Genomic DNA, 285,107 nt, shown 5'->3' on the forward strand with positions numbered 1-285,107 from the left:
CATGCCCTAAAGAAACACTATTCTATACTTTAAAAAAAAAATGTGAAGAAAAAGCTTGCATTTGGTTGTGCCAATTTTAGAGTTTTCTGTATGTCTTTATGAAAGTATCCTGGATCTCAGGCTGGCCTCCAAATAACTATGAAGACAAAGATGACCTTGAACTTGCAGTCCTCTTGGTTTTGTCAAGTGCTGAAATTATAGGTGTGTGCCACCATGCCTGCTTTAAGGAGGGCGTCGCTATAAATTATGCTAAGCAAGCACTCTACCACCTTGTCTTAGTTAGGGTTTTACTGCTGTGAACAGACACCATGACCTTATAAAGGACAGTATTTAATTGGGGCTGGCTTACAGGTTCAGAGGTTCAGTCCATTATCATCAAGGCAGGAGCATGGCAGCGTCCAGGCAGGCATGGTGCAGGCAGAGCTGAGTTCTACATCTTCATCTGGAAGCTGCTGGAAGACTGGCTCCCAGGCAGCTTGGATGGGGGTCTTAAAGCCCACGCCCACAGTGCCACAACTAATGGTGCCATGCCCCAGTCGAAGCATACACAAACCATCACACACCTCATCCACATTCCTTGGCCATGTGGCAGTTTGGGCAAATACATAACACTGGTTTATACTGCCTGATCATCCCATACCACTTACACCTTTTGAAAAACCCTGTCAAATTAATAGGTCCAGCATCTTCATCTTCCTTGTGCACTGATCATGAATATCGCCCCCTTAAAGGATGCCATCAGCCCTCTGTGGGGTCAGCACATGTGATCCTCATCATCTGCCCAGCCCAGTGCCTGCTGCTGGAGGGAGTTCATTCACCAGGGCAGTTGTACTGTGTTCTCCTAGTAATTAATCACAGGGTGGGTGGCTTAACAGACACCATTTTTACATAGGTAAATTAATCTCCTGTCCTTGGTGGCACATGCCAGTAATTCTGGCACTAGAGATGCTGCAGCAGCAAGGCCCCGTGGTGGGAAGAGCGGAGGGGAGAATTGGCACTTTGTTAAGACAGCACATTGATCTTGGCCTTCATCTGGATTTATTGACTATACAGTCAAAGAGACCTGTTGTGTGCTGTGCTCAGTAGCTTTCCTTTGCTAGAACGAATGCACAGACTAAATACTCACCAGGTCCTGATGAGGACATGAAGGACTCTTTCATTGAGGTAATTGGGGAATTGATTCTTAGCTTCAGAATCTTCTGTTACCCAGGGTACACGGTGACATGTTCTTAAAGTGTAGGTGCCTAACTTGCACCTGCACTAAGGCTGGTTCTAGTCTGGGCCATAGAAACACTCCCAAGTTCTTTAGGTTTTGGGCTTGTTTGGCCAATCACTTCTAGAGCTTGCCTGGAGGTTCTAGCTGGGGAGTGCAGCTACTCATATACCCTTGAAGACTGCTCCTCCTCTATTCAGGGAAGCTCGCCCTTTTCGACCAAGCACACAGCTTTGGGAGGAACGCACATGGAGCGCTGAGAGAGGAAGGGGATACTTGCCTAGCTAGCCAGATCAGCCGAATCAATGGGGTGACAGATATTGCAGCCAGATCACTCTCACATCAGGCCAGTCACTGCTTACCAGTCATTTTCCCTTTGCCTCTCTCAGGATCGATGTGTCTCAGAATGATCTTCCTTGGGAATTCATGGTTGACCGTCTTCCTACCGTTTTGTTTTTTCCCTGCAATAGGTAAGGCTGGGGTTTTGTTTTCAATATTGTGTAGGTAGGGCTCCTGTTAAGGGCTGAAGATGAAATGAGCTTCCATTGTAAATCATTCATTATGTTCTAAGCTATTGTTAAAATAGTGCCATTAGAGATACAGAGTGGAAGAGCTTTAGTGTTGGAATGTCATATGTTATATTTATTATTTGTTTTTGTTTTTTGAGATAGGGCCTCACTATGTAGCTCTGGCTATTCTAGAACTCATTATGTAGACCAGGCAAGCCTTCACCTCAACCTACCAAGTACATCCCTGGGAACTAGACAGCCTGTGTGAACCTATAAGGATGATTGACAGGAAAGTCCTCACGTTTGTGTGGGGTGAATCCTGCTGTTACCCATGTGTCCCTCTCACTCGAGGGGCACTGGCATTCCCTAACCTCTGCTCCATTCGTAGAGACCTATCTCTGCATGTATACAGTCTGTCACCCAGCTGTCCTAAAAACTCCAGCAAACAGGGATGGGACATTAGCAAGGGGGGTTGGGTTTGGTTATGAGTATAGACCCAAACATTTCCATAAACAAGGAAATGAACTCTTTACTCTAAAGCCAGACAAGCTGGATGCTGCCTCCCTTGTCACTCACAGATAGCTTCCCTTTGGGTACAGAAGAGATCTACGTGGGAACCGCTCACACCCCTTGTGGGTGTGTGGGAAATGCAGGGTCCTTTCAGGAGGACTGGTCCTTGGCACTTAAAGGTCACTGCAGCACTGCGGTGCTTCTCTGGCTTCTCTGCCAGAGGGTTTCCTTAGACTATGTTGAGTCACTCATTGTCTCTGTTTTTGCCCTTTATCTCAGAGACTGTGAGCTAGAGTACTTCCTGTGGTAGGTAGCAGGGGCTTGTCAGCTCACACACTAAAAACAGAGTGACTCGATCCACTCCACGGCTGGCTCTGCCACAACGAACTCTCTTCTTTCCAAGACATATTTAAACTGCCATATAATGAGAAATCGTGGACACTAACACCAGCAATCCCAGCTGTGTGTGACACAGCTGGGCATGCACTGTAATGGTATTAAAGTTAGAGCCTTTGCAGGACTTTGGGAGCAAGTAGACTGATGAGTATCAGTATGCTAGGACAGACACCTGCCGGGCAGGCACACCACAGGAACGTCCATGGCCAGCATCCCTTCTGCAGCTGCCTTGTAGAGTAAAAGGCTGGGTGCAGGCCAGGTGTGGTGACAAACACCTTTAATTCCAGCTTGGGAGGCAGAGGCAGGTGGAGCTCTTTGAGTTGAAAGCTAGCAGGAATTATAAAGTGAAACCCTGGGTCACAAAACAAAACCAACAAACAAAAAAGTGAAAACTTTAGGTCCCTGCAGCCCTCCTTTGTCCCTTGATACTAAAGAGCAGAAGACTGTCCATGTCTGTTAAACAGAGTTTAAATCAGAGTCTGCTGCTTTACAGTGAGATTTTCCTCACTTCCTAAAAATGGGCACAAGTTCTTAGCTGGTCCAGAGAGCATTACCAGAAGCTTACCCAGAAGGTAGAATGTGACTATTCACTGCCCGTATAAAAATAAGTAAAAGGAGACAGATGGTGACAGAGATCAGTGCCGGCCCAGCAGGAAGCAGTCATCTGAGTGAGGACTGTGGGGGTCACGAGGCAGTGTCTAAGAGCTGAAAGTGGTTCATGACTATCAACTATCAAGTCCAAAGGCTCACAGAAGAGGAAATGAAACCACTGTGGGATCACATGTAATAAGACTGTTTTCACATTCACCTGTTACTGCTATTTTTAGTGAAAGTTGTATGTGCGCTGTGGAAAATGCAAATTCTGTGCACAAAGTGGAGATGTGCTGAGAAAGAACACTAAGGTGTTGACATGGCTGCTTCTGAGGTGTGAGGGCTGCAAGCATTGGAAGACGCTGCTTGTATGCTGTCTACATCCCTGCTAACTATATGCACTGACTGTGCCCCACTGCAGTCATAGAGGACTAAAATCTTGGGAAGAGTCCTGCCTTCTGCCCACAGAACAGCCTGTCTATGCCTAGTCTCTTTTTGCTCTGGTCTCACCTCTCCTCATCAAAAGTGGGAGGAGAGAAGGCTGGGGTGCAGACCACCTCCTTCTTGCATAGAGAGCTCTTAGAGCCAGTCCCCCAAACCAGCAGTCTATGCCCTACTCAGAGGACACTGCAAGCTACAGACACCTCCGCCTAACTCTGGGCCAGGGGATGCTCCAATGTCACCCCCAGAAGAACACCACCGCCTCTGGGGGTGTTCTAACATGTTCCACGAGGATACTCCAATGTCACCCCCAGAAGAACACCACCACTTCTGGGGAACTCTAACTAGCACCGTGCTTTCAGGACAACGACCTTTTTTGGGGTCGGGGTTGGGGGGGAGCTGTTTTCCGAGACAAGAGTCTTACATTGAATCTTAAGCTGGTCTAGAACTCTCTGGGAAACCCAGGATGACCTTAACCCTCTGGGTGCTGAGATTAATGATGGCAGCCACTATTCCTAAATTCAAAGAACTTCTTTTTGGAAGCAGTTTATAGATATCCTGTGTCCTAGCTACTTTTTTAAACATAAAAATAATAATAATAATAATAAAAACCGTGTCCATGACTTGGCCTTTAATCCCAGGACTCAGAATGAAGAAGCAGTTGGATCTCTGAGTTTGAGGACAGCCTGATCTACAGAGCTAGTTCCAGGACAGCCAAGGCTACACAGAAAAACCCTGTCTACAAACAAACAAATCCAGTATTTTGATCTTAAAAAAATAAATAAAATGAAATGTATGTGGTGGGTGGTGTTGGCACACAACTTTAATCCCAGTACTTGGGAAGCAGAAGCAGGCAGATCTCTTGAGGTTTTTGGCCAGCCTGGTACACAAATGCTCCAGGATGGCCAGGGCTATACAGAAAAACGTTAACTTGAACAAAAATAACTAAAATTTTCTTTTACTAAAGGTGTGGGGTGAGTATGGTGGTACAAAGCTTTAATCTGAATGAATACTCAAGAGGCAGAGGCATTTGGATCTTTATTTGAGGCCAGCCTGGTTTACATATGTTCCAGGCTAGCCAAAGCTATAGAAAGCGGCCTGTCTCCAAAACCAAAGCATGACCAAAAGTAAATAGAAGGTTTGAGAGCATTCTAGGGGACTACAGCATCACCCCAAACTTCAGAGAGCGTCCATTGACCAGTGTCACTCTGTAAGGCTTCCAGGACACGCTGAGCTCTCGCAGTTCTTCTGAAGGAAAGCTGCACCTCTACTTGGCCCTAGAAGTCAGGCCTTTGCTGCTTGATAGAATGATAGGCCCAGTAGTCTACACGCATTCCGAGTGCTTTGCTGTCTTCTGTTGGAGAGCACTCATCAGATAATTGGCAGACACAGCCTCCATGTGAACGCTGAAGTCCTTCCTGTTTTCTGTTACATGGAAGTTTAAAAATTGTAAAAGGCTGTCTGGAGGCTCTCCCTTCCAAACACTGCATAAAGGGGTATATAACTTTATTTCTTTTTTGTTGTGAGGTAGGATCTCACAATATAGTCCGGGCTAGCTTCAAACTGCTGGTTTTCCTCTTGCCTTGAGTGCTGGAGTTACCAGTGTGGGTCACCATGTACATTTTGGCATATCTATCTCTTGTGAGTTTTGATAGGAAGAGTGTTATCTATTAATGAAACATGTTCTGTCACGTTCAGGTGTTTGGCTTCTGGATTCGTGTGTGAAAAGGTTATACAAGTTTTCAGTTAATGCATTCCCGTTCCATTTTTAATTTTGTTTAATTTTATTTTGGTTTTTTGAGATTGGGCTTCTCTAAGCAGCCTTGGCTGGCTTCACAGTTGCTCTGTAGACCAGGCTTAGCCTCAGATTGATAGAGATCCACCTGTCTCTGCCTCCCTGATGCTGAGATTAAGGTGTGTGCTAACATGAAAGCCTTCCTAATTTTAAAAAAAGTATTTATGTCTAAATAAATGGGTGTTTTACCTGCCTGTATCTGTGCAGCATGTTACAGCGCCCTTGGAGGCCAGAAAAGGGCATTAAATCCCATGGGGCTGACATTTTAGACAGTTGTGAGCCACTATGTGGGTGCTGGTAATTGAACCCAGGTCCTCTGTAAAAAGCAGCCCACGATCTTTTTTTTTTTTTTTTCTTTTTCTTTTTTCTTTTTTTCGGAGCTGGGGACCGAACCCAGGGCCTTCAGCTTGCTAGGCAAGCGCTCTACCACTGAGCTAAATCCCCAGCCCCAGGAGCCCACAATCTTAACCACTGAGCCATCTCTCCGCCCCACCTTGGTTGATTTTTTTTTTCTTTTTTGAGACAGTCTCACTGTATAGCCCAGAGGCCTGCTTCAAACTGCAGTCTTCCTGCTTGAGAGATTATGCATGATGCCATAAGGGTTAACGATTCTGAAAAAGCTAATGTTCAACACTCAACTCATTTAACCCTTGCAACAGCCCTATGAGGCACATGACACGCCCATCCCGTTTTACAGAGCTCAAGCCATTTGTCTGAGAATATGTGTCACTGAGCAGGGCAGCATGGGTGCTGCCTTTGGGATCCTGTCAGCTCTGTTCTTTCCTGAGGGTCTGGATTCCATCTGTTGACTAGCCTAAGGGAGGACTATAGAAAGAAGTGTTTTGAGTTATGGTGGCTAGATTGGCTTTGCACCACACCTGTGAGAGAAATGTAAGAGGCTAACAATTAGACGGCAGGGTCTGAAAAGGACCTTCCTGAATTAGAGCATGGAGGATGTAGGAACCCCTTTTAACGTCACCATTGTCAATCCTGTGCTGTCAGGTTGAGTAGCTGTGATTCATCTTAGTCCTTTGGTTGGTACATTGGTCAGTAGCACTGCCCAGGTGTGAGCCCAGTGTCCCCTGGCTGGAGTACAGTCAAGAACAAGACACTGTACAGTAAGCGTGCACTGTTGCTGGTTTGATTTGTGTGTACTTTCCGTTTTACTGATCACTGTTAATAGCCGTGGTAACCAAGGACAGCTCTGTCCCAGGACTGTGTTCACCAGCTTGTGTAGCTCACAGAGCAACAACATTCTTCCCCCTCCCTGATGCACTGACTTGGGGCTTAGGCCCGAGCATGCTTATCTCTCTGAAAGTTGAGTACAGAAACAGCTCTGTCCTTAGGAACAGATAAACACTTTATTCAGATTTTCTTAACTGCAGTGCAAGTCTGTGGGGCTCCTCAACTCCACAAAGAACCACTTGCCCTGGCAGCACTGCCTTCCTTTCAGCAAGAAACCAGCATCTTTTCTTAGTCAGAAAGGCCAGTCTGACATCCAGTCCCATTTGTCTCTGCATTGTGCCTATTGAGACCCTCACTTTTGACTTTCCCTTCCTCTCCAGAAAGGACCTTAGTGTGAAATACCCTGGAGACCTCCCCATCACCCTCCCGAATCTGCTGCGGTTCATTCTGCATCATTCAGACCCTGCCTCTGCCCCCCAGGGCCTTACCACCAGCCCTCCCACCCAAGAATGTGCCCAGAGCGCGGCCGTCCTGCAGCGTGAACACATCTCTCACGTGGAGAATGCGATGCAGGAGCTGCGGTCTGAGATGAGCAGCCTCCGCCGTACACAGGAGCAGGTAGAGGGCCGGCTCTTTAGTGCCCGCAGGGATGGGCACCGCCTGCTTCGCCGGCAGCGGACCCTGGAGCAACAGCACAGGCTACTCAGGCGCCACAGCCAGAAACTGCAGGCTCTGTATTTGAAGAAGGCTCGAGAGCTCCAGGAGCTGGCCAGTGCCTCGGAGACCCCCCTCCCTGAGCACACATGGCTCAAGGTCCTTGTGGCAACTATGGAGAGGGAGCTGGAGCGCCAGGGTGATGCTAAGGAGCCAACACCTCTGGGGAAGGCTCACCCCAACCACTCCAAGCCCATGGGTGCAACCCAGTTACCTGGTGACACCCCTCCACCCTCTAGCGCCAGCTCCACTCTGGCTTCAGAGAGGAAGCATGAGAACAGGACAGACTAACTTTGGAATGAGATGAAGGAACCAGAGGTGAGAACTGTACATTGGGAATATAGTTATGCAAATTTTATTGAAATTTATTGTAAATAAAGATTTTCTCAGTGGTCTACAAAATGAACTTGAATGTCATTCAGCATTTATTGATCAGGAATGTCATCCCTTCCACTTATTGCACAAACTGGTAGCTTTGAGACACAACAGTAGCACGGTCTGCTTGAACATATATCTAGAAATGTCAGTCCTCGCTTCAGTGGCTTAGCCTCGGAGTTCCTGCATGCTCCCCAGGATGAAAGGCTAGCCTCTTGCTCATCAGAAGACCTGACCATAACAGTTACACTACTGGGAAGAATCTGAAGGGAAGTCATGACTCACTAACCATTGCAGCGTGTGGCTCCAGTGCACACTTGAAAAGGTAGCTAGTGATAACCAAGGGCAGGGAAGACTTGCATGGTTGTTCAATAGTTCCATAGGTCCTTATTCTCCCCCTGTGACCCCACCAGTGCCCCACAGTGCCTGAACTTACTCACTCATGCCCCTCTGGATGGACTAACTCAAACTTGAAATACCCCCTGGCAACGAGGGCGGGGGGGGGAGGGGGTGTGTGATAGGAAGCTCCCCCAAAGTGTAAATGATAAGAATGTGATGATGTCTGAAAAACAGACTTCATCAGCAGAATACCAGCTGCAGCCTGCATCGTGCGGTGATGCACATGCTCAAACTTCGGTGCAGAGGTCAGTGGATGGTAGAGGAAAGGGTCAGCAGTGTTTAGGCTGCTGGCTGCAAGACGCAGAGGTAGAAAGGTGGGTGTGGGGCGGGAATGGGTCAGAGCCTTCAGCCTCAGCCAACTGCAGGGCAGATCCTTTGAAACCTTCTGTTCCCCTCCTAGAACTGGAGAGTCACTGCTCCCAGGTCTAACACATCCAAGCCAGCCTTAGCAGCCCCTGCTGTGGCCAGTCCGTCCTTGCCTACCTCTTGTGTGACTTAGCTATCTCACCAGTGTTCAAGAGTCTTTCTTCAGCTGTTTCTGCCGGAGCTGCTCACCTGAGCTGTCTTGTTCCTACCTTCACAAATGGCCTTTTTAGCTGTCCTTCCTTACCTTACACTGTTTCTTAGCATCTGCCTCCCCTGTCCACATATTGGTATACACTGCTAAAAAGAAGTGTTCCCTACAGCTCCTCCCTTGGGGTTCTAGAAAATGGATTAGGTTTACATGCTTTTTAAAGCTGTCCCCAGACTAGCCTGAAGCTCTCTGCTGCCAGGGCTAGCTAGCCACCTACTCATCACCAAGGGCGCCAGCACAGTCAGGTTTACTCGTAATAGTTTAGAATGCGTATTGTGGTGGTGGGTTAACATCTGAGCAAGCTTATAGACATCAGAAATAGCCTGGAGGCATGCTGCTGGCTCCCTTACCAGTGAGAACTGGGCCCTGAACTTGGACTCCTGGTAACTCTGTTGTAAGTGCTCGTATGCACACTAGAAAGGACCTTCTGTGGCACACAGTACCTTGAGAGCTGGGATAGGGAGCTCTGTCTACAAAGCCCCAAGGATCAAAGTGAAACCCAATACCCATGGGAGAAGAAAAGGAAGCTCACTTGTGAAAAGGGGGGGGGGGGGAGCCACCCCTACCCCCAACCCTCATTCCAGTGCAGAAAATATTAAATACAAAAACCAAACCTTGCCTTCCTGGGCCAACTGGGTTTCAGACTTCAAGTAGCTACCATGGGCTCTGGTGTTTCCAGAGGACCAGAACAGTTTTCTGCAAAGCCTGTGTTGAAGGGCTGTACTGGGCATGCTCAAAACCAAAGGGCAAGAGACTGCTCTGCTAAGCTGCCTGGCAACCCTCAGGACTCTCGAGATGTCCTTCATAGGCTTCCAAGCACGCATTAACAGCTTCCTCGCAGTAACTGCCAGATCTACACACTGCTATATAACAAAGCTGAAGTAAAGAAAGGGAGAGGTGCGGTTTTCCTCCATTGCTAAGCAAGTTGAAGCACCCCAGTTTCACCTTTCACCTCCCTTCTGTATGCATTGCTAAGACCTCAGTGCACCCTGCCAAGGGCACCTGGGGCCTGACCAGTCGAAGACCCTCCATGATCATACCTCAGCTCACGTGAGTACAGTCATTATCAAGCCAGTCCATCCATCTGGTGTTTTTTAAAAATTGGCAAAAAGGCTTAAAACACGTGCTTCTGGGCCTATTTACAGTTCACAGGTTGGTTAGTTCACGCGTTACAGTAGTAGCTCCATCAAGAACAGGCTCAGCTAAAACATTCAAGTAAGGAAAGCGCTGAGAGGCCATGAACCCCAGCAGGGTCAGGCCTGCCCACTGCCTGCAATGGACAGCCCACCAAGAGGCTGAGGAGGAGGCCAGAAGAGCTGGGACCTGGAGTCAGTGCATGCGATGTCAAAGCCCAAGGAGACCATGCCAGCAAGTGTCAACCCCTCTCACATAGCAACATGTCTGCTTCTGCCCTCTCAGTGCTTCTGGGCTGGCTGCAAACAGAACCATGGCCTTCGCAGCCCCGCTCAGCCATGCACTTCCGGGCTGTTGGCGGTCATCAATTTGGCCTTTCTTTCCACACATGGCCCCTTGGCAGAATACTGCACCAGTAGAAAGGGCTCCTTTGTCTCGCCATCGCCCACGATGCTCTCCTCATCCTCTGACTGGCTGATGCGCTGCAGCCGCAGGTAGCACCAGCAGCCGAGGATCAAGGCCCCCAGGGCAGCTATGGCGATGAGGATGACAATGACTGTGACTACCCCAGTCGTGGGGCTGTGGTCCATAATAGACATGGTCAGTGCTTGGAGGGGCTTCTTTGGTGGAAAGCTCTTGGTGTGCCTAGCTCAACGAGGCCGGGATTCGGGCTGCACAGGACAGTCCTGAAAGACAAAGCCAGGAGAGAAGACTGACTATAGGAGGGGCAAGGTGCTCTGTAGGGACTCAGCTGCCTAGCTGCCCCTTGCTGGGTCTGTTTTTAAGATCTTAAGCTCAACCAGTCCTGCCCTCACCCCAGTGACAACCCTGGGATTGGCTTTCCATTGTGTCTGCCCAGATGTTTACCCAGCCTACCTCCCCCAGATACTTCTGACACCCAGGTGCTTCCGATGTCAGCAAGCCCCTCTGATGGAAAAGGAAACGGGCACCATAGCAATTGAGGCAGAGGCTGTAAGACGACTGGCCACTAATCTGGTTCTGTTGAAGGTATACATTGTTTTTTGTTTGTCTTTGAGACAGAGGCTCACTCTACAGCCCAGATTATCTCAAACTCATGATGTTCTAGCCTTAGCCTTCTGAGCCTGAGTACCACAGGCATGATGAGCCACCAGTGTGTATCCAGGACTGGTGCAGGAGGCTAGAGAGGAAGGATCCAGAAGCAGACAAACAGCATCAGCTCCTGTGGGAGGACCAGGTAACACAGAAAGCCTCAACCTTCAGGGTCTCCAGGGTCTGAGCTTCTAGAACCTAGGGGGAAAATCACAACAGCAGACAGCTTTGCCCCATGGAGCTGTGAAGACACCAGTTTTCAAGAAGCCTATGGCTGTAGGGCAGACAAACAGGTCGTGGAAGACACAGGTACTGGGGAAACTTCAGGGAAGGCAGGAGGGGTAGGGGAGCTAGCTCCTTCTGTGTGCAGAATACCATCTAGTATAGAAGCCAAATTACCAAGGGATCAACACTCTGAATTGTCAGTCCAGCTATGATTACATCAGGAGCACGAGGGCTCAGGTGCTGTGATGTTAGCTGGGGGAGCAGGTGAGCTGCAAAGAGGCCACACTGGCAGGGGAGAGCATTCACCACAGGGGGACAGCACTGCTAGGCCTCTGAAGGCAGGGGAAACCTGGTGCATCACCCTGGTAGAGTGGCAGCGGCGTGAGTGCCAGCTGGGCTCAGGCATGCTGAGGAGTGATGCCAGGACACGGAAAGCTGGGCTGTTCCATTATCACACAACTCCATGTCACCGCCCAGCCCTCATCCTCAGCCAAGGTTGTGAGCGGTAAAGGGGAGGGAGGCTGTGGGATGCACACAAGGCATGGAGAACCGGGACTCCAGCCGTCCTTGTAAACTGTACCCTAGAGCCCAAGGAGTCAGCCGGGGCTTCGCCACTGTGGCCTCCCAGGTGCTGAAGCCAGCAGCCTCTCTTCCGGCCCTCACACTTCCTTACTAGTGCCCATCAGAAGTGGACACCAGAGTAGTGAGAGGGATGAAGACCCCATGGGCATGTCCTGCACAGGCCAGGCACAACCTACACTGAGGAAGCCTTAAATGTCACTGTCTTGCCATTCACATCACCCAGGTAGATGGCACTGTAAGATTCACACTCCAAACATGATGGGACCTGCCACATCCTTGAGTAATAATAATCTCCTTAGAAATGACTCTCACTCAACCATCGAGGGTACCAGGGGTCAGGTCTGCCTAAAGGTCACAGGCAGCCAATCAATGCCCCAGAGTGTCCAGAAACAAGGCCCTATGACCAGGGAATACTATCCTCGCCACATGTGCTGGTCTGCAAGGAAGCTCCAGGCGGGGGTTGAGGGGAGCACCCTCTGATTCACAACCTTCACAGTCTCCAGGGTCTGAGCTGCCTGGGTTCTTCTCATCTGGTTCCCTGTCCACTCCTGCAATCAGAGTACAGGAAGTGTACCCAAGTGCTTCCCATTCCCGCTCACTGCTCTCCAGCCATGTGCTTTCCAATGTCCTCTGACCCCTAGTTCCTTCTGCCCAGGGTGCTCCATTCCCTGACCTTTGATCACTAGGTCTTGAGTGGGTTCAACCGTGCCCCTGGCCATACTTGGTAGGCAGAGTCCAGAAATTCTGCTCTGTACCCTTCAAGGTATAGGATAGTTCCCAGAACTTTAATGCAGAGTAGCCTGGCCCCAAATGGCACCCACGTGGAGGTGGAGGAAGAAACTCTGACCTAGTTTACACCAGCTTCAGGAAGGAAGTCTCTCCAACCAAAAGGCCAGGGAAGCTTCCTCCCCTGGCTTGGTTGCCTGGCTTTCCTCCATTCCCAAAGCTGCGGGTCCCAAGAGAGCTCTGCTAGATCCATCAGTTCCCACAAACCCACACAGCCAGACCACACAGGACACCCACCCTGCCTCCACCTGCATGTCCTCCTGTGGGCTGGACCGGAAGGCAAGACAGTAGCAATTCAGAAAGGGAAGTCTGTGTTTGGGGTCTGGGGTGGTTCCGGGATGGGAAATGGGAAATTAAACAATGGCACCATGATCTGAGGGAAACAGCTGTCCTGTAACTAATGAAGAAACTGAGGCACAGGCAACTCAAGCCAAGAGGGACCCCAGGAGAGCAGGCATGACCTCAAACTCATGCCCACCCCAGGCCTGGAGGTGGATAGCGCCCAGTATATACTGCTCGCTTCTAAGCATAATTAATGACTTGTGACCCACCAGGCATGCCTGCTCTGTGGCCACCACATAGCCCTAGTGGCCTTCTTGTTTCTTTTCTTTCTTTCTTCCTTCCTTTTTTTCTTTCTCTCTTTCTTTCTTTCTTTCTTTCTTTCTTTCTTTCTTTCTTTCTTTCTTTCTTTTTCCTCTTCATTTAGCAAGCATTTCCTGAGAAGTGATCTAAAAAAAATCCAACTCTGGGCCAGACACGGTGGCCTCAGAAGGGAGGGCTCCTGAGGTTGCCCCAGCGTCCCCTGTAAGCCCTGGCTACCACTCATACCTCATGAACTGCCCTGTGGTTGCCTCCGTCCTTAGTACTAAACTGGGCACTTTCTCAGATGCTGCCTCTTCCCACACTGGCCGGCACCCCCTACCTGCCCCCATCTTTCCTATTCCTAAGGCCCTCAGCTCTCTGCAGTTCTAGTTTACAGTGTTATCCTGGCTGCCCTCCAGAGAGTCTAAGAAAAGGTCACTGTCCTCAAGTTCACAGCTATGCTCTACCTCACATAGGTACTCCATAAAGACTGAGTATTCCACGCCCAGGTATGTGATGATGAGAAAAGTGACCTGGCTCGCATAGGGTCAACCAGAGGACCTATCCCTGAGCCAGCTCCCTAAGGCCAGGCTCCTCCCAGATGCCTAAGCACAGGTCCCCATGCCTGGCAGGAAGCAGCCTCAGGGAAATGAGGATGTAACCCAAGTTGAGGACAGGGGCAAGGCATGACAGGAGAGCACGGCAGGTCTGAGCCCTCTCAGAACAGAACTCAGTGGTTCTCAACCTTAATGCTCTGACCCTTTAATACAGTTCCTCATGTTGTGGTCACCCCCAACCATAACATGTTTTTCTTGCTACTCTGTAATTGTAATTTTGCTACAGTTACGAATCACAATGTAAATATCTGTTTTCTCTATGGTCTTAAGTGACCCCTTATGAAACTGTTGTTCCACACCCAAAAGAGTTGTAACCCACAGCTTGAAAACCAAGGTAACTCTTATGCTTGGGGCAAGGAAGGTGGCAACAGAGAAGCAGAACCCAGAGGATACTGGGATGCCCTGCATCTGGCTTGTACAACCCTCTGCATACACACTGACCACCCCATTTCATTCACCAAGGCCCATGGGTCAGACATAACATAACCCAGGTTCCAGGACCACCTCAGAGCTATGCCATCACGTCCTTATCTCCTCTCTACTTGTCTTGACCATCCCATTCTGCAGATGAGGAAACTGAGGCACAGGGTCAGCTAGAGAACAGGCCATACCATGTCCCTTGTTGGAAGCAGCTACAGTGACAGCTTTCAACATGTGCTTGGGCACTCCATAGCCACTTCAGTCTGCAATGGCTGAGAATTGTTGGGCCTGGTTTCTCAAGGCCCAGAGTGATGGGTAACTGGCGCTAGGACACACTGGTCTCAAAATGACACACAGTGAGACCTCTGGGCAGGGATCGCTTAAAATTCACACTCTCCTTTAGGTCTTCCTTGGTAAGGGGTCTTTTACTCATACCTCTTCATGGAATCCCAAAAGTAACCCTTCACCCCACCCAGAAGACAACAGGGCGGGCCAAGTCCCCTCTCTCACCCCACAGCAAGCTGTTCTTAATGACCTCCCCTTTTCTTTGTGACCTCTTGTACTCCAAGGCACAGAGCCTGGCCTGGACCCAATGTCACAAATAGCCTCTTCTCCGGGGATACCCTCTGCTTGCTCTTCACTTAACTCAGCACCAGGACTACTGTACCCAGCTGGGTACCACTCTGACACCCCACTGGAAGTGTCTACCTTCCGGGCCTCCAAGGGAGTCAGGAACACTGTCCTGCCTTCAGGACACCCAAGGGCTTCCTGCACTGCTCTCTTCTCCAGCAGAGCCACCTTCCAAGATTCCTCTTCAGGGGACCCCAAGCCATTAGTATTTCCTGCCCCAGGTTTCACTTGGTCAAACCCCAAAGGCACCATTGCCGAGGGCTTCTGCCATCCAAGGCCTTAAAAAGAGGACCAACAGCAACAGGGAAGGGAAGGGGACATCTAGCATGGCTGTATCCATTGTCTCCTCCCTCCCCTTCTAGAAGAGAAATCTGCTCCAGATGCCACCCTGCTCCCAGTTCTTATGCCAGGAGAGCAAACTAAGACCGAGAAGTTTGGGGACTGCCCGGGGTGACCTGCAATCTCATAGTCCAAGCCTGAGTCCTGCTTCTAATCGTCAGGGTCCCATCTGGCCATGCAACTCTGGCAGTGATATAATAGTAGACGTTGAAAAAGTTCCTTGGTGCCACGCTTTGGAGCTCAACATCTCAAGTGGATCTCTCCAAAATTTCTGCCTCAAAACAACCCGAGACTACTCTTCCTACTTGACAAATAATCTGTAGCTTAGAGAAGTTAAGTAAACAGCCCAAGGTCACACAATTTAAAAGTGGAGGTGCAGATATCCAGGCAGCCCCGATCCTAAACAATCGATTTCAAACCTGATTCTAAAACGTCCTATACCTGTCCTGTCTCCTCTCTCCTGGAAACTGAGCGCAGTAAGTCCGTGTTTGACCCCCTCCTTAGGAGCTAGTCTAGGTGACCTGGGCCGAGAGAACTAGACACTAATGACAAGCGCCCCAGCAGCTCCCGCGTGCAGAGCGCGGGCGGCGTGCAGGCGCGGTGCCAGGCGACGCCGCGTCTCTCCCACTCTACCGAAAGAGCAAGGCGAGGCGCTAGGGAAGCAGGGGCCTGTTCAGGGGGTGACAGCTGCGGAGGAAACGACAGCTGAAGAGACAAATCAAGTCCGCCTAACCCCAGTTGGGTTTTTTTGGGGGGAGGGAAGGGGCTCCCGAAGACCCAGTCAAGTTTACGCCACGCAATTACTGCCGACCGGACCTGAGACCAAACGCTGCGGCTCAGCCTCAGTTTCTCCACCGATGAAATGAGCGCCAGATTTCCCTTAGGCCCCTGGTTCCCCTCGATCCTATTTTGACCACGCTGGGGCGCTGCCAGGAACCCCGTCAATGCGGAGTGAGTGTTCCGGGCAGCCCGGAGGATTCGCGCAGGACGTAGAACCGGTCCCGGAGAGGAGCAGATGCCCAGCCAAGCAGCCTCCGCCCCCCGCCCCCCGCCGCCTCCTTTGTCCCAATCGCGCGGCGGAGGACAAAGAGCCCCCGCCCGCGCGTGGCATTCGTCGCGCCGACCCGCCAGCGCCGCACCCCGGACCATCCGGAGCGTCCCTTCACCCTACCCGCCTGCTCTGCCCATCCCTGCTCACCATGTCGCGGCCCGCAGTCCGGTGCAATCAGCCAGCAGCAGCTCTGCCGCCCCGGCTCCGCCCGCGCGCCAGCCGGGTCGGGCCGCGGAGCCCTCGCCAGACGCCAGAGCCGGATCAGCAGGGGGCGAGGCGCTTAGGCTCCGCCCCAGTTGGGGGCGGGGCGCTCCGGTGCGGCCAACTGGAGATCGCGCTGGGACGGTGGGGCGGGGTGGGGCGGGATGGATGGAGTCACGTGCGCTTGGGGCCGGGAGGCACACAGCAGGCAGAGGGGGTGTAAGCAAGGGGGTGGGTAGTGTTGCGCGGCAGGCGGCTCCTGGAGCTGGGGCAGGGAGGGCGGGCGGCCGGGCTTCCTTGAGCGCTTATTGGGTGCCCGCTGTGGTGTCCTCTTTCTTCGAGGGGTGTCCCAACCCAACGACAGAGGGAAAAGTGAGGCGCACGGCGGCAGGTAAGGTGTGCTACACCGCCCGCAGGTGGCAGGCACCGGTAGAGATGAATGACTCTACTTTGGAAGGGAGCTGGCCTTTTTCCTTTTCTCTTTTCCTTCCTTCCTTCCTTCCTTCCTTCCTTCCTTCCTTCCTTCCTTCCTTCCTTCCTCCCTCCCTCCCTTCCTTCCTTCCTTCCTTCTTTCCTCCCTCCCTCCCTCTCTATTTCTTTCTTTCTTCTTTTTTAAAATTCCATTATCATCCTTCCAGCCACTCACCCATCTGCACCTATCCTGTATCTTGCAGCACCCTTGAGCCACAAGCCAGACAGACCAGGTCCCTGACCCCAGGGCTGCGGACTTGGGGTGCAACCCTTAATTAAACCTTCACCAAGTGCTCTACTCTGTTCAGTCCACTCAGCACATCAAAATAACGCCAAATAAAAATGTATCATCCCATTTGACATGAGGAACTCAACACTCCAAAGGATTTAAATACTCCCATGTGCTCTCGTGGAGGTAGAATTTGAAGCCAGACACAACTGGCTAGGAACACAAAGGTGCTAACTGGTGTACTGACTGCTCCCAAAAAGAGTCCAGTGAGAGGACAAGCACCCCATGACGGCCACCAAGAACTCCCAAGAGTTTTAAGACCTCTGGGGCCCAATACACGCGAGAAGTCAAGACGGTACATCTTGGGGTAGATATGGCTGGGATATCTCTTTGGGAGCTGGGAGGTGAGGGTCTGCTAACTTTCTTAAGGTCCTGCACAAAAGCTGAGGTATGGGAATCCCCTCACTTCACCTCAGCTCTGCTGAGGGGTTTCCCCTCTATCCAAGGCACCAAGCTCTTTTATACCTCTCCTCTTTGGCCCATGTCATTTCATTTATCTTAAATCCCTCTGCTTTCATCTTGCTCTGGAGGCCTCTTTCCCAAGTCAGTGGACTCTCATGTCCATTGAGAAATGATATTTTCTAAGGGCATTTCATTAGCTTTTGGTCCCTGTTTCAGGACTAAGACGGAGCCATCCACTGATGAGTCTACAGAACAGTCAGTACACACTAGGCTCTTTATAAGATATAACGAATGAGTAATAGGATGGCAGGGTTGTCTCTGCTGCTGAAGGACCAGGCTGAGGTGAGCTGGGTTTGGTCTAAGAGGCAGAACGAAGCAGGGCTCTGGACCAGCTGCCCCACAGACCAGAACAGCAGCTGCTGTTCACAGATCTGCCCATCGCTGGCTTTGGAGCTCCTGCCCCGTGAGCCACCTGAACCATGGCTGGAAGTGCAGGCTGGAAGGAAGCAGGTTCTTCCCCAAAGCCAGTCCAGCATCTGTGATTTTGGCCAAGAGCTCATTAGTGGTCTAGACCTGGAGGAGGGAGGTTCAGAACTGTAGAACTGGGGTTGACAGGGAGATGAACAGGAGCAGGGATATGTGACCGAGGGGAGGACGTGGTAAGAGGTGCGAACACAGCACAGAAATGAGTTGGTCTCCCTACTTCAATCTAGCCTTGCCTACTGCAAGACTTCTGTGTCTCACTTTTCCTCATCTGAAAAACGGGGTCAACAGCAAACAGACCTCATAGAATTGGGAACCCATCAAGTAACAGGGGAAGGACTCCTACCAGCTCACTGGTTACTTACTAACGAGTAAGTTTAGAGAAGACTCAGACCACCTCATTTGGATCTCGGGCCAGTGACTTCACCTCTCCGAGCTGCAGCTTCCTCGGCTTCATGGTGGGTCTCATGCATCCCACTGCTGGAGATAGCGGAGGAGAGGCCAGTGGCTGGCAGGAGCCCACATGGGTTACCTCACTCATGGTAACAAAATAGACAGGAAATTTGAAAAGTGCCAGGCTAGTAGAACGCTTACCTAGCAGGCAAGAAGACCGGGTTTCATGCCCAGGACTGCAGAAAGAGGACACAGCAGCACACACCTGTAATCCCGGTATTTAGGAGGTAGAGAGAGGCAGGAGAATCAGGAACTCACAAGTCTTCCTTAGCTACCTGCTGAGTTTGAGGCCAGCCGAGGCTGTACGAGGCCCTGTCTAGCACTCAGCATGAGTTGATTACTTTACTAAGCACTGCATATTCTCAAACTCAGCCCCTATTGTACAGCTGAGGACACTGGGGCACGAACAGGTCCATGCCTCAAAGTCACCCAAGAGAGAGTGTCACAGTGCAATAACTGCTTTGAACCCGGGATTCCTCTTTTTGTTGTTGTTTTATTTGTTTTTGGCTTTGTGAGACAGGGTCTCTCTGTGTAGCCATGGCTGTTCTGGAACTCACTCTGTAGACCCGGCTGTCCTCAAACTCACAGAGATCTGCCTGCCTCTGCTTCCTGCACCCTCTGGCTGAGATTCTGCTTTTCTTATGAGCTCCCAGGAGGGGTTGATAATGTGGCAAACACACTTGGAGCAGTCAGTGGGTAAGTCGGCTACTGAAGGTGGCAGAGGCTGCCCGCATCTTGCCTGTGGTTGGAGCCCTGCACTGGTAGCCAGGAGCCTGCTTTCCCTGACAAGCAGGCAGGATGTCTTCCTTGCCTCTGGCAACCCATTTCCTGTCTCTGAGCCCCTTCTTTCTCCATGGTGACATCTGGCCCAGAGTCTTCCCAGTGGGACTGGCTGGAGGTTCTCAGCTTTTCATTAACAAGAAAGATAAGTAAGGACTCGCTGGGGCCCAGCTGGGCCTGGTGTGGGCCATCCTGGCCCTGTGCCCACTTCCCCCAGAATGCCAGAGGCAATGGGACAAGAAGAGGCTTGATGGGTCTGGGCGTAGAGAAGCCTCAACTAGCCTCAGGGGAGACACCCTGCTGTGGGGCCTTCCGGCACAGCCAGCAATTAGGAGGTGGAGCCTAAGCCAACTGGTTCCCAGGAATTCCCAGGAGAGGCTTAGGCCTGAAAGTGAAGTGAAACTTAGTTGTCCACAGGGAGTTTCCTGGCCAGGGAGAGGAGAACCACTGGTGAATTCTGCAGAACGAGGCTAGGTGGAATGAGGGGAGTTTCCCCTTCTTCTCCAAAGAGGGCAGGCATCACTGGCTGCTGAATAGCTAGCTTCACTGTTTTATCTGTGGCGGGTTCTGCCCCTTACATCCAGAGAGAAGGTTTGCTGGCCCACCTCAGGCAGACACTCCTGAACTACAGGTGTTGTTTCCTAAGCATTTATGCCTCAGTTCCTTTTGTCTTATGAGCCAGATGTTGCTTTCTCATTTTTGATAGTAGCACACTCAACACTCATTCCTTTAAAAATGAGTCTATTTACAGGGGAAAAGTCACTGAATGTTAAAACATGTATTAGTTACTTTCCTCCTTGCTCAAGTGCTGAGACAACAGGCTTGTACTGCAGGCCCAGTTTCCATGATATTGGACATGAGTGGAACCAGAGTTTTGTGCATGCTGGGCAGGCCTCTACTGATAGGCTGCACTGCCAATGCAGCCAGAAGCCCTGTGTTTTTCACAAAAGGCTCTTTGCCCTGCATTTGTTCCCCATAGTCCAGAACCATGGCTGAGGGAGCAGGAGAAGTGTGGTTTGCCTAGCAGCCTAGCCCACATCTGTCATCTGTCGGGAGGCCAGGAGGATTGAGAGTTCTGGACCATCCTGAGCTGCGGAATAAGACTTTGTCTAAAGGAAAAGAGGAGGAAAGAACAAAAGGAAGGGAGAAGATGTATTGGTGAGATGGCTCAGTGGTTAAGAGCACTGACAGCCCTTCCAGAGGTCCTGAGTTCTATTCCCATCAACATGGTGGCTCACAACCATCTGTAACGGGATCCAATGCCCCTCTTCTGGTGTGTGTGAAGAGATAGTGTATGCATATACATGAAATAAGCAAATATTTAAAAAATAAAATAAAATGAAAGAACAGATGAAACTTATTTTAATAATGTATTTTCTGTAACCTGTCCACCGTCAGTACATGGAAACAACATAAAAATCATTTGTGTATATGTTGTGTGTGTGTGTGTGTGTATGTGTGTGTGTGTATGTAGATGTGTGTGTGTGTGTGTGTGTGTGTGTGGGCACACACATGTGAAGACCCTAAATTGATACTCTGTGTCTTTTTCCATTGCTTTCTACCTTCCTTTTAGAGACAGAACCTCTCTCTGAAGCTGGAGTCTTGCACACACCTCAGCTTTGAACTTCCATCCCATAAGGCTAGAGAAAATAATTTTCTGTTGATTAAGCCAACCAGTCTATGGTATTGTTTGGGCAGCTTTAGAAAAAATATAGTATGAGAAAGAATGTAAACTCTCATTCAAAATATCAAGGCGTAGCTCAGTGTGGAATGGGCATTTAGCACACATAAAGCCCTGGAGTCTGGTCCCACCATCAAAGACAATTGAGGAGGCCAGGAGATGGCTTGACCAGTGTCTGCTGCACAAACAGGAGAGCCCGAGTGTGAAAGCCAGCAAGATCCTGAGAGCTGGGCACAGTGGCGAGAGCCTAAACCCATGCTGGGGGCAAGAGGTCTGAGACGAGACAGACCTCAGTACTGAACCATCTCAAAGGTCCGTTTTTCTCTTTAAAACATATATATTTTAAACTTTATTTATTTTTGCATGCTGGGGAGGCAAGCAGGTACTGTTCTCTGCATGTGAAGGACAGAGGACAGCTTGGTGGGAGTTGGTTTTCTCTTTCTACCGTGTGGGTCCCTGGGGTAGAAGTCACCTCACTATGTTTGGCAGCAGGTGGCCTCCTAAAGCTCCCCTGGTCATCTTGATGACCCCATATATTGTATTTTACAAAATATTTTTATTTTATTTGTGTAGGCAGATGTGTGAATGCTCGTGTGTGTATGTGTGTGTGTGTGTGCACGTGTGTGTATCTGTATGTCTGTGTGTGTCTGAGTACATGTTCACATGCACGCACCACATGTGTGCAAGTGCCCAAGGAGGCCAGAAGAGGGCATCAGATTTCCTGGCACCGAGGTGACAGGTGTCTGCCAATCACCAGACTCGGGTTTTTTTGAAGAGTGGAAGTGTCTCTAAACCACTTAGTAGTTGCTGGATTTTGGATTTTTTTTAAAGATAGATAGATAGATAGATAGATAGATAGATAGATAGATAGATAGATAGATAGATAGATTGATTTTGGAGATGGGGACCGAACCCAGGGCCTTGGACTTGCTAGGCAAGCGCTCTATCACTGAGCTAAATCCCCAACCCCTATTTATTTATTTTATGTATGTGAATACACTGTAGCTGTCTTCAGACACACCAGAAGAGGGCATCAGATCTCATTACGGATGGTTGTGAGCCACCACGTGGTTGCTGGGAATTGAACTCAGGACCTCTGGAAGAGCAGTCAGTGCTCTTAACCACTGAGCCATCTCTCCAGCCCTGGATTTTGGATTTTAATGGATCATTTGAAATAGATAAAGACACACTACATTGAGCTAGAGTAATAGAAGCTGGTGTTTGGCACCCATGTCCCACCCTCACGATGGCTCTGTGCTGTCCCCAAAAAGCAACTGAGGTATGTAGATGGCATCCGTGAACAAGTAGACGCTGAAAGCTACTAACTGCAGAGGAACGGCAAGCCAGGATTTCTGTTCTAATGGTGGGGTCTGAGAGCTCTCCTTGTCATTATACAGTAAAATACATAATATTAATATATGCTGGAATACATTATCATGTGTTTAATGTGTCAAGTATATATGCTACAGCTAAAGATATTTCATGTTATAAGTCCGTAGTGTATATAGGTATAGGAAAATGTGTGAAGTCATAAAATAAACAGGAAATCAAATAATTAAGGAAAATTACTAGAAAACAGCCAAACTAGGAAGAGCAGACACTAAAGGGTGGGGCAGCACATGCCAGCGGTAGCTCTAGGCCGGTTTGGGGGACAAGGGTGGGGACAGAGTCCTGGGGTTCGGAGTCTGGCAGATCTCATCTCAGACAAAAGGAAGCTTCCAGAAATGAAATGGTGTGTGGAATAAAGGCTGAGCTTTCCTGCTGGCCTAGGCACTCATGAGGCAAGCGGTTGTAATTCCTGGGACATGGCACTCTAGCGAGACCCTCCTTCCCCTACGCAAAGGCCCCATGCTCTACCTCTGCTAGGTTCCTGGCCGCTTGTTTGCCCAGGTGATGGACAACCAGGTGTCTGTGTGTTAGCCGGATGGGGTCACCGAGCTGCCTGCTTCATCTGGCCGGCTAGCGAAATCACCAGACTGTGTGTGAAGAGCTAGAACAGGTCCCGCTGCTGCTGCTGCTGCTGCTGCTCCCCTGCTGCTGCTGTTCCCCTGCTGCTGCTGTTCCCCTGCTGCTGCCGCTGCCACCGCTGCCCTCTGCACCCTTAGAGGCTCTGAAAATCTCAAGGAGCTGCCTGTGCCTGAGGCCGCCTGCCCGTGTGGGTCCCACAAGACATAGATCTAGCACAGTTTTTCTGAGCCTTTGTCTTCCCATGTGTAGCATGGGCTTAGGATGCTGGCAGACTGGCTTAGAGCCTCGCCTGGATGCTACCTGTAACGGCAGTGGCAGGCTGTGGAGGGGTGAGAACATAGCCAGGGAAGTGTGTGTCACCTGTGGTAATCCACATGTGGTGGCAGAGACACAAGGATCCCTGGGGCTCATGGCCTAGCTAGTCTTCCTGAACTGGCAAGGTTCTGTTTTAGTGAGAGATCCTGTCCCCCAAAACAAGGTGGAGAGTGATAGCCCATGTTGACTTCAGGTCTCCACATGCATGTGCACACACATGACCATAGTCATACAGCACACAGGAAAGTAAAACAGCCTTGTGTGGAGCGATGCTCCTGACGCCCACTTTAGAGTTTCTGGTGTTGCCCTGGCGTCCTCTGAGCCTGTCTCCACTACCGCTCTGTTCCAGAGGGAGACGAGCAAGCAGCTGGAAGAGGTTTGGCCCTAGGTCTCCAGGTCTTCCTCAGTCTATTGAAGCCACAGAGTTCAGCCCCACAGCACCATCTGCCCTGATGTCCCCGTCCCATCCCTCTACAGCTGTGCCTCCTCTAACAGGTCTTTTCCACCCTCCCAACCTTTGTCTGAGCCATTTCTAGGCCTCCGATGCTGTCTTCCCTCTCCTAACGTCTCCCTTCCGTTCAAGCCTCGCCCTGGGAGCATGCCACGTCCTGCCTGCATCCTGCCTTTCCCCACACCCTGTGTCTAGCCAAGCCTTACCTACCCTGTGGTCCCCAGGGCTCTGGAACTTCTGAGGATCGGGAACCCGTGAGTTCAGCACATGTTTATAATAGGCAAATGGATGCACATGGGCCAGCAGGCAGACAGACAGGGGAATAGAAGAAGAACCAGGACCCGCTAAGCCTCAGTCTCAGAGGCAGAGGCTAGTTACCTGCCTCCACGGTGTCCAGAGTCCGTGCTGAGTAGTAACTGGTTGGTGTTTAAGAATCTGGCCTGATCACTCTCATGAAGGCCAGGTGTAGAGGGAAAGCCAGCCCCTCCTGTGTGTGCCTGGACTGTTGGACCTCTGGAAGGTTCTTGGAGAAGTACTGAGGCAGCCAGGGTTTCGAGCATCAGATAAGTAAATGAGCACACCCAGAGTTCGTGTCTGCAGCTAGGACAGGACATGGGCCCTAACCGTTTGTAGACCTCTGGCTCAGCCATCTCTGCTCTGCAGCTTTACCTCTAGCCTCCTGCCATCAAACAGCTCGCCCCTCCTGTGTCTCTTGCTCAGAGAGGTCCCCAAGCAGGAACCAGGTTACCTGGAAGAGCTTAACCCGGGAGCTCAGGACAGCCGAGTGTGGATGCAAGAATACATTGCAGCAAACATCAAACTCCCTCCTGGACGGTGACCTGCCCTGCCGTGCAGTGCCTGAGGGACCCTAATAAACCCAGCCCAGACACAGCCTGGCCCCAATTAAATCTCCACCCAACTATCTAGGAGGCGTAGGTCAGGTCATGGAGACAGACTCCAGCCACCATGGCTGCCATTCCAAAGGGGAGGGACATGAATAAATGAGTCATATAGTGTCATCTCCATCCAAGAGGAATGAAGAGACTGCATTAGAAAGATCAGGGAGGGACCCTCCAAGCACATACAGCTCTAACCTAACAAACGCCAAGAAGTCTTTAAACATCCTAAGTAAAGGAACCAACAGGGCAAAGGATTGGAGGTGATGTAGCTGGAGAAAGGAATCCCAGCAGGCCAGGCCCACAGATGAGCAGGGCCTAGAGTACGTGGCCTGAGAGGAACCTGGGGTTGCCAGCCTGGGAACTCTGTTTTTTCCCTCTGCTACCAGAGTCTCTTCTCCCTACAGCTGGGAAGCCCCTGCCATGTTGCCTTGCCTCATGCTTCCCCTTCCACAGGCCTTTCCCTTTCTCTTGGTGCAGGGTCAGGTGCTCTCTGAGCTGGAGTTGCCCTATAGGTGGCATTCCCCAAGGTTCTTTCACTTCCTACCTACTGTGTGCTGGCTGCGTGGTAGGGGTGATGTAGGTCATCTACGAGCATGCCGTACAGACAAGGGTATCAGGCCAGCGATCAGGAGGCAGGGTGGGCCCAGCTCAGTTGTGCCCCCCTAAAGGTTTGACAGACCTTGTTATGCCTCACCAGGCTGTGAGGAGTGCTGGGGAGCTCACCCGTCCTTTCCTACCTGCCACAGTTCAGCTCTGTGTGGCTGAGCCTGACACCCAGACTATCCTCATGTCTTTTGCTGTCTTTTGTCCCTAACAAAAACCTTCTCGGACCTGGTAGCAGCCTTCACCCCAGCTGTAATACACACCCAGTGTTCCTCCCTCTGGAGGAGGAAGGAGGACATTAAACTGACAGGTTAGCATTGATCTGAGAGGACCACAGTGAGGCCTGTGGGCGCCACTGTCTAAAGATACATTTCACGTGACTGCAGTAAATGCAGCGTCAGAAGCTGGGCCAGCTGGTGCCTTATGGTGCCAGTGACACCTCGGGGCTCCCTGTTACCCCACCCTGGTGGAGCAGTGGAAAGGCAGCAGTCTCCACGGTAGATATTTTTGTCAAAGGGAAACCATAAGCAGGTTTAGAATAGTCCCCTGGAACCTCTCTAACCGTGTCCTGAATGATAATGGTGCCAAACTTTGCTGTAGGCACAGTTAGCCACTCCATGAACGTGCTAAAAAATCCAAGTTGTACCCTTCAAATGGTGAATCCTGAGGGATGTGAGCCATGTTAAAGAAGCCCATTAAGCACCCTCCGTAAAGTGAGGCCGCTGGCGTTTGATATGAGACAGCCTGTGGTACTGCTCTCATTTCCTGTCTGGTGCTGTGATGAACTCTTTCCTGGGCTGGGGACCGAACCCAGGACCTTGCGCTTCCTAGGTAAGGGCTCTACCACTGAGCCAAATCCCCAACCCCCTGTGATGAACTCTTAATACAAAGCAACTGAGGGAGGACTGAGCGTCAGCTCACGCTGGCAGGCCACAGTCTGTCGCTGAGGAAGTCTGGGCAGGAACTCGAAGAAGAAACTATGAGAAATGCTTCTCTCCAGCCCAGCTCAGCTCCTGCTCAGTCTGCCTCCTTATAACCCCGGACCTTCTGCCTAGAGAATGGGCCTGCCCACAGTGGGGCGGGCGGTTCCTCCTACATCAATCAGCATTCACAGACAATCCATCACAGACAGGCCTGCTGGCAAATCTGACTCAGAGAGGCAATTCCTCTCCGAAGATTCTAGGCTGTATCAAATTGATTATTGCTAACTCCCACAGCTACACAGTAAGACTTTTATCACAAACAATAACAACAACAACAACAACAACAACAACAACACACACACACACACACACATGCATACACAGACACACACACACACACACACACACACACACACACACACAGGTGTGGTAGTATTCAGGATGCTAAGGCAGAGGACTTACCCAAAGTTCAAGTCTTGGGCTACATAGTGATGGCCCATTCCCCCTCCCCCCAAAAGTGATTTGCAGTTTATATATTTCAGGGCCTTGTAGCAAAACAACCAAAACAATACAGGAACACCCCAAGACACCCTAAAATGCTAGGGTCCAGATCTGCTCAGACAAATAGAAAGTTAAAACAAATCGTACAACATCCCCCTTCAAAAAATGATTACCCCTGTAGCTGTAGCCAGAGCTTCGGTTCCCTAAAGCCCGGAACACGCTTAGTCTTGTTCACAGTGTCAGTTCCTGTCAGCCTTCACCACCCCTTCAACACTGTGACCTCATCTGAAAGGTAAGGAATCTGAGACATGCAGTGGGCACTTGAAGGAAAAGGCAAGACAAGGACAAGGCTTGACCCAGCAGGTCAGCATTAAAGCCTGACTTCCTCAGACACAGAAGTCAACAGAATGAAGAAATGTTTGGTGGGCAAGGGGCAGAGCCTATGATGGTTTGCAGTTTGTGTGTGTGTGTGTGTGTGTGTGTGTGTGTGTGTGTGTGTGTGTGTGTGTGTTGTGTGTTGTATGTGTGTTGTGTGTTGTATGTGTGTTATGTGTGTTGTATGTTGTGTGTGTTGTATGTGTTGTGTGGTGTGTGTATTGTGTGGTGAGTGTGTGTTGTATGTGTTGTGTGGTGTGTGTATTGTGTGGTGTGTGTGTGTTGTATGTGTATTGTGTGGTGTATGTGTGTGTTTGTGTATGTGTGCTGTTGTTGTTTTGTTTTGTTTTTGAGACAGGGTTTCTCTGTGTAGCCCTGGTTGTCCTGGAACTTACTCTGCAGACCAGGCTGGCTTTGAATTCAGAGATCTACCTGCCTCTGCCTCCTGTTTTGCTGAAATCAAAGGTGTGCACCACCGCCGCCTGGCTGCTCGGTATGGTTTCATTTGTTTTTTTTGTTTTTGTTTTTTTTTTTCAAGATAGGTCCTCACTGTGTAGCCCAGGCTGTCCTGGAACGCATAGAGATCTTTCTCCTCTGCTCCCTGAGTGCTGGAACTAAAGGCCTGTGCCACTAGGCCTGACTGTGTTGTTTTTAAGATTAATCTGGGGAGGGTGTCTAACGTAGGAATGGGTGTGATTGCCACAGCTTGCTGAGGAGCTCAGAGGACAGGAGTCTGTTCTTTCCTTTCACCATGTGGGTTCCAGGGGTCAAACTCTGTGGTGGGCATGTTAGCAGGGTGTTTAGTCTGAGCCGTCCCACCACCTTCCATCATAGTCCTTAGGGGCACCAATAAGCCACTACAAGGTCGCACTGTATAGCTCAGGCTGGCCTTGAATTATCAATGAGGCCAGAGCTCACAATCCCCCTGCCTCAGCCTCCTGAGTGGTGCAAATACTAGCATGTACAACATGTCGGGGTCTGGAAATCACTGCACAAACCACTTGGACACTCATCTCAGTCAAACAGGGCTTATTGGTTTATTGACTGCACACCCCAAGACTGATTGATCAAACAGGGATGTAGTCCATGTAGACTCAGGACCTGAACTGAGACGCCCAGCCGGAATCCTATAGAGCCTTTTAAGCCTGAAATCTACAAACATCTGTGCCAAGTTATTCCACCAATCAGGATTTAGGGATAGGGACTTCCTTAGGGACATGTCTTTGTTGCTCATTTATCCAGCTCCCATTGGTTGGGCACTTGCCTTGTCTAACATTCCTGTTTTAACTTGCCAACCAGTGTCAGTTACCCATGTACATGATTTTTGTTTTTCCAAGTAGGAGTACTCCCAAGGAGATCTTGGGAACTTAAACTTTATTCAACCCCTCTTCAAAACGGATGCTTTACTTCAAATAGGTTCTTATGTTGATGCAGGTGTCTGTGTTATGTTGGGGTCCATCTCAGGGGCAGCTTATAAAGCAAATACCACAAAAGCTTATACAACACAGGTGCAGGAAGTGGGGCTGGGGGGTTGGTTCTGCACCAGGCTTCTGTGGCTAACTATATGAAGCCGTTCTAACTGACTGCTGTTGTGACTGGTTTCCAAGAACACCAAGGCCCAGAAGATCCTAGTACCAGCAGTACCAGCAAATGAGACAGTTTCTTTGTAACATTAGCAACGCACAAAATGGCAGGCTAGATAGGCAACAGTTACCTATAACGACTCTTACAATATGAAGATTTTTCACCCCCATAAGGTCCCACTATATAGCTCAGGCTGGCTTTGAATTATCGATGTGGCCAGAACTCACAATCCTCCTGCCTCAGCCTCCTGAGTGGTGCAAATACTGGCATGTACAATGTATCTGGCTTACTAAGTATGTTTTGTTGGTTTCTTGGTTCAAGCCTAAAGACGAGATCCATTTTGTGTTTGGTTGGTGTGCCTCTTACCTTCCTTGGAATCCAGTACAAGCACCGCTTCCCCCCACCCCCATTTCTAAACAGTCTTTTTGGCAAAAAAAAAAAAATTAGGGCAATCACCACCCTACAGCCCTGAAGTATGTGTGTCATCATACTTCAGTTACCTGCAGCCAATTCCGAGGAAATGCTCAGTCCAAGGGCAAGTTCAAGTCCACAGTGAGGTGGCCAGGATGCCTACCCAGCCCCAATGGGCCTGGATCCAGGGCACGAAGCTGTGTACGTGCTTAACGTGAAGTTGGCTAGAGAACCCGCAAGTCCAGTCACGCATCGATCGGCTCAGCTCCATGGCTAGTGATAGGCGTGCCAGAGGATCTGGGGATGGCGTTGGAGGCCCCTGAGCATGGCATTGAGGGACTGGAGCAGTTCGGGGAGGAGCTACCTTCCCTGCTAGAGAAGAGTTCCATAAGGCAGGCGAAAGAGCCTGCTGCCAGGAGAGCCAATTTACGTTGCCAAGCCAGGTCAGATGCCAGCTTTTGGTTGATAACTTCCGCCTCCTTCTCCAGCAAGGCTACCGGCATCCTTAGCGGAGCTTCCTTCTCCGTGCGTGGGGGTCCCTGGAACTCTGAGCTGGGTGGAGACTTGAGTTGCCCCTGCACCAATTGTTCCAGACACTGGGCAACCAGGGCATACAAGTCTGAAGTGGCTGGACCAGGCTCTGGACCATAGCAGGGGCAGAGGGGAAGGAAGCAGGGCCTAGAGGACTCTGGGGGAGGAGCACCTCTCCCCAGGGGACAAGAAAGGCATCTTCAGAAGTGGCTGAGGAAATCTGTTGTCTCTTCTTGGGCAGGGCTCCTGGGTGGAGTTGGGACAGGAGACCCAGTAGCTTCACCGCACCTAGTGAAGGCAGTCAGAATCTTCAGTGTGTCTGTCCTCTTGTAGACCCAGCTCTTCAGAGCTGGCAGTGGAGCTACCTGAAGCAGAAGACAGAGGACGCACCCAAGTGCAGTGATAACTCAGACTTCCGAATCACTGCATGAAGAGGATGCCTTACTCCAAGGAAAAGATTCCTGAAGGGCCAGTGGGAAGTTGATTCCGTTGAGGAGAAACGGTCTGAATTATTGAATTATTGAAAGGAGGTAGCTGAGTGTTTGAACTCTTGCATGCAGGAGCGGGAAGGAGTTTTGGGCCCTGAGTACTGAAGGAGTCTCCTCACCACTTCTCTTAGTTCCTTGCCTTTGGTCGCTGCAGAGAGTGTGCGACCCTCTTTCCTAATCATTGATTTGTGGCCCCTAAAAGGTCTCCAGCCGAAGCCAGCAAGGCTTCCCCAGCTTTGACCTTGAATGTAGGACACGAGTTCGTTGTTTTCAAAGACAGCAAGAAAGCTATACCTGGGCTGAAAAGGGATTCACATAGATTGTTGCCAGAAGCTCAGTTAGTCACTCCTGCATTGTGTCCAAAGCCCTGTGAGCTCAAAGCATGTCTCTGCTCTGCCCATGTTTCTGGTGGACAGTGGAATGAAAGAAAGGAGGGAGGAGACAGGTATGGCATCCTGCCCTGAGCATTAATCCGTAGATCCCTGGCACAGCAGTGGGTATGCTCCAGGAGGAAAATGTCCTGGAGGTACAAGAGGTCAGATGTTCTGGCAGAGAGAGGAGAGGGGCGAGCGAGGCAGAGGGCGAGTGGTCAGGAGCCAGTAAGTGCCCTTCTCGCTGGGGAAAGCATTGTTATTTCTAGCTCATCTGGCTATTGCTTTGTCCAGATGCAGCTCGGAGATGACACACACAAAACAAGGAGGATTCACTCTTGCAGACCCCCAGCCCTCCACCCTCCCAAGGAGGCTGAGCCACCTGGCAGAAAGAGTCGAAATGCCCCACGGCCAAAGATGTGAGCTCTATCGTTAAGTGTGTCATCCAGCCCCAGTATTCCCATGTCTGGGAAGTGGTGCCTCTTTGGCTGTTTCCAGGAACTCAGTGACAGTCTCTACCATTGAACATGGTCTACAGTTTATCTTTTAACTTATTTATCCAGGTGAGTGGAGTAGGAGCTTGTAAGTGCCAAGGTGTATAAATGTGGAGGTCAGAGGACAGCTGTGAGGAGATGATTCTCGTCTTCCATGTATATCCCTGGGATCCAACAGGTCATCAGGCTTGGTGGCCATGTCTGAGTCATTCTAATGACTCCATAGGAGGGTGGTCTTGAAGCACAGAGCATGGATGTGCGACTGGCAGGGAATCTGGGTGCAGTGGGTGCTCTGTAGCTGCCCAGGATAAGGAGCCATAGTCCAAGCACCTGGGTTCGCACTGTTGCTGGCCTCTGAGCCCCTGGTGCAGACACAGCTGAGCCGGGGCAGTACCATCTTTGGTTCTGAACCCGCTCTCACTGGCTGCCTGTGAGTCTTGGGGGTTTCCTGGATTTTCATTTTTCTCTTGCTGATGAAGGCCCCGCATTAGTGAAGAAGTCGCCTAGAAGACGGCAGAGGCATACTGCCCGGATTTAAATCCCAACTCAGCCACCCACACAGCTGCAAGACTCTGGGGATTTTCCTAGTTGCCACCCAGTGACTCAGGCTTTTTCTCCATAAAACCAGCCTAGGCATGTGCCCTCTTTATATACTTGCGGTGGAGACCAAATAGCCTTATGTCCTTTTCCTAGTCTGAGCTAACCCTCTGCAGTGTTCAGAACTGTGCTCAGTCAGGAACTTTCTGCTCTGGGGTCACCTCTCCTAAGATACAACCTTTCAGGAGCTCCCTGCTCTGGGCTCCTCCCCTCTCCTGACAACCTATTGTTTGTTAGTTCCCTTGGTCTCTGCATAATGACACGAAACAGACAAATCTTATATATCTTCCACATAGAATCAGCCATTTTCCCCCAAGAAGTGGGGCTCCTTTCAGTGACAAGAGTGAGTTGGGGGACCATAACATCAGCACCAGAGTTCTCAGTGGTGCTGGGTTCTGACTGCGAGTAGACTTGAAACTGGAAAAACTTAATATTATTTTTTTTTTGGTTTAATTGCAGGTGGCATTTAATTAGCCTGATGACCTAACAGTTCAGGAATTGAAGTATCACTGGTCTTTTTTGGAAATGAAAAATAACAATTGTTAACACCGTCAGTACTCCATGGAAGTGGAAACTTAAGGGTTCTTTGGAGAGTGTTGGATGGTGTTTGTCTAGGGCAAACACGTGAAGGAGTGTTTTCCTGAAGTGGACACAGATAGAAGGCTAAGGCAGACTCGTGAAGGAACATTTCACTGAAGCAGACACAGGAGAGAGGATGTCCTGCTAAAGTAAGCACGCAAAAGAACACGTGATGAAGGATTCTTCGCTAATGATGCATGTATCGGTCCACCTTACACTGTGTAGTTGAGCTGCGTTGTCCAGAGTCCATAGAGAGAAATGCACCAGACACTTCTGGTCGTGTGCTGCAGCTCTTTTGCCGCTTCCTCAGACTCAGGCTGATTGGCAGAATGGGACAGACTCTCGTTGAGGCGAGATCCGTAGAGGACACATGAACTCAATGGCTAGTGATGGAGGCTGAGCTTGGCTTATTTATAGAGCTAGCGGTGCAATGCTTGTGGGTCTTGAGTCTTCTCTGATCTTCGCTTCCCTGAGAGAGGCACAGCTGAGAACTTCTCCTGGTGTCCCATCTGGTCTCTCATGATGAACTTGTGCAGAGGCGAAGGCCTGGCTGTCTCTGCTAGGTAGTGCCACTGCTGCTAATTGTGTCTGCTATCCTGACTACCAGACTGGACTGCTGGTGTATCCATGAAGTGTTTTCCAGCAGATCGAGCTGTGGCTGCTGACCTGTGAACTGAACTGCCGATTTCCAGACAACACAGATGGGAATTGCTTCAAAGAACCTTTCTAAACAGGTCCACGCACACACACACACCTCCACCCTTTCTATTCCACCACCTCTGTTGGGTGATGGGCTAACAGGGAGGTAAAAGCATTTAAGAGCCATCATTGAAAATAAGGTTTGAAAAAATTAAAGTTTACTCCATGGTTATATGACATGTGCTAAGAAACCAAGTCTGCTTTCAGTGACCCCTACCACCAATATAATCAATATCTAATTAAAAGACCAAGCCAGGACTGTTAAGACGCTTTGCATAGAAAATACCTTTTTAAAAAGCCCATAGTTGGATTTGAATGTATGATGGTTTTTATTTACAACTTTATTGGCAAAAAGGGGGAGAACTTTAAACAGCTTTGATGCAGGGCGCTGAGGCTGACCCTGACAGATTGGATAAATCCCATTCTCAGGGTCCATCTCATTGTCCACAGATGCACTACAGGCGTAGCAAACCCGCACATGCTGGTTCCTTTATCAAGCACAGTGCTCACTTTTCAGGCAGTCCTTAAAACACACACTGCAAAGGAAAGGGAACCACTCATTAAAACGGCATCAGACGGAGAGGATTTTAGTCGGGACCTCTGGGAGAGCAGCCAGTGCTCCTAACCACTGAGCCATCTCTCCAGCCCTGGCATTCCTTTATTTATCAACCACTCTCACTTACTATGAGACGTAGTCAAAGTCAAACACAGACACCCTGTTTGGGAGGGCAGAACTCCTGCAGAACCATCTGGGGAAATAAACATGCCGTTGACTCCAGGTGGCAAAACAATCAACCCAGTCCATTTAAATTCATGTGGCTCACGTTGAGCTGACCTCATTTTCTTCCTCCACTTGTTTGCTGTCATTCTTCTAAACCAAATGTGTTTATTCTTCTTATGGTTCATCCCAACCCAGTGAACAGGTTTTCATCAACAGGAACAACGTTGGGCCCGTCTTTCTGTTCATTTGTTTGTCTCTCTGCTCCACTGTCTGTCCAAGGTACTCTTTTCACCGTCTTCACCTTCACCGTCTTCACCTTGTTCACCTTCTTCAGCCCGAACTCCAGAAACTTTTTTATTTTATTTTATTTTATTTTATTTTATTTTATTTGTCTTTACCTGAAGTATATGTGCTGAGTCTTTCAAGACTGGCTGCAGTGAAACCTGTCAGTCTACATCTCTTGGGACGCGCTGGAGTAAGTCTGCCTCACTATACTCACAGAACCATCTACCTCGGTACTAATGACTGGCCCCTGACTGAAGGGATATCATCTGCTTCCTTTTCACTAGTGCCAGCCAACTCAGGAGAATTCACACACTTACTGACCACTGGAGTTTTCTCTGCTTTGAAGTCTGCTTCTGTCTTTCCCTCTCTTGTTCAAGTTTATCAATTGTTCCTTGTCTGTTTTTTGTTTTTGTTTTTTTTTTCTTCCAGGAGAGAAAATATTTTGATAACATTTGGACCCAGGGCTCTCTTTCACTAATATCTTCTAGTGAAATCTCATCTTACTTCTCGGTCTCTCTTTTTGTCTTTCTCAGCATGAATCCAGGAGAAAGTGCGCATGCAAGCAGTCATCCTGCCTCAAGCATGCATCCAAAGGAGCCACACTTGTTCCTTTGAAGAGCTTCAAGGGAGTGTCTGCAAACTACCTGAGGTTTTGATTTTTCTTTTCTGCCACACCGTGAGTCTTCGTTACCACCCCTTCCAGCTGTCCTTCAATCCCGATTAGCCATGGTAGTTAAAGTTCTTCATCTCTTGCAGCAGCATACACACTTCATTTTTCTCTCCAAAGCGAGGCCACGAGAGAACTTTGTCCCTGCTACCGCAGCACCCTTGTCTGAGGATGCACACCTCAGGGCTGTGGCGTGCACACCTTACTTACTTGTGCAGTGACCACAGGCTGGGACAGCTCACTTGGATCTTGTACCTCTCTTCTTGTCGCCTTTCTTCACATTCTTTTCAGCTCCACTTTGTGCTACTCAATGTGGATTCTGTTCACCGAGTCTCATGTGATGAGACTGACTTCACACACTGCCGTTACTTTGTCCCCACCCCCACCCCCCGCTGTCTCCCTCTAACTTTTTATTGGTTCTTTGTGAATTTCACATCAGGCACCCTAATCCCATTCCTCCTCCCATCTCCTCATATCTGCCCTCCACCCTTACAACCTTTTCCCCAAAAGAAAATAAAATCTTGTCATGGGTGCTGTACAGTCTCACATCTTTACTCACAAACGTTCATTGGTCTGTTTTCCACGCCCGTGGCTTCTGCTACACTCTCTGTCCTGGATCCTCAGGAAGACTCCTACATGGTTTTGCCCTGTGTCCTGGGGATACAGCGCTTTGGCTCCCTCCCCAGGACCCGCCCTTTCACACACTCCAGTGCTGCGTAGGTGAGGTAGATATTGGGGTGGGTCAGCTCAGGGCCCTGCGTCTGGGCCTAGTTAACGGTCGGTCGAGCCAGTCAGCCGGCAGGTATTCCTGCACGGGCTCCTGCAGGGCAAGTTCTCCAGCACAGTCCCCAGCTAGCTCACCCAAGCCTCAGTCAGCAAGGGGTGGGTCCAGTTCTCCTGCTCTCATGACCTCTGTCCTCTTGTCCTCACTGATCATCTCCTTCTTGCTGAACACCTGAGCCTGGAAAAACTCACTCTTCATTTTCCTGTTTGTTTGTTTGTTGTTGTTGTTGTTGTTGTTGTTTTTGAGACAAGATTTTTCTTTTCTCTCCCTTAATTTTAAAAGATTTATTTATTTTATGTATGTGAGTACACTGTAGCTGTCTTCAGACAACACCAGAAGAGGGCATCAGATCCCATTACGGATGGTTGTGAGCCACCATGTGGTTGCTGGGATTTGAACTCAGGACCTCTGGAAGAGCAGTCAGTGCTCTTAACCACTGAGCCATCTCTCCAGCCCGAGACAGGATTTTCCTTGCTGTCCTGAAAATCATTATGTGGACCAGGATGACCTCAAACTCAGCAATTTGCCTGTCTCTGCCTCCCAGGTGCTGGGATTAAGGGCGTGTGCCACCACTGCCTTGTAGAGAGACTTACTCTTTAGGATGAGTTTTTTGAGTTAGTGTCTTGCTATGCAACCATAGCTATGCTGTGGTTATTGGTGTTCGGTCCCTTTATCCTGCATTATAAAGCTGCTATTTTAAGCTCCTCTTTTGTTTCATTTGTTTGTTTTTGGCTTTTCAAGACAGGATTTCCTCTGTGTAGCCCTGGCTGTCCTAGCACTCAAAGAAGGACCCACCATTTCCATGAAGAGTACAACCAGAAGTTGCAAACACTTATGCTCATAGTCCATTGGCCAGAATTCAATCATCTGATCCCCTCCTGGACGCAAGGGAAGCTGCAACGCGTAGTGTTCGTTCTGGGTGGCATGCTCAGCTAGGGTCAGAGATTCTAATGCTTTGGAAGAAGGAGGGTGGATACTGAGGGCAACCAGTGCTAGCTGCCACAGTGAGCATTTGGAAGCGGTGGGCCCGAGAAACAGAGGAGTAAGTCCCCTTTCTTGGCCCCAGCTTGCACACACTGCATGAAAGTGCTTCTCTCAGAGGCAGGAGCACAGGGCTTCGTGCAGAGCAGTGGTTCTCAACCTGTAGGTTCAGACCCCTTTGGGAGTTGAATGACTCTGTCATAGTGGTCACTTAAAGACCACAGATATTTATATCATGATTCATAACAGTAGCAAAATTACAATTATGAAGTAGCAACAAAAAAATTACTGTTGGGGGTTACCACAACATGAGAGTATTAAAGGGTCACTGTATTAGGAAGTCTGAGAACCATTGCTTAAGGAGGTCTGCCCTGCTGCCCCATGGCAGCATGAGGGCCCTAAGATGGACAGCTGTGTCAGCCAGCTCCCCAGAGCAGGGGCTGTCTGAAGGCAAGCTGGCTGGTGAGGAGTCCATTACACCAATGGTCCCAAGTCTTTGGCTCTACGTGGTGATAAGGGAGATGCTCTCCCAGATAGGACAGACCACCATCCCTGTGAGCTAGGTCTAGGGGTTCCCACAAAACCCATTAGCATGTAGATCCATGGAGCCCAGGCTGCTGGGTTCAGATCTTCCTTCTGCCCCTTTCTCCTGAGTCCTCAGTCTACCCTTCTGTTTGTTGGGAGTCACAAGATCTCCTGCCACTTGGGTATGCAGTGAGCTCAGGGAGCTGAGAAGCGTGTTGATACGGTAGCTGAAAGTGCAGGGGGCTCCTGACGTCCTGGCACTTGAGACAAAACCAAAGCCAGCCAATCTTTGAGGACTGCTCACGAGCCTGTCCTCACACCCTTCATGTCACTGGCCTGTCCAGCTGGCCACAGACAGCAGACCCCTCAGACAGACAGGCACAGACAGACCCGTCCACCGCTCTTTGCTGTGAGTTCAGTGTCAGCCTGGACTACATGAAATCCTGTCTCAAAAGGCAAAACACAAAAAGGAATTTATATGTAGATGGAGAGCTGGTCTCTGAGGCAGTGGTCACCTCTGCAGGTCTGCATGCCTCTGGGTAAGTGTTCTCTCTGTCTCTGTTCTCTGTCTCTCTGTCTCCATCTGTCCTCTCTCTCTCTCTCTCTCTCTCTCTCTCTCTCTCTCTCTCTCTCTCTCTCTCTCTCTCTGTGTGTGTGTGTGTGTGTGTGTGTGTGTGTGTGTGTGTGTGTGTGTGATGGTGGAGGGCTAAGGTAACTCAGAAGCTTGCACCGGAAAGACACAGGGGGATGGAGTTTCAAAACCTTTCATCATCTTCTTCCTGAGGGTACACCTCAGACTCCTACACAGATGTCAGCTCAGCGGTAAGGCAGCTGTTCTCACGTACCCACGGTCACACCCCCTTTCTACACCACGCCCTTGCTGCAGCTGTCTGTGCTGCTACCGTGCCTTCCTGCCCCTCATCCACACAACAACATCTTGCCCACCTCCAAACCCAGCTGAAGGCCAGTCTCTTGGATTTCCGGTCTAGAAGGCGTATTTCCTGCCTCCTTCGGAGTGTTGGCCGGAAAGCAAATTGACTTCAATGAGCCAATCTGATTTGCGTTTCACCTGGTACTTTGTGGACTTGAGACTGGATAAACCAAGTCTGTGTAGTAACAGAGCCGATCTCATGGAAAGCTGTCTCACTTACTTTTTATGATTAAATTTGCCAGGCAGTGGTGGCACATGCCTTTAATCCCAGCACTACAGAGACAGTGGCAGGTGGATCTCTGAGTTTGAGGCCAGCCTGTTCTACAGAGTGAGTTCCAGGCAGCCAGGGCTACACAGAGAAACCCTGTCTCAACAAGACAAAACAAAAAGCTTATCAGAGATCGAGAAAGTGTTAGGCAGGTCCTCAGGAGTCAGTTAGGCATGAGGCCCAGCTGGTTGAGTGCTTGCCTAACATGCACAAAGCCCTGGGCTTGTTCCCCAGTACCCCACAAATCACTTACTGTCACCTTGCAATCAGGAGGTCGAAGCAGGAGATTCAAGGTCATCCTGTGAGTTTAATGCCAGCCTGGCCTGAGACTGGCTCAAAAGAAAAAAGACATCAGCTGTTTCTGGCTTTGAGGATAACTGAGGACCCATGGGGTTCTGGACCTCATGGCTGCAGCTGGGCCACCATCTTCAGGTCCCCAGGGCTGTAGTGATAGATAGGGCTCAGCTGGTAGAGGGAGGCTATTTGGGGACAGCTGACTATGGCTAGTATAGGACACCTGTGCATAGGGACAAGAGGAGGAGCATGGCCAGGCACAGTGAGTATTGGACCACACCTAGGTCTCCCAGCGCGCATCCAGATCTTGGCCACAGCGTGTGCTAGAGCCCCTTTCCCTGCACCCTGTCACACAGACATTCCTTCATCATCCAGTGAACATGAACCTAAGGGATGGAGCGCAGGCTGTGTGACCATGGTCGTCACTTTGCCTGTACGGGCCTCAGGCTCCTCAGAGGGCACATGGCAGTTAACCTGAGTGTGAGCTACTGGGCAATGCCTGTGGCTGGTAGGGCAGTCTCTGCCACATGTGAGGGCTCCCGGAGGACTCGGTAAGACTTGAGGCAGTTTTCCAAGTACAGAGACCCACCTTCCTTCACCGTTGGCGAGATCTGCTTCTCCCAGAGAGGGGAAATCTGCTCTTGCCTCTGAAGCTGAACACCTCTCTTGCTCTATTTTTGGACTCTTGGGCCTATGGACTCCAGTACTTAAACAATAAGCCCAGGCCAAGCAAGCTGTCTCAGCGGGGAAAGGTGCTTGCCACTAAGGCTGACAACCTGAACTTGATCTCTGGAACACATGGTGGAATCAAAAAGTCGATTTCTGCTTACAAGTTGTCCTCTGACCTCTGTGTGCACCATCACACACAGACACACACAGACACACACACTCACACATCACACCATGCACACTCACACACACACCACAACACACACATACACACTTACATACACACCGCACCACATATACATACGCAGTCATACTCACACACACACACACACATACACACACACATTCACACATACATACCACACCACACACATACAAACTCACACACACAGCACACACCATACCACACACATACACACTCACACACACTATACACACACACTCCACACACACACACACACTCACATACACATTGTACCACACACATATACACTCACATACACACATACCCCCCACACTCACACTCAAATACACATCATACTACACATATACACACTCACATACACATACCACACACACACATACCATACACAATACACACATATACTCACATACACACCATACCACACACATGCACACTCACATACACACACTCCACACCACACACACACATACAAACACACACTCACTCACTAAATGTAATAATAAGCTGGGCATGCCTTTAATCCCAGCACAAAAAGAAGAGGGAAATTGAATCTATGAGTTTGAGGCTAGCCTAGTCTACACAGGGAGTTCCAGAATAATCAAGTGGACATAATAGAGAAATCCTGTCTCAAATAACAACAACAACAACAACAAAAAGGTAATAAACTCTCACAGCAGCTGCACATCTCTGGGTCTTGCCCTTTTGGCTTCTGTGGCTGACAGATCTCAGGACTTCGTGGTCTCTGCGGCTGTGTGTCCATAATAAACCGTATTGGACCTACTTTTATAGAGAATCCTTGCTAACAGTGGGCTTGTGTGTGTCTGAAACCACAAGGTGTTTAAGGACCTGACATACACTGAGCCTATAATTTTGTTACTGTCAAGAAGGCCTCAGCTTGTCAGGGTTGTGAGAGCCGGGTAGAGAGCATCGTCCAGAGTTGGCTCGATTTCCATCTCTTTCCCTTTTGTTCTGAGCAGCGGTGGTCATCACGGACCTGGCGTGTAGATGTGCCTAGGAGTAATGGGGAGAGATGTGAGAGAGGGGGAAGTGATGGATGTGTAGGAGGCAGAGTGCTCTCCGAGGGTTGGAGTGTAACTCAAAGATAGAGCACGTGTGTAGAATGCATAGGGCCGGGATTTCATCCCTGTACCGTAAAACATGAATGAGGACCTGGTGATGAGCACTTGTCCCTCTTCCAGAAAAACATGGGTTCAGGTCCCAGACCCTACCTGCCAACTAACAATTGGAATTCCAGTTCCAAAGACTCTGACACCCTCTTCTGATCTCCTCAGGCACTGCAGCTATGTGGTGCACAGACACCCGTACACATAAAATAAAAATTGTGGTGATGTTAAACAGGGTGTAGTGGCATGTGCCTTTAATCCCAGCACTCAGGAGGCAAAGGCAGGCAGATCTCTGTGAGTTTGAGGCTAGCCTGATCTATATAGCGAGTTCCAGGACAGCCAGAGCTACATTTTGAGACTCTGTCTCAAAATAAAGCAAAACAAACAAACAAAACAACAACAAATATTGTAGTAATATAATATTATCTAATATCTCTTATATTCTAAGTCATGGGAACTTTCCTACCTCACAGCCACTTAAGACAGCTGTCCCACTATGGACTGGGACTTTTTGCTTAACCTGCCCTCAAGAGAACAATGTAACAACGGGTATTACTTGCCTTGCATTTCCCATGTAACTGACCTTTATAGTCTAAACTAATGCAAAACTGTAATCTTAAATGCTGTATTCTCAGAGCTGGAGAGATGGCTCAGCAGTTAGGAGCATTGGCTGCTCTTTCAAAGGTCCTGAGTTCAGTTCCCAGCAATCACATGGTGGTTCACAAACGTATGTAATGGGATCTGATGCCCTCTTCTGGTGTGTCTGAAGACAGTGACAGTGTACTCATATGTGAAATAAATAAATATATATTTTTAAAAAATTTGTTCTTCCTGAACTCAGAGTAATGCATGCATGTTCTAATAATCATTTGCTAAAAAGAGCAAAAAGAGGTCAAAAGTAATCTATCATGACTGGTGGACACAACATACAGACACGGCCTGACAAACACCGTGTTTGTAGCACTGTTAGCCATCTGGGACAGTTGCAGTCGGTGACTCAGTCCCCTGTAAGATTCTGCTTACGATTTCTGTGGAGTCTCCCTCACCCCTTCCCCCTGCGATGCTTTCTGTGTTGTGCAATAAGAACAGGGCAAAGCCCTTTGTTAGGGACAGACACCTTCAGACAAACAGACGCACGGGGACACAGTCACACAGCAGCCTTCAGGCAGGCACAGATTCAGACTCATACAACAGACAGACAAGAGGACAGAAGACCTACAGGGAGACTGAAGTGGAGAGTTCTAATCTGGGCTCACTCTTGGTTCAGTGACCCCAAGGGGAGGGCTTTGATTTCTTTCCTTCATTTGATACTAATGCATTCTTGGTGACTCAGAGTTAATCACTAGTGTTTTTGATCCACACAAAAACATAAACAGTTTTAAAGAACCCACAGAAAATCAGACATGAATAATGGAACCCACAGAAAATCAGACATGAATAATGGAACCCACAGAAAATCAGACATGATTAATGGCCCCTGAGAACTTTTATGTCCTCAATCCAGTGCTCAGGGTGTGTCAAAAGGGACTTTGCCATTGTCATTAAGGAGCCAGGTGAGGGGTTGGGGATTTAGCTCAGTGGTAGAGGCCCTGGGTTCGGTCCCCAGCCCTGAAAAATAGAAAAAAAAAAAAAAAGGAGCCAGGTGAGCCCGCCATTGTCACAGAGATATACTCCTAAAGGCAAGAATTGGAAGGTGTCAATAGCAGGAGCTCCAGAAGAGACCTAATGAAGGAGCCATGAGCCAAGGGCAGCAGCAGCCTCAAGGAGTGGTAGAGCCTCCCAAAGGCTTTAGCCACAAGCTCTGTGGGTTTCTACCTCTCAAGGACTATGATAGAGTTTGTGAATGATGCAAACCCCTGAGTGTGTGGTCTATTGTTAGTGCAGCTTCAGGAAATTAACACAGTGGGAGAGCAGCTGCCTGCATGCACTTCCTCCCATCCCTAAGTGGGTAGGCTTAAGTGGTAGGGAAGTTGATTAAGTGATGTGTGTGTGTGTGTGTGTGTGTGTGTGTGTGTGTGTGTGTGTGTGTGTGTGTGTGAGAGAGAGAGAGAGAGTGTGTGTGTGTGAGAGAGAGAGAGAATGTGTGTGTGTGAGAATGTGAGTGGATGTGTGAGTGTGTGTGTGAATGTGAGTGAGTATGTGTGAGTGTGGGTGAGTGTGCGTGTGTGAGAGTGTATGTGTGTGTATGAGTAAGTGAGTGAGTGTGTGTGTGAGTGTGACAGTGTATGTATGAGTGTGTGTGTGTGTGTGTGTGTGTGTGTGTGTGTGTGTGTGTGTGTGTGTAGACCATCCCTTCGTGCTCTAGAACTATGAGGACACTGACTGAAGGGCTCCAGAGTTCCAGTTGCAGTCTTTGGTGCAATCCCAAATCCAAGGGAGATAAGAAAGTTTTCTTAACAGAAACTGCCAAGGCTCGGAACTGAAGCAGAACCTGACAGAAGAGCTTTGGAAATGTGTGGACACCACAGGTACCTCTTCATCCTCTCTGTGGCCAACATGAGGAACGGCAAGCAGGAGGACATCCATGATGCCTGCAAGCACAGCTGGAAGTTCTCTGGCAAAAACAAGGTGATGTGGTGGCCTCGGGTCAAAGACCATCTAACGAATACGAAGACAAAAGTAAGCAGAAATGGATGCTGCTCGAACAAAGCAACTTTAACTGTGAGCCTGGATCTAGGGCCACTGAAGCACTTCCCTCATTCCATGGAGCCACAGCTGGGTCTGCCCGCTGCCTTCAAGAAAGGTGTGGTGTCCTAACATCTGACTATGAAGTATGCAAGGAGGGTGACCCCAGAGCAGGTCCATGTCCTGAAGCTGTTTGGGTATGAGATGGCTGAATTCAAAGTGACCATCAAATGCATGTGGGAGACTCCAGCAGAGGGACGATGACCTGCCCGAGAGCGCACCTGAGTCTGAGGGAGAGCCTGAGGAGGAGGAGGACAGCTGACTCTGAGAACCAGGACTAAGGCCTTTTACAAGTTCTTCATCTCCACTGGGCTCTCACCCCTCTGGAGGGAGCAGTAATTTACTTTTGCTATGAATAAAGACAAGGGAGGGTGCTAAGAAATGACTTTGTCTCTATAAAGAATAAAATTTTATCCCCAGTTTGTTCTCTGTAGACAGCGGGGGTGGGGAAAGAGTTCAGGTCTAGCTCTGGTTCTCAGTCATCCATGAGACCTCAAGAAGCCTCTGTCCGTCTTGAGTCTTCATTTATTCCTCTGTCAACCACGAACGTTGGACCTGGAGCCTCCATCCCTGTTGTTGGGTAGCAGGCTTGAGTGCTTGGTGTCTGGGGGAGCAGATGAGGCTGTGCTTGGCACAGAGCTGGACACTTCCAGGGTGGCTGAGCGGAGCACTCTGGACTGGCAGAGAATCTCTTCCTCCTCATTCTGGAAGGAAGGATGTTCCCTGGAAGGGGGGTCCCTCCAACACAGCGCAGGCCTAGAACTCCAAGGACAGACCTTACTTGGAAATTGGGCCTTGCCAACAGGATCAAATAGAAATGAAGGTCCTGGATCAAGCTCCCCACTGTTGTCTGTGGTCCTCAGACCCAAAGAGAAGGACACGTGGTGACATAGGCAGATACGGGCCGGGGTGGGGATGGGGTGATGCCCCAAACCCGTGACTCACGATCCTCCTGCCTCAGCTCCCTGCTGAGATCAGGGACAGTTCCCATTCTGTTCAAGAAGAGTTTTGACAGCTGCTGCTGAGATTCTCTTTGAACCCTCCTCTGAGAGAAGAGAGCAACCAATGTCAGGACTTGGAAATCCTGCCAATACCGAGTGAATACTGAGGGATTTTCTGTTTTCGCACTGGGGAAGTTCAGGGGATTTTTTTAAATGAGGGTTTTTCTCAGTTGGGCACTTGGGGTGGAGACCTGCTTTCTCAGAAGTTTTAAATCTCTACCAAAAGGAAAAAGGGAAAGGGACGGGGAGGGAGAGCAGTTGGGGATGCTGGCAGCTATAAGGCTGACGACTGATTCCCTAGGAGGGACCATGCTGTCCTCTGCTCTCATCTGCAGTGTCTTGCACACGTGTATACACATGACAGGGTGGGGTGATACAGGACACACAAAAGCACATTGGGCATGGTGGCTCATGCCTGTAATCTCACCACTCGGGAGTCTGAGAAAAGACAGTAGCTGGAGGTCCACAGCCAGGCTGGATGACAGAATCTGTCAAAAAAATAAAAAGGAAAAGGAAAAGGCATCTGACTCCCAGCACTCAGAGGAATCAGAACAAAGAGAATCTTGGTGAGTTCAAGTCCAGCCTAGTCTACACAGTGAGTTCCAGACCAGCCAGGGCTACAAAATAAGATCGTGTCTTAGAATAAAGAATACACAAATACACGAATACACACATAGAATCAAAAAGAATAAAATCTTAAAACTACAGAAGTTATGCATGTTACAGACAACAAGCCTTGTGCTGGGTTTTGAGCAGCATCACAGCACACTTGAGGGCCCCTTCTTAGTAAGTGGAGGGGCTGAGATTGGATCCAAGTTGAGAGATGCCCAGAGGCCAGCTTTAAGTTCCAAAGACTGACCTCGGCAAATCAGACAAGCTGCCCTTCCCAAAACCGCCTGTAGGGACATCAGAGAGCACTGAGTGGCACCTGGCCAGCAGGGGGTGCCGCAGCCTCAGGCAATAAGAGAACCCTGGGTGCTTGGGACAGCTGAGTCTAGAGAAATGAACTAGATTCAGCCTCAACCCCCCCCCCCCCCAATTTAAAAATGAGGAGTCCTGGTCTTAGAGGGAATAGGAGAAAGGGACCGCCACCCAGTATCTCTGACCTTCCTCTGCTGTCAGCATTCCTGCCGGGGAGCCGAGTTTCTTCAATTCGTAGGAATCAGGGAGAGGACAAGGAAGGTGACAAATATTGGCCAAGGTTCCAGATAAGTTACTTCTCTGCTGGTGAAATGAGCCAGTTCAAGCAGGATTAGAATACATATAAAGACAGGTTTATTGGAAAACCACTCTTGATTGTGTTCTCTGGTCCCAAGGAATGAGGTCAGGGAAGTTGCCCTGGGGAGGGAGACAGAGGGAAGGAGAGAGAGAGAAAGAGAGAGAGAGAGAGAGAGAGAGAGAGAGAGAGAGAGAGAGAGAGAGAGAGAGAGAGAGCGCAATGGGGAGAGAAGAGAGAAGGAAAGACCAAGATGTCTGGATTGTGTAAGGAAGCCTCTGGGAGGAGGGCAGCCCAGGCACTGGGCTGGAAAGTTCAGGGTAGAGGGCAGGTATACTAGGGTATACTAGGCAGGGACTGGAGACCCAGTCACCTCATCCCCTAAGAGCAACTTCTTTCCAGGCTAAGGCATTCATTTTGTAGATAGGGTTTCACTATGTAGCTCTGACTGCCCCAGAACTAGCAATGTAGACCAGGCTGTCCTTGAGCTCACAGAGATTCTCCTGCCTCGAAGGGCTTGTGCCACCACACCTAGCTCAGACTAAGGCATCTTGGACCTTTGTAATAATTTAGTCTCTCTCTCTCTCTCTCTCTCTCTCTCTCTCTGTGTGTGTGTGTGTGTGTGTGTGTGTGTGTGTGTATGAACATGCATGTATGTATGGAAGCCTGAAGCTGACATTGGACATCCTCTTCAATCTCTCTCTGCCTTGTTTTTTGATACAATGGTTTTCTCTGGGTCTGGAGCTCACCAATTAGGCAAGGGATCATCCTGTCTCCGTCTCCACACCACTGGGATTACAGGTGCATTTGACCATGCTGGGGATTGAATTCAGCTCCTAATGCTTAAAATAGCATTTCATCGGTCGAACCATTGACACAGCATTTGCTTTTTCTAAGTAAGGTCCCTGAGCAGTGGCAATCAGGAGCTCTCTGGAGCCTTACATCTCTGAGGCTGGTGGTCACGGTGAAGGTTCAAGGGTCAGGGCCTATCCTCTGGCCTGCCGCCAGTTGTCAGTTTCAGCAAACAAGGCTTAGAGCTGAGTGGGCAGGAGGGAATGCCACTCAGGTGACTAGGGGCTTGGCTCCTGGGCTGTCTGAGCCTCTTCTGCACACCTGGAAATCTGAACCCAATTCTGCCAGAAAGCAGCCTCATGGGACATAAAAATGTTACCCAATCTTGCCACATAGAGTCACCCTCTGTCCTCCGGCAGATCTATGTAGCACTTGGGAAGCAAACTGATGACAGCTAGCATCAGGGTTTCCACACTGATCCATGGATTTAGTGTTGGGATTGGAGTGACTCACCCAAGCAGAAGACTGACAAGCAAGTCCCCTCGCTCAGCTAGTAACCAAGGCCAACAGGAGCACCCTCAGTATTTCATGACAACAGGACACTTCCCTCTGACATCATCTTCTCACAGTCCACCAGCCATCACTCAAACACTTCAGTCTGACCACGAGGCAAAGAGGAGGCAAACCCACAGTGAGAATCACTTAGCACTCTGGAAGCATCCATCAAAACTAAATACAGAGGGAAGGGGAGTTTGAGGCACTGTCAGCCTGGGGAAGCCCAGAGAGACAGGACAGATAAATGTAGTTCAGATGCTGAGTTATGGCCCAAAGGAGATACCATGCTTAAGAGTACAAGGCTTTAGGTTTGATCCCCAGCACCTCGAAAATAAATTAAAAATGCATTCAGAGGGGTCAGGGAGACAGCTCAACAGGTAAAAGCAGTTGCCGTGCAGGCTGGATGACCTGAGTCTGTTCCCTGTAACCCACTGGTGTAAAGACCTGATGTGGTGATGGGCGTCACTCACCCCTGCATTCCTGCCTTGAGAATGGGCAGAGGCAGGAGAATAAAGCAGAAGCTTGTAGACCAGCTAGCATAGGGCAAGGAGCACTGCAGCAGAAACAGGGGCCATGCCTTCACAAGGGGCCATGCCTTCACAAGGGGCCATGCCTTCACAAGGGCCATGCCTTCACAAGGGCCATGCCTTCACAAGGGCCCATGCCTTCACAAGGGCCATGCCTTCACAAGGGGCCATGCCTTCACAAGGGCCATGCCTTCACAAGGGCCCATGCCTTCACAAGGGCCATGCCTTCACAAGGGGCCATGCCTTCACAAGGGGCTATGCTTTCACAAGCTGCAGGATGGGGTTGGAGAGATGGGTCTGTGATTAAGAGTGAGGACTGCTCTTGCAGAGGACCTTAGTTTTGTTCCTATCACCCACTCTGGGTTGCTGCAGCCACCTGTAACACCAGCATTAGGGATCTGACACCCTCTTCTAGAATCTGCAGGCAACGACACTCACATGGCCAAAGACAGGCAAAGACACTCTCTCTCTCTCTCTCTCTCTCTCTCTCTCTCTCTCCCCTCCCCACCACATATGCCAAAAAAAAAATCTTAAAAACAAAATAATGTGGAAGCATTTCCCAAAAGTTGTTTTCCTTTGACTCTCACATATGCATGTAGCACACATGTGCCTGCACAAAATAAATATTTAAAACATAAGTCCATTTAATAAATGTAATGTATTAGGGACACTCTGAATCAAGTGTGGACCTTAGTTAGAATTGGAGGTTATAGCCAGGCAGATGATCCCCAGATACCACATAAAAACCTGGCAGGTGGATAAGTCTGTATTCCCTGTGCTTGGGGCAGAGATTGGCTGATCGTAGGGGTTCAGTGGCTAATCCAATCTTCGGTCTCAGAGGGAGATCCTGACAATCAACAAGGTGGAGAACAAGAAGAAGACATTTGAAATGAAAGTTAACCTCTGCACACACAGGTGGACACTCTCACACACTCACGGACACAGACATGTGTAGACACACAAACATATACATACACACTCACACACATTCACACACAGGCTCACACAGACATATGCACAACACGTTTATGCACACACACATACAAATGCACACATTCACAGACATGCACACAGGAACACACGCACACACAAAGAGTACAGTTGGGTGGAATGTTGCATGTAGTTTTGCACTGTCTTTGCTCCAGGAATGGAGGATGTGCTACCGGCCCCTACCCGGCTTCCCTCGAATCCTACGATAAAACACACACACACACGGTTCATTTTCAACTTGCCGGGGCTGGAGAGATGGCTCAGAGGTTAAGAGCACTGTCTGCTCTTCCAGAGGTCCTGAGTTCAATTCAACTTGCCTTCTTGGCACATTTGCTGGGCGCTACTGTTTCCTGCCTGGAAATGTGCTCTTATCATTACTCTTAGCTCCATACCTCCCACCTGCCCTAACCTTAGTCGGACAGTTGAATCTAGTCCCTGCTAGACATCTCTGATCATCTGCCTACAGGAGCAGCCACAGCCCATTGCTCCTCCCAAGACCTTACATAGTTGGCTGGTGGCTGGTTCTCCTCTCTCCAAATGCGTGATGGAACCTGGACTTCCTGCCTGTACCTTCTGTGCAGCAACTGGCCCATGGCTTTCTTTACTGACAAACCAAAAACCAACTGGGGAACAGGACCTTAACATCAGCACCACTTCTACAGTGGAGATGCCACCCCTTCTAGCCATAAACGCCAGTGCAGACACTCCGGTGACCAAGCATAGAGAAGTGCAGAGCTTGCGAAGACCACAGCCTGACTAAGGTCAGCAGCCAGCTTGTCTGCTCAGATGTTTCGGCGTCTCCACGAGGATTCTTTCCTCCAGGAGGTGGTGCAGGATTCCCTGTGGAATAAGGCTCATATCAGTTAGGACCAGACAGGGATGGTGAAAGAGCTCCTCACAGCTGGCTGCTACAGGGTCAAAGAAATAGCCCCAGGTTCTCTGTCGCCTTGGGTTGGGGGCTGGAGGTGGGGGTTGAATTCTGCTTCATGCCTTGGTAGAGGAAGGGAAGTAGGACAGAGAGGGTCTAGTCAGAGGGACTCTGCTTCTAAGAGCCAGCCAGCATCTCAGGCAGGCCCAGCACTCCTTGGAATATAGGACCTACACTCCAGCGCTGTTGATGCTGTAGAAGACAGTGGTGATCAGGGACTTTGCACAGAAAGTATATGAACTCTGCTACCTTTCCAACTTGACTGTCAACCTAAGACTATTAGGAAGTGCATTTAAAGCATTGAGGCAGGACACGGGTTGGCTTACTTGTGAATCGTACATCTCGGGAAACTAATAAAGAGCCCAATAAAGAGCCATTGGGAGTCGTAACTGGGAATAAAAGATTGGAGGCTGGGGGTTGGGGATTTAGCTCAGTGGTAGAGCGCTTGCCTAGCAAGCTCAAGGCCCTGGGTTTGGTCCCCAGCTCCGAAAAAAAGAAAAGGAAAAGAAAAAAAAGATTGGAAGCTGGGCACATCCAGCCAATGAGCCCCTGGGACTCCTCACATGTCTCATCTGTTGTAGAAAATTTAATTCCAATCCAGAGTTTCTACTCTACCTTTGACCATTTTAGTTCCTGGATAAAAGACACACACAACTTTGATATTTACAATAAGTCTTCATCAGCACTAGAGCTGGACAGACATCTACTTCTATACTACTAAAATCTATTTTCTATCGATAATCCCAAGTTATTACTTACTGTGTTTCATCTGGACTGCTCTTAACTCCAATTGGTCAGTCCTCAGGGTCATGATCTCTGGACTGCTAGCCCATGGCATCTTCCTCTTCCTCCTTCACCTTCATCTCCCTTTTTCTTGGCCTCCTCTGACCTCCAGGCTGGGAACACCAAGCCCCGCCTATCTCAGTTCTGCCCAGCTATAGGCTGTAGGCACCTTTATTTACCAATCAGAAATAACTTGGGGGCAGGATCACATAGCATCGCTTGGGTCAACATGCCTGTATCCTGTGATCTTGGACACCCAGGGCCCACACTTAGCCTTACCATACATAGCAACAGACCAAACCCCAGCACTCACCTACTAGGAGAGCAGGAGAGGTTAAAGTTGTTAGGGAATCATTAGCCCTGGGAATGTGAGCAGAGAGAGAAATGGTTAAAGGTGGGGTGTGGCCCTCTAGGTGATTGACAGGTTGAATCCATCTTTAGAGATTTGGAGTGCCACGTGTTGGGGGAGGAGGCACATAATGGCAGGCTTTGGAGACAAGTGGGTGACCAGTTTTTCTGGTATGATTTTCAGTTTTTATACCTGCCAGACCTGGACAGGGAAACTAAGCAAGTGGGTGCTGCTTAGATTTTTGGCCACACGATACAAGCCATGAAGTGGAAATCTCTTGGGCGACTCGGTTGTGCCATGTGACTTTTTTCTAGCATTGTGAGAGGATGTTTCGCTGACACCCAGGTGATGTTTTTTCAGGAAGCTGCCTGGGAAAAGGGCAGGGGATGCTTTGCCAGAGCGGATGCTCGAGACGACGCCTCTCGTTTGGAAAGGATAAATGTAAACACAACCTCACGGGCAGTGGATGGTGCTGTGCAGCATTGGTTCTCCTTGCCACTCTTTGTCTTTGCTAGTCTCTGCTGATGGTGGTCTTTGCTCACGACTCCATGGCATTGGGGGCATTGGTTTGCCTTGCCTTCTTCACTGACCTTGCTTGCAGAGAGGAACAACCAGAGAGCGTCTCGTGATACTCCTCCTTCGCCCTGTGAACGTTTCCTTTTTACCACCTCTGGCGAGTGGAGGGGTTAGAAGGAAGGCTAAAGTATTCAGGAACCATTATTACAGTAGAGTCATCTAGGAGGACAGATCCACAGTTGAGAATCAGACTGCCCATAGGGAAGCCTCCGGGACATTTTCCTGATTAATGACTGGTTACCCTGAACAGGTGGTCCAGGGTTGTATAAAAAAGCAGGCAGAGCAAGCTACGAGGAGCAAGCAAGGCAGGAAGCAGTGCTCCTCCATGACCTCTGCTTCAGGTTCAGTGAGAACCAATATAGCAAAATAGTGGAGAGAGGACAACACCCGGACCACACCCAGCCATTCCCCACCCCAGGGCCTGGGGTTGCGGGATGGAGGTGAGGTGAGTACCTGGTTCAGAGAGAGGAGAGAAAGAAGCAAGCGGAGAGATGGTGGAGAGACAGAAGCTGGAGAGAGGAGGCTGAGCATCCTGAGCGCTGTGATGTCAGAGGGAAGGGAGGACGCAGACGGTCGCTGTTCTCAGTCCTTAAGATATCGTAAATGGTGCTGTTCGGCTGCATGAAAGTGGGAGCGGGAGAGCTGGCAGACTGAGCCACTGAGCTTCCACTCAGGCCCAGATCCAGGCTTTGTGTCGGTTCATCCTGACGTCTCTGCGTCTGTGAACTGCTGGGGAGTGTGAAGGGGCCAGTGAAGCAATGACTTTGCACTCTGAATTCTCTGCTGGAGGTGTGCACAGCACCCAGTGCTCTGGATTCAGGAATGAAAGACACACACGGGCAGCCTTATTTTTAATATGCCCTAAACACCTCAATGGCTGGGCCACTCCCTAACACACACTCCCCTCTGATATTCCTGAGTTAATTCTTAACTAAATCTGCATTTTAGCTTTGCTGCTCTGGACACTGCTGGGCAGCCCTCCTGGGGCCGCTTTCTCCCTACATGTCGGCTGTCTCTCCCTCCTGCACCTTTCCAGTGTGGTCCGTCTCCGACACTATTGTCATGGCAGGATCCTCCTCCTCCTCTTCCTCCTCCTCCTCCTCCTCTTCTTCCTCCTCCTCCTCCACCACCACCTTTTCCTCCTCCTCCTCTTCCTCCTCCTCCTCCACCACCACCTTTTCCTCCTCCTCTTCCTTCTCCTCCTCCTCTTCCTTCTCTTCCTCCTCTTCCTCTTTCTTTCCCTCTTCCTCCTCCTCCTCTTCCTCTTCTTCCCCCTCCTCCCCCTCCTCCTCGTCCTTGGTCTCTTCCCTGGAATCCTAAAAGTCCTGCCCTGTCTCCCTACCCAGCCATTAGCCACAGGTAACTTTATTGACCAGTCAAAAACCAACTGGAGACAGGCTTCCTGTAGCCCTACATGTGGGACACTGCAAACAGGATTTTGGGAAACATAATTTATATGAGAACACAAACCACTACAGGCCAGTCTTACAGATCCAAGGCTGCAGGATCTCCATGACCCAGAGCAACAACAGCATATCTGAGAGAAGTCCCTGTGAGGACAAAATATAGATGGTGCAGCAGAAGCCAGAGGCCTTGAAACAGATGGACGTCTCATTGCAATGAAAATTTGCAAGTAAAGATGTGTGGACAAAAGGGTGTGTATGAAGGCACAGGAGATAAGCAGAGTAGACATGAGTGAGATTGGGGAGGCAATCATTGTGAATAATGTGACATTCACAAAGAATCAATAAAAAGTTTAAAAAAAAAGAAAGAAGAGGAAGGAAGCATTATCAGGGCCAAGAAAAAAAATAGCAAGAATTGTTGAGCAAGACATGAGACGCCAGCTTTGGCCTCTACGTGCTCACACACACAGGAGCAAAACCCACAAAGTCCAACAAACAACTGTAAATATTTTGTCAGGCCACCTACAAATGGTAACTTCCCAGGCCACCAGTTTGAGAGTTTTGGAGCAGATTTGACCATAATCCTGTTTCTCTGACTCTAAAGCGAGACCGTCTTATTTGCTCTGTGGGCCATGTAGTTTGCCAGCATGTCAAGCCTACACTGGAAGCTGTCATCCAGGAGGAGTTAAAAAAGAAAATGGAGCACCTAACCATGGAACCGTAGACAAACAAGACATGGTATATGCTTACAGTGGAATATTACTCACCCATAAAAAAAGAAGGACGTACTGTCACATGCTACTGTGTTGCTCCAAGAGGAGGATGACTGACACGAAACTCTACATATCCTTTTATTCCTCCCATAAGCACTCTGCAGAGGCCATCAGGATAGCTCTCTGGGTGAAGGAGCCTGCTGCCAAGCCTGACAACCTGAGTTGGAGTACCAGGTTCCATGTGATAGGAGAACCAACTCCTACAAGTTGTCCTTTGAGCCCTACACACACACACACACACACACACACACACACACACACACACACACACGGACACACATGCACACAAGCATAGAAAACATCTTATTGTGGAAGCTGTAGTGTGTCACAGTGTGTCCCACAGTTTATCCCTCTGTCCACACGTCTTTGCTTGTGATTGTTCATTGCAGTGAGTCTGGCTCCAGGTCTCTGGCTTCCATGACCCCATCAACACTGAATCCTCACTGGAATTCCTCCCGCTTATCCTGTTGTCCTGTGTCCTGGGGATCCTGCAGCAGCTTTGAATCACCAAGACTGGCCCCATCATATACCCCAACTGTTGGATGATATAGATTCGGGGTGGGCCAGCTCAGAGCCCTGGATCTGGGTCTGGGTGTAGCTGAGCTGGACATTTTCTAGCACTGCTCTGGCTGGGCCACCAGTGCTGCCTTTGGCAGGAGGCAGGGCCACCTCTCCTGCTCTCCTACCACAGGGAGTCAGGGGGGAGGGAGGATAGGCCATCACCCCATACCCATGCCACCTCACGGCAGACACTTGTGTGTAAGGGCCAGCTCTCCCTGGCTCTCGCCCTCGGGGATGGCTCACCCACACCCTGCCCCTGTCATATGAGGACTGACTTCTGCTGCTGCGTAGCCATGTCTGACCCTCAGTGGCAGCTCGGGCTGGGACCTCACCCTGGCCCCAAGATGGTGAGCCTGCCCACTGACAGCAGGCTCCTCCTCGCCATCCTTGACTCTCCACTCCCATCTCTCTTCATAATGCCAGGCAGCTCCACTCCTCACGCATCTGTCTGCCACACAGTCGCACACTGTGGTGGCTTCCTCTGCAGGCTGGCCACATGGCTGGCGGGCCTCTCGGCCAGCTCTACCTACTGCACGGTGTGGAGGCAAGTGGGTGGGTGTCTATGCCCCCTCCCACTGTGCTGTTCATGGAGGGAAGGTCAGTGGTGGTTCTTCCCCCTTCACACAGCACAGCATGCCACGGTCAAATGCAGGTCTCTGTCTTCCTCCTCTCCCACTGCACCGCCTGGATTTGATTTTACTTTTTAAAATTATTTTATTTTATTTATTTATATCCCTAATGTTGCTCCCCTCCCAAAGTTCCTCACCCCGTCTCCCCTCCCTTTTGCCTCTGAGCAGAAGACAGCCCAGGCATAAGACAGCTTTGGCCACCAAGCCAGACATCAAGCTAGAATGAACAGAGGCCTGCCATCCGCTCTGTCCCTGACTGACATAAGAACGTCAACAACAACAAGGTGTTTCTGTTGCCAGGAGGGAGGCAAACGTTTTACTAAGCCCATTTTTGATATTTTTGAGACCTCTTCTCATGCTGAGCTCAGAACTCACTGTGGATGATGGTCTTGACAGCCGAGGATGGTCTTGAGCTCCTGACCGATCCTTTGCCTCTTCCTGAGAGCTGGGACAACAAGCATGTGTCACCACGCACAGCTCCAAGGGCCGAGCTTTTTCTTTTTGATCATGTGGGTGTCTATGTACATGAGCACACTTCCAGAAGTCACAGGAGAGCATCCAAGCCCATGGAGCTTGAGTTATAGGCAGCCGTGGGACCCAAACTCAGGTCCTCTGCAAGAGCAGTAGGTGAGCTGACCCTGCAGTCCAGCTTAGGAGCCTTTATGGGGCGTATACACAGGCCTGTTGGTATACAGCCTCACGCATGCATGCCTGGTGCTCACACCACTGCGCCTAGCAGATGCCAGCGCTTCCTGTGTGCTGCTTTCCAATCGATCTTCACAGCAACCCTGGTGCCCAAGATAAAGCCAGAGGAGCCTCATGTTGTACCAGTCAGCCCGACTGCCTGGAGCAAAGCCCAGCCACATAGAAATATAGAGCCCACCTCCTGGTGACCCATGGAGCCTCATCCAAGTGGGCAGTCTCACTTGAGAGACCACTGGTGTTGCAACATTACTTCCTAACAAGACAGAATTCAGTCTGACTCCTTAGGAACGGCCTGTGAGATGGTATCCTCCTTCAACTGCTACAAAAGATTTACACACGGTAACCTCTTGGAGCCACTGGTGACTGTGCTGGTGATGTATTTAATAAACTCTTTACTTCCTCCCTTTGGATCTCTTTGATAATGTAATTGGACCACTGGCCTGCTGCCATCTTCCTGGCAGACTGAAGAACCAGAGGCACAGAGAGGTTGAGTCATTGGCCTAAGGCTGCAGAGCGCAGGTTTAAGCTAACTTGCTTCCTCCCTGTGCAGAGGCCCTGGGTGTTCTGAGTCCTCGCTCTGGGAACATGACCCAAGTCACATCCCACGGTGATGTGTGCATGGGGCGGCTTAAGTCTGGTTCCTGTGACCATGTGTCATTGTGTGTGGAGATGTGAGGTAGTAAAGCCAGGATAGGGCAAGGGGCTTCTCCCTCTTCTGTTCTGTTCTTCTGTAGAGGGATCATGTGACAGCAGCCCGGGGAGTCCCCAGCCACTCACAGGAACCCTCCTACCAGCCCTTAGGGTGGCCTTTGTTACTGTCACTAGGGGCCTAGAATGGGCAGGCTTGTGGAATCCTTGGCATTTGTCCTTTCCAGGGAGGGAGGAGACCCATGGAGAACTCCACACTCTGGTTCAGCCTTAGGGCTGTGTGCAGTCATGAACGTAAGACCTACTCTTGGTTCTTAGAGCAAGTGGGGCTGGTGGTGTTTTTAGAATCCGATGGACCTGCCTAGATTGCATCTGCTTCAGGCCTGGAGCCTGGCTCAGTGGAGCCTCCTTCAGACCAAGCCAACTCAAGGGTCCCACATGCTGGGCCGGGACTCCCAGGCTAGCAGAGAGCCACACAGTCAGCTGGCAGCCAGTGGCCCTGGGGCTGAGTTGTCAGGCACAGCTGTCAGTCCTGAGTCGTGTGCTGAGGGAGCTGTGAGCGGCTTCCTCCTGTGTGTGAGATCGGGACATCCCTCTCTCTCCGGCCTCTTTCCCCAGTGAAGGAGTCCACCTGGAGAGGCTGCTGACTGCCCAGCTCTGCTCCCAATCACCATTGCTGCACAATCCCTTCTCACCCAGAACCTGGAGATGAGACTGCATTTGAACAGGTCTCCTCTGATGGGGCAGACGTAGGGAGTACTGGATTTGTCTCTCTCACACAACACATATCAGCACTCCAGTGGGTAGCATCAGATCAGAAATTCAAGGTCAAATCTGAGCATGATCTGCAGGAGATCTTGTCCAAACAAAACAGAGTAGGATGTAAAATGGCTTCTGCAGATGTAAGCAAGCCAGGGATTAGCCCCTTTGGCACATATCAGCATGCAGCCCATACTGGCTTCAAAATAGGAGCCTCTTGCCTCTGCCTCCTGAGGGCTGGGGTTGTTGGCATAACCACCACACCCTGCTACACCTTGGCTGCTCTAAGCCATTCCACACTCGATCATTTATCATAGCAGCCACAGGACTGTTCTGCATTGTTGCCCCACCCCCACCCCCACCCCGCCATGAAACAGGGTCTCACTGTGTAGCCCAGGCTGGCCTGAGCTGCCCGTCTTAGAGCATAATTACCAGTCAGGCCATTTGTGCTCTGTTGCTCTCAGTTCAAATCCCGATTCCACTGTGTGCTATGAGCTAGAGCCCTGACCGTGCTCAGTCCAATTTCCACAAATGTAAGACAGGGGCAGTGTCATAATCAGGGGTTCTACTGCTGTGATAAACGCCCTGACCAAAAGCAATCTGAGGAGAAAGGGATTTATTTCACCCTACACTTCCAATTCCATTCCATCCCTGGAGGAAGTCAGGGCAGGACCTCGGGGTAAGAACCTGAGGCAGGAGCAGAAGCAGAGGCTGTGGATAAGCACTGTTTATTGGTTGCTCTTCATGGCTGCCTTAGCTGGCTTCCTCATACAGTTCGGGCCCACCTGCCCAGGGATCCCCCACCCCTGCTCCATGGCATAGCCCACCCACACCAACCATTAATCCACAAATGACCCACAGGCATGGCCACAGGTCAACCTGGTGGGAACGCTTTCTCAGTTGAGGTTCCCTCCCAGATGACTTTAACTCGTGTTGAGTTGACAAAAAACAAAAACAAAGATAAAACTAAACCAAACCAACAACAACAAAACACAGCACAGGCAGTAATGTCAAAAACAAAAACAACACCTTAGACAGTGTCTTGCCAAACTGGGCTCAAAGAGAAATGGCTGTTAAGAGCCTAGCCATTGCTCCTTTGGCCCAGAATAGAAGCTGGCATCAGATCTGTGCACACCAAGACAGCCCAAGGGCTTCCTGGAAGACTGAGCCATCTCGGTTAGGGTGTGTGTGATAGGGGGAACAGGTGAACCAGGCAGAGAACGGCGCTGGATGGGGAGGCGCATAGAGACCAGAAACAGCCCACCTAGAGGTGATGGGGGGGTCCAGGAAGGCTTACTGAGGTAAGGGGAGGCCTGAGGCCAAAAGAGAAGGACAGGCAAAGGTAAGAGAAAAGCATTCTTGGCTGTTGTTGGTGCTGTTGCTGTTTTAAAACAGAATTTCATGAAGCCCATTCTTTCATCATACTCCCAGTGCAGCTGGCAAAACGTTGAGCTCCTGATCTTTTGAAGGGACTTGTGGTGGTTTGAATATGCTTGGCCCAGAAGTGTGTCTCTGTGGGGATGGGTTTTGAGGCCCTTCTCCTAACTGCCTGGAAGTCAGTCTTCTGTTTGTCTTTGGAACAAGATGTAGAACTCTCTGCTCTTCCTGCCTGGATGCCACCATGCTTCCCGCCATAACGATAATGGACTGAAGTTGAGGACTCTAGCCAGTCCCATCATGGCAATCATGGCTCTGGCAGAAGGGCCTTGCCCTTCTCCCCCATTTCCTCAGCCTTGCAAAAACCATTAGATCACATCCCTAAAGCTAGCCCCCGAGGTCTATTCCCTTATTTGGCCACTTACTCCTTCTGAGGTTGACCACCAATGTTCAGCAATTGTATTGAAGTCCAGCAATCAAAAGTCCCTTTGGCTCACCTAATTAGCATGCCCAATTAAAATTAAACACCTCATCCTAACGTAGGGTTTCCCTTTATACCTTTATAAACTGCCATTTTCCTAGGGGCCACTGCTGTCTCTTCTCTATCCAAAGACAATCCTTTGTCTTCTGAGGCAAATACCCCTGCCTCCCTCTCCCTTTCCCTTTCTCTCCTCTTTCCTTTTTTCCCTTCTCCTTCTCCCTAGTTCTTTACCTCATGTCTTTGTCCCTTATCCCTGTCTTCTGTCCCTCTGGAGCAAATACATCTCCCTTGTGCTGAGAACTTAGTCTTGGGGTGTCCTGAGCTGACTCCGAACCTTCACTCTGCAAGTGCTAGGGTTACAGATGAGTCCACCGTGCCCCATGCCTCTGGGTGGTTTGAAGCAAATTCATACCAGCACCCCCAATTGATGAGTTGTTTCATAGTGCATTATAGATCAGCAGACCAGTCTGCTGACCAACATGCCAGTTGGGGTATTTCCCACTCATTGTGGCAAGGGAAGGGAAGTGGAGACTGCTTGGATGACATTTGCCTCTGCTGACTTCCCTGCACCTGAAGTCCTGTAGCCTCAAGGCAAAGCCAAGATTTGGCTTAGATGGAAACCTGTCAGGCTCTGTGGGTGCTGGAATACACCAAGAAGACACTTCACACACACACACACACACACACACACACACACACACACACACACACACACTCCAACTAGGAGTTGATGCTAGCATTTCTCCCAGGGCTCAGGCCTGTGACACCCGGAGGCGGGCAAAGCTGAAACACTCCAGCGATGGCTGCCTGAGCTCTGGGCTGAAAGAGTATTTGCTCTATGTCCCTCCCCCTAAGCCAGCTTCCCCCACCCCCCCAGCTCCCAGCTCCAGAAGAGAAGAGCTCTGTGTCCCCCAAAGCCTGGGCATATAGGCACCAGCTCCTCAGCGGTTTTTGCACTTTTTCTAAGCAACTTTCAAGTGTTTTGACTGGAAGTGGGTGAGCAGGCAGAGGAAGGGGATGGCCAATGTGTGTGGCCCCATCTGAGTTTCTGGCTCCTACCTTCATGCTCCTTTACCTTCCAAAAAGCCACTTGTACACCCAGTGCCTCTAGGACCCAGCCAAAAATGACATCATGTCTGATGCCCCCACCGTGTGTCTTCCCAGAAGTCTTTGGAGGAGGTCTCTGGAAACTGTCCCTTGTTGTCTGACCCCTGCTGACTCCAGGGCTTTTGGGATCTTAATGGGAGCTCAGTGCTTGGTGGAAAGGCAAAGCCAACATCTGCTTCTCTTTGGCACCAGAACATCCTGCAGACGCCCTGTCGGTCTTTCCATATAATGCAGTGTGTATGGGGGTCCTCCAGGCTCTCTTCAGCCTGAACATGCATGCGTGTTGGTTAGGTTTAGGCTCTGTGGTTTTGTGTGTTTTCGTTTTGTCAACCTGACACAAACTAGAGTCACTTGAGGAGAGGAAACCTCAGCAGAGAAAATGGCTCCATCAGGCTGGTCCATGGGCAAGGCTGTGGGCATCATTGATGGGGAAGGACCTAGGGGCAGTGCATCCATGGGCTGGAGGTCCTGAACTGGGTACTGATGAACTGTGACAAGGAAGTGTAACCAGACAATCCCTTCCTTCCCAGTTGGTCATGGGGTCTCTTTACAGCCATGGAAACTTCAGACGACGCACAAGGTATTTTCTGGAAGCCGGGCTGGAGATACAGCTGCCAGGAGAGTGAGAGCTCAGCATACGGAAAGCCCTAGGCTCTACTCACAGTACCACATAGACCAGCCATGATGGCATACATGCGGTTCCAGCAGATGAGAAACTCCAGTAAAGAAGACAGGAGGATCAGACTTTAAGATGATCCTTGGCTACATAGAGAATTTGCAGTGTGCTTGGTTATAGGAGGCTCTGTCTCAAAACAAAACAAAACAAAAAAAAATAAAGTAAAACAGAGAAATTGAAAAACAGTCCAGCTCCTGAGGCTGGGGGCTGAGTCCAGAGAGATGGTGCAGGCAGAATGTGGGAGCCCTGGGAAGGCCCCACCCTGCAGGCTGGTGCTGATGTGAGCCCTGTGGTCAGGCAGGATGGCCTGCTTGGGAAACCAGCTTACTCCATTTTTATCTGCTGACTCACCCTAGAAGAATGGGAAACATCTTCCCCTCCCACATCTCTGAAAAGCACCATGTCTCTTCTCAGCATCTGTGCTTGCTTCAGGCCAGTGAAGAACCTCTCTCTCTCTCTCTCTCTCTCTCTCTCTCTCTCTCTCTCTCTCTCTCTCTGTGTGTGTGTGTGTGTGTGTGTGTGTGTGTGTGTGTGTGTGTGTGTAAACTGTAGCAGGCTCTTCAGGATGACTATTAATGGAATGTTGTATAGGACAGAAGCAGAATTAAATTGACTCATGTGCAAACAGAATGTACATCATGGGAAGTCGGGGATGGGATAGCTTTAGGCATGGCTAGATCCAGGAGCTCTGGCAGCAATGGAAGATCTGCGCTTCCTCAAGGGGCCAACCTCCATCTTCTGGGTGAATGAGTCCTCCATGTTCCCAGCTTCTCTCTCACCGGCCTAGGAAAGAGCTGCCTGTCCCCAGGAGTTCCAGTAAGTCTCAGGAGTCTCACCAGCTAGATTTGGATCCCATGGCTTTGTATTAGGTGACCCTGAAAGCCATGCTACCACTGACTCGTCATGGCTGCATGCTGGGTGTGGGTGGAGAGCCTGCGTTGAGCCAGGAAGGACAGGTACCCCACAGCTAAGGTCAGTGACACCCAGGTTTCCAGGAGGGTAGAGGTGGCTGGAAAGGGCTAGTGGGAGGTATTGGGGCTTCTAAGTGGCCAAGGCCTGTCCCGTGAAAGAAGGGCTCAAACCCTAATTTCGTCACCTGGAAAAGTCATCTTTGCCAAGTGCCAGGGAACCAGTTCACACCATTTGTGGCAACAAGCTCTATGCTCTGGGAGTCTACTCCATTGTCCTTGTCCTGGAAACCACAGGGGACTTAACTGGGAACTGGCAGCTACAGACAAAGTTATTGAGTTCAAATCCTACCCATGCCTTGATGACTTGTGTGACTGTGGGTACGTTTCTCAACTTCTCTGGGCCTGTGTTCTTTCATCTGGAAAATGGGGATCCTGAGATTCCTACCTCCTGAGACCATTGCCAGGATTCACTGAGGCCCCAGAGGCTGGGTAACCTGTGTGTATGTTGCAGCTGAAATTAGATCCAGTTTGACTGACTCCCACTTCTGGGCTCTCTATCATGGCCAGCAACAGGAGCTTGCTGCTTGAACGAATGTGTGAGAGTGGATGGATGGGTGGGTGGATGGTGAGTGGATGGGTGGGTGGATGGATGGGTGGGTGAATGGATGGGTGGGTAAAAGGATGGATGGACGAGTGGATGAATGATGGGAAGGGAAGGTTGTTGCTGTCTCTGAACCATTGAGAAGTCCCTTCAGCTCCCACATGGAGCCTTCTGTTACAGGCTCAGTTCCCCTGTAGCAGCTGTGACACAGGTTTATGACTCCTGGCTACCGTGACCTTCAAAGATGTGCACTGTGCTTTGATTCTTTTCCAGTCAACTCTAACTGGGCAGCACATAAGGGAAATTGGGGAACACAATCTGCTCCGTTTATATGAAGCAGCATGACACAATTCTCCCAGTAGTTTGCCCACTTCTGGGTCCTTTGGTTCACAGTTTGGCTGCTGTGCACTGTGGCTCTCATCTGCTACAGCCCCATGCTTGTTAGAACACTGCTCAGTGTACAGAGGGTCAAGGTTGGACCTAGACTCTTGGTTAACTTGGCGCTGGATTTTGAGACAGGGTCTTTCTTATTATCCCAGGCTGGCTCTAATTCATGATTCTCCTGCCTCTTGTCCTGAGGGCTGGTGTTACAGGCACTGTCATCCTGCCTGGCTGAAACCTAAGGCTGCAGCCACCATTGCTCCTCTTAACCTTGCTCCTTCCCCCCCTTCCCATTCCTTCCCCTCCCCTTGCCCTCCCCTTGCCCTCCCCTTCCTTCCTCTTCCGTTCTTCCCTCCTCTTCCTCCCCTCCTCTTCTCTACTCATCTGCTGCTTCCTCTTTCTTCTTCTGACACAGGGAATTCCTGTGGCCCGAGCCATCTTAGAACTCACTTTGTACTTCTGACAGACGTTAAGCTCTTAGCTTTCCTCTCTCTACCTCCCAAGTGCTAGATTACAGATGTGCACCACCCTGCCTGCTTTATATGCAGCTGGGATTGGCCCAGGGAATTACTCATACCTGATGAGCGCGCTACAAATGGAGCCATACCTAGCCCTCTTTTTTGTTTTCCGAGACAGTCTCATTCTGTTACTTAAACTATCTTTGAACTCATACCAATCCTCCTGCCTCAGCCTCCTGAGTATTCAGATGATGTCTGTGTGCCACTACCCACTGCTTCAGACTCATCTGCAGTGTCGCAAGCACAGGCTTTACCCAGTAGAGTTTGCCTGTGGGTCACTAGACCAGCCCAGGCAGAGTGTGAGGAAAGACACTGGCCTTAATGGGAAGGGTTGCCAAAACTGTGGTCGTGTTTTTCAATCTGTCACACTTTCCTTTCTTAAGGAAGAGTCCGTCATCTGTGGGACAGTTGTGATCAATGTCCTACTGCAATAGCGATCTATCACGTGTTAGTGTCCAGCGTCCCTTCTGGCACAGTGGGTACCTATGTCCTCTTGCACTGTAGTTGAGCTGACCCTTTCAGACTCAAGGGTGGCGTGTAGTCAGGAGCTTGGTTCCTGTCACTGTAGAGATGGGCAGGAACATAGGCACATGACACTCATAGGGAAATAAAAGCTCTTTCCATGGGATGCCCAGCTCTCTGGGACATGCCTGGGGTTGCTGGGGCTGATCTTGGCATCCACAGGAGAAAGGCCTGCCTGAGAATGAGGTAGCCACAGCAGAGAGCACAGGGATAGACAGAGCAGGGAGTGCTGGGAGTCTAGATGTGTGCGCCACACAGGGGACAACACCTTGTGTTTGGATTCAGCATTTTGGAAAGCTCATGGGAAAGTGATGGTTTCAAATAACCAGTCCTGGAAGAGGCTCCTACCTTGTCTTTGCGAGAGGAGAGGAAGGAAGTGAGGAGGGAGAGTAGATGAAGGGAGGGAGGGGAGTGGGAGAAGGGAGGGTTCAGTTTGAGCTTAGGGGAATCTTACAGCTTCTCACTGAAATCTTACTACTAGAACCCACATTACTAGGCAGCTGATAATGTAGTTCAGAAATGTCTTCCTCAGTGGCTTTAGGTAACCAGTTGTGCCTTTCTGATAGCTCAGCCTTTTTAGATGAAGGATAAGTCATAGAGAACATGGGCTATCATGGCGCTCGGGCTTTGAAAAAGACTTTGCACAGAACATTCAGGAAGCCGCACATGCCTTTTGTGTTACAGCTTCTAGGATGTGTGCACCATGTGTGGAGAGTTAGAATGTTACAGGTCCGAAGCGAAATTATAGCGGGCTATTTTAGTCTTTTGAATATCATCTTCTGAATATCATCTTCTGGATACTGTATAATAAATGGTTGCAACTAATACTCAAAACAATTTAATGGAAGTACTTTTAAAAGGTCTATCTTGGCAACCCTATTGAGATCTACCTCAGTTTTCTTCATAAACTCTCTGTAAAGTCAAGAACGTAACTCTCGCAGGACCTCCCTCTTCCCGGGGCTAGAAGAATCTGTAGTATTACAGGGAATGGGGTCTGGTTGGTCCCTAACTCAAACCTAACGGGAGAGGAGAGGGAGTGGAAAAGAAGCAGAGGCACCCACCTCCATCTTCACAGGAGGTGGTATGGCGTGGCAATGACTCTCTCATGCCCTGTGCCTGCCTGAGGCCCCAGCTGACCACATTTGATTTTCCTGGGCTTAAGCTTAGAAATCAGATGAACCAGGGTGTCCATCCAGGAAGCAGGGTTGGGCGTCACAGCCTGGAGTGGGTGGTGTGCGTGTGTGATGGTCATGTGGTTTCTTACAGAAACGTCTAGCTGGGCCAGTGAGCAGGCAGTGGTGCGTGGTTCACGTCTCCCGTGTTTACAACTGTACCGAGGTCCTCAAATCATCATCGCTGTGACTCCACCCTGACCACTTCTCACTCCTCACACCCTGCTGGAGTGCTGGCCAGCCTCCTGCTGTGTATTTGCTTGGCTCTGTCCTGTTTTGTTTTTTTTTCTGAAGTTTTATTTATTTTTGGCATTTGAGTGTTTGGCGTATGTGTTTATGAGTCTGTGGCCTGTGGAGATTAGAAGAGGGCGTCAGATTCTTTGAAACTAGAGCTACAGATGGTGTGAGCCACCCTGTGGGTGCTTGGAATTGAGCCTGGGTCCTCTGCAAAGGCAACCAGTGTTCGCAATCACCAAGCCATCTCTCCAGCTCTTATTTCATTTTTATATTGTTTAATTTGAACTCACATTTAAAATTTGAAGAATGTGGGGCCAGTTAGAGGGCTCAGTGGGTAAAGGTGACTGCTGCCAAGCCTGACGATCCCTGGGACCCACATGGTAGGAGAGAACAAATTCCTACAAATTGTCCTCTGTATACTGTCACACACACACACACGCACACACACACACGCATGCACACATGCACACACACGCATGCACACACATGTGCACACACATGCACACACGCATATGTGCACACACATGCACACATGCACATGCCCACACACGCACACACACATGCACACACATGCACACACACACACGCACACACACAGGCACACACACAGGCATATACACACATGCACACACAGGCATATACACACAGGCACACACACAGGCACGCACACAGGCACACACACACTCAGACACACTCACACGCACATGCACACACACAGGCACACACACATGCACACACACGCACAACACACACAGAGGTGCACCTGTGGTTGTTTTGTTTTTCTTTATTTGTGTTTTTTTTTTTTTGAGACAAGATCGCCTTTGGCCAGCCTGGAACTCAGCAATCCACCTGCCTCTGCTGGGATTAAAAGTGGACACCAGCACACTCAGCTCAAAAAGGTTCTAAAAACTGGAGGATTTTGCAGGAAACCTCTACTTTTTGGTTTCTTCTTGGAAAAGAAAAATCAGAGGGGCTCACTGACCTTCCTACCCCGAATAAACAGTCTACATCTGAACAGCCATTGACTCTTCAGCTACTCCTTCTGGCTCCCAGGTAAGCCTGAGAGAGCATCTCAGGATCTGGAACATTTGGTTTATGTGGCTACAGTCCCATGAAGGCCCAGCGAGGGGTGGGAAGAGAGGTGGGGAAATCCCAGCACTCAAGAGTGGAGGCAGGGGGATGGGAAGTCTACCTGCCTCTGCCTCCTGAGGGCTGAGATTGCAGGCGTGTTCCATCACACCTGACTTTGCAAGGTTCGCTTTCATTACCTTAGAGTGTGTGTGTGTGTGTGTGTGTGTGTGTGTGTGTGTGTGTGTGTGTGTGTGTATGTATGTATCTGTGCACCTGAGTACAGGTGCTCATGGGGGCAGAGCCACCAGGTCCTCTGAGTCACTAGCATGGTCCTCCGGAAGGCGCCAACCTTTGGTTCATGCATGCACATACTGCTGCAGGGGACTTGCTCTGACTGGGCTCTTGAAGATGTGAAAAAAATGACAGACACAAAGGGAAGGTGGATTGGGTGGAAGGAGGAGGCAGGGTTTCTCCATACTGGTAAACAAGAAGACAGGTTAAGTTAATCATGGTAGGAGCACTCACAGCGGGGAGCACTCACAGCGGGGGGGGGGGAGCACTCACAGCGGGGGAGCACTCACAGCGGGGGAGCACTCACAGCGGGGGAGCACTTGCACCGGGGAGAACTCACAGCGGGGAGGACTCACAGGCATCTGCAGTGGTGCTTCGGTGCTCATTGCCTGCACACAGTATCAATATTTGTACTTGGACCATTGTCCCCAGTGGCAGCAACCTTGCTGCTCCTTTGCTCTTTACTAAGAGTAGCCTCTTTCAGGAAGCCTTCCCTGACCGCCAGCCCCCAGGGACTTCTGGAACTCCATCATCAAGAAAGGGTGCCCATGGGGTTGGGGATTTAGCTCAGTGGTAGAGCGCTTACCTAGGAAGCGCAAGGCCCTGGGTTCGGTCCCCAGCTCCGAAAAAACAAAAACAAAAACAAAAACAAAAACAAAAAACAAAAAAAAGAAAGGGTGCCCAGGATCCAATGTCCAGCCACGGGCTCCCTGGCAGAGCTGAGGCCAACCTGGAGAAGGCCCTAAGTTCTGTCCACAGCACTGTAAAACCCCAAACAGAACTTGATGGGCTACTAGAGGCACTGGAATCAGGGTCAGAGCCTAAGGCTGGGCAGCCTCGTGTGCTGGGCTGAACCTCCACGGGTCAATTAAACAGACACGAGACAGGACAGCGGCAAGCAGAGACAGGAGCTTTATACGATGAGGCCATGAAGCCGTGCCAGGAAGAGGTGATGACTCCCCCAAGCCCCAGGTTCCCTCAGGATCCTGAGCTGAGGATTAGGTTTAAAGCTCAGGCCAGGAGGCAGGGTGGCTGATCATCCCTGGTCAGGGTACAGTTCCACCCATTCCCAGTTGTCTGGGTCCCAGTCCGTGGTTGAAGGTGGTCTGACAAGTTCAGAACTACGGAAGTTCTCTTTCTGGGAGACAAATTCCTCAGGCTGTACCTTATTGGTCCTTCCTTCCTCCAGAAATTTCTGGGGAAATTCCAGTTTTGGGAGGAACATTGTTTCAATAGTGTGACAGCCAAAGGGGCTGGGCCAGTGTCTTGCTTGGCTCCTGTCTGGTTGTCACAGGAGCTCCTGGGAGGAGGGCACCCTAGGCTCTGATTCCGTTCAGTGCAGGACGCTGTTGTAGCTACCAAGGATCCCAGTGTATCTCCAGACATCAGGGTGTAAGCTTGAGAGGCTGCTAGGAGGGCAGGTCAGAGGTAGCAGTGGAGTGTTGGGTTCAGCCTGGCCTCTAGTGGGTCCTGGAATGGATGACTCATACCCTAAACATGTCCTTCTGTCCCTCTGTCCTCTGGGGTTAAGCTCACAGAGATGTGGGCGTGGTGACTAGGGTGTGCTCTGCTGAGACTTGGGGCCCAGAGCTGGGGTTACTACCATCCAGTTTCCTTGTGTGCAGATGTTGGGCTGGGCTCCGTGGCCACAAGAATGCAGTAACTTGTGACCACAGGTGTCCCCACCTAAGTCGGGGGCTATTGCCACGGAGACGGCCCTGGAGTTACCTGAGAACTTTCCTTTCTCCTCTATCCCACAAGTCCAGAGACGGGGAGGAGCCTGCCCTCTCCAGTGGATCCTCACAAACGCCAGTGTTACCAAACGTCACATGACCTGACTTTCAGAAGCAGCCCAGGGTGGATGTCTGCTCTGGGCAGGACCTACAAAAGGTTGGCCTGGGAACACAGTGTGTCCGTGGGCTCAGAGTCCTCATCCTGCCCTTCCCAGGAACCTGTTGATGCCAGGCACCAACAACCTTTTATGACTGTCCAGGGGATGACTCTACAACTACCATAGGACAGAACGAGCCCAGAGAGCCCCGTGTGTGCGTGCCTACATGTGTGTGTCTTGCTGTCTCCACAAGGTGGGGGAGCGGGGCCTTTGTTCATAAATAGCTGCAGATTTACAGTTATTTCCTGTCAAGGATAGATTCCTCACAGGCTTGGCCCTGGTGTGTGTGTGTGTGTGTATGTGTGTACATGTACTAGGTTTAATAAAAACACAGGACCCCCAGCTATGCCTGAATGTTTGATAGGCAGCAAACAGCCCTATAAGTGTATCATGTGTCACACAGAGGCAAATGTGGTACTAGAAATTGTTTAGCTGACGGTCAGATTGAGCTAGATATTGATAAATTACTAACGAAAGGAGCCAATTTAAGCCAAGTTAAATATAAAGGCAGAGGCAGGAGGGAGGAAGGGAGAGAGACAGGAGAGGAGAGAAACGCAGGGGCAGGGGCAGGGGCAGGAGGAGAGAACTGAAGTGTCTGGATTGTAAGAGTGGATTATGTAGAGATGAGAGTCTGGGTGAGAGGAAGCCCAGCCTCTGGGCTGGAAAGTTCAGCATGGATGGAGAGGTGTGCCAGCCATGCCCCGTAACAACAGGTAGGACTGAGGGATGCTGGGAGAACCTGGAGACCAGGTCTACTTTGGTTAAATGTGCACCTCAGTCCCTTGTCCCTGGTCTGACTCACAACGTCCCAGCCTTTTGTTGATAATAAATAAATAAGAATGACATAATCATCTATGACTACTTCCTGCTGCTATTGGGGGTCCAAAAGCTGGAATGCTGGCCAAGTCTGATAAGAGTTGGGTGCTAACCATCTGGGGCTAGGGAAGTGAAGGAAGGCCCAGTGGGAGTAGTTTGTGAGGCTGGCCCAGAGCACTGTGGGTAGCTGCTTCAGAGCTGTCCTGGAGGCAGGTCTTGAGGAAGACCCCAGACTTGACAGAATGCTGGGGCAGGTATATATGTTAGGGGCAGGAGATAAAGTTAAGGTGTTTGGGGAGGAAAAACTTGCTTGGGTGTATGTTTGAAACTTTGAGGCACGTGGTCTTGATAGTTGGAGGGGGGAGGCGGTATCCCAGGACCATGTAAAGGGGGATAGATCCCACCCTCAGAAATCAGGGGCAGAGGGGGGGATGGGCTGTTGATTAGCAGTACTTATCGGAGTCCATTTGACCTGTGAGATGTGGAACCAAGTGGATTCCCTGAAGCTTACACGAGTCTCTTAAGCTCATGAAAGGAGAGGCAGTTTGGGTATGTTAGCATTGGATATGTTAGCATTGGATATGTTAGCATTGGATATGTTAGCATTACGCTGCCTGTAATCTGCACGGAATCCACGGTGCAGAAAGAGCAGCAGGCTCACGACTTTGAGCTTCAGCAAAATGATTTTGGTCAAAAGCATTAACACCCTGCAAGTCTTACTACCACAGTGACACATTTTTTTCCTTTCTTTTCTGTACCCTAAACCACTTTCCTGTCACCATTTACGTTTTTCATGTCCTCCAGCCATCATAACTTGCATTTGTCAACTTTTTAAATTGTTTTTTTTTATTTTTAGTTTTTATTTTATGTACACTGTCGCTGTCTTCAGACACCAGAAGAGGGCATCAGATCCCATTACAGGTGGTTGTGAGCCACCATGTGACTGCTGGGAGTTGAACTCAGGACTCAGGGAGAGCAGCCGGTGCTCTTCTCACCATAGACACACTGTCTTAGGACCTCAGCCACTTGTCCCAGGTCTGAAACCCCACAGGCATCATATGTGGTGCCCTGCCCACCATGCCTGCAATCCCAGTACTTGGGAGGTCAAAACAGAAGGATTACTGTGAGAGTTCAAATCCAGCCTTGGCTACACAGTGAGTTCCAGGCTAGCCTGGGCTATATAGTAAGACTGACACTGGGATAATCAGTAGCAGGGGTGCTTTTGGGCTCTTAGTCTCACTAGAAGGAGAGTTTAAGAGTGGACTCAGACAGAAGCCGGAGGACAACTTTATTAGAGTGTAAAGAGAACTCAGGCAGGTGAGGTGGAAACCTTCCCAGCTACTGGAAAGTGGAGAGTGGGGAAGGGAAGAGGAAGTCTTCCTATGTGAGTTAAGTGCAAAGACCCAAAGGTCAGTCACATGCAGACAGGCACCCTCGTGTAGCCGGACAAACCTAAGGCAACCTAGGAAAGGAACTTAGATTTACTTCATCTTAGAGCTGTCGGGAAACCGAGGGGAGTCAGTAGGAGCTGTAGGCAGGAGCCTGGAGTCAGGAATGTCCCTACAGGGGACATTGGTTTGCTCCATAGCTTGCTCACTGCACCCAGGCCCACCTGCATCACCCACAGTGGGCTGGGCCCTCCCACATCCGTCTTTAATGATGAGAATGCCTCACAGACTTGGCCACAGGCCAACCTAATGGAGACACTTCGTCAGCTGTTCCTCTTACCAGATGACCAAGGTTGAGGTCAAGCTGACAAAGCTAACCCTTACAGCAAGGAAGCCCAGGCGTTGAAGGCATGCCTAGAGGAGAGACAGAGAAGGAAGGTTACACTTCCCCGAGTAGTTCAGAAATCGAGGAGACTTGCAGAGCTTTAAGAGATTACAGGAGGCCCAGGTTCTGGGGAGGGAAATAACCTTATCTCATTAAAGGGATAGTATTGTACCTATCTACTTTTTCAGACTTAATTACTTTATTATTATTTTTTTTTGTTTTGTATTAAAAACCCTTATGTGGTAGTCACAGCTGGAGCCTGGGTCCTCTGAAGGAAGACTCTGGTGTGGGCTTTCACAAGATGTTTCAGTGAATTCCTGAGAAGAAGACTTGGTGAAGCTGGTGGTGGTGGTGCACACCTTTAATCCCAGTACTTAGGCAGAGGCAGGCAACCTCTGAGTTTGAGCCCAGCCTGATCTACAAAGCAAGTGCACATGCATGTCTCTATATATGTGTGAATGTATGACCATTTCTATATGTGCATATGTCTCTATCTAAATATATGTGCATGCATGTCTACCTATATGTGTATGTACATGTCTATATATGGATGCATGTATGTCTACCTTTATATCTGCATGTAAATATACATATATGTACATATATACATATGCATTTATGTCTATATGTGGACATGTATTCCTATCAATGTATGTATGTATGACTCTCTATATATGCATGTATACCTCTATATATGTGTGCGGGTATGTTCATCGACATGTGTGCACATATCCCTATCTATATACGTGTGCATGTATGCCTTTCTATATGTGTGTGTTTATGTCTCTACTTATACATGTATGTTTGCTGGCTGGGAAAAGGGGAAAAGGAGAGAAGAGGGAGGAAGAGATCTCCGGGAAGGGGGCAGCAGGGTGATGGATCCCCAGTGGCTGGAGGGTAAAGGGAACACTGTTCGGAAGAAGAAAGTGACTCGGTGGAGGGGTGGGGGAGGAGGGCAGCGAGGGGGGAGGACAAATGAGAACAGGTTTGATGGCACTCAGAAGGGAAGCCACGCCAGTGCAGCCCCTTGTTCTGTATGTACCCTAAGACCTTAACCATGGGAAAGAATGGCTGTGTGCACACCATCAGCAGTCGCAGCAGACTGAACCGTGCAACATGCCAAGAGACAGACTGCCCTGCAGCTGGAGGACCTCCCTGAACTTGCCTGCTGCCATCTTATCCAGTGAGGGAAAGAGGGTTTGGGCACGTGGATAAGGACTCGTTTGAGGTTAGTCTTCCGAATACCTGGCCACTGGGCCACATTCTCACAGACCCAGGAAAGAGCGGGAACCTGGCCACAGGGCACCTGGTACCCTGTGGGATATTATGGGATACTGTGAGCAGGTTTGTAGTTTTACAGAGAAAAGTACCCCCTGCAGGTGTGTAATATACAGCCTGCACGATCTAGCAGAGTGACCCTGCTGGCACTCACTGGTTTTTCCATACTGTTTTCTCCTTCAATGGGGCAGCTAGAGGACACCCTCCCACTCCTCCTCTGTTCTGTGGAAACCTGCAGTGAGCTGAGAGGGCAGTGACAGAGTTAACTTGCCTGAGGTGGCCATGCACAGAAGGCTTTTGGTTTCTGTGACATCGTAGGCAGCCAGCCCATGCTCCCTGCATGCTACCCAGCACTCACCTAATGCTGGAGGGGCCAGCTTGCAAGCCTACCCACCATCCACTACTTCCTCTTCCAATCCTCAGCTGTGCCCACCCCCAGCCTAGGCATAATTTTAGAAACTTAATAGATGTTGGCTGCATTCTTGGCCCTGTGGCTGTGGGGGTGGGGCCCAGATGGAGACAGACTCTTCTTTCTTCGGCCTTGTTGATTGAGATCCTCTGCCTTCCCCGGGGACCAGCTTCTGAAGGGCCATTGTATGAGCATAGCTTCTTGCATACTTGCCTCTTTGTGGGTCCCCAGCACACTGCCCCGCCAGCCTGGATTACCATGCAGGATTAGTGACAGTCATTAGTGGTACCCTAAGATCCTCAAAACCAACACTAGCAGTGGGAACAGACTTGGAGGACCACTTGCCATCATTCATTCATTCATTCATTCATTCATTCATTCATCTATTTATGTAGTCAGTTAGTTAGGTAGGGTTTTTTTGTTTTTTTGTTTTTTTTTTTTAGAGACAAAGTCCTGTTGGGTAGCCCTGGCTGACTTAGAATTCACTTCGTAGCCCAGCCCTCAAACTCACAGCAGCCCTTCTGAGTCATCTCCTGAGTGCTCAGTTTACAGGAATGCCTTGCAATGCCTGAACACTGTTGTTATCTTAATACTAGAATGGCGGGCCATACTTGAGTTTGGAGCATGGATCACGGCCTGGCACTCGGACACAGCGAAGGCTTTAGTGTCCTTTTGGCAGAATTCAGGCAAAGAAAGGGGTAGCAGAAAGGACACATCCACAAGCTGGACCCCAGCTCCAGAGACATCTCAGACTGGCTCTGGCAGGACACCCCATACCCCAACCCTGTCTTCTAGAGCCACTTCATGCCCATCTACAGACAGAAACGTCGAGGCTCACCTGTGGTCATCCAGCCAGTGCCCTGGGATAATCTCTCACCTCCTTGTTTTATTAGAAATGAGAAAACTCTATAGCTTTATTGAGAGACAATTTACCCATTTAAAATGACAGCAAGCCCTTGAGTCTCCTCCCTGACATGGCCTGTTACCAATCTTTCTTTAATCTGTACTGTTGCTTAACTCCAAATAAAATTGTCCTGCCTTTTTTTTTTCCAAAAATGAATAGGCAGACAGTTGCTTTTCAGGATGGCACAACTAGCTCCACAGCTCTTTGCCAGGAGGCTCTGTCTCACAAAGGCCCCCTGGTCCTGTTACTGCTCCCTCTAATCCTGTGTCCTGTGGTCCCCATAGACAGACACACTGCTCTAAGTCTTCTGGGTCTGTTCTTTCTCCCAGGGTGTGTGGGGTTTTAGGGTTTTGGAAACCGCCATGAGACACATCAGTGTTTCACCTCATATGTAGGGTACCAGTGTGTCAGTGTGGTGACTTGATGTGGGCAGCAGCAATACACTCATGAGCTCTCTCCGAGAGTGTTGTAGGTGTCTTCACTGTCTCTGGGATCTCCACCCCAGCTGGCTGCTCAGACTCCTGGTCATGCTGTGGCCGTCCTTCCCAGGATGCCCTGGGTGAACCTGTCTGCCGTCCCAGCACAGTGAGGATTAGGAGTTCAAGGCCAGCCTACACTACCTAAGACCTTGTCTCTCACACACAAACAAATCTGACTTAAGAATTGCTGCTCTTGAATCCACTTTTTCTCTCTTCCTTTGTGTTTTCTACTTGCAGAGTGATGTTAGCCACAGGCCTGGCCTCCCTCAACTCTACTTAAGGAGAGTGAAGAGGCAAGGATCCAGTTCCTTTACTCAGGGTTTCCGTGAGCGTGAGGACAGGGAGAGCTCTAGGGCCGAGAAACCTGGAGGGGTCATTGTGTAGTGACACTGGCCGTGGCTTCAGTTAGACTTCCCTGCTCAGGGTCCGCCGTGCTGTGTAAGTCCTGTCTTCAGTGTGCCCAGGCTTTTGCTTCTGGATGTTCTTTTGCATCACTCAGAAACATCTTGGGTCACCATGGCAGCATGTGGTACGTGTATTCATAGCAACCATCAGTGAAAGGCCACGGGCAAACATTCCCTAACTGCTGGCTGCCTGACACTAAGGAAGGATCTGACCCAGACTGTGATTGGGAGTTTGTAATGTGTCCATGACCTATGGACTTATGCTCTTGCCGCTTCCTGACATGGGCTTAATGTAATTTACAAAGATACTAACAAAATCAATGAGAAGCGAGGAAACTGTGGTTAAAACAAATAAAGGCAAGAACTGTAAAACCAGCACAGCTGACGCCCAGGTTAACGCACGCCGGGAGGTGTGGTGGATTTCGAGCTTTCTAGCGGATGAGCAAGAAGAGCAGCAGAATCAACTTTGAGATTTCTTTTCACCAGTTTAATGTTGGGAACAGAGCTCTCGAAAGCCTGAAGGACTCGAGTGTTCTCTTGTGGGTCAGAATAACAAACCGGAACTGGAAACACTGTTCTCAAGAGCAGCCAGCCACTCGGGGACCAGTAGGGTATGCATGCCATGGGTCAAGGCCTGAGGTGGAAGCAGAGACATCAAACGGTGCAGGGCCAGGGGGTCAGAAGCCCCTGGAGTACGGTAAATGACGACCACTTGTCAGTCAGATCAACTTTGGTTAGGGTGATTGAAGATTTATAAAGTTTTTGGGGGACTGAGGGCAGGGACGTCCAGTATGGGCAAAGGTCATTGGCTAGAGGCTTAGGTACCTGGCGAGCCTCATTAACATGGGGAAGCATTTCAGGAATCTCAGGGACTGACTGGACAGGTGTTTCGAGGAGAAAGGAAATTGATCCTATAAACTCACTGAGCTACGTGACATTCCTCAGGTAGAGGTATGTGTGAGTGAATGTGTGTGTGTGTGTGTGTGTGTGTGTGTGTGTGTGTGTGTTTGTGTGTGTGTGTGTGTTGGCGGGTGGGTTAGAATTCCCCGGACAAGGTGGAGAAGGAGAAACTCTGCTAACGAAGAAGTCTTCCATTACACGCAGAGCCCCAGAACGCTATCTAGCCAACGGTAGATTTCGACCTTAATTAGCAGTTTTCCCACACAGTGGCCAGCTAGGCTAAGCGGGTTGTCTGTGGACCACCTGCCCTAGTGTGACTGTCATTGTTCCAGTTGATTGCAGAAAGCAAGCCATGCTATGGTCAGCTCAGGAGAGGAACTGAACAGAGAGAGGTCCTGGAGCCAGATGCCTAGATCAAGACCTGAGTTAACTCCCCTGTAGCTGTGTGATTGGGACTCTACCAGAAACCTCTTCACAAAGTACTGCGTCAGTCCCAAGTGCCACATAGCTGTCACCCTAGCACTAGGGAGGTAGAGACTGGGGGATGAGACCTGATCTCAAATGGTAAGCTCTGCTTGTTACATGGATCTGGCATTCCAAGTTCACACTCACACATATGCACACACACACACACAACTCACACAGATACACACACACTCACACACACATATATACTCACATATACTCACAGTCACACACATGCACACACTCACATAAACTCACACACATTCACATATACACACACTCACACACACACAACTCACACAGATACACACACACTCACACACACATATATACTCACATATACTCACACTCACACACATGCACACACTCACATAAACTCACACACATTCACATATACACACACACACACAACTCACACAGATACACACACACACACATATATACTCACATATACTCACACTCACACACATGCACACACTCACATAAACTCACACACATTCACATATACACACACACACAACTCACACAGATACACACACACATATATACTCACATATACTCACACTCACACACATGCACACACTCACATAAACTCACACACATTCACATATACACACACTCTCACATACATACACACTAATGATGTTAGTAGGGCAAGAGAAATTTAAAAATGGCTGACTGTGGTAACACATCCCTGTAAGTTCAGCACCTGGAGTCACGGGCAGGTGGATGTATAAGTTGAAAGCGTGCCTGGTCTACATAGAAAGTTCCAGGCCAGTCGGGGTTAAATAGTAAGACCATGTCTCAAAAACAAGCAACAATAAACAAACCCAAGATCTGTTGTGGCTAAGAGGTCCTTGGCATTTGTAACTACGGGGCATACACCATGAGCAGAAGTCTGGGAGGTGAACAGTGAGTAGAGGACGAGGGCACCGTGTGTGGCCGTGGCACTCCACAACAAGCAAGATACAAGATAAGCAACTATAGGTAGACCCCATATGATTGAAAGTTGGTGCCTGAGAAAAGTGAGGCCACAGTCTCTATGACTGTGTGGACTTTATACTTAACGGGGAGGCTGCAGGATGAGGGGGCTGTGAAAACCTGAGGGGAAACCTCAGAGGTGGGAGTTCCACTTTCCCCCTCCCCCTGCCACTGGGGAGCTCAGTGATGTCTGCACTTGGCTCTCCTCTCTCTCAGCCTCCCCTGTCGCCCTGACCCTCCTTGGTTGCTCTTCGTTTTGTCATGCTTGCTCTGAAACTCCCTTTCCTTCCTCAGTGGTTTCTTTCATTCTCCTTTAAGCTGCTGGGTTCCCTTTCTGGCCCACTGAGATACACGGACCCATGGCTGGGAAGAAGCCTACATACTCTTAAGGCTGGGACACAGGAAGTTGATGGCTTTCCTCTCTTGTCCATCCATCCAGGAAATGGGCGGGGTCCTGCCTGGGAGCAGGAAGCAGGAACCTGGCTTGGGGTTGGGGGAAGGGTGTCTTTAAGATGCCGGAGAGCAGAAAGACACCAGACCAGTTCCACCCAGCTGTAGGGCACATTCTGGCCACATTCTTACGGAAATATGGTGGCCAGTAACGTTAATAGGCATTCCTGGACCACAGTCAGTTCAAGGAGAAATATCCGATCTTCCCTAAAGGGTGGGTGTGGAGGGCCAAGATCAGGATCCACCTGGAGAGAGAAAGGGTTCCTTCTGGCTATAAGGAGGGGCCTTTGGCTAGCTTCTGCTGAGTGTCCCCTGTAGTCCTTCACGTCCTGACGCCTGTTCTTGGAAATGAAGGGAAAGTCCTTCTATTTGCTGCTCTACTCTGGTTCCTGACCCAGAGAACAGATGTCTTGGATCCCTGGATAGAGATCTTACAGCTGCTGGGCGTGGCGGTCTCTTGGAAAGGCAAATGCCCGGCCCCTTTCCCAGCTGTCTGGGAACAACAAAGGCTTCTTGGCAGTTGCACTTCTGGGAATGAGCCGAAGGAAAGGATCCTAAAAGCAGAACAGGAAGTCAGGCATGATGCACACTGCAGTTCTGGAGCTGGGGAGGCTGCGGCAGAGAACTGGTGGAGCTCCAGTCCAGCCTGGGCTATAATCTGAATGTCAGGCCAGCATGAATTGCAGAATGAGACCTTGCCTGAACAAAACTAAAACTAAAACACCCCAAATACAGGAAGGAAAGGGGAGAGGAGAGGGAGGGAGGGGAAAAAGCGTGTGCGTGCGTGCGTGCGTGCGTGCGTGCGTGCGTGTGTGTGTGTGTGTGTGTGTGTGTGGTGTGTGTGTGTGTGTTGGCACACACTTTGAACCCAGCAGATGGGAAGTTGAGGCAGGAGGAGATCTCAAGTTCAAGGCCAGCTTGGGCTGTATTATAAGAACCCTGTAAACAAAACCAAACTTTTTAAAAAACAGGGCTGGGACTGGGCTCAATTAGTAGGCACAAAGCCCATTTGAATCCCCAGTGTCACATAAAACAGGTGTAGTGTCGAATGTCATACCTGCACTCGGGTGGAGGCCAGCGGGTCAGGAACTCATCATTATCCTCTGCTACTGATGAAGTGTGAGGATAGCCCAGACTACAGGAGACCATGTCTCAAACAAACAAACCAACCAAAAGCAAAATAAGCAAAGAAAACAAAGCCAACCGCCCACGGGTGACTACTGTGTGGTTGGTGACATCCATGAGCTCTGTGGATAACAGTCACCCTGGTGCTGAGCCTGGCGCTCTCAGCTGTGTGCAGGGAACTCTGTGGATGTCCCTAACCTTCCTCGATGGCGTGGAGGGTCAGCTGGAACCTGGTCAGGTTTGGAGAATGAAGGCTTTTCTCAGCACACTTCCTGGAGAGGGGAATGGAGGTGCTGTCAGCCTCTCTCACAGCCAAAAGCTCGGCAGAGTCCTTTTCAGCGATGGAGGGGAGAATGCTTCTTCGTCCTGCAAACCTTACAAACAGGCTTTCCTTCCTTGCAAAAGCAACACATCTTCATTGCTTAGAACAAAAACACAGAGTTCTGTGATGCAGACCAGGTTGACACCTTCCTCCCATCCCAGGAAGCCATTCCCCGCCTATTCCTGCTTTCTTTTCTAGATATTTTGCATCCATTTTTTCCAAACTAATTTTTTTCTTGAGCTGCTTGCCCCACCGGGAAGAACAGATTTTACGTGTAACCCAGTACGCACAGCTTTGTATGTAACTAAAGCAGAAATTTTAGGCAGTGATGATACTCAGGACACCAGTGGGCATCTGGGCATCTCCAATTCTATTGTTTCTGTTTACAAAAAAGGGCACTGATTTCCCCAGGGCCTGGTGATGTCATGCCTCACCACGGTGTGACCTCCGGGAATAGGTGTTAGATGCGACTCACAGGCTGGCTCCCTGTTCCTTTTTTTCCAGCTAAGCTTTGCATGCGGGACTCAGCAGGAGGCCACTTTCCCTAGTGTTTCCACAGTGGCCTGGGCAGCCTTTTTCTTCCTCCCAGGGCAGCAGAGCATCTCACAAGGGAGGTGGGCAGCCTTCTTTTTTCTACCTCTGTCTCTTCTCTCTTCCCAAATTGTTCACAGACTTCCCCATGATAACACACACACACACACACACACACACACACACACACACACACACAACCTCACACAGGACTAGGGATGTGGCTCAGTTTGCAGAACGGTTGCCTGATATGCACTCGGCCCTCATTCAGCCTCCAATACCACTTAAGCCAGGCATGGCAGCACTGCAATCTTAACATTCAGGAGGAAGCACAAGGGAGAGGGTCAGAATTCAAACTCATCCTCTGTTACATATGTACACTCAAGTCTTCAGCAAACACACGTGTGCACCAGAAAAGCAAGACACCTGGCCTGTGTCCAGCTGGGTGACTCCCCGTGCCTCCAGGCTGGCCCCACGACTCTGCTAGAAACCATGCACTCTGGTTTTAGACTGACACAGGCCCAGCTCATTTCTCCTTTCTCCCCCCATTTCCTCTTTTGTCACTTGAGAGCTTTGGGGAAGTGACTCTTAGTAGCAGATGCTTTCCCATCAGGGAGCAGAAGTGACTTCTAATGCTCACGCTCCACACTGGAACCGGCAAGGGCTCAGGGGCTGCAGGAAGTGAGTGGACACTTTGCCTGGGGTTTCCCGGCTTCAAAGCCTGGTCCTCATATTTAAGCAATGTTCTTATGCTTCCTGCTCAGGGCAGAGCCTGCCTGAGCTCTAGTCTGGCCTTTGTACTAACTAGTCGTATGACTGTGGCTTGATTTCATGGGGCTCTGGTTGTCTCAGACAGGGAATAATGACAGCTCCTGCCTCACTTTCCTATGAGGACAAAGCAAGTTAGTGTGTGAAGCTGATCCCCAGCTGTGTGCTTGCAGCTGATATTATTTTAAATGTTTAATTTCTTTTTATTTACATGTATGACCGACAGCACACATGCATGTGTACCACATATGCTCAAGGAGGTCAGAAGAGGCATCCTATCCTCTGGAACTGGCATTACAAGTGGCTGGGAGACAAACCTGAGTCCTCTGCAAGATCAGCAAGTGCTCTTGACTTCTGAGCCCTCTCTCCGGTCTATATAATTTTTTCTTAAAAAAAGTATGGAGCAATATGCAGCTTCAGGATAATTCATAAATAAAAAATTGTTTATTAGTTTTTAAGCACAACATTGTATTGATTATTTGAGGATTTCACATAATGCACCCAATCACATTCTCTTCCCAGTCCTCCCAGTCCATCCTCCACCCTTGTGGCCTCCCCCAAAGCAAAAGAAAAAGAGAAAGAGGAGGAGGAAGACCAAGTCCAGATTGTGTTGCCAATTTACTCTCTGGAGCATGGTCAGATTTCCAGTGGGCAGTTCCTAAAAGAAAACTGAGTCCTTCCCCACCTGCACCCCTCCCCACCCTCCACCAGGAGCCATCACCTGTGAAGAGCTACACTTCAGCATCCCTACCACGGTTGTTGGCGTTCTCTTCAATGGCTTCCTGAACAGATTATTTCTTTCTAGGGATGGAGGTGGGGTGTGGGGGGGAGAGATTGTCACAGAAACTTTCAATGTCTCTCAGTCTCAACTGCAAAAGGAGCTTCCCTGACCTTAACATTCGTCAGGGACTTTCACATGGTTTCTGGCTACAGCACAGGTCACGGACATCCACACTGCTTCCAGGAGGAGCACAGACCACGGACATCCACTGTCTCCAGTTGCAGCATGGGCCATGACATTAACATGGATTCAGGTGGCAACACGGACCACAGACATTCCTTGGTCCTTGGAACTAACATGAACTACAGACCCCAATGAGGCTCTCAGCAGCGGCTCAAACCGGTCACCTACTTGGCCTTTGATGGTAACGTTGGCTAGGGACATCACGGCCACAGGTATCCACAAAGTCACAGACATCCACATGGCCACAGATTTCCATACAGACTTGTCAGGCTGCAACATGGACCACAGACGTCAACAAGACCCTTCGTCACAGTGCTGACCACTGACATCATCATGGCCTTTGGTGGCAACACAGAGCACAGACATCCATATGGCCTCTGTGGGTAGCATGGACACGGGAGGGCACACACACATTTAACCCCAGTACTTGGGAGGCAGTGGCAGGCAGATCTCTGAGCCTGAGGACAGCCTGGCCTACGAAACAAGTTCCAGGACAGCCAGGGCTACACAGAGAAACCCTGTTCTCAAAAAAACAAAAACCAAATGAAGTGGGAACTTCTGTTTTCTTTGGAGGCTGGTTGTGTCGGATGGTGTTTTCCTGGGGCAGACACAGGTGGGAGGGTGTTTTGCGATGGCAGACATGTGAAGGAATCACTATAGCAGATACAGGAGAAAGGATGTTTTGCTAAAGTGAGCGCATAAAAGGACGCGTGTTAAAGGATTCTTTGCTAACAACAAGCATACATTGGTTCATTTCTGATCTCTGTTTGTTGTGATTCCATAGAGGGAAATGCACCAAAAAACTTCTGGTGATGCTCTGGCAATTTCTTGCTGCTTCTGTGGAATTGCACTGATTGGCAGAGTGTTGTCAGCAGATACAGACTCACATGGAGTTTTGCTAAGACAAACTTACTGCTGAGGCAAGACTTGTGAGAGGACATGTGACGTTTGGAGGGAGTATCAACTGGACTCAACAGACAGTGGCTGGGGCGGGAGCTGGGACTTGCACAGCTACCTTTGCAGTACTTCTTGGCCTTTGCTGATCTTCACTTTGTTGCGAAAGGCACAGCAGAGAACCTCTCCTGGTGTCCCTGCTGGTCTTGGTTGCTCCTGCTGATTCGTGTCAGCTTGGTGGAGGCTGCTAATTCATGCTTGCTACCCTGACACTACTGATCTGGACTGCTGGTGTATCCGTGAAGTATTTGTGAGTGGATTGAACTGCCGCTCTTGATTTCTGAGAACCAAACTGCTCATTTCCTGGCAGTAAAGACTGGATTTGCTCCAAAGAACAATTTCTAAACAGGTCCACTTCCCCAGTATTCTAATAACCTCTTTTTCTAATACTACCATTGGTAGGTGGTGGGATAAAAGGGAGATTGAAGCATTTAAGAACCCTTATTAAAAATAAGGCTTGAAAAAAATCTAACCTTACAAACAAACAAGCAAACAAGAAAAAGCAAGGGCTTAGAGACGTCACTTAGTGGGTAGATGCTTGTCCTGCAAGCAGAAAACACGACTTTGATGCCCAGCATTGCATAAACAGAATGTGGCGGCACAAGCCTGCAATCCTAGCAGTGAGAGGCGAAGGCAAGAAATCAAATGTTCACAGTCATCCTCTGCTGTACTTTGGGCAACGCTAGGCAAGCCTGGGCTACCTAAAGCCTTGCCTCAAATGAAGGAAGAAGGGAAGAAAGGTAGCAAGAGTAGCTGAGGAGGAAGTGAGGATTCCTAGACCCCTACCATGCCTGCCCACGCTGCTGTCCATCAATCCACTCATGCATGCCTTTGCCAGGCAAGCGTCAGTCACTGAGACTCATAAGTGACCCCGTGCAGCCAGGGCTGCCCCTCCAGCTTCTAACGGTCAGTTGCAGACCAGAGTAAGAGCTGTAATGTGGTAGGTGAGCAAGTGGTTAGAGCAACAGAAAAGGGGGAGGTCTCAGGAGGCCAAGAGTTTGACTGTCACTTTACGTAAGATTCTTTGGGAGGGTCTGGTGAGGCTGAAGCAATGCTAGCGGGGAGAAACAGGCAGGGCAGGGATCTGGTGCCAGCAGGTCAAGAAGCCGGAGTGGAGGTACAGAAGTCCTGCACTAGCACAGGAGCCTATGTGGTCGGTGGCTCAATGGTTAGATACTCATCCAGCATGCATAAAGCGTGGTTCTGAAGGCAGTAAGGAAATAGGATGGTGGCCCACAGCTCTCCACTGTGGAGAAACTGAGGCATGAGGTGGGGGAGGTGGATGTTTTCCTTGGCTGGATCATTTTCTTTTTTGAGGCAGGATTATAAAGGACATTTAATAAGAAAGAGTCTCTGGGCCAAGGATGTACTTAGTTGGTACATTGCTTGCCTAAATTTGCAAGAAACCCTGGGCACACGTTGAATGTGGTGGCACCTGCTTGTAATCTCAGGGTTTTGTTGTGGATATCTCTAAGAACAAAGTCACAGAAGGCTGACACCTCGGAGGACCAGACACTGTTCTGCTAGGACCCTCCGTCCCTTCACTAGTCCACAGCCCTGGACAGGAGAGGCTCCACAATGGTGGAGAAACTGGCCCACGGGGATGAATGTCCCTTGACTTGAGTGACAGCGGGAGCCCATCTTCCATGCCCTACAGTTACTTTTAGCACCACTTGCTAAGTCCACAGGGTCCACGCCCTGCCCTAGAAGGTGAGGCAACCCGAGCTTTCCACTGCCTGTTCCACCCTGTGCTTCTCCTGGCCTCTGAAACAGACAGTGACCTTGAACCTCCTATTGCAGGTGTCCCTGAGTTGATGGGCAAACACCGGCGCTCAGGATCAAATTCCAAGATGGCCCAGCCAGGTACACCCAAGAGACAGCCCTAGGATGAATGTCCCTCTGTAATCCTGGCTTAGAGGTGTTTTCCACAAAACAATCCCAGGCCCTGGAGAGACTGAACCCATGAAGACCCAAGCGTGCTGAGCTATGGTCTCAACTCCTGCTTGGCATGGGTCACAGAACCCCGATCACTGTCCGGGCCCCAGCTGTAAAGCAGTGGAAATGGGCTAGCGAGTTCTCGACTCCTGTATGCAAAGTGCTTCCTTCTGTTCTGGAGGATGGGACTATAGGTGAGATAACACTGCAGGGAAAGGTCCTGAGGTCACGTGCTCCAACAGCCACAGGTCTGAACTGCCCAGAAAGCTCAGATAAGCAAGTCTTCCACACGCTGGTGGGGAAGTATAGATTGGGAGTCAGGCAGCCTGGGTTTAAATCCTACTGCTGTGTTGTAGCTGTATGGCCCTTGACAATTTGCCTAAACTCTTTGGCCCTCAACTGCTAAATCTGAGGAGGGTCATCTCCCTTGTAGGGTCATTGAGACAGCAGTGTGCGGTGGACCACGTGACTGTTTATGAACTAAGCACGGTTCAGCGATGCATGCCTCACCCCCTGCTCCCTTCTCAAGCTTGCTCCCCTTGCAGACTGAAGTTCAGCTGGACCAGCGGATGCGCGGTTCCTGGAAGCTACAGGAGGGTGATGACCCCGAAGTCAGACAGTCCTGTTTAGTTGTTCATGTTTTGCTCTGCTTGGGGTACAAACCAAGGCCTCACATGTGCAAGGCAAGTGATCCCTGCTGAGCCGCACCCCAACCTGCCTTTGGTATTGATTTGGAACCATCCTTCCTAAATTCAAACTAGACTCTCAAAACTCTCTAGGTCAGTTGGACATTGTGTTGATTTTCAATCTTGACACAAGCCAGAGTCATTTGCTAAAAACAGACTCTCAGTGGGGAAAATGACTCCACCACATTGGTCCTATGGGTAAGCGTGTGGGACATTTTCTTGGTTGATGTTTGATGTCGGGGGCCCAGCAGTGCTGTCCCTAGGCATGTGGTCCTGCGTTGTACAGGAAAGCAGGCTAAGCAAGCTACAAAAGTAAGCCCACGGTAAGCAATGCTCCCTCATGGCCTTTGCTTCAGGTCCTGCCTCCGGGTTCCTGCCTTGTATTCTTGCCCTGACTTTTCTTCCTGAGGAACTGACTGTAAGGCCTAAGATGTAAGAATCCCTTTCCTCCCCAAGTTGCTTTTAGTCATGGGTTTATGACAGCTGTAGAAACTAGGACAAAGATATTTGCTGTCACCCTCACCCAGTGGAGTGGGGCAGAGGAGAGGGAGGGAGGGGAACCAAGATGCAATCGGATGAGTCATCTCACTCCACCTGGCTCAAGCCATATCCCCAGCCACCTCCTTGCTGTGAATCCCAGGTCTGGTGCTTAACCTCTCTGGGCCTTCTTCTCTTCCACTTGCACAAAGGCGGATTGTTGCAAGGAGACGAGCTCATACCTCTTTCCTTCCTGCTTCCTTCCTCCCCATTTCTCTTCCTCTTCTGCTTAGAGGCTCCTACGGTATACTGTGTCATGATTTGGTATGTGTTTCTTCTTCTTCTTCTTCTTCTTCTTCTTCTTCTTCTTCTTCTTCTTCTTCTTCTTCTTCTTCTTCTTCTTCTTCTTCTTCTCCTTCTTCTCCTCTTCTCCTTCTCTTCCTCCTCCTCCTCCTCCTCCTCCTCCTCCTCCTCCTTTTTCTTCTTTTTCTTCTCTTCTTCTGTTTTTAAAAATAGAAACAGGGGCAAACCCATAACCCTGTGGCTAGGCCAGGACCCTGAGTGACACTGCCTCCTGACCCCAAGCTCACCTGGTTTCAGCCCTGTCTGTGACAGGAGCTGAGACCACACAGGGTCATGGCCTGTTGGCTCTCCCTTGAAACCAGAGGTAGCTTCCCTAACCTCTTCAGTGTCACAGTGTCACTGGGCTTTCAAACCCAGAGCTAGAGCTCCAGGTCCTGAGAACGCAAGGTGTGTCATTCCAAGCCACAGTCCCAGGCGTTAGAGGAAGTTCTGGGCTTCCAGCCTGAGGCTTACTGTTCCAGGCCCAGAGTCGGGGCTCAGAGGAAGGTTGCTCCAGGCTTTTACACCCATTTCGGGTTTTGCTCTTGGGTCTCAGGGGTCTCCTTCTACTGACAAAGGTTTGCAGTTCTCAGCTTTAGCCCTCTCTTCCTCTTCTCTTAGTCTGAATGCTTCAGCTCTCCTCTGCTTAGAAGGAAGTTGCAGTTCCTGGAAAGGAGCTGTCATGACTGTCCTTCAGAAGACATTCAGGATGGGTTGCCTAGAATGGGCAGAGCAGGGTTTCAGGTCTAAAGAAAAGCTTCATCAGGACAGATATGACATCCTGAATAGGCAGGAGGAGATCTGCTGGTGGAGAGAGGGCATTTTATCCTCAAATCTAGAGAACAAAGAGGTTTCTGACTTACATTGTTTCCAGAGGAGTTGCCAAGGTTCACACCATGTGGTCTAGCCTGGCCAACATGCCAAAGGCCAGTGAGGCAGACAATAGGTGGGACCATAAACCTGTGGCCACAATGCCACAACAGCCTATATTTGTTTGTTTGGTTTTTGTTTTTATTTTTGAGACAGGGTTTCTCTGACTCTTAGAGATCCCGCTGCCTCTTCCTCCCAGTGGTAGGACCTCTGGATGCACTACCATACCCAACTTGCGTCCTGTGTTCTTTATTTTTAATCAACTCTGTGTCCCAGAGAGAGGGGGGAGAGCTGCTGGGGCGTGGTCTGACTATAGGTTGGAAGGAAAGAGAGAAGAAGGGAGGCAGGAAGAGAGGGAAGGAAGGGGGTGAAAGGGAAGAAGAGAAAAGTTTATGATCTAGTATCTTGCTGATGCTGGGTGGGTCTGAGGCTAAAAGCCTCAGGGCTCTTCTGGCTTTTATGCAACAAGCTCATCCCTCTTTGTCTGTGATAAAGGCTGTGTGTAGTAGAGAGAAGAGAATAAACTCACCTTTCACCTCAGAGAGGAACAGGGTGGGGTTCAATATGTTAGATCGCAGACCCCCCTATCTGCCCCTCTCCCTCTCCTAGAAATCAAGCTATATGTCCTTGAAGTATCATGACGTGTCATGTCTTCTGTGCTGAGGTCCCTCAGCCCCTCTCCCTTGAAGGTTTCCTGTCAGGCAGGTTTTGTTGTGCTAAATCACATGGTGTGGAGTTTTCCACCAACCTCAGAAATCTTAGAGGCCCCCTTTATTTGAGATATGTCTCTGAAGTTTCTGAGTCCTCCTAGGTCCCCCATCAAGCTGCCTACAATGGCTATCTTTTTTCCCCCTTCCACGTAAGCTATCACTAATGTTCTGTCACTACAATGGCCCTGTTGTTGTTTTGTGTATTTTGAACAGGCACTCATGTAGCCCAGGCTAGCCTCATACTTCTATGTATTGGAGAGTGAGCTTCTCCCACTCCTGCATCTGTCTCCCAAGTGCACCAGCATGCCAGGTTATTTTTAATTTAATTTAATTTAATTTAATTTAATTTAATTTATGTGTGTGTTTGTGTGCCTACATGCATGTAGGTACCTGTGGAGTCCAGAAGAGAGGGTCAGATCCCCAGAGTTTCCTGATGTTGATACTGGGAATTGGACTTTTCCTTCTTTGGAAGAGCAGAAAGTTCTTTTCACAATGCAGTCACTTCTCCAGCTCTACCCACCCCCCCAATCCCCTGCCCCAAGGCTATTATGAAACATTTTTTATTTATTCTCGTTCTCTTTCTCTCTCTAGCCCTCCCACATGTGTACATGCCACTTTCAAAAGTTGTTCCTCTTCTCCGACTGTGCAGGCCCGGGCATTGAATTCAGGTTGTCAATTAGCCTTGGGATAAGCGCAGTCTGGCTAATCCTAGATCCCTTTCTCTGGTATATTTTTCTTTTGTTTTCTGGCTTCTCTGATGCTTGTGTTTGGAGATGGAAAGGTGTTATGGAAACTTACTTCCCAGGCTGCGGTGCCGTGAGTCACCCATAATCCCTGTGCAGGCCATTTTCCGCAGCTGGGTGTTTTTGGGTTTTGTTTTGTTTTTTTTTTTGTTTGTTTTTTTTGGAAACAGAGTCATACTATGTCGACCTGGTTAGCCTGAAACTTGCTGTGTAGACCAGGCTGACCTCGAATCACAGAGATCTCCCTGCCTCTTGAGTGCTGGAACTGAGCTCACATTGTCAGGCTTGGTAGCACTCCACTGAGCCCTCCCATCAGCCCTGTTTTTGTTATTTTTTCGACAAACAATTTGTTTGCTTATAAAACATCAGAAAATACTAAAAAAAAATCCTCTGAGTACATTGCACGGAGACAACTATTTATTATGTCCTTTATCCTTGAGAAAGTTTGAGGACTTTTTCCAGATGCTTCTGTACTCCCCCCTCCTAGATGTGTATTGTGTAATTTTTATTTAAAACAAACAAACAAACAAAAAAAAAAGGTGAAACAGGATTGTTCCGTGTTCTGTCAGGAACCAGTGTCTCTCTACTGCCTGCTACTGCCATTTCTACAGTCCCTGGGGAGATGGCTTCCTTTCTCATCTATGTGAATCTCAAGGTGCTGGAACATGCTGTGTCTTGTGGCCTCTCCTGCTGTATCAAGTTGGATCACAAGTCTGCCCTGTTAAGAAACCGGTCACTCTAAATGGCCAGATCCCACAGTCTGAAGAAACCAGTCCATGTCCCCCAATTCCTCAGGCCAGACAGAGAGTTAGTCATGCTATGTTGTTGGAGATTGATTCAGTTGAGAATCTGTGTGTCCAGATGATGAAGGTCCTGGTCCCCAATTTGTTTCTGATTGATTGATAAAGATGCCAATGGCTAATGGTTGGGCATGGGGCAGGAGTTGATTAGGTAGGGCTCAGAGATGAATGGAAGAGAATCTCCGTGACTTGGAGTAGAAGGATGGGATGCCGGAGTGGCAGGAGACAAAACCATCCAGACATGGGAGACGGGTTAAATGGCCACTGGCCACTTCCCTACTGGGCTCGAGGTAGCATGGGAAGGTTTAGGAGTGCCCAGGCTTTGAGGAAGCCAAGGCACTTAATAATAAGCTAATGTGTGTGTCTCTTGTTCTCAGACGCAAAGACAGCTGGCTCCTAGAGGTGGGCGAGTACCCAGAGCCACAGTGGTGTAGCAAAGCTCCCCACAACACTGTGTGGCTTCCGGCCCTAGTTTACGGCCCTAACTAGGTTTTCCATGCCTCTGGTCACAAGGCCTATGCCATGTTGAAGTAAATCTTGTGCTGTGGGACTTCCCACCACCCCCTGGAGAGGTTGTTAGCTGTCTTTTGTTTCGGGGATGTCTTAGTCACTGTTCTATTTCTGTGAAGAGACGCCATGACCAAGGCTGCTCTTGTGAAAGACAGCATTTAATTGGGGCTGGCTTACAGTTTCAGAGGTTCAGTCCACTATCAACACAGCAGAAGCATGGGACGGGATTTTGAAACCTCAAAGCCCACCCCCTGTGACTTCCTCCCATGGGGGCCATTCTTAGTCAAGCCACCATAGGGTTTCCAGGCAGCCATCATCCTCTTTGTTAAAGTTTTCTCTCCAAGATACACTTCTCCAGGTTTTGAAGGAAAGTCTGTCCTTGTCCCCTCACACAGTCACCATCACTGATACGATATACACTGTCCCTTTCTAAGGCTCTCTGACATCAAGGTCATGATTTCGAGTTCCTGTCTCTTAATAGAGCACACTTCTGAAGTACGGGTTTGTGTCAGCTCTTTCCTGCACCAACCAACTACCTTGCTCTCTTCTCACCTAAACCCCTTATTTAGATTTTTAAAGAATTAAGAGGCTGGGATGTGGTCTAATGGGTAAGGGCCTGCTGCTTGACCATGAGGACTTGTGTGTGGATGCCCAGCCCCACAGAGGGAGGGAGGGAGGGACAGGTGGCCAACCACCTGAGCTGAATCAGCATCTCCAGGGTTTCTGAGAGATCTGCTTCAAAAGAACAGGCATCTTCTTTGATTGTTCTTCACCCCCTGGTCAACTTCTGGCTTCTACATGCACGCACACCTGCACACATGTGCACACTCACAGACAAACACGCGCGTACACACACACACACAGATAGACACACACAGACACACACTTGCTTCCCTGCGCACCCACACGTACAAACACTCCATCAACACACTTAGAGATAAAAGTTGGGTGTGGTAGCATATACCTGTGATCCCAGCTCTGGAGGTTAAGGCAGAAGGAAAGCCATGAGTTAGAGGTCTGCCTGGGGTGAAGAGGACAGGAAAGAAAGCAAGAGGGCAGTCTGTTTACATAACATAAAACGTAACCTTTTCACTGTCTTTGAGCTGCACATCACGGCACATAAGAATTCGGCGCTCTGCACCCATCACCGCTATTTACTTCCCAAATGATGTTAGGCTCATCCCTGTCAGCGACTCCCCTGCTCCTCCTGGTCTATCCAGCCCTAACTGGGCACGAATCTGCTTTGCACATGGATTTACCTGCTCTGGGCTACTTTATGCAAATGAGGTCATAGGACAGAGGGTCATTGTGTCTGCCTTCTTTCCCGTCGCACAGTGATCCCAAGGTCTCCATGCTGTGGTGGGAGGCAGCACTTCATCCTTTTGTTAGGTCTGAATACATCTTACTCTCTGCGTGCACACCACGTTTCGCTTATCCACTGATCTGCTGACCACTTGGGTTTCACTCCCTTCGGCTTCAGGGAGTAGCATGGCCCTCAACAGCCTTGCATAGACTTACAAGTTGGAACGCTTGTTTTCAGTTTCGCATGTCACCTGGAATCAGAACAGCGGCGGTGCCCTCTCACGTGCACCAGGGGAGCATTTCTTCCCTTCCCTCACAACATTACTGCACACACACGCACACATGCACAGATGCATGTGGACAGACCAGAGGCCAAGGTCACACGACTCCTTCAATTGTTCTCCTCCTTTTTATTAATTAAAAAAAATTGAACATAGTCTGTACCCCAACTTCTAATCCCATACCACACATTAAGCATTTGAAGTACCCATGTTTGGGGAAATCCTAGGATCAGCACGTGAGGAACGCAATGGATGAGTCTCACCCTGGGAAAGCAATTGTATGACCAAATACCATATGTGGTATTTCCTCTGCCAGGCATACTCCTCTACACTTTTTGGTATAGAATCTCAGCTGAACCGAAGGTTCTCCAGTTCTGTAGGTTAGCCAGGAGCAACTGCAGAGATCTTCCTGCCTCCCCCATCCCAGCACTGAGATTACAGGCTTTAGGAGGCAAGGCCTAGCTGCTAAGGGTGGCCATTGAAGGTTAATCCTGTTCCTTGACTCTGATTACTCACTCTTCTCCACCCTGGTCTACTGTAATGTAAACAGCCCCTGCATAGCCTCAGCCATCACAATCTCAACAGCTTTGCCAGATCTTTCCCATAGAGATGGAGTGAAACCTTCTGACACTGACCCAAAATAAACCTTTCCCTCCTGAAGCCTTTTCTGTCTGCAATTGTGCTCACATTGAAGCCAAGGTATAAAATATAAGCCATGGCTTATATTTTACACACTTTATTTATTTATACACTTTTAGTCCCAGCACTAAGGAGACAGAAGCAGGCAGATCTCTGTGAGTTCAAGGCCAGGTGAGACTCTACTTCACATGCATGCTCGCGCGCACACACATACACACACACACACACACACACACACACACACACATACACACAGAGGCATGTATATTGTAAAAATGTTCTTTTTGTATATGTGTGGGATGGGTTCAGACTGGATCTCACTGTGTATCTGTGGCTGGCTTCAAACTTCTTGTGTCTCCCAGATTAGATTCAACTTTTTTGAGAAACTGTTCAGCCTTAAAAAGTTGCAGGCCTGTGGCACTCATTTATGGGGCACTGGGGGTGAACCCGGTTTTCATGCATGCTAATGCCAGCCCTCTACCAGCTGAGCTACATTCTGTCTAGTTTTTGGTTTCTTGAGACTGGTCTCACTATGAAAGCCTTAGCTTGGCTGGGACTCACTGTTTCAGATCAGGCTGACCCGGGATATAGGCTGTATCCCCTGTACTGTTCATGATGTAATTTGAATAGTAGACTTTCATCAGCTACATGACATACAATGTTGTTTCCCATTCTGTAGGTTCTCTTTATGCCTTGTTTTTTGGTAGGGGTGTAGTTGTGGCTGCTAGAAACAAAGAATAATCTTGCCCCTCCCTCTCCCAGGCCTCGCGGCTCTGGAGTCCGCCTCCTGACCGACCTTTTGGCCCCGCCTCCGTGCGCCCCGCCTCTCGCGAGCCCACTCAGGTCGCAGCTTCATCCCCAACCCTCCTGCCTCTAGACTGTCGCTCCGCCCCCCAGACCCCGCCCCATCTGGCTCGTCCCCCCTCAAGCTACGCCCCGAAACGTCCCCGCCCCCAGCTCGCCCTGCCTCCCCGGAGCCCTCCCGGCCCGCGCGCGCGGCCAGCGCAGACCTCCCGGCTCCACTGGCGGCGCGGGCGGCGGTAAGTGCGGCCCGGCTGGGTGCTCCCTGGGGAGCACCAGATTCGGGGCGCTGGGCACGGGGCGGCAACGGAAGCGGGGGTCGCGCTTTGACACCTGCCTAGAGTCCCGGGGCACCGCGCTGCCCTCGGGCGGCGAGCAGGGACGTCGTGGGAACCGGGGTGGCGCGCTCTGGGCGGGATTGAGGGCGAGGGGTTCCAGCAGTGCTCCGATTGTGTCTGGTTCTCAGGCCCGGACTACCCAGCTTCTATCCGAACCTCCCCGAATAATATCCCTCGGGCTTATAGGAAAAGACGCAGTTTTCTCTAAGTAACCTTTAGTATCTAAGTTGCGATTTGGAGAAGGATCCGGTGCGTACTCTGAAAGCAAAAGCGAATAGACAAAAAGTAGGAAAACTTTCCAGATGCTCTTTACTGTTCCCAGCCCACGCGTCTTTTGCTCTAAGCCCTGTGGGTTTCACACGGGTTCCCAGACGGGTGCGGGCGTATCGGAGTGGAGGGGAGCTGTATGACTGTGGAGTCTGGAGCCCAGGCGAAGGAGGACGTGGCCCCTGCCTGTCCTGCCACCCCAGTTCTTGGCTTCCCAGGTTCCCAGGTCACTGTAGGTCTGGACGGTGCGCCTGATCATTAGGTGTTGTGCCCACAGGTTTAAGAGGAAGAGGTGAGGGGAGCACGGGTGTGTTTTAGAAAGGCAAAGCTCCAATGATCAGGTCGTTTGGACATTCCCTACCTAATACTTCGTCGGATTTGTGCTTCCGGTTACTGGAGCTGATGTCATTCCCTGTTGGACTGAGCTCTAGTTGTTGGGAAATAGTTTGTGGAAGTCACGGGGCACTCTAAGCTCATCAGCTTCTTGCTGTTTTGAGACAAGGTCTTATGTAGCCCAGGCTGGCATCCCAACTGCATATGTAGCTGAGGCTGGTCTTGAACTCCTGGACTTTTTGCCTCCGCAGTGTTGAGATTACTGTGCCTCCGAGTCCTTCTCCAGCCTCCTTTGAATTAAACTGTTCTCTCCTGAGGATGGTGAGCTGGAGCCGGTCCGGAGACTCCTGGACTCCATATTGGACCTTCTCTTCTGCCCTCCGCTCCAGCCTCCTCAGATTGGCTCTTTTAAAGTAGAACTAATGCAGAGAGAGAGAGAGAGGCTGTAGGGAAAGGAGCTGAGTGGTATCAGTAATTCCTCCAGTGTTTGGCCTTATCAGTTGGATCTGGATCCAGAGGGCGTGTCACTTGTTCTGCCTGGCCTAGAATAACACCCATACTGCACCTGGCTCTCTTCTTAGCCAGTCCTTGCTCTGCCTTCTAAAGGTGTTCAGGCTAGCTTGGAAATATTTGTTGTAGATCTACTGTGGGAGAGGCCCATTGTCCTTCTTCCTGTACCACTAAAGGCATTAATAATGAATGGTTTTTTCCCTGCTTGAAAAAAAATATCCTTATGATATTTTACTGAATCAAGTGACCCAGAGATTGCTCTGAGATCCATCATCAGTGCCTTGAGTCTCTAAAATACTTCACTGAAGTAGCTTCCTGCCTTTGGCAGATACATTCCTTTGTCCTTCAATACTTTTATGACCTGGCCATAGGAGGGGAAAGGACTACCCCTTGTCCTTTGACAATGCTGGGAAAAAAAAAATGGCTCCTGGCCCTGAGTGGCTTATGTTATGGGTGAAAAGCAGGCATGCTGTTGAAAAGTTCAGAGCTTAGCTCAGAACCCCAGCTGAGGCAACTGGGAGATGTTCCTAGACAGGGAAGGTTGTACAGAAAAGCTTGTATCTGAGGACACCACACATAAGCAGAAAGATCTCAGCAAAGTTGCAGCCGAGGTATAGACTGGACTAGACCACAGTAAGAGGGAAACCTGAGATGAAGGAGCTGGCAAGGCAGTTCCTGCTTTCCTGCCTTAATTTAATCCAGTCATCCCTACTGGTCTCGGCATGGCCTCATGCCGCTGTGAGAATGGGCAGGACCCCTTACCCCATTTCAAATTCTCCTGCACATTTCCCTGAAGCTCCCATGGGGGTGGAAAGTAAGAGGAAGCCCTGGAGTCTTGGCACCAGTCACTTGTATTTTGTTTGTTTTGGCTTTCTGCTGCCATGAAAATAGCCCAGGGAGCCAGGTGGCTCATATCCACAGGTAAATAGACTCCGCTCTCTGTGTCTGTCTCTGTGGCCCATTTGGCCACCCATGGCTGACTCTGAACTTGAGTGGTGATTACCTGCTGTGGAATTGGAGTTTGAGGTCAAGTGCTGCTTTCCTCATAACTTTCTTTTTCTTGAGCATTCACTGACAGACTGGACAGTGATGACAGCATTAGACTCATTGAGATTGTCACTTGACTACAGATCTTTGAGAACTGTGTGTCATTTTATTAGGTTTGTAGACAAGAAGGCCCCTGTCTCAGCATCCTAAAAGTCACATCCAAAATGCCTTCAACAAAAGACATGTTAGTGATAGAAAGTGTAACAGGTCTACGAGCCTTCACATATGAAGACCAAAGACCTTGAGACACTGTTTCTACACAGATGGTAGGGCTGAAGCAAGTCTGTCTGCTCAGTCTTTTTTGGCCCTCTATAAGTGTTATTCTCCTGAGGATGGGCAGGACTCCAAGGTTTTAACAACTAGGATCAGGAGAGAAAGAGCGAGAGAGCGAGAGAGCAAGCGAGCGAGCGAGCGAGCGAGAGAGAGAGAGAGAGCCTTTCCCTTCCCTCTTCTTCTTTTTAAAGCATGTGTATGGGGAAGGGAGATTCCTTGCTGCTCTTCCAGAGGCCCTGAGTTCACTACCCACCATCCACATCAGGCAGGTCAGAACTGCCTGAAACTCTAGCTCCAGAGGATCTGATGCCCTCTTCTGGCCACCATGGGCACTGCACTCATGTGCACATACCCACATCTGGACACATAACTCACACACCTAATTAAAAATAAAAATGAAGCTTAAAAAGTTTTAAGTGCAGGTGCGTATATGTGGAGCCCAGAGTTCAGTGTGAGTGGAGCCTTCGGGACTTTAAGTCATCTTCTGGGATACTGCCCACCTTCTTAGAAGCAGAATCCCTCAGGGGCCTGGAGCTTACCCTGTAGACTAGCCAGGCTCTCTGGCCGGCTAGTCAGTACCAGAGATTGTGACATCTGTCTCCGGATTGTTAACTGGGATTACAAGCATATGACACCATGTTTAGCTTTTTCTCTCGGTCCTGGATATTATACTCTGGTCCTTAGGCCAGCACCATTGGAGCCAGGTGGCTCCTGGAGGGCTCAAGGAGTAGCCTCGAGTTATGGCATCCTTGGAGAACAGTGCTTGTCCTTCACCTGCCCATAGGGAGGGAAGGCGGGAAGACATCAGAGGGAGACAGTGCTTTGAGACCCGAGCAGTGTCCCATCCTGCTCAGGGTCACCAGTACGCTGTCATCCTTGGCAGTTTTGTTCCTGCCTTCCAGTTAATAATTGGGAAACAACTATCCACCTATTGGAATCCAGTCCCTGTACAGCATTAATTCCCCAGGGTCCAAAGCCTAGCAGATGTGTCCAGGCTCTGACGTCATCACTGACATCACTCACACTGGAGAACCCTGCAACCAAGTTACAAAAAGGAAATGTGTTGGGTCTCATTCTCCCTGAAGCGCATCTTGCCCTCAGGACATAGATTGGATGGACCTGGAAGGCTTCAGGAAACCAGTGATGGTGAACTTAAGTCATTTGTCCCATGGAACCTCTTGAGCTACCTCAAGTCCCAGAGTTCAGTGTGAACTGGACATGGCCCCATACACCTCTCATTCTAGCCCTCAGGAGGCTGAGGCCAGACTCAGGAAACCAAACTAGCAATCCTGCAACAGCAACAGGGAAATTATTGACTGACTTAACCCGGATTCCAGTGAAATTTATAGACCAATACAGACTGATATATTTAAATATAAATATAGACATATTCTTTTTGATGTTGTTCTTGTTTTGAGACAACGTTTGTCTGTGTAGCCTTGGTTGCCCTGGAACTCACTCTGTGGACCAGATCGGCCTTGATTGTCTCAGAGATTCCCCTGCCTCTGCCTCTATGGTGCTGGAATTAAAGACATGCACCACCACTGCCAGCTTAAAAAAATTAATTAAGAACTACTAGTAGGACCTGCAAGGTGGCTCAGGAGATAAAGACACTCACTGCCAAGTCTTATGATTTGAGTTTAGTTCTCAAAATCCATGAAATGGGAGGAGAGAACTGACTTCCGTAGATTGTCCTGTGACTACCATGCTTGCACGGTGGCATACATGTATGCATGTGCACATACATGTGTGCATGCACAATACACACAAACTAAATAAATATAATTTTAAAATTTAAAATAAACAATGGAACCCTGTAGGATTTCACGAAACGTGAGAGATGAAATCAGGCATAATTTGAGCAAGGATGTGAGGTGGGTACTGGCTTTCTTTGTTGGTGGTCCTTTCTTCTCTCTGAGCCTGTGCTTTTCTTGGTCACTGTAATCAAGACATCCAGGACCTGAGAGCCTGGTGCAGGCTTATTAATGCTGTCGTTCATTCATGGGGGAGCCTGGAATGTGGTTTCGCTGGGATCCCTAGCGGTACACACTGATTGTAGGACGCAGCTTTGCTCGCTGTGGAAGCGGTTTTCCATTCCACAAATCAATGTAATTTGTAGTTATGCTGTATTTGGACCTTGTGGTAACTTTATCTTTGCCTTGTGGGACATATGAGCCTACAGAAACCACTGAAATTCAGAAGAAGGAATTTGAAAACATTTCTGTGACATATTTTACCAAGTTACCAAGAGCTTCTGACACCCCCCCTCCACACACACACACACACACACACACACACACACACACACACACACACACACACAAGGTGTATGGATCAAGTCTGTCAGGGCAGCCAGACACCGACCCAGCAAATGCCATTTCTTAAGCCTGAGGGTTTGACGTTCTCTTTTGTCTACTCTGCCCTTCCTTCTCATCCTCAGGCATTTGAGAAACTGTTCTTTCTCCTTGTTTGGCCGTCAGAGTTATCTCCAGTTAAATTTCATTACAGTGACACATTTTTTGTATTTTACAGACTGAACTTCAGAGTCTTTAAGCAGTGTTTAATCTCATGGGCCTACAGTTGTGGGATTAGCATAGTCCTGCTCCCTTATGCACAGATCACCCTAAGGGATATTTTGCTCCCTCTTCCAAGACCTCAAAGACCAGATCCATTTGGCCTTCTCTGCTGGTTTTCCTTCTTGTTTACAGTCTAAGCCATTTCCTAAGGCTTGCATCCATGTGCACACCAGCCCTTTCCCTGCCTCACTGGAGTTGTTTCTGTGATCGCCCGGCCTTGTGTTTCCTTTCCAGGGTGAGGGCAGCGGGGCTGTGAGGACGAGTGGAAATGAAAGGTTCTTTTTCTTTCTGGAAGAACTGATTTCAGAGGATTACGGTTGCTGGTTAAAAAAAAAAAAAAAAGAAAGAAAGAAAGATGCTTTACCTCTGTGAAGGCCTTGCCCTTGTGAGTGTTGATCTGATACCTAAGTCTAGAAAACCCTTTGCTTTCCTCAGAGGAGCCTGTCTTTCCCACTGCATGTGCCACACACTTGTGTTTGAGAAGGAGGGAGCAAGGGGGAGCTGGGGACTGCATTTAGCTTGGAGGTGTCTTTGAAAACTGATCTTTTGCTGAAATTCTGGGGTCTCATCACTTTTGAATTTCTTTTAAACCTTTTCATCCCTTTTTGAGATGGATGGTCTCATGTAGCCCAGGTTGGCCTCTTACTCTCCAAGTCTGGCTAAGTTTGAACTCCTGGCCCCACCTCTTCAGTGCTGGAATTGCAGGAATATATGTCACTACGCCTTGCTATTTTTATTTTTTACATGTATGTGTGTATGTGTGTGCATGTGTGTGGTGTGTGCATGTGTGTGGTGTGTGCATGTGTGTGATGTGTGCATGTGTGTGATGTGTGCATGTGTGTGGTGTGTGCATGTGTGTGATGTGTGCATGTGTGTGGTGTGTGCATGTGTGTGGTGTGTGCATGTGTGTGATGTGTGCATGTGTGTGGTGTGTGCATGTGTAGATTCCTGTTTGCTTGTGTGGGGGTGCACATGTATGTGGGTGAGTGTGCTCACCCAAAGTTGTCAGTTTTAACTATGTTAACTTCTGAGTCCTGTGCTGAACCCAGAGTTCCCCATTGGCTAGTCTAGCTAGCAAGCTGCCCACTCCCCAGCCCCTAAGTCTGACTCGGGAATGCTGGGCTTCCAGGCCTGCCGTAAACATGGGTTCCCAGATCTGAACTCTGGTCCTCACACTTGCATGACAAGTCTCTATCCACTGGGACATCTCTTCGGACCTCATTTGACTTTTCTTTTTAAAAAAAATGTTATCTTAAACAGGGTCTCTCTTTCACGTAGCCCTGGCTGTCCTAGAACTCACTTCATAGACCAGGTTGGCCTTGAACTCATTGAGATCCATCTGCTTCTGCCTCCCAAGAGTTGTGAGTACAGGTATTGGCTATCCTGGCTGGCGTAAAGAAAATGTCCTAAAATGAAATTAATTTTGTTTTTTGCGTCTGGGTATTTTGCTTGCATGTCTGTCTATACAGAGCTCAAATTCCTGATGCCCACATGAGCCAGCAGATGGGGTCAGATCCCCTGGGAGCAGAGTTACAGACTGTTGTGAGCTGCCCTGTGGGTGCTGGGAATCCAGTCCAGGCGGCTCTTGCCCCGAGGAGCGTAGTGCAGTCTCCTTGCAGAAGCAGAAGCTGCCTAGAGCAAGAAGCAATTAGGGCCCAGGAGGCAGGGCTGTGTACCGCAGGTCGTCAGGTCTGTGTATGGTGGCCCTGGGCATTAGGATGAGCCTGAAGGGTTTACTAGGTACATGACCCTAAGTCTTACTAAAGACGTCACTCCCAAAGCTACCTAGCTGGTTTCCTGCAGCCACTGGAGTTTGTCAGAGCTGGGCTAGGAAGTAGATGTGACTCCCGGCCTCTGGAATATACTCACAGATACTCACAGGCTTGGGGACATTAATCCAGAACTCATTACTCATAGAAGAATGGATTTGAGTCCTAGCTCTGGCCCTGGAGGACTGGCTAGCTGGACTGAGGGACTCTCTCTCCCTCTCCCTCCCCCTGACCCTCCCTCTCTCTCTTCAGGGTCTAATATATTCCAAGCTGACCTTATCTTCCTTCCTCCACCTTGAGTTCTGAGATTAAAGGTCTTTGCCACCAGGCTAGCTAGGAGGCTCTGATAAGAAAGGACTTAACAGGACATCGAGATCCAAGTGGGCCTGTCAGTCACCTGGACAGGACAGTGGCTCAGGAAAAGCTGCTGGTTCTGGGGTTCTGGGGCAGGCGAGGCGGCCCATCAGGTATAGGTGTTTGCTGTACAAACCTTGAGACCGGAGTTTAATCTCTGAAGCCCACATAAAGCGGAAGTGGAAAACTGACTCCAGAGAGTTGTCCTCTGAGCTCCACACCAACTCTTTGCCCCGCCCATGATTATTAAAAACATCACATTTTTAAAAGCTGGTTCTCCTCGAGATTTCAGGATAACTTACCTGTGGTAATGCATACCTGTCATTCCAGTAATGAGGATTAGAGACAGGAGGATCACTGCAAGTTAAAGACCAGCCTGGTTTACATAGCAAGATTGTTTCAAAATAAAAAAATATTAAGAAAAGAAAAAGAATACAGCACTTGCAGAAGTGGGGCGCGGCCTCCTTGGTCACTGTCTGTCCTTGTCCAAGGATGCTCTGTCTGTGAGAGGTTCTGCTTGTCTCCTGTACGACACTGTGTCTTCTCTGGGTTCTTTTTCATTTTAAAAATATTTATCTTGTATGTATGTATGTATGTATGTATGTATGTATGTATGTATGTATGTATGTGAGCACACAGTGTGCCTGAGTCACTGTGCAGCGCAGGCTGGTCACAGACTTGCTAGGATTGTGTTTGCCATGATGCTGGTGCTCGGCAGAATAATTTCAAGGCAGATCTTGAAATTCTAGGAGACTAAAGACGCCAAAGGCAAGAGCAGATGGCTGCTCTGGCTCTGTCACTCCCAAGAAGTACTACAGGGCAGGAACAGCTTTTCTCCCACAGGGGGAAATATTTACACATAATTTACACTAACGGAAGAAGCATCGCAGGAGAGAGAAGCAGGCAGCATCTAGAAACTTAGACATATTCTCTAGACGTGAGTGCTGGGAGGACAGTGGGCCTGTGACAAAGTCCATCCACACGTGTGTTGACCTTTGGTCATCTTTCCTATGCTGTAAGTAGGAGTCCTTCTGGTGAGGAAGTTCCTGGGAGAGGGACAGGACGGCTGGGTCCTTCAGAACCTCTGCTTTCTGCTCCTACGGAAAAGGCGGAGTCCTGAGACTGTGTGTGTGTGTGTGTGTGTGTGTGTGTGTGTGTGTTGTGTGTGCATACTGTACTCTTAGAGGCCCACAGAGGACATGGAATCCCCTGCCTCTGGAATTGTAGGGCTTGCGAGCTGCCAGATGTGTACTGGGAACAGCAGTCAGGGTCCCTCACAGGTGCAGTAGAGCTGTGCCCTCTCTGCAGCCCAGAAGTTTTCTTTTCTTTCCTCTGAGACATGAAGGCCCAGTTGACCCCAGACCTTCCATGCAGCTAGCTGAGAGTGACCCTGGAGTTTTGGCTGTCCTGAGTGCCCCTACTGAGATTCGGGATTACAGAGCTACACTGCCAGGTTTCTGGAGATCCATCCTGTTGACCCTACGATTTCGTGCATGCCAGGGAATCACCCCACCAGCCCAGCCCAGCCCTGAGGCTTTTTTTTTTTTTTGAGTCACAACATTGTGACTATAAATTGAGTTCTTACACACGTGGTTTTTACACATTGGTTCTGCTGGGATCCAGGTCCGAGGAACGTCACAGCTGTGTGTTGGAGAAGGTGGCGGTGGGGGACTTTGCTGTGGCCCCTGGAGTAGCAAGGAATGAATTAGAACCAAAAGCCACAGACAGGCGGTCTGTTTCCTTTCTCCCCTCCTCTCCAGTTCCCATCTTCCCCCAGATTTATAGAAAGCAGACAGCTGTGTGGGGTCAGCTTCAGAGGGAAAGTTAGGGTACTGTTCTGGAACTGGGGAAGTGGCTCAGGTTAAGAGCTGGTCCACTCATAATATTTGGAGCGTCTGGAGACGGGCTTCTCTTATTGTCACAGATGAGGAGAGGGGAGGCACCATGTCTGTGCAGTCACAGATGATGCCAAATGTCCCACAGAGGCTCTGGCCCCAACATCACCCGTGCTAGGCTTGAGATGTGGCTTTGAAGCTCCCTCAGCATATGGTTATGGGTATAAGGATATGGGGAGCTTGGTGTGTGTGTGGTCAGACAGTTTCATATATTGAAAGTTAATTTTGGTCATTTCCCACCCTCCCATTCTCCCCCTCCATCCTCTGCCCTTTCCTGCCCTTAAACTCTGTAGGCCACACATCAAAATAAGACACGAAGGGAAAAGATAAAGAGCTCTTGCTGGAGCATAGGATGGGATACAGGAAAACTCTTCTTTTTTTTAATTTTTATGGTTAGCATATAAAATATTTAATTGTGACATTTTCATACCGGCATGTCATTGCACCTTGTTCATAGTCACTTCCTGCCAACCCCCTCCCCTCCTCCCTTCTCCCCTTCCCCCACCTTCCTGCCCCTCCTTCACCTTCCCCGCCCCTCCCTGCTGGTCTTCCTCCCTCTAGTTGTCTTCTGAATCTTGCTTGTTTCCCTTAGTGCTCTCTTGTTCCGTCTATTTTCCTGCAAATGTCATAATTCCACTCTTCTTTACAGCTAAATAAAATGCATGGTGTAATGAACCACATTTTCTTTCCTTTTTTTTTTTTTTTTTAAAAGAAAGTACTGGCTCTTGCAGAGGACCCAAGCTTGATACCCAGCACCCACACCGAGGCTTAGAACCATGTGTAACTCCAGGTCTAAGGTACCCAGTGCCTTCCCCGGGCTCCGCAGACACCAGTCTGCTGCATCTACACACACACAGACAAAATACCCACACATAAAATAAAAATAAATAAGACGTAAAAAAAGATACAGTTTCCTGGTAACATGTAAAGAGGTTTCGGGTGAGACTGGAATGGCGGAGAAAGCTCTGGAACCTCAGACTTCGTTGTTTGTGAGTGGTGCCCATAGCATGGTATGATGTGTTTGTGTTGTAGTGAGTCGCTGAGTGACTCCCAGGATTCTGGGGTTGGAGGGTTATGAGTCCTCTTGCCAAATGATAGACCCCCTCAACCACAGGACTTCTTAGACGGCAAAATTCTTGGTCGCTCTGGTCCCTTACAAAAAAATGTCGAACCTACAGATTTGGGGTTAAGTACAGATTCCCCCCACACTAACCATCGTCTCAGAAACCGCTGTGATAATTACTTATCTGACCTAAACAAAGCCGGTGTAGTGTCACTTGCCGAGTATCCCACTTGTCACTTGCTTGAGGGAGGCGAAAGACCAGGTTCAATACTGCCTGAAAAGTCCAACTGAAGTTTGGAGAGGCGGCTCAGTGGTTAAGAGGCTTACTGAGGATCAAGGTTCAGTTCCCAGAAACCACATTAGCTGAGTCACACTTGTCTGGAACGCCAGCCTTCAGGAGCCAGGGGCCCTTTTCCGGCCTCTGGAGACAACTATGTCCCTGTGAATATATACACGTAGATACATGTAAGTAAAAACAAACCTTTCCTTTAAAACTCCAAAAGGAAAAAAAAGACAATGTAACCTGGGTAAGAAATTATTCTATTTATTGTCTTGGGAACAATAAAAAGTGGCGTGCATACTCCGTGCAGCCGGCCTGGGTTTTTTCCAAACGTTTTTAGTCCACGGTTGGTTGACTATGCGGATGTGGACACCCCAGATAGGTTCTTCCTTCAGCCTGTAATTAGAGGCTGTGCAAACAGGAGGGACCTGACACACAGTTCACAGGACAAAGGGCTGCGGTCAGGTTACTTTAACATACATGGGAGAGTTGGGCTGGAACGGGGGCCGGCAGACAGTTGGCTGAGGACTTTTTTTTTTAACCTAAAAGGGGGTTTATTTGTTAGCTGTGACTGAGGAGAACATGAAAGTGGCAAAGGCTGCTCCCCTCTCTCCCGCGACCTCATCTGCTTCCTGTGGAACTGACGTCACCCCTGATGTGTCCTCCCAAGGTGTGCGTGATGGAAGCAAGTGTGACTAATGCCGATGCTATTACCGTCTTGCTGCCCTGGCTTGTTCACGCTGTGACCTTCCTCAGAGATGACGTGTACTCTCCACATGCACAGTCCCCATGCTGCCTTGATGGCTACGTACTGTATCCTGTGGAGGGATGGTTGTGTAGTCCACTGCCCCCTCCCGCAGCTCTACAGAGAGAGCCCAGTATTCCGGTGGGCAGAGCCATGTCTCTCACAGAAGGGAAAACCACGGCCAAGATGCTCATGCACACTGACTCTCAGCTGACTCCTCCATGGCATGAGCCTCAGTTTACCATCAGGGGAGGCCTGTGCATCCACACCCCAGCCAGTTCCCATGTGATCGTCGGTGGGTTAGAAGCAGTACCACGACATTAGGCGTGGGTTTTCTCTCCCACATAGGCTTCTTTATCTTATTTTCTCTGTGTATTCATGTTTGTGTTCACAACTGTACATGTGGAGGCCAGAGGACAGCCTTGGGTGTTATTCCTCGGGTGCCGTATGCATCTTAGTAAGGCTCGCCTGCCAGTGAGCTCAGCGCTGGGTTTTCCTGTGGATTTAAGTTACGGTTTCTCCTTGAACCTGCAGCTCATAATCTGGGTCACTAAACTGTCCAGTGACCTCCAGGGATCCGCCTGCCTCTGTCCCCTACCTCACCCCCATCCCACTCCCACCTCCAGCTCTGGAATTACAAATGAGTAGTGCCGCACTGTGCTTGCTCCCCCTCCCAGAGACGAAAACTTAGGTTCCCATAGTTGTAAGTCAACCATTTTACCTGTTAAGCTCTTTCTTCAACCCTAGCAAACATTTAATATAGCTTCAGATTTACAGAAAAATTAGCCCAGGAAGTTCATGTGTATGCTTAGTGCACTACAGTAAGAGAGTTCTTGAGGCTAGAATAAGTAGAAACCTGTCCTCTTGGATCTAGAGGCTCAGCTGCAAGGTGCTGGCTTCTAGTGAGGCCTTCTCGGTGTCCTCTTGAAGGGTGGTTATGCATTTGGGACAGAATATATCCGGGACACAGTATTCTGCTCCTGCCTCACATGGCCTTATCACATCTGAAGTCCACTCTATTCCTGTCACATCAAAGTCTTGTTCAGAACAGCTCCAGTCTCAAGTCCAGAGTCTCTCAGGAGTCAGACATGAGTGAGACTTAGGGACACAAACTCGGCAAATTTGCATTATCAGCCTGTGAAAAAAATGTATGTCTGGAGGACATTCCCTGCCTAGAGAGAGGACTCTGAAAGAAAAGAGGATGACTGGTCCCAGCTGACTTCTCGATCCAACAGGAGAGACAGTACGACATTTTCACATGTGAGTTTCACACGGTGTCTCACTGAGCCTGTACCCCATAATCCAAGGTGACTAAATCCAGTCCAGTGAGCTCCAGGGACTCGCCAGCTCAGGAATTACAAACCAGTACTGGGTGGTGCAGGCCGGACTCTAGTCTTACGTGTGTGTGTGTGTGTGTGTGTGTGTGTGTGTGTGTGTGTTTTGAATTATGGGGTGTATGTGTGTTCTGGTGAGTGTGGAAGCTAGAGGCCTTGAATCATCTAGAGCTAGTTACAGGCAGTACTGAGCACCTGCAGATATGGGAATTGAACGTGGGTCTTCTGCAAGAGCAGTCAAGTTCTGCTAACTACCGAGCCGTCTTTCTAGTTGCCCCTCTTTCCTTCCCTTTTTTTGAGACAGTGTCTTGCTGTGTTGTGTAACAAGCTGGCTTTGAATTTGTGATTTTTTTTTTTGCCTCTGCCCCTTGAAAATAAAGATTACAAAGACCAAAGGCACATACCCCAGAACGTTTATGTGTATTCATTTCTACTAAATATATTACATAAATTTATATAATTAAATAAATATACTCATATAAATAAATATCTATTATATATATTCCCCCCTTTTCTTTCTCTTTTTTAGACAGGCTCTTGTGTAGTCCAGGATGGCCTTGAACTTCTGGCCCCGCTGCCTGCTTCGTAAATGCTAAGATTACAGACAAGCACCACCATACCTGGCAGAATCTCTCCTTCCGTGTGCCGCCCCCTGAGGTCCCGGGCAGCTCTGCCTCCCACCCCTCCTAGACGAGTGGGTTCAGCATTTGGTGACTTCGCACTGGCTGATGGGGACTCACAGCAGCATCCCCTCTGCCATGTCCCTGCTCTAGCACTGTGGTCTTCCACATTGGAGGGGCTTCTCATTAGAGTCGGGGGGTAGTCTGGAGGCTTTCTGGGCTCCTCTGTAAGCCAGGCCTTGAGGTCTCAGCTTTCCTGAGACCCACTTGCCTGCTGTCTTTGTCCAGAGACCCCTTCTAAACAGTGTCTTCAGCAGACGGTCACCTGGCCACACCCTTGCTTTCCTCCAGGGGTGCCCCACATTTCCTTATGTGGCTAGGGTGAGTGGTTTCCAGCTGCCCTATGCTTCCGGTTTACTTATGAATTCTATCAAGTCATTTCTCTGTTTTGCTAGAGGTGGTTAAAAGCAACCCCATAGGACTTCAACATCTTTAAGGTAGTTTCTTATGACAAATGTGTTCTTACATTCTGCCTCCCGTAGAGCCTCAGGGCATACTCGTGTTTTTGCTACTTCAGTTTGTTTGTTTGTTTGTTTGTTTGTTTGTTTTTTGCCACAAGGTGTCTTTTATTTTCATCAATCATACAGATAATTTTCTATAATATCCCAGGGCAAACCGGTGAAATTTGGCAGTCCGGTTAGTGGGGGCGTCCTCTTCAGAGACCCAGGCGCCGGCGGCATCGGCGCGCAGTGCCCAGGTTCACAGTGCAGCTTGTGGCTCGCGTCCATCTTGCAGGTGGCTCTTCGTCCACATCACGAGGGGATCTTGGAGATGAAGGGGTGGGGTGGGGAAATCTTCCTAGGCTTTTAGAAGATTTCACTCCTCTTTTCCTGTTCAGTGGTCTCTTTGGTCGGCAGTGTTCTTCTCCTGCGTCTTGGTTTTCTTCAGCTTGGCCTTATTGAAGCTGGCGATTTCCCCCATGTCTGGCTTGTCTGCCATTTTCTTTTTTTTTTTTTTGGTTCTTTTTTTTCGGAGCTGGGGACCGAACCCAGGGCCTTGCGCTTCCTAGGTAAGCGCTCTACCACTGAGCTAAAAATCCCCAGCCCCTTGTCTGCCATTTTCTTACAACTCTGATGTGCGAACCAAGGCGATAATGGGTGGCCGTGGATTCTCGTCTCGCACTCCAGGTACTCCCACTCGAGTTGCTGCAGCAAGAGACCGCTACTTCAGTTTTTACTGAGCTCTCAGCCTGGCATTCTGGCTGTGACTGCAGTGAGCTCAGGGTCCTTTCTCACTTTTGGAGGTACCCTAAAGTCACTTTCCTCTCCTGTTTGGGCTGCTGCTGGCCTCTCCCCCTCCAGCTGGTTCATTTCGGTTATCCATTAGGGTACCACCTATGTCCTGGGTCCTCATGGTTTGTGTGCTGCAGCGAGAGGACACCTGACATTTCTGTAAGACAGTCCAGCTCAGGGCTGTGCATGCCAGCTGAATCCCGCTCTAGTCCTGCTTTATTTATTGCTATCGAGACAGGGTTTCTCAGTTATGTGGCTGTGGCTATCCTGGAACACACTATGTAGACTGGGCTGGCCTCGAATGCAGAGATCCACCAGCCTCTGCCTCTGAGAACTGGTTGTTAAAGTACAACTACGCTTGACTTTTTCTTTCTTTCTTTCTTTCTTTCTTTTTTTTTTTTTTTTTTTTGTTCTGTTTTTCGGAGCTGGGGACCGAACCCAGGGCCTTGCGCTTCCTAGGTAAGCGCTCTACCACTGAGCTAAATCCCCAGCCCCCGCTTGACTTTTTCTAATCCTACTTAAAAAAAAATACTTTTAGAAGCGGGCAGTGGTGGTACATTCCCCCCCCCCCCCAAGCTGAGGACAGAACCCTGGGCTTAGCTAGGCAAGTGCTACCACTGAGCTAAATCCCCAACCCCAGGTGGTACATCTTTAATCCTAGCACTCACAGAGGCAGGCAGATCTCTAAGTTCAAGACCAGCCTGGTCTACAGGGCAAGTTCTAGGACAGCCAGGGCTACACAAAAGAAACCCTGCTTCAAAAATAAAATTTTAAGAAATATTATTTATTTATTATTTATAGAAACAATCTCACTGTGAATCTCTGGTTGACCTTGAGCTCCTTATATAGCGAAGAACAATGACCTTGAACTTCCCATCCTCCTGCCTCTCCCCTTGTTTAGGTGCTGGTGATCACGCCTAGGGCTTCATGGCCCTAGGTAGGTCTTAAACAAGACCTCTACCCTTTGAGCTCTATCCTCCTCCTGGAACTGGGTAAACTTATAATCAACAGAAACTAATTAGTTTACAGTTATAGGAGCTGGAAGTCCATTAGCAAATGGTATTAGGGAGGGACTTATGCCAAGTCCTGTAGCAGAGGCCTGAGACAGAGGAGGAGGGGCACTAACCTGCCTTTTCCAGTGACCCTTATCACCAGATACATTGATCTGTTCTTCAGACCTCACTTCCCAGGTTTTCAGCGTGGAGTCAGGTTTTCAGCGTGTTCTGTTTGAGGACAGGTGGGGCTAACAGTGCTCAGAGCTGCCTGCTGTGAATCCTCCCTACCACTGAGGACTCTGCATGGCCACTCCTCAGCCAGACTGCTCATCTCCTGGGATGGATGCTACCAGTTCTTCTGTCCTGTCCAGGGTCCCACATCGTGGTTAGTTGTCCTGTCTCGCTCTGCTGTCTGTTGCAGATTGGTTTCTCTGGCTCATTTGCCGTGATCTGGTCCACTCCGAGGTGTACTGGTTGGGTTCTACGTGACAGGTTTTCATCTGGTACAGATATGCTGGCTGCTGGGAGTGTGGAGAGCTGTAGTGTTCTCTCCCATAGTGGTGGCAGGTTCATGGAGCCCTCCCTGTTTTGAGAGGGTGAAACCTGCCTAGAATGGGAAGACGCACAGGGCATGACCAGGAGAAAGCCTGTGCTGTTTGTAGGGTTTGAGTTCAGGAGGGACAGAACTCCGAGTTGTTAGCGACCAACTGTGGAAAAAAAAATACAAGTCAGGGCAGCATTATCTTGCCAGGAAGATGTGGTCACTAAGCCTCTGCTCAGAGCCTGAGGAAAACAGAAACTAAGCAGGGGCTGTGGCCAGGGAAGGAAGAGGCCTAGTGCAGAAGGTGCACCTGTGAGGGAGGGTGCACCTGTGAGAGAGGGTGCACCTGTGAGAGAGGGTGCACCTGTGAGAGAGGTGGCAGGGTCAAGGAGTAGACTTCACTGTGATAGAGAAGAGGTGAGGCCCCTATGAGGCCTGGACAGAGGGCTGGCTGAGAAGACAGGGGCTGTTGTACCAGGAACCCTCTGGAAGCTTACAGGCCTTAATTACACAGAGGGAAGCCAACCCACAGCTTAAAATGGTGTCAGAGGGGCTGAAAGTATAGCTCAGTTGGTAGAGTGCTTGCCTAGCAGACACAGAGACCCATTCGGTGCCCGGCCCAATGTAACCCAGCCACGGTACCAGAGACCTAAAATTCCAGTACTAGAGAGGTGAAAAATAAGAAGGGTCAGAAGTCTAAGACTGTCCTCAGCTTTATAGTGAATGTGAAGCCAGCCTGGGATACGTGAGACCCTGTCTAAAAACAATACAGTAACAAGGGATGGCGGGGAAAGAGACACATCCTTAGGGCCGAGGTTAAGGTGCCATCTTGGCTTTGTTCTGGTAGTCTTTTGGACTTCCCTGGCGCCTGGGGGCGGAGCTCTACCTTGACCTGTGGCTTCTTCCTCTACATTTTCTGGGGTTAGGGTAGCCTCTGACCTGTCTTCTTTTGAGAAGGGCTCTTCTGATGACAGGCAACCCTCCGTTCACTGCCTTCAAGAGTTGCTGGAGTGTGGGTAGCATCTTGGGGTAAACCAAGTTAAAGTCGCAGAATTTACTTCTGCCCCTGGAAAAGGCAGGGTTGGTTCAGATGACAGGTCTTTCTGAGTCACACAGGGTGGTGCCAAGAGGAGCCCACTCATGAGTCCAGCTGTTGAATGGCTCTCCCTAGGGGGCTCAGAACCTGGCTGTTTGTACTGGTGACACAGGGATATGCTGAAATCCTTTAGCCTACAGGACATTCGGAGGCTCAGGAGTCAATGTCTTCCCTCTAATTCCTTTCAACCTGTCTTGTCCCTTTGTCCCTCATGACAGAGAGGAAGGATCATGTCTTTCCACTCCTCTCCTACACCCTTGTCCTTACACCCATCTCCCTAACGCACCACCTTATCCTTCCCTAGACCCAGGGATGGATGGATGCCAAACCTTGGGAGAAGCCCCTTCCATGGAGCTGGGAACTTGTGCCACTGGGAGCACTCACCAGTGATTACAAAATGCCTGCTCGACTGGCATTTTCTTTTCCTCTCTCTGGTTTCAACATGCCCCACCACCTCCACATTTCCCTGTTCAATGTCTGTCCACCCACATCGTGGCTTGCTTGACCTCCTGCATGGACATTCCAGGGCGCCCTGCTGAGCCATATTTCACCCTCAGGAATCTGGAGGTAGCAAAGGGCTGGCTGCAGACTCAGTTCGGAAGGCCGCTGCTCTGCCCAGCTCTCACCAGAGCCTCATATCCGAACGGAAGTGTGAAGGTGCCTGTGTGAATGCTTGTCTTTACGTCAGCGACTTCTCTTCTTAGATTCCAAGTCAGGGCTTTTGTTCCCAGATGACCCATTGCAACTGTGTGCGGAGGCCAGACGTCAGCTTTGGCTGTAGTTCCTCAGGAGTTATCGTAAGCAAGGATGGCTGTCCAGTGAGCTCCCCAGAGTTAGTAGCCCGTCTCTACCCCCGGTTTGATCACAGCCTAGTGTTTTTTTGTTTTTGTTTTTTTAAAAACATGGGATCTGGGGATCAGACTCGCGTCTTTGTACTTTCAAGACAAGCATATAACCAACTGACCTATCTCCCTCACACACCCCTTTTTGAGAGGGTCTGTATAGCCCAGCCTGGCCTTGGCCTTCCTGTCCAGCCTCCTTGGGAATTACAGGCCTATGTCAACTACACATAACTGTGCTTCCAGATCTCAAGATGGGCCTCGTGTGGCATTTAAACATAGATACTGTTCTCCACAAGTGTTTTCTCAATACCCCTGGGACCACCTTGTTCTGCATTGGTTGGGACTTTCCTGGATTTTGTATCCAAAGTGTTTCCTTATTCAGGGAAACCTTCTGTCCTAGGTAGGGTGGAGTAGTGGCTCACCTGTGAGTCACCATGATGTTTTGGGCCGTGCTTGTAGCTACTAAGGTGCTATCTTAGTTAGGGTTTTATTGCTGTGAACAGACACCATGACCAATGTAAGTTTTATAAAGGATTTAATTGGGGCTGGCTTACAGGTTCAGAGGTTCAGTCCATTATCATCAAGGCAGGAACATGGCAGCATCGCAGTATCCTGGCAGGAATGGCTCAGGAGGAGCTGAGTTCTATATCTTCACCCGAAGGGAGCCAGGAACAGACTCAGCATCCTCAGGCAGCTAGGAGGAGGGTCTCCAAGCCCACCCCCACAGTGACACACTTCCTCCAACAAGGCCACACCTTCTAATAGAGCCACTCCCTGGCCAAGCATATGCAAACCATCACAGGTGCTATTAACACATTTCCCGTTCTTGCTCTTACGGAACCCACAGGAAGTCAGGAGACAGGGAATGGGGAAGTGCCCTGGACAGCAAAGAGCTAGCTGAGAAGCTGGCAGCTGAGGTGGGGCTCCTGCCTGTCCTGTGTGCTCTGTGGACTTGCCTCAGGTGGGCGCCTTTAACTTTCCTAGGAGTGTGAGAAATTACCTACCGTTTGCCTCTTTTATAGGTGGGAAAACCTGTGTACTAAAGTCCCTTCACAGGACACTGGGTTGTGGGAACAGACATGGAGGTGAGGAAGGTACCATGACAGCTACACACTACAAACACACACACACACACACACACCACACATACACAACACACACGCACACACCACACAAACACCATACACACACACACACGCACACACCACACAAACACACCACACACACGCACACACCACACAAACACCACACACACACACCACACAAACACACCACACAAACACCATACACACACACACCACACAAACACACCACACAAACACCATACACACACACACACCACACACACGCACACACCACACAAACACCACACACACACCACACAAACACACCACACAAACACACCATACACACACACAAACACACCATACACACACAAACACCATACACACACACACCATACAGACGCACACCACACACACACACCATACACACACACACCACACAAACACACCATACACACGCACACACCACACACACACACCACACACACACACACACACACACACACACACATATGGGTAGGACGACATGATAAGGGCACGTGACACCTGGGTATGAACCGTGCCTTTGACTGTGCTTTGTGGAGGAGCCAGACGAGGCCAGAGCCTCTGAAAAGTCACACAGCACAGGCTTGGATGTAGGGAATGAGGAGGGGCTTGCCCAGCCATCAGAGGGAGACCTATGGAGGCAGCCTGCTTGGGGACATGTAAGTAAGACTGCTGCTGCAGACCTTTGCAGTGGTGACAGAGAGGAGACAAGAGCACGGGGTCAGGGAGGGACCCTCGTGGTCTTTGAAAGCCAGGACATCCTAGTTAGGGTGTGGTGCGGGTGGGTGGTCACTGGTTGGTTTTGGATCTTCGGTCCTCGGAAGGGCTAAGAACCAATATGCAAGCTTGAATATTAAACTGTGCTTGGAAAGTTCTGGCAATTTCTTCATGCCCTTCCCACCACGGTTGGGGATTTTCATTCTCAGAAGAAAGTAAAACACCCCTAAAAGTTAGGGTGTGAGTCCTCTCTAAGAAGTCACAGCAAGGAAGACACTGGGTGCTGCTCCTCAGGAGAGCCTCGCCCTACGCTTCTCTGACTCATGAACGTCATGTAAAAATAACTAAGTTTCTAAGACGAGACCTCATTGTGTGTATGTGGTGATGCTGGTGTCCTTTATCTCTCCCCATTTTATCTTCTGAGGCAGAGTCTTTCCCAGAATTCGGAGCTGCCAGCTGACTAGAATGGCTGACTGTGGCACTCTGGGGTTGTCTCTCTCTCCACCTGTTCAGTGCCAGGGTTCCAGTTGTCCACACTGTGGCTGCATTTTTATGTGTCGGTGCCAGGGGTTAGAACTCAGGGCCTCATGCTTATGTGGAAAGGAACTTACAGACTGACAGTCATCTGTCCCACAGCTCCTTAGTGTGTTCGCAGCCGAGACTCACTGCGTAGCCCAATCTGGCTTTCCCTTTTTGATTCTCTTGTCTCTACTGTCTGAGTGCAAGGTTATGTCACATGCTAGCACGCCTGGCAGAGTTAACCATTTAAAGCCAACGGCAAGTGGCTCTTCACAGCTTCACGGCGTCGTGCAGCTGTCTCATTGCCTCCAAAGCTCCTCACCTCCCCGCTGTGCCATCCCCCAGTCCCTGGCCACAGCCAGTTTGCTTTCCACACCTGCAGACTTTCCTGCCCCGTGCATTTGGCATCAGTGGGACCGCAGGGAAGCCGGCTGGACTTTAGATCGGAATGATTTTTAGGATCATTATAAGCCGTGGCTGGGAGCCTGGTGGCCTGGTGGCCTGGTGGCCTTTGGCAGCCTTCTCTTTCACTTTAAATTGGGGCTCAGGCTGAACTCTGTGAGGACAGCAGGCTGCTTTAATCAACATGGAAGGAAACGCCTGCTAAGTGCACAGGCCCAGAAGACTTACTGTTTGTGGGCAGGGCTGGGGATAACGGACTCTCCTGGACTCTCAGGGAATTCCTTAGAAACAAATCTGACAGAACGCGGAGTGTCTCTATACCCTGACATTCGCTGATCTTAATTCAGAACACCGAAGATCACTGCGCCCGGTACTGTGGCTTCTTCCCAGGATTTGGGGGTGTTTCCTCTCCGGCAGTGTTACTTACCTGTGTGCTCTCCTCAGGACGTGAGGGCCCCTTTATCTTTTCATCTCTGAAGCAGGTGGGGAGGTGCAAGCCCTGTGAGGCTGCGTCTCCGCACCCCAGCCAATATGGAGCCGTGTTTTGGAAGAGGCAGATAATCTTGATCAAAAGCGCTTGGTGATAAAATAGTTGAAATCTATACTTGTCGAGGAATTTTTATATCGTGTATGGGTATGTGGAAGTTTTATTTTACCGTACAAAAAACTGTCTTTACTAAAGGTAAGTCCTGTGTGTTAGAGCGCTAGAGAGAGCAGGTCCCCTGCCGGTCAGAATCGGGTCTGTTGCCTGTATTTCTTGTGGGTGTGACTTGGGAACAACCTGTGCAGAGTAAGGCTGCTGCTGCTCCTCCAGGCTGGAGGAGCTTCCGGAAAGAGCTCTGGAGGCCATGGATGTGATTCAAGCCCAGCCTCTCTCTCACCTTTGACTTGTGATAAGCAGCTTAACCTCTCTGAGTCCGTTTGTTCAGGTGTGAACACACACACACACACACACACACACACACACACACAATGAACAGCAGTGTCCAGTGCCATCTGGCATTTCCTTCTTCCTTCTTGGGCAGAGTACACAGTATTTTTAGTGGTGGACGCCCAAGACGTGGGTCTGGAGGACTTGGCTGTGACACTGAGAGTGACCCAGTGAAAGGGTGGAGATAGACACCAGCCAGCTCAGTTGTGCCTGTCCTCAGAGCGGTGGAGAGGAATGATCTGCAGTTTCTGTTGCCACAGGCAGACTGTAAACTGTCCTGGGAGGGTCTGGCCTTGGCTGGGCAGATAGAAGGAGTGCCAGATTCAGTGAATGGTTAACTTTGTATTGGGAGGGTTCATCTGTGACAGCAAGAACCCTCTCTGGCCTCTCTGGACATGCTGGCCTTCTCCAGTGCCCTAGGGGAGTGACAAACGGTGGCCGTGTGAAAACAAAGTCTTAACCATTGCAGTGGTGTGTGGCCCTCAAACTCACCTCTCCCCACAAAAAAATCTCATTCCTTAATTATAGCTTCTCTTGTTAGGCAGAAATTAAATTTAAATTAATTAATTGAGTTAAACATAATTTAATTGTTCTGCTTGGGATGGAGGAAGCTGTGGTAATGAACAAGCCCGAGAGAGCCTTCTCTGTAGCAGGCATGGGTGGAGCCTGTCTCCTAGACACAGTCCTGCAGGCTGTCAACTGTGTATCCCATCCTGTCCTGTGTATCACTGAATACCATCTCCCCCAGGGCAGATCATCGAGGCTCTGCTCGCTCCAGGGAGTCTGGGGATTCTGAGTGCTGACTTGGTACAGGGCAGGGGTATTCTCCCAGCTGGTCTGGACTCTAGTTCTGTTCTTGCATTGTCTGCAGCTGAGAGTTGCTTCCCTAACTCACAGACCCCTCTGCAGCAAGCTGTACAGGGCCAGCCACAGCAGGGACATCGTGCCAAGCGTGACTCAGTAGACTTTCCTAATGGTACAACTTCACGTCGTGGTGACCCCCGAGCATACTACTTTGTCATTACAGTTCTACTGTTGTTTTGAATCATAATGTACATACCTGTGTTTTCTGATGGTCTTAGGTGACTCTCCAAAGTGTCACGACCCACAGGTTGAAAACCACTGCTCTGGGCCATCCTGAAAACAGCAAAAACCTGGAGTGTTTAGGCAGCTGGCCCTGCAGTCCCCCAAGGCTCTCTGCTCCATGTCCCACCTTTAAAAATAGGCTTGGAGTTAGGCATAGTGACACATCCTCAGTGTTTGGCAGGAGGAGACCGGGATATGTGTGTTTCAGGCCGGCCAGCGCTACATAGTGAGGCCAACCAACCAATCCAATGAACAAACGAAAGATCTGGGATCGCCAGGTCCTGTCAGTTTGTGCGAGGATGCTGAGGTCTAGGTTTGGAACAGCTAAGGTTAGAGACGTCATTCTGGGATGGTGGGGACGGCCATCTCGAGCTCCTTGTGTGCCCTTGGGAAATGCTGGGGTAAGGTGGGTCTGGATGAACAGTTGAAAGATCTTAATGACAAAGTTAAACTGTGGGGAGGAAGGAAAGGGACAGCCTGATGCTCCTTTATTTCCTCCACAAATCTCCCAGTTACTATGGCAACTGGATTCTGTCAGGATCACCTGACTTGACTAGTGAGGCCACTCAGCTGCCCAGGACCAACAAATAGATGTTACACGAGGGACAGGGCCCGCTCGCATCACGGCTTACATCACGGCTTATAGCATGGCTTACATCATGGCACGGAGGTCAAAGGACAGCTTGCATGAGTCAGTTCTCTTCCCTACCATGTGGGTGGAAGCTCTGTGAGCCTTATTGCTGGCCCTTCCTTTCTCTATCTCTGTGTATCTGTCTCGTCTCTGTCTCTCTGTGTGTGTGTGTGTGTGTCTGTCTGTCTCTCTGTTTCTCTCTCTCTCCCTCTCTCTCTCTCTCTGTGTATGTGTGTCTGTCTCGTCTCTGTCTGTCTCTCTCTCTCTCTGTGTCTGTCTTTGTCTCTCTCTCTCTTTGTGTGTGTCTGTCTTGTCTCTTTCTCTGTCTCTCTCTCTCTCTCTCTGTGTCTGTCTTCGTCTCTCTCTGTGTGTGTGTCTCTGTCTCATCTCTGTCTCTGTCTCTCTCTGTGTCTCTGTCTCTGTCTCTCTCTCTGTGCATGTGTGTGTCTCTGTCTTGTTTCTGTCTCTGTCTTTCTGTTTCTCTCTGTGTGTCTCTCTGTCTCTCTCTGTCTCTGTCTCTCTCTGTGTCTGTCTCTGTCTCTCTCTCTCTGTCTCTCTCTCTCTCTCTCTCTCGAATTATAAATGTTTATATGTTTGCTGGACCCCACAGTGTAGAAGAGACTGTTCATCTGCCTGCTCCAGAAGATTCTGTCCGAGCACGTGAGGATGATACTCAGTTAATGAGGGCATGTGTTGGGACACGAGGCAGGGCCTTACTCTCCAAACCAGGAAGGTTTGAAGGTCAAGCCTGTAGGTCAGTTCTTGTGAAATGTAGTGCCAAGGCCAGGTATGGAGGCTGTAATTCCAACACTGGGGAGCTGAGTGGTGGTGGGACAGGTGTTCCAGCTCTCCAAACCCAAAATGCAGGTGCTGAGGTGACTGCTGTGTGAAGCCCCTCAGCTGGTGACCCCGGGCCATTTTCACAACACCCTTTTCTTGCTTCTCCCCTGCTGGGGGTAATTTTAGCATTTCTGGACACACCAGAAGATTTCTGATCTTGTAATTTTTTTTATGTGGGACCTCAGTTTTCATAGTAAATCTAGGAAGCGTGGCTGTCTGTTCATGGGACAGGAAAGGACAGTGCGTTCTTCACAGCTGTCCCTCTCATAGCAGGATAATTTCAGTCACTGCCAGCAGCCTTATTCCTCTTGTCAGGACTTTCTGCAGGCTGGGTCGGTGCTAAAGGGATGGTGTAGGCTACCTCCCAGAGACATCAGATGATTTTTGGAGCCTCGTCTCTCTGCGTTTCTTCCTTTCCTGTCAGAAGAGACCCACGGTACACCTCAAACTGTCTTGGTCCTGTCTCATTCTTGTGTGTGTGTATGTGTGTGTGTGTGTGTGTGTGTGTGTGTGTGTGTGTGTGTGTGTGTGTTTCTAGCTCTGAAGTGGTTTTCACAACAAGCTCGTGCGATCTTCTGAAATCCCCTTTCTGACCTCTGGAGAACTTGGTGTGCCTTCTCCCCCTACCTCTGCATGGTACTTCCCACACATTCTAGTACAGCACTGATGTCTGTGGATGGAGGCGCCAGGACTGCCCAGGCCGGTACCATGGCACACTGCCCTCAGTCCTGGCTGCCCATGTCCTGAGACAGGCTTGAATAGCTCTCTGAAGCCACAGAGCCTGCCCTGCCTGGCTGGGAAACAGCACACAAACAGCCCTGTGCCCCATGACCGCTGAGCAGCAACCGTCCGGGGCTCAGCCTGGATCTCAGAATATAAGTTCCAGGCAGGTAGCAGCTCTGCCAGGGACAGAAAGGCTCTGCTCTCATGGAAGCCACTGTGTCCCTCGCTGCCCTGGGACTCCACTCTGCGATGAGAAAATGAATGATATGGGGGTTTACTTTGGGACCGTTTAGAGCAGGCTCCTGCTGTGTATCCCAAACTGGCCTCCTAATCGCTATGTAGCCAACAATGACCTTAAACTTACGATCATCCTGCCTGCCTCTCTCTACCTCTCAAGTATAGCAATTACAGAATATTTGGCACCAGATCCAGTTTTTGAAATGCTGGGATCAAACCCCGGACCTTGTGCACGCTAGAAAAGTACTCGACCACATCCCCAGCTAATATGCTTTTCTTTAAGATTAAAACATTATGTCTGTTATGTGAGTTTAGCCTGCGATTATGTCTGTCCATCACGAATGTGCACTACCTGCAGAGGCCAAAAGAACCACTTGGGTCCCCTGAAACTGGAGTTACGAGTTATGAGCCTCGTGTGGTTTGGGTCCTCAGGAAGAGCAGGTCTGCTTCACGAGGAGGGCAGCCTAGGGCCGGGCAGATGGTTCTGCAGTCAGAAGAATACACGTGGCTCCAGGGGAGAACCAGAGTTTGGGTCCCAGAATCCATGGCAAGTGGCCCAAAACTGTCACTAGAGCTCCAGGGCATCTATGACCTCTTCTGGCACTTCATTCTCTCATACATACACACACACACACACACACACACACACGGATTTTAAGAGGAAATAAAGAGGCAGATTCATTGAGCACCTTGTTGTGTAGGTCAGGCTGCCCTTGAACTTGCCTTTTCCACTCCAGGGCTGAGATTTCAGTGTGGGGCACTGTGCCCTGAACACAGTTACTTTGTAAAAACAAAACAAAACAAAACCACAGATGGTCAAGTACCAGTTGTACAAACTGAAATTTTGTATTTTTAGTATTCAGTTTTATATTCAATCTGCAAATACAAACGGAAAAGAGCCCATGTAGCCAGCCCTGTGTGATGAAAGAAAACGACCAGTCGCTCCAGACACCCTCTCCTGTTCTCTCTAGAGCGCTCTCCCGGTACTACCGGGTTTTGCTCACACCCTGCCCGTAGTTGGCATGTAAATGCTGCAGTCATTTCCGCTGATTAGTGAAAACCACATCGATTAAACAAGGAACACTGAGCTCTGAGTGTGCGGGCTAAAGAGGAGGCTCCTCAGATGCAGCTCGAGCGTCTCCCGCCCCAGCCCATCCCACCCCATCTCTAGGTTCCGGTCTGGGGCACAATAGCTTACTTTTTATCTGCACTTGAAAGTCCCTTTTGAAGGTGATAATTTCCTTGGTCGTTCATTTTGCCAGATTGGAGGCTGAAGACTTGGGCCATGGTGGGTGGGCGCAGGGAATGTGGATGCTGTCTTTCTCCCCGCCCCCTTTGGTGGTGTTTATGACAGTCTCGGGAAGTCTGGGCTGCTCTCTGACACTTGTTATATGGCTGAGGATGATCTCGGTCTGCCTCCACCTCCCCGGTACTTCTGTCTCAGGCATCTGCCATCCCTCCACTCTCTGGGTCAAGAGAATTTCTTATGGGTGTCTTCTACTTTTGTTTTAGGTAAAATGTCGGCTCCAGGACCTTACCAAGCAGCTGCAGGCCCTTCTGTAATGCCTACTGCACCCCCAACCTATGAAGAAACAGTGGGTGTCAACAGTTACTACCCAACGCCCCCAGCACCTCAGCCGGGACCAGCCACAGGGCTCATTACGGGCCCGGATGGGAAGGGCATGAATCCACCTTCGTACTACACCCAGCCCGTGCCTGTCCCCAACGCCAACGCAAGTATGTCTGTTCCCCAGGTCCTTGCCACTCCTCAGTCACCCAGCCTGTGGACTCCAGGAGGGAAAGAGTGGCAGTGAGGGGCCCAAGTGTAAAGCCAAATGACAGGCACTGTGATGTCCACCCCACCCTAGTTTCTCATAGGACATTTCAGACATCCCGTTGTTGAGGCCTGCAAGTTCCCTATTATACGACATATTTAGTGGCCAGCAAGATGGCGCAATGGCTAAAAGTGCTTGCTGCTGAGCCTGACTACCCAAGTTTGCTCCCCAGGACTCAAAATGGTGGAAAGAACCGGCTCCCCAAAGTTGTCCTCTGACCTCCACATACATGTATGTGTGTGTGCGCACACACACAAGCACAGACGTTAGTAAAAATGTGATCGAAATAAACAAACAAAAACCCCAGGAAAAATATGTTTAGGATCCTCCCATGCCTGCCGGGCTGTCTGCCCTCGATGCCACCCGCGCCCCAGAGTACTTGGAGTGGGAGGTTGTGAGTTCTGAGACGAGGGTGGAGAAAGAAATCCCGTCCTGCGGCCAGCTGCCATGGGAACAGGAGGAAGAAGCAAACCACACTGAGTAAGAAGACGATGCAGAGCTGCCATCTGTCTATTGGTGCAGGGTCTTGCCCAGACCCATGGGGCCTTCTCCAGAGTCCTTGTCCTTGAGGTCCTGTGTAGCCAGGTGTGTGAGAGCACTCCTTGGCTCTGTGAGCTGATGAGAACCATCTGAGTTCGCCTACCCTGCCCTTCATCTTTGTTTCTGTTTGTGTGTGTACCCGTGGGGGCCAGAGGTCAACCACAGGAGCTATCCACCAAGTTCTGTTTAGTTTAAAAATGTGTGGTGTGTGTGTGTGTGTGTGTGTGTGTGTGTGTGTGTGTGTGTCTGTATGCATGTGTGCATATGTGTATGTGTGTATGTGTGTATGATGTGCCTGTATGCAGGCTTATGTCAGTGTGCACGCATGCTTGTGTGTGTGTGTACACATGCGCTATATATTTATATAAATATATTTTTATGAAATGCATTAGCACATGTGTGTTGTGTAGGTGCTAGCAAGTATGTATGTATGTATGTATGTATGTATGTATGTACATATGTGTACCATGTTGCATACCTGATACAGAATTTGCCTTTGGATTTGCAGGGGTTGTGAGCTACTATGTGGGTGCTGGGAAGAGCGCCCAGTGCTCTTAATCGCTGAGCCATCTCTCCAGCCCCCTCTCACCTTTCTTATGTCTCACTTCCCTCATCTGTGATGTCTGGAAGCAGCCCTCTGAGTCAGGGGTCATTCCCTCTGAGTCAGGGGTCATTCTGTTAAAATTAACTTCCCTGTGTGGAGCACAGAGCCATCCTCGGCTAAGAAGAAACAAGTGTGGTTATGGTGTTCGGGTAGAGAGTGAGCCAGCAGCTTTTCCGAGACAGGATATTGTACGTAGCTGTAGTTGGTTGTGGACCAGGCTAGTTCTGGGCTCCTGATTTTCCTACCTCTAATTCCCAAATGCACAGACTGCAGCTGTGCCTCACTGTGCCCAATGTATGAGGTCCTGAGGGCTGCCACGGACTAGGCGACCACGCAGCCAACTGAACCACCACAGCAGCCCCGCGTCTATTAGACCATCCTGTGGCCAAGGAATAACTTGTCCCTGAACCAAAGCAAAACAAAAATTACTTAATGCAAGTTTGCGAATAGCCAAAGGGTGCTTCTTCTTGCCTTTTGGAATCAGAGTCTCAGTGTTATGAGTTAATGCTGGGTGGCCCCAGTCCCCTGACCCCAGGCCATGTAAATGGCATTCTAAGGACCTAGAAGTGGAGGAGTGTGGCTTTGACAGAGACCCTCCAGAGCCTCTGTCACTGGAATCACCTCCTGGCTTTCATAGATGTCTTGCAGCTCGGCTTGTGGCTTTCTTCTAAGCAGTGTTTTATGGATTTAATCTGTGGATTAACTCGGTTTCCTGGCCGTGGGCTTGTGTTTTCCAGTTGGTTCCAGTTGGTATAGCATTATCATCAAGTGTCAGAGTGCACCTGTCGTGTGTGTGTGTGTGTGTGTGTGTGTGTGTGTGTGTGCGCGCACGCGCGTGCGTGTGTGTGTGTGTGGACATGTGTGCCTGCATGCAGGTGTATGTGAATGTGTGCATATGTTTGTGGGTATGTGTATGCTTCTGTGTTTGTGTGTGTGTGCGCGCGTGTTTGTGCACATGTATGCCTGCATGCAGGCGTATGTGAATGTGTGCATGCATTTGTGGGTATGTATATGTTTGCATGTGTGTCTGTGTGTGTGTGTGCGTCTGTCTGTCTGTGCATGCCTACATGCAAGTGTATGTGAATGTGTGCATGCGTTTGTGGGTATGTATATATTTGTGTGTGTGTGTGTGTGTGTGTGTGCACGTGTGTGCCTGCATGCAGGCATATGTGAATGTGTGAATGTGTGAATGCGTTTGTGGGTATGTATATATTTGTGTGTGTTTGTGTGTGTGTGTTTGTGTGTGTGTGTGCATGTGTGTGCCTGCATGCAGGCATATGTGAATGTTTGCATGCGTTTGTGGGTATGTATATATTTGTGTGTGTGTGTGTGTGTTGGAGGTGGGTCTTGGTGGCAAATGTACATTTGATGTCCTTAGAGATTAGGCAATATTTGCCTTGCAGGATCCTAGTAGCACTTGTCCCTTTGACTTCAGTAACAGCCATGCAGAGAAGGAATTCTTGAGCCTACAAATTCACTCCACACCACTTTAGCTCATGGCACAGTTGTCAGCCACCACTTCCAGAATTCCCAGCTCACCTCTCCACTTAACTTCCGGCAGCCCCTCCTGGCTATGGAAAATCAGGCTTAAAACCCATCATGTCCCTGCATCTCTAATCCCGTCTGCAAACCACCTCAGTGAGCCAATGGCGGACCTAAAGAAGGAAGGGACTTGGGGCCGCAGCTGCTGCTGCTCCATTGAGTCCGAGCTCTAGGCCCAGAGTCTTGGCATTGATGTCTTCAATAAGGGCCTCCCCAGGACAGCTGGTCTAGAAGAGCCAGGTCCTGCCAGGGGGACAGGAAAATCTTTCTCTCTCCTCTGTAAACTTTAGAAAATTCCTCAGAAAATTCTGAAAACCTGTCACCATTTTCTCTCTCTGTCATTTTTCTTTCTCTTTCTTTTCTGTTTTAAAACATTCATGATACTCAGGGGGCACAGGAGGAGAATTGCCTTAAATCCAAGGCCAGCATTATCTGTGTAGTAAGTTCCAGGTTAGCCAGGCCCTCTTCCGTCCCACACCTTTCTAAACATTGTGTGTACACAGATACACTTGACATAGAAGCAACTATTGTAGGCTGCTGAGGCAGGAGGACCACGGATTTAAAGGCAGCATGGGCTATGTGGTAAGATTCTCATAATCACAAAAAGATGAAGGAAAAAACACTTTAATTATTCCACTTAAAAATAATACTTGATTTATTCTTTGAACATTTCGTGTTTGTCTGTCTGTCTGTCTGTTCATGTATTCTTGATTGGATCCACATCATCCTCCTCCCCCCTCCCTCACTCTCCCTGTCTGCCTCCTTCCCACTCTTTCCTATGCTTTAATCACATTAAAGTACAGCTCGGTGGTGTTAGGTTCCCCTCCACTGTTTAGTTTCTGAACTCTTCATCTTCCCAGAGTGAAGATGGCCTTTAAACTGCATCTTCACACAGGCATGACTGACGTGGGCTCCTGTAGGCGTCGCTGGAGTCTCCCCGTGCTCGTCCTTGTGACTGGCTGTGTCAGAGTCTCCATCCCTTGAAGGCTGAGATAACTGTCTAGACAACTGCATCTTATTTCATCCTTGGAAGCCACTGGGCGATCTATGCTTTTGGGCAGTAAGAATGATGCCACAATGAGCTTGGGCTCCAGGGTCACCGCCGTAGCACCAGCCCTCCTGTGTTGACATCAGCAAGCACGCTTTCTTGCTCACTGCAGAACCTGTAACCTGCAACCCTCTGCTTTTAGTTGCAGTGCAGACGGTTTATGTGCAGCAGCCCATCTCCTTCTACGACCGCCCCATCCAGATGTGCTGTCCTTCCTGCAACAAGATGATCGTGACCCAGTTGTCCTACAATGCAGGAGCCCTCACCTGGCTCTCCTGTGGCAGTCTGTGTCTGCTGGGGTGAGTGTACTGCCTTGGCCTCTGGAGGTGCCCACTCTGGGTGACTGGGAACCTAACTGTGACAGGGGCTGTCCCGTGTGTTGTAGGGATGTCTGAGTGTGGGAATGTGTATGCATGGCTATAGAGGTCAAGGTTAGCCTCTTGTTTGCCTTGTCTACTAAGACAAGGTCTCTCACTGCTCTTAGATCTGTTGAAGAGATTGAAGTGGCTGAATAGTAAGCCCCAAAGACCCTGACTAACTCCCCACCTCAGGATTATAAGCTGATGCCGTCAGGCTTTTTCCCGATACCTTCAAGATAATTCAAGAAATTACTTCCCTTTCCTTTTCTCCTCCCTCTCTCCCTTCCTCTATTGGGCGTGAGTGCGTGTGTGCGTGTGTGTGAACATGGACATATGCTGTGGTACACATGTCAAGATTAGAGGACAACTTTCAGTGAACAGTTCTTTCTGCCATGTGGTTCAGGGAATTGCACTTAGGTCCTCATGCTTGCAAGACAGATTCTTGTCTGAGTTACCTCCAGATACCTAGAGGATTCTCCTTCTCCTCCCCCTCCTCCCCCCCTTCCTCCTCCTCTTCCTCCTCTTCTTCCCTCTCTTCCTTCTCCTCCTCCTTCTCTTCCTCCCCCCATCTCCCTCCTCCTTCCCTTCCTCCCCCTTCCCCTCTTCCCCCCTCACCCCCCTTCTCCTCCTGTTTTTATGGTGCTGAGGTCAGAACTCAGGATCTCTGCATGCTAGGCTAGCACCATCTGTGTACTCAGCCTGGTTGAAGATGTTGAAGGCTGAGCAGGGTGGTTGTGTCCTGTAATCCCAGCACCAGCAGGAGGAGGCGAAGGTGGGAGGAATGAAAAGAGAGTGAGACCTTGTCTCAGTAAAACACAAAGCAGGGCCAGCAAGATGGCTCAGCAGGTACATGTGCTTGCCACCAAGCCTCACAAGCTGAGTTTGACCCCCAGAACCCACATAGTGGAAGCAAACACTAAACTCCCAAAAGTTGTCCTCCGACATCCACATGTGTGCCATGACACATAGGTATTCACACATACAGAGTGAATGAGTGAGGGAGTGAACGTAGAATTATAGATGGAGTATCTGGAGCAGTACGCCTGGTCTCTGCTTTCTAGGTGTGTATAGCACCCCCTCCCCACAGGGCAACCACCAAAAATTTCCCTTGCAGCTGCAGAGTCCCCCTAAGTGGAAACTGTGTTCTTAACAGACATGGAAATCACTGGGCTGTGTTCATGTAGGGACCCGCAGCTGTTCACATCTGTAGAGGGTGGGACCTTTTTGTCCTAGAATTTCATGACCTAAGTAATAATTTTTGCTTTGTCTCTGAGAGAAGCTTCAAATAGTTCATACCTTAACACACATAAATGCCTCCCCCAAGGTGTGCTTCTCCTTACAGCCTCTGGTATTTTCCCATTGCTAGTGCAGGGGGATTACATAAATATTTATGTCTGCACTAAAAGAGATGCTAGTCTCGGGATTGGGGATTTAGCTCAGTGGTAGAGCGCTTGCCTAGCAAGCGCAAGGCCCTGGGTTCGGTCCCCAGCTCTGAAAAAAAAAAAAAAAAAGAGATGCTAGTCTCTGTTCTTGGAGAGAAATCTGAGCAAATGCAATTGCAGTTTTTCCTAAAGCAGGTAATAGTGGGAGCCTCACCCTGTGAGCCCCTGCACTTGTGAGCCCCCTGCACCTGTGAGCCCCCTCACCTATGAGCCACTGCACCTATGAGCTCCTGCACCTGTGAGCCCCCTCACCTGTGATTCTCCTCACCTGTGAGCCCCTGCACCTGTTGAGCCCCTACACCTGTGAGCCCTTGCACCTATAAGTCCCCGCACCTGTGAGCTCCTTGTGAGCCAGTTGGCTACAGCTGTGTGCTTTTTTCTGGACGAGCAGAGACATCCACTTTTGGGCAACCAACTCATATCTCTTCACAGTCTGCTTGTGACTTAAGGTGGACAAGGAAAAATATTCTTCCTTATTTCAAAGATGTAGAGCCTTAGAGAGTCTGTTCTCTAGGGAAGAAGTAGAAATGGGCCTCTGGGTCTGCCCTTCTCTGTCTTGCCTATGTGGACTCTTGTATCCATTCTTTGGGCAGAAAAGACTTAAATAAAAGTTCACTGCTAACTAGGTCTGCCATCCCAGCACTTAGGGGTGAGGTAGGATCACAAGCTCGGCCTGCTTGAACAACTGAGTGAGACAGTGTCCACAGTGAAGGAAAGCTGTGCGCGTGGTACACACCTGCACTGCCTAGAACTAAGGCTAGCCTCTGCCACATAGTGGGTTTAGGCTACCTGAGATGGTATTTCCAAAAACAAAAGTAAAATGATAACTGGGGGTATGGCAGAGTACAGAGTGGTGGGAGGCTTGCCTAGCATGTGTGAGGCCTAGTTTCCATCCCCGTACCACAAAGTGCTGCTGGACCTGATGGTGCACATCTGTCACCCTAGTCTTAATGAGATGTGGGTCTCACTAATCAGATACCCTCGCAGGCAGATGGCTTCCCTTCTCTATGTGTGAGCTCCCACCTGTCTTGGGGAGTGTGCTGAGAATGAGCTCTGAGTGTTTGGGGTTGCAGCCAGCAGCCAGCAGTGTTTGGGTTTTATGACATTTGTAGGAAGCCCCACTCGTGTGTAGAAGACTGTTAAGAGGGGTCATCTGGGGAAGCCAATTTCCTGGTCAGTAGAACTCTGAAGACAGCTCTGTCCCCCAAGCTAACCCCAGTCCCTCCTGTTGAAGTTGGACTGGATGCTGCCGTTGGAATTTTCACAGTCATGTAGCTAGGTGGGCTGAGCAGGTAAAACACAGGCCATGGGGCCATCTGACATGTGAACTCTGCCCACCCCCCATGCCCTCTTTTCCCTCAAGACAAGGTTCCAGCCCTGGCTGTCCTGGAACTCTCTCTGTTGACCAGGGAGGCCTGTGTGACTTCTTTACAAACCAGTTTGCCAGTCCTTATTTAAGATGATGGTGGCTGCTGCTTCCTCTTCCTCCCCTCCTCTTCCCCTTCATCCTTCTCCTCCTTCAGACTCATCTTGAAGTCACAGGGTAGCCAAGGGTGTCCTTGAACTGCTCCCCCTGCCTCTACCTTTCTAGTGGTGGGATTACAGCCCACCCACGTCCAGTTTATGTGGTGCTGGGGGTGGACCCACAGCTTTGTGGGGCAGTCCAGAATGTCCCTTCTACCTTTTGAGTTTACTTTGCCTTTTTTCCATGCCGGAGATACAGTTCAACTCCCCCACATGCTGGGCAAGCACTTTCCCACTGAGCTGCATCCTGAGTGCTGGTGTTTTGTTGCTTTTCCAGTCTTAACTGAGTAGCCCAGGCTGGCTTTAAATCAAAATTCTCCTCCCTCTGTCTTTCTAGTGACAGGATCTCAGGTGTGTACCACCATGCCTGGCTATGCCTCGTTTCCATACTCTGGATACTGGTTTTGGGTTTGGGGGCCCATCTAGAGTTTCCAGGGTGGTCCTGTATTAAGAGAATTATTTTTGCAAAGACCCTCCCCTTTCCTTTTTGAATCAGAGTCTCCTGTATCCAAGGCTGGCCTCCAACTACCCTGGTGGTCAAAAATGACCTTGAATTTCTGATTCTCCTGCCTGTGTCTTCTGAGTGCTGGCTTGCACATCTGGAAAGTTTTGTGCGTGCAGGGACATGTTCTTCCAGATGGTCTTCAGCTCCACCCCCAGCCCATCAAAGGCCCTTCAGGGGTTTCCAGTGCAAGTGCACAAACCCGTGCTCTTGGCTGCACCAGCCTCCTTCTGCAGCTGGTGACGTGTTCCTTGTGTTTCTCCTCCCAGATGCGTCGCTGGCTGCTGCTTCATTCCGTTTTGCGTGGACGCCCTGCAGGATGTGGACCATTACTGCCCCAACTGCAAAGCGCTCCTGGGCACCTACAAACGTTTGTAGGACTCGGCCAGCCACAGGGGAGGTAGACAAGTGCTCCCGGAAGTCACCCAACCCTTGCCCAGCGCAGCCAGAAGACGTCCCTTCCTTGATCTCTTCATGAGCTCGTCTTCGTGTCTTTTAGGGGGTGGGGAAAGTCGGAAAAGTAACAAACCCCCAAACCCAGAAACTGCTGCTGGAGTTGTGCCCTGCACATGCAAAGACGTGGACCTTGGGTGTTGCTTTAAGGGTTTACCGCCTGATCTCGTTACCCCACTAACTGTGATTGTTACTCCATTTGCATCTCGTCTGCTGATTTGCCACTGCCTGCCCCCTCTTCCTCAAGAAGAGGCCTTCCTGGTGCCAGGCTCAAAACCCGAAGCTACAGTTTGCCTTATTTTTCACTGTTTGGCTTGATCTGTACCATCTCTCCCAGCCCTAATGACAGAGACCTTGCCTTAAAGACTTTGCGGTTCTGTAATTGCAGACTTCTCCAGCACTCAGAATCACTTTAATTCCATAGAGTTGTTCCTCTCCACACACACCCCTCCCCCGGTGCACAGAAGGGCTGCCGACACCCACCAGACTCATACAGAGAAGGTCACAAGTACTAAATGAAAGGCTCCCAGCCCACCTTGTCTCAGCCCCTGTCCTGTGAAGGGACTCCTTCCTCACACAGTTTCTGTGACTTCCTTTTGTTCTTAAACACATGGAAGTTACTTGGCAGGGAGACATTTCTAGAATAATTTTTGTGATCACGATACACCCTTCATTCTCCGTTTGCTGGTATGTTTTTAGTTGGTTTGGTTTTAGTTTTCCACATACAGTCTAGCTCGTGGCCAGCCTTGAGCTCCGAGGAGATCCTCCATCTTCTCCTCTCAAATACCCAGGGCCCAGACATTTGCCTCTGCACCTGCTGGGCTTTTTCTCTCATTTTTCCTTAACAGAAAAACAAACGGGTAATTTCATCGACTGCCTATGTAGGTTTGGTGTGGTTTTGAAAACCTTGTTTCCATGGGGCCCCTTTGGGGGAGTCAGGGGGCCCCTGCACGAGCCCATGCTTCAATGCCGAGAGATTGGCTGCTGGAACCCCCTGAAGCATGATTTCATGTTTTAGAGATGAGCTTCTGTGGTACGGTCATCATGGTCTCCAACATCAACAGACAAGGTAGAAGGATGTCAACGACAAAGATAAGTTCAGGGCTCTTTCTAGGGTCACCACTCTGTCCTGTGTAACACTGACACAGTCTGGCCAGCCTTTCAGGAGGTCCTGGCTCCCTCCTAAACCCATGTAGGATCTGCTGCAAGTAACAGTGTATGAAGTCAACCTGACCTGGAACAGAAGTCTGCATATTGGTTAAGATACAGCCTATGTATCTTCATACAACGATCCAGAAGTACTAGACATCATTTTTGCAGTGAATTATGGGTACCATACATGACTTTGATGATATCTGCTTTTAAACAAATAAAATCTTTGATCACTCAGTGAACAATTCAGTTCACCTGTTAGGAAGAAAGGCCTTGTGTTGTGTTTCCAGGAGTTGCCCAAAGAATCTTGGGCTGCTCTGTTCCACTAGGAAGTCTTTCCTGACCCACCTCAGGCTTCAGCCACAGCAAGATGACCGTTGCTAACGAGTTGCATTCGAAGGTTTGGCAGTCGGAGCCCATGGCTGTCACTGATGGCAGCAAGCCACGGCTTTCAAGTTTTAATAAAACGCCAAGAAGAAAGCTGTCCCCATTCACTCTCCGAACAAAACCCTCCTTGTTCATCGGCCTGGGGTGGCTATGAGATGCTAGGAGAGGGGGTGCCAAGCCCAAAGCGTGGCTGCCACCCCTTCCTCCTACCTGTGGTGACAGCTAGGTGTGGGGGAACTGAATCATTTAGTTGTGGTTTATATTGCACTGAAACCCTTATTTCTGAAATTGCTGCTCGTGGGGTCTCAACCGCTCAGTTTCTCTTTTATTTGGTCAAGTTCAAGGCCGTGCAGTTAGAAGTTTGGCTGTCATTGTGATGTGTAACTGATCTCAAGCTGGTATTCATTACACATGCAGAGTCTTCTAAACAAAGGCCCTGTGTCAAGGACTTCAAGATATATATTACATGGAGTTAAGTGCCAAGATGGCCACGTGCTTTTGTGAATTTAGACTCCTGCCACTGTTTCTTGTGGGGTAGACAAGTAGGCTAGCCCCTGAGGTCCATGGATCTACCTAGGCAGACTGCTATCTGGCTGACAGTCAACATATATCCTAGGCTTCCTTTTACCACACCCCCACACAGGACTGTACAGACTCTCCAAGAAGGGGCTTTGGAGGGGTGGCTATTTCCCTGTAAGCCTGTGGGTAGAGAAGCTGAGAGGGCGATGCAGGAAGCCACGGTGAGGATGCACAGGAAGTGACTGGCCTTCGGTAGCTTTCTGCTCTTGGGCCACGGCTTTTGACTTGCAATACAGGGTGGGCATGAATGCTTCTACATCAGGGTCTCTTCACCTGACCTCTGTCATTTCTTCACTCCCTTCTGCCTGTTCTCTACTACTAGGGATCAAACCCATGGCCTCCCCCATCCTAGGAGTAGTACTAGTACTAGTACTACTAGTCCTAGTACAGGACTAGGCCAAACAACTGCCCTCCTAGGGAGGTCAGCTGCACCTGTTTGCAAGAGCTCCTTGCTGATGTTGTTAACTGTACCCACACCCCACGAGGGATAGAGAGGGTCTTGTTGACTGTACCCACACCCCACGAGGGATAGAGAGGGTCTTGTTGACTGTACCCACACCCCCACGAGGGATAGAGAGAGTCTTGTTGACTGTACCCACACTCCCCATGGAGGATAGAGAGGGTCTTGTTGACTGTACCCACACTCCCCATGGAGGATAGAGAGGGTCTTGTTGACTGTACCCACACTCCCCATAGAGGATAGAGAGGGTCTTGTTGACTGTATCCACACTCCCCATGGAGGGGTAGACAGGGTCTTGTTGACTGTACCCACACTCCCCGTGGAGGTTAGAGATGGTCTTGTTGACTGTACCCACACTCCCCATGGAGGATAGAGATGGTCTTGTTGACTGTACCCACACCCCCACAAGGGATACAGAGAGTCTTGTTGACTGTACCCACACTCCCCATGGAGGAAAGAGACGGTCTTGTTGACTGTACCCACACCCCCACAAGGGATACAGAGAGTCTTGTTGACTGTACCCACACTCCCCATGGAGGATAGAGATGGTCTTGTTGACTGTACCCACACCCCCACAAGGGATACAGAGAGTCTTGTTGACTGTACCCACACTCCCCATGGAGGAAAGAGACGGTCTTGTTGACTGTACCCACACCCCCACAAGGGATACAGAGAGTCTTGTTGACTGTACCCACACTCCCCATGGAGGATAGAGACGGTCTTGTTGACTGTACCCACACCCCCACAAGGGATACAGAGAGTCTTGTTGACTGTACCCACACTCCCCATGGAGGATAGAGAGGGTCTTGTTGACTGTACCCACACTCCCCATGGAGGATAGAGAGGGTCTTGTTGACTGTACCCATACTCCCCATAGAGGATAGAGAGGGTCTTGTTGACTGTATTCACACTCCCCATGGAGGGGTAGACAGGGTCTTGTTGACTGTACCCACACTCCCCGTGGAGGATAGAGATGGTCTTGTTGACTGTACCCACACTCCCCATGGAGGATAGAGATGGTCTTGTTGACTGTACCCACACCCCCACAAGGGATACAGAGAGTCTTGTTGACTGTACCCACACTCCCCATGGAGGATAGAGACGGTCTTGTTGACTGTACCCACACCCCCACAAGGGATACAGAGAGTCTTGTTGACTGTACCCACACTCCCCATGGAGGATAGAGACGGTCTTGTTGACTGTACCCACACTCCCCATGGAGGATAGAGACGGTCTTGTTGACTATACCCACACCCCCACAAGGGATACAGAGGGTCTTGTTGACTGTACCCACACTCCCCATGGAGGATAGAGACGATCTTGTTGACTGTACCCACAACCCCCACGAGGGATACAGAGGGTCTTGTTGACTGTACCCACAGCCCCGATGGAAGGATACAGAGGGTCTTGTTGACTGTACCCACACCCCTGATGGAGAAATAAACAAGGTCTTGTTGACTGCATCCGCACCCCCATGGAGGGGAGCCAAGAAGACAGGAGAGAGGTGGCTCTAGTGTGGCTGTGGGGAAAGCTTCACCCCTGTTTGGTAATGACTTCCTTTGAACTTTATTGGGGAGGGGTATCATGCCTCTACACCAAAACCCTTACCTATGTTCTGTAAGGAGTCCCAGTAAACTCATTCACACCCTGAGTACTCTTGGGCAGAATTTGGCCTTGGTTTGCCATTTTGACTTTGGGAGGAGAGGTAGAGTTTGCTTAGGTCCTTTCCTGGAAGGAATTCTAGTAGCCATGTGACATCCTGAGCCCTTGATTTGGCCATTTATTGTTTTCTCTGTTCTGTTTTGGTTTTGAACCAGGCCAGAGTCCACTATTCAGGCAGATAGAGGGCTCCAGAGGTACCTTTGCCCTACCTACCCTCCCCCAACCCCAGCACTGGCATGAGAGGCACTACCACTCTTAAAGACTCCAGAATGCACAAGAGGGCGCATGGCAAGACTGCTGGGGATGGGGAGCTTGTGGCTGCTTTCCTAAGCTGTAATTTGCATTTTGTGTTCCTGTCTGAAATTAAAGCAGCAGAAAGAATGCTCACCCCATGCCAAATGGGAGGTGATGGCTGAGGATAGGACCTCCCTCCATAGGCCTCAGTCTAAGACAGTCAGGAGAGTGTATTTTGCTGAAGGGTCCTTTTGTGTGTCTTCCTGGGTATGTGCATGTAGGGGTTTGGGTGTGACTGGCGTGGGGGTCTGTTATATAAACTTTTCTAGAATGGACAGTGTAGCCCTGTGCTGTGGGAGCTTGGTGTGCGTGTGTGGTAGAGGGTGTCTCTGATGACAATGGCATGGCCAGCTCAGTAGCTGTCAGCCTAGGGTCAGCTGTTTTGTGGCCACTGGAACATAATGACAGGGTGTGTCCCGTGTCACCATGTGGTTGATTTGGTGTTGCGAGCTGTCTTCTCTGCTGTTCTAAGTCCGTGCTCTCTTGTTTTGTGTGCAGCTTGCTCACAGCTGGCAGCAGTGAGTCAGTGCAGGCCTCCACCTAAGACAGTTGTGAGTGTGCGTGCATGCGTGCATGCGTGTGAAAGCCAAGCCCCTTGAGAGAAGCTCCTAAGATACCTTGCTGACGTGAGCACTGAAGGATGCGCTAGCACGCTCCTGCCTGGCTTTCCCTACTTGCAGCCATTCAGTCTTGTCTGAAGTTCCAGCCAAGGCAAGACATAGTGGGAAAGACTTGCTAGGCCAGAAGAATGCTCTCCACAGCTTTTGTACATGGAGCCTGGGGGACCCCAAGCCCCTCTAGCAGCATGATCAGTGTGGGCTGGCTACCACAGAAATGCTTTCTTTGTGTTGTCTTAGTAATTAAAAGGGAAGACGCCTGAATAGGACCATAACAAGGCTTCCTCTTGTAACAGTGGAGGGGCTGAACTTTCTCCAGCCCAGTATGGCGATAACCTACTGACGTGGGCTTGGTTGCTTACAGCAGACAGTTCAGACGACCTCCTGAAGAATTAGGTCAGTTTTGGTCACTTGTGTTCCCTTTCTGATGTTCTTTTCCTTTGTTTTCTATTTATTTATTGTTTGTTTATTTATATTTTCCCTTTCTTTTCTTTTTGAGAGGGTTCTATAACCTGGGTTGGCCATGAACTCTTATGAGGCTATGTAGCCAAGATTGACCTTGAGTTTCTGATCTTCCCACCCCACCTCCCTACTGCAAGCACCCTTTGCCAGGTTTATGTGTGACAGAGATGGACCCAGAGCCCTGAACATGCAAGCCAAGTACTCTGCCCCTGAACTGATGTCTAGCCCTTCATGGTTGACTTCTGTCTGGCCTGGGATACTGGGTATAGTTCATTCTGTAAGCCCTGGTTCTTATGTGCCATGCTCCAGGACACAGCCTTGAACATGAGAGGCTTTTGTGCCAGACAGCCTCAGTTCCGTATCCTGGACCCACATGGTAGGGTTCAACTCCTACAGGTTGCCCTCTGAGCTCCACACCCTGGCACAAACTCACAAATAAAATAACTAAACATAATAAAAAGGTGTCTAAAAATAATGCTGTCACATCCCCTGCTTCTTTATGGTGAAGATCTTGCTTGTAAATGCACACTGAGATGCCCTCACTCCTGCCAAGAACCCAGAAAGAAAGACCAGGGGCTGGAGGAGACTGTGCATGCTGGGTAGCAATGGTAGAACTGTTCACAGCAGAGGGACTTCCTGTCTGAAACTCACCCAGGGCTTATTAGAGTACATTACAGCACTGGCCACATCCTTCTATGTTGTTAGAGGTCAGGGCTGTGAGCTGTTGGATGTTCTGTGGCCTCCTTGGTCTCCACCCAATAGTCTCATGAGCTGTGGTTAAAACACACACACACACACACACACACACACACACACACACACACACACACACACACTTCAGTATTGCTTTCAGTACCTTCTAGGCACAAAAAAGGCATTAGATTTTCTGCTAGAGCCCCAGCAAAGTGCAGAGTCCACAGCCAATCTTCCCACATTTAGAATTCGTATCCCCAGCTGCCCTGAGCTTATGGTTAAACACATGTTACATCCTAAAAAAGGAAAAAAGTGCCCACACCCCATGGTGTGGGTGAACCTCAAAAGAATGAGGCAAAGAGAAAGCAGATGCGAGAGGCCATATGCCTCAGACAACCTGAAGTGCACAGAACAGAGCTGGGGATGGAGCTCAGCTGGCAGGGTGCTTATCCGGCATATGCAAATAAATCCCTGGGTTTCAGTCTCAGCACCACACCACTGAAGGGAGCACTGGGGAGGAAAGATCAAAGCTACCCTTAGCTGTATAGAGAATAGGGAGTCGTCATGGCCACGTGGAGCCCTGTCAAAAGGAAAGGAAGGAGGAAGGAGGGAGAAAGGGAGGGAAGAAGGAAGGAGGGAGGAAGGGAGGAAGGAAGGAGGGAGGAAGGAAGGAAGAAAGGAAGGGAAGAAGGAAGGAGGGAGGAAGGAAGGGAAGAAGGAAGGAGGAAGGAAGGAAGGGAAGAAGGAAGGAGGGAGGAAGGAAGGGAAGAAGGAAGGAGGAAGGAAGGAAGGAAGGGAGGGGAGAAGAAGGAAGGAGGGAGGAAGGAAGGAAGGAGGAAGGAAGGAAGCGAAGAAGGAAGGAAAGGAGGGAAGAAGGAAGGAAGGAGGAAGGAAGGGAAGAAGGAAGGAGGGAGGAAGGAAGGAAGGGAAGAAGGAAGGAGGGAGGAAGGAAGGAAGGGAAGAAGAAGGAAGGAGGGAGGAAGGAAGGAAGGGAAGAAGGAAGGAGGGAGGAAGGAAGGAAGGGAATAAGGAGGAAGGAAGGAAGCGAAGAAGGAGGAAGGAAAGGAGGAAGGGAGGGAGGGAGGAAAGAAGAAAGGGAAGAAAGGAAGGAGGGAAGAATGAAGAGAGGGAGGAACTGTCAGCAGACACCTACTAGAGCTTTGAGGTAAGAAATTTTTTGTGGGGGTGGAGTTCATCTTTACAGAGACTGAGTTAATTCACACTCCACATGATTCACTTGAAGTGTGTGATACATTTTGGTTTGGTTTTTGTTTTTGTTTTTTGTTTGTTTGTTTGTTTGTTTTCAGACAGGGTCTCATGTGGCGCAGGCTGCCCCCTAATTCCTGATTCTTCTACTTCTGCCTTGTAAGTGCTGGAATGACAGGTGCCAGCCACAAGCCCCTCAGCATAATGAACGATTTTGAGTATATTTGCAGTGCTCTTAATATTTTACCTCCCCAAAAGGAACTTTGAACCCTTGAGTCATATGTGACCCTGCCCACCCACAGCCAATCAGTTCCTTGTGAAGATTTACTTATTCTGGGTATTTCTTGTAAGCAGTCACATGATACCTGGGCTTCCCTGTGTGTCCTGATTTCTTAACATTTTTGAGGTGAATGTAACTTGAACATTGTTCTCTTACTTTTCGTTGCTGTGTAGTGTTCCACAGTTGGAGTGAGACTTACGTATCCATTCACATGTTAGTGGCTAACACTAACTTTATCTTGGACAGGTTTGTGTTCTTAGGACCTGCTATTCTCTGTATGTGCTGCCCAGAACTAAATGAATAGAGACATTCCATTTCATAGTAAAGATGGCTTCACAGTGCCCTGTTTGCTTGTTTGTTTTGAGAGGGTCTCATTTGTTTATCCCCAGCTGTCCTCAGACTTACCACATCGCAGAGGACAACCTAAGCCTCCACTTTCCTAGAGCTGTAATTACAGGGATGCTGGCTATGCCTTGTTTATCCAGTGCTGGGCACCGAACCCAGAGCTTCACGCATGCTAGACAAGCAGGATCTACTAAGCCTGGCCCCGCATAGTTTAGCGCCCATCTTATCGTCTTTTGAAATTCTGAGCAGTGGGTGGGTGGGCATGTTTGCAGATGGAAAGTTATAATTAACAAGCTGGTTAAGTGGGGCTCGGTGAGGCACGCCTATAATCCCCGCATGTCAGAGGTGGAGGCAGGAAGATCAGGATTCCAGGCTAGCCTGGCCTTCAGTGAGACCCCATCTCAAAACCTAGAGAGCCCTCCAAAAATCGAGCTTGCCAAACTACCCAGTGTGGCTCTGCTGGCACATGCTCTGTGCGCATGCCCTGGGAGCCCGGAACAGGCTCATCCGGAGCCCGGCAGCACAGCTGAGGAGCCCAGTCCTGGGGAAGGACAGTGGATAGAAACCACGTGAGCACACAGTGCAGGGGGCTTCTTGCAGTCAGAGTGCATAGCCTGGGACAGTGAAAAGCAGTCTTGGATCAGCCTGGCATTCCGTGCTCTTTCGAAAGACTTAAGCATCAGGAAGGAGACAGAGGTCTTAAGCTGCGCATCCTCTTCTCGTGCCCCTGTGGAGACCTTTTCATGGGAGGAAGGAGGAGAGATTTTTCTAGACCTTTCTCCTGGCTTGCACTCAGCACTTGGTGACTGTCCATGCCTAGACCCTTCCCCATGTCGATGGCCGTCAACACCAGGAGGAAGTGCTCCATAGAGACAGAAGAGGAGGCGGTGCTCCTTCAGCCTGTGTTGCAGTGAGGAGTCACAGGCTGTGAGTTTGCTTTCCTGCCTGCTGCTCTTCTGGGTCAGCTTTGTGTGCCCTCCCTCTCCCAGCCTGCCTGAGGCCCCGGTTGCAGCAGGATCAGGAACTTGACCTCTGATTGAGAAAGTATATCAGCTGACAATGAGTAAGAGTTCACTAGTATGTTTGTGGGTGTCAGCCTGTCATTAAGGGTTTTCCCAACACGGCACATCAGAGCGGCAGTAAGGACAGTGTGGGCTAGCTACACACTGCAGCCGTTTGGCAAGTGTCTCCTTCCCTAATTAACAGAGGAAAACACTGCACTGCTCAGAGTTAAGTTACTGATGCAGGTCCAGGTAAGCCCTTCCGGAGACTGTGGACCATGATGCCTTAGACCGTGCACCTTTTTATTGTTGTATAATATTTCACTTTATGGAATGCCCCAACTTGTCTATCCAGGTACTTTTTGAGAGCTGTTTGCTTGTGTTGTTTCTAACGCCGAGTAAAAATAGCAGCCGTGAACACCCATACAGAGTGAGGCTGTGTGTCCTTCCCCCCACACATTTATTTACTGGGTGTGTGAATGTGTAGGCACACGTTTACCATGGTATGCATGTAGAGGTCATAGTACGGGGGTCACGTCTTTCCTTCCATCGTGTGGGTCCTGGGGATTGAACTCGGATCACCAGGCTCGGTGGTGGGCACCTTCACAAGCTGGCCCATCTGGCTGGCCCCTTGTACCTTTCGTGGGTAGATGCTCATACTGACATGCTGGGACCTAAGAGAGAAGTGTGCTTGTATAGAAACACACAGCTGCCTGCTTTTATTTGTATTGCTTTTGTGTAAATCTCTGCCCTCTCCTGTGAACTTGTCTACTGTGGCTGGCTGACGACCTCATGATCTGTCTCCCAAGTCTGGGCCCTGCTAAGCTCATCACGTGACAGCTCCTGCATCTGACTCCTCTCTGGCCTTTGTTCTCTCTCTGAACACAGGAAGGAGACTTCACTTTTCATTTTCAGCCCTTTAGTTGTTCCAGTGAATTAATAAACCCAGAGACATCAAGAAGGACAGGCAATAGTTGTGCCCCCCTTTAATCCCTGTACTTGGGAGGCAGAGGCAGGGGGATGTCTGTGGGTTTGGGGCCAGCCTGGTCTACAGCGTGAGCCCTAGGACAGCCAGGGCTGTTATGCAGAGAGAGCCCGTCTCGAAACACCAGAAAAGAAAGAAAAAAGAAAGAAACTGGTTTTCAAAGGTCGCTCGCACAGCTCACTGAACAGTCATCAGAAAGGAGTCACCCTCCCTCCTCCCTGCCTTCTCATGATGAATAGGGGACAGAGTCTCCCTACCCCTTTCATCTCAAAGATAACAGAAGGGCAGTATTTCATAAGACAGGCCCGCCAGGCTCCACAGCTCGAGGGCCCTCTACTGGGATGTCCCTGTCTCTACAGGACATGCTAGGGGTGTGCCTCAGTTGGTAGGGTGTTTGCCTAGGGGGAGGGAAATGGTGAGCTTAATTCCCAGCACTGTCTGAGCAGTACACCATGATGTACACCTACAATCATAGCACTTGGGAGATGGAGGGCAGGGGGATGTGACTTTCAGGGTCAGCCTGGGCTACATGAGACCCTTTCTCAACACAGAGAGAGGGGGGGAGGGAGGGAAGGAGGGAGAGAGAGAGAGAGAGAGAGAGAGAGAGAGAGAGAGAGAGAGAGAGAGAGAAAACACAAGCCCAACCCATCTCTTCTTTTGATTTTGCTGTTCTGAGACACAGAAAGTATCTCCTAGGATATTCTGATCCCCCTGCCTCAGCCTCTTGAGTCTGAGACAGTGGGCCTGCATCACCATCATGTTCAGAAGCAGTCTTCTTGTGAGCCACTGGTGGGCCCAAGGCTCTTAGCAACTGGAGCTCCGTGGTGTGGACTGCGGAGTGTGCGCAGGCCGGACATATGAGGCAGGAGGATGGGAAGCCCCTGGCTTTCCTTCACTGTTTCTGTGACCCTAAAATTGTGAACAAGGATATTGTCTTGGAAAAAAACGAAAATCAAAACAAGTGGTCAGGGTGCTCCCTGCTCTTACAGAAGGGCAGGGTCTGGTTCCCAGGACCTACTCTGGCTCACAACTGCCCCAACTACAGCTCCAGGAGACTTGGCACTAATTTCTGTGCTCTGCAGAAACCCACACATGTACTGTACATATGTGTATTTGGTGTTGCACATAAGCGTACTCAGGAACACACACACATACAAAATAATAAATCTTTAAAAAAACACAAAAATAAAATCAGTGTGAAATGGTATCAGTCTAGGGCTGCGGGGGTGCGCGGTGCGGGGGGGGGTGCGCAGTGCGGAGAGGGGGCGCAGTGTGGGGGGGTACGCGGTGCGGAGAGGGGGGCGCAGTGCGGGGGAGGGGTGCGCGGTGCAGGGGGGGCTCAGTGCCGGGGGCGCAGTGCTGGGGGGGCGCAGTGCGGGGGGGCAGTTGGCTCACATGGGCAAAGCCCTGGGTTCTGTCCCCAGAACAGAGAAAACACATTATTAGAAAGATGCAGGCTAAGGTTGGGGATTTAGCTCAGTGGTAGAGCGCTTGCCTAGGAAGCGCAAGGCCCTGGGTTCGGTCCCCAGCTCCGGGGGGGGGGGGTGGGGGGTGGGGGGAAGAACCAAAAAAAAAATTGAAAAAAAAAAAAAAAAGAAAGATGCAGGCTCCTGACTTCCAATAGTCCCATCTGCGTAGTAGGCCTGATTCATGCTCTGGTCATTGTGAGTGGAAGTGACGTCTCATTAGCTCCAGGAGTGCAGATGTGAAAACACAGAGTGGAAGCAGGGTCTGTGGCAGGTGCTTGTCTAAAAGGCCTGTGGGAATGCTGTCCCTTATCCTGGCTCCATGGCCCAGCTGACCAAGGTTTGGCCCTGTGATGCTCTAACTGTTTAGAGATGGGACATAGTGCAGAGCTCCTGGGCGGCACATCATCTTGGCCTGGCATGACAGCAGACACAATGAGCTACCAGTGACTGGGACAGAGGGAGGCAGGGCCGCCCTGGTGATTCTGTTTCTGCAATGGGGCATAGGCACTAGTTTGTAGAATGCCCACTCTGTTAACATTTCCATGTTGCCTGGAGACCACAGCACAGATGGCAAGATTTGGCTCAATGTCCCGACTCTGAATGGGGAGAATCCAGACTATAGACTGAGGTAGACTCTCCCAGGGGAGAAGGTGGAGAAGGGCCCAGAAAAGCCACCAGGGTTAAAAGAGCAAGGCCTCTTCAGCTAGAGTGGATCAAACCCTCAGAAGCTGTGTGAGGTTGGGGGAGTGACTTACCCTCTCTGAGGCCTGCTCCACCTAGTGGGAACATGGCTGGGGAGCTGATGGAATTAATCCACATGAGGGTTCCATTACTGCTAGACACAGCCTTCTGAGGACAGTGTTGTCATTATTACTATTAGGATCTGTTCTTGGAGGCCACGAGAAACTCTCCTCAGAAACTGCTCCCAGAGCACCCATTGCAGGGCATTGCGGTCAACTGTTCATTCCCTGGCTGGCATCGTTTCACTGTGTGAATGTTGTCTGTAGATGCATTTTGTGTCCCCACTAGGCATTTCATCCTCAGACCAACCTTCTGGGGCTCAGCTTTCACCTCTCCCCGAAGGCACCCTGGAAAGCATCATAGGCCCCCAGAAGCTGGGACTTCAGCCTCGTGGCTCAGGGCTCTGGACAGTGAAGATGCTTGGGACAGGAACACCACCTGTTTGAGGAGGAAACCAGAGTGCACACTTCAGCAACACATATTCTGAAAAGGAAGCCAGATCCAAAAGGCCTCATGTCACGCTGTTTGTGTGAAATATTCAAAGGACACCCCCCCCCCAAAAAATAAAAATGGTGGCCAAGGCCAGAGACCAGACCCTGGATTAACAGCCTCAAGGTTTCCTTCCAAAGCAATGAAAATAGTCTAATACTGCCTTGTGTGATGGATGCACAAGTCTGTCATCATGCTAGCATACAGCACACCATGTGCTGCATTTCTTTGTGTGTATATATCTCTGTGTGCATGTGTGCATGTATGGACTTACGGACATATATCCGTCCCCCAAGATGGGGACGTCAGATAAGTCTTCTTTGGTCACTTATTCTCTAAGTTTTTATTTGTGTGTGTGTGTGTGTGTGTGTGTGTGTGTGTGTGTGAGAGAGAGAGAGGGAGAGAGAGAGAGAGAGAGAGAGAGAGAGAGAGAGAGAGAGAGAGAGAGAAGTGTGTGTGCACATGACCGCAGTGGCCAGAAGGGCGCTTCTATCTCCTGAAGTTAGAGAGTTAGAGGTAAGGGCATCATGAGTGCCCAACATGGATGGATTCTTTCCAGACCCCTTAATTTTTTAGAGTGAGTTTTTTTTATTAAATCTGGAATTCTCTACTTTGGGCTAACCCATAGACCAGCCAGCCCCATCGGGGAGTCCTCCAACGCTATGGTTGTAGGTGTGAGCCACATGCCTGGCTTTTATGTGGCTGAGAGTTGAACCTGGGTCCTACCCTCTTTACCCATCAGCAAGCACCTTACCCACTGAGCCACTGCTCCAGCCTTGAGCTGCCCACTTTGAATGGTGGAACTGTATTGTAGATATCCTACCTCAACCAAGTGCTTCATGAAGACTTTGTTTGCCATGAGGGATTTGGGACCTGGAGCTTAGCAAAAAAAAGCCCAGTTGGAGGGAATTCTGGAGTGAGGGAAACTGAGGCCAGCTTGGGGAGTACAAGGTAGATGTGAGCAGTTCTGCCTTTCCTGTCCTCTGGGAAAGCCCTGAGCCCCAGCACTGTGACACCACTGTCCCCAAGGCCTTGTAGATCTGTCCCGATGGTCACCCTGTTCCCTCTAGCAGAGGTACAGCTCATTCAAGCATCTGACCATGAGCCTATCAGGTGGAGGCTTAGGAGCTTAGTCCTCAAGGCCACTAATTACATGCGCGAAGGCATTTTTGTGTCTTATATGTTAGATTACAAAACAAACTAGCAAAAACCACAGGGCCAGTAAGATGACTCAGCGGGTAATGGAGCTTGGTGTGAAGTCTAAGCACAACCTCAAAACTCCTGTGTCAGAACCGACTCTTGCAAAGTTGTCCTGTCACCTCCACACGTGTGCTCAGACACACACACACACACACACACACACACACACACACACAGAACTGACTCCTGCAAAGTTGTCTTCTCACTTCCACACGTGTGCTGTGACACACATATCACACACACACACACATACACACTCATTGACAAACCTGCACAGCCACAAGGTGTGAATGTCCTGAGACCTCACTGTCCCTAGGAGACAAAAACAGCTTCCCCTCAGTGATCTCAAGCTCTCCGCTATCCCTTCCCCGGGAGCTGGGAGTGTCACCACAGACTTCTGATTGGCTGGTCTATGCTCCACCACCTCACTCCCTCTCTCTTGGTCTGGAGAGAGCTAAGCCAGCTCCTCTAGGGAGTGAGCTGTGGTTTGTGGGCTCCCCTGTTCTTGAAGAATGCTGACGCTGGTACCCATGGGGCTCCTGGTGCTGGTCCTGCTCTGGGCACAGGCCGGAAGTCGCTTTCTAAGTGGCATGGAGAGAGCAGCCACCCTGATCTGCAGGAGTCAGGTTCCTTCCAAAATGCCCTCTGACGCTTTGCTGCACTTTGCTGGGGAGAGCTGAGCTAAACTTACAGGTGAATTCTCCCCCACCCCCTCCTTCCCTCTTCCGCCTTCCCGCCTTCCCGAAGAGGGTAAGGTAGGGTTCTGCTGGGGACTTGATCTAAACCCTGGTGGAGGGTCTGGGAGGCTGGTGTGCAGGGGTCCTGTGGAAGCTCTCCCAAGCTCGGGTGAAGTTCTGGAGGAGGCTGAGATAGACCTGCATGTGTTTCCTGACTGTGGAATGTTAACTTTCCCAACTTAACATTTTTAAAATGTGAAAGCAGGTAGAATTAATTTTCATAAGATTTTTAAACCCAAGATTGTCAAGATAATATTAGAAAGCATCTGATGTCCATGTGTCTCCGTTCTTTGAAATCTAGTAGACATTTTCCACCTGGTGATTTTTCAACTTTTGGTCTTTTGAGAAAAGGTATCACGTAGCCCCATGTGTAGTCGGATTCTGTAGCCTTGAACTCTTGAGCTGCTTCCCCTCCTGTGTGCTGAGATTAAAGGTTCATGCCTCCACACCTTCAAAGTTCATTGAAAAAATTTGATGTCTTTAGCTGGGGTGGAGGCAGGCACTGTGGTTTCCAGCACGTTCCACAATCTTTCTGAGTTAAGTGTCAGAGTTTTGTTCCAATTACTTAAATTTTCTCTTGCATCAGTGAGGGTTCAGGCCAGGGGTGACTGATGAGTGGGGTGCAGGTTACCACCATCTCTATCTGCCGCTTCCTCCTCTGGGGATTCAGTAAACCCCTGTTAGCTGGCTACATGAGTGAAGCATGGTGGCTCTACATGACCCGGATACAAGAGACCTTTCTCTTTCCGGCTGGAGAACATACAAGGTCCATTTCAAACCTCTTCTCAGAAGTGAGCGGTGTGAACCAAGCACACAGGAGCACGCTGGAGGACCACAGGCTTCAGGCCAGCCTGGGCTACATGGCAAGACCTTGTTCTAAATAAGTAAATGGAGCCAGTGAGCTGGCTCAGAGAGGAAAGGGTATCGCCCTGAAGCAGACGGTCTGAGTTAGATCCAGGACACACATGGTACATGGGAGAATTGCTTCTGGCTAGTTGTTCTGTGGCCTCTACATGTATTTAGTGTAGGTACCTGTGTGCACAAGTGTGCATGCTCACACACACGCACACACGCACACACGTACACACGCACACATGCACACATGCACACACACTCGTACACATGCACCCATACATACATACACATGCATACACATATACACATACACACACGCACAGATGCACACACACATTCACACAAACACAAGAACACATGCACACACACATGAATAAAAGTGTAAATTAATAAGATGCAGAACCCAGGTGAAGCCTTTTGCTTGTGTGTGCCCTCACATTTTCTGTTACTTTCTGTGGATTCGTCACCAAATGAACTTTGTTCTTTGAAGCCTTTTTGTGAAATGACAGTGTGGTTGTGGTTTGTTTGTTTGTTTGTTTGTTTGTTTGTTTGTTTTTTGGAGCTGGGGACCGAACCCAGGGCCTTGCGCTTGCTAGGCAAGCGCTCGACCACTGAGCTAAATCCCCAACCCCTGTTTGTTTGTTTTTTAAGTGCCTGAGAAATAGGGAGAGTTCTTACAACACGTGCCCCTTCTGGAAGGTCGAGGTGTTCCCAGGCTGGCTTTGCAGGGAAACACGGGCAAGCTGTCAGTCATGTCTAAGCAGGAGGTGGGACTTGTGCACAAAGAGGAGAGGAATGATTGTGTATACTATGATACATTTTGTGCCACTGTAATAATGTCTAAAAGGGAGGGGCGGGGTGTAGCTCACCTGTAGAGTGCTTGCCTGGCAGGCATGAGGCCCTGGGTTTTTTCCCCAGAACACATAACCACAAAACCAACCAAGAAAACATAATAGCTGAGTGGGGTGAGGGACATCTGTAATCTTAACACTTAGAAGGCTGGAGGATTCAAGACCAGCCTGGGCTATATACTAGGCAGTGTTTCAAAACAGCAAAAGTTTTCTTTTCTTTTCTTTTTTGTTTTGTTTCTTTGTTTGTTTCTTTGTTTCTTTCTTTTTTTCTTTGTTTCTATTTTTCTTTTGGTTTTTTGAGACAGGGATTCTTTGGAGCAAGTATTCTTACTCACCAAGCCATTAATGCTGGCCCCACATATTTTTATATGAAATTAGAGGTGGCAAAACTGTGGAATGAGCCCAGTTGTGTTAGAGCCTGGCTTCTTTGCTGACAAGCCATGAGTCCCAGCACAGGTCCCTGGAGTCACAGGTCCCTGGGATCACAGGTCCCTGGAGTCACAGGTTCCTAGAGTCTCAAGGTCCCTGGAGTCACAGATCCCTGGAGTCACAGATCCCTAGAGTCACAGGTCCCTGGTGTCTCAAGACCTCTGTCTGTAGGTGATGGCAGCTGTTAGTGGTTGCCAGAATGATGGAATTGGTGGAATATATAATTTGATTGGGATTCGTTTTCGTTCGCTTGTTCATTCATTCATTCATTCATTCATTCATTCAACCTTTCCTTTCTCTGCTTGGTACTGAGTTTTTTCAGAAGCCAAGGGCTACAAAATTAACTAAATCAGAATAATTATATCACAGATTTTACGATAGTAATGGAGAAAGTGCTGAGGTAGAGAGGGACCTTCTGTAGGCAGAAGGGGGACTGGGGAGATGCATTTCTTCTGGGACCTAAAACAGCCTGGAGTTCAGACAGCAGGAGGAACAGTATTTAGACAGAATAGCTTGTGTAAAGACATCGTGCCTAGCACAAGTACCAGTGTGGCTGGAGAGAGAGAGGCACTGGTCATGTCCAGACGGGCAGGCAGAGGCTGGCTGGCTTTGTGGTTCAGATTTTTATTTATTTTTTGTTATTTATTTAATGTATATGAGTACACTGTCACTGTCTTCAGACACACCAGAAGAGAGCATTGGATCCCATTACAGATGGTTGTGAGCCACCGCTGGGATTTGAACTCAGGACCTCCAGAAGAGCAGTCGGTGCTCTTAACCGATGAGCCATCTCTCCAGCCCCATGGTCGAGATTTTATGATGAGAAAGAAAAGAGCCATCCTCTCTTGAGTGTGTGCAGGTACAAGCAGAGGCCCTAGGTCAGCCCAGGGGTCATCTCCAGGTATCATCTGTCTGGGTTTTGTTTGTTTGTTTGTCTGGTTTTCCCCTTAGTTCACAAAGTAGGCTACACTGGCTGTCCATGAGCCCAGGGATGCTCTGCTTCTGTCTGTCTGGGATTACAAGTGTGCACCACAGTGCCTGACGCTTCGTGTGGGTGCTGGGGATCCAGACGGGGGTCTTCATGCTCTGCTCACTGTGCATCTCCCTAGGCTGATTCTTGACTTTTGCTGTTGGTTGGTTGGTTGGTGTTTCAAGACAGGGCTTCTCTGTGTAGCCCTGGCTGTCTTGGACTCTGCTCTGTAGACAAAACTGGTCTCAAACTCAGAGATCTGCCTGCCTCTGCCTCCTAAGTGTGTGCACCAAGGCCAGCTTTTTCTTGATGGATGATTAATGTGGGAGGCCCAGCCCCCTGCAGCTGGGATTAAAGGCTTGTGCCACCACCACTCAGCAAGATTCATGTTTTTAAGATAAATTGTGGCCCTGGAGAGTTGGAGGGTTTTCCTAGGCAAGAGAAGTCATAGCTGTGCTGAAGCCATGGCCATGGAGAGGGATGATGGGGATGGGGATGATGGGGATGAAGATGAGTGGACAAGTGGGTGTATAGAAGAAGCGGGGAGAGGGAGGGAGGAAGGGAGGGAGGGAGGGAGGGAGAGACTCATACTAGCTGATGGATTGAGCAAACTCATTGTTGCATCAGATGGGGTTGTGGTAAGAGAAAAAGTAAAAACACACAGGACCTCCAGGCCTGCTTAGGCCATCGGGAGCATTGATGCTGGTGTTCAAACTGGGGAAGGGCAGGTGAGCCAAGGGGCAAGGCAAACCCTTGGACCTGTAGGAGGCAGAGAGCATCCCTTTTTCCCACCCTCTTGTTCTCATCTTGTGCTGGTTCTATCTGGTACCATCTGGTTGTGCTTTCAGAAACTGCAGACGCACAGGCTGGACAGGAGGCGTCATCCTGCATGGCAGCCTGCGAAGGTGAGTTGCATCTCTCAGGGACACTGAGTCACACATCTGACAGGAGTCTCAGGCCATTGGCACAGAGCCAGAGCAAGGGTGATGTAGGGGACGGCAGAGCTGCAGGGTGGGGTGAGGACCTTGGTTATGTTCCCAACCAATGGGAGGAGAGCCACGCCACTCACACTAGCAAGGTAGGCAGCCCCAGCCCCCAACCATGCTCTTCTACCTGGGAGTTCCCAGGCAGGTAACTGTCTTTGGCCCTATGTCCCCATTTGTCTTTGGGGATGGAGAATACCAGAAAACCGAGAGCAAATTGGTGAGAAAGAAAAGCATCCTGGGGACCTGGTGTGGCAGTGATATGGTGACATTGAACTATGACATGTTCTGTATCAGGTTGAAGACAGGTTTGGAAATTTATAGACATCTCTGTTCCTCAAACCTCTCCCCTCCAGCAATTTCTCCTTACCCTCAACAAGTCTTCCCCTCCCAGGCTGGCAGCCACTAAGACAGAGCCAACAGCCTGTTCCTACTTCATGATTATCCAGGTAGTAGAGGAGGAGCTAGGTTGGCAACGGTGTGTGCATGCATGCATGTGTGTGCATGCACATGTGTATGTGCACATGTGTGCGCACATGTGTGTGCACATGTGTGTGTATATATGTTGGAGTGGTGCATGCATGTTCCTGTGCCATGATGTATGGTAAAGGTCAGAGGACAACTTCAGAGAGATAGTTCTTTCCTTCCACCTGTGGGGTGCAGGGATTCAGTCTTGGTGGCAAAGCCTTTCCCTGCTTCCCCATCTCACTGACTCAAGACTTTCCTAAGTCTGAATGTGGCTTTTGCTAAGTTTGTTAGCTACTTTGAGTCTCAGATTAAGTTTCTGTAAAATAATGAAAGTAAGAATACTTACTTGAGGGGCTGGGGATTTAGCTCAGTGGTAGAGCGCTTACCTAGGAAGCGCAAGGCCCTGGGTTCGGTCCCCAGCTCCGAGAAAAAAGAAAAAAGAAAAAAAAAAGAATACTTACTTGAGGAGGAAGTAGCTGGGGAGATGGCTCAGTCAATAAAGTGTTTACCAAGCAGACCTGAGGCCCCAGGTCCAGTTGCCAGAATCCACATTTAAAGAGTCCAGGTATAGTGGGTCACACTTGCAACTCCATTGCCTGGGTCCTGGGTCTCATGAGCAGCTGAATCAAGGCCTGCAAATGATCCTGTCAAAACATGAAATAAGGAAAACAGCTGAGGTGCCCTCTGGCTTCTACACACATGTGCAAGGCACACAGATACATGCACATATGTGCACACATTCTGAAAGATCAGAGCTTATCCCAGAAAAGCCTTGGCTAATTTACTGAGTACATTCTGCGACTCTTTGTTTCATTTGGATCCCCAGCAACCTTGTCAAAAGTTCAGTGTGGTCACGTACACCTGGAACCCTGGTATGGGGGAGCAGAGACAAGAGGATCTTTAGTGCTCTCTGACCAGTCAGTCAGTCTGGTCAAATGTACAAGCCTCAGATTCAGGGAGAGACCCAGTCTCAAAATAAACTGGAGAGTGACAGGAAAAGACTCAGAATTGACCTCTGACTACAGCCCCATCCATACACAGACACACACAGGCACACACAGGCACACACAGACATACATACACACAGATATACAGACATACAGATACACACACACAAACACACAGACACACACAGGCACACAGATATACAGACATACAGACACACACACACACACAGACACACAGAGGTACACATAGGCATACACAGGCACACACAGACATATACAGACATACAGACACACACACAGACACATACACACACAAACATACACAGACAGACACACAGACATATACACACACACGCACGCGCGCGCGCACACGCGCGCGCAGACTGGTGTAAATACATGTTCAGACAAGCCTCTAGGCCTCGGCCTGCCCTGCTATTCTTTCTGCTTGGCTCTGGCCTTGCACTGTGTAGTCCACAGCTGAGGACAAAGGTGAGTGGTTACATGTAGGGTTAGTCTAGCAGAAATGTAGGCTCGTTCACTGGGTGGTTGAATGTTTCTCCTCCTCCTCCTCTTCTCCCTCTTCCTCCTCCTCCTCCTCCTTTTTTCAAACATCAAAGTTCCTATGCATCCTTGTAAGAGAAGCCACCCACTTATTCCCTATCCCTGCTATGATGGTTGTCGTGTTTCTTAGACAAACCTTCCTATGAGTATACGTGGCCTTTTAGTTCCCTCTGAAGTCCTAAAGGAGCTTGTGTAGCATTCTCGAGCTGGCCGAAGTACTTGCTGATAAGAGCTTCTCAAACCTGTTCTTTGTGTTTTCATGTAGATGGTGCCTTTGGGATGACTCTGAGTTAACTCCAAATTCTTTTCTTTGTTGTTTGGTTTTATTTTGTTTTTGAGATAAAGACTCTCCATATTGTCCTGGAACTCACTTTCTAGGCCAGGCTGGCCTCGAACTCACAGAGACCCTCCTGCCTCTGCTCCTGAGTGCTGTGACTAAAGGTATGCACTACCACATGTGCCCAATTCTAAATGCTTTTTTTTAATGATCATCATTTAAAAGAATTTTTTTTAAATTTATATGAGTACACTATAGCTGCCTTCAGACACACCAGAAGTGAGCATCAAGTCCCATTACAGATGGTTGTGAGCCACCATGTGCTTGCTGGGAACTGAACTCAGGACCTGTGGAAAAGCAGTTGGTGCTCTAACCACTGACCAATCTCCCCAGCACCCCCAATTATAATTCTTAATAATGAATGGAGGGCTAGAAAGACAGCTTAGTGGTTAAGAGCACTTTCTGTTCTTCCAGAAGACTAGTTCAGATCCCAGTACACATGCCAGTTAACTCAGTGTCCTGTAACTCCAGTTCTAGAAAATCTAATGCCTTCTTCTGGCTTCTGGACACCCTCACCAACATGGCATATAGACTCAAAATAAATACTTACATAAAAATAAGTCTTAACTGGGGATGGACTGCGAGGTCCCTGGGGTCTCACACATGCCAGAGTACCACTGTACCACCTAGCCACCTGACTCCTCTGACCTTTAAACTGTCAAAAGTGTCCATGTCCTTCCTGGTCAGGCTCATTGCGAGAACTCTCACTGAGAAGATACAGACACACCTATGCCCTCCTCACAGGACACCAACAACAAACCCAAGTGGGAGTCCATTGGCGTCCAGCTTGGGGAAGCACGAGTTCTGTGTTTGCTTACAAAGCATGGCTGAGGTGCTCCTTACAGAAGCACGGGCGAGCCAGCCAGAAAGTCTGCCCCAGTGTGGATGAGCACCTCCCTACAGCTGCGTGGACAGAGTCCCTCCATCGGTTCCTCCACAGTATACTTTACACCTGAGACCAAGGCCACTCACAGTGAAGCACAATGACATACAAACATCTGGGGGTGCAATCTCAGGTGAGGATCCAGTGGCCCTTCCCCCACTCCTCTGAGAGAATGACAGTGTCAAGGACTCAGTCTCAGGATGTCCTGGAAGTTGTCACAGCTAGTCTGATGAAGATGAAGCCTGTTTTGCTGGGAGAAGAGTGCCCTACAATGCCTTGTAAAGACTACCAGTTGATTCATCTTCCTGCAGGACTGCCTTCCATCCATCCGTCCATCCATCCATCCATCCATCCATCCATCCATCCATCCATCCATCCAGCAGTATCTCTGGCTTTCCTTCTTTCTGTCCTCTCTCCCTTCCTTAATTTCCCTTTCCCTCCTTCTCCCTTGCATCCTCCCCCCTTCTTATCCATTCCCTTCCCTACTCCCCTGCTGTGGACAGCATATGATGACAGGGACTGCCTGCAGTAGGCTGGATTGGAGACATCTCAGTAGCCATGGCAGCTCTTTGTAAAAAACAGTTATTCCCATTTCTCCTAACCTTAACCCAGGACAGCAGCTGTATAGATTTCATTTGTGCATGACTGCCTTTCAGTTGGTCTTGGTGTGCATAATTATTCTATTATATCTGACTTTCCTATTTCTCCTTCTGCTCTGGTGAATTCTGTGAAACTAAATGTTCCTTGATGTAACAATTCTTAAACAATTGGAAACTGAGGCACAGGGGCACAGCACAGCACAGCCCTAATGGCCCAGGTGCATGCTGTGTGTTCTCATCTTGGAAACAATGTAATGACTGCACAATGGTAGTTCTGGGTTAATTGCTCAACTTACAAAGAAAGTTCGAAGAAATTATTAGAAAATGAATTAGAGCCAACATTGGGATCCCAAGAGAGGAAAAAAACTATTGAAGTTATTAGATGAGTTTTGCACAACATTTGAGAGTGGTTCCTGGTCTCCTTTGGGTGTGTAGGGATAAGAAAGTATAAAATTCATAAAGTTATATTTTAGTAAAACTAATTCACAACACTGGGACTCTGAGGAGAGTCATTGTGTGCAATGTGCAGAAGCAGGAAGCCAGCGGAGCTGCTGAGTTAAGGGTTAACTTGAGTCTTTCTGGCCACTGCCTGGCAGCTTTGCCCATGTCATTTATCATTAGAGCTTCACAGGGAGCTCGGAGCTCTGAGCTCTGAAGTATAGTAAGTTAAAAGTTAAAGTTAAAGTTTCAATAACAATAAGTTTGCAATTATTATTATTGTGGCCACAGGGAATAGGGGAAGTTTGAAACCTTGAGGAACAATTGTAATTCTTAGTTCCTTGTGGGATGTGGTTATTCTTTTGAATTTGATTTGGCAATGATTATATAATGTCTTTTTTTTCTACCTGCTTTTGGAGTATCAATAAAAGACTGGGGCATGAGAAAGGTTAGGGAACGAGTAAGAGAGCATGTGTGAGCATGTGTGAGCATGTGTGAGCATATAAAAAACAAGTGGAGAGGGGTTGGGGATTTAGCTCAGTGGTAGAGCACTTGCCTAGCAAGCGCAAGGCCCTGGGTTCGGTCCCCAGCTCCGGAAAAAAAAAACAAAACAAAAACAAGTGGAGAGAGAGTGAGATGTGAGGTGTACATGAGATTGTGTGTGTGTGTGTGTGTGTGTGTGTGTGTGTGTGTGTGTGTCAGAGAGAGAGAGAGAGGACTATGTGAAGAGTGAGTGAAGAGAGAAGGTGAGTGAGTGTGGAGTATGTGAGATGTGTGTGAGGTGTGTATGAAGAGTGTGTGTGAGAGCGAAAGAGGAATGAACAGAGGTGTGTAGGAGAATGGGAGTTCAAGATAAGAAAAGTGCACAGGAGAAAAGCAGACTGCAGCCTCAAGCTGTGGGCGAGTGAGCGAGAGAGAAAGAAAGCAGAGTGAAAGAGAAGAGAGGAACTTTAGGCCTTGGACTTGCCTGTCAGTTTGTACCCAAGGAGTAGTCTGCGTGTATTTAGTATGCTCCTTCCTGGTAGCCCGGCCTTCAGTTGAGAATTTTAATCCTGTGTGGAGCCTGGACCCTGATACTCCCCCACTTCCCTCCCCTCCTCACCCTCTTCCCCTTTAGAGCAGGCTCTCTGGTTCAAGCTGGCCTTGAACTTGCTGTGTAGCTAAGGACACCCTTGAACTTCCGTTACTCTTGCCTCAGAAGTGCTTAGGTTACAGGCATGGAACACCATGTCTAGCTTAAAAGTCACAAATACTCTGAACAAATGAACTTTTTATTTAAAAAAAAAGATTTATTTATTTATTTTGTATGTGAGTACACTGTTGCTATCTTCAGACACACCAGAAGAGGGCATCAGATCTCATTACAGATGGTTGTGAGCCGCCATGTGGTTGCTGGGATTTGAACTCAGGACCTCAGGAAGAGCAGTCGGTGCTCTTAACCACTGAGCCATCTCTCCAGCCCCACAAATGAACTTTTATAAACTGAAGACACTGGTCTAGTCCTGCTCTCAGCAAGAGACCAAGTCCCATCCCAGGCTTTCCTCTTCCTCCTTCTCCTCCTCCTTTCCCTCCTCCCTTGCCTCCTGGCTACCTCTGCTGAAGGTGTTATTCTTTTGACTTCTGCCACCACAGGTCGTCTATGCCCTCCTGTGACCTATGCATGGAAAGCCTCATTTATTCATGTGTTCATTGTTTTGCTCACTGCCGCCCTGTAATGTAGCCACTTTGTACAGCTGTCTCTGCCGTTTCCAACTGTGTGGACTAGGATAGACCAGGTCGGCTTACATATGGTTGTAAATGAAGATGGTATCACTGAGCCTGCACGCTGGACCTGGGCTGCTGGTGAAACAGGACACCATGCAGGGAGCAGCTCGGTGATGGGGACAAGGAGAGGCTTTCGTGCCAGGGGACCAGGATGACCTGCAGGGGCCTGGCTGGAAGGGGGGTGGTCTGAGGTGAATTCCTTAATTTTTTTTTAATTGAATGACTTATGTATTTAGCTGCCTGAGTTTACTCCTTGCTCATGGAGGCCAGAGGGAGGCAGTGGGTACCCTGGAGCTGGAGTTGCAGATGTAAACCGCTTAGTGTGGGTGTGGGAACTGACCCTAAGCTCATGCTAATGTTCTCTTCCCCCTTAGTCACAGATCCACCTCTCTAGTCCCCTGGGGGAGATCAGTTGTGATAAAGAGTGGCTAATCTGAAGGATTTTCTCCTAGGCCCAAGGAGAGGTTTGTGTTTTAGCCTATGGCTCCTCTCCTTTGAAGCCACAGTTCTTAGGGTAACCATTGCTGTGAAGACACACCATGGCCAAGGCAAATCTTACAAAGGAAAACGCTTCATTGCGCTGGCTTACAGTCTCACAAGTTTAGTCTGTTATCATCATGGCGGGAAGCATGGCAGCATACACATAGACATGGCGCTGGAGGAAGACCTGAGAGTTCTAGATCTTGATCCACAGACAGCAGGAAGAGATAGCCACTATGTCTGCCTTGAGCTTCTGAAACCTGAAAGCTCACCCCTCAGTGACACATCTCCTTCAACAAAGCCACACCTAATCCAAAAAGGTCACACCTCCTAATACTTCCTAAGGGCCTTTGGGGGCCATTTTTATTCAAGCCACATCAGGTGGACTTTGCTTCTAGACTCTCATGGATCCCATCAGTAAACCGAATGGAATGCTGGGCTGCCTTGTGAATGGATGTGAAATGGAAGTGTGTGTAGATACAAGTGTGTGAGGTCCAGCTCCAAGTCTGGGAGACAGAGACCTACTGGACCAGTATAGGCAACAGCCAGAGGGAGGCAGGGAGCAGCTGGCCCCAAACCAGAGGCTTGCAAAACTGTAAGCCAGCCCCAATGAAGCGTTGTCCTTTCTAAGAGTTGCCTTGGTCATGGTGTCTCTTCACAGCAATGAAAACCCGAAGACCCCTTGGTAGGTTCCACAGCCTGAGTGTGCCGTGTGCAGTGTGCTGCTGAGGTACTTGTAGGCAGTGTCGCACTCCTGAGATTGCGAGGTCCCTGCAGGCTGGGTTGTACCATCCTAGGCCCTGCTGCTCCTTGCATGGAGGGCTCTTTTCCCCTTCTCTTGAAGGCCTGTCTAATGTGTACCCCAGGATAGCCGTGAATGTGGCCCAACACAAAACTGTAAATTTACTTAAGACATTCTGAGACATGTGTGTGTGTGTGTGTGTGTGTGTGTGTGTGTGTGTGTAACTTGATTCTGTGTTTGACAAGCATGAACTTCATAAATAACAAATGACAAAAGGCTGGATACCCTACACATTATTCACGATTTCCCCAGCTCTTCCCTGACTCTACCTCTTTTCTCCTGACTCTGGGGACCTTTGTGCTTCTGGCACTCTGTGTAAGTGTACCCTGGCTGACAAGCTGCCTTGTTCTGGCTTCTTTCGCTTAGAATGATGAGTTCAAGGTTTACCCACATAACGGCATGTATCACATTATAAAATGTCTTTTGGAGGGGCTTGCAAAATGGCTCAATTGGTAAAGCGCTTGCTGCACAAACACGAGGACCTGAGTTCAGATCCCCAGCACTGCCAGGGAAGGCTGGACTTGTGGTGCACACCTATGATGCTAGCCCTAGGGATGCAGAGAGCAGCAGTTCCCTGGGGCTCCTGGCTGCTTGCTTTGCCCAGTTGGTGAGTTCCAGGTTCAGTGAGATGCTCTGACTCAAAAACTAAGGTGGAGAGTAACAGAGGAAGCTGCCTGATATCAGTCTCTGGCCTAGACACGCACACGCATGCACACACATACACATACACATGCACACGCACATGAACAAACATGCACGCGCATGCACACGCACATATACACACATGGACACACACACACACACATACATACTCACTCACACGAACACACACACACATCCCTCCCAAACTGGGATGAAAGCTGTGTGCCACTCCTGAAAGAGAAATAATTTTTAAAAATTCCTTTTTAGTTTTCCTCAGCACTGGGGATGGAGTTTGTGACTTTGCGCATTCTAGGCAAACAGTCTGAGCTACATCCCGAGTGTGATTCTTAAAAGTTACTTATTTTTTTTAGGTACCATGCAGCCTAGGCTGGCCAGGAACTCACACACAGCCCAGGGTAGCCCTTGAATTCATAGCTTCCACTATTTATTTATTTATTTATTATTTATTTATTTATTTATTTATTTATTTATTTATTTATTATTGATGTATGTGAGTACACTGTCCTCAGACACACCAGATGAGGGCATCAGATCCCATTACAGATGGCTGTGAGCCACCATGTGGTTGCTGGGAATTGAACTCAGGACCTCTGGAAGAGCAGTCAGTGCTCTTAACTACTGAGCCATCTCTCCAGCCCCCCATAGCTTCCACCTTTGCCTCCCCAAAGTTAGGATTACAGGCATGCACCACGCCTCTCGGATTTCCCACCTGGGTCTGGGATCATAGGAGACATCACTATATCTGATTCTAGAAAGTAATTTTTGTTGCAATAAACACACATACCACCAACCCGGTGGTGCTGGGCCACCAGTCCTGTGCCTGCACATTTCTCTTGGTCACCGTTGTACATATGTACAACTGCTTCTATTGTGGGTTTGTAATTAGCCCTCAGCAGCAGCAGCTGACACCGTTTGTCACTTAACTTGGTGTCTTCTTGTTTGTGGTTGTCAGAATCTTTATTAACTCATTCTCTGTGTGGGTGCACACATGGAGGGCAGAGGGCAGCTGGTAGAAATCAGTTCTGTCCCACCATGCGGGGCCCTGGGATTGAACTCGGGCTTTGGCAGCAAGCACCTTTGCCCCAGTAGCACATTTCTTCTATGTTCCTATTTATTTTAGTTTGTAGATTTCTGTTACAGGAATCCTATCCGATTTTAAGGTCTTTCTGGGTAAAATGAGAGCATTCATGTAGCAGGGAGAAGCAGGCACGACTGGAGTATCTCGGTACCCAGAATCTAGAACCTTCTTTTTGAGGAAGGGACCTTAGCCTCTAACATCAGAGAGAACTGAGAGGTGATCTACTCATGACATTTTGTGCTTCAGCTTCAAGACTTCGGTGACGTCTGTCCTGGGGTCCCAGGTGGAAGTTCTGAAGGAGGCCGAGAATCTGAGGTAAGACCGTGGTGTTTCCTGTATGAACCCATAACCCCTTCCCATGACTAATGGGCTTTGAGCTCACTAAGCCAGACCAGAAAATCCAGGGAGAGAGAACCATGCTGAAGAAATGTCACTTTGGAGTAAAGATCAAATGAAGGTCTATCTTAACAGGTTTTGTTTGGGGAAAGGGTAATATTATAGCTCAGGTTGGCCCCAAATTTGTTATGTGGCCAAGGTTGGCCTTGAACTCCTGATAATCCTGCCTATACCCTCTTTTCTGGTAAAGGGGACCCACTTCCCAGTACTGCCTGTTGCTCACTTGGAGTAGGTAGGTCCCTGTGCAGGCTTTGGATGACTCTGGTCTCTGTATTCCCTGAGACCAGCTACTCCTCACCCCCCCATGATCTGGGGAGGGAAAAGGCAATGTCCTGCCTGCCCCCAAGCTTAGCTGCCCTTTTGTGACCCAGCCAAGCCTGGAACTCTCCTTTCCGCTGGTTTCCCAGGGCTCCCTGACTGTGGGCTCAAAGCTCCAAGGGCAGCCGCTCAAGACAGCCCCATCTGACAGATTCTCCTTCCTTTTTATTGCAAATTCATTTGTTAAAAAAATAAAGCCTTTGTCCAGGAATTCAGGGGCAGGGGGTGGGGGGGATGCTGGCCAGGGGCAGATGGGTCCCCTGAAAGGCTTTAGGCTGTCTCCTCTAAGGGACCTATTGTCCCCCATTCCTCATCAGAAATGCTAAGTCAGGGGCCCTGAGGGTTGTCACTTCCCTGGGACCAGACTGACACTTGCATTCTGAGAGAGGAAGTACCATTGGAATGTCTCTAAGCTCAGGGTCTGAGACTCCAGGCACTGCCTTAGGACCCCCTACCCCTGACAACAACTGGGGTAGGAGGGGGACAAAGGCCTCCGTGGGAGGTAGAAATGGGGACAGTTTTGTCTGCTCAGAGGACGCATTGCTAGCTTGTGGCTTGGAGTAGAGTAATTGTCTTCATCTTGGATGGTCTTGGTCTCCTATCTCCACACAAGGATGCAGACCTTAGCATCTCTTCCCTCCTCCTTCCCCTACCTTCCAGGGACCAAGCACAGGCCCTCCTACCAGTCAGGAGCAGGGCCCAGAGGTGATGCTCCCAGAACCCCCATCTCCTGTTTTTTCTATTCTTAATGATTGTGACCTGGAATTTGAGGGCAAAACCCAGAGCTCCGGCAGTGCGCACAAGCTAGGCTTGGCCACCAGTCCCCATGCACCAGTTTAAGAGCTGAGTAGTTGTGAAAAGCAGAGGGAGGCAATCGGCATGCTGGGAAGGACAGAGGCAGGACTCCAGAAATCCCACATCTGCCTTTCAGGTGCTGACCTGAGCCTTAGAGGAGGAGGAGTTGCATGGCCAGACTGCCCCAGCAAGGTGCAGCTACTTATCATTGGCTGAGTTCTGGCTCTTGACAGTGGTGTGAGGAAGGCCTTCCCACTGTCAGCCCTTGAGGAAGCCACTCGGTCCCCACACAATGATCATCTCTGCTCTTTTATGGTAATTGCCCTCCACTAGGGAGTGATGCGCCCTATGGAGTTTCACTCTTCCTGGAACCCAAGGTGAGCCTGAGGTTAGAACTGGCCTTCTGTGCCTGCAGCCCTAACAGGGAAGGGATGGGTTATACAGGTTAGCATGCTCTGCCAATCTGTTCTCTGTAGCTGTGGTCAACACGATGACCACCAGCAACAGAGGGAAGAAAGCTTACAAAGGAGTCCTTTGCTGAGTGAGGTCAGAGCAGAAACCGCTGGAGGAACACTGCTTACTCACTCGCTAGCCGCTTGCAAGGTCCTGTGTTAGATCCAGGGCCGTAGGCCTAGAGATGGTGCCACGCACACCTACACAAGTCCTTAATGGAGATACTTTTCCAGGGCAGTCAGTTCTGGGCGGTTACTCCATTGAGGGTCCCACTGTTCAAGTGACTCTAATTGTGTCAAGTTGACAATAAAGCATGCATGCAGACCTGACAAGGAAAGCAGGCGGCCCACGGAGAAGGAGTCCCACAGAACGACGGCAGAGAGGCCAGGCTTTGATTCTGTCTAGTTTCCTGTGGGCCCAGGTCTAGATATAGCACTTAAAGTAAAAATGTTTTTTCCAGAGCCTGTTCCACACCAGTGGAGTCCTCAGTAATGGAATTCTTTGCTCCCTGACACAAACAAAATGTGGGGCTGAGCTGGGATTGTAGCTCAATTGGGGGAGTGTTTGCCTAGCATGAGTGAGGTTCTGGGTTCAGTCCCCAGCACTGATAAGAGAAGTTTGGTGGCACTTGAGGATAGAATCAAAAAGACTAGGAGACCAAGGCCACTCTTGGATACACAGCAAGTTCAGGAAACTTGGTATGTGGTGTTCTGTCTAAACTAACAAACAAAAGTTTGGTTAGGAACATAGTCTTTTTCCTGGACTTGAGTCTTCTCTGCTAGATGACACTCTGGAGAAGGAGCTAATGACAAGAGGGCCCCTTTGGATGCTGCATGGCTTCAGTGAAAGCTTGTCTGATATGAGCGGATGTCTGGTGTTGGTCTGGGTGCCATGGGTTTATCTATGGAGCAACAGATTCTAGGCTCAGTGGGGCATTTTAGAGCTCAGGCTGATCTCAAAAGCCTCTTGTGCAGGAGTCGCCTAGCTGTGGGTTTCATTGTGGTGCTGACAGACCTAGGAACACCTTGAGTGGAGAGAAAGGGGAAGCAAAGCTTTCCAGGAGTGAAGTGACTTGGTGTTCCCTCTGGGGGCCGAGCTGCAGGGCAGAGTTACTGCGGCCCATGTGACCCCCATCCCTCCCTCCACAGTGCTGTTCTGGGCCACAGTCCTCTTGGCTTCATCCTCAGTGCTGGGCAAGTGGTCCACTTGTGTCCCCACCACTCTGAGCCATGCTGGGCCTTGGAAGATCAGTTCTGAGCCTTGTGTAGAGCTGTCCTGAGGTCCATGAGTCTAAGACCCTTGAGGAGGTGAGGCCAGAGCCATAAGGAAAGGTCAGTGGAGTGGTGGGGTAGGGGGATGACTGCTCTATGGAACATCTCAGGTAGACTTAATGGGCCCCACCACATACAAGAGTCAAGGGGCTCAGCTGCTCGAGACCAAGGACTCAGCAACACGCTCCCTGCACAGTACTCACTCCTCCCTGTACACTCTGCCACTGCCCGGGATGGTAAATGTGCACACCCATAACCTACTCTCCTCTGCCATCCTCCCATCCCTTTGCTCAGTCCCTCCTCCCTCCCTCCCCCTTCTTCTTTCCTTACCCACTCCTTTTCCTTTCCTCCCCCTCTCTCTCCTGCTTCTTTTCTTTCCTCCTCCTCCTCTTCCTTTCCCCCTTCCCCCTCCTCTCACCCAATCATTCCCCCTCCCTCTCTCCCCCTCCACATCTTTCTGATGTGTGCTCTGAGTAGTGACCACCTGAATAAGGAAGAAACAACCCTTATTCCTGAGAGTCCTGGTCCCTAGGGGTCTGAGACACCAAGAGCCTTGTCCACACTGCACCTCCTAGCTCTTCTGACTGCCACAGCCCTTCTTGTCCCTGGGCTCCTGTCTGCTGGACTTCCCATTCCCTGTGTCTAATCTCCTAGCGTCTTCTGCTATGTCACTGCCCAGGTGAGGATGGGCCCTTAGCTCTTCCTAATGCTGCAGCTCCTGCAGTCGGCCTGGGTCCCAGGACATGGTCTGAGTATATCTTCTCCTGGTCCAGCCCAGTCTAGCTTCCAGCTTTAACTGTCAGCAGAGCTCCCAGGCTGGCGTGCTGCAGGAGGCACACAGCTGGGCCCCTGCTCCAGAAGGCCAGCCCCTGCACACACTGGCACGCTCCTCCGTCACACTGTTGCGTGTGGTGGCCCAGGTTCCATCTATCACAGGTGACTCTGTCCTTTCTACCCTGGCCACAGTGGGAGGGTGGATGTGAGGAGCCTCAGAGGGCCCACACGGCCCTTCCCTGCCTGTGTACCCCTGAACTATCCCAGAAATGGTCTTTGTCAGAAGCTAGCCTCTTCTAGACGTTTCTGTCAGCTCTCTGCTGGCTCTGAGGACATTACCTCTTATCCCTTCTCTGAACTGTCGTCACATGGAGTCTTCTGGTCTGAGCATTTGTAGGACAATTGGTCTTACATTCAATGACCCTTTTAAATTCCTGATTTTCCAGAAAGTTCCTGCTAATGTGCAGCCTCCCTTTGAAGTGGGCTCTGTTACAGCCGTGCGTGGAAAGAACTGACTAAGGCTGGGGCACGGAGAAATAGTGTTCAGTTTTGCTTGCTCGTTTTGCCTTTTTAAAGGAGCCGATTATTCCTCCAAATAAGGAAATAAGAATATTATTCTTTTAAAATATTTTTAATGATGACTCTTTAACCTTTATTTTTATTTTATGTGTATTTTATGTGTTTTGTCTGCAGGTGTGTTTGTGCACCACAAGTGTGCAGTTCCTGTGGAGACTCGAAGAGAGCATCAGCTCTCCTCAGACTGCAATGACAGATGTTTATGAACCGCCAGTGGTTGCTGAGAGCTGAACCTGGGTCCTCTGGAAGAGCAGCAAGTGCTTTTAACCGCTGGGTCATCTCCGCAGACCCAAGAACATTATTTTTACTTTCAGTTGTTTTTGCTGTTGTTTTGAATTTTAGAGATAATGTCTCATGCAGCCCAGGCTAACCCTGAACTAACCGTGTAACAGGAGATGGCCGTGAGCTCCTGATTCTCCTGAGGGCTAGGATCACAGCCACGAACACCATGCTTGGCTCTGGTTTTCAGGATAGGTCTAACTTGTTATAGTCTCAGTTGGCCCCAAACTCTCAATCTCTGTGAGTCCTCTATCATCTTATTTTTCTTTTTTCTTGAGCTAGGACTTGAACCCAGGGCCTCCTGAGTGCCAGGCAAGTACTCTACTATTGAGCTACATGCCTACCCTTCTAGAATTAGTCTTTTTTTGAAAAACAGCTTATCTAAGGCTCTGGACAGAGTGCTTACGAGGTACAAGGCTGGCCATGAAAGCAGAAGACAGAGAGTTCAGATCCCCAGAAACTTCACAGAAAGCTGGGCTGGAGCGATGGCTCGGTGATTACTGGCATGTGCTGTTCTTGCAGAGGATCTGAATTTGGATCCCAGCAGCCATGTTGACTGGCATACGGTCACCTGTAACTCTAGGTCCAGGGCACCTGATACATTCTTCTGTCAGAGAGCGATGCATACACATGCACGGACCCACACAGAGAACACACAAACACATGTTATTAAACATAAAACTACATTTTACACAAGCTGGGTGACCATGGTGGGCCATCTGTGATCTCAATGCAAAGGAGGCAGAGCCCAGAAGAGTAAACTGTCTGGCTAGACTAGCAAATCAGCAAACTTTGAGTTCTACCGAGAGCCCCTGTGTCAGTATACGTTAGAGAGCAATCAAGAGAAACACCCAGATCTTGAACCTCCACATGACCTCACATAAATGTATAGCAACATGCATGGGTGCCCACATACATGTGAACACACATACAAACACACACACACATGCACACACGCACGCACACACATGCACACACACATGACACCTTTACTGCCGTGTTTTTCCCATGCTTCACTGTGTGAGGTTGCATCTGAGCTGGGTGGATCGCACCAGCACTGAAGAGGCTGAGGCCAGAAGCTGGAGGGTTGATGGGAATTCAGGACAGCAAAAACCAAAGAACCAAAAGACCAAAGCAACCCAGAGCTCCAAGGGTCTGATCCGACATTGATTCTGATGTATTCAGAGACTCACTGTCTCCATCACTTTCAGGGTGTATCAGCCCCAAAGCAACCCCTTATTCACTAGCCATCAGCCTACCATGTGTGGCCAGAAGCTGGCACAGGACCTCATTGTCAGAGGTGACTGCCATGGGCTTCTCTGCCTGACAGGTGGGGCCGTAGGATGCTTCCTGTCCTTGCTTTGGCTGAGGCTGTAGTCTTCTCTCACTCACTCACCCTCAGGGAACAGGCACCTCGGTTATGTCTTTCTCTGGCCTCGTGTGTGCCTCTTTAACCTCTTGCCCAGAGCATACCGAAGGATTCGTTTGTAGAGTTGAAGGAACAGCTTCCAGGGACCTCTGATTCTAACTGCCTTGCCGTCTCAGATATAGACCTCAAAGACTTGAGTCCCAGCAGCCTGCAGTATGAGTGGGAGGAGACACTGTCCCCAGCCACTGTGGCCACAGCAGCTGTACTGGTGAGGAGGTTGTGTCCACCAGCTTTGAGGTGAGTTTCGGCAGCCCCATGCTGGACTCTGCCTTGGGCCTGAACACCTTCTCCACACTCTCCTCGCCTTACCTAGCCTTGCCTGCACACCTGAACCTTTGCTCTGTGCTGAGACCGGGAGCTGAGACCTTACTCATGTTATCGAAGTCAACTCTCAGGAAAATTCTTAACTGCATGCCCGTCTAACAGGCAAGGAAAGGGAAGCTTGCAGAGTTTCGGGGCCCTACTCAAAGCTGCCTAGCTAGGAAGTGGCAGAGCTGGGCATTTCTCTGAGGCCGTTCGGTCGCACAGCAAGTCTCCTTACCCTGAGCATTATTTGTGGTGGGGTTGGGGTGCACTGTACACGGTGGTATACAGAAGAAGCACGTCTGGTCTCCTCCTGCCATATTGACAACCACATTGACATCTCTGCATGCTCAACTGAGCCCAAGCTGAGAACTGCTACACTCCCTTTATCACCACACGACTCTACTCCAGGAACAGGAGCTGTGTCAGAGGGCCGCCGTCTTCCCCAGGAGGTACTTTGGGCCAAGGAATAAGTTGTTAGGCTTTCCAGGGAAACACTAGCCCACATCCATCAGATGCCACCCCACCCTCACCGCCAGCCCCAGGAGGACAAGCCTCCTGCATTGCCAGGAGACTACAATGTCAGCCCCTTCCTAAGGCCAGTGGCCCCAGACAAGGTTAGTTTTCAGTCCTGAAACAAAGCGAGAACTTGGTGCCCTGTAGAGAACCAACTCCCAGTGTGTGTGTGTGTGTGTGTGTGTGTGTGTGTGTGTGTGTGTGTGTGTGTGTGTGTGTTGTGTGTGTTTCTCTTTCTGGGGGGCCTGGGGTTGGTAATGTGGGGGGCGATGGTGGGAGTGGCCTAGCCAAAGCTTTCACCAGGAGGCCAGGGGAAGGGAAATGCCTTCTGGGGTGGCTGGGAGAGGAGCAGGCATTTGGGTTCTAAAAGGAAACCCAAGCTCCACACATTGATTAAGCGCTTGGCTGTAGAGCCAAGTGGTGTTTGTTTTGTTTTTCTTCTTTTTGGAGGCACTAGGGATAGGACCCAGGACCTCACACATGCTACCCAAGTGCCCCAACACAGAGTTACACCTCAGCTAAATGCCCTAGAAACCATGGTACACAAGATGGGTTTGCTTATACATTATCGGTGGCTGCAGATGTGCTCTAAATCTTACAGCCAGGAGGAGAAACAGGTCAAGGACTCTGAGGCCTTCAGGTAGCATGGTGGGGTGACAGAGAAGCTCTGAGGTTAGCTGAGTCAGGGCCAGTCTTCTGATGCTGCCCATGAGGACCAGCAGTGGACGTGAAGACGGGGTGTGCTAGAGGTCTATCCCAGGAAAGCTCCTGATTCTGGGCTGGGCACACTGACCTGCTGAAGTCCTCTACAGTTACCCTCTTATGTTTTGGGGACAGGGTCTCAGTCTGTGGCCCAGGCTGTCTGGAACTTATAATGACACCCATTGGTGTCTCCCAAGTGCTGTGACTACCGCGTGTGCCACCATGATGACTATGTCATGTGCTGTTCTGAGACCAGGCTGCTGCTGGTTCCACTTTAGCAACCCCACAATGTTGGACACCTCAGACCTGCCCAAGTCCATTGCAGAGCAGGCAGCAGGAGGTGGACCCAGCATGGCTTCCCTGGGCCTGCTTGTCCTGTGGCCTTGGGCTTGAGTTGCAGCAGGGATCTGGATTAGAGGGAGGCTGAGTTTTTCCGAACTGGCAACCTATGGTGGTCAGGGATATGCTCTGGAGGCTGCCCTCTGTCTGTCAGTGTTTGGACACTCCGTGACTGGCCTTCAGCTGAGAACTGGAAATCTTGACTATGCTTTCTTGCCTCACTGTTGACAGTCACTTTTTGATAGGTGTTGTGGGGTCTGCTTAAATCCAACATAACTCAAACACCAGGTCAATGCAGATGACAAAAACTTATTGTAATCAAACCATTATTGATAGATCCAGGCCACAGAACAGACTTTGGAGCTGAACTATGACCCTGAAGGGATGCTGCATTGCATATCTAAAGGACAAAACCATAAAGTAAGGGAGGGGTAGGTGGGCTATAGCACTGTCCAATCATATTTTGACATAAGGGAGTTGAGCAAGGGCATTTCCATCAATCAGGATAGGGGTTCATCCCTGGGCCTGCATACATGAACTTTTTTGACCCTGCCAGTGTACTGGCTAGTTTTGTGTATCAACTTGACACAAGCCGGAGTTATCACAGAAAAAAAGCCTCACTTGTGGAAATGCCTTCATGAGATCCTGCTGTAAGGCATTTTCTCCACTAGTGATCAACGGGGGAGGGCCCAACCCATTGTGGGTGGTGCCATCCCTGGGCAGGAGTTCTTGGGTTCTATAAGAGAGCAAGCTGAGCAAGCCAGGGGAAGCAAGCCAGTAAGTAACATCTCTCCATGGCCTCTGCATCAGCTCCTGCTTCCTGACCTGCTTGAGTTTCAGTCCTGACTTCCTTTGATCATGAACAGCAATGTGGAAGTGAAAGCTGAATAAACCCTTTCCTCTCCAACTTGCTTCTTGGTCTCGATGTTTATGCAGGAATAGGAACCCTGACTAAGGCAGCCAGCAAGATGAAAAAGTTGTCCTTAAGATGTCTGGGCTCAGATGACTCTTTCCTTATAACAGAAGCTGTTTAACTATTGGGAAGTCCCCAGATCCCCTAGGGCCTGGGACCTTGAATTTAGCTTCTCCCTATGATTAAATGGAGTCTGAGAATGAAATGGCAGCACTTAGAATGCACTTCTTCTGCTTGTTCCCAACAATGGGAGAAAGTTCGAGGGCCACAGACATAGGTCAGCAGGTGGATTGCTTGTCTCTCATGCCTTGTGTCCTTAGTACCATAGAAAACAACACCAGATCCCCAGAAACCACAACAAACAAACAAAACTCAGCGTGCGAGGAAGGCATTGCCGAGTTGAATATGTGGCCTCGCCGTCCAGCTGTCTTTTGACTGTCTAGCTCACTCTGCAAGTGTGTCTCAGAGCAGGGGATGGGACAAGCAACCAGGGGCAATCCCTTTGATGTTCTGCCTCCTTCGCACCCCAGACCTCAGAGATATTCCTGACGCTGGTGTCTGAGCTCCAAGGCCTTTCTGTGGATGAGCTGATGGAAGTCTGGAGATGGTCTTCTTTGAGATGCCAAGATGATTGGTAAGAACTTTACTCCAGGTGGAGGCTGAACCACAGGTCAGCTGCCTTTGGGGAATCCCTGATGGGGTAGGTGGCCTTGGTACTCTCTAGGTCCTCAGGTAGGGTGTGACTCCCATTTGCCAGGGTGGTATCCAGAATGCCATCTTTGTGGGGCTGAGATCAGATGTGAAGGGGCAGACAAAGGTGGCACTGTTCCCCTTGAGCATCATCTGTACAAACTCAGGGAGTGGCAAGCCAGGCACCTTGGGTCCCCCCTCACCCCGCAACCGCAGAGGCTTCTCAGGTGTCTAGTAGGGGGTGCTGCAGGCTGGGATCCCACCCCACCTCATCCGCACTCTCACTCCAGCTGAACTGGGGCCAGGAAAGGTGTGAAGGGACCTTCAACAACCACATAACACGATACGGAAATGCGACTTCTGTGGCTGCTGTCCGCGTTCATTCATTGAATCCCCAAAGTAACTCCACTGGCAAGTGCTGCTCTTCCCGCTCCCTGGATCTGCACAGATCATTTGGGACAGCTGCCTGAAGCCACACAGCAGAGGAAGGGAAGGTTATTTGTTTTGCTGTTTAGCTCAGCTGGCCTAGAACTCACAGCAATTCTCCTGCCTCACAATCCCAAATGCCGTGATTCCAGGCCTATGCCACCATGCCAGCCTTAGGTTTAGAACCTTAAGGTTCAGACGGTGGGGAGGCCCTTCTAAGTCCTCATGTTTCAAGGGAGCTGGTAATCTCTTGAGTACCCTCTGCCCACAGCATGTCACAACAGCCCTAGTCTTGTCACCATAGTCCCATCCTGCTGTCGAGCAGACTGAGACTCATAGACAGCGCAGATGCTGGAGAGCGTCGGGGCAGCTGGGTCTCCACCTGCTTCCCTCACTGCCTGCTGCGGCCCCAGCTTCACATCTGCCCGTGGGGAATGGCTGGGACGGAGAAGCCCTCCATACACTCACTGTTCCAGTCCAGACTCTACCACCCCCAGTCTGCAGCAGGAAGGCGTAATGTCTCTCTGGAGCCTTCTAACCTTTTTCTTTTCAGTCTGGGAATAAAAACAAAGGGGAAAAAATCTGAAATAGACAAAAAAATTAGCAAACCCATTGCTTATAATAATTAATTAATTAGTTAATTAATTAATTCCTTGCCCAAGCTTGTAATCTAAGCTACACTGGAGCCTGAGGCAGGGTGATCATGAATCTAAGCCTGAGCTACAGACTGAGTTCAAGGTCAGCCTAAGCAACTTAGTGAGATTCTGTCTCAAATGATGGAGGGAAGTAGGACAGTACCACAGCGCTCACCTAGTGGACGAGACCCTGGGCTCTGCTCCCAGCGCTATGAAAATAAGATCATAAAACCACTCGGCAGGCATTCCTTGGTGTTGGGCTAAGAGCATCAGATGCTTAAACTGGGAACCACTGACCTATGCAGGGCCTCATCCCCATGTCATCCTCTTGCTGGATTCTGCCAGAGGTGGACTAGGCTCTTCTGTTAGCTAGCTGGGCATAGCAAGAGGGACACAGGACCAGCATGGCTCCTTCCTTGGAGAGTTCAGGTATGTCCCTCCACTGCCGCCATGTGACTTGTCCCCCATGTGACACAATTCTGTGACTGCTGCTCTCCTCAGCACCCGCTGGTAGACGCTCTGTCCTCCTGCAGCACTCAGAACCGTGTGGGCCTCAGGAAGCAGCTCATCCTGGCTAGGGAGGTGTAAGCAGACCAGGCTGAGGCATGGCTGTGGTCGCTGGCTTCATCCCAAAGCCCACAGACACCATGGTGCTCACACTGCCGGTGAGTCTACTCTGCAACCCCCAGCCCTGAGCTCCTCCCTTGGCTGGGTTGCTGGACACAGGAGGGTAAACTGCTCTCATCCTGAAATTGTGTTTTCCCTTTATAGCCTAGGGATGGTGCTGCTGCCATGGTGCTATGTTCAAGGCAGGATTTGCTGTCACAGATGTGGTTCTCAGAGGTAGGGAGCAGAGTTTACTATGTGTGCCAGGCTGGCCTGGAACTTGTCACACAGCCCAGACTGCCCTCAAATTATACAACGTCCTGCCTCTGTCTCCCAGATTCTGAGACTCAGTGTGTGCGCCACCATAGCAGTGAGAACTGGATTTGAATTTCAGTGATGCGTATAGCTGTTGTGAACCAGTGACTCAGCCTCTCTGAACTCTTCTATGTGCGTATGGATGTGTGTTTGCATGAATGTGAGTGCATGTTCACAGAGGCAAGGTTATTTTTCTTTTCATTTCTTTTCTTTCTTCTTTTCTCCCCCCGCCCCTTTTTGGAAAGGGTTTCTCTGTGTGTCCCTGCCTGTCCTGTCCTGGAACTTTCCCCATGAACCAGGCTGGCCTCTAACTCAGAGAGGTCCACCTGCCTCTGCTTCTGCCTCATGAGAGCTGGGATTAAAGGTGTGGGCCACCTCCCAGAACTCACCGATGCAGGCAAGTCTAGCCGGCCAGCTTGCTCATAGTCTCCCCCACCTCTTCCTTTCAAGTGCCTGAATTAAAGGCGACCACCACACCCATCTGAGTCATCTCTCTAGCCCTTCTGAGACCGATTTTTGGTGTGGGGACCAAGCATGGACTGAGTTCTTTTGTCTTAAGCTTGTGGTGAGCGATGACATGCTGCTCAGCACCCAATTAGAACCCGGTAAATAAGAGCCACCACGGGGCTAGAGAGATGGCTCGGTGGTTAGAAGGGCTAGCTGTCCTTGCAGAGGACCCGGGTTCAGTTCCCAGAGCCCGCTCGATTGACTCACAACTATTCTAGTCCTAGAGGATCTGATGTCCACACAAGGTATATCTTCAAACCAGCACACTCGTATGTACACAATTAAAAACAAAACAGAACCAGAGCTGCTGTCTAAAAACCACCACAACAAATTTCATCTGGGCGTGTTGTGATGTGGAGCTCTGGGTGAAACTAACCAAGTTTCCGTCGATGAGCAAAGCCTCATTTCCATCACAATACCTCCACTATTCCGTGACTGCCATCACCACCATAAATGTACAGTGGAAAACTCAGGTCCCCACGCAGAGCAGCTTGCCCGTGTGGGTAACCCTGCTCTGTGGTCCTGCACCAGCCACATTGCTTGCTTCAGGCGTTGGAGGTGCTTCTCAGGGACGCTCATCCCACTGTCCCAGGCTGGGAGCATGTGAGGGGACCAACAGCCAGCATTGTGGCCACACTCAGAGTCCCCAGGAGCATCAGGCACTGATGGGGGTCTTGGTACTTCTGAACCCAACAGCTTTTTGAGAGTGTGTAGGGAGCACCCAAAGCTTAACCCTGACCCTTGACCCTGGGGTTGGTCCCACAGGCTATATGCTGCGCTCGAAGACACAAATTTGGGCACCAGCTTTGATCCAGGTCTAGAGTGGACCCTGAGTGACCCACAGTCCACAGCCCACCAGGTGACACACTGATTACATGCACCATCCAAGGGCTGGGCGGGCTCGTCTCCCCTCCATCCCTCCTTTCTTCTCCTCTACCTTCCCCATTTATCTGTTCTCTGTGTGGTGTGGATACGAGGCATAGACGTGACCTTTCCCAGCACGGTCTGAGTTTCCCCGTCTGCATGTGGGGGCTGTGCTATGTGTGGATCAGGAGATTGCTGGCGAGGTGAGTGACTGGGACAGTCAGGGTGTGTGGACAGGATAGCAGTGGTTTCAGTCAAGGTCACATGAGCAGCCTTCCTTTCTCCTTTGAGGTAGGGTGAATGCTGCCTGATGCCTGTGTCTCTAATTTTTTTTTTTTTGGTTCTTTTTTTCAGAGCTGGGGACCGAACCCAGGGCCTTGCGCTTCCTAGGTAAGCGCTCTACCACTGAGCTAAATCCCCAGCCCCTGTGTCTCTAATTTTTAAAAATTTCATTCGACTCAGGTGCCTTTTATTTTGATAAACACAGGGAAAAAAAACCAAAATGTGCCTTAAAGTGATTTGTTCCTGTAGATTTCGTAGGAGACACATGCTGAGATGCGTGCACCAGGATTTACCTACTCCGGAATGTACGCACAAGCATATGCATACACACAGGGCACATTTTCACATCCATACAGAGACACACTTGTGCATGCATACTCACATGCACCTTTATATACACTCATTCACACACACATTTACCCATAACACACACACACACCAACATTTACACAAACGAATTTCATATATTCATTCTCTCTCTCTTACACACACACAAATGCTGAGATTCCAAAACATCTGCTGGCAGAGAGGTGTGCATGTGAGCCCCCAGGTGAGCACCTTGTAGCTTGCATTCTCGTGTGGACCAGTGGGAAATCATCGTGCATCCTCAGCAGAACTCTGTTAGCACTGGATGGTCTCAGGATGACATTTACACCCAGGGCCTCAGAAATGGTGTTTTTCAGAACTGAGCCCAGGGCTCTTAGATGCGTAAGACTTGAACCTGGGACTCCAACCCCAAGGCTAAGACAGCACTGTGTCTCCTATGGGTGGGCAACGAGAGGCAGGTTACTTCACACCCATCCCTAGCCTCTGCTGCAGTCTCCAGAAGCCAGCCCAGGGGCTTTCCTTGGCCTCTCAGCTCTGGCACCCAACCTCTCTGCTGCTCTGGGTGAGCTCTACCAACAGCTGCCTGGAGTTGGCTCGCTTGTGAGGATTCTGGGAGAGGCTCTGGGTGTGAAGTGCAGCTTCCCAGGACCTGTGGATGCTGGCCAGGTGAGTAGAGGGCTTGCCTGGTAGATCATCCTTGGACCAGTGGGAGGCCCGAGACTCTTCCAACCCTCATCCGACTGCCATGTTTTTGCAGCTTCAGCTTGTGCTGAAGGCCCTGGGCAATGCAGGTCTGTCAACAGCAGCTCTCACCCCTGTAATGAGCACCTGCCCATCCCTGAGGGGCAACGTTCCTGAGATCAGGCTGGCAGTGCCCCAGGCCCTCAGGGGGGTCCCTTGCTCTGCAGATGTGTGAGGCCTTGTGTTTTCCTGTCTCTGGCTGCAGTTGGGCAGGAGAAACTGCAAGGCCCAAGAAAGTTATTCCTGTATATTTGTGGGAAAATCTTACCCACTCATCTGTCACTAGGTCAACGTCTTGCCCATGGACCACTGAGCTCTCTGTGGTCCGTTTTCTGACCTGCTAGCACATCTTAGCCTCCTTGGTACCCTCTCTTCCAGATGTCCTCAGGTCTCACTCTGCAGCTGCATGCCGAGCATGGCTGGGGGCTGTTCAGTCAGTAAAGTGCCTGTTGTGAAAGTGTGAGGACCTGAGTTTATCTCTCGCACCCACAGAGAAGCTGGGCATGGTGAACATTTCTGTTATCCCAACCCTGAGGAAGGAACAGAGATGGGAGAGCCCATGGGGTTTGCTGGCCGGCCAGCCCAGCTGAACTGCTGAGCTCCAGGCTCAGCGACAGACCTCAGCTCAGAATAAAGGTGGTAACACACGTAACACAATACACAATAAGTAAGTCTTTAAAAGGGGGTCGGGGAAGAGCTGCTGCAGAAATGGCTGCCTGGCTCTCACATCCTGGTACCTGGTTTAGTTCCTGGTACCCACATGGTGGCTTATAGCCACCTGTAACTCCAGGGCTCCTCTACAAACACCGCACATAAACTTATGCAAGGAAAGACACCTTAAACAAATAATAAATCTAAATAAAATGAGGTGGACAGGGGCTGGAGAGATGCCTCAGTGGTTAAGAGCACTGGCTGCTCTTGCAGAAGACCTGGGTTCAGTTCCCAGCACCCACACGGCAGCTCATGTCCATCTGTAACTCCAGTTCCAGGGAATCCAGTGCCCTCTTCTGGCCCCCATTGGCACCAAACATGCGTATAGTATGCAGACATACAAGCAGGCAAAATACTCATACTGATAACATTCAAAAATAAGGTGGAAAGCGATTATGGAAAGGTACTCTATGTTGACCTCTGGCATTAAAACATACATGCATGCATGTACACACATGATTCATATAAGCAAACACACATAAATAAAATAAAAGATCTTTAAAAAAAATGAGGTGGAGAGGGGCTGGAGAGATGCCTCAGTGGTTAAGAGCACCAGCTGCTCTAGCAGAGGACCTGGGTAGTGGCCCCACTACCTTTCATAGCAGAGCCACAGGTGATTGTGTACTGGAGAAGTTGCCCATGGTTTTCACACACACGCACACACACACACACACACGCACACACACACACGCACGCACATATGCACACACACATGTATACACAAACACACACATGCATGCACATATGCACACACATGTATACACAAACACATACACATGCATGCACACACAAGCACACACACATACACACAAACACATGCACTCACACATATGTTCATGCAACCACATGCACACACAAACACGCACATACATACACACACATACATACACACACAGATACAATGCACTTACACGTATATACATAAACACATACACACACATACATGCACAGACATACACTGCTTTTGCTTCCCCCTTTTTCCTTATGTGTTATTTATCTTGCACATTAACCTTCATTGCACTAGAACCTGAGTGTCTGGGTGATGGGGCCTGGGTCAGCCATGTCCACGATGTCATCTATCTGATCAAGTACATGGTAGGTGCTCAGAAAGTATATGATATGAATGGATGGCTAGATGGCTGCACTGTGAGGGAAGTTGGGAGGAGCTGATGGAGAGGCACAGAGCCTGGAGGTGGCTCTTTTAGAACTTGGTCTGGAAGCACTAAGACATTTATATTTCATGCTTATGCTGTCTTGTAAATAAAGCTTTATTGGAATGCATCCACATGTTATTACTGGTATGCTCGGAAACTGACCAGGCTCTGGCATAGGAGGACTGGGGAATAGACGTGACCTCACTACATCCCATAGTAGGGTCACAAGGACAGTGTTTTGGGGAAGTTACTTACGGTAGAGACATGGTGGAAGCTGGTGGGGTCACAGGGTCAACTGTAGAAACAAGGGCACTATACAGGGTGCGGACCAAATGGTGGATGTCTTTCCCAAGCCAGTGGTCAGTTCTCTTGCACCTGTACCAAGCTCCTGAAGAGGACACAGAGCTCCGTATCAATGCTGACCTGGCCCTGATGAGGTGCCCCAGTGAGGAGGTGTTTGCCCAGATGCGGGCAACACACAGGCAACTGAGCGCTCTACCCAGTGAGTAGGGAGGTGTGGGATGCCAGGGGTCTCTCAGGGTGTGCAGTGTGGTTAGGAGTCCCCTCAGCCTCTGCTCCTCCAGTTACACAGTTAGCCCTGTGTGTTCTCCCACATGGCAGCTCCAGCCCCTTCCTGCCCGTGGGTAGCTTGAGAAAATCTCCTTCTCTCAGGTCCTCAGGCTCTTCGAGACTCTCCAAGGTCTGCTCACTCTGGGCAGGTCACAGATAGTTCTATAAAGAGACACTAGGGCCAGCCTGGTCTTCATGAGACCCTGACTGAGAGTAAGAGGCAATCACCAACAGAGACTCTGGCTATCACTAGGTCTCTTTGGGAATCAGTGAGTTCCCTTTAAACGGGGGAACTTTGGACATAGTATGAAAGATAAATTCACCTGACAAAACAAAACAAAAATCCCAGTAACAACTGGCCCAGTGACAGTGTGCATCTGTAATTCTTGCAGTACAGGCAATAAGGCAAAAGAATCATGAATTCCAGGTCAGCCTGACTATACACACTATAACCCTGTCTCCAAAGAACAAAGGTTGGGCCTAGGGACATGGCCTGGGCCGGGGCTCAGAGGTAGATCACTTCCTAATGTATGAAAGACCTGGCCTCCATCCTGCACTGTAAAAACAATCTGAAGAATTGTATAGTGTACCATGTAGTGGTGGTAGCACACACCGTTAATCCCAGCACTCGGGAGGCCGAGGCAGGTGGATCTCTGTGTTTGAGGCCAGCCTAGTCTGCAGAGTGAGTTCCAGAATTGCCAGGGCTACACAGAGAAACCCAGTTTCGAAAACCAAATGAGTAATACATAGCTTGTTAACAGCTTGGTTCTAACCCCAGCCCAACTCATCCTTGACTGTGTGCACAGGAGAGGGACCCACGTTGCTGTGAGCCCTCTAGGTCTGTGAAATGAGGACACTACATAGTGTGCCTCAGAGTAGGGGCGGGGTGTGTGTGGCGGGGTGTGTGTGGGGGGGGTGAGCTGGTGCATCCTCCTGTGATATGATGTAAGAGGACAGCTCACCCTCTGTTCTCTCTGCAGTCATGTTTGAAAGGGCAGGGCAGGGAGATGGGTGAACAGTGAAGGCCTTCTTCTCGAGTGGCATCGAAACTTCAACACAGTGCAGGAGAGCTTGCTTGGCTGTGTGAGACCCTGGGTTCCATCTGCACCACTGCAGACACCCACCTAACCAGCCAATCAACACACATCTATGTAACCGAGACCAGCACGCACAGATAACACTCATGCGCGTCTCTATCTGGTTTACCTGTCCCCACCAAGGGCTGGAGGTTGTTTTCTGTCTTGGGCCTTAGCACCCAGATGGACCTCTCTGCACACCTGATGTGACTTGGCGTTTTCCTGAAACCCAAACACCTATTCGAGTCTTCTGAAACAGATGCAGGGTCAGGGTTGTGGTTCAGCAACAGAGCATGTGCATCACTACAAAGCGAGCAAAACCAAGACCATGCTGCAAATGACCTCTGTGAACGTAGGGTCCCAGAAGATCATCGTGGTGTTCGTTTCAAGCTTGACGCGGAGGGAAGGGCTGAGGTAGGGAAGACCTTGTCTTGAATCTTAGTAGTCAGCCTGCTAACCCTCCTCCAAGGGATCATACAGGGGCCACAGATAGCAAGCTGTGTGCTGCCCAGTAGGAGAAGTGGGTTCCCTGCCCCATGGCCAGATGTTTGAGTAGCTTCCAGCTGTGACTTACCGTTATCAAGCCCTATGGTCAGGGTTCCCGTTAGGCTCTGATAACCCTACAGATTCACACCTACATGCGATATCCCTGCAGGACTCTGACAGGGTCTCCTTCATGGTTCACACATCCCCTATTTGTCTGCTCTGAGATGTCAGACTCTGGCCTTTGACTGGCCTTCGCCAACAGCCCTGTGTGTTGAGCTCACATGCACGCACATACATGTACGCACGCACACATAGAAAAGTTTTTAAAGGGGTTGGGTGGAATAAGAATTTGAAATAAAGCACAGTATCCTCATTTCCCAGATGAGGCACAGAGAGGGCATACCAGCATCCTGAGGTAACGCAGCTTGTACTTGTAGAAATGAACTGGTTCAGACTTGGGTCTGATTTTCAAGCCGAGGGATCCCACTTCATAACTTCACTTTGTCTTCAGGGAAGCTCATCAGAATTCCATCCACAGGCTGGGTTCTACTCCTGTCAGCTACCACAGCAGGTCCTGAGCAGCCCTGACACAGGGGCACGGCAGGCCTGGGCTGAGTCAAAGAGCCTTGGCTCACCATGCATCTTTTGCTGCCACTGTGCCTCAGTGGGCTCCTTTGTGTGGAGCCCCATCCTGTGACTGCTGGAGACGGATGATCCCCTGAAACACTGAGGACATCCTCAGTCAGCAGATCCAGACGGAGACCTAGACACACTCGTCTTATCCTGATGTCACCTTCCACTCAAGTATGGCTCACCTGGGGCCGCAAGGCCTGGGAACCCCAGAGCTCCAATCTCCCAGAATACAGGGGCTAAGGGTACTCTCTCCTCTGCTTGGACTACATACAACAAGTTTGAGGCTAGCCTGGACAACTTACAGAGCCCTGTCTCAAAAGGTAGAGAGCTGGAGTTCGATGATGAAGCTTACCCTGTTCTCAAGGGCTTGTGTTGGATTTCCAAGCGGGCAGTGGGTGGGAGGAGCAGAGGTCTTTTCAGCTGAGGTCCCTGAACCACATCATGCATCCTGGGAAGCATAGGGTGCTCTGGCACCTCCCCCAACCTCCATCAGGTGGATGAGGTGATGGCTAACGCTCTCCTGGGGGCGGGATGCACTCTCTCTATCTCTAAGGAGCCTGGGAGCCAACTTGGAGAGGACCCTCCTCTCCCAACTCTTTCCTCCCTTGTTCTGCCACGGTGACTTCACCATCCACACTGCTGGCCGGGCCTGCAACCGGCTGGAGGTAAGAGTACTGGTCTTGCCTTCCCCCTAAGGCCTGTCCTGGAGGCGGGGCTGGGAGTGACCTCACCTGTCCCTCTGTCCGTTCACCTGCCCTTGCATCCATTGTTTTGCATTCATCTATCATTTTAACCTATTTACCTACTGCCCATAGATACAGCCATACATCTGTCCACACATGTTATCCAAGCATCCTTCAGTACATCTCATCCATCCCATCATCCATCAATCCACCTGTCCATCCTCCAATCTGTCCACCCACCCACCCGTCCATCCATCCATCCATCCATCCATCCACCCATCCATTCACCCATCCATCTGTCCATCTACCCATCCATCCAACCATCCATTCATCTGTCCACCCACCCGTCTGTCCATCCATCCACCCATCCCACTCGGCCATCTATCCTTCCATCCATCTCTTTGATCCATTCATATATCCTAATATCTATCTATCTATCTATCCATCCATCCATCCATCTACCATGGTCTGTCTGTCTATCGCTCTTATTCCCTCCCCCATCCATTCATATTTCCACTTTCCATCTGTCTCCATCCATCCATCCATCCATCCATCCACATTCTCTCTACCTGCCCACCCACCTTTATCCATCCCTCTACCTACCATCCATTGCAGAAATACCCTCCTCTAGCTGACACTGTGTCAAGCAATGTGCTCAGCTCTGGACACACAGTGATGAACCACTAAGCCATGGTTCCTGCTTGTCTGGAACTTTTCATTCTGGGAGGCTGTTGTGGGAATTTTCTCGCTGGGTGGGGGGAGTACTTTACCTCCCCTACCAAAGCTCTAACAAGCCAAGGTTTGAGTTCTCCAGAGTTCACCCTGAGGAACCAATGAATTCATTAAGCTAACCTGCAGAGCAGCCTTGCTGGAAGGTCTACAGCGAGCGTGGTCGACAGCTCCTCCATAACTCTATGACTGCAGAGATGGGAATCTCTGCCCCTAGCCCCTCCCAAGGCCAAGAGGCCACATGCAATTGGGACTGAATGGCATCTATCCCACTGAGAGGAATGGTGGCTCTCCTCAGCCCTTCCTTCCACAAGGGATCAACAGCCAACAAGCCCAGCAGTGACCGTCTGTGAGCCGACACAGCTGGTCTGGTGAAGATGGCCACAGTGCTGTTCAGAGGAAGATTGCTGAACGTGACAATGGCAGCTTTAAACTGTGCTTGAAGATATGAGGTTGAGCTGAGACACGAAGGGTGGACATTTTATTAAAGTTCTTGCTGCTGTAAGAAGCCCAACAAAAACAGCTGAGGGAAGGAGAGTTTGATAGTACACTCCATTATGTCAGGGAGTCATGGAGGTAGCAGGAGTGTGAGGTCACACTGCATCCACTTGGGAAGCGATCATGTGTATGTGTATCTGTGCACACACACACACACACACACACATACACACACACATGCGTGCACACACACCGCACTGGTGCACAGCTTGCTTTCTCTTTTTCTTTTAAATTGTCAGGGTGGAGCACGTGGGTACCACTACATGCATGCAGGGAGTGGGAGTCAAGTATCTCCTTCCTCCACGAGGGTCTGAGAGATAGAACCCACATTATCAGCTTTTATGTGCCAAACCCTATCACCTGCTCTGAGTCTCTCCTTTTTATTCAGTCCAGGACTCCAGCTCACAGACTGGAGTAAGCTTAGGGTGGGTCTTTCTTTCTCAGTTTAGCCTCTTTGGAAACTCCCTTACAGATGGGCCCAGAGGTGTGTTTTGATGGATGGCAATTCTAAACTCAATCAAGGTGACCTGTGCAGAGCTGAGGTCAGAGAGTAGCCTGCTAAGAGGAAAGGTGTGGTGTTCACAGGCAACAGAGGGAAGGTAGGGTGGGGGTATGCAGAGAGGGAGCATGGAAGGGAGTGGTGTGATGGGACAGAGTGTTTACTTGTCACCTTGAGGAATGAATGAGCTGTGGGGTCACTGTGGAAGACAGTCTTCTTTCTCTCTCTTTTTTCTTCCTTCATTTCTTTTTGCTTTCTTTCCTTCCTCCCTCCCTCCTTTCTTTTTCCCCACTTTTGGTGCTGGGACCCTAGTGCATGTTAGGCAAGCTTTCTTCTTCTGAGCGCCCAGGAAAATGGAAGATCTCTGAGGCTGGTGTCCTGTGTGTTGTTGTGAAGTCCTGACATTTGGCCCCAAAGCCCTGGAGTCTGTCTGCAGGACATTTGCTCTGTGTTCTCCCAACCTTTTCTGATTGATGGAGACCAGAGCCTGTCACCCAGATGCTGCCAGCTGGGGGTGGTGCCACCCCTTGTGATTTTTTCTCTAAACATCATCAAAGACATCTGGAGGCAGGAGGGGAGGGGAAGAGATTCAAGGGGACCGAGGGGGTAGAGGAGAGTGAACAAGAGGACAAAGGACACACAGTTGGGAGGAAGAACAGACAGAAAAAGGATTTTTTAAAAGATTTATTTATTTATTTATTTATTTATTCATTTGTTTATTTATTTATTTAGTGTATATGAGTACACTGTAGCTCTCTTCAGACACACCAGAAGAGGGCATCAGATCTCATTACAGATGGTTGTGAGCCACCATGTGGTTGCTGGGAATTGAACTCGGTCCCTCTGGAAGAGCAGTCAGTGCTTTTTCTTAACCTCTGAGCCATCACTGTAGCCCCCAGGGGAAAAAAATTGTTCACCTATCATCTTCTGAGAATCATCTGGGCTAGCAGATGCCTCATGGGTAATTCGTGAGTCCCTACACCGCTCAAGCAGATTCCCACGAGAGGCCTGGGTGTGACCTTGTGTGCTGGAAACCCAAGTGGATGTGTGATGTGTGTGTGGCCTGGGCTTCACATGGGAGAAGGAAGGCTGCCCAGCGGGGGTGCCGTTTGAACCAAACACTTAAAGAATTCATAGGAAATTTTGCCTGAGAATTTCAAGGTCGTACCCTGTTTCCTGAGCCCAGGTGGCCTCCCGAGGAGCTCTGAGTACTCCAGGTCTGTTTCCCAGGTCCCTGTTCCCAGACCTACAGCTCTTGATCACCCATGTGACTTCGTTACATATCTGTGAGCCTCTGGCTTCTCTCTCCAGCTGGGAGTTCAGCTGAAAAATGCTAAAGACATCCTCCACAGTCTGCTGGGCCTCCAACCCTCTGGGGGCAGGAAAAAAAGAGAGAGGGGGAACCAGAGATTCCCTCAGGGCCAGAGCCCAGGCTGGACAGCTGAGTGTCCAAGAGAAAGATACAGAAAGACGAAGAACCTCCAGAAGAAGGTCATGAGTCTGGTGTGCTCTGACTACCCCATTCCCCCAGCCAGTGACCCAGACGGCAGCATGGGCTCTTGGAAAGACTGAAGCTTTAGGTGCTCATGGACACCTGCTGGCGAGGCCTGCCTGGTGCTGAAAAGGTGTTTGTCTAAGTGTAACCTCTATACGGTAAAGGCCCAAAGCCCCTCCTCTGTGCACCAGTGAGGCCAGAACTGAGCCTTTCTGTTCATCCCAGAGAACCCTCCATCTTCTCTTCTAGTCCTTAAGCATCCCTAACATAGGGAAGCACCGGACCAACTTCTGATGGCAATGGCTTCTGCCTTTCAAACCTCAGCTTTGGAAAGCTGGGCTCAGTGTCATGCACCCCTAACCCCAGTGCTGTGCAGTGAAACTGGGTGGTTAGTGGCTAGCTAGCCAAGATGCCCAGCTTTAGTGAGAGGCTCTGCGCTAATTGGAGAGGAATTGACCTCTGGCATACACACACACACACACACACACACACACACACACACACACACACACACACACACACGTGATACAATCTGAGAACGAATGTCACCCTCATCGAAAATCTAATGACCTTACCATTCTCATAGGACTCTTTTTTTTTGGTTTGTTTTCTTTGAGACTGTTTTACTCTGTAACCAGGCTGGTCTCCAACTTACAATCCTCCTGCCTCAGCCTCTTTGTTGATGGGATCACAGGTGAGGACCAAGCACCTTCATCCTCTGTATACGCCTCCTTCCTGTCCTGCTCCCACCCCAGGGAGCCATTGAGAAGCTATCTGCCACAGTAGGGTGCTTGGCATTCTCTTAGACGTTTGTAAACTGAACATGGATTTAAAGCCTAAGCACACTCTTGCTCTCTTTCATTCATCCATGGCTGTGAGGTTCCCCTGACCCAAGCAGCCTGGGGATGGAACCTAGGGCCTTTCCATGCTAGAGAGGCTCCGTTCCACTGCCACCGAGCTACCTAGCAGAGGCTGCTGTTGTTGATGTTTGTTTGTTTATTTGTTTGTTTGTTTGAGAAGGGTCTCGTTATGTAGCTTAGGCTGACCTCAGGCCCTCCATACGACTTGGGCTGACCTGAAACTTCACTCTTTAGCCCATGTTTACCCTCAAATACATGATCCTCCTGCCTCAGCCTCCTAGTGCTGAGATCTCAGGCCTGCTCAACCCTGCCAGGCTAATCTCTAACTTTAATCTGTGTTCCCCAGTGACTAATGGTGGTGAACCTTATTTATGATTTTATTTTATGTATTTTTTTATAACAGGGTTTTACTATGTAGACCAGCTGGCTTCAGACTCATAGAGATCTGTCTCTGCCTTTCATGTGCTAGGATTAACGATGCACACCATCATGCCCAGTGCGTGTGTGCGTGTGTGCGAGTGTGTGTGTGTGTGTGTGTGTGTGTGTGTGCTCACATTTACATGGCACAGGACATGTGCAGAGGTCAGAGGACAAATTTCAGTTCCTGATTCTTTTCTTCCACCACATACATGATCGGTTTTGGCTGCGAGTACCTGAGACCTCTTGCAAACCTTGTGGATAGTTAGTTCCTATCTGCTTGCTACCCAGGTGTTTTCTTTGGCGAAATGTATATTCAAGTATTAGGTTCATTTTATTTATCAGGTTATTCTCTTACTGGGTTTTGAGAATTCTTTATTTTAGAAGTAAACCCTGTTATCAGTATATTACTCAGAAACACTATCTCCCGGTCTGTGATATGTCTTTATCTTCTTCCACTGGGAATGGTTTTGTTGTTTAGTTTTGGGTTCTTTTCCACTTTTCTGTATGTATGTGTGTATGTGTGTTCATGCACGTACATGTAAAAATATATGTACATATATATATGTATGTCTATACAGGTGTGTGTATGAATGTTTATGTGTATCTGTACATGTGCATGCATGTGTGCATACATATGTGTGTGTTCCCAAATGTGGGCCACTAGCAAGGTCAAGGGCATGTAGGGCCGCAGCCCAACAGACTCTGCATTTGTTCTTTGACATGCATGGTGGTGACCAGTACAGACAGACTTCCTAGAACAGACAGAAACAAGAAGCCAGCTCAGACGAGCGGCGATGTGCCAGCCCAGAACTGAACTGCTTTCCCTGGTTCCCGCCTCAGCATCCCCTTCTCCGATCCCCTCCAGCCACCAGGCTGCACCAGGCCTCCCTGACTCCAGGCCTCCCCAGATCAAGATTAAAGGGCACACTGCTGTGCTTGGCTTATGTTTTCCTTGAGGACTGCAGACCCAAACTCAGTTATTCATGCTCGCAACAAGCACTTTATTGATAAAGCCCCTGTGGTATTTTAAATCTTTGTTTTATTTGAGATAAAGATCTCACTGTGTAGCTCTGGCTGACCTCAAAGTGACAATCCCCCTGCCCCCACCTCGGTAGTGCACATTGGATCCCAACAGCTCATAAAAACAGGTATGCTGGTACATGCTTGTACCCATACAGGCATCAATAGGTGGAGACAGGAGGATCAGAAATTCAGAGCCAGTCTCAGTCTAGCAAGTTCGAGGTTAGCCTGGGCTACATGAGACCCCGTGTCAACAGATAAAATGAAGTGAACACTTGGGCTGAGAGAGGCCCTGATGTACTTCTGTGGGATGTGTGTATAGTGTCTGAGTGTGTGTGCCTTGTAGCGGGAAGCCTGTCTGCTGAATGATCATGTCCCACTGCTGGTTACTGTTTTAGCAGACACTGTGAGAACAGTCCTTTCATGTGTGTTCTGGAGGGTGGGGACCGAGATGGGCACTCTGCCTATAGCATTTGCTCTTGTAAAATGCCATTTCTGTGTACATCTGAAAGCCAGCAATGTGGGTGGCTTGGGTGTGTACTGACATGTTTAAACACAGACCAGATGTCAGCCCAAAGCTCAGGTGGGCCAGGAATAAACACTTTATTCTAGCTGGGCATGGTGGCACGTGCCTGTAACCCCAGGACTTGGAGATGGATGTGTTTCCAGGCAAGCCTCAGCACCACGGAGGGGCGGAGCCTGCCTGGGCTACATGGGACTCTGTTTCTCAAAAAGTAATTGTCTTAGAACACACTCTCTATTCTCTCATGTTTTACCCTCACTTCTTCACATCTCAAGAACAAAGAGAGGAACAACAGACACTCGACGTCCATGTTGGCAAGACAAAGGGAGGAGCATCCATTACAACTGGTGGCTACTTCTTGGTGTAGCTCATTCTTGTCCCCTACTGAGGGTGGCTAGACAAAGTACTATTTCTATCTTCAAAGATAGATTGCATTTGGATTTTCTGTAAGAATTGAACTTTCTCATTTTTTAAGATTTATTTATTCATCATATGTGAGTACACTGTAACTATCTCCAGACACACCACAGGAGGGGACGGGATCCCATTACAGATGGTTGTGAGCCACCATGTGGTCGCTGGGAGTTGAACTCAGGACCTCTGGAAAAGCAGTCAGTGCTCTCTCTTAACTGCTGAGCCATCTCTCCAGCCCAAAATGTTAAAATAAGTCTACTTACATAACCAAGAGTACACAGCATAAAAAATGATGAGGAATGAGGAGAGCATGGCAGCCTAGAGTCAGGAAGGGAGCCCGAGGCCTGGTGCAGCCTGGTGGCAGGAGGGGATCTAGAAAGTGGATGCTGAGGCAGGAACCAGGGAAAGCAGTTCAGTTCAGGGCCAGACCATTGCAACTGGTCTGAGCTGGCTTCTCGTTTGTGCCTGTTCTAGGAAGTTGTGTCTGTACTGGGTCATGGGTGCTACATGCACGTCAAAGAACATGTGTGGTAGACTGTGTTTGGTAGGCTAGGCCCCACATGTCTTGACCTTTCTAGCACCCTCTCTTCTAACCCCATTTTGCTTCTCTGTCTTCACTTGGGGTTCTTCCTCAGGTGGCCCAGCAGAACAGGGCAAGGCGGGCACCAAGCTGTCAGCTGAGTGTCAGAATGTTCCGGCATGAGCTGAGCTCCATAGACTTCGGGCCTCTGGGAGGCCACAGGAGACGCTGGTCTCTGCGCCTGGCTGAACTCACTGTTGAGCTTCTGAAGGTATTTTCTGTCCCTTCCCCGCTTTTCCTGTTCCCTTCTACTCTGCCCCTACTCTCTGCCCCGTCCCCTGCTCCTTTCCAGTCTCCATCTTCTGTCCCTAGCCCCATGCCCTGCCTTGTGTCTCTGTCCCCAGTCCCTTTCCTTTGCTTCTGCAACAGTCCTGGAACCCCGATCCTAGCTGCTTCTCTTCTCTATTCTCTATCCTTTGACCTTGGGACATGAATTTGGGGTGGGACCTGAGCTTAAGACCTCTACCCACACCACCTACTTGGGCCTTAGGTATGTTCAGCGGGAGCTCTGCACCCCAGCTTTGAAACAGATGTTAAATAAAACCAGCGTGCTTCCTTCACAGGGCCAACACTAACTAAGTTAGTGCTTGGGTCTGCCTAAGACACACTGAAGGATGTATCTCGGTGTCCCCACAATAAGGGGCCTTTAATCAATAAGCAGACTGTCATATTTCCAGGATGGCTCTACTCCTGCTTGCTATGTGGCCTTGGCCAACCATTCATATTTGTGGCTTCATTTCCCCCCCGCCTGTATCTGCGGATACATAGGTATCCTGTGCTCCATGCTAAGGCCATCTGTCCCTACCCTTGGCCGTGTGTTGTCACTGTGGTTCCCTGGCCACAGGGGCAGGTGACCTGGAGGCTGACCCTGGCTTTGGGGGAGGTCTTCTTTCCCACGGTGTCTGGCATTACAGCCAGGCTCAGCCTCCAAGCCTTGGCTACAGTCAGCATCCGGGTCCAAGGAGTGGCTGACTTCCAACAACTCTCAGACCTCTCTCTGAGGGGTTACATCAAGCCCAGGTAACAGACTTCTTCAAGTTGGGGTGGATGGAGAGTTGGGGACGTGGGCACTGGATGTCACACACACTGTGGGGAGGCACCCATTCTGCAGCCTGCCTGCCTGCTGTCTGCTAAACCAAACATCTGTGAGAGTGTCTCGGGCTATGAGGTCCCTCTGCAGGTAAGAAGACAGGCTCAGACAGGTAAAGTTGTGTGCTCAGGGCCGCACTGGGGAGTCAGCAACTGAGGCCAGGATCACATCGTGCCTCCCAAGGAAGGTGATAGGGCCCAAACTCAAGCTCCAGTAACCTTTGAGCAAAGAGGGCAGGTCCTTCTTTAATCCTTCTGTTGGTGAGGAAACAGATTCCAACAAAGTTGCCACAGGATCAGGCCATGTGGCACAGAAGGGACGAAACAGAGTGGATGTAAGTCACAGTCTCATTTCAGGGTCTTTTGCCCCACTACCCAGCCAAGCTGTGGGTCCTGGGTGGAACTGAGAACAGAGACATTAATCACACCCTCTAACAGTTGTCTGGAGTAGGGGGACTGAAGTGGGACGTAGAAGTGGGGCTCAATCATCTTGTCTGTGTCCTGGCCCCCAGCCATGGCAGTGGAAGATGGTTCTGCCCTTTAGAGGCTCAGCATCTCCATCTGTAAAATGGGCTTGTGACAGTGAGGACTGTGTGGCAAGTGGACCAGTGGGTGCAGGGACTGGGCCTTGTTCTTTCTCCCTCAGGGCCCTCCTCCAGGTCTTGGCTCAGATGGGCACTGCTGGAACCGTGGGGCAGGCTGGGCTGAGATGGTTGACCCGTGCCCATGGCACCACTAGCCTAGATGGCAGTATCCAAGCTAGGAAGGTCAGGACCTCAAAGTACATCTGAATGCCCCAGAGGATTCAGGGGAGCTACTCAGCTTCAGGCGGGGCCTTCACCACAGGGGGAGCTGGCAGTGGGCAGAGTTGCAGTGTGGAGGGTTAGGTGTCTTGGAGGTAATGGGGGGAGGGAGAGGTGAACTGCTTATAGAAAGAAATGGGAGGGCTGGGGCCTGCATGGAGAGGGAGGGGCCGGGTGGGGCAGGCGGCTGGGGGAGGGAGGACTTGCAGGAGGGATGGCCTGAGGTGCAAGTGTCATCCTCTTCCACTAGTTCCAGGCTGTATCTTGTCACTGGTGACAGTGTGAAGAGTGTAAGTGACAGTCACAACCTCTCTGAGTCCCATTCCTGTACCAGTGAGGAAGGTAGGCAGCTGGGCCTCTGCTTCTCAGCCTGGGTGTGGAGGGGATAACCTCAAATTTCTCTCCACAAGTATTTGTGCCACTGATATTTAATTAACCTCCTAGCAACTTGCTTTTTGTACTCCACCCTGGGAAAAGTCACTTCTAAATGTTTATGCATAAAGGTGTTTGATGAACTAGTTTTGTTTATTTGAGATGAGGTCTTGTGTAGCCCAGGCTGGCTTATGTAGCCCAGGCTGGCCTCAAACTCACTAGCAGCAGAGTTCCTGATACTCCTGCCTCCAATAACAGCTTAAGGAGAAAGTGAGAATGTTTTCTTTTCCATGGACCTTTAACCCAGTGAGACAGCTTGGTAAGGGACTGCTACTGCAGTCCTGGAATTCAGAGGCACAGGGAGGCTGTAGTTCTATTAAAGGTTAGAATTCTAGCATTAGCAATCTCTTTATTGGATGTAAGAGGCAGAAGCCCAGTTCAACTTTGACTCCTGCCTCAGGAAAGGCAGCAGAAAAAGTCCTGATAGTTCCAGGTGAACCAGTTATCTCTGACTATAGCTTACTCTCTGCTACCCAAGGCATCAATCGGATCACACCCCCTAAATCTGGCTTTTCTTCCGTGTTCACCAGGGAGCAGATGAGCCATACGATTCTTTTGCCAGCCGCTTGGCATTTAGCACCCAGGTCCTAACCATCTCTCCACCCTTTTGTTATTAGTTCTTACTGGAAGCCTAGTGACATTTAGAGGCTAGGTCTCTTGAGAGACGAAGCCACCAAGGTGACACTAAAGAGAGGTACTCCTTAAGGGAAAATCTAAGTCCAGAGAGACAGTCAGTAACAGACCAGCTGCCCCTCTGTTCACCTTTCTGTTTCATAGGCACAAGGCTTGTGCTTATTTTAGCACTGGCCTTTTCGTCCCAAGAACGCTTCCTCATTTAGCTGTGTGACTGAAGCTATTTGTCCTCTTCGGCGGACCTCTATTTTCTAGACTCTCTTCTTCTTTTCTCACCATCCCACTTGAGATGCTTGTTAGTAGCTGTTACAGGTCTTCTTTACCACCAAGGAAATACAGAATCCTACTAGAGGCCAGAAAGAATGTTCCAGACCTCGATAGAAGGCCCTCACTCCTGCCTGTTGACTTTAATAGCCCTGAAGGTAGGGAGCACCTGGTGGTCTATTGCCAGACTCCAACGGTGGGTCTCTGAGGGGCTGGAAAATGCCCCACCAATTTGGCTAAGGTAAGGGAAAGATATGAAGAGAAAGTTGCAGAAACTTGAGGGGTTAAGCTAAATTGCTGAGAGTTAGTGTAAGTTGCAGAGAAAATAAGGTTGAAGTGTGGTTCAGGGTCTGTGCACATAGGTGGACAGCATCTAGTAGCTGTAGAGGAAGATGCAGAAGATATCATAACAGAGACTGAGGAAGAGAAAGAAGAAAGAAGGCAAAAAGAACAGGAAGCCAGGGAAGAAAAAGAGACAGAAAGAAGAGGAAGCTAGAGAGCTAAAGAGAGATAAAAGACAGGAGAGGAATATATACTGGCCATAGTAGTTAGAAAGACTAGGAGGAAAGTACCTGGCAACAGAAGAGAATTCCTGTCTAAAGATCAGTGTGCCTATTGTAAGCAAAAATGGCACTGGGTCAGGGACTGCCCCAGGAAGAACAAGAGGGGCCTCTCCAGTGGCCCCCGAAGGCAAGCCTCTTGGTCGTAGAGTGCTGGCTATGCGAAAAGATAGAAGGGAAGTCCACCCAGTTGTTTTGTGAATATGGGGGCTCAACACTCTGTGCTCCTATGCCCAAATGGGCTAGTGTCCAGCAAAAGACCTTGAGTACAGGGGACTACAGGCAACAAACGATACTCATGGACTACCGGAAGAACGGTGGACCTTGGTGTGGCCTGGGTATCCCACTTGTTCCTTGTGATCCCAGACTGCCCCTACGAGTCTGAACCCTGCAACCCTGCCCTGGACCCCAACTTAGACCCCCTTCATGACTGTCAGCAGGTGCTCACTAAAGCACAGAGGTGGCATAAAGATCTGACTGACCAGCCACCAGAGGGGGCAGATGCCACCTGGTTCATAGATGGGAGCAGCTTCTTAGAGAAGGAAAAAGACGAGCTGGAGCGGCAGTGGTAGATGGAAACAGAGTCATCTGGGCTCAGGACCAACCAGAAGGCACCTCTACTCAGAGGGCAGAGCTCACTGCCCTCACCAAAGCCCTTGAGCTGGGAAAGAGACTTAACATCTATGCCTTTGCCACAGCCCATGAGCAGAGGGGCCTGCTGACATCTGAGGGCAAGAAAAAAGAGATTCTGGCTCTGTTAAGGGCCCTCCATGACCCAGCCAGGCCAAGGAAGGGACTCTGGTACACCTCAATGGGAAAAAAGATCCTGTCACAAAAACAGGCAGAGGCCATGATAAAACAAATGCATCAATGGACTCACTTAGGGGTAAGCAAACTCATCCAGACGTTTTCAAAAACTAAATATTATGTCACAGGTCTCAGGTATCTCGTGGAGCAGATAGTCCACCAATGTGTACCACGCCAAAAGGTAAATGTTTTCAGGAAAGTTGACTCTGGCAGGAGGCTCCACGAGGACCAGCCCGGGGCCTACTGGTGAGTGGACTTCACTGAGATAAAACCAGGAAAATATGGTTACAAGTATCTCCTAGTGTATGTAGATACCTTTTCAGGAATGGGTAGAAGCTTTCCCCACCAAGCAAGAGATGGCCTCGGTAGTCATCAAGAAGATACTAGAAGAAATCTCCCCACCCCCTCTGTTTGGAGTGCCCAAGGTAATCAGGTCAGACAACGGCCCCACTTTCATTGCCAAGGTAAGCCAGGGTGTGGCCAGGGATTTAGAGGTCAATTGGAAATTACATTGTATCTACAGACCTCAAAGTTCAGGACTGTAAGCGAAGGGTCTTGGGGTACCTGGAAGAGAATGGGGGACAAGGGACATGAAGAAGGACGCCAAGACAAGAATCTGAACAAGGCGACAATTTTATTTTTCCCCAAGGCTGAATTTATACCATAACATGGGTAACAGAGGGAATGGGGAAGTATGAAACATTTACACAGGCCAAGGACACAATATTCATGTGGTCAGGGAGTAGGCTGATGTTGACAGATTGTCAGAAAGGTCACAGGTTTGTCATATCTATTAGTCAGCAGGATGTCTTTATAATATTATTATTTTTCTTGACCACCAGATTTGTATTAGTCTTCTGCAGTTGGCTGGGGATTTTCCATGAACCTAGTCATACTTAATTCTAACATCAACAATGGAGGGCTTCAAGGGCATAGCTCCCAACACAGGACAGGTAGGGAGAATGAATAGAACTCTAAAAGGGACCCTGACCAAATTGATCATGGAGGCTGGCACAGACTGGGTGGCACTCCTTCCCTCTTGCTCTCTTCAGAGCAAGAAATACCCCTTCCAGATTCAGCCTTAACCCCCTTTGAGATCTTATATGGGGCCCCAGCTCCTCTGATTGTATTAGATGATGTTATTGAACCAACATGTCATAGTAATAATGATTTGTATGCTAGGCTAAAAGGCCGACGAGCGATACAGAAAGAAGTCTGGTCACAGCTGGCAACAGCCTATGCCCCAGGGACCCCCGAGACATCTCATCAGTTCCAGGTCGGAGACTCCATCTACATACAGCAACACCAGACCCAGACACTCGAGCCTCACTGGAAAGAACCATACCTGGTGCTGCTGACCACCCTGACAGCCGTCCAATGTTAGCCCTCACCAGCTGCCTGGAGGCTGGAGGCTGGGACCTAGAAGGACACTCAGATCTGTAAAAAGCTCCCTAGACCTCCACGTCAGATAAGTGGATACATCAGAGACCTTACTGGGGGTTTGCTGTAATGCTCACTTGGGGGGTGTGCTTTGGAAACAAGAATTTTATGTTTGCCCTGGGTTACATAGAGATAGGTCCCCCAATCGTAGGTGTGAGGGTAGGCTTGGTTTCATTGCAAATGATGTAACACCCCCTTACTATAAAGGTATGACATATGTTAGTACTCCTAACACTTCTTGGACCTGTGCCTCAGGGATCACAACCTGTATAGTTTAGAAGTTCTAAAAGGCAATCATGACTTTTATGTGTTGGTTCAGATAGTACCTAGACTGTTATACCATCCTTATGAGGATGTACTGAACTATTGGGATCCTGATACTAGAGAATTAGTAAGGCACAAAAGAGAGTTGGGAATTACTCTGGCAATTATCTTAGGGCTGGGTTTAGGTGCTGCAGGGGCAGCTACAGGGACATCTGCCATTGCCCTGCAATACAAGCCTTATGGAGAATTGAAGACTGCCATTGACTTAGATGTAAAAAGGACAGAAAAGATTTTAACTCACCTCCAAGAATCCCTGACCTCCCTCTCAGAGGTAGTCCTTCAGAATAGGAGAAGTTTATTCCTTAAAGTAGGAGGCCTATGTGCTGCATTAAAGGAAGAATGTTGTTTTTATATAGATCATTCAGGAAGAGTTAAAGACAATTTGACTAAGATTAGAGAGGGTACAGAACAAAGTTTTTAAGAAGAGAGAGAGCTCAAGACAAAGTTGGTTTGAAACCTGGTTCAATTCTTCCCCTTGGTTCACAACTCTGGTTTATTGCTTATTAGAGAACATATTGTTAAGGCAGCAATGTGAGCCCATCACTAGTGATGAGATCGAGTTATGATTTTAAGATAGAAACCATGACAAAAGAAAAAGGGGGGAATGAAGAAATAAAGTTTCAGAGTTTCGGGGCTGGGGATTTAGCTCAGTGGTAGAGCGCTTATCTAGGAAGCGCAAGGCCCTGGGTTCGGTCCCCAGCTCCGAAAAAAAAAAAAAAGTTTCAGAGTTTCATAGATATGAGAAACAAAGCTGTAAAAACAAGGTTTTGAGAAATACATCTGGTGGTCAGGATGCCATGACAAACTTGTGACCTTTCTGAGAGATACATCTGACATCAGGATGCCCAGTGATATGATAAAGTTTTGGTGATCAAGATTCTGACTAAGCTAATTAAGTGATAACAACTGTTCTCAGAAAGACCCCCTACCCATCCCTGTGGTAAATTCCGAGAACAACCGCAAGATGTCATCCTGACCCTGCCCAACCACCCAGTTCACCCACCTCTAAGAGACGTGACAACTTAGCCCTTTCCCAGTGATTCTCCAAGGCCGGGTGTAGGGCTGAATGAAGAAAGTAACCATCTGAGCCAAGAACAGCCCCTTGAGCAGGCCAGCCAATACCTGACCAGATCCTTAGTCCTGTGCCCCACCAATGAGAATGAGCCAGCTAACCCTGTTGCTGAAGTCTGCCCTCTGTAAAGAATAAAAGTTGTGTGGTTTTTGGGCTTGGGGTTGCCTCTTCCTGCGTGGATGAGCAACCCTACATATGTGGATTAAAAACCTTACACCCAGGGGTTGTGGATTTAGCTCAGTGGTAGAGCACTTGCCTAGCAAGCACAAGGCCCTGGGTTCAGTCCCCAGCTCCGGAAAAAAAAAAAAAAAAAAACCTTACACCCTCATTGCAGTGGTCACTTTGTCAATCTGTGCTCCTGAGGTAAGGACACTATGGGGTCTTACAACAAAAGGATTTGCTGTTGCTCCCATCTTCAGGGGAAGGCAAACAGGGTGCAGGAAACAACTGGTCAGGACGCATGGGGGTGGAGCTGTGGTGCTCACTACTCTCCTTTGCTCAGACTTGGACCACAACCATGGGAAGGTGCTGCCCACGTTTAGGGAGGCCTCCCTTCTTCCTTAATCTTATCCGGGAAATCCCTCCCAAACACTCAGAGACTAGCCTAATCTAAATAACCCCTTATAGACCAGATTTGTCTCCAGTATGACTTGGGATGGGGCCAAACTGACAGTGTTGACTGTCCCACAGCTGAGCTAAACCCCAGGGAAGATGTTTGCTGGTTGGTTGGTTAGTTGGTTGGTTGGTTGGTTAGTTGGGTTTTTTGTTTAGGTAGCCTAGGCTGGTCTATAACTTTCTATGTAGCTGGGCGGGGGGGCTCAAACTCCTTATCCTGATTAAGTAATTGTTACTTTCTTCCTTTCTTTAACTTGGGGACTCTCTTCCCTTCTTCTATGTGGGTTCTGATGATAGAACTCAGATTGTTGGGGTTGGCAGTAAGCACTTTTACCATCTGAGCTGTCTTGCCAGCCCTCCCTCTCCTCTCCCCTCTCCCTCTCCCTCTCCCCCTCCTCCCCTTCCCCTCCTCTTAAATGCTAATTATTTAAAGTTACTTTGTTGTTTGGTTGTACAAAGCATAACTCTGGCTCGTTTTCCTAAGGATCAGAGAGGATGCACTTGGCCAACAGTAACAGGACAGTCAGAGTCTGGGATCAGCTGGAATTTAGCCTCCTCCTCCTCCTTCCTTTAAGGTGCTTGAGAGAAGCAGTTGCAGTCTTCTTTCTTCTTTTGGTTTTTTGAGACAGGGTTTCTCTGTGCAGCCCTGGCTATCCTGAAACTTGCTCTGTAGACCAGATTGGCCTTGAACTCAGAGATCCACCTGCCTGTGCCTCCCGAGTGCCCAAGCACACCATGCCCAGCTGTAGCTGCTTTCTTAAATGGCAGAGCTCTCTCTACAGGATCAGAGTGAGACCTTTACAAAATGTTCTGTGCAAAGCCATGTGAGTCCCTCAGGATCCACCAATCCAGGATGGGGTCTCCCCGCTTTCTTGGCCAATTTAATCAATCTCCACTTCAGCCAAGCAGGGACACTCCCGGGACTGTGGGCTGAGCAGATTGAACTAGGCCACTCCCGGGAGCCTGCATGGCACAGGATGGAGACGCCCTGACAGCAAATTGCTGACCTATTATTCCCACTCTGAAGGAGATTGAAACCTTCAGAGTGATACCTCTCTTTAGTCCCTTAGAAGAAAGGGAGATAAAAAAAAAAAGATATTTCTTTTAAAATGGCAATGGTAACAGAATTCCTCTGACAGGCCTGGTTTATTGACCACCTGAGAACAGGAATATGTAATTTAATGAGAATTAGCCCCAGAGGCTTATACATCTGAATGTGTGACTCCCTCTTGGTGTAGCTATTGGGGAAGGATTAGGAGGCATGGTTTTGTTGGAAGTGATGTGTCTCCAGGGACTAGCTTTGAAACTTCAAAAGCCTCTGCCATTCCCAGTTAGCTTGCTCGTGCTCTCTCTCTCTCTCTCTCTCTCTCTCTCTCTCTCTCTCTCTCTCTCTCTCTCTTGCTCGCTCTCGCTCTCGCTCTCGCTCTCCCTCTCGCTCTCCCCCTCCCCCTCCCCCTCCCCCTCCCTCTCCCTGTCCTCTCTTTGCCTCTAGCTTGTGTATCAGGATGTAAGCTCTAAGCTACTGCTCTAGCACCATGCCTGCCTGGTTGCTGCCGTGCTCCCTGCCATGACGATTGTAGACTCTAACACTCTGGAACCGTAAGCCCCCAAATTAAATGCTTTCTTTTATAAGTTGCCTTGGTTATGACGTCTCTTTACAGTAATAGAAAAGTAGCTAAGATTTGCGCAAATGGTGACATCATCCAAAGGTGGTCCCGGGTCAACAGCAGGCATGTCCTAGCTTTAACCCGTCCTCAGATGTTGCTGTCCTGCACAAAGCTGTAGCTCTTAAAGGGGTGGATGAAGTAACCACCCTGACATAGTCACCAAGGGAACCAAGTTCAGCATCAGCAGCTCAGGAAGGCTCAGGGCTTGGGAGCCCTGAGGGAAGCTCTGAAGGAAGCTGGCATAGGTCACCAGCATGAAGAGACTCTTTTGCTAAAACTCCAGCCCAGTTTGATGAAAATGAACTGTGCGGGCCATGGAGAGACTTGGAACAAGTAAAAAAACTCTCAGAACAAGAACACAGAGAAGGGAGGAAAAGAGATCTGTCCGAAGACACACCTTGGGTACATGGAGACTTGCAGAGGCCATGCTTTCTCTGCCAAGGGTCACCATTGTGAGAGTTTGAGCATGAATCAAGACTTGGCTGATCTGGATGTGAGCGCTTTGTATGAAACTGGAGGAAGGGGATGGTGTGCACTTGTTAATACGACCCTGACTGCAGAAGTTACGTCCGTCTTTGAAGAGTATCGCAGAATTATGCTGATTATAGTGAGTATAACACACCCATGAGTTCTGGGTCTGGAACAGAAGGGCGACCTTGAGTAGCGCCTCAGCCACCACGAAGTATGCCACGGGCATAATAGCTTCCTCTGCCAAGGAACTTCGTGAAGCCAGGAAGGGAGCTGGAACCCACCATTGACCAGAATTACAGCCTCCCCCTCAGAAATGCATACACACTGTATCAAAGCGTTTTACCTGAAGATGTATGCTGTATGGCGTCTTTCTGTGCCAGGCCATTCTGAAAGGAACCAGAGGACACTGTGAACAAATCCCAGTGGCTGTGTGTGCTGGAAGCTAGGTACTCTGGAACTCTGAGGTGTTCCAATGGAAACACTCATTCTGTCACACAGGCTTTAGCGGGAGAGCTCCTTCAACATATTACTTTCAAGACACCTGCTTTTTAAAAAAGACAGCCTATAAATCATTTTACATGGCATCTCTGTACAATAGGTGAAAGTATTTTGTTAATTATGCTTATTCCAATCTACAAACCCAAAAGCAAGTCATTTTGGTACATTCCTGAGAAAGATGCCTAGGTAGCTTAAAATACAACAACTTTTTAAGAAAAAGAATGATCCTTGGATTGGGTATGGTAGTCTGCACCTTTAGTCCCAGCACTCAGGAGGCAGGGGCAGGTGGATCTCTGTGGGATCTACAGAGTGAGTTCCAGGCCAGCCAGGACTGTTACACAGAGAAACTTTGTCTCACACAAATCAAGAAGAATCCTCCTGGGGCTAGAGAGACCCTCTGTGGTAAAGAGCTCTTGCTACCACCTGTAACTCTGCTTCAGGGGATCAGACACCCTCAAGTACCTGCACTCACATGGTTATACATACAGACACACACACGCACACACATGCACACACACACGCACACACACACACATGCATACACACATGCACACATGCACACACGCACACACATACACACGCACACATGCACGCACACATGCACACACACATGCACACACACATGCACACACGCACACACAGAGTGAAGGGGGAAGGAAGGAAGGAAGGAAGGAAGGAAGGGAGGAAGGAAGGAAGGAAGGAGAGGGAGGGAGAAAGAATAGTCTGTATCAGCAGTTCTAGGTGTGGTTGGTTTTGCCTCCTGCATCTCCTCCAGCAGGGGTCTGTTAGGCAATGGCTAGTGAAATTGCTATAATGGTCATTGATGGTGGCTACTGCATCTATATGGTAAAGGCCAGGAATGCCACTGAACACTGCATACTATAGATGGTATCTCAAAAGAGCACTGGGCCTCATATATCAATAGTGTGCTGAGGCCGAGGAGCCCTGCTCTATGCAGTCCTGTCTCTCAGGATTAAAGTCTATGCAGACTTGTTCTCAGAAGGAAATGCTAACATGAGTGGCTGAGGGCATACCCAGAGCTCTCTGCTAACTATAACTGTCACTCAATTGTCTTTGCAGTGTCCCACATCTGGGGTTGGAAACTGTATTAGCGTGGCCTGGCCAGAGCCTGGTCAGCCCTCTCTGTCCTCAGTGCCTGTGTTCATGGACTTGATTCTGAAGAAGCAGGACCCAGGACTTCAGCCGTACCTGCTAGAGACTGCCTACACCCTGCACTTCAGGTGGGCAGTGTGGAATGCTTCCCAGTTAGCTTGTGGATCTCCCCATTCACTTGACCACAGAGACTCAGGTTTTGACAGATGCTTTGAGCTGACTCCTGCTGATGCAGGACCTTTGCACACGCTAATCCCTGCTTTGGGCTCTGACTTAACTCTGACCCAATGTGTCAAGCACAGTCCTGTGCCCAGACCTTCCACACCGGCTCTTTCCTGTGCGTGAGACACTCTTTCTTCCAATGCCCGGGTAGCCGTGTAGTCTGTGTTCCCTCAGTTCATTAAAGGTAGCCTGACCCTGACCATCTGACATAGAATACATCCCCTTCCAGGACCGCTCATGTTCGTGACAAGGATGGCCACTGCTCTCTTACCTGGTTCTACGTCTGGTGGTTGTGTGCCCCACCCCCACTCTGGTGTGTCAGCCCCAAGCGGCAGGAGCTCTGCATGAGCGCTGAGCTAACATGAAGTGCCAAATGGGTGAGTAGAGATATGGTATTTGATTTGGTTCTTTTGCAGTTGTAGGGGTTGGAGCCCTGTGCATGCAAGGCCTACTGTGCCCACTGAGCCCTACCTCAGCCCTGTCTTGGTGCTCTAAAGTCAGCTTGAGCTCAAACCTGCTTTTCTCAGAGCTTTGCATACAGAGGCTTGGGGTAAGGGAAGATTGTTAAGCAAAGGTCCTAGGGCCTGGAGGAGAAATGAAAAGGCCTGGCCTCACCAACTCTCACCAGGACTCAGGGCCATGTGATGGGGTGGGGGGGACATTGCAGATGTCCCCTGTACATAGTAAAACACAAGAAGGAGGAGGGACCTGTCCCAGGGCTAGTCTAGGATGACACAACATTGATAGGACACTGGGGTTGTGTACTGCAGAAGCTTCATCCTGGCTGTTTGCCCTATCAATCAAGACCTGGAGAGGCTTGGGTGTACTCAGAAGGAGAGTGTTTGCCTAGCATGGGACAAAGCCTTGGACTCCAACACTGAGGGAAAAACTAAAGTCCTGTGCCTGACCGTTCTGAAAATCTACCTCTCCCTGGTCAGAGCCCAGGAAGTCCTTGAGCTTGTTCCCTGCAAGGACAGGAGGTCCTGTTCCAGAAGAGGAGCAGTGGTCTCTTCCCAGGAACCCTGCTGTGTTTCAGAAGGGGAGCTGGCTCCCTGAAGAAGCCACAGCCCACCTCTTCATAAGTACCCCCAAGTCAGAGAACCAGGAACGTTGGGGTGGACATCAGCCATAATGTTCCCCAGAGAAAGTGCTGATTCCTACACCCCAAAAAGAAAATTCAGCAGGACGGTGAGGACGGCACTCTCCCTGGTAACCTCCCCTCTTGGCATCTGCCAACATGGGCAGTGTGCCTGCTACACACTCACTCTGGGTTCCAGAGCAAGATCCAGTCAGTTTGATGGCTTAGGGGATCAAAAATGGGCTAGAAGGTGGAGCCCCAGCCTCTGAACTTGGCCTTGTCCCCAGGTTAGATGGAGGTTCTCAAGAGTCCACTCGTGGACCATCTGGAGCTGGTTCTTGATGACAAGGATGTCTATCACATCAGGGTTTGCTTTGTATTCTTGGCACAGCTGTGTCAGCCCTACCCCAGCCCAGGTCTCCCTGCCCCTGCTGGTGTCCTGGTCCAACAAAGCTCTCTCGGCCCCTGCCCCAGTACTGATGTTAAAGACATTGATGTGTGAAGTCAATAAGAAAGTTTGTGGCAGGAGATGGCTCAGCAGCTCAGAGTTCTTGCTGATCTTGCAGAGGACCAGCACCCACATCCAGGAACTCACAACTGCCAGTAACTGCAGTTCCAGGAGACCCGACACCCTCTTTGGGCTTCTGTGGGAACCTGAATGTATGTGCACACACACACAGCAGATATGCGCACATAGACAAATAATAAATCTTAGATAATAATAATAATAATAATAATAATAATAATAATAATAGAAAGAGAATAATAATAGAAGTTTTCACAAGTTCAGAGAAAGATAAAAAGTTAAACAGGCTGCTCCCAGGTTTCCTAAGTGCAGGCTGAAGCTCCCAGACCTGGGTGTCTTAACAGTGTATCTCCCATTAGTTCTGAAGGCGTGAGCGGGACTGGTCTAGCTCTGTGGGAGCCTGTCTTGGGTTTTAACTGCTTTAGAGTTAAACCCTACCTTCTTTTGCTTGCTGCTACCAACCCTGCTCCAGAATTCCTGAGAGTGAGAGCTGTTAAAGCAGGATTCCTCAACCCAGAGATGGCTTTGGGACACCTGTCAGACTGGATTCAGACTAATAATCTCTTTTAATGCCACCATTAAAAGACCCTGTTTTCAGACAAGGTGTCCCTCACAGGCTCCGGGTGTCAGGACTCCAGCATCCTTTGGGGAGACTTGGTTTAACTCATAATCCTGCCAATGCGTAATGCCCTCTACTCTGGGGTTTCTACTCTAGGGTTTTTTTATTGTTTGGTGCTGGGACACTGGAGCTGCAGCTTAGGCCTTGACCTCTGCCTGCTCACTACCACTGACTGCACCCTTATCACTGCCCCTGATTTGTGCTTTTTAGATAAACCCTCACTGTATAGCTCTGGCTTACTGGGCTCGCCTCATACTCAGAGATCTGCCTACCTCTACCTCCTGACTGCCCAGTCTCTGACCTAGGTTCTGAGGATCAAGTCGTGTCCTCACACAAGTACTTTACCAAGCCATCGCCCTGATTCTCTAGTGTGAGTTCTACACATTCGTTTTTATTTGATTTGGTTTGGATCATTCTTTTGAAATGGTGTCTCATGGCTGGCCTTGAACTCACCATCTTCCTGCCTCAGCCTGCTGAGTGCCACCAGGCCAGACTAAAGCAGCCACAGTTAAAGCTGTTCCTCTGAGGGCCCCGACCCCCTGGGTATCCCTAGCATAGGATCCAGGGATTCCACCTGGTTTCCAGAGTCTTCCTAGTGACTCCTGGCATGTGAGCCATGAGGCTGTACTGGTTTTCGCTACTTTAATGCTGTCACGTCCAGACTGTGCTGCCAGCCACCTGGGAGGAGCCCCTGGTAGCTAGGTTAAGACTCCTCATTCTCGGTCCCAGGGCCTTGAGCCTTCAGCACCATCGTAGAAAAGTCCCATGGGCTCCTAGAGCACCTGCCACTGGTCTCGCACCCATTGCAGAACACCAGTGCCCAGGGCTAGGGAACTCATGGCAGCCTGTTCTCACAGCTCCCAGGGCCTCACTTTATTGATTGCAGGAAACCTGTAGCAGGTGAGGAGACTGAGGCAGGTGAGCTCCTGAATTCAGGCAACTGTTCAGGGTTCAGCTAAGTGGATGGGGTGTGCCATGTTAGGGATCCCACACAGGGACTGGCCTGGAGAGGCCCAGCTGCCCTGTCCCTTTGTACAAGGACTGTAACTGTGGAGTCTCCTGTGGGCACCAGGCCTGGGATGTGCCTGGGAAGCTCTGGCTGCCACCCACAGACCCTGATATAGAGCTGAGGATTCCCTCACTGGGACACAGTGCATGGCCTACATCCATTATTGTAAAAAGGGAGGGTGTGTGTTTGCTTATGTACACACACACACACACACACACACACACACATTCACATACATGTGCATGCACAAAGACTCCCAATGTATAGAGCATGTTATTTCTTTTTCTGTTTCTCTTTCGAAAAGGGTCTCATTGTGTAGCCTAGGCTAACCTAGAACTTGTGAACCTCCTGTCTCAACTCCTCTAGCACTGGAACTACAGACCTGTATTACTATGCCTGGCTGCTGCTACTTCTTCCTCTTCCTTTTCCTCCTCTTCCCCCTCTCCATCTTCCTCCTCATTCCCCCTTTAATTTCCTCCCCCCTTCCTTCTCCATTATCCCCCATCCTCCTCTTCTCTCCATCCTCTTCCCCTTCCTCCCCATCAACCTTCCTCCTCCTCCCCTCCTTTTTAAAATGATATATTATTTTATGTGTACCTGTGTAGGTCTGAGCGTGTGTATATCTACAATGTTCATGTCTGCTGCCCTTGGAAACTAGAAGGTCTCGGATGCCCTGGAACTGGAGTGGCAGATGGTTGGGAGCCACTCATGTGGGTCCTGGAACCAAACCTACGTTCTCTGGGAGGGCAGAGTTCTCTAATCACCGAGCACTCTCTCCTTGAACTCATTACATAGCCAGGATGCTATCGAGTTTATAGTCCTTCTGTTACCCATAGAGTTCTGGGGCCTCAGCTGTGCACCACGCTACCTGCCTCTGCTCTGACAGCGCCTGCAGCACTGGTTATGGACGCCAGCAGAGAGGTCGTGGGGCCATTCTTCAGCTCACAGCTGCCATTCAAAGCGCTGGTTGCTGTGGTCTGTGGTTCCCCAGCCTCCAGGGAGGCTCTGTGCTCCTGCAGGCAGTCTTCAGTGCAGAGAGCCCTGGCTCCTGCTGTACCTTGGCTCTGACATCTTAAAGAGGCCAGAGTCGGGTGCGGAGGACACTACAGTGACCCAGGCTTCAAGCCTGGGACTGAGGCCTGGGCAGCCAGAGGGTACAGAGGTATTTAGATTCTAGAAACTGTTAGGGCAGCTGCTCTGACCCTGTAATGAGATAAAGGGGAGCAGTGCAGCCCCCCACGCCACTCACCCCTGACTGTGGGCTTGGGAACCTATATTAAACAATTCAGGGTTTTAAAAATCAAGCCAAGGTCTGGGGCTGTGGTTAAGTGCTTGCCTGCTGTGCACCAAGCCCTCGCCATGATCCCAGGACCACAAGAACTGGCACGGCGGCACACATACCTGTAATCCCCGTACTCAGGAGCTAGAAGCAAGAGGGCCAGAAGTTCAAGGTCGCTCTTAATTCCATAGGGAGTTTGAGGCCAGCCACAAATGAGGCCAAGGTCAAAGTAGAGGTCATCAGTTACACTCTGCCCCCACCCCTGTCTGGTCCCAGTTCACAGGATCAGGGTCAGACCTGCTGGACATGTTTGTCTCCCAGGTGATGCCGGGACTTTTTCAGGGCCAGAGTCTGGAAACAAGACCCAGCGGTTTGAGGCCCAGGTAAAGTTGGCAACAGCAGGCAGACGTATAGTCCTTGCTGGGAACATCATGTGGCAGTCAGACAGCAGGCTGGGCTTCTCTGCATCTCTGAGAAGCATTGAAATGACCAGGCTCATGTAGACAGAACCCTCCTTCTGTGGTTTGTGGCGAGGTTGGGGATAGACAGCCCAGTGCCCCTGTGTGACCCCCACCAGCTCAGCCTCCTTCACACTGGTGTCCATCTAAGGGGTACCAGCTCCTGTTTGCTCCTTCCCCTCAACCCACCTCAGGTACCCTAAAGCACCAGCTGTCTCAGGCCACAGCTTTGGGGCTGTTTGTTCTAACCCACTGTGAGAAGCAGTGTTTGCTTCTGACTTAGAGCATACGTCCTGGAGATTTTGTTTTGTGACCATCTAATGTAGCTCAGGTTAGCTGCAGATTCACTGGGTAGCTGAGGATAGCCTTAAATTTCTGTTCCTCCTGTCTCTACCTTCCTGAGAGCTGGGATTACAGATGGGCACCACTGCGCCCAGCTTTCTGCAGTGTAGGGGAACCACATCCAGGTTAAACACTAGGCAGGCCACCTACCACCGGAGCTAAATCCCCACTCCCCCGGGTGTCTGGACACAGCCCAGCTAGGTCCGGTGTGAGCAGCACTGACCCTGGTGCTAGAGTCAGGCTTATGGCTTGGCTATGCTCCTTGTGGTATTCTGGAAGGTTCCCAGGGCCTGAGCTGGAGGAACTTGGAGCAGTGGCTGTATTGTAGTCCTGTAGTCTGTCTTAGCTCTTGCCCTTTGGCTGCATGCCAGATTTACAGAGCCGAAAGTTCTAGGAAGTCAGATATGCTCAGTCACCTCAAATGTCACACTCTCCTCCCCTGCACCTCTTAATTTTGTTTCACTTCACTTAGCAGGCCTCCATCTGCCGAGGTGACATAGGAGAAGCAGGGGTTGGCTCTTGGAGCCCGCAAGGTGGGAAGCATGCTGGGGGAAAGCCACCACCCCTGTTGCCTACTGTCCACAGTGTTGCTGGAGAAGAAGGCAGAGACTGGGTTGCAGGAGACCATCTTGGGCGTCCAGCTGCAGGTCCCGGGTGTGGTAGAACTCCACATAGAGGGCCTTCTGGGACAGTATGGCAGCCTTTGATGCTCCAGCCATTCCATTGGCTTTGCCCTTGATCAGACACAGCAGTTAAATGCAAACAACACCAAGTGTGTTGGGGCTGCTCACCTGACCTTTTGAAAGCTGCATGAGGAGACCAGGAACTTAACTCAGTTGGTACAATGTTTGCCCTGCTGCTTAGGCCTTGGTTCTACCCCTAGCATTTCATAAACCACGCATGCTGTCCCAGGTCTGTAATCCCTGCACCCAGGAGGTAGAGAGACCTACATAACTAGTCAGAGTGTAACTTATTACACAAGGCCCTGTCTTCAGAAGCAAAATGGGGGGGGGGGGTGGAGGTAGTCTGGTTGTATGCTCGCTTAGGGTGGCTAAAGTCCAGTCAGGCTGGAACCCGCTTCTCCTCGGAGGAAGCTGCCTGACAGAAGGAGGCAGGGACTCTGGGCTGACTCACACAGGTCAGAAAAGGCACATTGCCCATGAGTGCAAGACCCACCAGAGGCTGAGGATGGAGAAGGGCCCCCGAGGATACCCATGAATTGGAGCTGGTCCATGACACTGCACACAGCTCCTGACCATCAGTCACAAGGTCGGTGCTTGGCCAGGGAATTGAGGATTTCAAAGCCTGCCCTCATTCATGGGGGATGGGGAGGGGCAGCACGGGGTCACATAGCTTCAGTCTCTTCACTAGGTTGCTTTTATTAAATGCCTACTGTATACCCAGCCACGGGGAAATAGTGTTGGCCCTTGCCACCTCTTTGGTAGGCACAGGTAGATTTTTAGAGAAAACTCCAACCATGAAAACCATAATTGTCTGAGTGGGAGCTGAGCACAGGGAAGATGTTTTGGGATGGAGCTGGTGGGGAAGACTCCTCTGGTCAGGTGATGTTTCCACTGAAAATTAAGATGTAAGGTAACTTTATTCCAGTACAAGTGTATCCTGGGCAGAGGAACTGAAGAACAAAGGTTGTGGGCAGGAGAGAGAAGAGAAGGGTCAGGAAGGCTATCAAGTCGCTGGAGGGCAAAGGAAAGGGGAGCAGGGGTGTTGCCTTTTATTGCCTTGGAGGAGCAGGTTATTGGTTTGTATGCAGTCTGGGGGTTGACTGCATACAAACGCTCATACATGCTAAGCAGCCACTTTCCCACTGGGCCACATTGTCAGAATTCCTTTATTAATACACTTGCTTTTTTGAAAAAAGATTGACTTTTATTAAATCTTAACCTTTATTTTTTTTATGTGTATGGGTGTTTTACCTGAATGTAAATCTGTGTACCACATGCATGCAGTGCCCAAGGAAACCGGAGGGGTGTGTGTGTGTGTGTGTGTGTGTGTGTGCGCGCATGCGAAGCCCAGAAGGGGGCTTCAGATCCCCTGGCGTTACAATTGGTTGAGAGCCACCAGACTAGGGGGCTGAGAACTAAACTAGGTTCCTCTGAAAGAGTAACAAGCAGGCTTAACTGCTAAGCTATCTCCTGCAGCCCTGTTACTTTCTTTTTGGTAAAAGTGTGTGCGTGCGTGTGTGTGTGTGTGTGTGTGTGTGTGTGTATGTGTAATTGCACATATCTCTCTGAATGCATGTGCACATGTGTACGCAGATGCTCAAGAACCCCAGAAGAGGGCATCAGATCCCTTGGCATTGAAGATACAGGTTTTGGTGAGCTACCCAATGAGGGTGCTAGGATCTGAATTCTGGTCCTTACAATTGAGCAGACGCTGTTAACCACCAAGCCATCTTTCCAGCCTCTCACTTACCTTCTTAAAGTTGTCTTCTCCCATTGGACTGTTGCCCTGTTGCTCTGACGAAGGTGAGGGGATCATGAGGTGTTGGGCTCATGGCTTCAGGCACCCAGTGTCTAACAGTGTGCTAGGCTCCACCTGCCCAGGAGCAATGCACTGTGGGAAGGCAAATGAGGGCTGGGGAGACGACTCAATGGGTAAAGGGCTCACCACAGGACCTGAGTTTGATTCCTAGTGTTAGAGCTGAAGAGATGGCTCAGCACTTAAGAACATTCACTGCACCTTCTCCCTCCCTCCCTTCTTTCCTTCCTTTTTTTCTTCCTAATTTGACAGGGTGTCTCCATGTAGTCCTGGATGTTCTAGGACTTACTGTAGACCAGGTTGACCTCAGACAGTGCGCCTGAAAGTCGGGTACATCTCTGACTTTCAGGGAAGCCTGGGTCTACCTGGTGAGTTCCAGGCCAGCCCTGTCTACAAATGAGTTTCAGGACAATCGTGCTACATAGTGAGAGCCTGTCTCAAAAAAGAGATAAAAGAGGAGAGAAAGAACGACAAGGCAGATGGCACCTGAGATTGTCCTCTGGCCTCTATGCCTAAACAAACATAGGCAAGCATGGGACACACACACACACACACACACACACACACACACACACACACTAAAACAATTAGGGAGAAAGCACTTGCCCAGCATGTGTGAGGCCCGGGGGCATATCTCCAGTAGGAAAACAAACAACTTCTTGTGTCTGCAGAAAAGCAAGTTGACATTCTGGAGAGGGGCAGATGCGGGTGGGCCTCTGAGGGGGTCTCACTGTTGGTGTGTCCCAGGTCCGCTGCAGCACAGAGCCTGGACCTCCTTCGATGGCAGCTGGAGGCCAGCTACAGGAACGGTGGGCGGAGAGTGGTAACCAGAGATTCCTGCGCATCAGCCAGCCCTTCAGGAATGACTCCGGACCAGCACTGTGCACCTACTTACTGGAGGTGAGCCCAGCACCAGAGCCCACCCATGCCCTAGATGGATGTCCTTTTGGGCTCTGGCTGCTGTGACATATGCAGACATCAGGCATGGTGACACCCGTTACCCATCCTGTGATCCGTGTCCTCTGTGTGCCTGTTCTGCCAAGGAGAGCATATGCTACCATACCATGTGCAGTCCAGGCTTGCTTTAGACGTCCTCAGCTGCCTGCTTTGAGGTGAAATGCAGGCAGTGGTGGGATAGGGCAGATCCACACCAGTGAGCCCTGGCTGGAGGTGAGAGTTGGGGGCATTCAGGCTTGGAGTGGTGACCGATGGGCACTGGGGTTATACTCACCAGCTTTCACTGCAGGTCCCTGAGAGGCAGCTGGACTGCCTCCCACAGACGTACCACCTGAGCCTCCGGCAGCCCCATGTCAAAAGCAGCACATACCTGCAGGTGCTAGTCAATGGTCAGCTGCCCTTCATGGTGGGCTTGCACTGGAAGGACACCTCCAGGGCCCCCTGTGGAGAGGAGAAGGGAAGTGCCAGCTTCTACTCTTGGCCCACTTTCCATTCTACTTTGCTGTAGAATGTCTGGCTGGTGGGAAGCTGTTCGGGGAGAAGGTGCAGCTCAGCAGATGGTGTTTGGCCCGAACGCACAGGGTCCAGTCCCCAGCATGTTAAACCAGACGTGGTGGTACATGCCTGTAATCCCCCCACTCATGAGGCAGGAGAATCAGAGTCCAAGACCATTCAGGAAACTGGCAGGGTAACAGGCCCCATCTAGAACCCAGGTTCTGCCACTCTGTGCCTCCCCCTGTCAGAACTGTGATGTACAAGAACAGTAAAGCCAGGCACTGACAGGGATCTCACCCGGTGTCAGTCAGTATGGATTGGCTGTGTTCTGTGTGCCAAGCCCTGATCCAGGTTCAAAGAAAGTGGCAGAGACCAAAGAGAAAAGAAGGAGACTCTCTGATCTCAGTACGCACACACACACACACACACACATGGGTTATCTCAAGTGACCAAGTCCTGCTGTGGAGGAGTGTGGGATGATGTCATTATGCAGGTGAAGGCAGGTACAAGATAGAACGAGGCCTGTCATTGGACGAGGAGGAAGGATGGGCGGGAGAAAAGTTTTAAAGAAGAGGAACCTGGAGCAAGCAGAGAGAGAGGCAGCTGAGAGAACATGAAGGCGGATGTTAAGATTCCTCTCTGCACATTTACAGGTTGTTATGAATATTCTTTTTTTTCTTCTTTTTTCTTTTTTTCAGAGCTGGGGACTGAACCCAGGGCCTTGCGCTTGCTAGGCAAGCACTCTACCACTGAGCTAAATCCCCAACCCCATGAATATTCTTAAGGGATGGATGTGTACAGAGCTTTTTATATCTAGGGCAAATATATCTTATCAATCGGATCAGAGGTTATTGTGTTGTGTGTTCTTTCCATGGAATTTGGATGTATATTTCTGACATGGTGGCAACCCGCCTTGGGAACTAGATGGGTAGAGAGATTGCCGACGGCTCAGAGAGAGTCTATCAGCAGTGTGATATGGGATGGAGCAGAGTGGGTGAGAGGCTTTGCTGACTGAGAAGAAGATGTCTACCAGATAACTTGGGGCACTACAGTGTCGGACCTAGTGTGGGATAAAAGACAGCAACATTTTTTTTTTTATAATTTTACAGCAACAGAGGAGAATGGCCTCCTGATCACCCCACTGTAAAGGTGGGGAAACTGAAGCACAGAACATAGGATTCCAGCTGTATGGCCCTGGGTTTCATGCTAACTGATGATCTTGCGGGTGCAGTGAGACAGCAGATGGGCTGGTTGGCAAACAGTATGTGTGTGTTTGCTGAGACAAGGTTACAGTGTGCAGCTCAGGTTGGCCCTAGTTGGCCTAGAACTCATGATCCTCCTGTCTCTGCCTCTCAAATGCCAAGATTGCAGGTATGTACCACCGTGCTAGGCTATTTATTTCCTTGTCTTTTTCCGTGTGTGTGTGTGTGTGTGTGTGTGTGTGTGTGTGTGTGTGTGTGTGGTGTGTGTGTGTGTGTTGTTCACGTGTGTGTGAGGGCACGTGCATGTGGAGGCCCCAGGCTAATCTCAGGAATCAGCCTCAAGTGTTTTCACCTTGTTCTATGAGGCAGCCTCTCAATCAAACCCAGAGCTCACCAACGGTTTGCTTTGGAGAGTCCATCTGCCCCTTCCAAAGCTAGACAAGAAATGGGTCACCATGTCCACCTGGTATGTATGTGGGTTTGGGGATCCTCACTCTGGTCTTTATACTGGCGACAGCTGTTTTAACCACTGCGCTGTCCCCCTGACCCCATGTCAGGCTTTGATTGGCAGCTCTTAGAGCACAGGGCTGCTGCGTGCTCTCTGGCATCACACTCTCTGTGACATTTGGAGGGCACAGCTGTTCCATGGTCTTGCCAGCTACCTTCATGTCTGTAGCCTGTCCTTTCTCCACACCCAGCCACCCCTGGCACCTTCTGGTCACAAAGAACCTCCTCTTCCTGGGGACCTTCATAGTGGACAAGCAGTGCCAGCGTCACTCCCTAGAGACCAAGGCTGTCCTAAATGGCCAGGAGGAGACACTACACACTGTGGTGCTGGGTTGCCAGGCTGGACACTCTAAGTGAGTGGGCTGTCAGGAAGGTGGTCTCTGAGAGCACCCACTCACCTCTGCACATCTCTTCCAGGTCTGCACAAGCCTGACCCACCCCTGTCATCATGAGGTCATTCCCCGGAGGTTGGAGAGATGCTTGGTGGCTTGGAATCCTTGAAACATAAGTGACCTTCCCACCCCAAATGTCCATCCTCAGTTTATCACCTCTAACCCAGACTAGCATGATGTTTCCCTGCCTGGATTCTCTGCCTCACTCTGTGTCCCCTGCTACAGTCTGCTTGGCAGCCACAGGGAACTTTACAAGGTGCTAGCATGGCTTATCTGTCCTGCTCCAAACCCTCATGGCTTGCCTTGGGATGGCAAGCCCAGTTCTGCTGCCATAGCTGCTTTATCCAGGTCGTCTGCCTTGCCTGAATCTTTCCTGCCTCAGGACCTTGGCACATTCTGCAGTTGGAGCTGCCATTACTCATTAGCTTCAGTTCCCTTCTGCCATCTGCACAGAGTGAGGTCACACCTCTGGTCTCCTGAGATGATTTCCTGACGATTCCCCCTGCCCCCCCCAGCACACACCGAGTCCCCTCACCTCCCTATTCCCAGTTCAGCTCTGAGCACCTATGTGACATGCTTATGTTTGCCCCATGAGTCTTGGCTGCTCTGCTGATTGTAATTCTCCAGAGGCTCCTCTGGAGTCATAACTTCCTCAGTCTCAAGAGGTGTGGTGTGTAATTGCTTAAGGAGCCATTGTAATTCAGTTAGCTTGATGCTACTTACAGCCCTGCTAGCCTACAGAGATAACAGTGTCTCTTTCAGGCCTGTGGCTTCATGGTCTGTGACACAGTGACTTCACACCCCTATTCAGTGTGCAAGTGCAGAAGTAACTCGTTAGTGAGTGTGTGCAACTATGTCCCAGTAAAATTTTATAGGACTGGAGGGATGGCTCTGCAGTTAAGAACACTCGGTGTTCATTCAGAGGACCCTAGTTCAATTCCCAGCACCCACAACCACCCTTATCTCCGGCTTGAGACATCCGATGGCCTCCTCCGGCCTCCACAGGCACCTGTGCTCATACACAGAGACCCGTGATTAAAAATAAAAATAGCAGATGATGGGGTCAGGAGGACCTCTGGGAGTGTGTGGCTCACCTGGTCAAATTCCAGACCAGCCAGGACAAAACAGACTGCAGTGGCCAGCGGGCTATATCCTGTAGCCTTTGATTTGCAGAGTCTCGGCACATACACCCTGGATTCACATTGCCCTGGGCCTCAGCTCCCTTTCCTGTGGAGTGGGCAGTATGTCTGTTCTTCCATAGCCATAGGTCAGAGTGTAACTGGTGACCTCTCCTAAGCACGTGACACATGCTTACCAGGGCCTCGTTAGACTCTTTTCCTGACCCTCTCAAGAAGAGATCACCACAATCTCCAACAAGCATTTACTGAACACCTACTGTGTGCACACGGAATAAATAGCGGCTCTCTCTGCTGGGAAGGGAGATGAAGTCAAGCATGCAGCGGGAGCTGAGCACTCCATCCCAGCGCTTCATCTCCATAATCACGGGGGCTGACAGCAGTTCCTCCAGATGCTGGCCAGTAAAATCCTGCGCATGTCTAAGGGGAAACCGAACCGAACGCCAAGTCAGATGCCTGCAGGAGTGGCTCCCAGTGGCTTTTATAGCTTCCTCAGCCAGAGATCGCTGAGTGACGCTGCAGGCCAAACGCAGCCACACGTGAACTTTCATGGCCTGCCTTCTCTGAGAACTGGAACACTTTTGACAAATCCTGAGAAGAAAAGAAAAATCAGAAGGTCTGCCCCCCCCCCCCCACTTAGACTGAAATCCCAGCTGAGAACATCTGGCAGGGTCTGCAGAGGCCTCTGTTTACAGTCATTCTGATCTCCTCCCTGCATAGAGCTGTGCCTCGGTGAGGAGGCAACTCTATAGCAGAACCGTTGCCCGGGCTCTGGGTTCTGGCCCAACACCACAACAAAAAACCAGAAGGTTTTGTCACACACATTTTCCTTCCTAGCTGCTTCCTTTCCTTCCATCGATTCCAAGAAACCGTGCTTGTTTGTATCTTAGAGTCAACCCTCAGGGTTCCCCATCAGTACAGGGATAAAGAACTCAACCAGCTATGCTGCCGGTGTTCTTCCAGCAGCTGCCTCGTGGTTGTTGAGTGAATAATTGATTACTGTGTTTCCTCTTGTTGGGTTACATATTGGCCCAAATGTTGCAACTTAAAATAGGTGTCTTAAAAAACAAAACAAAACAAAACAAAACAAAACAGGTGTCTTTCAGCCCCTGAGCTCAGAACCGCCAAGGAATCTCCCTGGATTAAAGCCATGGTCCAGCATCACTGAGTTCCTTGCAGAGCTGCTCCGGGAAGAAGCCCCTCCTTCCCTGCTCTGCTTCTTGAGGTCATCTGTGCTGCTTGGCTCGTCCAAGGGCAGCAAAGAGTGTTTACCTCTCTCTGTATGACCGTGGCTCTCCTGCAGTCCCCTCACAAGGTCCTTATTCAAATGAAGATGGAAGCCGTAGGGCCCGTTCCCACCTTGAGGCCCCTAAATCATTTTTGCCCAGAAGGCAGTGTGGCTTCAGGCTCCAGGGATTAGGATACAACCCCATCGCTCTCCTACTATGTGCCACGCTCCCACTTTGACCTCGACATCTCAGGCTAGACATAGTGGTTCCACATTTATTAAGTACCTACTGTGTGTTGGCATCTGAGTGCTCAGAAGCTAGCGGAGAAGAAAATCAACTGGCTGAGCACCGCTTTGTGGCGAGAGTCTGAACACAGCTTCCCTTCCACTGGGCCCACACGAGCATTGGTACTGGAAGGCCTAGCATGCACCTGGCTTCACTTCCCCTCCACAGTGCAAGGCACCTTTGCAAAGTGTGCAAAGACTACACTTTGACATCCATCTCTGGGCCTCTTGCTTCTGATCTCTAGAACCATGGCTTCTGTGGCATGTCAACATGATGGTGACCTCTTTGCACACCTCCGGTTCTTACACACTCAGGCTAAGAACAGTGAGGTCAGCGCTACAGTAAAAGACAACTAGGAAGTCATTCTGCATCTGAAGGGTTTACACCAGGGCAGCTCTCAGGATGGAGGGATCCAGCACAGCATGACCGTGGACGCCACTCATTCCAACCAGTTGAGCGCCCCTAGGCTAGGCAAATGTTAGCCAGTGTCTGCAAGGGAGCCTGAGAGTCTGTCAGGGGTGCACTCCCAACACTGGCGAGGTGAGGCAGGAGGATCAGGGTTACAAGGTTAACTACAGCCTGAGGCTGTTTAGCCTGGCTACGTGAGTGCTTCCTTTTAAACATTAAACATTTTAGCGTGCGCGCGCGCGTGTGTGTGTGTGTGTGTGTGTGTGTGTGTGTGTGTGTGCTTTGCACCCCTGTGCATGTGTAGAGTCAAAGAACAACTTGATGGTGTCAGTTTTTTCCTTCCGCAGTGTGGATCTAGGGAGCTGAGCAGAGCCACCTTCAGAGTGAAGGGTGGGATTCCTCCTGGCTGTTTCCCCAGACCCTCCGCTTGAATGGTGGTTTTGACCTCACAAGGAGCATTTGACTTCACTGTAGATGCACAAGCTGCTATCAGTCACAATGCCACATCCCAGGTCAGGGGCAGACTTTGCCCACTTGTGAAGGAAAAGGGTCTTAATCTACTCAATAACCTAGGGCTGTGGCTCAGTAGGACACCTCTCTGGCATGCAGAGAGCCCTGGGATCCATTCCCAGCACATGGCATGGCGGTGCACACCAGTAATTCCCTACACATCCACAGTACAGCCCAGAGCAACCCTGGCCCACACACCCACACTGCAGTCACAGTAGCCTTGCCCCGTGTCCCCACTCAAGGATCCAAGCAGGTGGCAGAAAGGGTGGGGAAAGCCATAAGGTATTTCTGAGGGCCAGGCCTTTTAGCCTCACTGTTACTCCAGCCAATATCCCTGGCCAGAACTCACAGGAAATCCCTACGGCTGCAAGGAAGGCTGGGAAATGTAGTTTGGCTTTGTGTGTTAGAGGAAAACCATGAACGCCCTAGAGTAGCTGCTGTGGATATATTTCTGCATTCATCCATTCCCATGTGCACACCGTGTGTCTACACCAGCCTCTGCTGGGTGATAGGTGGCATGACTGTCACCATCTCCAAGGAGCTCTGAAGCCAGTGGGTGCCCAGCTTACTACTCATTCGAGTTTAGTTCCCAGTCCTATGCTCACTAGCTATGTGATCTTAGGTAAATCACTTAATGCCTCTGAGCCTCAGTTTGCCAGCTGGGAAGTGGGTTGGTAACATTAACCCAGCAGAACAGTGTGAGGTTCAGCAAGTCAGGGGGTTCGTGGTCAGGGTCCAACAGGAGGCAGGTACAACATCAGGGGAGCTAGGAGTACCCCAATATCAGCTCTCCACCCCCTTACTGAGAATGGTGGAAATGCACCCCTCTCCTCTCTCCCATAGCCCAATAGGTTTTGGTCCAGCTGAACAAGTCAAGCTCACATTCAGCATTTTCTTTGCAACTCCAACCTCCAGACGGCCTTGCCTTCCTACACAGCTTAGAGGTGTGGGCATTGCCCTTGAGATGACCTTGAACTGCCTACTAGGTCTCCCCTCATCGCTAGCTCACAGGAAAATAAGGAGGGGATGAAGGGAGGTCTTGGAGCTGCGACGTTGGCCTCTGCAAAGGAAAATCCATGGTTCCTTCCTCAAATGCACTCACTCAGAGTGCGTCTGGCCCTTGGCACTCTTCCTCCCGCTCTGGTGACCTCATCCTTTTCAGATTCAGCCAACTTTTCACAGGCTGCCAACTCCCAGCGCTGCATCCCTGAGCTTCTAGGAGCATCCCCAGCAGGATCAGGGCAAGGGAGCAGGAAGCCTTCAGTTACCACCTGCACCAAGCAACCTTAAACTCCAGGGATGAAGGCTTGTGTGTCTCCCTTAGCGATGATGAGAATTTAACTTTCCTCTCGACCTTGTCCTGTGTTTGTGCCTAGGGAAAGCCAGAGTACTTTGGAAAGGACTTTTTGGACACAGGGTAGTATTTGGCCAGTGTGGAGTAGAAATAGTGTCAATTTTCACTCTATATTACAACAAAAGGGTCCAGAAAGACTTCTAGATGTAAAAACTACACAAGTTGAAAGTATAAGTTTAAGCCAGTCGGTGGTCGTACACGACTTCAATCCCAGCACTCAGGAGGCAGAGACAGGTAGATCTCTGCAAGTTCAAGGTCAGGCTAGTCTACAGAGTGAGTTAGTTCCAGGACAGCCAGGATTACACTGAGAAACCCTGCCTCAGAGAGAGAGAGAGAGAGAGAGAGAGAGAGAGAGAGAGAGAGAGAGAGAGAGAGAGAGAGAGAGAGAGGAGAGAGGGGAGAGAGGGAGAGAGGGGAGAGAGGGAGAGAGGGAGAGAAGGAGAGAGGGAGAGAGGGAGAGAGGGAGAGAGGGAGAGAGGGAGAGAGGGGGAGAGGGGGAGAGGGGGAGAAAGACACACACAGAAACAGACACAGAGAGACAAAGGCAGAAACAGAGACAGAGAAAGACAGAAAGACAGAGAATAAAATAAAATATAAACTCAAATGTGGCTTCCAGCACTGCTGCCCAACAGCTACATGGCCTCTGGTTCACCCTGCCCTGGCTGGGTGCTGGGATTATAGCTGTGTGCCACTATTATCTGGCTTAAGAACCAAGTTTTGCCCATGTGGTACCATACAAATGGGGCTGGGACTATACAGCCTGCAGGACCCCTGCGAGCAGGGAGCAGGTAGAAGAGACTGAGGTATGTTCTGGAAACTCTTGGCCATAGCTACACATGGGAATTCAGGTCCTCCTTCCTCTTCACGTGTTTCTTTTTAAGGCCAGGGGTCTTTGAACTCATGGCCCTCCTCCCTCAGCCTCCTACATGCCCAGATAACAGACATGTGCAGCTAAGGAACAGCTAGGATTGAACCCTGTCAGGAGCTGGGGTTGGGGACGTTGGCCAGGGCTGGAGTGATTCTCATAGTGAGGCCGTCCTCACCTAAGCCTCCACTGACCCTCCACCCCTTCCAGCGTCCTGCAGGTGCAGGCTGCCACAGGATTTCACAAGGAACACAGAGAGGACATGTCCCTACCTGTGCATGTGTCTGGTCACACACTGCTTCTGCTAGAGGTGGGCACTAACAAGCAAATTAGAAAGAGCCACAGGGGCTGGAACATGAGGCTCTTCAGCTACAGCCGCCCTCCAAGGTGACCCCAGCAAGGTAACTGTCCCTACGTGCCTTGACAATACCTTCAAAGGACCTCCAGAGACCAAGGCTAGTGTCGCCTGGGCATAAGCCATCCCTGCAGGCCTCTGTATCCCCAAGACCACCGGGATCGGCCCTGGCATAACAACCCTGATCCCAAGGCATTGAGAGCACAGGGTTACCTTCTCACATAGTCACTCATGTGCCAGGAAGCAGGCAGGGGGTTGTGGATTTGAGTCCAGGCAGGGCCACAAAGAGCCCATCTCAAATGACCTCTTCCTCCAGAGAACAAAACAAGTTACCAGATAGTCACAGAGACTGCCCGGTTCCTGCCTCTCTCCTCTCTGACCATTGGCTAGAACCCCCAGGATGCCATGCTGTTGAGAACCTGGGGCTAGGCCGGTTCAGACCTAGGACCGTTATTCCTTCCTCTGGTCCCAGAGCTGCCACCCACCAGCTGCTCAACCATCAGCGTGTGCGTCCTAATCTGCATCTATTAAGAGTTGAGGCAGATTATTGTTGTGGTTGTTGTTATTGACGTTATTATTATTAATTTGTAACAGGGTCTCACTGTATATCCTTGACTGTCCTGGAACTCACTGTGTAGACCAGGTTAGCCTCAAACTCACATAGGTCCATCCACTTCTGTTTCCCAATGCTGGGATTAAAGGTGTAGTCGCCATGCTGATTTGAGGCAGGTTATTAAACATCAGTTCACGTCTGTCATCTATCACCATGACAAAACCTGTTCTAGGTCAGGAGCTGGTGGGATCCCAGTAGAGGGCTGAATGATGAGTTCTCCAGCTTCCAGGCCTTACGGTGACAGCCTCGGGCTGAGAACAGGGCAGCGAAGGCTATTGAGAAATGAAGAGAAGGACCGTGTGTCGGTAAAATGTGACTATAAAAGCAATGGCAGGAAGCCTGTGGCTTACCAGTTCTGTTCTAGGTTAATAAATAAAACACAAGGGGCAGCGGGCAGAGAAAGGGGAGCTGTGCTTACGGTGATCTGCACTTACGGCGATGCAGGTAGGAACATGCGTGCCAAAGGACTTCGTGTGCTTCCCAGTGTTGCACTGGAGGCTCTGAGCTTTAGGGCACAATGGCGGTATTTGTAGTGTGGCACACAGGCCATAAAGAAGCACACAGGCCACATAGCTGTGTACCTGCATGCTGGGGAGAACATAGCTCGATCTATCCATACACAATGGAGTACGTCCCACAGTGGAGGTAAGAGCAAGTTTAACATCAGGCTTCAAGAGTCACCATGACGGAAGCTGTTGAGGGGCCAGGATCCAGCCCAGAAATAATCCCAAGTTCATTTAGCTGCAATCCACCCCCACAGCTGTTGGGCACAAGCAGAAACATGAATGAGTTCTTGACCCATCACTGCCATTTGGCTCAGTTTCCTCATCCGGACGCTGGGGCATTATGATCTGGTTCGTCTCCCAGGGCTCCTATGAGAAGTCTGATAAGGCACTTGGTAGCGACCATGTGTGGGGCTGTGTGTCACCACAATGGATTGATGCACAGCAAACAAGCCTGATGCAGTGGAGCAAAGGGACCGTTATACCGTTTGCTCATGGCTTCTGCATGGCCAGTTCCCATCTCACCCACCATTCAGCCAGATAGATGCTGCAGCCTGTTGTCCACTCTGTCAGTCAAAGTCCACTTCCCAAGGCCTGCCTTGTCTGTCTCTTAATGGGGGCAGTGGTAAGGTCCCCTTTCAAAGGAGCATGGGGAGATGGCCTTCTGTGTGAAGATGGGTCCCACAAGGGTTAGTATTTCCTTACTGGACAGGAGAGAAAGAAGGTCAGAGAGGTGGTATCTTGTCAAAGGCCACACAGCTAAAGTGGCACCCCCCTTTTTTAAAATCCAGGCTTGCCTGACTCCAAAGCCTGTGATGTGGGTACCCCACTTCCCTGCCTTCCTGTGTGTAGAGCCCTGGTAGAGCAATCCTGCAGAGATTCTCCATGGGGGCTCCCAGGAACTGGGGCTTCTTGGTGTCCAGCCCAGAGGTTGCCCATTTACATTCTCTGTGTTACTAACTTCTAGTTCTGGAACAAAACAGTTGGGAGAAACAGCTAAAGGGCAGTTATCTGGGCTCACCCTGGCTCACTATTCAAGGATATGGTGCATCACAGAGGGAGCAGTCCAAAGCTGCACGAGCGTGAAGCCGCTCACCTACGCCTGGGCGGATGAGCAGCAGAGGGCAGACAGGAAGTGGGATAAGGCTAGAAACTTTAAGGGCCACCCCTTAATGACCCACTGCCTTCGCCAAGGTTCCGCCTTGCAAAGGCTTCACATCCTTCCCTAAGCAGCGCCTCCTGCTGGCGACATGTGTTCAGACATGCGAGTCTGCAGAAGACTGTGGCAGGCCCCATCACTTTCCTCCTAGGCTACAGCTGTTTTCCAGGGTGATGCTGGACCAAGACGCAGCTCAGCTGCTCCTCAAGGCATCTGAGCAGAGACGAGGAGGCTGGGTCCTGGGGCTGTGGACCCCTGCACAGCACTCAGTAGCTGGCTGGATGAAACTGCCCCAGGTCCTGAGGCTCAGGGGTGTGCTAAAGCAGAAGACAGCACTCCGAGAAGGTGAGCGCTAAGCAACAGTGTATCAGTTGGGGTTCTGGGGAGCAGAACCTGTAGAATGGATATATAGAAAGGGCAGTTTAATAGAGTGGCTTACAGACTGTGGCCAGCTAGTCCAACAATGGCTGTCTCCCAACAGAAGGTCCAAGAACCCAGTTGTTCGGTCCAGGAGGACATGGATGTCTCGGCTGATCTCCGGTATATGCCACAGTCTTAAGGAAGCTCTAATGCCGGTGACAGAATGGACTCGCCATATAGAGTGAGGGCAAGCTTACAAAGACTAAGAGCTCCCTTCTTCGATGTCCTAACCTAGGCTGCCAGCACAGCGTGTGGCCCAAATCAAAGGTGGGTCTTCCCACTTCACATGATTTAATTAAGAAAAATCCCTGGCAGTCGTGCCTAGCCCCTTGGGTTTTAGTTAATTCTAGGTGTAGTTGACTGACAACCAAGAACAGCCATCACAGTGCCCGGGTAGATTGACTTCTTCTAACAGAACTGCTAAGGGCTCCTTACGCAGGAATCGCTCGTTCGAGCCTCTAATACCCAAATGAATACATTGTCTACCTCTGAAGGGGGGCGCTGGGCACAGAGCTTCTCAGCGGTACTGTGAACACATGAGGACTACTACAGGGCCAGAGAGATGGCTTAGCCCAACAGAGCTAGGTTTGGTCCCCAGGATCCACACTGCAGGAGGGGAGACCTGACTCCTGCAAGTTGTCCTCTGACCCCCACATCTGTGCTGTGGTGTGCATCCACCCCCAATTATTTATTTATTTATTTACTTATTTATTTATTTATTTATTCATTCATTCATTCATTCATTCATTCATTTGTTTTGGTTTTAAGTAAACTAATAGAAATGCATGCCTTCGCTCTCCCCATTACAAGAATCACTTGGGCTAAGGCTTCTTCCGTGGACGCTGAGGTTTTGAACTCAGGTCTTCATACTTGTGTAGCCAGTGGTTTGCCTGCTGAGCTGTCTCTCCTTTCCCTACCCAATTCAAGTGTGCCCCATGCCGCACTATGACCAAGCTTCTGGCTCATGAGTCTTAGGGCAGGGAAGGAAGGGTATGTGCATTTTATACTCTAGTCAAAGCAAATCCAGCACCCGCAGGCTTGTTCCAGTCATGCCCAGTGAGTAGTACAACCCTATCATTTAGTACTTGGAAGCCCAAGGCAGCATGATCTTGACTAGGGCTAGCCTAGACTACATAACGCCACCTGTCTCAGAAACAAACTAAACCAACAGAAGCTTTGTTCTGGCCTTGTCTCTCTTTTTCTTTTTCCTTTTCTTTTCTTTTCTTTTCTTTCTTCTTTTTTCCTATCTTCCTTTTTTGAAGACAATTTAGAGACGTATTTTCATTTTGTATGTATGGGTGTTTTGCTGGTGTGCGTGTCAGCACTATGCCATGCTGTGCCTTCAGAGGCCAGAAACCAGGGTCCTCTGGAAGAACGGCCAGTGCTGTTACTCGCCGAGCCCTCTCTCCAGCCCCCTCCTTCCCCTTTCTAATTTCCTTCTCAGGTGGTAATGATCTGGCATAGACTTCTCCATGACATCTCTGAGGAAGTCAAGCTTAGTGACCGGAAGTGGGTGTTTGTTTCTCTTCTGCACATAGCTGTAGACATACAGCTTCCCACCCCGTCCTTGCAAGCATCTAACATTCATTTGAGATAGCATTTGTTCCCAGACTGTCTGCACACTGTCTGCCCGTAGGTCTCCTTGTTCGACTTGGTGTTTTGGTGATTAAAAACTCAAAGGTCAGGGTTTCACAGCAAGGAACACAGCCGAGTGTGGCCGAGTGTGACCACAGAGCTTTCCTACATTGGCCTTAGGCTCAGGTGTGCCGAGCTTCGGTGTTAGGGGTGGGTTGCAGGGATGCTTACACACCTAGTTTATACAGTTCCAGGGGGAGGCCATGACTTCACAGACTCAAGGCAGGCATCTACCAACAAGCCACACCCCCAGCCTGCTTTCATTTAGCTTAGAATAGCAAGAGCGATTCTATTTAAATATTGAATTACTCCAACACCGTTTACTGAAAAGTCTTTCTGGTCTCATTTGAATTTCCTTTGAACCTCTGTCAAACACTTCGGTTAACTACAAATGGGTCCTTCCCAGGCTGCAACCCAATTGGCTGGCACTCTATTTTCAAGATTCTCGTGGCATCTGACCCTTGCTGTCCATCTATTTAGGATAGAGATAAAGGCTCACATTTTGTAGTATGTATGTCTTAGTTACCTTTCTCACTGCTGCATCAAAATGCCCAACAAAAGCACTTTAAGGAAGGAAATGTACTGGGTAGTGAACAGACAGCACATGGCAGGGAATGTAGGGCAGCGGGTACATGAGGCAGCTGGTCACACTGCGTCCATGGTCAGGAACCTCCTTGGTATTTAGTTTAGGGCCCAAGAGATGGTGCTGTCTACACTTGGGGAGGCCCTCCCCACATCCGTTCACCCAGCCTGCAGAGTCCTCACGAACATGCTCCGAGGTGTCTCCTAACTGATCCTAGACCCTGTCAACTAGACAGCCGAGAAGGACTATCACGGTGTGGCAATGCGGACTCCCTCAGAGCATTGTGGGTTTGTGAGCACACACCAGAACGTCTCGTGAGAAAGTTGTATCAGGAGATGTGTGGACCCTGACACAGAGCCAAGTTGGAAACATGGGATGAGACCCTGAGAGTCACTTTCCTAGTCCTGCAACTCCAGACTGGGTCTCTCAGAGCTTCCTTGGTGCCACGTTGCTGACGATCCACTAGGCCAGCACAGAGGGTCTGTGGTGGCAAGAGAGGTCAGGAGTCAGTAGACATCCTCACCAGGCTGGCGGCCTTTCAACCAGTTCACGTGGCTCTACAGCGCCCTGAGAGGAGATGGGGTACCACAGTCTAGGCCACAGTGTTGGCCTCACAGTGCCTGAGATGCAGCAACTTCCCACTCAATATCGTGTGCTTCCTTCCCTGCTCCCCAGGTTCTGTGAGGGTGGCCACTGACTGGACCATGCTGAGCTTCCTTCTGCAGGACGTGCATGAGGAGACAGGGAGCAGCAGCTTGCACACCCTGGCCTGCATCCTCACTCAGAACTGCAGTCAGCACTTGCCGGGAGAGCTCCAGCTGAGAGGGCAGTGGCACACCTACCCTGGCGCCCTCAGGGGCAAGGCCAGCATCCACAGTGACTTGACCAGCCTGTTCCTGAATGGGACCTGCCCCTTAGATCTGGGTATAGTCAGCTTTCAGGCAAAGTGACTCCCAACTTCAACACGCTGTGTGATGCGGGTAGGAGGGTTCTTTTCAGCTGAGTGGCTTCTCCCAGACTCTGAAAACCTAAAACTAAGGGCAGGAGTGAAAGGGACATCTGGAGCCCAAAGCTGTGGCCTTTCTGTCACCTGTGTTTGTGGGACAGATCAGGCCTCAGGCCCTAGTTCCCCAGGCCATTTCTTAGATGCCTGGAGAGGCCCAAGATGTCTGTGCAACAGATGGCTACACTGCCAACCCCGGTGCCTTGTTAGAAGGTTTGGGCCTTTTACTTGGTAGCAGGCAGCCCACAGGGGCAAAGGTCTGACCCCGGCTATGGACAGGAATTGCTCTGGGTGGTTGGATCAGATGAAATTACCACTTCAGAGGGACAGGGAAAGTTGCATGTGGCACACCTGGAGTCTCTGGGGACAGCTGGACTCCATGAATCTTATGGGAGTCCACTCTGACACAACAGGCTGGAATGGGCCCTGTGACAGTCCTTTGCTTCCATCCACTGCCACCTGTTCTTGGGTCTCATCTGTAGGAATCCCCTCCAAGGCTGAGACTCAAGTGACAGGGGCCCAGGAGTCTTTGAACAGCTCAGCTCAGATGTCACTGTGGAGTGCGACCAGCTACCTTGATGGCAACCTTGATTCATCAGGCCCCACCATGCCCAGCCACAGGCACTGGGACCTCCCCTTCTCCATATATAGCCATGGGCACATCCAGGTGGGTGAGGAGAAGACTGGGCCAATGTGGCAACAACCAAGCAACCTTGCAGGCTCAACAAGTGTAATGGTTGTTTTTCTTGCTGTTGGGATACAATACCAGACAAGAGGAGCATAAGGGTAGAGAGTTTGCTTTGGCTTACAGTTTTAGGGCACAGTCCAGGGGTAGAGAAGGCATGAAGGCAGGAGCATGATGCGGTTGGGTCATATCACATCTGAAGTCAAGAAGCAAAGAGAGATGAATTTGGGTGCCCAGCTCACTTCCATTTCAGTCAGTCTGGAGTGGAGCCTAGGGAATGCCGCTGCCCAAATTTAGATGTGTCCTCCCTTCCCAGTCTAAGCTAGGAAATCCCTCAGGGACATGCCCAGACACTTATCTCTTCACTGATTCTAAGTCCTGTAGGGTGAAAATTGCTAGCAACTATCACAAGGAAGCCACCAATAATCACCCACTGTCACTCATATAGTATAAGGAGTAGAGCCAGGTTTAGAGAGGCTGAGGCAAGAGGATTTAAGTTCAAAGACAGCTTGCACAACTTATTGAAACCGTGTCTCAAGAAGAAAAACTAAAAGTTGTGGCTCAATGATAGAATGCAGCAGCTTGTGTGAGCCCCACCCCCAACACACACACACACACACACACACACACACACACACACACGTTTGATGAGTCACGTTTGTGCCTGTCACTGGGCTGGTCAAACCATCAGCTAGAGCATGTGGATTTCTATGTCTGTTTCCTCATCCGCAAAGTGAGCTGTTGACAGACACTGCCTTCTGTAGAGGCTCAGATGAGGAACCTTCTAGAACAGTGCCTAGCCCATAGAGACCCTTAGGAGCAGCTACTCTGGCTGTGTAATCCTTATGTAGGAATGGCTTGCCCATGATGGCTTTCCTAAAGGTATAGATGTAAGCGCCAGGACACACAGGCACTTCAGCTTGCAAGGGGACCTCATTGCAGGCCTAGCCAAGCTCCAGTGAGTGTGACTCTGAGGGACACCCTGAGATATGGGGAACAGAGATGCCCCTGTTATGCGCATCCCATTCTACCTGACCAGGTCCACTGAAGGAACCTGCAGGGGTCTGGCACACAGCACAGGATGAAGGCCTCAGAAGCTGGGGTAGCAGTGTGGGCTTAGAGCACGAGGGGCTTCCTGCCGTAGCCAGCAGAATGGGGCTTCCTGTGGGGCTCCAGTATGAACATCCCTCTGTCTAAGCTTGCCATGTGCCTACAGTCCAAACATCATCCAGGACTATAGTTTTATGTTTTGTTTATTTTGTTGTTTGTTTTTTGAGACAGGGTTTCTCTGTGTAGCCCTGGCTGTCCTGGCTGTGTAGACCAGGCTGGCCTCAAACTCAGAGATCTGCCCACCTCTGCCTCCAGAGTGCTGGGATTAAAGCCTGGTGCCATTCCACTCAGGCCCCTGGGGCTGTTTGTTAAGAGTGTGAGTCTGAGGCAGGGGAATTGGTTCAATGGTAAAGAATAGCTCTCTCTTCTGCCCCCAGGCACTGCATGTATGTGGTACACAGACTCGTATGCAAACAAAACATCCATTTACTTAAAATAATAGTTTTTAAAATATGAATCTGGTCTGGCAGGATTGGGGCAGCCTGAGACTGTGTGTGCTTGAGTGACACCAACATCCCTGGTCCACAGCCAGCACTACAGACAGACATGGCCCCGATGCCACCTTAACCCCAACCCCGTCCTTTTCAGTAATGGGAGGTGGAGGTTTTCCCTAAGGCCTGAGACAACTGAAGGTAACACAGGAAGGACCAATGTGTTAGGGCAAAGGACAGCAGGCTTCTCTGCAGAGAAAGCACACTTTAACCCCAGCACTTGGTAGGCAGAGGCAGGTGGATCGGTTGGTCTCTGTGAGTTCAAGGCCAGCCTGGTCTCCATAGTGGGCTCCAGGGCAGCAAGGACTACAGAGCGAGAGCGAGAGAGAGAGAGAGAGAGAGAGAGAGAGAGAGAGACAGAGACAGAGACAGAGACAGAGAGACAGAGACAGAGACAGAGACAGAGAGACAGAGAGACAGAGAGACAGAGAGACAGAGACAGACAGAGAGAGAGACAGAGAGAGACAGAAACACAGAGACACACAAGACAGAGACAGAGAGAGACAGAGACAGAGACAGAGACAGAGGAGAGAGAAGCCTTAGGTCATGGACTCTCCCAGTCCATAGCAGTCATTGGCAGTGGCTGATGAAGGAGTAGAGCCATATTCTAATAAACTCTATTAACAAGAACTGGAGCACAAGCTAAGAAGCCCTAGGCCTGTGAACCTGTTCTCACCAGTAGGACAGCTCTGCCTTCCCAGGCTTGATCTTGTTATTGTGCCTGTGCCCCTCCCCCAGGCCACTCTCTTTACCTCATTCCACTCGAGGGAATGTTTGAAGTCAGGCCTGCTCTTTTCATCTCTTGGCCCTGAAATCCCTGGGGCTCCGGAGTGTGGCTCACAGGGCATGGTCCATGCTTACAGTGTCTCTGCAGGTCCCTGTGGATGTTCATGATAGTGCGGCCAGCTTTGAGCACTCCACACATATCTCGGCTGGCCCTACATCCACCAGCTATTCTGTGAACGACGGGCTCCAGGACGGTGGACTGGAGCTGTAGGGCACAGCACAACACTGAGGCCCTGCTGCAGGCCGGAGGCCCTGGTGAGGTTAACCTGCGAGGTGAACTACAGGTGCATGGTGAGCTTACACGTCAAGGTGGGGCTTCTCAGGGGAAGCTCTAGGGGACACCTTGTGATAGATGATCCCTCCCAGGCCTATATGGTGGCCTCTATATGGTGGCCTCTTCTGCCAAAGTCCACAGCTGCAGCATGTCCCCATTAGAGTTTGTTGCATTGCTGGCCCAGGAGGAAGCTGAGTTCGAGTTCTCACAGCTCTTGTCTCTGGGCCCGAGTGGACCTCCGTGGCAGGATCAACGAGGTCAGCATGGATGTGACAGCCCTCACGGCTCAGCTGCCGTATGTTCCTCTCATCCCGTTCCCCACGTGCAGATGGGAGGGTGGACAGTTGCTCACAACACTTTACAGTTTATAGAGGCTCTGTTAAAACGACAACGACACAACCGAACAGTCATGGCCTGGGTGTGGAACACATCTAGTTCCAGTACTAAGAGGCAGGAAGGTCTCTGAGTTCAAGGCCAACCTGATCTATAGAGTTCCAGACTTTCAAGGCTGAACTCTGTTGTGAAAATAAAAATCAAAACTAAAACAAAGCAGTTGCAGCCAATGCCTACCAAGCAAACTCTTGACCACAGCCATGTCCTAGCTCCTGGTCAGGATCCTGTCTGCTCATCCAATAATGAATCAAAGCTAAAACCCAGCTTCCTTTTACCAAGGAGACACTGCTTGGTGCTGTGAGCATTGCTTAGTACCCTAGTGCTGTGGGCAGTACTCAGTGCTGTGGGCAGTACTCAGTGCTGTGGGCAGTACTCAGTGCTGTGAGCAGCACTAAGTGCTGTGAGTAGTACTCAGTGCTCTGGGTAGTACTCAGTGCTGTGGGCAGTACTCAGTGCTGTGGGGAATACTCAGTGCTGTGGGTAGTACTCAGTGCTCTGGGTAGTACTCAGTGCTGTGGGCAGTACTCAGTGCTGTGGGTAGTACTCAGTGCTGTGGGCAGTACTCAGTGCTGTGGGCAGTACTCAGTGCTGTGGGCAGCACTAAGTGCTGTGGGTAGTACTCAGTGCTGTGGGCAGTACTCAGTGCTGTGGGCAGCACTCAAGCTGTTCTGTGTTTCCTTTCATCCTTCTGACACCCACTTATGAATACCACCTCGAGGTAAGAGCCCTACTCTGCCATCCCTGGCTGTGCCGCCTAGAGCAGATGCTTGTCCGTGCTCTCAGCCTCATGTGTGAAACAGAGATGGTAATGTCTGGTCATGTGGAGCTGAGGATGCTGGGACACCATTGGCTGTGATGATGTCTCTGGGTCACACTTAGGTTTGGTAGGCAACTTCCTCATGGCCATGTAGCGAGCAGGCAGTGGAGAGAGAACTCAAATCTCCCCAGAAGTGTGTGCGGGTGCCCACAGCCCACCTCCAGCCATTTCTTCATGTCCCACAATTCCACTGAAGAAGAAGGGCAGATCCTGGTGGTTTTCTTTTTGTAGTCAGGACCCACAACTGAGTGAGCCAGATTCCCTCTTTCCCCATCTGGTTCTGTATTCATGTCTGGCTGCCGGGTGTGCAGGGGTCACCTGAGCCCTGCCCACAAGCCCAGTGTCCAGGGGCAGCCGAGAGCCAGGGCCTGCATGCTTGGGGGCAGGGTAGGGTCTTGCTCTGGAACTGTGACTCACGTAGGTATCTCTGCTGATCTCTAAGGCTCTCAGCACCCCCAACACCAAGTGTCTTGTTCTCTCTTCCTCCCCTACCTCAGTTCTGAGAACTGGACCTTGCAAGACGTGAGTTCCTCCCTGAAACTCACTTTTAACACCCAAGATATGGTGGTCCTCCGTGTCCATGGCCAGAACCATGCCAACAGGTAGGACCTCTTGCTAGTTCTGGGAGCTGCCCAGGAAGAGGGGAGTTGGGGACAGCCTGAACTAAAGGCAGCTGGCACTGATGGACACCAATGAGACACGATGGCTCTCCCAAATCATTACAAAACATCACAGCCCACTAGGAAGGCAGAATGGTAGGCTCAGAGAGGCAGAGTTGCTTTTCCAAGGTCATAGAGCTTTTTAAAGTTCTCTGTCCTCTGGGGAAGCAAGAGTGAGTCCTTAGACTCTCTCCGTCTGTCTCTGTCTGCCTCTCTCTCTCTCTCTCTCTCTCTCTCTCTCTCTCTCTCTCTCTCTCTCTCACAGCAGCCACTGGTCTTAGTGGAACAGGTGTGGGGCTCACACTCTTTCCTGTTAAGTGGGGTGTGGTTACCGGCTCCCCTTCTTGAACTCGGTCCCCACACTCTCACCTGGGTGAGGCTTTGTACTGTCTGGGGAAATGTCTGGTTGCTTAGCCAGGAGAGTAAGGTTGCTAAACACCCTTGGGTGCATAGAAAGGTCTCGACTGCAGATTCCATGGCCCCATAGATAAGCAGCTTTCAGAAGGGCGGCATGGAGGGTTCCTGGGAGCAGGTTGGGGTGCCTGCTGCCCATATCCCCTAGGGCTCCTGCTATACAAACCCAAGAATTTGGGCTCTTGGAAGACACACAATCCGGAGCCAGTTTTAGCCCTTTACAGGAGAACTGATGCTGAGAGGTGTGAGAAACTGGCTCCTGGTGTCAGAGCTAGATAGAAGCTGCACCTGTGGGACCCATGACCTGGTCCCCTGGTGACTGAGACCACACTTGGACAGACCACTCACATTTGGGACTCTCTGACCCTCTCACCTCGGGTTAGTGCTGAACCAGACACCCTCATGCTAGCTCCAGTCCTGTCCCTTACTTCCAGCACAGAGTTGCTGCTGTGGGACTGGTGCCACCTCCCCTCCCTCCTAGGCTGCTGTATCAGCCCCTTCCACAGCCAAGGTGATCACCCAGCACTTCCCTCTCCTAAGGTTCCAGACAGAACCCCGACAATCCAGCGCAGCCTGGGCTGCTGGGGTATGTCAGCACCTCCAAGTCTGTCAAAGGCAAACCCTGGCTCCCCCTCTGGCTTTCCCAAACACCCCTGTTTACATTTCAGAGGAACCCAGGGGACCCTGGGGTGCTGGGATATCTGCCTGCCCTGGAACCTGGTACCTGATATCCCACTCCCCAACCTGGCATGCCCCCAGCAGCTGCAGCAGCTGCTCCAGTCCTTGGGGAAAGCCTACCACTTCCCACCCCACCTCCACTCACCCTGAAGGCTACAGGGAAGCCTGGGTCAGCATGGTGGCTTGTTAACCTGTGACTGAAGGCTGCTTCTGCATTGTTCTATTAGCCTCCGTGTCTGTCCCTAGTCCCCAGATCAGGAGCTCCTACAGGTGATGCCAGCCAGCCCTAGGCACAGGGACCAATATAGAGTAGCTGCTTGGTCAATACAGTGAGACCTGCCAACTGGCCACTTCCCCACTTCCCATTCCCACCCTCCCTACCCCTGCCCCTCCTCCCCATTCTCCCCTTCCCTTCCCCATTGTCCTTCTGCCTGTTCTTAGCTAGGCCAGGCCCATGGCCTCCTGCATGCTAGCCAAGCTCTCTACTGCTGAGCTATACAGCCCCCACCCCAATCCCTGACCACCACATTTCCCCACCAGCTTTGTCCAAGTCCTCCTGATCGAATCCTGGTCTGCCTTTGTTTACAGAGTGAGTGCCTGCTGTTTTCAGCCCTTTCCCCTGAGAGAGTTTTGTCCTCGAGTCACTTAGACTGCCTCAGTGCACAGGAATGGTCTCTGTTGGGCCAAGGATGTGGTTCAGTGGGTGGAATGCCAAACGGGGACAAAGCCTTGGGCTCCACCCCCCACCCACATAAACCATGCACACCTGTAACCCCCACACTAGGAAGGCAGAAACAAGAGGATCAGAGGGTCAAGCTCATAGTTCATGTCAGGCCAGCCTGGGCTACATGGGATCCTGTCTCAATCAACAAGGAAATGCTGATGGGCCAGGGCAGACCACACACCTCAAGCGTTTTGTAGAACAAGGATTTTTATATAACACTGCATAATTACAAAACCCAGGATGTTTAATTCCTTAGACACATGGTCTTCCAGGGATTGAACCCAGGGCCTCTTGAATGCTAGGCAGTCTCTCTATCAACTGAGCTACAGCCCTAGCCCTAGTTGGTTTTGTTCTGTTTGTTGTTGGTTTTGAGATAGTCTGTTTATGTAGCCCAGGCTGGTCCTGAACTCACTGACTTTGAGCTCACTACCACCTTTTCTTACCTTCCCTATCGCAGCTTCCGCAAGAGCTGGGATTTCAGGCCTGTGCCACCAGGCCTGGCAGGAACTGGAATGCTAAAATAACACTTGGGTAATTAGAACTCCCCAGCTGTTCAGGAAGGCCTTTTCAAACGTTCAGTCCCAGGGTTAGACCCGTAACAGCAGGACCCAGAGCTGCACAGGACGCGTTGAACCATGACACATTTCTTTTCTTATCGTTGAGCAGTAGTCTACAAACTTGGGTGTAGGAAGCCGGAAAGCAAGCTTGGGTATATGAGGTGTGAGCCACAAGCCATCCTGTCTCTGCTACAGCACTCAGTTCTATCACCGGAGGACCCCAGCTACTACAGTTGGTAAGTAAATGTGCAAACAAGACAGATAACGATCAGGTGGCGGTGCTGCTGGAGGTGGTGCAGAAGGCCCTAGTGTGGATTCCCAGCACCCATAAAAATAACAGGCACAGCCAGGTGTGGTGGTCCATTCCTTCAATCCCAGCACTTAGGAGGCAGAGGCAGGAGGATCTCTGCAAATTCAAGGCCAGTCTAGTTTGTAGAGTGAGTTCCAGACTAACCAGGGCTACACAGTAAGAACCTGTCTCAGACAGATGATAGACAGACAGACAGACAGACGGATAGATAGATAGATAGATAGATAGATAGATAGATAGATAATAGATAGATGATAGATAGACAGATGATAGATAGATAGATAGATAGATAGATAGATAGATAGATAGATAGATAGATAGATAGATAGATAGATAGGTAGATAGATAGAAATTGGCAGGAATAGCAGCACATACCTATAATCCAAGGCTGGGTGGGTAGGGGAGACAGAATCCCTGAAGCTCATTGGCCAGCTAGTCCAGTCAATCAACAAGCTCCAGGTTTACTGAGGGACCCTGTCTCAACAAACAAGGTGGAGAATGGTTGTGGAAAACGCTGGACATCAACTTTTGGCTTCCACACACATGCTACACACGTGCACATAATACCCCCAAATACAATTTTCTTTACCAAACCAATAAGTTTGACTGCAGGCCACATCAACTGAAGGTTGACTCTAGATCTAGAATCTTCTACTCTTCCCTTTATGTGTGTGGGTGTAGGTGCCTGCAGAGGTTGGAAGTGGGCATCAGATCCCCTGAGTAACAGGATCTGGAATGAACCCTGGGTCCTCTGGAAGAGCAATATGCACCCCTAACTGCAGAGGTGTGTCTGCAGCTCCCCAACGTGTTCCTGTGAAACGTTTCAGATATCAAAGTGAAATAAATGTTCATCAACCTGTATGCCCACTGCCTAGATTTTCCCCGTTCATCTTTTCTCACTCAATTTCTTTTAAAATCCCATGTTTGCTATCCTGACATGTGAAGGCAGTCAGTTTGTGGAACGCCGTTGTTTGTACTTCTGGATTGTTTGTACTGGGTAAGAATTAGTTTGAACATGCTGACAGGGCCTCTGAGCTAGTTGGAAGCAGCATTTTAAAAAAATTAGTTCTTAAGTTATTATTTTGTGTGTTGTGTTTTGACTGCAATGTATATCTGGCGACTACGTGAATGCCTGATGCCTTCAGAGGCCCAGAGAGAGCACTGGCTCCCCAGGAACTCGTCAGTGACAGATGTGAGCTGCTAAGTGGTTTTGGGACTCAAACCCATGTCCTCTGGTTGGGTAGCCAGTGCTCCTAGCGGAATCTCCTCTGCAGTCCTCTTGTTCAGATTTTACTAATGACAATAAACTTAACTCTATAATCCAGCTAGACGCTGAGGGGAATAAGGAAAATGTGGACCCCAAAGTATGAGCATCAATTCTTGTCCCTGTCCCTAAGTCTTTTGGCTCTTCTATGGGAGTCTGGAATCTATACTAAGTGACAGTCACTCTGCCAGCCCACAGGATGGTACATTTCAGTAGAGTTTTCAAAGCCGTCTATGAATAAAGCAAGCATCTTTATCTGTAAGGTCAAATGGTCAAGGCTCAGGAACCCAGGATCTAGCTGTCAATAACTCAGTTCCTGCCTAGTAGAGCTACCCTGGAGCCTGATGGAGCACTGACCTTTGTTACACTGCCCTCTGTGGCCTTAGGTGGAAACACAACTACATCCCCGTGTTGAACCAGTATCTGCATGTCAATGCCCAAGAGCATAGGGTTGTTGCCAGTGTCTGGCCAAAGGGCAGGTGGTACCAGGCTGGCCCTGGGTAGCACCAGGCTGGCTCTATCCCCATTCAAGACCCTTACATCATCAGTTCGTTCATTGAGGGGAGCTGTGGGCCCCTTGGGTCTGGGGCTCTGGGAGCCAGGTGTCATCTGGCTGATGATGGCATCTCCCCTACACGTTTCCCTCCACTAGCTCCGATGCTTCAAGGGTGAGACCAAAAGCAGCTTTGTCCTAGAGGTGGGGGAGCACTGTTTCCACATCAGTATCAGCCCGCTGGCTGCTGAGGACAGCCTAGCCAATGTCATCCAGATGCAACAGACCTTCTCCCAGGTATGTAGGTTCCTCGAAAAGAGTGTATTTGAGGCTTTGCTTCTGGGGATACCAATACAAGCCAGGCTCTGAAGGGGGCAAAATGGCAGAAGGGACTCTCAGCTGTGTGTCTCATCTCTGTATCTACTGATCATCCCCTAGACCCTAGGTACCACTCCAGAAACTGGGGTGTAGCAAGAACCAATTAGCTCTGACTGTCACTGAATGTAGTGGAAGCAGGTGACAAAAAAAATCATATAAGTAGGATATATAAGCAGGACACACACACACACACACACACACACAATTGATTAGAAGGGAGGATGTCAGGAAGTGTCACCTGAGGAGGTGACACAAGCTTATCCTGTATGACAAGCAGTCTGGGAAAAGAGCACTCCATGCTAAAGGCCTGGGGTGGGAATGAGTCTGAGAAGTACAGAAGCCCTTGAGCTGGGACAGACAGGCTGTGTGGGGACAGCAAGAGCACTTTGCACATGCTGTGCTTGTCGGCCCACACAGGGGGCTACAAGCACCTTCCTTCCCTCCAGGCTCCCACAGCTGCTAGGCTGAGAAAGGCCTGCAGGTGGCGGCAAAGGGGGAGCAGCTGGGCAAGAAGAAAAGGTCTCTCCCCAGGGAGGAGCTGGTGGGCATGGCTTTAGAGATATGTAGGGGGGCTGCTGAGTCAGGGCAATGACCTAAGTCCCAGCACTAGGGAGTATCTGTGGTGAGTTACAGGACAGCCTGGGCTACACACAGCCTGGGCTACACACAGCCTGGGCTACGCAGGGACACAGAAAAAGAGGGAGGGAAAGAGACAGTAGGAACTGACAGTCTTACCTCACATCACAGACAGGAAGCAGAGACAGTTCAGAGTGGTTAGGAGCCCTGCCCAGAGGCACACCGCACGTCTATAGAGCTCACGGGCTCTACCCTCTGTTGCTCACGCTCCCACCCTCTTGCTCACGCTCCCACCCTCCCCCTCCCGCTCAAGCATTGTGGTTCTGAAGATGCAGGAAACAACGATCCACACGATCCACACACAGCTCCCGTTCCTTCCTGGATGTGTCTCTCTTTCCCCACCCAATCGGTGCGTGGGCTGGGCTCCACACCAGCCACCCCATTCTCTTCCAGCTCAGCACTCTTCCCACAGAGCTGGTCCTGAGGACTGTGATCCAGAAAGCACAAGGCAACCACATCCTGTACCAGGAGGTGCTGTGGGATGGCAGGGAGGTGACCTTCAACGGGAGCCTCTCTGGGTCACTCTCAGAGTTCTTGGGGACCATACGTCTTCAGGGTAAGTGGATGAGGGGCAGGAGTAGGGTGAGGGGTGCTCTCACGGGCCATGGGGGTCCTTGTCCTTGTGTACATGGAATCCTCAGGACATAAGACGGTCCAATGCCCAGTCCTCAGAGGAGACAGGCAGAGAGAGGAAACGCTGTGTCAGCAAAATCTCAGAGAGGGTGGGGCTGCAACCCAGTTGGTAGAGTTACTTACCTAGAATGTTTGATCCTCAGCACCTTAAAAAAATATATAGGTTTAGGGGAAGATGTCTGCAATCCCAACCCCACGAAGTAGAGGCCAGAAGGTTAGGAGTTCAAGGTCATCCTCAGCTACATGAAACCCTCTCTCAAATAAACCAAAATTAACAGCAAAAGTAAATTGGGGCTCATGAGATGGCTGTTGGGGCAGTGCTTGTTTTCAAGCCTGACTATCTGAGCAGAGACCTGCACAATGAAGGAAACAGGCAAATCCCAAAAGTTGTTCTCTCCTCTCCGTTCTCTTGTACCACAGTGCACACGCAAATAAGAGTAATGAAGACCCTAGATTGTCCTGAATGAAACCCAATGGCTTAAAGTGATTAGGAGGGTGTAGCAGAGAGGCCCTGGGAGGCTTGTGCCTCTCAAGGTCAGAGGCAAGCTAAGGAGAAGGGCTCTGTTGATCTCTGGGATCTCTACTGAGCTCAGCACCTTCTGGCTGTTAGCCCAAGTCTGGTGTGAAGCCATCAGCAGCCATCTAAGGTGCTCCACGGTGGCTGGTCAGTGGTCAGGAGAGGGGTAGCAATACGACTTGGCCCTGATGCTTGCTTGGCTGGCCTCAGTGGCGTGTTCTGAGTCTGGGGCTGGGGCCCAGACGTGGCTCTGGGTTGGTGTGGCTGGCTGCTCAGTGCCATTGGGGTAGGAAGAAAGGAGGACAGAGCTCCCATGGGGACAGGTGGCTTTAAGTGATACCATGACAAGAACAGGTGGCTTCCAAGTTATAGGATGGGTGAGGTGACCACCTGCTGCCTGAGTAGCTGAGTCCCCTGAACCAGTCTCCTGCCGTGACCTAAACCCACAGCCATAATCTTACATGAAGTTACTGCCACCCTCTTACCATGTCCCCCACAGTGGAGCTTGCCCACCAGCTGTCTCTGTTCCTGCCACGATGCTGCAGCCCCCGCCTGTCCTTGGAATACTCTAGAGACAGCCACCAGGGCAACCTGGCTGTAACCTGGGACAATAAAGACCAGGTAGGCAGTGGGGCTGGAAGGAGACCCTGGGTGGCCCACCCTGCTCAGGGAGCCTGACTGGGGATCAGCAGCTACACTAGATGCCCACAGATGAGGTCAGAGGACCTCGGTTCCAGCCCCATGTGACAAGTACAGCTGATGTGGTCCTGTGTCACAAATTAATCCTATTGTCCATCCTGCTTGGTGCTGTTACCATTGCTGTTTTCAGAACCTGACACTGAAGTACAGAGAGGAGCTGTCACTGATTTGGAGTGACAACCAGTGCAGCACCTGTCTTTAGCCACCCTCCCAGTCATGCTCCTGTTTCATCCGCACTCCCTGAGCCTCAGGCTCCCTCCCTGTGGGGGGTGGGGGCAGCAAAGAGGGCTCGCTAGGGTGGCTAGGGAAGGAAGAACTGGCTTGCACTTGCCCACCCCTCCTCCCTCCCCTACTTCTGTCCATCCTGTTCACCTCTCCATATGGGGCAGAGGTCTGCAGCCTTGCTAGGAACAGAACTTCAGCCTAGGACGCAGGGAGACTGCAGGTCTCAGGCTTGGTCCTGGAAAGGGTGGGAAGGCCCTGTTCACAGACACAACATGACCTCAACTGTCCTCTACTCGATTCTCTTTCAGTGAAGCCTACTGTGTGCCTGGGTTGGAGACCTGTGCTTGCCCCGCACTTGCATATCTCTGGGTTTTCAAAGGAAAAAAATGATTCTTAAGAGTCTCTGAGCTCATCTGTATGATAACCTGTATATGTAACCACCCCAGGGAGGGCTGAGCAGGGCAGCAGCCTCCCCACCCCCTGTGGGTCCTCAAACTGTGTGTGGCTTCTCTGAGCCTCCTCCGCCACCCTTCAATGCCAGCAAAATGCAAGCAGATGGATGTGGTTTAAACCAGTTGTGATAGGGGCTGGATTTGAAAGGCCAGTGAGACCTTCGTGAGAGACGAGACCATCAGCCAAGGGTCCCTGGGAGTGTGAGCAAGGACAGCAAGTGCAAAGGCCCTGTGCTATGGAGCCTCCGTGGAAGAAGCTGACACTAGGCAGGGCAGAACACTCGACATCCAGAAGGGACTGGCTGACATCCTGTCACCAAGGGAGAGGTCTTTCTCGGTATCCCAGTAGAGGGCTCTGGACACCTACAAAGAGGGGCAGAGATCTCTAGCTCCCATTTCCTTACAGGGGAGGATGAAGGCAGCCTCAGTCCTGCCAGCTTCTCCCCTCAGAGGTGGTGACAGCCTCTCCTCTGCTAGTCCCTCATGAGGTTCAGCAGTCCTGGCACAGCAATCCTGGGACTCTGAAGATCACCTGGGCTGACAGATCCTCTATGCACAGTGTAGCCTGGGACGGCTGCCTAGCTGCCTCCCTAAGTCAGGCACATCTATATGTTGGACTGGCTCACTGGTGAGCTCTTGCCTACGATCCTTTGCTTCCAGTAGGCTTTTGCCTAACTACCTGTTCTTGTCAGCTCCAAGGGACCTGGAACCTGGGCCCACCAAAGGCCTGTGGGGCCCTGACTAAGACCCGGGTCATGTTCAGTGAGCAGTTTGATCTCTCCTGGGGCCAACACCTGCTGCAGCAGAATGTAACCTATGAGGTGAGGCCCAGGTAAGGCAGGTCACCTACAGGGGCCTCACCTCCTAGAGGAAGTACAAATCTGAAGGCAGTGCAGTTCTGGGATCAAGTGTGGCTATGCCAGGAGACCTAGGCCACTCATTCCACTGAGTGAGCCTTGCTTCATCTGAATGGGTGTGATAGTCATGTGACCTCCTGGAAGTAGATCAAACACTCAAGTTAGTGCTAGGCCCAGTAGAGGAGCTAGTGGTACTAGGGGCCTGGACATGGGCAGAGGATGAGGGAGGGCTCACCTTTCCTGAAAGGGCAGGGCTGAGTATCTTCCACTTAACCAGGGCTTCCGGTGGGACTAAGTGCCAATCTTCAGAGTGCAAGACAAAAGCCAGACAGCACTGAAATGGGAACAGCTGTCTCTTAGAGCATTCTGCCCTCAGCCCTCTGCACAACATCCCTGGGCTTCTGAGACCCCTGAGGTGCCAAGGCTGAGGTTGCAGATACCTGGCCCCTGTGTGGTTGACAATCACTTTTGGGTGCTGTGGGCACTCTCTCGTATGTGACAAACGCCCATGTCATAGCCCACCATTCCAGAAGCAGCCACTGTCCTGGTGGGACAAGGTCCATGCAGAGGCCACACTGGAGCACATCTTCTCAGGCCCCTGGACCAAGCACAGTTTCCAGGGGACAGTAGAGACTGACTACGTGTGCAAGTTACACCACACTCTCCATCCTGGAGAGCCTACCCAGGGTGAGTCTGGTGAGAAGGGCGGGGTGCAGGAGAACCGGGGACCTGAGGAGGGGACAGGCAGGGTATGACCAAAGCAAGCACAGCCACCCTCTGCATGGCGCCTGCCTTCCCTCAGAGGGCAGAGGGAGACATGTGTAGGGAAGATCATGGTATTCCGGAGAATTCGACAGGAATGTGTCACTAAGGGTGTCACCACAGCCACTGCTGAGAGGCACATGGGACCCTGGGCTACCCTGAGTTCCCCCACCATTCCCAGGTCCTCCTTCCATCCCCACCCTCCTACTATCTATCCATCTACCCCTACCCACCCACTACACATTCATCTATCCACCTTCCCATCCCTCCCTCCCAGGGGCCATAGACGCTTCAGTCAAGGTCAGGCAGAGTATTTGAAATTTAACAAGACATCACAGCTCTTGTTACTCTTGCTCATGCCACTGGGCCATGACTGAGTGGGAGGCAAGGCGGGTGCTGTTCCGAAGTGGAGGAAAACAGGGAAGACCTAAGCTGTGCGATTAGGACCCGGGGGACGCTGGGAAGGATGGGAACCAGGCTTACTCTTGGCCTCAGGGTCTCTGCCTCAGATCATACACAAGCAGGACATGGTGCTTCCGGGTTTAAGGGGCTTTGCTAGACAAGAATTGTGGGTGGGGCAGTAGAGCCTGCCACCCCCACAGCCTGCTACAGCAATCCAGGGGGAAGGGATCACAGGCTGGGCCAGGGTCCAGTGGGAACTGAGCCATTTCCCCTGTGTCTCCTGACTTCTGAAACCTCTGCTGTCTTCCCGTAGGCCCTCTCTTTCTCTGGGGAGCACAGTCTGGACCAGTGTGCACTCCTGATGCGTTCTCAATACACAACCACAGTTGATCTAAGGCATCGGACTTCTCTGGGCATCTGGAGGTACATCTCCAATTTCTCTAGTATCCGTGCCAGGAGCGCCACTGCCTGGGTAGCCATGCCACCTAGTGGCCATTTGTGGAACTTCAGCTCTACATCCTGATGGTCCTGGACTTCTTTCGGGGAGCGTTACTGAACCTAAGGTTCTGTCTGGGTCCACTGAGCGGCTCCTATATCACTCCATGGTCCTTCTCTCCCTATAAACAAAATATGGCTTCTATTTTGCTCCAGTGTGATGAGGTTGGTGTACCACTTGAGGCTCTCTAGAGGAACAAAACCGAGAGAATGGGTATATATATAGAAAGAAAGGTTTTTGGGTTTTTTTTTAATTTATTTATTTAGTATGTGTAGTGTTCTGCATGCATGTATGCCTGCATGTCAGAAGAGGGCACCAGATCTCATTATGAATGGTTGTGAGCCACCATGTGGTTGCTGGGAATTGAACTCAGGACCTCTGGAAGAGCAGTCAGTGCTCTTAACCTCTGAGTCATCTCTGCAGCCCAAGAAAGGGGTTTTATAGGCTGTGGCTCTGCAAGTCCAACAATATCTGTCTGAGAATGGAAGATCCAGAACTTCAGTAGCTGCTCAGTCCACAAGGCGGGATGTCTCAGCTGGTCTCCAGGATATACCAGAATCCTGAAGACATTGGCTCCAATGCCCATGGAGGAACGGACGGACTTGCCAGTGAGAGTGAGGGCAAGCAGGCAGAGTGAGAGCTTCTATGTCCTAAAACAAGCTGACAGCAGAAAGTGTGACCCAGATTAAGGGTGGAGTGGACTTTCCCTCCTCAAAAGATTTGGGTTAAGCATGGATCTTCCAGGCCAAGTGTGGTAACGAAAGCCTTCTAGGCAGAGGTCTATATAATCAAGTCCAAGACAGCCAGGGCTACACAGAGAAACACACACACACACACACACACACACACACACACACACACACACACACACACACATACACACAGAGCGGACCTTCCTACTCTAAGTCACTTACTTAAAAAACAAACAAAGAAACAAAGCAACCACCTCACAAGCACACCCAGCCATTTGTATTTTATTTAGTCAGTCCAGATATAGTCAAGTTGACAACCAAGACTAGACATCACAAATGGCGTTTCTGGATAGGGTCATGCCCACAGGCCATGGCCATTTCTATTTAAGATGCAGAGCCTCTGTGCCTGCCACTTCTTAACCTACATCTAGGCTCTGCCTCGGCATCTACAAACAGGTGCTGGACACAGCTTCCTGGAATCAGAGCAGAGAGCAGGGCCTGAGGCCAACCACTGGGCAGGCACCCAAGATGTGTGGCCCCACCCTTAACCCTCCTTACTCTATGCTGGGGTCTTAGCCCCTAAAACAGAGGAAGGACATGTGCAGGGACAGCCCCTCTCCCAGCCACACCATGGCCTGTGGGGTCTTGTTCTCGGGTCATAACTGCTGAAGCTGAACTGAAGGTGGGATCTTCGGGCCACAACCACAGCTACCTTCAAGTGGCTACTGATTGACCTTGGCTTTGGTGCTGCCCCACAGTCCTTGCCCCAGCCCCTAGTCTATACTGCCCTTAGCAATGTGGCACTTTGCACTCGTGGTTTACTCTAACCCACTGTGGCCTCATTTTTCCTTGACCACCTCTGGAAAGACATCAGAGACTGATGGCTGCACTTCCACTCCTAAGACTCAAGACAACCTCTGATTTCTGCTGAGCTCTGAGAACTGCTGGTCCGAGTCATTTTACAGTCACAAGCTGAGGCTTACTCAAGGTTGCACAACTCGTCAGTTGCAGGATCTAGCTAGAATACAGGGCACTTGGGCCAGGGCAGGCTCCCTTCTCCGAGACCCTCTACCACCAATTGCTTCATCTTTTTCAAGGGTCCTCTTTCCCTAGAACCTTTGACGAATTCGACATTGATCCAGTTCATGCAACAACCATCTGTTCTGTTGCTCCTCCCTCGAGGCTGAGTGCTTACTCGGATTTGGGTAAACTCAATGACCACACATGACTCTTGAAGTTGCTAAGGTCTTTGCAGCAATGCTCATGAGAACTTAGAAGATCTAGGCTGCAGGAGAAACACTTGGGCACTGGGACTGTCAAAGGAGAAATGCCTGGAGTCCCCCGACCAATGGTATCTGTCTAAGGAGAGAGCAAGGTCCTGAGTTCCAAGCTCCCTGGACAGTGTGGGCTTTTGTGATGCTTTTCTGTACATGGTGGGATTCTGAGCCATGTGGCAGGGGTGGAGGGCAGGGAAGCCGATGCTCCCTGGAAGAACAGCCATTTTCCTAACCCTTCCCTACTGAGTCAGCCTTAGCCCGTCCTGAGCCTGGGACAGGCAGATGCCAGAGAGCAGAGCAGCCCCAGCAGCCGGGCCCACTCGGGCCTCTATTATCTGGTCTGTCGTTCCAAGGTCCTAGGGCTCAGCAGCTCAGTTTGCTGGGCTGCATGTCTACCTCGGCTTCCAAAAGCCTGGTCCAGCTGGAAGGAAGCATGGAGGTGCAGAAACTAAGACTGTTGGTGTCCCGGGCCCTGCGCTGTCTTCAGGCTTCTGCTGCCCATGGGGAAGGTAAGGGCAAGGTGACAGTCACCAAGTGCAAGGTGGTGGCTAGGCCCCACCTCTGTCCAAGGGAGCACAGGGGATCCCTACTCCTATCCTGTTGAGAGCTTAGAAACACAGAACCACCCCAGACTTCCTGTCAACTCCTGTGCTGACTTGGCTGGGTCAAGTGAGGCTGTGGAGGTGGGGCTTGGGGAAGGGATCTGGGCCCATCCCAGAGTTAAGTGTGAAGTTGGGGCTTCCAGTATTCCAGGAGACAGGATTACTAAGGTGATACAACTCAAGGCTCTTAAACCCTAATATCTTAAGGTTTTGTATAGGGCACTGGGGTAGGCAGGCAGAGAAGGCCTGGATGTAACCTCGGTCTCTTTCTGGCTCCAGGAGGCAGAGAAGACAGTGACACTATGGACGTGTGCCCACAGGCGAGCCATGGAGGTGGAGGCCCTGCTCCTAGAGCGAGCAGCCTGTCCAGACACTGGGGGGCCTGACCATTCTGACAGCTGACCGGAGCCTCCTCCTAGAGGCACATGGTTGTCAGGGGACCCTACTGAGCCATCTGGAGGTAAGAGGGCCAGGGATGGAGGGCTGTTGGCCAAGAGTCCAGAGCCCTTGAGTGAACGGTGCCCAGAAAAATCAGAGTGGACCCTTCGGGACAGCCCACACATTCTCCAGAGGACTTTCTCTCTATCTCTCACCTGTCCCTCTGTCCTGCAGTCCAGGATGACAGCAATTGGCTCCCAGGTGCAGACCCGGCTGGAAGAGAAGCTCTGTCACCTAGAAGACGATGCAAGAGACATTCAGACCCTGGTGGGTAGCCAGGAAGCATGTGGGGGCTCTGCCCTCGCCTGTGTCCAGCAGCTCTGCAGCCCAGGCATGAGAGGCAGAGGATGCTGTCTCTGTGGTCTCCCACTGATCTTGCCTTGGTTTCCCTGCCTAGGTACCACCGGTGGGCACTCTGGACAGTGTGGCAAATTGTCTGTTACTATTGACTCAGGCTGGGCCAGGCACTGTCCAGGCAGGTGACCAGATGGTGGCCACCTTGTGGAGCAGAGGCTAGCCCAGACACGTGCTGACTGTCACCTCCCTCTCTACCTGGAGCAGCTTCGGGTGGAGACGCAGCAGTTGCACAGTGGCTGGAACGAGAGTATAGGAGAGGGCACTAGTGCAGCCCCACCCCTAGCGCCAGGAGCCTTGGGCCTTCAGACTGGATCTCACACCTCTATCTCCGTCAGAAAGGCGATCTAATCTCCTTAGATCCCGCAGCTTATTTCGTAGACGCCTGCGACCTCTGGCCTGCTTTCTTCGTCCTGGGGTTCCAAGGCAATGCTCATTTACGCCTGCTACCCATGCTTCAGCCATCCCCCTGCCTGGCTCCACTCATGCACACAGCCTTGCCGTGAGGCTTCCAGCGCTGCCACTGCGTGTCTGTCTATGGGCTCCAGCAAGGCTCCAGGCTGGTTAGCACACAGCCCTGCCCTGGGCAAGCTGGGACCCTGGCCTCCCCACAGTTAAGAACCACTCTTTTTTTTTTTTTTTTTTTTTGGTTCTTTTTTTTTTCGGAGCTGGGGACCGAACCCAGGGCCTTGCACTTCCTAGGTAAGCGCTCTACCACTGAGCTAAATCCCCAGCCCCAAGAACCACTCTTGATCCTCCTGACAGCCCCTGAGATTCTTACTGGCCAGGAGCACACAGACATCCTCATGGCTGTGACTCACAGCAGCACAAGGGTGCAGAGTAGACTTGATGATGGGGAAAGACACTGGGCTGAAACCCCAAACCCTACAGAGCTCCACCGTACCCCACTGGGTATCAGCAACTTCGCTGGGAAACATTCACCTCTGGGAAAGTCCTAAGGCAATGTACGGGCTTCGACCAGGGTAGTCATACCTCACTGGCTCCCGCTTGGTGGAGGACATACATTCACATAGTAGGGGTCATTCGCATAGTAGGGGTAGCAGGCCCTTTCTGTCAACTCCAGGCAACCAGGTCTGCAGTCCTAGTGCCCGCTGCTTATTTCTACCCGACTCCTTACTTCAGGACGCCGACCCTGGGACTTCTAGGGCTCAGGTGTTAGACATGCCTGGCTTGTGCTGTAGGGTTCTCATTGGCAAGGATCTCTGAGGTCTCAGGGTGATGATTACCTGTTGCAGAGCCTTTGGCCACGCTGGAGGAGGCCTACTTGGAGGTGATGCTATGGCCTCTAGATGAGGTGTGGCAAGAACGAGCTGAGGAGGCCAGGCAGTGGCTGCAGGTCTGGCTGCTCAGGCTGCCAGGGAGTTGGAGGCTAAGGCCCATCCAGGTGACCCTGGGAGCTGTGATGGATACCCTGGAGCTGGTAAGGGCTGTGTGTGTGTGTGTGTGTGTGTGTGTGTGTGTGTGTGTGTGTGTGTGTGTGTGTTGGGGCTGAGCTCAGTGAGGGTACCTCTGAACTGTCTCTGCCTGCTCCCCAAGGTCATCCACCATACACTGTCCTGGGCTGAGGCTGAGGCTCCCCCGGTCCTGAAGCCGCTCTGCAAACCCTTGTTGACCACATACTCTCATGCAGCCAAGGAAGTGGTGCTGAGACTGATGGGTCCTGTGTTCCTGCTACACCCAGGCCCAGGCCTGTAGCTGGCCCATTTTCATCCTCAGGGCAGCACTGCCACACAGGAGGTTCTCATTTGACGGTGGGAAACAGGCATGGGGTCTGCACAGCGCTGGTGACATTCTAGTCGTTTTGCAGAAGACCCAGCTGTGGGAAGGACACTGTTGGCAGCCTGGATGTGTCCAGGATGTGTTCGGTGGCACATGCTGCAGGAAAGCAGATTGATGAGGAGACACACGAGTGATGGTAAGCTTGAAGTTGATGGAGAATGATTGCTTTTCCACCTTTCTTGTTGAGGCAGGCTCTCTCAATCCATCCCAGAGTTCGAGGATAAGGCTAGTCATACCAGGTGACTTGTTCTGGGGATATTCCCTCTGAGGACGAAGTAACAAGTTCTGTCGTGCTTGCCTCACATTCATGTGTGGTTCTGAGTCTCTGACCGTGAGTCCTTGTGCTTGCATTGCAAGGGCCTTAACCGCTGAGCCATCTCCCCAGCCCAGGGGTGAGCTTCGAGCAGGCAGTTCTGGGTAGGGCACACAATCGGTGCAGAGCAGGGGAAGAGGGTATTGCAGAGCCATGGCACCTGTTTGAAGGACAGTAAGGAAGCCAGCAGGATTTGAGCAAGCTCCTTCTCAGGCCGTGGCTTCTGCTTGGAGACGGGCACACACCAGGGTTTTGGCCCAGGAAAAAGTGGATCTCTGTGTATTGCAAACGTTCAGTTCCCGTTGGCTCCCATGCTGAGGGACCTGGCAGCTCAGGCTGCCTGGGAGTTGGCGGCTAAGGGCCATCCTGGTGGCCCTGGACAGAGTGCACGGCTGTCTGGGGTTGCTGGAACAATGTCAGCGTGGAAGGGATGAGAGAGTCAGAATCCAGCTGTGTTTTTAATGTCAGCCTGGAGAGGACTGGACTCAGCTGGATGTAGGTGGTAAAAGAGGAGTGAGAGATGACTTCAAAGTATCTTTGGCCTCAACAGCTGGAAGGACGGAGGTCCCTCTATAGACAAGGGACAAACACAAGGGCTTCTGGGTATGTCTAACCAGTGCAATGTAAGCAGAACTGTAGTGGCTTGAACCACAGTGGAGGGCTGAGGTAGGAGTGCTGGCCCTCTGGGGCTGTCAGATGAGAAGAGATTAACCATGGAGAAGTGTCAGCACAGGCCTCCCAGGTAGGAGCCGCCAATGCTTGCAGTTCCCGTATTGCCCAGCAGGGGGCAGCATGGTGCCTCCTGGTATGGGAAACTTGGACCTAACTCTTGGTTGGATTCCTACTCTGCAAACCTGACAGGGACTATGTAGAACAAATGCTTCAGCAGATGGCACTGAGTGGAAAGAGTAGGGTCTCTCGTGACAGTGGTGGCTTGTCTCTGAAGCTCTATGGTGACCATTCCCAGTGCCTAAACCCCTTCCACTGTAGCCCAGACTTTCCTCACTCTTTCTGACCCCAGGTTTACTGAGCAAGCGTCTGTTCTACAGCCTGAGAAAGTTCTAGAGTCTCTCCCTAGCCTGTCCCTCAGACGAGCCCCCTTTGGCTGGGTTCCTGTTCTAGTCCATTCAGCATCACCTTACTGTGCCTTCCTGTATACCCATGACAAGAACCCTGGCTTGACAAGCCTCCCTTGGTGTCTGTGCCCATCCCTAACCCCACTGCCCCCTGGAGCAGGGTACACAATCAGACAGCCACGGCCATACTGAAGGACCTTGGTCCATCCTATAAGGAGACTTCTGCAGACAGGGGCAAGCCCTCTCTTAGGGGACAACCTCTGCGATTGCCTTCTAGCCTATGATATCACTGTCCTTCAGTGAGCCAGCTCCACTTGCTGGGGGATCCATCTCCTCTGTGTCCCCTTCAGGAACTACTCTGTGACGGTAAGGCTGCCACTCCTGCCCGTGTGGGATGGGCTCCTGGATGCACCCAGGTGGTCAGTTCCCTGGTGGAGGAGAAATTCCTGTGGCCTCTCTGCAGGCTGTCTGAGCCTAATGTGCTGGCCAGGTTCTGTGGGCTCCAGCGTCGCCTGCTAGGGAGCCCCTTCAAGTCTGAGTCCTGCCTGTCCTGCCCACTTCCTGGGACGTCCTCTGCTTGTGGAGCAAAAGGCCAAGCGAGTCCTGTAGGGCTGGTGACAGAAAAGCCTGTCAAGTCCTGTGGGTCATAGGCCAGCCCACAGATTCTGCGCATGGTAAGGTCATCTGGGGCTACTGACCTGGCTAGGATTTTGTCCAGAATTAAGTCCTGGCTGGCTAAGGGGAAATACACAACAGCTGGGAGCCCCTTCTGAGGCCAGCCTTCTCCCAGAGGGCCTTGGTGAAGAAATAGAAGGCTGAGCTCCAGTTGGAGCAGAAAGGTTGCTAGTGGAGTGCTGGCTTACTGAGGAGGCAGAGTCTGCAGCCTCCCCCGCACCCTATGCCTCTGGGAGGCCCCGGAAGGCGGCCTCTGGCTCACGCTGCTATATAACTTCTTCTTCTTCAGTTTCCTCCTGTGTGGAGTAGAGGGAAAGCCATGGCTGGCTTGTGCAGACTGTAAGCATCTGTCTGAGCCCAAGCCCTTGCTTCAGAGAAGGCATATCATCGGGCTTGGCACAGAGTAGTTTGCTGTGTGGTGACAGTCCTGAGCTCTTGGGAGTGTCCCGACTTGGAAGCACTTGTTTCTGTGTGGCAAGTTAACACTCAGTGTTGAGCTGGTCCGTCCTCTTCTCAGATCATGCTGTGGTGGCCCATGCCAGGTACATGGTGACCTCTGATGGGCAGGTGTGGGGCCTGAGTCCCTGCTGTGGCAGGACTTCTCTCTCTGATGCTGAGTCACACAAGCCCAGGGCTCACAGTCCTCCATGTGGAGCTGACCACACAAGCCTGGTTCTAGCCTGACGGTAAGTGCTCAGGAGGGCTCAGGGACTCCCTGGAGCCTCTTGTGCACAGGTTGCCTAAGGGTTTGTTGTTGGGAGTGATTCCAGACTCACTGTGTGTGGTCCGCAGGCTTACAAGATGTATGACACTGCCTGGCCTTGGGAGCTGCTGGGGTTTCCTGCTCTGCTGAGCACTGGGTCCAGGGTTGAGCTGAGCAGCGAGGACAGTGTCTGTCTCCTGCAGCCTGACACTGGCCTGTGGCACCGTGGTTGGTTGGGGCTTGGTACTCCCCGCAAGGGCCTTTTCTAGCTACCCCATGGCCAGACTCCAGGGCGGAGGTGATCTGCCCCTTCTCAGTGGTGCTGCAGTTGGCCTCCCTGGTGAAGAAGAGCACACTCCAGTGGGCAAGAGCTGGAAATAATCTCCATGGCTGCCTTCGCTGACTGGTCACTTCCCTGCTGGGGTGGCATGACAGCTGGCCTCCTCTCTAATGTGACACAGCTGCCTCCTTCTCGATCCTGGTGGTTCCTGTCCCACTACCGATGACCCAGCAGAAGCTGGATATTCTCCCCTGCTCCCAGGGTCAGCTTCTGGCCCAGGGCTTCTGACCCGGCTTGGCTCTCTTCTCCGGGGACAGTCCATACGGAGTGAAGTCAGCTCTCACGAGGTCCCCTGCAAAGCTTTCTGAGTGGCCCGGTGGGCTGGGACAGTGGGGAAGGCACTGCAAGGCACCATCCTCTTTAGATCATCTTTTCCCTCCCCAACCTCTGAGGCCTCCAGCATCCTGGGAGTCTGGAGGGGGAACTTTCCCAGCAGCCCCTCTTGCTCTGCAGGAACGTCTGCTGGCCTTCTGGGTACCAGCAATAATGAGGCAGGCAATGAGCTACTGCTGTCAGGTGGCACAGAAGCTGCCAGCCTGGGGGAGCTCCCCCGGGCCGGGCAGGTAAGCGGTGGGAAAACCCTTTCTCCCAGGCCTCCCCTAGGCTCAGTGGAGGACAGCCGCCTAGGTCCAGGGTGAAGCAGGAGCCCTCACACTCCACTCAAGGACACCAGGCAGTGTGCCCAAGAGAAACGTGGGGAGGATTGAGTCTTGTGTTTCCACCTAGGTGGTGAGAACTGTGGTACTGGGAGGGGATACAGCAGCCGTGCTCAGAAGGGGGCACCACCTTTCAGGCCGTCTTCCAAGACCCCTGGTCCAGCCTGGGGAGCTGCTTCCACATGGTGAGTGCTGGCTGCCCCTGGCCAGAGGCAAGTCAGCAAAATCACAGAATGAAAGAGGCCTGATCTAGCCTACGCCCCTCCAAGGTACAGCGGCAAGCACAGGGATGGGCTGGCAGTGGTTCCAGGTGGACCCTGCCCCACTCCCCAGGTCCAAGCACCTGTGACCCTAGGGAGCGCTGGTCTGCCTGCCAGCTGGTGGCTGCCTACACCCACCTGTGTGCCCAGGACTCTGTGCCCTTGGTCCTTCCTCTGCGGTGTGGTAAGTTCTCATCCTGGTCTAGCCTTGGTCTCCCACCCCAAATGGAAAAGCAGTGCCACTCTCTGACACTGACACATTCTCCTGCAGGAATGACAAGTGCTCAGCTCTGCAGTGAGCACAGAGGTCCAACAAAGCTATGTGCAAAGCGGTTTTTATGAAGAAAGAGCTGGCCTGGTTGTCAGGGACAGGAGGAATGCTAATTTGAGGCCAGCCTGGGCTACGTAGCAAAAATCAAATAGAACTGGAGAGATGGCTCCATGGTCCTCTTGCCGAGGAGCTGGGTTCAATTCCAAGCACCCATGTACCAGCTCACAACTGCCACCAGGGGAATGGATGGCCTGACGCCCCACCCCCCATACATGTAAAATTAAAAATTAATAGTTTCTTAAAAAGAAAAGGAACCAAACAAAAAAGTCAGGAAAATACATTGGCTGATAATGTACTTGCCTTACAAGCATGAGTTGGATCCCCAAAACCAGGAAAAAAAAAACAAAAACAAAAATCCCCGCTGGGTGAGGTGGTGTGCTGGGGAGGCAGAGATGGTGAGCCCCGGGCTTGCTGGCGGGCGAGGCTAGGCCTAACTAGGCTAGTTCTGGGCCACTGAAGAGACCCTGTCCCAAAACAAAACAAAACAAAACAAGAAACGAACAAGAAAGTGAGTATTCCCCGAGGTTAAGGGGGACACCTGAGACCATAGACACCAAGCCAGGTGTCTCCAGCCCCTAAGACTCTGAACCTTGTGCACTCAGAACCTGCACCTGGCTCTGAGGTGACACCCCGTGGCCTGTGAACCTGACAAAGACCGGCTGTGACGCACATCTGACTTCTTCATCCAACACACAAGTCACAGCTGCAGTGAACGGCAGCGGGAAATGCCTGAGACCTTCACCTCCCAGACTCGGGGGCAGCCTGAGAGTCTTAAGGGTATGCAAAATGGCATTCAAAGATTGAACAGCAGGCCAAAGGAAATGTCTGCACGTAACCTAAGAGTCAGCTGTGTGATGCTCAAGCCAACTGTGGAACAACAGAAGAGAAAGTCAGTGGAATGGAAAAAGTGATGGCGTGAGGAATGAGGACCTACTATGTGACCCAGGGTGTGAAGGGAGGAGCTACTGTGTAACCTGGGGTGTGGAGAAAGGGCCTGGTGTGCTGGAGAGTAAGAGCTTTGAGCCTAGAGTCCTTAATCATGAAGCATGTGGTGTCTCAGACACTCTTACTAGGCCCATACCATATATGGTCAGAGCACAGCCGCAAAACAAAGGGGAAAGAAAGGCTTTGTCCAGCCCGGAGGAGACCCTGTGTCACTAAGAAGATGGGCAGTGCCTGAGGAGTCACTGGTGGTGTCCTCTGGCCTCCACATGCACACACCTGTACACAAGTGTTTTCGCTCACAGTGAGCCTGCCCTGTGTGAGCTTCAAGGGAGCTAGCTGCCCAGTTCCCAGCGTCCCACTGGGAATGGGAGGGAGTGATCAGACTTGTGAGCATTGCACTTCCCTCCTCTGGGCCCACTCTAGGAGCCGGCTCCTGACTCACCCTGCACTGTGCTCTGAATGCTGGTGTAGTGTGCGTATCTGGCGGGCAATAGTGGTGGGGACCCCTGTATAACCGCCAGCTTTTCATGGCTGAGGACATCTAGAGAAGAGACCTAAGGGGCCTCAACAGGTTAAGCCAGGAAAAGTCTTTCCTTATGCTTAGGTGTGCAGACACCCTGTAATATTCATGAAATATGTGTGCTCAAAGGAACCAGATCCCCCCAGAAGCCAACCTTCAAGAGACAAAGCCTCTACGTTTCTTGACAAGGACATTTAAATGCTGTCCTTATTTGTACAGTGAGCTGAACACTGCTGCCCGAGAGCCACACAGGATCATAGAAATGAAAATGACAGAGACCCAGTCTCTAGAACTAAAGGGACAGCAACTGGGTGGAAGGAAGAGTGGATGGAGAGTGACCTGGAAGGGTCTGCTGGAATAACTGATTCTGAGAAGCAAAGGGAGATGCAAGGAAACAGAGGGCTGGGAGGAGACTCAGCACACAGCAAGAGGACCTGAGTCTATCCCCACAACCAATGGAACCAAGCCATAGCCAGGCAGGCATGGTGGCTCAGCATGGGGACACAGGGATGGTGTCTCAGTGGTGGTGGCTCAGCATGGGGACACAGGGATGGTGTCTCAGTGGTGGTGGCTCAGCATGGGGACACAGGGATGGTGTCTCAGTGGTGGTGGCTCAGCATGGGGACACAGGGATGGTGTCTCAGTGGTGGTGGCTCAGCATGAGGACACAGGGATGGTGTCTCAGTGGTGGTGGCTCAGACACTGAGGAAGTGCAGAGAAGCAGGTCCCTGGCTTTCTGGCCAGCCTCAGCTGATCAGCGAGCTCAGCGAGGAGGCAGAGTTGACCTCAGGCCACCACACTCAACACGCACACACAAAGAAACACCTGAATTTTATACCTCCAGTTATCAAAAATCAAATCTATAGCTAGGAGAAAGAAATTCCGACTTGAGTAGGAAAAGGCAGGACATGAACTGGAAAATGAGTAAAATCCACAGCACAGGCAAACTTAGTTATACTAATAAGAGAAGACTCAAATGACTGAGATCAGCAATGAAATTTAAAATCTAGACAGAACCACAAAGGAAACTGAACCAGTGACTAAAAACACAAACAGGGCAGTGAGATGGCTCAGCAGGGAAAGACCAGAAGTTCAAGAGCACCCCTGGCCATGTAGCTTGAGGACAGCCTTGGGTTAATGAGGCCCTGTCTCCATCAATCAATCAATCAATCAATCAATCAATCAATCAAGAAAGGAACTTAGCTTAATTTGTGGAAGCTGTCTACAGAGGTCCTGTGGTGTCCTCAGGGGCTCTGGGCCCATAAGCTCATGGAACCCCGGCTTCTGCAGCTTAATATCTTTGTGTTAGGGCTAGCTCCTCCTGAGAGCAGAGAGAAGCCATTTGGATGTTCCAGAACCATCCAGATGTCAGCATCACTTTCGCAATCTGGATCTCTCGGTACTCAGGTCCAGCATGACCTAATTTTTCTCTACACCCCCAACCCCTGCCCCTGTACTAGGTCAGGTATATCTCTGCCCCCAGAGCATCCGGTGCTGCCCCCAGCCCTTTGGTGAGGCGGTCTGTCTTGGCCTTCCCCCTTGCCAAGAAGCCTTTGGCTGACGCTTGTTAGTTTTGCACCTCTGTGCATGACTGAGCACTTGCTGCCTACACACTGTCCCACAGTATGAAGGAAGGCACAGCACCGTGCCTGCTGTGCTTACAAAGTGGGGACACAGTGGTGGGTGGGTGTCAGGAGGGCCAGGGGCTACCACAGGGACCCTAACCCACCCGGGAGAAGGTAGGGCGCTTCTTCTAGGCCTCACAGCACAACCTTACTTCTCTTTATTACAGTTTGAGATGTTGCCCAAGCCAACATAAGGCTGCCAAAGATGTCAAGCTCTTCACCTTCTACCCCAATCCTAGTTCCGGGGTGAGGTCAAGGCTCTTGGCTGGAAGAGAACCATCAGTGCAGAATGCCAGAAAACCAGAGAGGAAAACAACCCTTGCTGCCAAGCGCAGAAGGGAAGAGCTGAGGGCTGGCCCCGCTTTCCCAGCCTCCCTGGGGCTGAGGGACTCCCAGCTGGCCCAGGGAATTCATTCTCCAAGTTCACTGGGAGGCAGCCAGGCCAAGGGACACCCCTCCGGAAGACACGCCATACCAGACCCACACCAGCACAAGTTACTGCTTCACTCACCCAGCAACTGTTTCTGCAGCCTGAGCCTCAGAGTGACCGTGACCAGGTGGATATGATGTTCCCTGGCACAAGCTTCCCCCGCCACCCTGGAGGGGACTGGTGGCCTCCAGACTGGTTAGGGACCTTCCTTCTCCAGGATATTTCTCAGGCATAGGGAGAAGGCTCCTTTTCAACATTGATGCCAACGTCGAGCTTGAGCCACTAGACAGCAGGGTTTTTTGTTGTTGCTCATTTCTCTTGGAAACGGGCTTTTTTCTTAAGTTTTTAACTGCAAAATAAAACTGCAATTCAGGAGCCTATGGGATTGGTTGCTGGGGTTGACTGGTCCTTGTACCAACCAGAGAAGCAGAGGCTTTGATGACTATGAGCCTGCCTACCAGGAGGGGGCACCTTTGAGCCCTTTCTACACTGGCTTTGCACAGGTTAGGGCTAGTACCTTGCTGCTCAGTCTTTGAACAGGGCTGGGTTTGTGTCACCTAGGCAGGAGGGCAAGCACTAGACTCACGGGGTGCACGACAGATGTCTAGGAACAAGAACTCCGGAACAGAGGAAAGTGAGGCCAGTTCTGTTTACCCCACAGAGCAGCAGTTCTCAACCTTCCTAACGCTGCAACCCTTTAATAACAATTCCTCATGATGTGGTGACCCCCGCCCCAACTACAAAACTATCGTGTTGTTACTTCATAACTGTAATTTTTCTACACAACGGTTATGATTTGTAAATATCTGGTAAGCAGGATATCTGATATGCGACTCCTGATCTGATATTTGACCCCCCAAAGGGGTTGAGAACACTGCTCTAGGAGGAGGCATGAGGCATGGACTGCTCTGACTGACGACGTACCTGCATGTCCCAGTTCTATCCAGAAGACCTTCGTGGCGACCTGGAACTGCTCAGGATGTTTTGAAAGGTGTTTGACCTTTCCTAAGCCCTTACAATAGCCCAGTGAGGAATGTATGTCCCTCCTTGCTCCCTCACTTACAGAAGCCAGTCTGGAGCCCAGACGTCACTGAACCAGGCCAGTCTGCCATTCAAGGTGCATAGGCCTACTCCCCACCACCACGACACCCCCCCCCACACACACACTGTGTCATGGCTTCCTATCAAGCCTGACACGTCAGAGTTCAATCCCCAGAACCCACCCAGGAGAACTGACTTCCTCACGTACACCAAGGCAGCACCCGCCCCAGTGAGACTGTAGCCATGGCCCAGGCTGGACTGTGTGACCCTTTCTCAAACTGCTCTGTAAGTTGCAAGCTGACGCCAAGCTCCGTGAGAAGGGATACTCAAGGCTAAAGAGATAACTCCACAGGCAAAAGTGGTTTTTGCTCAATGAGGACCTGAGTTCGGATCCCAAGCAGCTGTGTAAAAAGCTGAGTGTGGCTGCATGCTTGCTAACCCTTGTGCTGTGGGGACAGACGGGGCCTGATGCAGCTTTCTTGCAGTCTGCCTAGCTCCTGGTTCGATAAGCCATCCTGTCTCAAGGGAAGAAGGCAGAGAGTGATAGAGTAGGTCGCTCGATGGCTCCCTCCAGCCTCCTTCCATGCACAGATGCACACGCCTGCACAGAAGTACAAACAAACATACAAACAGAAGTGTGCTCTCAGAAGCTGGGGAGAGGGCCTGACTTCAGACCCTGGGCAAGCCTGTGAAAACGAGGTGGGCGTGGCAGCATGTCCCTGTCATCCTAGTGCTGAGAAGGTAGAGATAAGATCCCTGGGGCTTGCTGGACAGCTAGTCTTGTCCGGCTGGTGAGCTCCAGGTTCAGTGAGAGAGACCCTGTCTCAAACATAAGGTGGAGAGTACCTGAAGAAGACATCTGACATCAACCTATGGCCTTTATGTATACTTATATAGGCCGACCAGCACACACAAACACACTCACATGCACCATACACACCAGTCCCTTGTTCAAGCAAATTCAATATCAGAGCTCTGCAGATTGTAGTTGCAGATTGAGTCCATGTTGAGAATTTGACACAGATGCGGGAAGGGGGATTGATTCCATCGGGAAGACCAACAGAGCCAGCTATGATGGTTATACACACAGTTTCAGCACAAGGGATGTTAGGGAGTTATCATCTGGCTAGAAGGTCATTAAGGATGGACCCCTCCCTCACAATCAGCAGCCTATAAAACCAGGAATGGAAATAGCAGGGCTCTGATTCCTGATCAGAAGAATAGGATGTAAAACACCAAGTAGAGACAAGACATCCTGAACTACCCCAAAGATGCTGCAGGCTTCCTGGCAAAGGAAGAAGACACAGTCTTGCCCCTCCCTGAAGAGTCATGCTAGGCTAAGCACGGTGCTGCTGGCCTTAGTCCCAGAACTGCTGGAACTCTGTGAGTTCAAGGTCATTCTGGTCTTCATAGAAAGTTCATATGGGGCTCAGCAGTTAAGAGCACTTGTTGCTCTTCCAGAGTACCCTGGGTTTGCTTCCCAGCACCCAGGATGGGCAAGTCACGACCACCTATAACTCCAGCTCCAAGGGATCCAGTGCCTTCTTCTGGACTCCTCGGGCGCTCACAGACATGAGCCTGTCCAAACTCCTCCGGGGAAACTGTCTGTTCTAGCCTTTGGCAATGGTGCAGGGCTGGAATGGTGGCTCAGTGGGCAGAGGCATCTGCTGCAGAGTGATGCCTGGCTTCAATCCCCAGGACCTAGGCAGGAGAAGAAGAGAGCTGTCTACCCCAAATCGCCATACATGCACATAAATAAATAAATAAATGTAACAAACTTTTAAACGATTATTTTTGTTTTTACATTTTTATTTGAGACCGGGTCAGTCTCGTTCCTGGCTGCCATGAAACTAAAGGCAGATATGCTTGAACTCAAAGTGATCCACCTGCCTCTGTTTTCCAAGTACTGAGATTAAAGGCATGTGCCTCCTTGCCAAAATTGTTTAATTTTTAATTATTCATGCATATATGTATGTGTATATACGTGTGAGTATAGTGCTCACGGAGACCAGATGAAGGCGTCAGATTCCCCTGGAGTTACAAGCACTTAGGAGCCACCCAATGGCAGTGCTGAGAACCAAAATCAACCAGGCAACCTGTGGGTCACAACCCCTTTGGTCTTAATTAGGGTTTCATTGCTAAGAACAGACACCATAACCAAGGCAACTCTTATAAAGAAAAAAACATTCAATTGGGGCTGGCTTACAGGTTCAGAGGTTCATCCATTATCATCAAGATGGGAGCATGGCCATGCCCAGGCAGGCATGGTGCAGGAGGAGCTGAGAGTTCTGCATCTCGTTCAGAAGGCAAATAGAAGACTGATCCTCAGGCAGCTAGGAGGAAACTCTCAAAGTCCACCTACACAGTGACACACTTTCTAACAGTGTCACTCGCCGGGCCAAGCATACCCAACCCACCACGGAGACCTTGGTCTTCTGGTTTCCTCCACATGCACCCACACCACAGCATCACATTCGAGGGAACAACAGTAATGACACAACATAATAACAGTGGAACTAGAAAATGAAGTGATGAGGAGAGGCTGTTGTCCCATTATCCTTAAAACCAAAATGGGACTGGGGACCATGGATCTCAACAGTCAGGAGATGTGAGAACAGCCTTTCTACCAAAGGCAGAAGCCTGTCAAGCGCCAATGCTCCATGAACTCCCCCGACCTTGAGACCTATATATGTGGTTGTTTGTTTAAAGCTGGACATTCATGAGACTGGACTATCACATCCTTCCCATCTGGGCCAATTGGCCAATCAAGTCAGACTGTGAGGTGGAGCTCCCACTAACGGGATGAGGCACGGTCACTATCTGCATTAGAATAAATGCTGGGTAAATTCCTCATCCCAGTCTGTGCTCTTTTCACAAAGAAATTACCTTGCTTGGTTTCTTTCACTTTGTTCATATATTGCTGTCCTTCCTTTTCTCTTTTGGTGGGGAGGGATGATGGTTTCCAGACAGGGTTTCTCTGTGTAGCCCTGGCCCTCCTGTGACACTAAGAATATTCTTTTCTAACAGACAGCATACTCCTGCTGTCCCAGAGGACCTGAGTTTGGTTCCCAGTACCAACACTGAATGGCTCACGACTACCTGTGAGTCAAGTTTGAGGGGATCTAGGGCCATCGTCTGGTCTCTGTGGGCATTTGCATGCACGGGCACAAAACCAAATACAAATAATTTTAAAAGAAAAAATGCTAAAGAGGGCAGGGCGATAAACAAATTTGACAAAGTTTCATGCCTAGCATATATGAGACCCTGAGTGCTAACCTTAGCTTTGTACAAACCAGGTATAGTTACTCATGACTGCAATCACAGTGCTAGAGAGGTGAAGGCAGGAGGATCAGAAGTTCAAAGTCGTCCTCAGCTATGCAGTGAGTTTGATGAAGCAAGGCTATGAACCTATGTCTCATAAAGGGTGCGGTAAGCAAAATGAAACATTAGACCAACGTGAGGAAATGCATTGCCCGAGTCCCTAGTGGGAGGGATGCTAAAAATGTTTACTTATTTTTAACCTTTATTGCTTATGTCTATGAGTGTCTGTCTGCATGTCCATCTGCACACCAAAAGAGGGAATTGGATCTCATGGGACTACAGATGGCTGTGAGTTGTTACGTGGGTGCTTGGAAATTGAACTCAGGACCTCTAGAAGAATAGACAGTCCTTTTAACCACTGAGCCATCCCTCCAGTCCCTAAAAATAGTTTTCATGATGAAGACAAAGAATTCTAAACACGAAGCAAATTTGTAGGAGAGCAATGTCACTCTGCTGGCTCACAATTTATGTTCAAAATACAGAATTGAGGCCAGGGAGACGCCCACGGAATGAAGTGCTGGCTGCACGAGTGTGGGGGCTGGAGTTGAGCAGATGGATGTGGGGTGGGCTGGAAGGCTGGTGCTCCTGTGGTGAGATGCAGGGTGGAGACAGGATCCCCAGATGCTCGTGGGCAGGTTAGCCTGGTGGAGGTACTAAAAATACAGGGAAGGAAGGCAGTGACTGACCCCTGAGGTCATCTCTGACCTACACACACATATGCGTACACACAAAAACACACACATACACATACACACACACGTACACATAAACACATACACACGCATGTACACACAGACACGCACATACATGTACACACATACACACATGTACACACAGATACACACATATACACACATGTACACACAGACACATGTGTACACACATACACACATGTACACATGTACACACACATACACACATGTACATACAGACACACACGTACACACATACATACACACACAGACACACAGAGACACACACAGAGACACACACACACAGGTGTAAGTATGCACACTAAACACACATATACCATACACACATAATAAGTGTCATTAGTGACGATTTACAGATGTTTGTTGCAGTGTTCCTCTTATCTCTCAAGTAATTGAGACTGGACACAGCACCTGAGCAGTACATTCTATTTATACTCTATTTCAATTCTCTAAGCTAATCTGGCTACCTCCCAGTGACAAAATCCCAGTGACAATTGCATGTCAGTACTGATCCGGCTCTCTGGGCTCCAGGAGTTTTCTCCTGGCCTCCTTTGGACTTCACCCTGTGGTGAAACCCCATTTCCTTTCTCAGTCTCCCCGACCCTGGCCTCTATTTTCTCCCGGAGCTCTGTCACTGGCAATCAGCTCTTTATTGGCCAATCAGGGAATAATTGAGGAGCAGTGTTTACACAACGTTGAGACAGAAGACTCAGAGTAAGGACTGCACCCAGATATGGGGGCCCGGAAATCAGGATTTGAATAATACGTGGTAATCTACACAGTGCACAGAAACATATGCCTATAAAGTGTAGAACTCAATGATGCTTTATTTACTCACAGAACATTCACTGTTGACTGACACAGCGGTCAACCTTAGAGCTGTTCAACCCACCCCAGAAGGCTCGGGAACATCTCAGAAGGGGGAGTAGAAAGGATGTAGAGCTGGCCTCTGGACAAGGCTCGACTGTTACACCCATGAACTCACGGCAGCTGTGTCCACCAACACGGACCCACAGAAGATCAAGAATGTTAAAATTCCCACCATGGAGGAAGGAGGGCTTCGCCAATGCCCAGCCCCTAGCAGAGGAGCCAGTGTAGTGAATGGCTTCTGGGAACATGTCACCTTTCTTTGGAGAGGGAGCATTGGTAGGGTCACCCAGGCCCCATGCATAACCCACACACATGTGCATATGGGCAACACCAACTAAATTTAGTGGTTTAAAAAAACACACACACAAGACATGAAGTTAAGAAATGGGAGAGACGCTATGGGAGAACCGGGAGGAAGTGGGGAGACATGACCAAGATACAGTGTATAGAAGTGTTTATTTAAACATTTCTCCTTTTTAAAAGGAGCCGTATGACTCTTAGTCAGAACCTGTCCCTTCTCCCTTCCTCCCCTGGGAGAGGAGACGAGTGGCCCCGTCTGTTTCCCAGGATTCCCCTATTCAGGACATTTCACGTAAAAGGAAGAAGGCAAGACACCACCCTTTGTGAAAGCTTCTGTGACTCAGCTTCAGGGGTCACCCGTGTGTCAGACCATGACTGCCTTTTATTCCCTTTTATTCTCAGAGCAGTTCCACGAGAGCTGAAGAACCCCTCGATGAGTCAGCACATGCTGGTGTTGTAATCCCAGACAAACACTAAAGAAAACATGTCCAGGTTGGGCCTGGTGGTGCAGGTCTGGGAGGATTGCCTAGCCGCCAGAACGTGTCTATTCAGCTGAAAATACATAGCTAGAAGATAAAAGAAAAAAGCCAATAGAACTTGGAGCAGAGGCAGGAAGAAGACAGTCCTCTGTGACTTATCAAGTTTGAGGCTAGCCTGAACTACCTGAGACCTTGTCTCAAACAAACAAAAATAGAGAAAAAAAAAAAAAAGATGGGAGAAAATGTTCAAAACCATTAGCGAGTCACTGTGGCGCACACTATTAGTCCCAGCACTTAAGAGGCAGAAGCAAGCCAATTGCTGTGAGTTCAAGGCTAACCTGGTCACATAGCCAGGGCTATGTTTTGAGACCGTGTTTTATAAAGAGAAGAAAGGAAAGAGAGAAGGGAAGTAAGGAAGGAGGGAGGGAGGGAGGGAGGGAAGGAAGGAGGGAAGGAAGGAAGGAGGGAAGGAAGGAAGGAGGGAAGGAAGGAAGGGACCCCACTAGTCCAAGAAAAGGCAGAGTGAAGTATGAGAGAGAAAAACAGAAAACAGCTCCTTGCAAAGTCTACAAGAAGAGCACAGGCCAGGTAATCCAACCACAATCTGGAGAGGGAGTGGCTTCAGGGAAGGGTCAGTGATAACATGTGCCTGGAGTGAGGATGGAGACTCAAACCCCAGAGCCTGGGATAGCTGGGCAGAGCTGCGGGCTCTGAGTCTGAGCACTCTGATGAGTGCGACGGGAACAGAGCCAGGAGACGCCTCAGAAGCTCATGTGCCAGATGGCCTTGTGAAGGCGGCTGCAAGCAACACTAGGTGACTGGCACAGTCACTCGGGTGAGGCTGACTTCTCACCTCTACATAGGTGCCAGGCCACAGGCGCTCCCAGTCACACACACAAATCTGAACAGATACACAAAGAAAACAACACAGAACTCCCCACAAAAAATGTCCCGCCTACCTGAATGCTCTATAAAAGAACTGTTGACCTTTCTTTCTCCATTTGTTTGTTTGTTTGTTGTTTGTTTGAGATTTATCACATTCTCTGTTCTCCCTAATGTCTGGCCAAGTCCTTTCCTAAACCCAGGCCTGCCTGGGGAACCCCTACCATCTCACTAGAAGTCAACAACTCTCCTTTTACCAAAACTCTGCTGGCAAGCAGATGCCTGTCTAGTACACTGACCCAGCAGACTAGAACTCACCGGAGAAGAACCTAGTAATTCATGTTCAGCTTGGAGCATCGTAACCATGACACTGAGCTCAGGGAGAGCAGCCAGACACCAGACACCACGGACTCCATGTACAGGAGAGCAATGCAGAGGCAGCAGGCAGCGTTCCTCTGACAGCCCTGCGCATGCATGGGGCCGTGACTGTGTGCTTCCCAGTAGTACAATGTATGAATTATAGGCCAGTTTTTCAGACAGGTTCCTATATAACCCAAACTCACCTAGAACTTGTGGTAATCCTCCTGCCTTGGATCACTAGTGCCCATACCTAGCCTCTACCTCAATTTGTAAAGATCCCCATAGGAGGAGGAAGCCAGGGTAAGGGACATGATCTGCCATCTGGTCTTAGCTTGCAGTTCCTGAGACATGGCCTTTTATGCTCGCCCTGTGCTTACCTGCCTATCTGCTTCCACTCAGTCACACCAGAGGCCTGGTTGCCCCTTACAGGTCTGGGTGAGTCAAGTAGAAAGGAGTCCCAGTAAAGGTCAGTGGGTAGAACACTTACCCAGCATGCATTAAGACCTAGATTTGATCCCAAGCAACACATGAACCAGGTATGGTGACCCAGATATGGTAATCCCAGCCCTCAGGAGATGGACACACAAAGACCAGAAGCCACATAGTGAGTCTGGGGCCAATAGGATCCTGTCTCAAAAAGCGAGATGTACGTTCCTGGTAAAGAGGGGGAACCCTGGAGCCCCGTTTCCTCTGCTCCTCTCATGCTGTAACTCAGTTTACCCAGGAACAAGTGTCCCTTCCTGTCTGTCCTCTGGAAGAATGACCTCCGACTCATTTCACTTTGGATTGTCATCCAGTATTGGGACTGTCCTTGTCCTCAGGGCATCTGGGAATCCTTTTTGTGCATGTACATGCGGGCGTGTGCGTGCGTGTGTGCGTGCGTGCATGCGTGTTGATGTTGGGTGCTGTGCTGACTAGTTTTATGTCAACTTAACACAAGCTACAGTCATTTGAGAAGAGGGAGCCTCAGCTGAGAAAATGGCCTCACCAGCTTGGCCTGTGGGCAAGCCGGGGGAGCACTGTCTTGATTGATGATTGTGGGTGGGGCCATCCCTGGGCTAGTGGTCCTGGGTTCTATAAGAAAGCAGGCTGAGCAAGCCACAGGGAGGAAGCCAGTAAGCAGCACCCCTGTGTTCTCTGCACCAGCTCTGTCTCCAGGTCCTGCCCTGCCTTGAGTTCCTGCCCTGACTGTCCTTCACAACGGGCTGTAAGTTGTGTGTTCTTACCTGAGGTGCTCTAGGCCATGGGGTTTAGCTCAGCAATAGACAGTGAGCAAGACAGCTGCTTCCCTCTGTGCTTTCCAGTTTTGGGGATATCACACATTTTTATTCATAATGCAATAGTCGGGATTTGTCACATGGACCTCTCACTACAGAAGATATCGTTTAACCATGTGCCCAAAAATACAGAGATAGAAAAGGGTTTTTGCACACTAGATATCCTTAATATAAATTAGTAATATTTTCTCCATTTTTTCTTTATGGCATTATAATTTAATCATGTTCTCCTTCCCCGTCCTCCTTCTAAACGCTCCCATATGCTCTAGTTGTTGTTACATATATATGTGTATATATGTATACATTCTAAAATATAACCTTCTCAGACAAACGGTCCTCACACTGCCTTGTTTTTTGAGACAGAGTCTCTCACCGAGCCTCGGGCACCTCAACCTCCCTAGACAGGCTGGCCGCGGAGATGCCCTGTCTCTGGGCTGGGGTTACATGTGTGCTGCACCCACATTTACAGGGCTGGGCTCCAAACCTGTCCTCACGTTTGTGGTATAGGCACTTCACTGACTGAGGCACACCCTGCCCCCTGGCCCAGAAATGTCTCTTCAAAGAGAAAAGTTAAGGTCTGCACCTGGCTCACTATAAGCAGTGTCTGAGAATGCCTGGGCCCACGGCCAAACGGGATGCTTCTGCTTTGGTTAGGCTTATCTCTCTGCACCCTTGGTAGTGAGGTCACCTGGCAATGATGGCTCTGCAGGTCTGCAGGTCTTCAGGCCTCCACCTCCCCAAGGCCAGATCGCAGGTGCATGCTACCACTCCCAACTAGAACCTTAAGTCTTAGGTAGCAGCTGTGTGTGGCCCTGTATGTAAGTACCATCGCTGCTTTAGAGCCACCGTCACAGCTTCCAGGCAGCTGGGGCAATTCAGTGTGTACATAAAGCACAGGCTTGGTCAGCCCTGGGGCCCATCAGTTAGGCAGAAGGGAGACATGAGCAGTGGGTCACAACCACAGACAGCATAAAACCTGTTCCTGTGTATGCCACCTCGCAAATTAATTAAAGCCCGGGCAGTCACAGTTTTCACAATAAAGCCTCATTTTAAAAATAAGGAATGACTTACCCAACCTTCAGCAGTGAGATCAATCATGGCCCCGGGGAGTCGGAGGGGCTGGCTGGGAGGGAGTAAGGAAAACCACAGCTGCACCTTGGCAGCTGTCTGCCGGAGGTCAAAGTGCCCCTCTGTGGCTAAACACCCTTGAGGCTGCAAACTAGTCGTCCCCACCATGTCAGAAACTAAGGTGCCAGGACATTGGCTCACACTCATGCTCTAGTGAACGGTCTGTATCCTCACAGGCCCAGCTTCGTCACCGTGTCGTTTGCTTGGCGGTTTTGACCTCCTAGCTAGCTTTCCTAGAGGATCATGGGAAGAAAGACTCTGAGGGTGATCCAGTCCACCGTGATTTGGGAAGGAAAGAGTCACTTTCCCTCATGAATATCCCACCCACCCAATAAATATTCATAAAAATCTTTCTAATGCACAGACTCACAGCACAGAACCCACCCTGCAGCCCCTTCCTGGCACAACCCACTCCAGTCTCTCTGGACTGAATTCTTCCCTTTAGGAAGGTAAGACTGGAGAGACTTCCCCTACCTTCTCCTGCATGGGGAGACACATTTGAGGGCTACTTCCTAACCCTCCCTTAAGCAATCTGGAGATCAGGCCCTCTGCTATTGTAAGTCATAGCTGACTACCTCTCACCTGGTGGGATCATTACTGTAAGAAGGGGCCAGAGCTGGAGAGGGCTGGTTACACACATGCTGTGATTAAGGTCTGTCTTCCCTCTGACTGTGCCTGTCCTGATTGTCATGAGCACGCAGCCTGTGTTGTGCAGGATGAGACCCATGTGTTGGTGAATTTTCGTGGTCAGTTTGTCTCTGAGGGTGTTTTTAGAGAGAGAGGTTCAACTGAGAAGTTACACCCAAAAAATTGGTAGCAACATCCCATTTTGGAGACCTGGACTGAGTAAAAAGGGGTAACAAAATGAGCACCCCCACTCATCTGTCTGTCTCTTGTCTATGGATGCCACGTGACTAGCTGCCTCGGTAACTGGTCTACCATGAGGGACTGTGCCCTCAAATGCCAAGCCCTTCCTTAACTTGGTTTTATCAGCTTGTGATGGCAACAAGGAAAGTAATAGAGCTCAGGAGCACTCCCAGCTGACAGAGGCGGCCGACAGCCCATGGCAGAGGCCCACACATCTGCAGTCCCATGGCTACACTCACAGCAAGCTAAGGAGGGGCAGGACCATTCCCCAGCACTGCTCAGGGATCCAAAAACGCCCTTCCTTCCCTGCCAAGCCTCTTCTGGGAGTTCAAGAAAGAATGAGGGGGACCACAAAACCATGACATTCTGACAGCAGGGCTGCCTTTTGTTCACGGACGAGTTCCATGCTCTGTATTTTATCCTGAAACAGGGGAATGCAGGGCACCATTACTCCAGACTCACATTTAATAACCCAGCAGCCAAGAGAACTAAGACCCAAGCACTGAGGCCAGCCACGACCAGACACAGACTCATGTCTTTGTGTTTCCAGGGTCTGAGCCAGAGGAGCCAGGGTGCAGTAGTGGGTCAGCCAATTGTCTGTCCCCAGGAACCCTCACTACAAGAGAACCCCAAAGAGAAAGAGAGGGCAGGAACCTTTGACTCAGAAGTTTTAGAGAGGCAAACCAGAGGTAGCGCACACCTTTAATCCTAGCTGTGATGCACACATCTTTAATCCTAGCACTCTGAAGGCAGAGGCAGACAGTGGATCTCTGAGTCTGAGGCCAGTCAGGTCTACAGAGTTAAGTCATTATGGTCAGACCTACAAAGAGAAACCCTGTCTGAAAATAAATAAAACGAAATATAGGGTGACAGGCCCGGGGAATGAGAGTGGTGCGAAGGCAGGGAGTCCTCGGCTCCCAGACCCTCCAGCCCTGCAGTTTCCTTTTCCTGTCTACGGCCCAAAGACTGGATTCCAAGCCAGAGTCTGGCCTCTCACTCTGCTAGCCCCAACATCTAGCCCATGCCCTAGTCAGGAAGATTATTGGCATGGGCCCCAGATGGATCTGGAGTCATCAAAAAGACCTTCACATGCTGGCATGTCATGAAGGGGGGGGGCCTCTCTGCTCCTGTCACTGGGGTGACCACCCTGGAGCAATTACACCCTTAAACCTCTGGGAACTCTCAAGGTTCCAAGCACTGCAGAAAAGATTAAGTCAACTTGGAAGAAACATGTTTTTCCAATTAGCTATAAAACCACCCATGTTGGAACCTTTGCAGTTAGATGGCTGCTTTGCTATTACCCAAAATGCCTCTCGTCCCTTCTTTCTCCACAAATAATTTCACAAGGTTTTCAAGGGCATCAGTATGAGAGGCATGAGTGTGGAAAAAAACGGATGTAGGGCTCCCATCAGGAAGCCACCAGCAAATGTCTCCTCACTCACCAGCGTTTGGGGAGGGAAGAGGTGAGAACCAATGTGTAGCTGCACTCTTTAGCCTGCCTCAGTCAGACCTCGTCCACACGTGCAGTTGCACTGATGTTTGAATTGGGTATGTGTTTTATTGCGCATTCACATTGGCAAAAAGGCCTTTCTTTGTTGACATTTCTTCCCTGTGCCAAGTCTGGGGCAGCGAGCCAGACGGAGAGGCCAAGATCCTGGAAGAGTCACCAAGCTTGCTGGTCTTAAAGGGCCACGCTGCCAACCACACAAGTGGAAGAATGTGGAAAAGCAGATCTATGATCTCTGTGACAGGTGAGCAGGCAGGGCGCATGCCCCAGCCAGTGTGTTGGCAGCAACGTGGTGGCTGTAACAAGCTCGGGCGTGCTCTCAGTTTATAGATAAGAGGCTCAGAGCCCGCTGAGTGGTTGGTAGAACCTAGATTTGAAAGCACTGTCTGCCTCCAAGACCCACATTAACTCCTTATGCTGGTGTCCTGCCTGTAAGTCCTGTGGCAGGATCTTAAGAGCCTTTTACACACAAGACCCACTTACAAAAAAGACCCGCCTTCTTCCTGGTATTCAAATGTCAATGAAAAGATTTTTACTGGTGTACTTTAAGTACCACACTACTTTAAGAAAGGAAAACCTTTAGACCTGGGCCCAGAGAGGGAAAACAGGAAATTGGGAAACAAGAAGATGAGATGGACTCACAATACTGATCTGAAGACAGGAGGGCTCTGGGGACCCCTAGTTTATAAGTGACATGGAGACAAGCCATAAGTCCACTTCATCCAGTGAGGTTGAGCAGAGAACCCAGCCATGAGACCCTTGGTTCATGGGAGCAGAGATGGAAAACGTGTGGTGTTAAGTGACTACACTCACGACAGTGTGTGCTGTATCTCCTGGTGGTCACACATATGGAAGACGCCAATTTGTCACAATTTGTCTCTCGGGGTGATGGGCCCAATGCAGACTCCTAAGGACCCCGTGGGACAGTCCCTGCTCTACTGGCGCAAAGCGAGAGAAGGGAATTAATTGGCTGGGGAGTGAAGCGATTCTAGGTCCCAGCCTCCTGGGGCCTCTGGCATCTTACCCAGGTGTCAGGTCACCCTGACATGACGTTAAAGCCGGGTCATCTGGCTCGGGCTGTCTGTTGGGTTTCCCCACTGTGGAGGGACCATCTCTAACCCACGGCTCCTGGCAGCCCGTATGTTGCCCTACTGTGTCTGGCAACCCCACAAGACACACAAGACACACTCAAGAATCAGCAGCCCCATGAGTCTGTCCCTACACAGCTCAAGACAGTCCAGACATCTGTTCCAGAACATCCAGTAAAGTGGAGAATTCCAGCCAAAGAGCAATCACCAACCCCACTATTCCTTAACAGTTTTCTTCTCCTTCTGAGGTAGGGCATTCATCTACATATACGGAGTCCTAAGTTTCATCTCCTGTTCATTTTAAAGATTTATTTATTTATTATATATAAGTACACTGTCGCTGTCTTCAGACACACCAGAAGAGGGCATCAGATTCCATTACAGATGGTTGCGAGCCACCATGTGGTTGCTGGGATTTGAACTCAGGACCTCTGGAAGAGCAGTCAGTGCTCTTAACCACTGAGCCATCTCTCCAGCCCTCCTGTTCATTTTAATTTGTATTTTATTTATCATTTTATGTGGATATGCGTGCATACACATGCCACTGACTTAATAGGAAGGTCAGACGACAGCTTTCAGGGTAGCTTTTCTCTCCTCCACCTTTCTGTAGACTCCCTGAAATGAACTTGGGTCAGTAAGCTTGCCCTGTAAGCGCTGGCAACCTCTTGGCCATCTCATTGGCCCCGATGATAACGACAACAACCACGGTGATTTTAAATCGCTTACACAGAGCTAGGCCTAGTGACTTATATTTAACCCCAGTGGTCAGCTGCCTGAGGAAGTTAGTGAGACCTTGTCTGAAAGCAAACGGTACAGAGGGGCCAGGGATGTAGCTCAGTGACTAAGTACTTGCCTGGGATGGCTCTGGGTTCAGTCCCAAGGGCTAAATACTTTTAATCGCTTATAACCAGACGTGGTGGTACATGCCTTGAATGCCAGCTCACTAGAAGCAAACAGGCAGCTCTCTGAGTCCCAGGCCAGCCAGGGCTACAGTTGTGAGGCATTGTCTCAATACCAACAGCAATCGCTGTAATCATAACAGCTCATAAAACAATAAGAGTTGTGCGTGGTGGTACAGCTGAGAGGCAGAAGCAGGACAACCTTTGCAAGTTGGAGGATAACCTGGGCTACATCAGGAGTTTCAGTTCAGCTTCTACATAGTGACCCTGTCCCCAAAAGCCTAAACAGATAAGTAAGGCTCAGAGGGATGAAGGACTCCACCTAAGGTAACTCATGTAATAAAAGGGACTAGAGTTGAATGTCAAGTCCACTGAAACCCATCTGGGGGCCAAACCAGTCCCACTCTGCCCCCACCCGTCTGGCCCACGATGGGCAGGACTCCCGGGGTGGATGGCTATGAAACTTCTTGTGGCCCCATTTTATGCTTCACTTTATGGCTTTTCATTCTGTGATCTCTGGCTCTCATGCCATCCCCTAAGGGCTCAGACCAGACCCAGGCCAAGCAGCAGGGGGTGCTATAATCCTCTCCAGAGCAGTGCCAAGGAGCCAACAGGGAGGAATTAAGGTGCTGGCTTTGAAGAACACTGTCCCTAACAGCACTAGGCACCTACTAGCTCATGACTTGCCCCTGTGGCCTGCTGGGACAGTGCGAGGGGAACACACCTCCTAGGTAAAGGAAGCTCAGTGCAAACCTCGATTCCATGCATGCAATTCCAGTGGTGTCTTTATCAAGGAGCTACTGTCCCGGGCAGTAGTACTAGTGATTGCCCTCTGCCATGACCCTTCCTCTATACTTGGCTCAGTTGGTGGGGTATCTGTCCGTCACACGTAAAGCTCTGGGTTAATTCCCAGCACACAGGAACCAGACAGAACAGAGCGATCCAGGGTTCAGGAGAGTCACCAAGGTTATCAGGACAGCCTGAGCTATGAGAAACTGCCTCACAAAAGGACGAAAGGACTCAGTGGCTAAAAGCACTTGCTACCAGAGTCAACTGAGGTGCGTTCAATCCTCTGGACCATGGTGGAGAGAATGGATTACTGAAAGGTCCTCTACCTTCACACAGTACGTTATGCTTATGCGTGGGAGCACACACACAGATAAATCATATAAGTTACAAACAAAAAACACAATAACAGGGGTTGGGGATTTAGCTCAGTGGTAGAGCGCTTGCCTAGCAAGCACAAGGCCCTGGGTTCGGTCCCCAGCTCCGAAAAAAAAAAAAAAAAAAAGGAAAAAAAAAAAAAAACCAAAACACAATAACAACAAAAACTCAAAAGCAGGCCAGCAAGATGGCTCTAAGGGGAGAGCCTAAAGACCTGACTTTGAACCTTGCATCCCATCTGGTAGAAATCAAAAATCAACTTCCACAATTTATCTTCTGATCTCTACACCAATGCTACAGCAAATGTCTACCTACACACACACACACACACACACACACACACACACACACTCATACTCACACATACACACACACACACACACACACACACACACAAGCACACTAGACAACGAACTTAAAAGAAGTTTTAAAGCCCTCACATGGCAAGGTTCATGAGCACTGTGCACTCCTATAGTTTACTGAGTACGTGTGTGTGTGTGTGTGTGTGTGTGTGTGTGTGTGTGTGTGTGTAATGTGAGTCCCCAGGGGACAAAGATGCCAAGCAAGAATTTTAAAACAACCTTGAGACCTCCCCACTCAGAAGGAGGGGTGGCTAACTCCATTTCCCAAGAGCCTACCAGCAGCATCCTTTAAAGGAAGAACCATCCCCACCTCGAAGGCTGACCTTCAAACCCCAGGTCAGGCAGAAGATGGTGGGACCAGAACTAACCCTCAGTGTAACAGTGTTTCAGTCGCCCCTGATCCCAAGAAGGCAGGAGCCCCTGAATGTCTTCAGACACAGGCTCAAAGCTATCTGCATGATATAGGTCTCTGTAGCTAAAGATACGGCCACTTCTCTTCCTCCATCCAGTTTGCTGCTTCTTGGTTTCTCAAGACAGAGTTTCTGTGTGTAGCCTTGGCTGTCCTCAAACCTGTTTTTTTTTTTTTTTTGGTTTTGGTTTTTTTTTTTTTGTTTTTTGTTTTGTTTTGTTTTGTTTTGTTTTATTAAGAAAGTGTCTCCCATGGCCCAGGCTGGCCCAGGCTACTTGCTATGTAGCCCATGGTGACTTTGAACTTCTGATTCTCCAATTCCTTAGGGTTGGGATTTATAGGCAAGTGCTACAGTGCCCTAGCTTTTTGGTATGTTGGGGTCAAATCCAGGGTTTCGTTCATGCCAAGCAAGCACCCCACCACTACACACTGCCCTAGATTACCGTCCTTTTTATATAAGGTCTTGTTATTGTTAACAAGGACCTGGAACCTGCATTATGGCCCAGAATGGCCTTCACCTCCAGAATGTCAGGATGTCAGGTATGCACCACCACCTCCAGGTTCCTCTTGTCCTTGCAAGAGGCAGCTAGCTCACCAGCAAATGTGGACAGGTGCCGAGCATCAACCGTGGCTGGCCAGGCAGAACTCCGAGCCGAACCCTGACTCTAAACAGAATCTCCTCTGGTTTCTTTTTCTCTTTAATCATTAAATCACACACAAGCCAGCTAAAACCCAAGACACTCCCCTGTTTCACACAGCCCTTTTTTTCCCCTCCTGCAGAGTTTTGCGGTAAGGCTTCAGCTTTACAAGAACATGCAACAGAAAGGATTAGGGAACTCAGGCGATCCAAAACCAGCTAAGTGATGGTTTCGCATTTTTAAAATATATATAATGTAAAACAGTTCCGAGAAAAGTGAAGTCACGGCCTAGGGTGCTTATTCTCAGTTCTTAGAAAAGAGCCTTTCAAAGAGGAAGCTGAGCGGGCGGGCACACAGGCTGCCGCCAGAGCCGCCAGAGCCGCGGTCTGGCGGGTGCACACTGATAAACTGACTTTGATTTGGCAGCTGAGAACTCGAGCCTCCGGATGCATTTTCATTTGGCACCGTCAGGGAGGAAACAGCAGCCCCAGTAGTGAGAGTTCTGAATGTGCACAGAAACCACAGGCTCAGCTCTGGGCTGGGGAGGCAGCCTCCAGCCACTGCCCACTGCCGTTTGCAGCGCTCCTCCCCCCACCGCACCGCCGTGATGTCCAGCCAACCTGCACTTCCCATCCGGTGTTATTCACCAGGAGTTAGTTAGGTGAGGACATGGCTGGGAAGCTCTCGGCAGCTTCCAGTTCTTCGGTGGAAGGAAAGTAGGCTTTGTCCCACACACAGCTCAGCAGCTACTCTGGGGGAAAACAGTTTGGGGGACACCATTTTACTAAGAACCCTGTAGGAGAGATCCTGCGGCCTGCGTCAAAATTAAATTTCAGACTGGGGCCCAAGTGGCAGATTGCCTAGCATGCAGGAACCAGGCCTTGAGTTTGGTCCCCAGAACCACAGGATTAGGTGTGGGGGTGCACACCTGCAATTGCAGCACCAAGGAGATGCAGGCAGGACCTGGGCTTCAAGATCATGAGCAACTGCACACTGGGTTTGAGGCTAGCCTGTGAGAGGACACTTCAAAATTAGCATCTGCCCAGCATGCAAGAGGTCTTGGGTTCTATCTCCAGGGCCGAGAAAAAAAGTGTGTGTGTACGCGCACGCTGTCTGTACCTATGTGTCTGTCTACTAAATTCCAATGCAATCAAAAGCAACTGATCAACTGTCTCAGACAAGGGAGACCTTAAGGAGACACAGTGACCAAGAAGAATATGGAATCCTGAGAAAAAAAAGAATAAAGAAACCAGAAAAAAAAAACAAAACTATAGTTTTGGCTACTAATTTCTCAGTCTTTGTTCATTAGTTATTTTGTTAATTTTAACATCCATGCTATACTAAGGTAAGACACTCATGATAGAACCTGGTATGTCTATAATTTAAGACATCCTGGGTTTGATCCCTAATACTGCATAAACCAAGCTTAATGGCCTACACCAGTGATCTCAATACTCAGGAAGCTAAGGCAGGAGGGTCAGGAGTCCCAGGATAGACTGGGCTGCAGAGACAATGCCTGACATGTAAATAAATAGGCAAATAAATAAAAATATAAAAAACTGTACTATTTTGGCAATTTTCCTGAGGCTCAAACAATGTACACTGGGGCTAGAGAGATGGGTCAGCACTTAAGAGCACTTGCTGCTTTTCCAGGGAACCTGAGTTTGGTCCCCAGAACCCACATTGGGATGCTCAGACCTGCTATAACTCCAGCTCAAGATTCCAAGGCCCTCCTCTGGACACACACACACACACACACAGATAAAAATAGATCTAAAAGATGAATCATTCAGCAGTCAACACAACTTGGCCTTCCTTTAAAAGAAAATGTTAGCACCTTTAATACAGCACTCAGGAGGCAGAAACTAATCTGGTCTACCTAATGAAAGGAAAGCCATAGCAAGTTCAAGGCCAGCCTGAATTAGAGACACAACCCAAAAAGGTAGGTTGGGAAAGATGGGGGGCCGGGTAAGGAGGGAAAGCCAGAGAGACTGACTGACAGACGGACGGACGGACGGACAGACAGATGGATGGAAGGCAGTCCTGCAGGAAGATGAATCAACTGGTAGTCTTTACAAGGTATTGTAGGGCACTCTTCTCCCAGCAAAACAGGCTTCATCTTCATCAGACTAGCTGTGACAACTTCCAGGACATCCTGAGACTGAGTCCTTGACACTGTCATTCTCTCAGAGGAGTGGGGGAAGGGCCACTGGATCCTCACCTGAGATTGCACCCCCAGATGTTTGTATGTCATTGTGCTTCACTGTGAGTGGCCTTGGTCTCAGGTGTAAAGTATACTGTGGAGGAACCGATGGAGGGACTCTGTCCACGCAGCTGTAGGAAGGTGCTCATCCACACTGGGGCAGACTTTCTGGCTGGCTCGCCCGTGCTTCTGTAAGGAGCACCTCAGCCATGCTTTGTAAGCAAACACAGAACTCGTGCTTCCCCAAGCTGGACGCCAATGGACTCCCACTTGGGTTTGTTGTTGGTGTCCTGTGAGGAGGGCATAGGTGTGTCTGTATCTTCTCAGTGAGAGTTCTCGCAATGAGCCTGACCAGGAAGGACATGGACACTTTTGACAGTTTAAAGGTCAGAGGAGTCAGGTGGCTAGGTGGTACAGTGGTACTCTGGCATGTGTGAGACCCCAGGGACCTCGCAGTCCATCCCCAGTGCCACTCATTACTACTGTTCTTTTTTTTTTTTTTAAGATTTATTTATTTATTTAGTGTATATGAGTACACTGTAGCTGTCTTAGACACACATCAGATCTCATTACAGATGGTTGTGAGCCACCATGTGGTAGATGGGATTTGAACTCAGGACCTCTGGAAGAGCAGTCAGTGCTCTTAACCACTGAGCCATCTCTCCAGCCCCATTACTACTGTTCTTAAACCTTTACTTTTTAAGACTTATTTTTATTTAAGTATTTATTTCAAGTCTGTATGCTATGTTATGAGGGTGTCTGTGAGTCAGAAGAGGCATCAGATGCTTCAGAACTACAGGAAATTACAGACGTTGTGAGCTACCTAGCATGGGGCTGATTGATGACTAAATTTATTTGTGAACTCTCTCTTCTGGGCTCCAAAGCACCTCATGCACACATCACTAGAGATAAAATCTTTTTTTAAAAAGGGAACCGTGTAAGTAGGGCCGGAGGAGCGGGCCTGTAATCCCGGCTAAGCAGAGGCAGGAAGGTGGTAAATCTGTGGTCTGCCTGAACTAGGAATTGGACTCAAGACCTCAGTGCTTTCTCTAGAGGGTGGAGGGGCAGGAAGGAGGCAGGTCTAGATCACCCAAGTCCTTGTCCTCTCTGTCCCTTGCTCTGTCACTTGCTCTTGGCACTTCCTGCCAAGTGACTCCAAGTACCACCTGCTGCTCACGGCAATCCAGGTGAGTCTGGGCGTGGGGGCTGAGTGTGAGGTGTGGATCAGGATCCTAGCACTCTGGAGGCTGAGGCAGGAGGCCTGCCACATCTGGCTAGCCTTATTTAAGACACAAGAGTTGGGGCTCTAGGTCATCGACACTGTGTTCTTAGCTTCAATGGCAGTTATGGGAACACCTTCTGATCAATTTTTCTGAAAACCTACAACTGTTTTAATAAATCAACATTTTATGCTGGAAACGTGGCTCAGTAATAGTGTTTGCTTAGCCTGCAGGAAGCCCTGGGTTCCATCCCCAGCACTGCAGACATAGTAGTGCACACCAGTAATCTCAACAGTCTGGAGTGGAGGGGAGAGGGTCACGAGCGGGAGACACCTGAAGGCCCTGTCTTTAGGACAGACAGATAATAGAGCTTACTTTTAAAAACACACCATGCAGAAATGTTACTAGAAAAATTCTGCCATACTGTAGTAAGGTGGGCTGCTTGGTTTTTGTCATCCAAATATGAACCTAGCCTGGGTCATCAGCAGAAAGTCAAACCCAACACTGACACAATCCCAATAGAAAGGCATTTCATACAGAAAGGAGGTCAGGACTCTAAGCCTGCAGACTAGTCCCACCCTGGCTGTCTCTCCACAATAGTTTTGAAGGAGAAGTGTTTGAAAAGTCTGTCTCCATCTTGGATTTTTAAGTTCAACGGAGCATTGTGAGGATTCTGACCATTCTCAACAGGTGGCCTCAGCTTCAGAGTCTAAGGACACAGACAATGAGGAAAAAGCACATCGAAGCAGAGAGAGAAAGCTGTCAGCAAGAGGTTGGCACCTGCCCTACAAGATGGCAATGGCTGGTGATGGAAGGCAGGCCACCATGCCATTCTGTCCTTATGTCCATAATTTTAACCCACTGGCAACGACTGAAATTCAGAGGTGCAGTCAAGGAGAAAGTGTCATCCCTCGCAGAATCAGGAAATGACGACAGGAATTTTCCATGTGCTTCAGCGAGAGAAAGGAACACACGTTAGGGACAAAGGGGGGGACATCTGCTTCTCATGCAAGCAAAGCACGGGCAGGGAGTGGTGGCTGAGACAACTGAAGCTCCAGCTCCCAGGGTCCAGACGTCTGACTCAACCAAAGCAAATGTCTTCAAGAAACTTTCATGCTGTTCCTGAGACCCAGCTGGGCGTAGATTCCTTTAGGGGGAGCTCTTCTTAGAGGGTCCCAGCTCTAAGGGATGTTCCTGTGTAAGTCTTCCACCTCCAGTTCCCACATGCTTTCGTGGACAGGATTGTTAGAAAGGTCCGTCATCTTCACGGCCTGCAGGCAGGGCTCAGGACTGCAGGCCTGAACCACCCCCATGACCATCACGTACTTTCCTGAGAAGAGAAAAGAAGAGAAGAGAAGAGATGGACACACCGATGCTCACACTAACAAGGCAGGTGGGGACAACCGATGAGATCCTGACCTCGGGGGCCTCGATCAGAGAAGGAAGGTGGAGACAGAGACGTTATCTAGGGCTAGGAAGGTGAAACTTGGGAGGCAAAGCTAGTTACTACAGGGCTTGGCCACACTTGGGGACCTAAGTTCAGACCCAGAATCCATGCAGAAAAAGTACGGCAGGGTGGTATGCATATCAGTGTTAAAGAAACGGAGACTGGGGGGGATCCTCGGGGCTCTGTGCCTAAGCAGCCCAGCCCAGCCAGTGAGCTCCTGGTTTCCTTGTGACCGTTGGCCTCTAGTACACAGGCACGTGTGAGCAAACCCCTACATAGGACCATGCACGAATTAACATAATCCTGACAGTAGACACCAAAACAAAGGCAGTCAGGGATCGGAAATAGAGGCCTAGGTGAACAATGAGATCAGCGTTTAACTAGGAGGACCCGCAACCGGTAGGCATCTGCTTTTCATATGCTAAACACAATAGACAGGCTCACACAGCAGGCAGGCCCCAGGAATGCAAGCAACTCAGGATCCCACTGAGTTATAATTAGTCGCACAGCCCCAGGCAAGGGCAGAAAACCCAAACCTTGATCTCAGTCCTGTTTATTGCTCAAGGCAGGAGGGAGAGACTGGTGTCTGTTCACAAGTCAGGCACTCCTGCAAAGCCACTTCCTCACAGGCGAAAAGTAAATCCAGTTTTCCCTCTGCTGCCAAACCCCTCCTCTCACCACCCGCAACACACTGTGCTGTTGTTCCGATCCCTGCCACCCCCAACTTTATCCCAAGCCACACTGGGCATACAAGGAAATCAACAGAACAGACTGCCACTAGGATAGTTTGACATATTATTAACCACAACTTCCCATTCCCCGGGGGAAGTGCCTCTCCTTGAAAGCGCAACTTGGCTAGTCATAAACCACACAAAATACAATTGTGTAAAAAGTCCCTTGTCACGGCAGGAAAGGCATGCAGCCAGTGCCCTACATGCCCGGCTTCCCCAGCAGGAATGAGCTTGCACACAAGTCTAGAACTTCAACTGAAAGAAGCCAGGGTTCACATGGGGACCTCTGGATGGAACTCTAGGTCCCATATTGGCTGTGCTCTGGATGTGGCCCCAACTGGTGGTAAAGACAAAACCCTTAAGAGTTACAAGAGTGGGGCTGGAGAGATGGCTCAGAGGTTAAGAGCTCCAACTGCTCTTCCAGAGGTCCTGAGTTCAATTCCCAGCAACCACATGGTGGCTCACAACCATCTGTAATGGGATCTGATGCCCTCTTCTGGTGTGTCTGAAGACAGCGACAGGGTACTCATACATACAATAAATAAATCTTAAAAAAAAAAATTAAAAAAAAAGAGTTACAAGAGTGAACCAGGTGAGGCTAACAGAACTGCTCTACGGAGCTTGAAGGCAGGAGACACTTCCTGTCAACACACTGGGACCAGTTCTGAGCCCTTCACCATTTCTCCTTCCCCACAGGACCCTGCCCAAGATCAAGCCTTCGCCCTCTCCTATGTGGGCTACTGCAAAGGCTCTGGCCTGTTTGTCTCCTCCAACCACTGACAGTGGCTCCTCCAGCCTAACAATCTCCCCATCACAGTACAATCTAAGCAACACTGACCCCCTCTCAGAATGAGATCTAGAGGGCAGAGTTCCCAGCTTGACCTGTATCTTCAGTCTGGAGAGGAACGGCTGGATGCCCTAGAGATGGGCAGGGCAGGGCAGGGCAGGGCAGGGCAGGGTAGGGCAGGGCAGGGCAGGGCAGAGCAGGGCAGGGTAGGGCAGCAGCAAACCAGCCGCCATCAAAGCATTTGGTGTGGGCAGGTCCTTCCCAAATGCAGCCTTTCAGTGCTGCCCCTTGTGCCGGTTCCCGACCTCCTGGCCTTTGCCCATGTTGTACAAAGGAGCTAGATGACCCACCACAGCGCACAGACCCAGGATGTCACAGTTCTGCCATCCTGAATCCCAGCAAGCCAAGAGGGCTAGTTCCTACGGATAACTACAAGGCAGCCTTCAGGGTTGCCTCTTCCAGGAAGCCTTCCCTGACCTCCTTGAGCCTTGAACATGTGTCCTTCTGTGCCTAGTTCTGTATCTACTGTCCCCAAATAAAAACCAGATGAACTAACAACCTAGATGAACAAAAGTCTATTTACACTCTGTGGTTGGAGGTCCAGGTCTCCGGAAGTCAACAACCGTAGCACCCAGCAGAGGCTACCACATGGTACGCTTTTGTGTTGGAACTTTTCTACTTGACAAACACTGAGGCAGGTACCACGAGCTGTCATCGCCCTGTGCACACACACACACACCCTGGGCTCACAGCTACAATGGTACCTTGTGTTTTAGCGGCCTTGTAGACTTCCCTGGCTCCTTCTGAGATGATTCCTGAGGAAACAGCATGGGTCCTGGCCCTGGGCATACAGACTAGAGTGTGAGGCCAACAGGTTCAGTCTAACACAAGGATGCCTGCTAGGTGCCAGGCTTGAGACACTTTTGGAGGCTACCATCAAGGAACATTGCCTGTTCTGAGACAACAAGCACCATGGAATTTGAGCAAAGCTAATCAACTTCTTCTGTGAAGGACCAGACTACAGAAGTCAGGCTTTTTCAGGTCATAGGATCTCTGAACCATGTCAGTACCCTGAGACAGTGACCCTAATCTTTTGCAAATTATAAATTCATTTCAGACCAATAAAACTTCATTTTGAGAATGCTGATTTCAAACTGCATATACATTTCATATATCATGATTTTTTTTGTAGACTTGTCAAAGTGTAAAATATAGGCCAGATATAGTGGCACACTCCTTTAATCCCAGCCCTCAGGAGGCAGAGGCAGGCAGATCTGAGTTTTAGGCCAGCCTGGTCTACAGAGTGAGTTCCAGGACTGCCAGAGCTACTGAGAGAAACCCTGACTCAGAAAACTTTTTTAAAAAATGTTTCAAAATGTAAAAGTTGGGTCTGGAGATAGAACTCAGGGTAAGGCACTGGGTCTGATTCCCAGTGCATGCACTCGTGCACATAGGCAGGCAGGTGTGCAAACACAAACACACACACACACACACACACACCATGCACGTGCGCAACTCTGTGTAACTCTTTTAGCATACAGACCATTTGAGTTTACTAGTCCTAAATTAGATTAAGACTGGGAAAAGAGGGGAGAAGGAAGAGAGGAAGGGAGAAAAGGAGAGGGTGAGGAAGAGAGAAAGAGAGAGCAAAAACTATAACCTAAGTCTGAAATCAAGAACAGCCGAGGTCAGACCCCTGACTCTGTCCCTAGACAGAATTCAAGACTTTCTGAGCTGGAAGCATTCTTAGAGAGTTTGGCCTGATTCACGGAGAAAGAAGGACGCCATGGAAAGGCAGGCCTGCTGAATCTGTAGGCTTCCTTTAGGAGCCTCCTGAAGCCTGTGCTGAAACTCCAGAGTCAAGTATAGGCAGGCCTTGCCTATCTGGGTCACAGGTGCAGCCAGCGTGTCTCACGGGGCCCTGCATATGATGTATGTGCTCACTTGACAGCCTTCCCAGTGAGATGAGACTTCAGGTGCCTGATGGCTCAGAACGTCTAGTTCTCAGAACACAGGGCCTAGGCATTCTGTCAGAACCGCAATGCAAGAACTGCAGTAGCCCTAAGGGCAGCCTCAAACCCTGCAATATCAGCATCTCCTGGGAGGGTGTTAGAAACAACTCTTGAGACTCAGAAAACCTCAGGGGGTGGCTTTCAACAGGCCCCTAGGCAAATATGTCATGTAGCAGCTTTTCCTATAAAGGTCCATCTACGTGGGGACATTAAAAACCGTACAGACATGGGGCTGGAGTGTGGCTGTTGGTAGAATGCTTGCATAGCGTGCACAAAGTCCTGGGTTTGGCTCCCGGCAGCACATGAACCAGGTGAAGTGGCATATGCCTAGAATCCTAGCACTTAGGAGATGGAAGCAATAAGTCGGGAGTCCAAGATCACCCTCAGCTACACAAGGAATTTTAGGTCAGTCTAGGCTAGACATTGCCTCAAAATAAACAGAAAAGGACACACAGACATTTCCTGAGACATTATTCCTCAAAACATCAGGGGGGTTGGGGATGAAGAACATATATGGGGAGAGGGCTTGTGACACAGAAGCCCAAGGCTCAAAACTGGTAAGGCTGGGATAGCCTTGGGTACTACAGGAATTTTTATTGATTTATTTGTTTACTATTGTTGCTGTGTGGGTAAAAACACCAAGGACTCGTCAACTCTAGGAAGGCTCTCTTTACTTTTTGTTCTCAGACAGGCTCTCCCTGGGCTGTCTACGTTGGCCTTAAACTCACTCGGGTACTCAAACAGGCTTAGAACTCTGCCATCCTCCTACCTCAGCCTCCTAGTATTGGAATGAAAGGTGTATTACCTCCAGGCCAGGCTATAACCAGGCCAGTCTTTGAACGCGGTGCCACGTGTAGCTGTCATCCAAGAGGGTGGGGAAGTCACCTAACAGGGGCTGGGCCAGGAAGAAGCCAGGAGGTGGGACGGGCCCGCCCCGCCTCGCCCCGCCCCTCCCCGGGGAGGACAGCCCCCTGCAGTGCCGGTCCGGCCCGCGTTACCTGGGAACAGGCAAGGCCGGCCGCGTGGTACGCGCTCCAGGCCACGCACGGAGAAGGTACCGCTCGGGTCCCGCAGCCGCGCCTGGCCGCCTTCCGCCGCCAGCACAGTACCCTGCATCCACACGGCCGCCAGCTCCAGCGGCGTGCGGCCCACCGCCGCCCGGGACAGCCGCCACGCGCCCGGGCCACCTTCTGCGTGCTGCCGCAGCTGTTCTGCCAGCACCTTGAGGGGCGGCGAGCGCGGCAGCCGCACGGCCCCGGGGCCACCCGAAGACAGCGACTCAGACGCTGCAGCTGCCATGCTGAGCTACTGCCACTTTCCCGCCAACTCTGATCGGCGGCGGGGGCTTGGCGAGCAGCAGCCAATCAAGAGCGTGCCTGCCGGGGCCAGCCAATGGTTGGGGGCGGGACGCCGCGCCAGGGGTGCGCATGCGTGCTGCCAGTAACCGCCTGAAGTTTAAAAAAAACAAAAGAGGAACAAATTAAACTGAATTAAGTAGAAAATAAATAAACTAACAAACGCAGAGAAATTCGGAATTTCCTTTCCAAGGAAGAGCAGCCATTTAAACCATATGTCTCCGTTTCAGCTTACTAAAAAGTAAGACGTGCTCAACAATAGTTGTAGATGATAATCAGACTAATTTTAGGAGCTGAAATAAATGTGCACCCTTAGCAAAACATTACCAAACGAAAGGCAGAGATGCAAATAAATCCCTGGACCTTTTGGATAAGAGATCACATCTATGCACAGGAGAGTTCCAGAGGAACAGTTTAAGCATGGCCCCAAACACAAATTTATAAACGGATTGGTTGTATCTTTTAGTACCTCAGAGATAATGCTGAATATGTTCTGGTAACTTTGGCTGCACGGACACACACACACACACACACACAGACACACACACACAGGGTATTCCTGAAAGTATGAGTTTCATCAGGAGAAATCTTTAAAAAGAAAATAAATATACATATTTGAGCTTAACAAAAATTCTTTCAAAAAACGTTCTGGTGGTTCGCACCTGCTTAACTCTAGCACTCACATGGGCTGGAAGATGATTTTGAGGTCATCCTTAGCTACAGAGTGAATTGGAGACCAACCTGGCATACAGGAGCCTGCCTGCAAACAGTATAACAAGTAGATTAAATACTGTCCTCTTGGGGCTGGGGATTTAGCTCAGTGGTAGAGCGCTTACCTAGGAAGCGCAAGGCCCTGGGTTCGGTCCCCAGCTCCGAAAAAAAGAACCAAAAAAAAAAAAAAATACTGTCCTCTTTAGGGATATCGCTCTACAGGAGAGTGTTTACTTAGCATGCCTTCTCAGCGGGCAAATCACTTGCCACCAAATCTGATGATCAGAGTTCCATTCCCAAGACCCATATGAAAAGAGAGAATTAACCCCCCTAAATTGTTCTCAGACTTCATAGTGCACTGTGACACACATGCATCCTGATAAGTTATTCTCCACCCGTGAAATGAGCCAATTCAAGCCAAATTGAAGTATACAAAGGCGAGTTTATGGGGAAGCTGCTCTTGGGCTGGTTCACTGGTCCCAAGGAAGGAGACCAGAGAAGTCACCATAGAGAGGGAGACAGAGGGGAGAGGGAAAAGAAAGAGAGTGCACGTGCTGAGAGAGAGAGAGAGAGAGAGAGAGAGAGAGAGAGAGAGAGAGAGAGAGAGGGAGAGGGAGAGAGAGAGAGAGAGAGAGAGAGAGAGAGAGAGAGAGAGAGAGAGAAGAGAAGGGACCAAACTGAGGGAGGGGAAGCTCAGCCCAAGGGTAGAGGGTAGAGGTATGCCAGGTAGGGACTAAGGGATGCTGGGAGAACTTGGAGATCAAGCCCACTTTGGTATGAAAAATATGCACCTCAGCTGTTTATCCCAGGTCTGAATCCCAACACATCCTGATGTGTTGATGAAAGGATAAGGAGAGTGGGGGATATGTTCTATGAAGGTCTGAGGAAAGGGGGTGCCTCAGAGGGCCCATGCTGAGACATCCCCTCCCCCTGAAGGACCAGCTACACCATGGTATAGTATAGAATAGACTTTATTCAGGGTAGGAGGGGAGTTATGAGGGTAGTAGGAGAGAGAGAGAGAGAGAGAGAGAGAGAGAGAGGAAGAAGAGAAGAGAAGAGAAGAGAAGAGAAGAGAAGAGAAGAGGCTGGCCATGAGCCGGGGGAGGGGAATAGGGAGAGAAGAGACAGAGCAAGACAGCAAGAAAGAGCAAGAGGGAGCAAGGGAGCAGGAGCAAGAGAGTGAGGAGGGGGCAAACAGCCCATTTCATAGTGTCAGGCACAACTGGCTGTTGCTAGGTAACTGTGGGGTGGGGCATACCTAGCTGTTGCCAGGTAACTGTGGGGTGGAGCTTAGACAGAATGCTAACACATCCCACTTCACACACACAGTAAATAAAATGTAAAATATCGTTAAAAACACAAACAAAACCTGCCCCTCTAAGTGGCTAATTCATCACCAAGTCTTCCTGCTCAGTGTAGTACTCTGAGGTCAGCCATACTGAACACTGAAATAAAAGCCCATGTCTGTGATGGAGGACTGTGATGGAGGACTGTGATGGAGGACTGTGATGGAGGACTGTGATGGAGGACTGTGATGGAGGACTGTGATGGAGGACTGTGATGGAGGACTGTGATGGAGGACTGTGATGGAGGACTGTGATGGAGGACAGCTGGTCTTGCTCTCCTGGCTCCATCCTGCCCTCTTAGTCTGTGCCCCAGCCCCACTCACTTTCTCTCTCACTCCCCCCACCTCCCTTGGTCGGGTGTATTCTGCTGACCACGTTTAGTCTGGACTCTTCCAGATGCCTCTGGCTGTTCTCTCCCTCAGATCTACAATAAAACCTTCTCAGTTACACCCTAGGGGTGGTCATGTCTTCATTTTCACTCAGTAATTTAAAAGTTGAAGGAAAGTTTTTTAAATTAACAAGCTACATTACCCCCACCCCACATTAAACTTCCACATGACCACATCGTTCATTCATGAAAGCAATCTACATGGTGGAGAAGTTGGAAGAGGAAAATCAAGAACAGAAAACCACTGCAAACCACATTCGAGGATATCTACTGTTGACTTCTGGATGTATAAACTTACAGATTTTTAAATATACAAGTATAGATTTTTGATATACGGATAGTCTGGGTGGTGATTTGAATTGGTATGTGTTGGGGGTTGGCCTGGTGCTGCTATGTTTTCAAATGCTAAACATCCCTCAAGATCTGGTGGCCACCCCACCCCGTGAACAGATCTCCACACACACCCAGTGATGCTATGTAAGTCTTGCTCCCCAGATTAAAACTATTGGTTAAATAGTAATTGGCTACAGCCAATTACTAGGGAGAATAAAGATAGACTGAGTTTTGGTTACCTGGCTGGGGGCCAGGTAGAGACCGTGAAAGAAATGGGAGAAGGAAGACAGAGAGGACAGAAGGTTTCCATTAGACATGATGGACCTGGAGCATGTGCCTGAGTGAAATGCCACCCCTCCCCCCACAGGACAGATTGCTGCAACAGAAGTAACCCAAGCAAGATTCAAACAGCAAATATTTGGGGAGCACAGCTGGGAACTAGTAGTCTAGCTAATAGAAATATAGATTAGGGGTAATCCCCCAGTAATTGTGAAAGAACTGGTTAAATAATCCGTAGGATTCTGCCTCGATTGACTGAGTCATATCACTAACTCAGAGAGTTTAATAAAATCCATTTACAGATAAAGCCACCATAGATTCCTGTGTTTGAATGCTTGGCCCATAGGGAGTGGCACTGTTAGGAGGTGTGGCCTTCTTGGAGTTGGTGTGGTCTTGTTGGAGAAAGTGTGTCACTGTAGGGGTGGGCTTTGAGTTCTCCTATGCTCAAGCCAGGTCCAGTGTAGTACACAGTCTCCTGCTGCCTGCAGATCAAGAAGGAGCTCTCAGCTCCTTCTCCAGCACCATGTTTATCTGTACACCACCATGTATGTGTCTTGCCTTGATGGTCTAAACTCCTGAAACTGTAAGCCAGCCCCAATTAGATGTTTTCCTTATAAGAGTTGTTTGGTCATGATGTCTCTTCACAGCAGTGAAACCCAAACTAAGACAGAATCTCGTTTTGCTTTAGTAATTAACATCTTTCCAGACCCATAACAACCACCTGCGTTCTCCTGAAGATTGCATAATATCCTATTTATCTTATCTCACTAATAACTGTCAATAGTTGAACATTAAGGCAATTTCTTTATAAGTATTCACATTATAACTACTGATTTTATGAAGCTAAATCTTCGTGCTTATCTTTCAGATAAAAGTTTCAGGAAATTATTTCCTAAAAATTAGGTGACAGTCAGCAGCCAAGGAGGGTCTTGAACTCATCATGGCCTTGCCTCCACTTCCTCAGAGCTGGGATTATAAGCAACCTTGTGCTGAAGAGTGAACCCCGATTTCCTGTGTGCACACAACCAGGCGAGCTGTCTCCCAGGAGCCAGTTCATTTTTAGTTTTGTTGTTTTCAAGCCTGGGTTTCTTTGTCAGCCAGGCTATAGTCCTGCCTGTCCTGGGCCTTGAACTCAGAGATCCCCCGGCCTCTGCTTTCTGAGTGCTGGGATTAAAGGCGTGCACCACCACATCAGAGCAGGAACCCGTTCTTAAGAGAGTCTTTGCCCTCATGGGGCCTTGTAGCACTAGGCACCCACAGCCGACTCAGCAAGGGTTTGAGTTCTGTAAAGCAGTAAAAACTGTGAGGGGCTGGCAAGATGGCTTAGCAGAAGATGGCTGCTGACAAGGCCAACTGTTATCCCCAGGGTCCGCACGATAGAACAGCAGGACAGAGCTGACTCCCACAAGTTGTTAGCACACACACACACACACACACACACACACACACACACACACACACTTGGGGGGACACAATATAATTTAAAATAATTTAAGATAGTGAGTTAGGCCCTGTCCATGGGCCTCTGAATGGAGTATCCCACAGGCGGCTAAGATCCTGGAAAGCTGAGGTTCTCAGAAGCTCTGTGGCTTGCTCAGAAGCATTCACCTCCACACTGGTCAGAGCCAGGGGCCAGGAGAACCAAGAGAGCACTATCCTTCTACACCCAGGGCCCTGATGGCCTTTCCCAGGTATATAGAAGGCAGAAAAGAGACGAAGGGTAGCAGCACTGGGGTGAAACAGAGGCTCCTGGGAATCCCCCACCAGGATCTGGGCCTCCTGATGCCTCCCCAACACGCTACCACAAGGCTGCTGACAGAGGAATTTCTCCAAACCCAAGTCTGGACATGTCTTGAGAGTAAACTCTCCCAGAGAATGGGCATTCCACATGGGTCGTCTTCAGGAGGAGCCAGGATAGCAAGTATTTAGGAAGCTGTCAAGGTTTCAGAATGTCTGAGATAGAGGAGACTGTGCCTACAGTGTGTGTGTGTGTGTGTGTGTGTGTGTGTGTGTGTGTGTGTGTGTGCGCGTGCGCGTGCGCGTGCGCACGAGCGCATGTGCCAGAGAGATGTGGGGACCATGGTGAAACTCTGACAGTCAGGGTTGGCAGTAAACGCCTTTACCACTGAGCTCCCACCTCAGTCTTAATCCTTTAGTTTGTGTTTTTGAGAGGGTCTCACTATGAAAGCCTGGCTGGCCTGGAACTCCCAGAGCTCAGCCTGCCTCTGCTTCCCAAATGCTAGGGTTAATGGAAGACCTGCACCATGGCCAGGCCTGCATTTTTCTCAAACAACTTTACATTTTCCCAATATTTCTGTAATTGTTTCTGTGTGGGTGTGTGCAAATCACAGTGAGCATGCAGAGGTCAGAGGACAACCTCATGGAGCCAGTTTTCCTTCCACCTTTACATGGGTTCCGGGGTCAAACTCAGGTCATCAGGTTTTCATTGCAAGCACTGGAAACCAGAGGGTCTCAGCCTTTAGGGGGATCAGAGGACCCTTCCACAGAGGTCACCCACGACCATTGGAAAACACAGGTAGCCACATTATAATACACAGCAGTAGTGACGTTACATTTTTGAAGTAGCAATGAAGATAATTTCACAGTTGGGGGGGGGATCAGCACAACATGAGGAACTGTATTAAAGGGTTGCATAATTAGGAAGGTTGAGAACCGCTGCTCTAAGCCATCTCCTCAGCCCTCTCCCATACATATATTCTAAGACAGGCTCTCTCCCTGAACCTGATTGACTAGTGGAGGTGGGCTAGCCAGTAAGCTCTGAGCCTGTCTCTGCCTCCCTGGGTCTACGGTTATAGACACATGCTGCCACACCTGGTTTTTTATGTGGGTGCTAGAAATGTGAACTCAGCAAGCCCATTAGCCACTGAGCTGTCCTCTCAGGCCCTCTCAGTTTACCCCTGTAAAGCTGGGGGTAGCTGAGGTTTAGGACAATGATATACCTCAGCCTACCTGGCTAGGGGGTATGTAGGGCCAGGACTGACACCCAGGTGCCTCTTGGGCCACTTCAGCCTCTCATTCACCTTCTCTTTTTGATGTTTCTAGCACTCTGTTCTGTGCTATCCAATCATGCCGTGCCCTAGTTTCTCTCCACTGAAACTTGGCTTGGTCCTCAAATGACAGCCAGCTTTTCCCACTTTCTGTCTGCAGGGAGCCAATCTTGGTCCCTACTCTTCAGGCCAATTTGCAGGTGTCTTGACCCAGGGTTTCTCAGTCTTTGCTACAGATATAGGAAAGTCCTGTACTCTGCCAGATGCTGAGTAGTACCCAGTCCCTCCTCAAGTCCTGATGACCAAAACATGTCTTCAGACACTACCGACCTCCCCTAGGAGGTGAAACCATGCTAAGAGCACATCCTAAGCAATCTTCTCATCTCATAAGCAATGCCCAAAGACCCGAATTCAAATACTAGCGGCCAGACAGGTAGGTAACCTTGGAATAGAGTGACAGACTAACCTTCAGGTGATGACCCATACTAGTCTCACTCAACCAATAGAGGGATGCCCATGTGTGTCAGTGTGTGTCTGTGTGTGTCTGTATGTGTCTGTGTATGTGCATGTCTGTGTGTGTGTGTCTGTGTGTATGTGTAGGTATATGTGTGTCTCTGTATGTATGTGTGTGTCTCTGTGTCTGTATGTGTATATATGTGTGTGTCTGTGTTTGTGTCTCGTGTCTGTGTGTGTCTGTGTGTCTATGTGTGTGTGTGTCTGTGTATGTATGTATATGTATGTGTGTATGTGTGTGTCTGTGTGTATGTGTGTGTGTCTGTGTGTGTGTCTGTGTATGTGTCTGTGTATATGTGTATGTATGTGTGTGTCTGTGCATGTCTGTATGTGTATGTCTGTGTGTGTATGTGTGTGTCTGTGTGTGTCTGTGTGTCTGTGTGTGTCTGTGTATGTGTGTGTATGTGTGTGTCTGTGTGTGTCTGTGTATGTGTATGTCTGTGTGTGTGTCTGTGTGTATGTGTATGTATGTGTGTGTGTCTGTGTGTCTGTGTGTGTCTGTGTGTATGTGTCTGTGTGTGTCTCTGTGTCTGTGTGTCTGTATGTGCCTCTGTGTCTGTGTGTGCCTCTGTGTCTGTGTGTGTGTGTCTAAGTGTGTGTGTGTGTGTCTAAGTGTGTGTGTGTGTGTGTGTGTGTGTGTGTGTGTGTGTATAGGCAAGAGGTGACCCTCCAGTGTCGTTCCTCAAGAGCTACTCCCCTTGGATTTTTTGTTGTTGTTCTTGTTTTGTTTTGTTTTGTTTTCGTTTTAGACAAGTTCTATTATTGGCCAGAGCTCTCCAGCTAAGCCCTGCTGACTGAGTTATACTTACAAGCTCTAGAGCTCACATCCCTCTGCCTCACCCAGCCCTGGGAATGCAAGTGTGTCCCACCATACTGAACTTTTTTACAGAGTTCTGGGGACCGAACGCAGGTCATCATGCTTGCACACCAAGCTTTTTGTAGACTGAGCAATCTCTTCAGAGCATGACACTGCTTAACGTTTAGCCTCCTGATGGGACTCACAGGTTCACTAGTACCTGCTTTCATTGCTCTTGCTGTAGACCTGAGTTCAGTTCCTAGTGCTTGGATCTCTAGGAGTACCTGATGCCTCTGGCCCAGGCAGGCACCTGCTAATGCACACATACATAGTAATAATAATAATAAGGATGATGATGGTGATGATGATGATGATGATGATGATGATGATGATAATGATAATAATAATACCTGTTGACAATGGTTTTAAACCAAGTTCAACTGTAAAGCCAGGGTTCCTGAAGGTCTACTGCTTACTTGAGCCTGGTTGCAAGGGTTGTGTGTTAAGAATGACTGGTCCTGGGCTGAAGAGATGGCTCAGTGGTTAAGAGTGCTGACTGCTCTTCCAGAGGTCCTGAGTTCAATTCCCAGCAACCACATGGTGGCTCACAACCATCTGTAAAGGGATCCGATGTACTTGTATACATAAAATAAATAAATCTTAAAAAAAAAAAGAATGGCTGGTCCCAGGACCTCTGTGTGAAATGCTTTTCCAACTTCAGAGTTACAGGAACTTCGCTGTCACAGCAGGCAGTGCTTTGTAGATTCTTGCTGGGTGTGCCTCTCCCCCATGGGGTGCTGTTGCCCTGTAATCCCACACTCAGAGTTCCTCTTCTACACCTCCCAGCACAAACAAAGCCCTTTGGAAGGGGCTTTCCTGCTACCTGTTCCAGGGAGGTCAAAAGTGAACAGGAAGGAATGACGGGTTGGTATACTCACCCTATTTACCAGCTCATAGGCATATTGGGCTGCTGTGTGTGTGTGTGTGTGTGTGTGTGTGTGTGTGTGTGTGTGTGTCTGTGTCTGTGTCTGTGTCTGTCTGTGTGTCTGTGTGTCTGTGTGTCTGTGTGTGCGCGCGCACGCACATATGCTCACATGGCTGAAGGAACTGCCATAAGAAATTTATAATAAGAGATTTATTCTAGAAGGGTATCTGCACAGCCCATTTATGGTCCAAGCACCACATCAAGGTCACTGTGTGTTCAGTTCCTCAAGACAACCATGGGAAGTAGGTGTTTTCCTTGAGTTCATTTCAGAAACGAGGAAACTGGGGCTGAAACAGGTGAGGTAGCCTGCCTGAGACAGTCAGCTGGCCAGAGGTTGGCACTATGCTCAGCTGGTCTCTTTCAACCTGTAGGTCAGGGGTGGGATGCCTAACTGACACCAACTCTGACTCTGACACAGGGCCTCCCTTCCTCAACAGGGAAGGGTTTCATGGGAATGGTTTCATAGGAATGGTTTTGTTTTACATAGTTGTTTTAATGAATAAAACATGTCTTGGCTGTTAGTTTACATAATGCCTCAGGTATGTGTGGGGGCTGTGCGTGCGCAGATGTTTGCCACTTACTCTGAAATGCAGCGTGGAATCAATCCTACGGATTGGGAAGTGGGATGAGGAAGGGCTGGCAAGGCTGATGGGAGACAGGGGAGTCGGCTGGCTGTGGTTTATGTATGGTGGGTATAGGGCTGTCCCCCAGCCCAATTTTTTGAATAATACGGTCTTAGTTGGGCATGGTGACACGCCCACTAGCACTAGCACTAATAATAATCCTAGCACTAGGCACACATAGAAAGATCATTACTTTAAAGCCAAACTGGGCTATATGAGACTTGCCCTAAACAAAAATACCAAAGACTCCGTGGAAGCTGTGGGTGGCGGCTCCCTCCTGTGATCCTTAGGAGGCTAAACAGGGTTGCTTCAAGTCTGAAATCAACCTTGGCTATGTGAAGGGTTACAGGCTAGCCTGAACTACAGAGTAAGGCCTTGTTGAAGAATGAAGGAGAAAAAAAACAGAACGAAAGCCTGAAAACTGCACAGATCCTCACGGTAGACTGCAGTGCAGCCGGAGACACCCACAAGTCCTTCCAGAGCACCAGAGTCAAAGAAACAACCCCGGTTCACCCACAGCTCTGGAAGGGAACACTGGGGGTTAAGAGTCAGGGAAGGCACAGAAGCCTGGACAAACTCAGGTGTTCTCGTTCTTGAGGCTCAAAGGCCATATGCCATGAGATTCCACTTATTTGCTATCTGGGGAGAACCAAAACTATAAGAAAAAGAAGGTTAGGAAGGGTGTGACTAAGGGAGGGGAGAAGGTAGGTGCTGGGTATTACTTAGTACACTGGCTGCAGTGTGGCCATGTGAATCTCAGCTGTGTAGAGGTGCATGGCGCTGGTCTATTGTGTGCTTGCTAGGAAAGTCTGAGTTCCCTCCCCAGAACTTGGGTAAAGTGAAGGAAGGAGAAGGAAAAAGAAAAAAGTCCCCAAAGTTATCCTCTGATCTCTATGTATATGCTGTGACATAAACATCCTAGCCCTACAGAATGACAAATAAATAAAGTTTTTTTAAAGATTTATTTATTTATTATATGTAAGTACACTGTAGCTGTCTTCAGACACACCAGAGAAGGGCATCAGATCTCATTACAGATGGTTGTGAGCCACCATGTGGTTACTGGGATTTGAACTCAGGACCTCTGGAAGAATAGTCAGTGCTCTCAACTACTGAGCCATCTCTCCAGCCTTTTTTTTTTTTTTTTAATTCATGGAACTCAACCAGAGTTGGTGCCATACACCTGTGATCCCAACACTTGGGAAATGAAAGTAGGAAGGTTAGCTCAAGGCTGGTCTGGGCTACACAGTGAGCTGGAGGCCAGCCTGGGCTGCATGAATCAGACCCAGCCTTAAAACAAAAATAGAACACACACACACACACACACACACACAGAGAGAGAGAGAGAGAGAGAGAGAGAGAGAGAGAGAGAGAGAGAGAGGCGCTCATACACACTCAGAGATACTGCTCAGCTGTTAAGGGCAGCAGCAGATCAATTCCCAGCACCCATATCAGGCAGCTCCCAACCATCTCTAACTGCGGCTCCAGGAGATCAATGCTTCTGGCCTCCTCAGGCACCCGCACTGTAAATACCGGAAGGCGTACACACCTAACACATAATTAAACACAATAAGGATAAATATTCAAAAGAAAATAAGGAAATCAAGGTGGAAGGTGACAGAGAAAAAACAGACTCTGGACTCTGACACATGTATATGTGCACACCTGCACATACATGTGCACACACACGCAAACAGGTACATGCACACATAAATAACAACAATAGTAATAGAGTTTCAAGCTAAAAAAAGAAAAAAGAAAAAGTACCACACATGGACGACTGAGTGCTAAGTCTGCCTCATAGAGAGAGCCTGGGCCGCACAGATTAAGAAACTGAGTAGGGCCACAGGGTCAGTAGGGGTCACCCGCCTCTTGCCACCCATCAACCATCTGTAAGATGTACTTGGGTTCTTGCTCTCAGAATGTGTGTAAAGGGGGCTAAACATAACCCAAGGCTGGCCAGGTCTTAGACCCTCCCTCTGCAGCAGGTCTCTGTCACATGTCAGGACAATGTAGGTCTGACTTCCAACAACACACTGTCCACACAAGAAAGGGAGTCTGGTGTGGGACTCCTTATACCCTGGCCACTGATAGATCTTCGTTTTGGGAAATAAACAAGAACCTGGGGCCAGTGTATTAAAACTGTAACAGCCCCCTTTTCTAGTAATGACCCCGATTCTGGGAAAGTGAAACTGTCCCAAAAAAATTGAGACTGATGTCATCTGCCCATGTTCAGAGAAAGAAGATACCCCTGTGGGACCAGACTTTTGGCTATTTTACTGGATTCTTTCCCTCCCCACACCCCACTCCTGACACCAGGTAGGAGAGAAAGAAGGTTAGAGGGGAAAGAGGGTATAGACTTCTACTTCCTGCTGTAAGGAATATCACATTCCTTGGGGCAAGTCCAATCTTCACTGTCAGGATATCTCCAACCAGCAGTTCGGCAAATAGCAAACCATAAATTGAGCAAAAGCAGCAAAACAGCAAACACAGCAGCAGGGACCAGCTTCAGCAGTGGAAACAGCAGCCACTGCCTCTCTTGTGGCTTTGACCTTCCTATATCACCCAGAGTTCCCAGGATTCCAATGTAAACTCTCAGAAGCTGGCAGGATCACACCCCTACCAGAGCAAGAGGCAAATCTTAGTCAGCTGCTGTGGACAATGTGAGGCAGCCCCACATCCCACACCTGGGATTCAAACAAAAATATATTCACATAACACAACTGGGCTTTAAAAAAATGCCAAAATCCTCACTATACCTCTGAAGCTGGGAGTGGTGTTCTAAAGTGTGTCTTTAGTCCCAGTACTCAGGAGGCAGAGGCAGAGGCAGAGGCAGAGGCAGAGGCAGAGGCAGAGGCAGAGGCAGAGGCAGAGGCAGAGGCAGAGGCAGAGGCAGAGGCAGAGGCAGAGGCAGAGGCAGAGGCAGAGGCAGAGGCAGAGGCAGAGGCAGAGGCAGAGGCAGAGGCAGAGGCAGAGGCAGGTTGATCTTTGAGTTTGAGGCCAGCTTGGTTTACAGAATGGGTTTCAGGACAGCCAGGATAACACAGAGAAACCTGTCTCAAAAAAACAAAAGACAAAAAACAAAAACCTAAAGACACCTCTGAGAAGACAAGACCAGGATAGCCTTCTATTCCAAGGAAGAAAGAGGGTGGGATGGGAGATGACTCAGTTGGAATGAGGACCCGAGTTCGCATCTTTGTACACATATGTCTGTCATCCCAGTGCTAGAAAGACCCCAGCCAAATAATCCTCAGGCTCTGAGAAACTCTGATTCAAAAAAACAAGGTGTCACTGGGCTGGAGAGATGCCTCAGCAGTTAAGAGCATTGGCTACTCATCCACAAGTCCTGAGTTCAATTCCTGGCAACCACATGGTAGCTCACAACTGTCTGTAATGGGATCCGATGTCCTCTTCTGTCTGATGCTCTCTTCTGTCAGGCAGGCATACAGACAAATGGAGTGCTCATATACATAAATGCATAAATCAGTCTTTAAAAAAAAATAAGGTGGCAAGCCATTGAGAAGTATAACCCTTTTTGACCTCTGGCCTCTGCATGCAGGTGCACACCCCACACATCTCAAAACATACACTCATTATGCATAACCCATAAAACATAAAGAGATCAAGTAAGCGCAAGGCTTGGGAAGGGCCTCTCATGGCAGCAGGGGATTTTTCTGAGTGGCTTTGGGGTGGAGCACAGCCAGAGTCAGATAACCATTTGAGGCTGAAGTCCCAACGTGGTTTCCCCAGACCAACGGAGCAGTTTCTTTCTCCTGATCTTTAATGGGAGATGGAAAGGACCCCACCACCACCACCACAGGATTAGAGAGGGACATGCTACCCCAGCCTGGGAGCTAGGGACTTGGGCTATAATCTTGAGGAGACCCAGCGGGGAATAAGGCAAGCGTGAGTTGCTGCAGACACTTTTTAAATGACTGAACCCTAAGGCTGCAGGTGTGAGGGAGAGAATTTGCATGAACCTGAGGCTGGGCTAACAGGCCAGTCTTCCTCAGGAACCTGTGAGAAGAGGCCCAACAGCAATGGGGCCAGCCCAGCACAGTGTCAGCCCAGCATCCAGGACATCAGCTACCAAGACAGGGAGCTAGAGAGGGCTGGGCT

General features: G+C 50.0%; 5 protein-coding genes, 2 long non-coding RNA genes and 3 pseudogenes across 19 annotated transcripts in view; 6 read left to right on the forward strand and 4 right to left on the reverse strand.

Annotated features, from left to right (window-relative positions):
* Txndc11 (thioredoxin domain containing 11) overlaps nucleotides 1-7,760 on the forward strand; it is a 57,526-nt gene extending 49,766 nt beyond the window's left edge. For 7 of the 8 annotated variants that reach the window (XM_087571279.1, XM_087571280.1, XM_087571281.1 and 4 more), the window contains 2 exons: nucleotides 1,603-1,683; nucleotides 7,021-7,760. In XM_087571279.1, coding sequence (XP_087427405.1) covers nucleotides 1,603-1,683; nucleotides 7,021-7,645 — 706 coding nt within the window. In that variant the 3' untranslated portion in view covers nucleotides 7,646-7,760. 8 annotated transcript variants of the gene reach the window in all.
* Snn (stannin) lies at nucleotides 7,694-16,363 on the reverse strand. Its single transcript, NM_001034083.1, has 2 exons — nucleotides 16,287-16,363; nucleotides 7,694-10,522 (listed from the first exon to the last, which is right to left on the reverse strand). The coding sequence occupies exon 2, from the start codon at nucleotides 10,433-10,435 to the stop codon at nucleotides 10,169-10,171; it is 267 nt and encodes an 88-aa protein (NP_001029255.1). The 5' UTR covers nucleotides 10,436-10,522; nucleotides 16,287-16,363; the 3' UTR covers nucleotides 7,694-10,168.
* Nucleotides 16,364-16,539: 176 nt separating this feature from the next.
* Nucleotides 16,540-33,027, forward strand: LOC148002748 (uncharacterized). Of its 2 annotated transcripts, XR_015631408.1 has the most exons (3): nucleotides 16,540-16,731; nucleotides 30,614-30,882; nucleotides 31,870-33,027. It is a non-coding gene; the product is annotated as an uncharacterized LOC148002748 (long non-coding RNA). The 2 variants fall into 2 exon arrangements; XR_015631409.1 differs by lacking the exon at nucleotides 30,614-30,882.
* Bcl2l12-ps2 (BCL2 like 12, pseudogene 2) lies at nucleotides 29,043-30,130 on the reverse strand (annotated as a pseudogene).
* A 9,611-nt stretch (nucleotides 33,028-42,638) lies between the features above and the next one.
* On the forward strand, nucleotides 42,639-43,089 carry Mrto4-ps1 (mRNA turnover 4, ribosome maturation factor, pseudogene 1; annotated as a pseudogene).
* Nucleotides 43,090-60,088: 16,999 nt separating this feature from the next.
* LOC120095017 (uncharacterized) lies at nucleotides 60,089-79,325 on the forward strand. 2 transcript variants are annotated; one of them, XR_015632364.1, is made up of 3 exons: nucleotides 60,089-60,479; nucleotides 64,815-65,058; nucleotides 79,090-79,325. It is a non-coding gene; the product is annotated as an uncharacterized LOC120095017 (long non-coding RNA). The 2 variants fall into 2 exon arrangements; XR_015632365.1 differs by lacking the exon at nucleotides 79,090-79,325 and adding an exon at nucleotides 67,129-68,109 and having other exon boundaries at nucleotides 60,094-60,479.
* An 11,732-nt stretch (nucleotides 79,326-91,057) lies between these two features.
* Litaf (lipopolysaccharide-induced TNF factor) lies at nucleotides 91,058-127,723 on the forward strand. 4 transcript variants are annotated; one of them, NM_001105735.3, is made up of 4 exons: nucleotides 91,058-91,116; nucleotides 117,755-117,979; nucleotides 121,954-122,110; nucleotides 125,908-127,723. In NM_001105735.3, exons 2-4 carry the CDS (start codon nucleotides 117,760-117,762, stop codon nucleotides 126,014-126,016), a joined length of 486 nt encoding a protein of 161 aa, NP_001099205.1. In that variant the 5' UTR covers nucleotides 91,058-91,116; nucleotides 117,755-117,759; the 3' UTR covers nucleotides 126,017-127,723. The 4 variants fall into 4 exon arrangements, with proteins under 4 accessions (NP_001099205.1, XP_087430333.1, XP_087430331.1 ...); XM_087574207.1 differs by lacking the exon at nucleotides 91,058-91,116 and adding an exon at nucleotides 101,673-101,767 and having other exon boundaries at nucleotides 125,908-127,512; XM_087574205.1 differs by lacking the exon at nucleotides 91,058-91,116 and adding an exon at nucleotides 103,341-103,587 and having other exon boundaries at nucleotides 125,908-127,512.
* On the reverse strand, nucleotides 105,057-105,280 carry Tmsb10-ps2 (thymosin, beta 10, pseudogene 2; annotated as a pseudogene).
* A 16,931-nt stretch (nucleotides 127,724-144,654) lies between the features above and the next one.
* On the forward strand, nucleotides 144,655-241,919 carry Apoltpl1 (apolipoprotein lipid transfer particle like 1). Its single transcript, XM_087574835.1, is given in 65 exon segments — nucleotides 144,655-144,683; nucleotides 144,804-144,860; nucleotides 154,205-154,273; nucleotides 157,069-157,160; nucleotides 157,163-157,184; nucleotides 157,846-157,870; nucleotides 157,965-158,111; nucleotides 160,287-160,486; nucleotides 162,976-162,985; nucleotides 163,553-163,656; nucleotides 164,443-164,512; nucleotides 165,275-165,392; nucleotides 165,395-165,438; nucleotides 168,155-168,340; nucleotides 168,432-168,584; nucleotides 170,638-170,782; nucleotides 173,078-173,138; nucleotides 173,599-173,710; nucleotides 176,766-176,957; nucleotides 180,822-180,977; nucleotides 181,611-181,786; nucleotides 182,502-182,626; nucleotides 182,629-182,683; nucleotides 182,909-183,000; nucleotides 192,522-192,543; nucleotides 192,545-192,673; nucleotides 193,794-193,874; nucleotides 193,876-193,923; nucleotides 195,886-195,917; nucleotides 197,609-197,670; nucleotides 198,560-198,620; nucleotides 198,673-198,746; nucleotides 201,334-201,486; nucleotides 201,821-202,047; nucleotides 203,804-204,104; nucleotides 204,165-204,244; nucleotides 207,094-207,260; nucleotides 207,651-207,709; nucleotides 210,260-210,327; nucleotides 212,708-212,901; nucleotides 215,870-216,118; nucleotides 216,680-216,864; nucleotides 219,268-219,476; nucleotides 219,478-219,560; nucleotides 221,220-221,355; nucleotides 225,746-225,821; nucleotides 226,012-226,149; nucleotides 226,694-226,749; nucleotides 227,136-227,422; nucleotides 228,516-228,667; nucleotides 228,846-228,888; nucleotides 228,967-229,033; nucleotides 229,035-229,081; nucleotides 229,870-229,991; nucleotides 230,085-230,224; nucleotides 230,767-230,998; nucleotides 231,727-231,885; nucleotides 234,117-234,419; nucleotides 234,833-234,940; nucleotides 235,093-235,398; nucleotides 235,611-235,698; nucleotides 236,529-236,780; nucleotides 239,627-239,814; nucleotides 239,929-240,067; nucleotides 240,489-241,919. Coding segments are annotated over 65 exon segments (8,292 nt in total). The 3' UTR covers nucleotides 240,818-241,919.
* Nucleotides 241,920-264,063: 22,144 nt separating this feature from the next.
* Nucleotides 264,064-271,981, reverse strand: Rmi2 (RecQ mediated genome instability 2). Its single transcript, NM_001430243.1, has 2 exons — nucleotides 271,650-271,981; nucleotides 264,064-267,004 (listed from the first exon to the last, which is right to left on the reverse strand). Exons 1-2 carry the CDS (start codon nucleotides 271,948-271,950, stop codon nucleotides 266,856-266,858), a joined length of 450 nt encoding a protein of 149 aa, NP_001417172.1. The 5' UTR covers nucleotides 271,951-271,981; the 3' UTR covers nucleotides 264,064-266,855.
* Nucleotides 271,982-285,107: the final 13,126 nt, after the last annotated feature.

Source organism: Rattus norvegicus, chromosome 10, assembly GCF_021556685.1.
Source record: "Rattus norvegicus strain SHRSP/BbbUtx chromosome 10, alternate assembly SHRSP_T2T, whole genome shotgun sequence".
Classification (NCBI taxonomy): domain Eukaryota; kingdom Metazoa; phylum Chordata; class Mammalia; order Rodentia; family Muridae; genus Rattus; species Rattus norvegicus.

Bases quoted from the DNA above. Each gene is read 5' to 3' on its own strand.
- Rmi2 (NM_001430243.1), bottom strand. From the start codon at position 271,950: ATGGCAGCTGCAGCGTCTGAGTCGCTGTCTTCGGGTGGCCCCGGGGCC. The intron at 267,005-271,649 runs GTAACGCGGGCC...TTCTCTTCTCAG, and splicing joins CCGGCCTTGCCTGTTCCCAG to GAAAGTACGTGATGGTCATG.
- Litaf (NM_001105735.3), top strand. From the start codon at position 117,760: ATGTCGGCTCCAGGACCTTACCAAGCAGCTGCAGGCCCTTCTGTAATG. The intron at 117,980-121,953 runs GTATGTCTGTTC...CTCTGCTTTTAG, and splicing joins TGTCCCCAACGCCAACGCAA to TTGCAGTGCAGACGGTTTAT. The intron at 122,111-125,907 runs GTGAGTGTACTG...TTCTCCTCCCAG, and splicing joins GGCAGTCTGTGTCTGCTGGG to ATGCGTCGCTGGCTGCTGCT.
- Snn (NM_001034083.1), bottom strand. From the start codon at position 10,435: ATGTCTATTATGGACCACAGCCCCACGACTGGGGTAGTCACAGTCATT.